Genomic DNA, 256,430 nt, shown 5'->3' on the forward strand with positions numbered 1-256,430 from the left:
GACGAGCAGGAGTCAACGTTTCGAGCATAAGCTCTTCATCAGGAATGTGGGGGTGCCCTGAGGTCTGAGAGATAAATGAGAGGGAGATAGCTGGGAATGCAATATAGATGGAAGTGGGGGGTGATGATGAGGGCTCGTCTTGTGTGTATGGAAGCAGTGGTTCGAGGACAAAAATAAATTGGTCCTCTATCTCCTCTACAGCTTGAGGTACCCTGCAAATTCTTTATTTGGAAGCTTTTCAGTAGCCACCTGAAGGTTGCTGCTGGTCCTGGCCTTAGTGACATGAGTTCTCAATTTCTGTGGCCCTTTGTGGTGCAGTCACAGCAATGATGGTACTTAGTGTGGCTTGATCCATTGGTGAAGAATACAATGAGTCTCTCTGAGGATATCAGAAACAAAGCAGCTTCTTCGTAATGTGATCAGTCAGCAGTCTCAGCACACATATATGTGAGTTTATCATAGTCCTCAACACAGTGGAACATTCGAGGCCTCTGACAAAGAACGCAGTGGGCTGCCTCTGTATGGACCTTTTAACATAGTGCACTTTTACTGAAATGTATGATTATAAGCCATATTGCACACACACAGTAGATTTTAAGTGTCGTAGGAGCACTGACACATTTTCCTCCAACCAAATCTAGCCCAAGGAAGGCAACTTTACATATAACATTTCATACATTGCATCAGATGGAAGGTTGCTGGACCATTGTTTTAGCAGGAATGGTGTCACTCAGCATTGGCAAGATTGTTGGCGTGACAAAGTGATATGCTGCTATTGCTCTGGGTGTTGAAGGAATCTGGTGGTATCCCTTTAACAATTCTATTTTGGTTTGAAATCTGGCACTGTCAGCCCCTAGTAATACAATTTTACAACTGAGGAAGGAGTTGAACTTTCCTTTGTTATTGACCTTTCTATAGTCTATGCAAAATCTGCATTTGGTGAGGTGATGGCAAAATAATGATGTTACTGACTAGCAATCCAAAGACCCAGTCCAATGTTCTAGGGACATGAGTTAAAACCCCACTGCAGCTGATGTAGTTTCAGTGCAATAAATCTGAAATCCCTAAGTGTCACAACATTTGTATTCCAATTTCAAAGACAACAGAAAAATTGAAGTTAATGTGGAAATCAGTTTAGTTATTGAGTCATAAAGTCAGTCATACAGCATGGAAACAGATCCTTTGGTCCAACTTGTCCATGCTGAACAGCCAGGAAATTCCTAGAAGCATGGCACTCATCCACAAACTCCATCCACAAACACATCGACCTGGACCCAATATACCGGCCACTACAGCGGACAGCTGAAACTGACAACCGGAAGCGGCAGGTACAGGCCACTATAAATGCCGGAGGAAACACCACAGAGGCTCTTACCAGGAGGCTCCCAAGCACTGAGGATGTCACCTAGACAGGGGACGAAACGTTTGCAACAAAAACTTCCAGCTCGGCGAACGGAACCACAGCAACAAGCACCCGAGCTACAAATCTTCTCACAAACTTTGAACAGCTTTCCTAAATTGAACTAGTCCCATTTGCCTGTGTTTGGTCTATATCCTTTCTAAACCTTTCCAAGTACCTGTCCAAATGACTTTTAAATGTAATTGTACTAGCCTCCACCACTTCCTCTGGCAGCTCATTCTATACACGCACAACTCTGTGTGAAAAGGTCCCTTTGAAATGTTTTCACTGTCACTTTAAACTTATGCCATATAGTTTTGGACTCCCATACTCTGAGAAAAAGACCTTGGCTATTCACCTTATCTATGTTCTTCATGATTTTATAAACCTCTATAAGGTCACCACGCAGCCTATTCAGCATCTCCCTCTCGCTCAAACCCTCCAGTCCTGGCAATATCTTCATATATTTTTTCTGCACCCTTTCAAATATAGCAACATCTTTCCTATAGCAGGGAGACCAGAACTGAACACAATATTCCAAAAGTGACTGTACTGCCATAACATGACCTTCCAATTCCTATATTCAATGGACTGACCAATAAATTTACTACTGCTGTAGAAATTTGGATAATTTGTAACTAAATAAATGTTTGTAAGATTATGGAATGATTGGTTCCACTCATCAGCTGGCTTTTTCATGTAATATTGATACTTTCCCTCTTATGCAGGGTCTATTAGATTGTGACAATTTTAAGTATGTGAGCTAAATTCTCATTACAGCACACATTTCAGGATAAGTGCTCCCACCAACACAGCCTCCCATCTGCAACACATGATGAATGCCTCTACATAATTTGATCAGGATACAACAAGAGATGGACAGACAGAATATTCCAGTTAATGTTGTATTGTTTTATTAAACATGTTAGAACCAACCAATTGAATGATTTCATGTAAACCAAACAAAATTTGTATAAGGCAGATTCTTTGAAATAAAACTATATTTTTCTTTAATGTTTTAGTTGCATAAAAAGTACTTTAAAAATCAAATGCCAACATTCCAGGAACAAGTTTCATCCGTTCAGGAATTACATATCCATTTTCAACTTGAGAGCTGGTGCAGCTCTGTTATGAAATGTGCCAACCCATTCATAACCTTCTGAATCTATGAACTTGCCTTCCCCTTCCAATCTGCAAAGGAAGAACTTATGAGAAGGTATATATTTGAAATTGCATTTAAATTTTCTCTACATAATTTTACATTAGAAATACTATCAAGTAGAATGGAATGAACATTGTAGAATATAGATAAACTATATAGAATATAGATAATGGCTTCTTAAAAGGTCAGTTTTTATGCATGTTAGTGAGTTCTCAAAGGAATCAGTAATCATAACATACAGACTATTAATCTTTAAAATCTCATTGATTAATTTAAAAAGTCTTGGGACATAATTTTCCCAGGCCTTGAACAGCATAGGGAATCGTGAGAAAGTCGGAAAAGTACATTGAGAATGAGAAAAATCAAATTCCCAGTATCAAGAAAAAGAATTACAATTTTGTGGTAACTTCCTTATTTCAATACATTTGAATCTCATAAATGGCTAATCTCACCTCCTTCTATGCAGCTCCCTATCCTTCCTGAGAAAATAGAATGTGAGAATACCAATTTCTGATAGCTCGTCCCTCACTTCACTAGACCTTCATCCAGCAACAATGTCACTATCACTTAGCTTTGCTTGCCTCATGGTGACACTCCTCTTTCACCCTTCCTCCAAGCAAGTGGGCATCACCAAGTACTAGCCTCATCACATCATGATAGTTACTATTAGTCAACTCACACCCCTTCAGCCTTTCAGAACTCCACTTTGGAATTCATGAACATTTAAGCCTTGCATTCTTCTCCAAGTTGTCTTGCACACATTAATACACATGCAGCACATGCATTTACATAGGATTCATCTTATGCCTGTTAGCTTGTTTTCTTAGCATTCACTCACTTTATGCTTAATTTGAAACTTAGCATTTCTGGTTTGCAATGACTTTTAGCACAGACAGAAGGGCAGGTGGCTTGACATGCTTGGGCAGCAATGAACAGTCAAGGGGATAGACATGTTGCAGCATGCATCATACTACATCAATTTAGCTTCTGGCATTTGCTGTAGGTATTAATATGATAAACACACATGCTTCAACCAAAATGCCATGCCTGAAATTCAAAAAGTACCAATCTACAGAGAGGCCCAAGGGGCACTAAAATCAGTCAGAGTGTATCATCATAGTCAGTCAATGGGTTTGTCTGATTACAGTACTGAGATTGGCAATGATCAGTCAGCCTCTTGGTCTTACTGCTGTCCGGGATCATTCTATTTGGTATCCAGGAATTGGGTTCCATTCAGTGCTCGGTCAAGCCCAGTTTGTTAGAAGATTACAGGTAAGTCTGTTGGGAAGCTGAAGGGACATCAGTACAGGGGCTATCACTACAAGTCAGTCCTGAGGGTTTGGCAATAATGGTCAGAGTCTCATCAGAAAGAAGTCTAGTTGGGCAAAGTGAGAAGTTCACATTTGAGGCAAGGGTGATACTTGTGATTTAAACTGTGTGATCATAGAATTCCTACAGTGTGAAAGCAGGCCATTCAGCTCATTGAGTCCACACCAACCCTCTGAAGAGCATTCCACCCCTATTTTATCCCTGTAACCCCACTAATCAAGCCAATCTACCATCCCTGGATACTTCAGGGAATTTAGCATAGCCAATCCACCTAAACTGCACATCTTTGGAATGTGGAAGGAAACCAGAGCACCTGGAGGAAACCCACGCAGACACAGGGATAATGTGCAAACTCCACAATTGAATTTGGGTCCCTGGTGCTGTGAGACCACCATGCCACTTATACATACTTTTAAACATGAATTATCTGTACATCTGAAGGAATAAATAATTAACTTGAGTGTTTCTGTCGCAATGGTGATTTTTAAAAAACCGTTATGAGGATGACGTTTTTAAGCCCTTTAATTTACCATAGGGCATCTGATGTAATAAGATCAACAATTGTGTATCAAGGTTTCTTGAGAAGTGTCTGGAGTTTTTTAAGCTTGAGTGAAACCTGTATAGTTTAGAGAGAAAGACCCTTTTCAGTTTTGGTAGTTTGGCAGATATTTTCAGGTGTTAAGTTCTTGAGAAAGGGAGAAAGCAGTTAAGATTTATTAACACTAGATTACCTTATGGTAAGGAAGTACTGAAAGCTCCATACTGGACACGTTTAGATAAAACCCTGGGATTTGTCAAGGAATGTTTTGGGTTTAATGAGATTATATTTCACTGCGTGTTTCAAAATCTTACAACACAAATTTAAAGTAAATAGCCTGGTTTGTTTTTATTTCTTTATTTCTCTGGTTTAATATATTTATGTTTATTTGTTAAAAATAAATCTGCATTATTGGATGCTTATGTTTCACTGAGTAACCACCACATCAAAACCAAAACAAAATACAATATGATCTGTCAAGCCAAATTTCAGTTAGGGATCGGAATTGTCCAGTAATAGCATCAACTGGGATCAGAATGTGTGGAGAGGATAATGACAATGACAAGTGGCAATTCTAAATATAAGGGTGGAATCTTACATTGTATTGGGAGTCGGGGTATGGGGCATTGTGTGATGATTTTATTTTTACATGTCACAACCACTTTGACTTCAGTGGAACCAGAGAGGATATGACAATACAATAAGCCAAATACTGAGAAAGTGAAGACTGCAAATGCTGGAGATCAGAGTTGTGAGTGTGGTGCTGGAAAAGCACAGCAGGTCAGGCAGCATCCCAGAAGCAAGAGAATCGACATTTTGGGCATAAGCCCTTCATCAGGAATGAGGCTTGTGGGTCGGGGCTGAGAGATAAATGGGAGGGGGTGGGGTTGGGGGGAGGTAACTGGGAAAGCGATAGGTGGATGAAGGTGAGGGAGAAAGTGATCACCTTCTCCACTTGCTTATCGTTGGACTGTGGGAGAAAACCAGAGCACCTAGTAGAAACCCACGCAAACTCCTCACCGACAGTCAAGCTGAATCAAACCCGGGTTCCTGGCACTGAGGCAGCAGTGTTAACTACTGAGACAGCATGCTGAGCCATCTTGGCCTCAAGCAATCCTGGAAGTTCCATTTCTTATAATATTTGAATCCTTGTCATCTCTGTAAAGTTGATGGTCACAGGCAAGGTTATAAGCGTTGCCTGCATTTGCCAATATTTCACAAGTTTCATTACTACATGCCTTGGAGTGGCTATCTTTGCACCTATATAATGTAAGAATGTGGTCAGTTATAGTCAGCGGTGCATTTTTTGGATATGTTGGTGGGTGGAGGGACAATGAGCCTTATAACCTTCTTATGGTGTTTGATTAAATGGCTTGAGCCACATGTATCTCAATAAAGTGAAGTATGACAGAAATCCATGAAAAGACATTACATTGTCCTTTTTCTGACAGGGATCCATGCAATATGTTTTATGGCTGAAAGTGAAACCTCGTTTGTGTTTGCTATGATTGCTCAGGCATCACATTATGGAAACATTATTATGGTTTTGATATTCCCCACATAGTATCAATGCACCCATCCTGAATGCATGCAGCAAGGGTTGGTTGTATTGTCCCTGTTGCAAACCCATGCAAATAGTGCAGGAGAAGGTATAACGTGACTGATAGTAAGTTACATTGACGGCTGGAGAAGGTAAGCACCACTGACAAACCTACCAGGTGTTCCTGTGCCTGTATATGCAGTTTCATAAAATTATTAATATCCAATGCCACGGGGTGATGTTTTGACTGAGCCTGAACAAATGCCTGGTCTCCAGTCCTCTGAATGCTCATGATTGGGGGCATTTTTTCCTTGACCAGCTGCAGAGTGTAGAAGATCAATGACTTTCATCCTGCACTGACCCTGGCTGCTACCTAGGTCCAGGCTGGTTTCATCTGGTTGGGTAGTGTTCCTTGACAGTTCTCTCCACCATTCTGCCCACCAGCTTCTCCAAATCCCTGTTGAAAAAGCAAGGCTCAAGCTTTCCTTTCAAGCCCGATAATCGTCGAGCACACACGTAGATGGGCAGTTGCTGGCTTTCAGTGTCTGAAGTACTATGGAGCTGGGCTTTAATTTGGCATCAGTGACACGTATACCGGAACATCCCAGCAGTAGCAAACACTTCCATCACTACTTCTGAACAAACTGGTTGCATAATGAATGAGTTGAAGAGCAGACAACTGCTTGATAAAAATTGGCGTGAGAATCCCCACCATGAATTTGTCATAAACAACACTCAAATTTAGGGAAAACCCAGTTCTTGGACTTTGATGCTGAGCGAGAAATAGTTAAGAATAAGCTTGGATACTTTCAAATGGCTACCAACGTCTGATTTGAAAGTAACCAAACTCTTAGGAATACAGGTAATTCTGCTATAATGTGTGTTTCGTCAACGTGAATTCACTGGAACGTGATTGATGAATTGATGCTATTTGCAATGCACACTTTTAAAACATACGTTGGCTGTAATGCAATTGCATCGCTAATGCTTTAAGCGCTGTTTTGAAGATGTGATTTTTCTATAACGCAGGGTTGGATAAGAACATAACTATTGCGTTATGAAAGAACTGACTGTATACAAATGAATGACTGATAGTTAGGAATTATTACTATTCCTAGAAAGGCCTGTCTAAGGGCTGATTGCATTTACATTGAAATTTATCATCCAGAATAGATAGGCCACAATGAGATCTTCAAATATTTCTGCATGGGAATTAGGATTTCTTAACTACAGGTATTGATAGAGAAAAAAAACTTAAATCAGAACATAGTTTTGCAAAGAAGTGGATTGAAACCCTCCCCTCCCGTTATACCATCCATTCCCATGATCCCTTACACAATCCATATCAATTCTCCCAGAATCCACCACTAGTAAACTTCAGGAGCCATGTTGAGATGAAATAAAATAAAGGTCTAAAAAATTTATATGACCTTCACTACCTTAAAAAACCTCATATGTGAAAGCCTATTTTTAATCTCATTTGGTTAATCTCTAATAAAAATTAACGTTTATTCATAACTCCAGAAAACCAGCTAATTTTTAAAATCAATGTCAACAAATAGCTCTGTAATTGTTTCAAGAGTTTTTTAACTCTTGCTGGAAACCTTTTTTATTTTTTGAAGGGCATGGTATTTAAATAATTTTACATCATTACAGTTAATCAGGCTTTATCTGTCCTTTAAGAGTCTTTCTATATAGCTATTCCAAAATCACAGAATCAGAATCCCTACAGTGTGTAAACAGGCCTTTTGGCCAAACACCAAACTTCCGCAGAGTATCCCACCCAGACCCAACTCCCTACCCCTTCCCTGTAACCCAGCATTTCCCATTGCTTATGCACCTAATCTATATATCCCTGAACACTATGAGCAATTTAGCATGTCCAATCCAGCTAACCTGCACATCTTTGGACTGTGGGAGGAAACTGGAACACCTGGCAAAAACCCATACAGACACGGAGAGAATGTGCAAACTCCACACAGACAGTTGCCCAAGAGTAGAATTGAACTGGGTCTTGGCACTGTGAGGCAGCATTGCTAACCACTGAGCTACCATGCCTATAAATTCATGACTTCAGCACTGCTACAGCAAAAATGAGGACATTTGCACTGAGTTCAGGGGGTCTAGCTGAATTTGGATTTCCCTGATCCCTTTCTCCGACCAGCAAAAAAATGGGATCTATCAGAAGTGGACTTGAGAACTCCATACTTAGGACCTGCCTTCTGTTTTGGGAGTGCTGCAGAGTCTCCATGATTCCAGATATAAATTGCTGGACTCAAACTTGTAAGAGTCAGTTTGTATTGTGTCACAGGAAAGGGTCAATTACTTCAGAAATCCAAAACAAGGATGTTATTAGTAAAATTAATTTATTTCTACTTCATTGTTTCCAGTTGAAGACCTAAAATACAAGAATTTCTTTCTTGCAAATGAGACTATGAGTACAGAAGCATAGTAGCTACATATTGGAATACTAAACGTTGGCCTGGGCGAATATTGCACAGAACTTTTTTTATCCCCTCAGCAGTTTGAAAATGAACTCTAATTTTAAAAATGTGGAAATAAAATTGTGCTATTAGTGTAAGAACGAATAAACAGAAACCAAACTATTTCACTATTTTTCTGTTAGGAAGAAAATCTTCCTCCTCCCTTGACCTGACTTTCATGTGACTCCAATGCAACACCAAAGAGGTTGATTCTTAATTGTTCTCCAAAGTAGTTGAGCAAGCACTCAACTACATCAAAACTGGCAACTAGAGTTGGGTAATTAATATCCACTTTACCAATGATGCTCGGATCTTGAGAATTAATTAATTTAAAGAAAGGAACAAGGAGTTGCTTGCACTTGATAGGCAGTCCTATCAAGGCAGTCCTAATAAAGGCAGTATACTTGAACGATAAATAGTAATTTTAGACTGTAAGCATATTGCCAACTACTACATTGTGAGCAGAGAGAATGGGGCTATGTTCAATTACTCATATCGTTTGTCGCAGAGTATGTATTAGGATTGCAACCTTCCAGAATCATCCTGGAGTCTTCCCAAAATTTAAGATTTACCTCCAGATAACCAAGGAGAAAAATCATAGGCGCATTATGAAACAAGTTATTTTCTTTCAATATTTTTGCTTATCAGACATAAAGTTGTGATTTCGGAAAGAAAAAAACTAGTTAGACTATTAAGACAAAGAGTCTGTTTGCTTTCCAATTGATATAAAATGGCATTGCACAGTAAAAATGGACATATTAGTTGATCACTGGAGAGCACATGCAATGCATCCAATCTGTGTTTATAATATGGTGTGTATCTATAGAAACCTATTTTTGCATATCTTCCTCTCTAACTAAATAACCAGATTCTATTTTAATGTCTACAGTCACTCACTTGTTCTCATTGAAGCTTCCAATATATTTGAACTGATTTGGCCATGTGTAGGTGCCTGTCCCATGGAATTTGTTGTCTTTAAATTCTCCTTCATATATTGCACCTGATGGATGCTCCAGTTTTCCAGCGCCATTTATCTTTGAGAAAGAAAAACTCTCATTAAGGTAATATACTGTATTAAGCACAATACTGTAAAATTATTACTTTTTTATTGAAGGAACAAAGGAACTGGAGTATATCAGTCTTTGAGCTTGTACCCCTAATCATAACTAGACTATATCTTAACTTCATTGACTTAGCCTGCTTCCTTGCCTAATAACAATTTATCAATTCTAATCTGAAAATTTTCAATTTGCCCAGCCACAACATCTCAATTTGGAAGACTTCCAGGTTTCCAGTATCCTTAGTATGAATAAGTACTTCATGATATTATCAATGAATAAGTTTATTACCTTCTTCAGTCACGTCAAATGCCCTGAACATACAGGGTATCTCGAACTTCACAAACAGGAAAAAAATGAATGATAAAAAATCAGAAAATAAATGAACCAACTTACAAAATAAATTGACCTTTTGGTACAAATTCACAAATTACTTAAATCCTTTGCTTCAGTATATCTCACACCATTACCATGGAAATATGCCAAGATTGTATCGGATATGAAAAAGTAATCTCATATTGGAATCATCTGCCCAAAGTAGGTTCATGGGTAGTTTACAGGCCAGCAGAGTCAGATGACTTTGCCATAATAGTAGGACATGCAGGCAAGATTACGGGGAGACATAAAATGTCCAGAAGACAGTGTGTGGATACAGAAGACATGGGCCCAGTGAATACTTTGTATCAGGCTTCACAATGGAAAAGAATGATGCACGTATAGACATTAAAATAGAGAGGTTTATGGTGAGATGGGAAAGATTTAATAGGGACCCAAGGGACAACTTAGGTTGTGGTGGTGCTTGTATGGAATGAACTGCCAGAGGAAGTGGTGGAGGTTGGTTCAACTACATTTAGTGAACATAGAGGTATAGCTAGTAGGTTTGCAGATTACACCAAAATTGAAAGTGTAGTAGACAGTGAAGACGGTTACCTCAGAGTACAACAGGATCTTGATGAGATAGGCCAATGGGCTGACCAGTGGCAGAAAATGGTTAATTTAGATAAATGCGAGGTGCTGCATTTTGGAAAGGCAAATCAGGGCAGTACTTATACATTTCAATGATAAGGTCCTGGGGAGTGTTGCTGAACAAAGAGACCTTGGAGTGCAGATTCATAGTTCCTTGAAAGTAGTCACAGATAGATAGGATAGTGAAGAAGACGTTTGGTATGCTTTCCTTTATTGGTCAGAGTATTGAGTATAGGAGTTAGGAGGTCATGTTGCGGCTATATCGGACATTGGTTAGGCCACTAACCATTGTGTGCCATTCTGGTCTCCCTCCTCTAGGAAGGATGTTGTGAAACTTGAAAGGATTCAGAAAAGATTTACAAGGATGTTGCCAGGGTTGAAGGATTTGACCTTTTGGGAGAGGCTGAATAGGCTAGGCTGTTTTCCCTGGAGCATCGGAGGCTGAGGTGTGACCTTACAGAGGTTTATAAAATCATGAGGGCCATGAATAGGGTAAATAGACACGGTCTTTTCCCTGGGATGGGGAGTCCAGAACTAGAGGGCATAGGTTTAGAGTGAGAAGGGAAAGATTTAAAACTGATCTAAGGGACATGTGTGTATGGAATGAACTGCCAGAGGAAGTGGTGGATACTGGTACAATTGCAACATTTAAGAGGCATTTGGATGGGTATGTGAATAGGAAGGGTTTGGAGGGATAAGGGCCGGGTGCTGGCAACTGGGACTAGATTAATTTAGAATATCTAGTCAGCAAGGATGAGTTGGACTGCTGTACATCTCCTCTATGACTGTGACATATTGGAAGTTATCACTAGAGAGGAGGTACCAGAAGGTTTGGCAGCCTTAAAAATAGATAAATCAGCAGGAGTAGTTGCAGTTCTGGTCACCACATTATTGAAAGGATATGGTTGCGCTAGATAGGATGCAGAGGAGATTTACTAGGTTGATGCCTGGACTAGAGGCTCTCATTGTTGAGGAAATATTGGATAGGCTGGGTTGTTTCCGAAGGAGCTGCAAAAGTTGAGAGAGGATCTGATGGAGATGGATAGATAGTGAGGAGTATCAATAGGGTGAATAGGAAGGTAATTTCTCCATTAGGAGAGGGGTGAATAATTAACGGGTACAGATTTCAGACAAGTGGTTAAAGGCTAAGAAGAGAGTTGAGGAAAACTTTGTTCACTCTGATGGTGATGGAGTCATGAATTCACTGCTTGAAAGGGTGTTAATATCAGAAATTTCTATCATATTTTAGCAGTATTTAGTCATAGTCACCAAGACTATGGCCCAAGAGTGGGAAAATGTGATTAATGTGGTCAGATCTTTGTTGAACAGCATAGAGTGATGGACCGAATGGTCTTCTTCTGTGCTTTAAACACTTATGATTCATGTATTGTGTTCCAGAAATTTTTCTTTATAAACAGCATAAGCTGCAAATTCACACAAGTACTACTATAAGACCAGAAATTTAACCAATTGTGGAGCACACAACTCCAGATCAGTTCTTAGGTCTGTCAGTCCTGATTAAAATAGAGGTACTTTACAATGCAGCGAAATGTTTATTTACTGTTATTCCAGATGAGAGTACTATGCATTCCTATTAATTTAGATTAGATTAGATTACTTACAGTGTGGAAATAGGCCCTTCGGCTCAACAAGTCCACACCGACCCTACAAAGAGCAACCCACCCAGACCCATTCCCCTACATTTACCTCTTATCTAACACTACAGATAGTTTAGCATGGCCAATTCACCTGACCTGCACATCTTTGGACTGTGGGAGGAAACCAGAGCACCCGGAGGAAACCCACGCAGGCACGGGGAGAATGTGCAAACTCCACACAAACAGTTGCCCGAGGTAGGAATTGAACCCAGGTCTCCGGCGCTGTGAGGCAGCAGTGCCAATCACTGTGCCACCGTTTAGATTCAATGTTTATTGTATTAAAAGAATCGCTTATCATTCAACAAAGTGAGAGCTCATAACACATTGTGCGTGTAGCATTGGTACAGTCACATTCACATTCCAATCATCAACTTTTCAATCATCTCGATGTGTGAATGTTTTACAAACTGCTTTTGAAAGAGTTTCTCTTTTCAATGACATTGAAAGTTGTTAATATCAACCAAATAATTTGGAATAAAAAACAAACAAGAAATACACAGCATGTCCAGAAGCATTGTGGAAAAAGAAACAAAGTTAAAGGCTCTAAGTCTGTGATGTGAACAGGTCAAAAGATGTGAGACTTGCTGAATATTTCTCGGTTGTATTTCAGGGTTGCTCTGCTGTGCTTTATTGAGCTAATTCCAGACTTACCGTCAAATTTATTTCACTTTTTTTTCCCAATTGCTGAACGCATAATTAGAACATAGAACATAGAAAAATACAGCGCAGTACAGGCCCTTTGGCCCTTGATGTTGCGCCGATCCAAGCCCACCTAATCTACACTTGCCCACTATCCTCCATATGCCTATCCAATGCCCGTTTAAATGCCCATAAAGAGGGAGAGTCCACCACTGCTACTGGCAGGGCATTCCATGAACTCACGACTCGCTGAGTAAAGAACCTACCCCTAACATCTGTCCTATACCTACCACCCCTTAATTTAAAGCTATGCCCCCTCGTAATAGCTGACTCCATACGTGGAAAAAGGTTCTCATGGTCAACCCTATCTAAACCCCTATAGTTTAGACTCACCGGCCTATGTTACTAGGGTTATCCCTACTCCCCTTCTTGAACAAGGGAACCACATTTGCTATCCTCCAGTCTTCTGGCACTACTCCTGTAGACAACGAGGACATAAAAATCAAGGCCAATGGCTCTGCAATCTCCTCCCTTGCTTCCCAGAGAATCCTAGGATAAATGCCATTAGGCCCAGGGGACTTATCTATTTTCACCCTTTCCAGAATTTCCAACACCTCTTCCCTACATACCTCAAAGCCGTCCATTCTAATTAATTGTGACTCAATATTCACATCGGCAACAATGTCCTGTTCCTGAATGAATACTGATGAAAAGTATTCATTCAGTGTCTCCCCAATCTCTTCAGCCTCCACACACAACTTCCCACTACTATCCTTGACTGGACCTATTCCTACCCTAGTCATTCTTTTATTCCTGACATACCTATAGAAAGCCTTAGGGTTTTCCCTAATCCTACCAACTAAGGACCTTTCATGTCCCCTCCTTGCTGCTCTTAGCTCTCTCTTCAGATCCTTCCTGGCTACCGTATAACTCTCAATAACCCCAATTGAACCTTCACGCCTCATCTTTACATAGGTTGCCCTCTTCCATTTACCAAGGGATTCCAATTCCTTATTAAACCACAGCTCCCTCACACGACCCTTTCCTCCCTGCCTGACAGGTACATACTTATCAAGGACACTCAATAGTTGCTCCTTGAACAAGCTCCACATATCAATTGTGCCCATGCCTTGAAGCCTACTTTTCCAAGCCACGCATCCTAAGTCGTGCCTCACCGCATCATAATTTCCCTGCCCCCAGCTAGAACTCTTGCCCTGCAGTGCACACTTATCCCTCTCCATCACTAGAGTAAAAGTCACTGAATTGTGGTCACTGTCCCCAAAGTGCTCACCTACCTCCAATTCTAACACCTGGCCTGGTTTGTTACCCAGAACCAAATCCAGTATGGCCTCACCTCTTGTTGGCCTGTCTACATATTGTGTCAGGAAACCCTCCTGCACACATTGGACAAACACCGACCCATCTAACGAACCCGAGCTATAGCTTTCCCAGTCAATATCTGGAAAGTTAAAGTCCCCCATAACAACCACCCTATTACTTTCACTCTTCTCCTGAATCATCCTCGCAATCCTTTCTTCTACGTCTCTAGGACTATTAGGAGGCCTGTAAAAAACTCCTAACAGGGTGACCTCACCTTTCCTATTCCTAACCTCAGCCCAAACTACCTCAGGTGGCGAGTCTTCATCCATCGTCCTTTCCACCACTGTAATACTATCTTTGACAAGCAATGCCACACCTCCCCCTCTTTTACCCCCACCTCTGACCCTACTAAAACATTTAAACCCTGGAACCTGCAACAGCCAATCCTGTCCCTGTTCTACCCATGTCTCCGTAATAGCCACAACATCGAAATCCCAAGTACCAACCCACGCTGTAAGTTCACCTACCTTATTTTGTATACTTCTTGCATTGAAGTATACACACTTCAAGACACTTTCCTGTTTACAGGCACCCTCCTTTGAGATTGATGCCATGTTCATAACCTCCCTACACTCCAGGTCCTGCACCGTAAAGCTACAGTCTAGGTTCCCATCCCCTGCAGAGTTAGTTTAAACCCCCCCAAGGGCACTAGCAAACCTCCCCCCAAGGATACTGGTGCCCCTCAGGTTCAGGTGTAGACCATCCTGTTTATAGAGGTCCCACCTTCCCCAGAAAGAACCCCAGTTATCCAGATACCGGAATCCCTCCCTCCTGCACCATCCCTGTAGCCACGCATTTAACTGTTCTCTCTCCCTGTTCCTCGACTCTCTATCACATGGCACGGGTAACAAACCAGAGACAACAACTCTGTTTGTTCTAACTCTGAGCTTCCAACCTAGCTCCCTGAAAGCCTGCCTAACATCCTCAGCCCTCCTCCTACCTATGTCGTTGGTGCCAATGTGGACCATGACTTCGGGCTGCTCCCCCTCCCCCTTAAAGACCCGGAAAACACGATCAGAGACGTCACGTACCCTTGCGCCTGGGAGGCAACATACCAAACGTGAGTCTCTCTCGCCCCCACAGAACCGCCTATCTGTGCCCCGAACTATCGAGTCCCCAATAACTATTGCTCTGCTCTTCTCCACCCTTCCCTTCTGAGCAATGGGGACAGGCTCCGTGCCAGAGGCCTGAACCCCATTGCTTACCCCTGGTAAGTCATTCCCCCCCACAAGAATCCAAAACAGTATACTTGTTCTTGAGGGGAATGGCCGCAGGGGGTCCCTGCACTGGCTGCTTCCTCCCAGTTCCCCTCACTGTCACCCATCTGTCTGCAATCTTTGGAGTTACTACTTCCCTAAAGCTCCGATCTATGACCCCCTCTGCCTCCTGAATGATCCTAAGCTCATCCAACTCCAGCTCCAGTTCCCTAACACGGTCTTGGAGGAGCTGGAGATGGGTGCACTTCCTGCAAGTGTAATCAGCAATTGTGCCAGAACATTTCGAAGTGAGGAGTTTGCTACTGAAAGTTGTGCATATCTGGTGCCCAGTCGTTCCAAATTGATTTATCCATCTCTAGTGTAGCATTGGCAGGAGTTAGTATTGCGACTAATCTCCAACCAGTTGGATAAAATATGTGGAATGGTGCAGTTACAAAGGAAAATGGATAAAGCAAAATTTATTAAAAGAATGAGAAAGAGATGTTTCCGGAAATGCAGAAACGTATACGTAAAAGCACTTATAACACAAAAAGTGTGATTATGTCGAACACCAAAATGGTCCACTCGCATGTGTACACGCAGCCTATGACATCTGCTGGCTGTGACAAGCGTAGTTAAGAGCTTGCATGTATATGCACCGCTGACACTAGGAGGCTGGGAATGAGGGTGCCGGGGAGGTGGGGCTGAAAAAGTGGGGTCTTCCACCTGCCACAGTGGTATTTGCGGAATAGAACTCCTTGGCCGCCCAATCTTTGTCATAATTGTTCTGCTGCCGCTGCCTCACTCACTGCCCGGCCATGCTGCCCAGGTAGGGGCTCTCTCTGGACCCGCAAGGCCATGACGCTGACTGGGGTTGCTCCTGCACTTACTCTCCCTCATCCAGGCGGTGAAGTGTATGAAATCGTGGCAGTGGACGTGTGCTAATGGATAGGGGGTGTCGGTGGTTACAACAAAGTTACTTGGATTGCGTGCTCATTGCTCCACCTGGTGGTGGTTGTGTTCTATACGCAATGGAACTGCACACTGACCAGGGTAGTGTTTAAGTTCCCGACCAGACTCCTCTCCACCCTCTTTCGTCAAATCCACTCAACATATTATTTTATTTATTTCTCCCGAGCTTATATCTCGCTTCCTCTCAAATCCTCTTCACTTCAACAACTCCTTGTGGTAGCGAGTTCCACATTCTAATTATTCCCTCAATTAAGAAATTTATCTTGAATTCCCTGTTACATTGATTTATCTTTATCTTATATTTATGGACCATGGTTCTGGTTTCCCTTGCAAACAGCAACATCTTCTTTAAATCCACTCTATCGAGTTTTTCATAAACAGGTCACTCTTCATTTTTAAGGTGAGAGCAGAAAGATTTGAAGGGTTGGATAGTCAGGACAGCAGATACTGGAAGTCAGTCGATAAAATGTGGAGCTGGAAAAGCACAGCACATCAGACAGCATCGGAGCACCAGGGAAGTGTGCATTCCAGGTCAGGACCCTTCATCAGTACTGGCGAGGGTGAAGGGAGCTCACAAATAAATAGGAGGGTAGGGGTGGGGAAAGGTAGGTGGGATAGTGATAAGTGGACACCAGAAAGATCAGTGGGGTGATGATAGGTGGATTGCAGGTAGGGGTTTATTGTGATTGGTCAATGGGAAGAGTGGAGCGGATAGGTGAGAAGGAAGATGGACAGGTTAGGTCAGGTCAAGGAGGCAGGGAGGGAAGGTAGAAATGGGATGAGATTGTGGGTGGTGAGATTTTGAAGCTTGTGAACTCTATGTTGAGGCAGCTACTGAGGTGGAATATAAGGTGTTGATCCTCCAATTCATATGTGACCTCATTTTGACGATGGAGGAGGCCCAGGATGGACATGTCGCCAAGGGGGAGGGGAGTTGAAATGGCTGGTAACCAGAAGGTGGTGCTGATTGGAGCGTACAAAGCGCAGGTGCTCCACAAACCAATCCCCGAGTGTGTGCTAGAGGAGACCAAATCGAGAGCAATTGATGCAATAGACCAGGATGGAATTGCAGGTGAATCTCTGCCAGATTTGAAATGATTGTCAGGGGCCTTGGACAATGGTGAGAAGGCAAGTGTAGGGGCAGATGTTGTACTTCCTGCGGTTGCAGGGAAAAGGGCCTAGTATGGAGAAAAGGTTGGTGGGGAGTGTGGAACTGACGAGGGAGTCATGGAGACAGTGGTCCCTACGGAAAGCAAATAGGGGTGGAAAAGGAAATATCTTTTTAGTGTTCGGGGTCTGACTGCAGGTGGTGAAAATGGCCCGTTTCGCCACCTACAGTCAGATCCCACCACCAAAAGGAGCAGCTTGTGATGGAGCAAAACAGACAATTCTGGATTTGATGATGTGGAATCAGACAGACTTGATTATGGAGCTTAAAGTGAACGAACCCCTAAAGGACTGTGTCCATGATATAGAATTCACCCTGCAATTTGTGAGAGAGAAGCTGGAATCAGATGTAATAATGTTACAACTGAATAAAAGTAACTATAAAGACATGAGGGAGAAACTGGCCAGAGCTGATTGGAAGGGAAGCCTAGCAGTAGAGCAGCAGTAGCAGCAGTTTCTGGGGGTAATTTGGGAGGGACAGCAGAAATTCACCTCAAGGCAGAAGAAACATAAAGAGAAGAATGAAACAACCATGGCTGATGAACATCAGGGACAACTCTGCAGGGGCATGGGAACCCAGACTGTAGCTTTAGGGTGCAGGACCTGGAGTGTAGGGAGGTTAGGAACATGGCATCAATTTCAAAGGAGGATGCCTGTAAACAGGAAAGTGGCTTGAAGTGTGTATACTTCAATGCAAGAAGTATACGAAATAAGGTAGGTGAACTTGCAGCGTGGGTTGGTACCTGGGACTTCGATGTTGTGGCTATTACGGAGACATGGGTAGAACAGGGACAGGATTGGCTGTTGCAGGTCCCAGGGTTTAAATGTTTTAGTAGGGTCAGAGGTGGGGGTAAAAGAGGGGGAGGTGTGGCATTGCTTGTCAAAGATAGTATTACAGCTGTGGAAAGGACGATGGATGAAGACTCGCCACCTGAGGTAGTTTGGGCTGAGGTTAGGAATAGGAAAGGTGAGGTCACCCTGTTAGGAGTTTTTTACAGGCCTCCTAATAGTCCTAGAAACGTAGAAGAAAGGATTGCGAGGATGATTCAAGAGATGAGTGAAAGTAATAGGGTGGTTGTTATGGGGGACTTTAACTTTCCTGATATTGATTGGGAAAGCTATAGCTCAAGTTCGTTAGATGGGTCAGTGTTTCTCCAATGTGTGCAGGAGGGTTTCCTGACACAATATGTAGATAGGCCAACAAGAGGTGAGGCCATACTGGATTTGGTTCTGGGTAATGAACCAGGCCAGGTGTTAGAATTAGAGGTAGGTGAGCACTTTGGGGACAGTGACCACAATTCGGCAACTTTTACTCTAGTGATGGAGAGGGATAAGTGTGCACTACAGGGCAAGAGTTATAGCTGGGGGCAGGGAAATTATGATGCGGTGAGGCATGACTTAGGATGTGTGGCTTGGAAAAGTAAGCTTCAAGGCAAGGGCGTAATTGGTATGTGGAGCTTGTTCAAGGAGCAACTATTGAGTGTCCTTGATAAGTATGTACCTGTCAGGCAGGGAGGAAAGGGTCGTGTGAGGGAGCCGTGGTTTAATAAGGAATTGGAATCCCTTGTTAAATGGAAGAGGGCGGCCTATGTAAAGATGAGGCGTGAAGGTTCAATTGGGGCGATTGAGAGTTATAAGGTAGCCAGGAAGGACCTGAAGAGAGAGCTAAGAGCAGCAAGGAGGGGACATGAAAGGTCCTTAGTTGGTAGGATTAGGGAAAACCCTAAGGCTTTCTATAGGTATGTCAGGAATAAAAGAATGACTAGGGTAGGAATAGGTCCAGTCAAGGATAGTAGTGGGAAGTTGCGTGTGGAGGCTGAAGAGATTGGGGAGACACTGAATGAATACTTTTCGTCAGTATTCAATCAGGAACAGGACATTGTTGTCAATGTGAATACTGAGTCACAATTAAGTAGAATGGATGGCTTTGAGGTATGTAGAGAAGAGGTGTTGGAAATTCTGGAAAGGGTGAAAATAGATAAGTCCCCTGGGCCTGATGGCATTTATCCTAGGATTCTCTGGGAAGCAAGGGAGGAGATTGCAGAGCCATTGGCCTTGATTTTTATGTCCTCGTTGTCTACAGGAGTAGTGCCAGAAGATTGGAGGCTAGCAAATGTGGTTCCCTTGTTCAAGAAGGGGAGTAGGGATAACCCTAGTAACTATAGGCCGGTGAGAGAGAATTGTAAGGGATACGATTTATGAACATCTGGATAGGAATAATGTGATCAAGGATTGTCAGCATGGTTTTGTGAAGGGCAGGTCGTGCCTCACAAACCTAATTGAATTCTTTGAGAAGGTGACTAAGGAGGTGGACGAGGGGAAAGCGGTAGATGTGGTGTATATGGATTTTAGTAAGGCATTTGATAAGGTTCCCCATGGTAGACTACTGCAAAAAACACGGAGGTATGGCATTGAGGTGGAGGTTTGGATTAGGAGTTGGCTGGCCGGAAGAAGACAGAGGGTAGTAGTTGATGGCAAAGGTTCATCTTGGAGTGCCGTCACTAGCGGTGTTCCGCAAGGATCTGTTTTGGGACCATTGCTGTTTGTCATTTTTATAAATGACCTGGAGGAGGGGTTAGAAGGTTGGGTGAGCAAGTTTGCGGATGATACGAAAGTCGGAGGAGTTGTAGACAGTGAGGAAGGACGTGGCAGGTTACAGCAGGATATAGGTAAGCTGCAGAACTGGGCAGAAAGGTGGCAAATGGAGTTCAATGTAGCTAAGTGTAAGGTGATTCACTTTTGTAAGAGTAACAAAAAGATGGGGTACTGGGCTAATGGTCGGATACTTGGTAGTGTGGATGAGCAGAAGGATCTTGGTGTCCATGTACACAGATCTTTGAAAGTTGCCACCCAGGTAAATAGTGCGGTGAAGAAGGCATATGGCGTACTGGCTTTTATTGGTAGAGGAATTGAGTTCCGGAGTACTGAGGTCATGTTGCAGTTGTATAAGACTCTGGTGCGGCCGCATCTGGAGTATTGTGTGCAGTTTTGGTCGCCATACTATAGGAAGGATGTGGAGGCACTGGAACGGGTGCAGAGGAGGTTTACCAGGATGTTGCCTGGTATGGTAGAAAGATCGTATGAGGAAAGGCTGAGGCACTTGGGGTTGTTTTCATTGGAGAAAAGAAGGTTTAGGGGTGACTTGATAGAGGTGTATAAGATGATTAGGGGTTTAGATAGGGTTGACAGTGAGAATCTTTTTCCACGTATGGAGTCAGCTATTACAAGGGGGCATAGCTTTAAATTAAGGGGGGGTAGGTATAGGACAGATGTTAGGGATAGGTTCTTTACTCAGCGAGTCGTGAGTTCGTGGAATGCCCTGCCAGTAGCAGTGGTGGACTCTCCCTCATTATGGGCATTTAAGCGGGCATTGGATAGGCATATGGAGGATAGTGGGCTAGTGTAGGTTAGGTGGGCTTGGATCGCCGCAACATCGAGGGCCGAAGGGCCTGTACTGCGCTGAATTCTTCTATGTTCTATGTTCTATGACAACGTAAAAGCAAAAGCAACATAAATACATACAATGTAGTGACGATTGGAGGGAAGCCAGAGGATTAGGAAGCCTTTAAAAAACCAGCAGAGGACAACTATAAAAGCATTTAAGGGGCAGAGAAGATGAAATATGAAAGTAAAGTAGCTAGTAATATGAAAGGAGATTGCAAGAGTTTTATTGATATGTAAAAGGTGAGAGAGAGGCAAGAGTGGACATTAGACCATTGGAAAAAGAGGCTGCAGAAGTAGTAATGGGAACAAGGAAATAGCAGAGGAACTGAAGAGATACTTTGCATTAGTTTTTACACCAACAGCGTATCAGAACTTCAAGAGAGTTGGGGGCAAAGGTGGGTGTAGTAGCAATCACTAAGGGGGAGGTGTTGGGAAGCTGAAAGATCTGAAAGTGGATAAATCACTGGACCAGATGGACTACATCCTAGAATTCTGAAAGAGGTAGCTGAGGAGTTTGTAGTCATTGATGGTGATCTTTCTGAAATCATTGGAGTCAGGGAGGGTCCAAAATGACTGGAAAATACCTAATGTAATGCCACTGTTTAAGAAGGGAGGGAGGAGAAGACAGGAAACTATAAGCTGGTTAGCCTGACCATGGTCATTGGTAAAATATTAATGATGAGATTGCAAAGTATTTGCAAGTGGATGGTAAAACAGGGCTGAGTCAGCACAGCTGCCTCAAGGAGAATTCTTGCTTCACAAATTTGTTAGAATTCTTTGAGGAAGTAACAAGCAAGTTAGACCAAGGAGAGCCATTGGACATAATCTATTTGGATTTTCAGCAGGCCTTTGACAAGGTGCTGTACAGGAGGCTGCTTCATAAGATTAGAGTCATGGTGTTAGGGGCAAGAAAATGGCATGGATAAAGGATTGGCTGATTGGCAGAAGACAGAGAGTAGGGATAAAGATGTCTTTTTCAGACTGGCGGTCAGTGACAAGTGGAGTACTGCAAGGGTCTGAGTTGGGACCACAACTATTCATATTAAACATGAATGATCTGGATAGAGTCATACAGCATGGAAACAGAACTATTGGCCCAATTTGTCCCTTTCTGAACCAGCGCTATTTTCCTGCGTTTGGTCCTTATCTCCCTAAACCTTTTCTATCCGAATACCTGTCCAAATATCTTTTAAATGTTGTAATTGTACTCTATCACTTCTTCTGGCAACTCATTCCATATATGCACCACCCTCTGTGCGAAAACGTTGCCCCTCAGGTCCCTTTTAAATCTTTCCCCTGCCACCTTAAATCCATACCCTCTAGCTTTGGATTCCCCTACCCTGGGGAAAAGACCTTGGCTATTCACCTTACCTATGTCCCTCGTGATTTTATAAACCTCTATAAGGTTTAGAGTTATGCTCCAGGGGTAAAAGTCCCAGCCTATCCATGTAACTCAAACCCATCTCGGTATCATCCTTGTAAATCTTTTTTTGCACCACACCCATTTTAATAACATCAGTCATTAAACTAAGTTTGCAGATAACAGAAAGACGGGTGGATGGGAGGACTGCAAAAAGACTTGGACAGGCTAAGAGAATGGGCAAAGAAGTGACAGATGGAATATAATGTGGGAAAGTGAGAGGTTATGCATTTTGATAGGCAGAATAGAGGCATAAATTATTTTCTAAACAGGGAAATACTTCAGAAATCTAAAGCACAAATGGGCTTGGGAGTCCTAGTTCAGAATTCATTTAGGTTTAACATGCACGTTAATTTGATAGTTAGGAAGGCAAATGGAATGTTAGCATTCATTTCAAGAGGGTTAATAATACAAGAGCAGAAATATACTGCTAAGGCTGTATAAAGCTCTGGTCAGACTGCATTTGGAATATTGTGAGTTGTTTTGGGCCTTGTACCTAAGGAAGGATGTACTGGCATTGGAGGGGGTCCAGAGGACGTTTACAAGAATAATCACAGGGATGAAGGGCTTGTCACATGAGAAGCTGTTGAGGACTCTGGGTCTGTACTTGATCGAGTTTAGAAGAATGGGAAGAGATCTCACTGAAACTTACAGAATACCAAAAGACCTGGATAGCGTGGAATGCAGAAGGTGTTTTCACTAGTCAGTGAGACCAGGAACCGAAGTCATAGCCTCACAGTGACGGGACAACCCTTTAGAACTGAGTTGAGGACAACTTTCTTCAGCCAGAGAATGGTTAATCTGTGTAAATCATTGCTGCAGAAAGTTGAGGAGGCCAAGTCATGTGCCTAATAGGTTAAGATAGATAGGTTCTTGAATAGCAAGGGGATTAAGGGTTACAGAGAGAAGGCAAGAGAATGAGGTTGAGAAATATATCATGATTGAATGGCCTAATTCTGCTCCAATGTCTTAGGGTCTTATAGTTATGAAAACTTGATCTTAACAAGGCCATTTGAAATTTGTGCTAGTTCAAACAGATCCATTTTCACTCTTCCAAGGGACATTTGTCCAAGCTCTTGTATTGCAGTAATCAGGACTGGGGCACAACAAATCAAACTTAGAAAGGGAATACCAATTTATACAGCAATGAGAAGAGGGGCTGCTTGGTTGGACCGTGGTTAACATAAGAATGCTGCAGAACAATTAACAGTCAGTTTTAGTTTGCTAATTATACTCAGACCAAGCAGGTACAACTTTATTGATGAGGGTGTTCACATTAAGGAATGCAGCAAGCATTGGCAGTCTCCATAACCCTCTCTTCAATGAAAAAGGTGCAACTTATGGAAGTTCTTTGTGCTTTCAAAGAGTAGGGTCGAAATATATGTAACTGAAATAACATAAAAATGAATTACACTGCAAGGCCCAACTGATAATCTGAAAGTGATTTCCAATATATTTCTTAATACCATCAGGGTTACTTAGTAAATGTTGTCCAAAATCAGAGTCGCATCTAATGTTGGATGCAGTGTTCTAATGTTTGCAAACACAGGTTGGTTGAACATGGTTGGCATGGTTTCCATGTCAACATCAGAAACATGGAATATCCAACACTTCTGAAAGTTTGATGGTCCTCTCAGTCAAGTATGGCTAAATTATATAAAATGAGTTGTCGTGGCCTGAGAAAGATTATAATTTTGATTATAAAGCAGTTCACGGCAAATTGACTGATCTGCTCTGTGGCTCTCTAGTATGGGCTGATAATATAGTTGATGAGAGTTATGATCATTTTCTCTGTGTTGTAAGAACTGTCCATGTCGTGGCCCTTGGCTCCAGAAACCTCCACATTACATGGCTGAAATAAAGCCTCTCAAAAAACTGTTGATAAAGTCTCAGGGAGTATGCCTACTGCCCGGATGTTATCATCTATGCATTCGATGGCCTATCACTTCTCTGACGCTGTCTGGTTAATTTACCTCTCTTTACAGTCTCTTGGTTCCTCTTCTTCCTCCTGCATTTATATCACAAAAGGTGTGATTTCATTGTACAGTCCCCAGCTACTAGCTCAGGAACACTTTTCAACTACTGCATCTTCCAAAACTATTGCAAAATGTAAGGAAGTGAGTAGAGATAAAAATAGAAACTTCAGTATCTGCAATAAATCCGAAGACATGACCAAAAGTACCTACAAGCAGTTTCAGTATGTAGCTAAATAGTTCTGCCCTGTGAACAGGCCTTGGCAGACTGTAGTTTGGAATGCATGAGAAGACAGCAATAACAAATTTAGAACATATGATGTCGTCCTAGCGTAATGCTGAAAATCTCTGGTGTTTATGCATCATCAAGAATATGGTGCTGGAAAAGCACAGCATGAGAACTGATGGCCCGGGCATAAGCCCCCCCACCTGGCCATTCCTGATGAGGGGCTAGCGCCCGAGGCACCCCCCATCCCCGATGCCACCCAGCCTGCAGTGTCCCCCTGGCACAACACCCCCGAGTCTGGTCTCCAGTATCTGCAGTCCTCAATTTCTCCAAATGTTTATGCATGCTCAGGTACTTCAACAGATGGAGATGCAATGTACATTAGCCCTATCAGAAATTTCTAACTTGGTTGAAATGCAATGCTGAGCTCATCCATTCTAATAGAGTCAGCAATCAGGGAAGGAGCTCTAGCAGAATTTTATCAAACTTGGTCTACCTAGGCCAAATTAGTGGTCCAATCATAACTGATTCATCACCAGCCAAAGCTATAACATGGGTCTGTAAGTAACTTGCCCAGTGAGTAATGACAGTGAGCATTCTTATGTACATTTTAAAGATTTTGAAACAAGAAAAATCAAATTGTGAAGCTGCTTTTAATAAACTCTTGCTATGTAATTCTCAAATAAAAGCAAAATGCTGTGCTGGAAATCTGAAATCCCCAGAACTGAAGACGATGCATTTCGGACCCAAAACGCCACTTTGCTTCCCTCTCCAAAGATGCCGCCAGACCCACTGAGCCTCCCCAGCCCTCTCCGTATTCATTTATGACACGTAATTCTGTTTGGCAAAAACACAATTTAAAAATATTTTGGAGAGGTCTATTATAAACTAATTTCCAATGTGGTTGCAGGTGTAGGCACTTATTTTAAGTTTAATCTTACAATACCGAAACACAAAGCTTAAGTGGCTGTCATGATTCATAGAAAGTTTCTCAGGAACAGAGCTCCTTTGCAGTTTCCTTTATTTGTTAGAGTCAACAGACTTGACTTGTTCTTTGATTGATAAGAGAAAAAAACCTGGTCATGGTTTAAAACAGGATGTGAAACAACACAAAACAATAAATTTTTTGTAGAACAGATTGCTGCTGCACATAATTTTGAGCAAATTGTTGGGGTAATACCTTTCTAAACCTGTATACCTGACAACAGTATTGCTGTCTAATAGACAGTAAACTATTAGACAGCCACTAACTCCAATGTGCTGGCTTGAGGGTCTCTGATGAAATGAAAAATTGAGATTTCACAGACAGTTCTTACATTTTTAACAAATCATTTAAATAGACAGATTGAGTCATTGGAAGAAAAAAGTAATCATCTAAGATTCCCATTTCCCTTCTGCTTTGAGGAAATCCATTAAAGAAAAACCTTTTTAGAATTAGTTAAGCAAACATTGTGATAGTACTTAACAGCTGGCTGTCACGTCTTTCATTCATGCTTGCTATTGTTTGTTTTTTTCAAACATTAACAATAGATTGTTTAAATATATCACTTACTTTGTCATTTTTCCATTGGCCTGTGTATATTATACCATTGTGTGTTGTATGAGTTCCAAATCCATTTCTCTCTAGTGCACCATCTTCAGTCCTTGTGCATTCCCCATCTATAAAATTATGTACAACAAATTGACTTGGCCAAAGTTCCCCAAGGTTGGAGAGAATACGTAATTGAATTGATGTATCAAACCTGGACAGTAAAACTCCAGCACTTGCAATATGAACTAAATCTTGAGATACTGAAATATAGAATCTAGCTTGCCTGCTCAGCAGGTTAAGGTGATGATTAACTATATAACAGAGAACAGGATCAGAATTGTAGCAGGTATAAGATGGAGGGAGGGGTAAGGAAATTGGATTTTGGTGCTTATGGAAGGGAATTAAGTAAGCAAGAAGTCTGACATGTCTGAAAACCCTAGATGTTGAAATTTATTAAGGTGCAATTATTTCCTAACATCTCACAGCATTACTGCTTTAATAGTTAAAGATTCACATGATATGCTGAGCAATGTGAATTTGCCAGGGTCAACACATGAGGGCACAGGAGTGATTGATGGGTTTGTGAAACTGACATACTGGACATTATGTACTATCATGGTGGTCTAAACATTGTGTGAATCAATATTTATTAAACTTATGAACTCAGTAACTTGCATTCACTTTTAAAGACACTGTGTATGTCCAAATAGATGGTGCTGCCATGGTTTCTCTGTGAGACTTGGTTCTCATAAATTTCTTTGTTGAATTCCATGAGAAATACGTCCTTGTGAAATGACAACTAGTTTCCTAACTATTTCTTATTTCTAGTATGTAGATGATATCTTTACTGTACTTGAATCTGTAACTGCACGTAAGAATTTCCTTATATGTCTTAATGGGCTCTGTCCTATGCTTGAATCCACCTTTGAAATGGAACAGTCAAATTAACTCCTTTTCATCGAAGTCCTGGTTGAGAAGTCAGCTAGGGGTTCTTTGTTACTGTGTACCTACTTTCACAGGCTATTCCTATCTTTTCACATGCTTAATGATTGGCCTAATGGCAATCTTATAAATAGTGCATGAGTCATTTGTTCACTGTATAAATGTGATACTGAAAAAGGGTGCATTAAGGCTATCTTGTGGGATAATGGCTCCTCAACTGAGATACTTCCTTGCTATGTATTGTGCAAACTAATGAAGGACCCAAGGGTAATCACTCTTGCTCCTGAAAAGTGACCAGTTTACCTCAGATTACCGTGCAATAGTAAAATATATCAAAAATTTGAAAGACTTTTGCGCAGAAGCCACACAAATGGTATTCGCTGTTAACAGGATACTGCTATCTAGCCAAAAAGATGTTTTGTCTTTCACCCAATTAAATAATGTGGCATATGAATTTCAGTGCTGATGTGATGTCAGGTACGTAGGTCATACAACCTAAAGACTGGCGGATTGTGTCAAGCAGTACATCCCTTCAAATTTTTGGGGCTGCACAGTGGCTCAGTGGTTAGCACTGCTGCCTCACAGCACCAGGGTCCCAGGTTTGATTCAAGCCTTGGGTGACTGTCTGTGTGGAGTTTGCACATTCTCCCCGTGTCTGCATGGGTTTCCTCCGGGTGCTCTGGTTTCCTCCCACAGTCTAAAGATGTGCAGGGCATGTGAATTGGCCATGCTAAATTGCCCATAGTGTTGGGTGCATTAGTCAGAGGGGAAATGGGTCTGGGTGGGTTGTTCTTTGGAGAGTCTGTGTGGACTGGTTCGGCCAAAGGGTGAATTAGGTGAATTGGCCACACTGTAGGGAACATAATCTAATATAAGGTACTGACCATACCAAATCAGCTCAGGCTTAAAAAACTTGAAACTCTGTGTCCAATATTAGATGTGATTCTGCAATTGGACAACATTTGCTGTATAATCCTGAGTATGCAAACCAATTTATGATTGTCAGTCAGGCTTGAAATGTGGTGCTGTTCGGTGTTTTGGAAGCTACATGTACGTTTTTAAAAATTCATTCATGGGATGTGGGTGTTACTGACTAGGCTGGTATTTATTATCCATCCCTAATTGCCTTAGAAGTCAATTAAGAGGGCAGCAAGGTGGTTCAGTCGTTAGCACTGCTGCCTCACAGTGCTAGGGACCCGGATTCGATTCCAGCCTCACGCAACTGTCTGTGTGGAGTTTGCACATTCTCCCTGTGTCTCCATGGGTTTCCTCCAGATGCTCCAGTTTCCTCCCACAGTCCAAAGATGTGCAGGTTAGGTGAATTGGCCATGCTAAATTGCTCATAGTGTGTAGGTAAGGTGCATAAGTCAAGGGTAAATATAGGATAATAGGGTATGGCAGTTGGTCTGGGTGGGTTACTCTTCGGAGGGTTGGTGTGGAATTGTTGGGCCAAAGGGCCAGTTTCCATACTACTTGATTATATTCTATTCTAGAGTCAACCACATTGTTGTGGTCAGAAGGCACAGACAGGTGAAACCAGATGAGGATGGCAGATTTCAGGTTAAACCACCACCAGTAAACTCTCTCTAATGAGTGGGACTATGGTGACCATGCCTTTACTCCTAATACAGGTTATACAAATACAGAATCAGTTCCTCAACATAACTCAGCAGCTGCACATTAGGAGGGTAGGATCATCACAGCAGATTGTGCCACAACTGATCAATGCCATGTTTGCATTGTGTCAGCACTTTGCTACTGATGAGATCAACCAGATTGAGAAGGTTTTTGTGTATACTGCAGCAATGCATTCCCATAGGTACAGGAATAAATAGACTGCAGATATATATGGTAACCATTGCACCTTCAAATCAACCAATATCTGTCAACTGAAAGGGATCCTCAAGGTTCAACTGGTAAGTGACCACTTGTTTATACAAGATATCCTGAAAACTGCCACAATTGTTTTATATCGTGAAGAAAAGGGGACTACTTGTGAGATCTTTCATGTACGCCCAGACTTTCTTTCCCCACACCAGTGCCCTCAAAGCAGCTGTGTGAGGAAGAGATAGTCACACATCTCCTGCTTGAATGTGCCTTTGCAAAGGAAGTCTGGAGAGAGATGCAGTGATTTTTGTTGAGCTTCATCCCAAGCAACTCCGTAACACAGGATCTGTGTTCTACCTGCTGTATCCCGGGACAGACTTCAAAATAAACAATAACTCTGCCTGGAAGGATATAAACTCATTGGTCTGCTTGAAACTTGTTGGTCTTCCAGTGCAAACAGTTGACCTCAACCAAGTGTTGCAGACCGGCACATTCCAAGGTCCAGGGCTACGTTCCGAGGAACACACTAAAGCTTGGCACAGCAGCCACCAATGTGCAGTGAGGCAAGACTACTGACTGAGGTCTTTCTGCCAAAGTACAATGGCGGTTCATTCAGTTGTCAGACCCTTCCAGTGCCTCAATGTATTTAAATATAGTCCTGCAGAAGTACAAAATGCCTTGGGTTTTATGGAACTGCAGTGAATGCCAAATTCCAGTGTTTATTTCTTCTTCATGTTCTTCAATATTTTGATCTCAACCACTTTCTGTGGCAGAGAATTGCACAGGTTCACCATTCTCTGGGTGAAGAAATGTCTCCTCATCTCAATCCTAAATGGCCTACCCCATATCCTTAGACTGTCCCTTAGTCCGGGACTCCCATATATCTGAAATCCTTCCTGAGTTCACATTGTCTCGTCCTGTTAGAATTTTATAGGTTTCTGTAAGATCACTCCCCATTCTTCTACACAACACTGAATATATAGCTAACCAATTCAAATTCCCTTCATATTATTATGAAGGTGTAAAGGTGTTCTGTTCCTGTTCCTCTTTAAGAGAGAGAGGAAGCTAGCAAGGACTGACTGAAAGCATAGAGTGTTCTGAAAAGGGTAAAACTGTTAACATTTGGTCAAAACAAATAGCTGGAGTTGCGTTGCCATAAAACAAAAACAAATTCAAGTTCGACCAATCATTTTAAATAGCCCCACATATCAAAATCCAACTGAATTTGAATTTAATGTTTTGATGACATCAAACCAATGAAATGATCTGATGTTTGGGGGTATAAAACCAGTTAGGGAAAACAGCTAGGGAGAGAACTGCCAAGAAAACGAACAAGTATAGACTGCTAGCCGAATAGTTCTCAGAAAGGTACCTGTTCATATGAAAGACCTGTGGAGCAGAATACTGAAGAAAAGATGACAGAGGAAAATCTACAGAGGAAGATACAAAGAGAAGATTCGACAGCTGACTGGTTTTGAAATTTAAGGTTTTTGTGTAAATCTTAATCAGGGTTTTTATCAGACCAGTATTGTAGAGTGGGAGGTAAAAGATAGGTTTAAGAGAACGGAGTTGTAAATAGTTGTTGGTTTTAATATTCTCTGTTGGACTTAAAGAATAAAACTGTTCATTTTTACTTTAAATGGTGACCTCTTCGATAGCTCTTTGCCTCTCAAAATTTACCAGATTACAGCGCGAGGTGAGCTTTTCTGTGTGTAGGGTTTAAATTAACAGAGGGGTTTTCCTGTGTCATAACTGTTTGGGGGCTTTCATTTGGATAAATTTGAACAAATTAAAAAGCCTAGTAGATTTAAACATCTGCGGGTTCGTGTCCAAGATCTTTGAATTAAATATAGGAGACAATTTGTTTAATTTTCGTTACTTGTGGTTGGTTAAATTAAAAGTGAGAAAATTGGTTTTTAAAATTGCTAAAGAGGTTCTGGGGTTTGAAGATGATTCTCAAATTTGCCAAGAAAGAAAAATGGAAAGAAAAAGGCCATACATTTTCTTTAAAATTAGCAAAGAAGTTAGATTTGGGTTGAACCAAGGACAAAAGGAAAGCTGAAATTGTAACGAAATTACTCAAACACTAAGATGTGTCAGAGAAACAGACAAATGCAGTAGAGGTAGAAAAACCTAAATTACAATTAAGGAAAATTGAGTTAGAAGATAAACAAAGGGGGAGAGAGAGAGAGAGAGAGGAAAAAGAGAGAAAGTTATTAGCTGACCAAAATGAGAGAGAGAGAAGAAAGGGAGAGAGAAAGAGCAAGACAAAGAGAAGAAAGGGAAAGAAAAGGGAGAAAAGGTTCCATAGCTAAGCAAAAAGAGTGAGAATTTGAATTTGAGAAGTTGTGACTTCGTCAACAAAGTCAAGCTAACAGGTTGGGGATTAAAAGATAAGGTAGTGATAAATGCAAATACGTCAAATTTCTGCCACATTTTGATGAGAAAGATGTTGAAGCTTTCTTTATCTAATTTGAAAAATTGGCTAGGTCGATGCAGTGGTCTGAGGATTTATGGGTAATGCTAGTTCAGACTAAACTGATAGGAAGAACTAGTGAGGTATTTGCCGTGCTGTCAGATGTGGGATCAAGAGATAATGAAGGTCAAACAGGGTATTTTAAGTGCTTATGAATTACTACCAGAAACATATAGACTGAGGTTCAGAAACATAAAGGAGGAAACAGGTCAGACTTATGTTGAGTTGAAAAGAATTAAACATAGTCATTTTGATAGATGGGTGTGAGTCTTAAAGATAGAGAAGACCTATAGAGAGGTTATTCTGCTGGAGGAGTTTAAAAACTCACTTCCAGAGATGATAATAATTCACGTGGAGAAACAGAAAGTTCAGGAAGTGGGAAGGGCAACATAATTAGCAGATGAATCCATGTTGGTGCATAATACAAGCTTTCGGCCAGAATTTCATCCCGTGAGGGATAGAAATTGGGAAAAGGGGAGATCCTACACTACAAAACAAAGAGAACACTGGTAATTGTTCACCATATGTTAAAGAAGTCCAAAAGGATGGAACGGAGGTGAAAGGCCTCAGGTGTTTTCACTGTAATGGAGTGAGAGACAGAAAATTACAGTGCCGGTGGTTTCAGAATGGCACTGGGAAAAGGTGTTTTCACTGCTAGAAGGTGGGACATGTAAAGTCACAGTACTGGCCGTTAAAGAAAGGCAGTGTGGGAAAAGATGTGGTAAAAGAAGCTAAGCCAGTGGTATTAGTGAAGGTAGTAAAGGAAGCCTCAAAAAGAGCCAAGGAGCTGGAGGAGAGTGTACTGCTCGGCATGGCTGGGTATAGAGTTAGTACCTGATCTCTCCAAAGGATTCGCCTCATGGGTAAAGTTTACTCAGAAAGAATAGGGGGAGATGGGCAAGAAGTTATAATTTTGAGAGATACAGGAACTAACCAGTCTCTAATAATAAGAGATGAGCGAATGTGCACTCTTTCTGATCTGTTACCTGAGAGTGTGGTAATTTGTGGGATAGATGGACAGAAATTTAGCGTTCCCCTATATAAGATCAGGTTGGAGTGCCAACTCAAGACTGGGGAAGTAACAGTGGGAGTGATTGACAGAGTGTCAGTTCCAGGAATTCAGTTTGTTCTTGGGAATGATTTAGCAGGATCCAAGGTGGAAGTGACAGCTCTTGTTGTGGAGAAGTCCAAGAAACTGGCGAGTTAAAACAGAAATATCCTGGTATTTTCCCAGACTGTGTGGTAACTGTATCCCACTATCATAAGTCACAGCATGAAGCAAAAACTAAAGAGGAAGATGAAGGAGTTGAGGTTCAGTTAGAGGACATCCTGTTTGACATAATGGTGCACGAAAAACCTGAACAGGCAGAGGGTCAGACAGAAGTGTTTAGTCCTGAAAGTTTAAGGAATTTGCACAGAAAGACAAGACAATAAAAAGATATATATGTGGATGCATACTCTGAAAAGGAAGCAGAGAATATTCCTGAGGGTTATTATCTGAAATATAGAATCCTAAAGCAATAATGGAGACCACGGCAGAGGAGAAATGGGCTGATTGTGTTACCGGTAGCATACAGACAGGACATGTTATGGGTAGCACATGAACTAGGCGTAGGAGGTCACCTCGGGATACAAAAGACTCAGGCTAAGGTATGAAAACATTTTCACTGGCCTGGAACACACAAGGATGTGGTTAACTTTTGTGGTACATGTCAGACATGCCAAATAGTAGGTAAGCCACAGGCGGTAATAAAACCAGCACCATTGTTGCCAATTTCTGCTCTCAAAGAACCTTTAACTTGGGTTATATTTGATTATGTAGCTCCCCTCCCAAGAACTAAAAGTGGGAACCATACTTGTTAACCATAATGGATATGTCTACCAGATTTCCAGAGGCAATTCCATTACAGAGTATTAAGGCAAAAAGGGTGGTAGAGGAATTAATAGCTTTCTTTACATGGTATGGACTAGCCAGAGAGATTCAGTCAGACCAAAGGTCTAATTTTACTCCTAGGCTGTTTAAGGAGGTCATGGATAGCTGAGGTATACAGCACTTTAAATCAAGTATGTATCATCCTGAATCCCAGGGAGCTTTTGAAAGGCGGCATTAGACTTTGAAGACCATGTTGAGAGCATACTGTCAGGATTACCCAAATGATTGGGATAAAGGTATCCCATTCATATTGTTTGCCATTAGAGATTTCCCAAACAAATCTACTCAGTTTACTCCCTTCAAGTTAATATTTGAGCATGAAGTGAGACGCCCTTTGAAATTAATTAAAGAAAAATTGACAGGACCAAAGTCACAGATCTCACACTTAGATTATGTACCAGAGGTGAGGGAGAGATTAAATTGAGTAGATGATTTAGCTACAGCACCTAAATAGGGCACAGCGTGGAATGAAGCAGGTGGCAGATAAAAGCTCTGAGACTCGGACATTTTCCCAAGGGGTTGACGTGTTAGTACTGTTACCAGTGATAGGAGATCCCTTCAAAGCCAGGCTTAGTGGTCCCTATCAGATTGAGAAAAAGTTGAGTCGGGTGAACTATCGAGTGAAAATGCCAGATAGAAAAAATACTGTATCGGGTATGCATTGTGAACATATTGAAACTGTATTATACTAGAGAGAAAGAACTGGAGAAATAGGTATAGTTACCGTAGAGTGAGGAATCAAATCCAGATGTTGTGGATTTTGATGTGCCTCAAAATAGATTACAAAATGAAGAAGTCCTTGAGGAGTGGTATAGGTTAGTGAGCTATCTGTCTCAGGAACATAGAATGCAGTTGAAAGGTTTGTTGCTGCAATATGAGGACATATGTAAGAATCAGATGGGGAGGGCTAATGCTTTTGTACATGAAGTAGACATAGGGAATACTGCTCAGATAAAACAACGCCCCTATTGGCTTAACCCTTCCAAAGCCAGACAGGATATCATCAAACCGAGCCAGAGCGAGTGGAATTCACCAATCGCCTTAGTTCCCAAACCAGACAAGACCCAACAATTGTGCGTGGATTATTAGAAAGTCAACGCTGTTACAAAATCAGATTCCTATCCATTACTGAGATTGGAGGACTGTATCAAGAAAGTTGGACAAGCCAGTTACATCATCAAGTTGCACTTACCATGTGTTACTGGCAGATACCTTTATCAGAGACGGTGAAAGAAATTTCTGCATTTCTCACCCCAAATGGGCAATATCAATTCAAAGTGATGCCCTTTGGAATGAAGAACGCACATGCCACACTCCAAAGACTCATGAACAGAGTTGTAGCTGGATTAACAAACTGTGCAGTCTATTTGGACAACATAGTGATCTTTACTAAGTCCTAGAAAGATCACAAGTACAGTTGGCAGAGCTCTTAGAACAACTACAGGAAGCAAAACTGGTGGTAAACTTAAATAGAATGGAATTCGTGAAAGCAGAGGTGACGTTCTTGGGACATAATCAATCATGGAAGGTTGACCCCACGGAACGCAAAGACGAAGGACATTGAGGAATTTCCATGACCGACCTCAAAGAAAGAGGTGCTTTGATTCTTGGGACTAAGCAGATTCTATCAGAAGTTTGTTCCAAACTACAGCAGTGCAATGGCACCGTTAACTGATTGGCTGAAGAAGAACACAAAGTTTCAGTGGACAGAACAGTGCCAGGAGGCATTCGACCATTTGAAAGCAATTTTAACCACCAAACAAATTTTAGCTACACTAAACTTTTCAAAACCTTTCAAAGTTGCCATCGATGCTAGTGACATAGGAGTTGGAGCTGTACTGATACAAGAAGATGATGATGGGATTCAACTTCCAGTTGGTTACTACTGAGTTTGGTACTGGCCTTACAACGTTAATGTGTATGTAATGAACAATGCATTGGAGATGGTTTAGTACATGGATCACAGTCCGCTTGGAATGCTTTGAAGACAAGAATATGAAACAATTTTGTTGGAGAATGTAATCACAGATGCATTATCACAGATTTAACTGATAAAGTATAGGTAAGATTGATATTTATCCAATGTTATATACATACAGGGAGAAGTTAAGGTGAACTTACATTAAAGTCATCTGTATTTTATGGTTATCTGGTTAAAGAATCTTTTCATTATGGTGTGTTTTTTTCTGAAGGGGGGAGGTGTTTTGAAGGTGTAGAGATATACTGTACCTTTAAGAGAGAGAGGAAGCTAGCAAGGACTGACTGAAAGCATAGACTGTCCTGAACAAGGTAAAACTGTAACACTTGGTCAAAACAAATAGCTGGAGTTGCATTGCCATGAAACAAAAACAAATTCAAGTTCGGCCAATCAGTTTAAATTATGCACCAGATACCAAAATCCAAATGAATTTGAATTTATAGTCATAGAGTCATAGAGATATACAGTATAGAAACAGACCTTTCGGTCCAACCCGTCCATGCCGACCAGATATCCCAATCCAATCTAGTCCCACCTGCCAGCACCCGGCCCAATCCCTCCAAACTCTTCCTATTCATATACCTATCCAAATGCCTTTTAAATGTTGCAATTGTACAAGCCTCCAACACTTCCTCTGGCAGCTCATTCCATACACGTATCACCCTCTGTGTGAAAAAGTTGCCCCTTAGGTCTCTTTTATATCTTTCCCCTCTCGCCCTAAGCCTATGCCCTCTAGTTAGTGTTCTGATGACATCAAACCAATGAAATGATCCAATATTTTGGGGTATAAAACCAGACATTTTGAACAGTTAAGGAGAAATAGCTCTCTGAAAGGTATCTGTTCATATGAAAGCCTGTGGAGCAAAATACTGAAGTAAAGATGACAGGAAAATCTACAGAGGAAGCTACAAAGAGAAGATTCGACAGCTGAGTGGTTTTGAAATTCAAATTTTTTTGTAAATTTTTATCGGACGAGTATTGCAGAGTGGGAGGGAAAAGATAGTTTTAAGAGAAAGTTGTAAATAATTGTTGGTTTTAATATTCTCTGCTGGGCTTAAAGAATAAAATTGTTAATTTTTACTTTAAATGGTGATCTCTAGGGCAGTTTAGATTAGATTAAATTAGATTTCCTACAGTGTGGGAACAGGCCCTTCAGCCCAACACGTCCACACCGACCTTCTGAAGAGTAACCCACCCAGACCCATTCCCCTACATTTATCCCTGACTAATGTACCTAACACTATGGGCAATTTTGCATGGCCAATTCACCTGACTTGCACGTCTTGGGATTGTGGGAGGAAACCAGAGCACCTGGAGGAAACCCACACAGACACGGGGAGATGGTTGACTGAGTTAATTCCAGGCATGGATGGATTTTCTCATGAGAAGAAGTGGAGTAGTTTGGGTTTGTTACTCACTGTGGTGTAGAAGTATGAATGGCAATCTTATTAAAAGATACATGATTCTTCACGGATTTGACAGGGTAGATGCTGAAAGATTGCTTCCCCTTGTGGGAGAGTCTAGATATCATAATCTTGACTAAGGTTACCCATTAAAAAAACAGAGAGGAGAACGTCTGTCTACCTTGAGAAAAGAAATTTAATCTAGGGAACTCTTTACCATGGAGGGCTGTCAAGGATGTGTCATTAAGGATATTAAAGGATGAGACAGACAGATTCTTAACCAATATGGGAATCAATGATGTTCTTTGCCTCTCCAAATTTACCAGATTATGGCACAAGGTGAGCTTCTCCATGTGTCAGGTTTAAATTAGCAGAGGGGTTTACCCCGTGTCATAACAATATGTCAGCACTGCCATCCCAGGAATCAATCCAGTAAGTCTTTGTTGCATTTCCTTCATATCCAGAATATTGTTGCCCAGATAAGGAGACCAAGTCTGTGCATAATACTCCAAGTGTGGTCTCACCAAGACCCTGCAAGACTGCAGCAAGACACTCCTGCTCCTGTATTTGAATCCTCTTGCTATGAAGGCCAACATACCATTCACCTTCATTTACCTGATGCGCCTATATGTTTACTTTCAGTGCCTTGTATACAAGAACACACAGGTCTCATTGCACCTCCACTTTTCAAATTTATTACTATTCTGATATTATCTGCCTTCTTATTTATGCGCCCAAAGTGGATAACCTCAGATTTATCCACTTTATACATCACCTGTAATGCATTTGCCTACTCAATGAAATTGTTCACATCACACTGAAGCATCTGTGCATTCTCATTGCTGTTCATCCCCCACCCAGCTTTGTGTTCATATAGCATGAAGGTCAGTGACACTGGTGGATTGTCAACTTGGGATGCAACTGAAAGGGATGGGTGCAGCTGCAAGATTTACTGGTAGAAGAAATGATGTAGAGAGGAAGGCTATGATAGGCAGAGTAAGGTGTTTTATGCTATAATGCACCATGATATTAAACTTTCTTGCCCTGATTGTGTTATTGAATCTTCGTGGCCCAGCCTCCAGAAACAAGGCCCTATTTCTGTTGCTGATCCCCACTGGAATGCCTGCATGTTTTTCTTAGGACACCTCCTTTCTCCAATTTATAAAGAATAGAATCTCCCTGTGGCTCTCACAATATTATCTCCAGTGTGATGCCACCTTGGCATCCGTGCAGATTGTGACTCTATGAAAAAATATTAACAATATCAATTCTAACCTCGGCAGAATTCCTTTAAATATTGGAGCTGAAATAGACTGATGAAAGTTACCTTTACACTCACCCACTCTAATTAAGAAGCCAGTAGGTCAGAAGCAAATGAAGTGGCTGGGTTAAAAAGTAATTGACAAAATGCCACTGAATCTCCCAGAGTCCTGATTTACTGCTGATCTTCCCCACTGCAAATGGTGTCTAAATGTAACATTCAGCCTATTATTACACCTGTAAATAAATTATGAATGATAGTTTAGGACCTTTTGTAATTTCACAGTAATTAGGAATTTTCTGCCATTCCTGTGACTTGAGGATCATCCTATTTGTGTTTCAGTCAGCACCTTACTATGGTTTAGGAGTTAATCATTACATCTAAATTACGCAAACCAAAAGATGGCAAAAGAAAAAGACACAGGTTTCAATTCATTGGCTAGTCACAGAAATAATTTTGTTGAAAGATACTAACAAAACATTTTCATAAAACATATGTGTACATGATTAGCAAATGACAGAATTTTAGTTCACTTTTCCCAGCATCCTAAATGACTTAACCCCTATGGCTACTGCAGAGGCAGTGGTAGACTGCTCTGATCTCTGTGACTTTGAGATACTTACAGCTGACAGCCACTGGGGCTTTTGAAGCTTGAGTGCCCTGCCCATGATTGTTTCACCTGCATCTGTGCAGGGAAAGATTTGGCAATTGAGAGGCAGCATGGTATGTATATCTGGAGAGATGGTGGAGGCAGTCCACTGTTTCAAATAGAATTCCTGCTTCCATTTTTCACGATCAGTCCTCTTCTGGTTCGGTGGCATATCATTCCTATCCCTGTGGGACTGTAACTAGGAAGAACTTGTAAGACCACTGCAATGTGTCTATCAGCCTGATTAAGGTGTCACAAATGGCGGCATCCATAGTTTGTACTGTTGTCATCAGGACCTACAAAGATGGTTTAAAGTTCCATAGAGAAGGCCACTATCTCCATGGAAGCCTTCCTTGCTATGGGTCAGCAACAATAATCCACAAATGTTTGAATTGGCTTCCTCCATCCTTTTTGATATTGTGGAACATGAAACTGGCAGGACTGTTACCTTGCACATTGCTAATGTCATAGAGTCATAGAGATACATAACATGGAAACAGACCCTTTGGGGGTCCTATCCATCCATATCCTATGTAAATGTTCCTGAGTTATTTCCTTTTCATTGATGCCTCCCCAGGTTCAACACCTCTGATCAGCTGTGCATGTCTTGCAAGGAGCTATGTCCTTTGAAATGGATAATCACCACTGTTTGTACTCAATTGTGAACTATGATTGTTGTTAATGTAGCTGTTTTATGGCATGACTGCTTCACAATTAGGCAACTATATTACACTGAAAACTTAAAAAATAATCCCTTTCTTGTTAACAACAATTTTATTTTATAAATATTTTTTAAAAATGTCAGTGTCCAATGAGCAGCAAAATGTTCACAAAGTATAGTTAACACATCAACCTTGTGACTTCCATACTTAAATGTCTGCCTAGAAAACAAACAAACAATCATCCTTGGAAAGAAATGGAAGGAAGCTTATGTGACAGCGAGAATGCTGTTTTTTTACCAAATATTTTTAAATAATCATTGTGTATGCATACAGAATAGATTTTGGACAACAGTGTATGCTTCAATGTAATCAGTTTATGAAGAATTACATAACACATTCACTTAACAATGTTCTTTTCCAGAATTAACTGATGAAATGAACTGTCTATTTCACACTTTTCATACTTTTCATACTTTTCCAGTTGTGACTAAAACTTTAAAAAAATCATTAAATTCACTAAAACAAAATTAGGATAAATTTAATAAGACTTCTGTTTCGAGTGATAGCCAGAAAGAAAAATCTTCTAACCTTAGATCACAATGGTGCAATAAAGTCACAGTTTTTTTTTCATTTGAATCCACGACTAGAGTTTAATCTCCCATTTATGTGATTAGCTTCTAACACCAAACACATCAAATCCAACTGCAGCACTTTTGAAAAGTTGTACGTCAATAATTTCTTGTGAAATAAAATATTGTTTAAGTATCCTAAACCTAATAATTCTAAACCATAATTAGGTTCGAAAAACATTGTGAGAATATGCAATGCAGAAATTCAGAAGAATTTTTGCAATCACGTTAATTGCATTTTGTGAAACTTTTGCTGCTCGTTTTTCAAAATATTTTAAAAAAACAAATTTGCTGTTAACAGAGAAGGGATTCCTATTTAAGTTTTCAGTGGAATACAGTTGCCCAATGATGAAGCAATCATGCCAAAAAACAGATGTATTAACAACAATCATTGTTCACAATTGTTATATAATAAAACAACGTGGTGGATAAGAGCATATGATACAAAACATCCTGATTTCAGCAGCTCTAAGCAAGTGTTAGTTATTGGGCAAGAGTATCAAGAAAAAAAAAATCAACCCACGAAAGAACATTTTTAAATGTTATGATAGAATTCTGCTTTACTGCTGTCAACTACCATTTGGAACACAACTGGAACTCCCTCCCTAGCGGCATTCTGGGTGTACTTACATTAAATGAACTGCAGCAGTTTGCTATTCTGTCAAGGGCAACCATGAAAGGGAAATAAATGTCAGTCAGTGACACCCACATTTCCTGAATTAATTTTTAGACATCAACTTATTGACTTACCATATCTATCTTGATTGGGAAAGATGACATGCACATTGAAAACTTCAATAATTGCTTAAAGAAAGACAAAGAGAATTGTGACTTCAATTAACGTTGTATAGTAGATGTATTAAGACTTTTTTGCTTAGTCTCCTGATTTTGACATTGCATAAATAAAAAATGAACTGCACTCTGTGAATCAATGTTTATGTTGTGCACTGGTAATAATCTATTCAACACATTTCTCCTTGCCTCTCTTGCGTGTTAAAAATATGCATTTTCCCTGTAAACAATTTGGAATGAGTTGGAGGAGGGGAAGCATATTTCCTCTGTACATTGTGAGTAATAAAACATAACCATATATTTTATAAACATGTTTACCAGAGATTGAACTTATGACTTTTGAAGTCTGCATTAAGTACATTTATTCACTGGCTAAATTTAACAAGACTTTTGTTTGGTGTAGCAGCCAGAAAGTATATTTAAACTTTACATTGTGATGGTACAATAAAGTCACAGGTTCATATCCTTTGAATCCACTGTAAAAACAGTACAATGGAGTGATGTGGGACAAGCTTGCAAAGTTAGATTTCGGGATTTAGAAAATAAGACAAAGAATTTCAATCTGGATCACTGAGAGGCTGGATAGCAGCCAAGTTTATCAAGGATAAAGGTGATGGCTGAGTGTGGTGCAGTATGTGAATGGTGAGATTTTGAACAAGATGGACCATGCTGGTGAAGGATTTGGTCAAGCAGGTCACAAGGGTGGTCCAGAAATAAAGATGACTTAAGAAAATAAGAAATGAAAGTTTCAACACTGATGTGGTTGAAGGCAGGCAATGTCATGAAGGTAGAGGTTTGATAAATGATTCTTCATTCTGAATCATAGTAATAAGGTCAGGATATACCATTGCAGTGCTCTGGCCACTTTGTGTGTAAACCAGGCAGTAAAATGGATCACTGATTCAAAGTGAATGAGCAGTTCACAAAAGGTGAGCTAAAGGCAGGAAGCTTTTACCAATGGTTCAATAAGATGACTTTCCTTTCCCTGACGTTCAACTGCAGAAGTCTGAATCATATGTATAAAGCACTTAAACACCTTTGCCTAAATTGATATTATTACATGGAGCAAGCTGTGGATATCAGTGAGGAGAATTGAAAATTGTTCTACTTTAGCATAAATGTCAGTATCGAACACCCAGAGATTAGGAGAAGTACAAGTATTCTTTTGCTATGAAGATGTGGGGTGCACTGTACCTTTAAGAGAGTTAAAAGCTGGTAGAGCTACTTGACAACACCAAGTGTTCTTAATAAGGTAACAATGTAACAATTGGTCAAAAGCTAAATTATCTGGTTGCCTGGAAATGACAAAACAGATTAAAATTAGGCCAATCAGTTTAAATAATACCCCAAAAAATACCAAATCCCAATCCAGTTTGAATTGAGTATATTGACAATTTTAAAAGCCAATGACAAAATCCGATGCTTTGGGAGTAAAACTCCAAGGAAAATTGAGCAGTAGAGAGGAGAACTGCCAAGCCAATGATATCAATCATACTGCCCAGAAAATAGCTCCCTTAAAAGGTTTTCGATCAGTAACTTGTGAAGCAGGCTCCCCAAGAAGAAGAAAAGAAGACCGAAATACAGAGTAGAACGAAAGCTGCCTGGTTTTGAGATAAGACATATTGTTTTGTAAATCGTAATCGGGAGTTTTATCGGACTAGTATTGTATAAGGGAAGGTAAAAGATAGATTAGAGTAAGGACTTGTAAATAGTTAATAGCTAATTATTCTTTGTTATAATTGAAGAAATAAAGTTGTTAATTTTTACTTTAAATAGTTCTTGGCCACTCGAATTTTACAGATTACTGCACGGGATAAATCTTTTCTCTGTTGCAGGTTTTAAATTAAGCAGGAGAGTTTACCCGGTGTTGTAACACTCTCTATAAACATCAACTCTCATTAACTTAGCAAACTAGGAAGGGCTAGTGTGAATTATGCTGCTTCTGTTTCTGGCCCATCTCAGCTGTGTGGTTGACGTTTTTTGCAATGGAATCATGCTGGCCTGCAATGCCATTGACCTTTCTCAATTTTATTGAATTTAAGACATAAGAGATGAAAACCCTGACTACTAGGAAACAATATTCTAATCTTGTGTACCAACCTGGCCTCAACTTTAAAATCTATTGAAATCAAAACATTTAACAGCAATTAAATAACATTGTCTAATCCATTTAACTTTGCCTGAAGTATTCAAATTTTCTGAGTTGGGATGAACAATGATTTTCCACTTTAAAATAGAAAGGTGTTGAAATAGGTATCAAACAAAAGCAAGAGGTTAAAAAGAAGCCTTACCTGCTTTTTCCTTGGACTGAGCTTTCTTTCTTGGTTTCACTACAACAAGACAGGAAATATAGAAATTAATGGCAACTTGAAATATAGTCATGAATATCTATGCAAAAAACTGGAGTTTATGCACTGCCAATGGCCAAGATGGTGATGAGGAGGGGACTGAGATTGCGGTCTGTGCCACCTTCCTGCCTCCACGCTGATTAGGATTGTGCCATCCCTTTCGGGGATGATTAATGCCTAATTATGGGTTTTTATCACTGCTGCTGGTGTGGTCTGTTGCCATGTGGGCAGCACACCATGCAAACTTGTGCAAGTTACTTGAAATCTCCTGAGTTGGATTCCTCATCTAAAGGCACTCCATGTTTGATTGAGAGACATTGTTTTAATTTTAAATATATACTTTATTCATAAAACCGTCTCTTTATAGATATTGTCAAAATCCAATTCAGTTCTGTACAGTAGCATATCAAGTAAACAAAGAAGTATTTGAGATTGACTCCATCCAAACAACTGACAATTTCACCAAAGGAAACAATGGGGCTTGCTTGGAGCTACAAACCATCTTCCCAACCATTCATACACACCATCTCTAACCAGTGATCGGGTATGGTAAAATTCATAGTAAAGGGTCATGCAGGGTGGTTTGTTCAGCAAGGCAGGAACAGTCTATGACTATGACTGGCATTGATACCTTATAGGTTAGGGGCTGAGGGGGAAAGGTGGGCAGATAAAGGCAGATAGGTCAATTAGCCTACAAGGTTTAACTTCAGCATTGACATGCCACTTATTCCACATTATTTTAATCTGTCCTGCAAAGGTATTACATAAACATATGTAATATAGAGAGATAAGTGTGGTTCCAGCTTCATATAGAGGCTATAAATTTGCGAGCCTCTCAGTTTGATTATTTTAAACATATGAACAAGATAAAGATGAGGTATGGAATTTCTGCATATAACAGAGAAATCGAACTAATACTGAAATTAAAGAGTTTCTAGAAGGTAGAGGAGGGCGGCCTTACAATTTTAGTTAGTCGCTACAATTTAAAGTTTTTGTGAGGAATGCAGTTTGAGAGTAAAAGTTAGAAATTAGGGTCTAGAGGTACTGTTACGGCTCGAGTTGAGGTGGGTTAGTGACTAGTGACTAGGATTACAGTTAGAAGTTGGTGGCCGGATTAAGTTTAGGATTACAAATAGGATACAGTGACGAAAGTTAAAGTCAGGGGCTGGAATTAGAGGTCAGTAACAAACGGTAAGATTAGGGTTAGGGTTGGAACCCGCTATTGACAACGGTATTGTCACTCGTTTCTTTTAAATCTAAATAAACAACTATTGGACAAAAGCAGCATAAACGGGCAGTGGGTAAACTGTGGGTTGCCCACAGCTGAGTATCCCCGTCCCTAGGTCCACGATCCAGGAGATTAACAACAGGCGGCACTTACCCGGCATTTTCAGCGGCCGGGACGGTTAAAGTTTTAGTTTTAGTTTTCCGAAGTGCCCCTCCCCCAACTGAAGTGGTCTCTATGTTCATCAATAACGCGGTGACTTTAATTCGGTGAAGTGAGGAGACGGACGCCGAGTCATCTCCCTGGTAACCAGCGCCGCATAAACCCGGAAATATAAGGAAGTCATTTCCGGGTCAGCCGGCATTCCCCCTGCCAACCTGGGCTTGTGTGTTAAAACCAAGCTGGAGGAGCGTGGAGACTTGGGCTGTGTGATAGGGTTGTGCGAGTGTTGGTTGTTTTGCAAATGTTACACGTACCAGCCTTCGATTTGAGACGACTTTCTTCACCGGAAGTGGAAGAACTAGCGACTTTAAGAGCTAGTTTCTTCCTTAAAACGTCTTTCACGACCTCGGGGTATTACAAACACTTGGCAGCCAATGAGTATTTTTTTGAACTATCTGTTGTAATGTAAGAACGGAGCTGGCAATTTATGCATAGTAAGGCCCAGCAAGGAATGCTATTGATCAGAAAGTGTTTTGTAGTGATGATGTGCCTCAGAGAAGGTCCGCGGTTTATTTCTCCACATCTTTCGCTTTCCTCTTTCTGTAGGAGTCTCTCAGTTTCGATTTCTGTGAGCAATGTGACTAGGGAAAATAATACGTTCCTGATGCTTTCCTCATTTGAAGGAAACGCGTCATTATTCACGCAAGATCCTTTGCCAAAAAGTGGCTGTTGCTGTTCGAGTTTTTAATTCTATCACCATCGCCACCGTTGGCTAAGGCTTGTAACCTTGAGCGTGAGCTGATTTACAAAACGGCAGAAATGAGCACCCATTGATGCTTTAATTAAACTTGCTTCCTAGGGTGACTTTTTGTGTGGGGAGAAGACAAGTAATAAAGAATGTCACAATTGAGCCAAGATCACAGGGAGGTTGAGGGCTACTGTCTATATTGTCCTTTTATGAGTAGGGAGGTTTGTACCGATACCGTGGGGAAGGGAAGGGAAGGGAAGGGTGCTGCCAATTCGTTAGCAGCTGGCAGGGAGGAGGAAGCAGACACAGAATAAATTCAGGATTAATGAATACCTGATAAAACTCAGAGCTGGGATGCAGGACAGAAAGCATAATTCTGGGATAGTCATGGCAAATCCCTAAATCTTACATGCTAGTGATGTTGTTGGCTAAGTATTTAGACCTCAGATAGGTCTTAATTTAATGCCCCGATTGATAGTGTCTCTGACACTATGTCATTCTTTCAAATGCTGTACTTCTAAATCAACCTGGAATTTTGTGTTCCAGTGCTAGGTGTGGGATTTTCCATTACCAAGAATTTTGACTTGGAAGTATGAGTGTTATCATTGTGATATCGGTTCCAGTTCAATGAGAATGACTGATATCCACAAGAACAATGATATGCTTGTCTGGATGTTGATCGCCACTCTCAAATCTTTCCTTTTTCTAAAAAAAAATGTGTATTTGGTGTTTGTCATTCTCAAAAGAACGTAGCTTCCCATGTTAGAAAATAAACTCGTAAAATTTGAAATCAGAAAATCATGGAGGTAGCATCTTTTTTCTGATAATTTGAAGTTTTTTTTCTGCTGATCTGATGAGATTTGATGATATAATTGATGAGAAGCTGATTCACTTTGTATAGAATAGCTGAACCTGAAGAGGAGCTTGGAGAGTAAATTGAAAGTTAATCTAAGATAGCAATATTTCAGTGGTTTAGTGGCTAATTTATGGAACAGGCTAGGGAGATGTTGAAATACTGTTGATTCAAAGGAAATTTATATTTATTTCAGAAGATGATGTTTTGGAAAATTGTATTGTATGCTATTCAAGGTTTGTGAGAAGATTTGTAGCTCGGGTGCTCGTTGCTGTGGTTCTGTTCGCCGAGCTGGAAGTTTTTGTTGCAAACGTTTCGTCCCCTGTCTAGGTGACATCCTCCGTGCTTGGGAGCCTCCTGTGAAGCGCTTCTGTGGTGTTTCCTCCGGCATTTATAGTGGCCTGTCCCTGCCGCTTCCGGTTGTCAGTTTCAGCTGTCCGCTGTAGTGGCCGGTATATTGGGTCCAGGTCGATGTGTTTGTTGATGGAGTTTGTGGATGAGTGCCGTGCTTCTAGGAATTCCCTGGCTGTTCTTTGTTTGGCTTGCCCTATAATGGTAGTGTTGTCCCAGTCAAATTTGACTGGGACAACACTACCATTATAGGGCAAGCCAAACAAAGAACAGCCAGGGAATTCCTAGAAGCATGGCACTCATCCACAAACTCCATCAACAAACACATCGACCTGGACCCAATATACCGGCCACTACAGCGGACAGCTGAAACTGACAACCGGAAGCGGCAGGGACAGGCCACTATAAATGCCGGAGGAAACACCACAGAAGCGCTTCACAGGAGGCTCCCAAGCACGGAGGATGTCACCTAGACAGGGGACGAAACGTTTGCAACAAAAACTTCCAGCTCGGCAAACAGAACCACAGCATTGTATGCTATAAATATATTGGGTATAATATGTTTGGGAGTAACTAATGACTTTGCAAGTATAATTCCCAGAGCTCCCCTCCACTTTTTTTTTATATTTCTAGTTCTATCATCGTTACTGAGATGATGGGTGAATGAGCTGAACTATGCTCTTTTTGTTCTATGCTCCTACTTAACATTTGAATTATTGAATAATTTGAATTTTAAAAATTCAATTCTTGGACTGTGGGTGTGGCCATACCAAATTGCCTTGGAGAAGATGTGAGCTTTATCACTGAATGTAGTAGATCACTTAAATTTTTCTTTTGAAGTAAAGGAACATGACTGTCCTTAGCAGCTCATGCAGTAGCAATCTTCCCAAAAAAAATTAATCTAATATTTTAAAAGGTCTGACCTTTTATGTGAGGGTCAAATTTGTAAACAAGTTGCAAAAATGTCAGGCTTTTATTGTTGATAGTAGTAATTTGCCTTACACCACCTTCAACATAATAAGTGGATTATGGAAAATAAAGTTTGAAGAATTATAAAATATGGAAACGCAAAATAATCCATTCATAATCTGCCTTGCAAAGTTCCCAAGTTGATTGTGTTTTTTGTTTTGTATAACTGTATTCCTCACCACAACAATTCGGATAAGTATAGCGAAGGCAATTTGCACTTTTTCAAGTATAGTCATTCATGTAATTTTGGAACAACAAAAGTGCAGTACAGTCCCACAAACAGCAACATGATAATGACCAGATAATCTCTGTTTTAGTGATGTGTTTGAAGGAAAAGGTTTGGTTAGAACTGTAGGTAGAACTTGCCTCCGTGTATTAGAAGTACTCAGAATTGATAACTATTTAGTTGCAATATATAATACCTGATTCATCTTTTGAACAGTGATCACCAAAAATGAATTTTGGAAGGAGACCAAACAGAGGAGGAAACTTCAACAAATCTCGTAGTGGTACAGGAGGAGGAAGTAGGAAAGCCTCAGGAAAAGCATGGGATGATGGGGATGATTTTAGTTTTGCCCAAAAACCAACTGTCCCAACCAGGACTCGGAATAGAGGAAAAGGAAAATCTGGAGTTGGAACTGGGGCCAGAAGTGGAACAGGAGCCAGATCTGGAGTTGGAAGTAGAGGAGGAGCCACATCTGGAGTTGGAAGTAGAGGAAGAGCGAGAACTGGAATTGGAAGTGCAGCAAGAACAGGAATTAGGAAATCTGCTAATGAAGGGATCGAGGACCAATCAGAGTTCAACTTATTTGGCAATATAAAATCACAAAGGTAGGTGCAGAACATAACCAACATGGGTTAAGAAGTTTGGCTGTGCCTAGATAATTTGAATCTGCTTGTTCAACAAATAATTTAGAATGTACAACAATACAGCATAGGAACAGGCTGTTCAGCTGACTATGATGCCATTCTAAACTAATCACATTTGTCTGCACAGGATCTGTATCCTTCTTTTCTTTGCCTCGTCATATGACTGTCTAGATGCCTCTTAAACCTTGCTTTTGTGTCTGCTGTACCATCTTCCCTGGCAGTGTGTTCCAAGCACCCACCATCCTCTGCAAACAACATGCCTCGCACATTTCCTTTAAAGTTTCCCTCTCTCACCTTGAATCTCTGTCCCCTGGTATTTGACATTCCCGTGCTGGGAATAAGACTCCAACTATCCACCCATCCATACCTCTTGTAATTTACAATATACTTCCGTCAGGTTACCCCTCAGCCTCCAAAGCCGTAACAAAAACAATCCAAGTTTATCCAATCTCTCCTTACGCTAATTCACTCCAGTCCAAACAACACCCTGGTAAACCTCTTGGGCATCCTCTCCAAAGCCTCCACCTCCTTCCTATGGTGTGGTGACCAGAACTACACACACTGCTCCAAATGTGGCTGAATTGAAGTTTTATACTACTACGTCATGATTTACCACCTTCATATTCAATACCCTAACTGATGAAGGCAAGTATGCTATACCATGTTATCCACTTGTGTTGCCACTTTACGAGAGCTATGGACTTGTACCCAAGGTCCCTCTGTATGTCAATACTCCTAAGGGTCCTGCCCTTTGCTGTATATTTTCCCCCTGTATCTGAACTCTGAGTGCAGTACCTCTCACTTGTCTGGATTAAACTCCATTTGCCATTCTCCATTCAACTTTCCCACTGTTTTATGTCCTGCTGTATCCTTTGACAACCTTCTTCACTGTCCAAAACTCCACCAATTTTCATGCCGTCAGCAAACTTACTAATCAGGCCACCTAAATTTTCATCCAAGTCATTTATATATATTGCAGACAACAGAAGTCCCAGCATTGATCCTTGTAGAACACCACTGCTCACAGACCTCCATTCAGAAAACACGCCTCCACAACAGCCTTCTGTTTTCTATGACCAAGACAATTTTATGTTCAACTTGCCAACTCACCATGGATTCCATGTGACTTTATCTTCTCGACCAGCCTACCAAAGAGGAACCTTGTCAAATGCTTTAGTAAGTTCATGTAAACGACATCCAGTACCCTACACTTATCAATTATCTTTGTCACTTCCTCAGCAAGCTCAAATTTGAGGGGCAAGAACTCCTCTGCTCAAAGCCATGCTGACTAGCTCTGATAAGTCCATTCTTTTCCAAATGTGAGGAAATCCTGTCCCTAAGAATCTTCTCCAATAATTTTCTTACCACTGATATAAGGCTCACTGGCCTATAATTTTCTCAATAATGCTTGTTGCCCTTAAAGGAACGCCACTAGCTATTCTCCTGTATTCTGGGACCTTGCATGTGACTAACAAGGATACAAAGATCTCTGACAAGGCCCCAGCAATCTCCTGTCTTGTCTCCTGGGTTAGATTCCATCAGTCTCTGGGACCTATCCATCTTAATGTTTTCAAGACATCCAACACTTCCTCCTCCTTGATATCGACATGCCCCAGAATATCAACACATCCTTCCCAAATCTTATCATCTTCCATGTCCTTCTCGATGAGTACTGATGCAAAGTATTCAGTAGGACGAAACCCACTTCCTCTGGCTGCTAGCCTCCTTGAGTGGACCTACCCTTTCCCTAATAACCCTCTTGCTCCTAACATATGTATAAAATGCCTCTATTCTCCTTGATCTATCTTGCATTTTGAGGTCCCCTTCTAGCCCTACTCATTTCTCAAGTTCTTTTCTTTTGTATTCAAGCCTTGTTTGGTTTCAGTTTTCTAAACCTTACACATGCCTCCCTTTTTCTTTTTGACAAAACGGTCAATATCTCTTGGCATCCAAAGTTCCCGAATCATGCCATCCTTATCTTTCATCCTCACAGGAACATGCTGGTCTTGAACTCTGATCAACTGACGTTTAAAAGACACCCACAGATGTAGATTATGCTTCAGTTAATTTCTCCAGTTACTGTCTACTTTCTCCAGATAGTTCCTGCCTAATACTGTAGTAATTAGCCTTCCCCCAATTTATCATTTTCACCCAAGGATCAGTCTTATCCTTATCCATAACTATCTTAAAACTTACAGAACATTGATCACTATTCCCAAAATGCTTCCCCACTACAGCTTTGATCATTTGCCTCATTCCTCAAGACAAGGTCCCTTCCCTAGTTTGACAATGACATGTTGTTTCACAAATTCCTTCTGGATGCACCTAACAAATTCTGCCCCAGCTGAGCCCCGGGACTAAGGGAATCCAAAATACTAATATTGGGCAAATTAAAATCACCTACTACAACAATCCTGTTTTTACATCTTTCTGTGGTCTGTTTACATTATCTGTTCCTCTATCTCTCCTTCTGGCTATTGTAGAAAGCCTATTGTAGAATCCCAACATCACAATTGCTCCTTTCTTATTCCTGACTTCTACCTAAGGAGAAAGTGAGGACTGGAGATCAGAGTCAAAGCATGGCAAGTCAAGCAGCATCCGAGGAGTGGGAGAATTAACATTCCAGGCATAAGCCCTTCATCATTCCTGATGAAGGGCTTATGTCTGAACCATCGACTCTCCTACTTCTCCGATGCTGCCTGACCACCTGTGCTTTTCCAGCACAACACTTTTTGACTTCTATCTAAATTAGTGAACATATTTGAATTGTGACTTGCTGTATTAGTGATATCCACCATTTAGTCAACAAATCTCTCAAACAAGTCATATATAATACATCATGAATTGGAAAGGAAGCCCATAATCTTTTAACCCATATGACTCTCATGGTGTTTGTAGCAATTGTTAAAGAAGTGACATTTGAGGATGCATGTGCACAAGTCATTTAACTGGTTAGTTTGTTGAGAAGTGGTTCTTTGGAACTGTAAATAGGAAAAAAGAAACAAGGTGTTTTTAAAGTGGAAGAGTTTTAAAACAAGTGAAAATGTAATCAGTATAACGTCTGAAATGAGTGGATTACCTTATGAGGAAAAGATACACCGGTAGAACCTTTATCGCTGGAGGTTAGAAGAGCCAAAGATGACTTAATTTAAACATATATATATAAGGCCCTGAGGATGCATGACTGGATGGATGAAAGGATATTTCCTCTTGTGGGAGAATCTAAAACTAGGGGGTCAGAGTTTAAAACAGAGAAGAGGACTTCCCCAATATTAGTATATTTTCTGTGAACGTTGAAAATCTTCGGATTTTCATCACTCAAAAGGCAATGGATGCAGAATCTTTAAATATTTTTAAGGCAGAGGTAGATAGATCCTTAATAATTAAGGTAATTAACAAACTATGCAGGAATGTTGAATTTGAGGTTAAAATCAGATCAACCGTAATCTTTTATTGAATGATAGAGCAGGCTTGAAGAGCTGACTGGCATACTCTTATTCCTTCGTACATTTGCACTTAATTGCTTTTGTCTGACATAAATAGCTTTGAACTTATTTTGATTGATCTATTCAGACATGTTATGACACATCTCTGGGGAGCTGGGAGTGGAACCCAGCCCTTCTAGCCCAGAGGTCGGGATAACTACCACTACACCTCAGGCACCCTTAAAATGTTTTGTATGTTTGGGGCTGGAGGTGTGTGGTTAATAAGGTGAGAAGGGAAACACTTGTCTCATTCAGAATAAAAAGATCAAATAAATATTTTCGCTTCTTATCCAAGTAATCAGGCGGAGAATGTTGAGCTGTGTGTGCTTCAATGTCCACTGAATTAACAAGGGGCTTGGGTGGAAATTGGTCTTCACTTTGGCATGAATTTCAGTGAAAAAGAAATTCAAGAGTGCAATAAAGCAAACTGCTGATTGATTGCAAGCCTATTTTTTTGCTACTGGCCAAGGCAAGTTTCGTTCTCCTGTGTCTGTCATATTGAACTGATCCTGTGTCGCTTTTGAAACAATGCTTGAATGTCATTTAGTGCAAAGAAGAAATTAATTTATTCTGTTCAGAATCTGCTATATCTAGCAAATCTAGCAAAACTATAATTCATTTCATCCATAGATTTTAAATGAATGCCTTTGATAAGAATAAATGTTGCTGCAATTGTTCTGTTGACCTTTTTGGTAACTTTCCTTTCTGCAGCTCAAAAAGTGATAGCCAAAGGGGAGGAAAACTTGGATCCAAGTCCAATGATCACAGAGTGCTTTTGCAGACTATAAACATGACCACTGAAAACCAGAAGGATGTCAAGCAACTTCTCCAAGAGCTGCAAAATTATGAAAAGGAAGTTGCAGTACAGTAAGTTCATTTCATTTCCTATGCTATCAAGCTCCCTGTTCTCATTCAATCACAGAATGAAAGCACCAAGTGTATCCTGTCCCTTATTTGGACATATTTGTGAACTGGGTTAAATTTCTGTCCTAGTTCCACATTGATACCTTGAGTATCGTACTTCTCAAACGGAGGAGTGAGTGTTGTCATAAAGTCATAGAGATGTACTGCACGGAAACAGACCCTTCGGTCCAACTCATCCATGCCGACCAGATATCCCAACCCAATCTAGTCCCACCTGCCAGCACCCGGTCCATATCCCTCCCAACCCTTCCTATTCATATACCCATCCAAATGCTTCTTAAATGTTGCAATTGTACTAGCCTCCACCACATCCTCTGGCAGCTCATTCCATACACGTACCACCCTTTGCCCCTTGGGTCTCTTTTATATTAGATTAGATTAGATTACTTACAGTGTGGAAACAGGCCCTTCGGCCCAACAAGTCCACACCGCCCCGCCGAAACGCAACCCGCTCATACCCCTATATTTACCCCTTACCTAACACTAGGGGCAATTTAGCATGGTCAATTCACCTAACCTGCACATCTTTGGACTGTGGGAGGAAACCGGAGCACCCGGAGGAAACCCACGCAGACACTGGGAGAACGTGCAAACTCTACACAGTCAGTCGCCTGAGGCGGGAATTGAACCCGGGTCTCTGGCGCTGTGAGGCAGCAGTGCTAACCACTGTGCCGCCCACTCACTCTAAACCTATGCCCTCTAGTTCTGGAATCCCCGACCCCAGGGAAAAGACTTTGTCTATTTATCCTATCCATGCCCTTCATAATTTTGTAAACCTCTATAAGGTCACCCCTCAGCCTCTGACGCTCCAGGGAAAACAGCCCCAGCCTGTTCAGCCTCTCCTGTAGCTCAGATCCTCCAACCCTGGCAATATCCTTGTAAACCTTTTTCTGAATCCTTTCCAGTTTCACAACATCTTTCTGATAGGAAGGAGATCAGAATTGCACGCAATATTCCAACAGTGGCCTAACCAATGTCCTGTACAGCCGCAACAGGACCTCCCAACTCCTGTACTCAATACTCTGACCAATAAAGGAAAGCATACCAATTGCCGCTTTCACCATCCTATCTACCTGCGACTCCACTTTCAAGGAGCTATGAACCTGCACTCCGAGGTCTCTTTGTTGAGCAACACTCCCTAGGAATTTACCATTAGGTGTATAAGTCCTGCTAAGATTTGCTTTCCCAAAATGCAGCACCTCCCATTTATCTGAATTAAACTCCATCTGCCACTTCTCAGCCCATTGGCCCATCTGATCCAGATCCTATTGTAATCTGAGGTAACCCTCTTTGCTTTCCACTACACCTCCAACTTTGGTTGTCCTGTGATGAGTTTACTCAGTTTGAATCCAAAGAGGTGAAAGGTAGGGATTAACTTAAAACCATCACCAGGGAAGAAGTACCTGGCAAGCCATTGCACCTAAAGGACTGGATGGCCTGTATCTAAATAGTGGAGTCACAAATAATAATCTTCCAAAATTCTCCAAGCTTCCAGAAGGGGTCTAATGGGTTAGAAAGTAGCAAATGTAACACCTGTATTCAAGAAAGGAGCAGGGCAGGAAGCACAAAACTATCGGCCAGTCAGTCTAACCTGTCATAGGGCAAATGCTAGAATCCATCATTAAAGAGGTTGTAGAGGATACCTAGAAAATCACAGTGTAATCAGACAGAGCCATAATGTCTTTGTGAAAAGGTTTCACTACCTATTATAGGTTTCTGAAGTAATAATTTTCAGTGGATAGATGGAAGCTGGTAGATGTAGGGTACTTTGATATCCATAATGGTGTTAAATAAAGCTGTAATATCAAAGGGTATTGCACAAAGTAGGAAGACATGGAGTAGGCAATAACACATTGCTATGGATAAAGAATTGGTTAGCTAACAGATTAGGGATAACTGGTTCTCTTTGGGATGGCAAGCTTTAAGTAGTGAAATGCTACAGGAATCTGTCTGTAATCTGTATCAATTAATTTGTTGATGGGACCTATACATATTAACTGAACTTGTCAATGACATCCGAGCAAGTAGGAAGGAAAGTAAGTTGAGAAGTGGAGATAGAGTGTGCAATAGTGTGTAGACAGGTTTAATGAGTTGATAAAAGGATTGGCAGATTAAGTATAATATGGATAAATGCAAACTTGTCTGTTTTGGCAGGAAGAATAGAAAAGTACTGTACTATTCAAATGGGGAGAAAGTGGAGGACACTGATGCAGAGACATCTGGATGTCCTGGAACCTGAATCACAGAAAATTAGTTGGCAGATGTTTGGCAAGTGATTAAGAAAGAAAAGGTAACATTTTATTTATTGAGAGAGGGACGGGATATAAGAGGAGAAGATTTCCTGTAGCTGTACACATCCAGAGTACTGTGTACAATTCTTGTCTCCTAGAACACCTCCATAATTAAAATAAAACATTGGATTCTAAAGCAAACGTATTCAGAGAAGATTGCACCCAATTCATTCTTGATTGAAGGACTTGCTTTATGACAAAAGGTTGAACAGGTTAGGTTTATATCCATTGGCATTTACAAGAATGAGAGATAATCTTATTAAAATACAAATCTTTGAGGGAACTAGTTTTAATAGATACGAGGAGGATTTGCATTTCTAACTTTGATTCATGTAGTAGGGCATCCAGATCATGCTGTACCATAAACTCCTGAAAACCCTGTCTATTTAAATAGTTTATGCTTCTCTATTCTGCCAGCTTCTATTCTGTGTGCTAAAAGTTTGCCCAACCACTTAACCTGTGTATGTCCCCTTGCAAATTCTCTAATTCCTCTTATTCTTCTATGTACTTGGTGTGATCAGCAAACGTTGCTACAATAGATTGAGTCCTTTCATGGAAGAAAATTTGGCACTGAGTTGAGATATTAAAACTTGATGCAAGAAAGAAGTTTTAAGGAACACTTAAATGTTGGAGAAGCTTATAGAGGGATTATCGGGCTTTACAGCTTGGGGACCTGAAGGTATAGCCATTAATATTAGAATGAAGAATTTGAAAGCTGCATAGTTAGAGGAAAACAGCATTCCTGGAGAAATTTAGGTCTGGAAGAGGACTGAAGTCGTGGTGGGATTTGGTCAGAAGGATGAGATTCCTTATCTATGAAAGTAATTTGTGACCTTCGCTTTTACATTGGCACAAAATCAATTTTAAGAGTCTGAACAATTGTGTTCATGCTATGTATGATGAAATTGTTTTCATTATGATTGAAGTGAATGAATTTTTCTTAGTGGTCAATTTCTTTCCTTGGTTGGGCTATTGTTAGTGTATCCTGAAATTTACTTTTGCAGGTGCAAAAATATCTTTTCTTTTCCCATTTACCATTATGTCTCCAATATGATTTTGTTTTAGTGCACAATGTATCTTTTTTTTAAAAGTAACTTGCAAACCTGTTTCCCTTCAAATAGAGTGAAACTTTATTCTCAATTTCAGGAAATCTTATGTTCCTGTCGTGATTAGAGATAAGATTCTGACCATTTAGACTTTTTTGTAACAAAGGGAAAGAAATCCTGATATTCAGCATTGCACACAAGTTATTGGAAATCACTCCCTCCCCACACTTGTCTTAGCTTCCTACAGAAAGAATTCTCAGAGCAGATGGGAAATGTATAATTTTTTGTGCACGTACACAGTCAGATGCATGCTCGTTTGCCCTATCGTCCTTAATGTTTTCCATTAAATCTAACAAATGCTCTAAAGAATTGTTGTGTTCAAACTTTGACCAACAAAAAAATTCATATCCGTTGGAATGATTTGGAACAACTTAAAAAAAAAACATCACTGCTGCTTAAACTTGGATTGTGAGATGTGTGATTGAACTGTAATCTAACATCATTTAAAGACCATCTCCATCATTAAGTTGCAATTATATCATCACTGAAACAATGTTTGTTTTTCTAAGTAATTTATATTTTCAACTGACAAAATTTGTCATTACCAGTGCATTTGGAGTTCACAGAGCACATCAGTATTTGATGATTAACCTGTAAAAACATGATTTCAGTTTCTGCTGCTATTTGTCTACTAAAATGCTATTGCATATCAGTCATGAAATCCCTACAGCCTCTCAGAAGATAACGTAAATTTGCAATTCGCACACACCAGCTTCTGCAAACAGTTAAAGTCTATTAAAGTCTGTACAAGGTAGGTGACCTCTTTTGACACTCTTTGTAAGCGTGCGAAGTCAAGTCAAAAGAGGCCCCGAACAAAGGAAATACATCCCCTTTATACAGGTCAGTTGGTAATGCTCACAGGTACTCCGGCCACTCCCATAGTCACATGCCACACAAGACAACCCCCTAGCCACTCCCTCACAGTCACATGTTAACTTGGGTACAATGGTAAGACGAGATCTTCCTCGTAGATAATGTAAATGTCCTCCATCCTGGGGAATCGCTATGCAGGTGATTTCCCAAGACAATGTAGGTGTGATATGCCTAGCTTCAGGGGATGGCTATGAAAGCATTTCTGAATGGAAGAGATTGAATGACTGTCTGAATGGGTGGGAGTCATCCGCATTCCTGCGTGAATGTTGTCCCCACCCACTTCCAGAATGTTCAGTCAGTGCAGTCTAACCTTTTAATACTACATTAATGTCCAGAGAGAGAGTCCCATTGAATCTTTTAACATTACACCCTTCTCTAAATGTCCTTCAGAAGGTGGTGGTGAACTGCTTTCTTGAATTGCTGCAGTTCATGTGGTGTAGATACGCTCTCAGTACTGTGAGGAAGGGAGTTCCAGGATTTTGACTCTTATGATATAGTTTCATGTCAGGGTGGTGTGTAGCATCAAGGGGAATGTGCAGATAATTAATAATGTGCCCATGTATCTCCTGCCTAGTCCTTCCAGATGGTGGAAGTTGCAGGTTTGTCGAAGCATCTTTGGTGAATTTTTTAAGTGCATCTTATAGATAGTACACATCATTGGTATTGTGCATATGTAGTGGGTGGACTGAACATTGAAGATGTCAGCTGGGGTGTAAATAAAGCAGACTGCTTTATCCTGGATTTTATTGAGCTTGAGTATCATTGAAGCTGTACTCATCCAGGCACATATTCCATCCTGTAGAATCTACCTGGGAATAGGCTGTTTTGGATCAATTTAAAACTCCGTTTGAGGGAGAACAACTTAAGCCTCAAACCAGTATCCTTAGCTTAAATAAAGTTGATGAGAATTATGAAGAAAGAATTACCTAAAGTATATTGTAAAAATAGACTAAAGGAAAGTCAGTGGATGAGCAGTAGCAAACATTTTAAGCAGATATTTCATAATGTTCAACAATAGTTCCTCCTGGTCAAAAAGAAGGACTTGATGAGAACAGTGAACCACCCATGGTTAACAAAAGTAGTCAAGAAGATTATCCAATAAAAAACTAAGGCTTACAAAGTAGCAACACTCGTGACAGGCCAGAGGATTAGGAATATTTTAGTAATCAGCAGAAGATAATTAAAGAGCTAAAAAAGATGCAGAAAATTGATTTTGAAAGTAAATTAGCAAGAAACATTTTTTAAAAAAAACAAAAGTTTTTACAGGTATGTGAAAATCAAGAGTAGCGAAAATAAGTTTGGGAACCTTGGAGGATGCAACTGGGCAATTAATAATAGTGTACAGGGAAATGGCAGATAATTTAAACCATTATTTTGCACCAGTCTTCATGGTGGAGAGCACTACAAACATCCCAAAGATAGCAAGGGGCTAGTGAGAGGAATGACCTAGTAACAGTTTCTATTAAAAGGGGCAAAGTGTTTGACCAACTAATGGGACTGAAGGCAGACAAGTCACTAGGACCTGATGATCTGCATCAAAGTGTTTTAAAGAAAGTGACCACAGAGATGGTGGAGGTATTGTTCAAAATATTCCAGGAGGATTCCAGTGCATTAGAAAACTGTGAAAGTAACTCCCCTGTTCAAGAATGGAGGGACGCAGAAAGTGAGAGAACATAGGCCAGTTAGTCTAACTACTGTAATTGGGGAAAATGCTAGAGTCCATTAGGAAGGAAGAAAAAAAAAATAGTACATTTAGAAAGGTTTAAACAAAGTGTTTTTTTTTAAAGAAAATAGTGTTTGACAAATTTGCTAGAGTTATAGAGTCATAGAGATGTACAGCATGGGAACAGACCCTACGGTCCAACCCTTCCATGCCGACCAGATATCCCAACCCAATCTAGTCCCACCTGCCAGCACCCGGCCCATCTCCCTCCAAACCCTTCCTATTCATACACTGTTTTAAAAAATTCTCAAGGTCAGGTTCGTAGGAGAGTAGTCTGACACAGAACAAACGACCAAGAGGCGAGTCTGCTAGAATATGGGCATTTTATTCCCCGCAGCGTCGCCACAACCAGGTCTCATACAACGGGTCTGGCTTATACTCACTCTACATGTTACCGGAACTGGGAGCCGTCAGTTCTCGTAGAGCGGTTGCCAACAACCCACGCTCGGCGGTTAAACGTAACCCCGGAGCAGACTCACCGAACTGGAGACTTTTCCAGCTGATATACTCTTTTCCAGATATAAACATTCATGTGAACAGCAGAGCAAGGCTAAAAAACACATTCCATTCTGGTTACATACAGATAAGAAGATTCACACGGGGAGGTGTGTAATAAGATTCACACGGGACTAAGCAACACCTCCATTCCGGTTAGATTCACACATGTATTGGGACATAATTTTTAACCGTTTCACCACATACACCCATCCAAATGCCTCTTAAATGTTACAATTGTACCAGCCTCCACCACTTCCACTGCAGCTCATTCCATACACGTGAAAAAGTTGCCCCGTAGGTCTCTTTTATATCTTTCCCCTCTCACCTTAAACCTATTCCCTCTAGTTCTGGACTCCCCGATCCCAGGGAAAAGACTTTGTCTATTTACCCTACCCATGTCCATCATAATTATGTAAACCTCTATAAGGTCACACCTCAGCCTCCGATGCTCCAGGGAAAGCAGCCCCAGCCTGTTCAGCCTCTCCCTATAGCTCAAATCCTCCAACCCTGGCAACATCCTTATAAATCTTTTCTGAACCCTTTCAAGTTTCACAACATCTTTCCGATAGGAAGGAGACCAGAATTGCAAGCAATATTCCAACAGTGGCCTAACGAATGTCCTATACAGCCGAACATGACCTCCCAACACCTGTACTCAATACTCTGACCAATAAAAAAGAGCATACCAAACGCCGCCTTCACTATCCTATCTACCTGTGACTCCACTTTCAAGGAGCTATGAACCTGCATTCCAAGGTCTCTTTGTTGAGCAACACTCCCCAGGACCTTACCATTAAGGTGTATAAGTCCTGCTAAGATTTGCTTTCCCAAAATGCAGCACCTCCCATTTATCTGAATTAAACTCGATCTGCCACTTCTCAGCCCATTGGCCCATCTGGTCAAGATCCTGTTGTAATCTGAGATAACCCTCTTCGCTCAACCCCAAAAGAGATGAATGCAGATTTCTCCAGCTTCCTCACTTCCCCTGCCCCCACCTTATCTCAGTCCCAACCCTCGGACTCAGCACCGCCTTCTTGACCTGTAATATTCTTCCCGACCTCTCTGCCTCCACCCCCTCTCCAGCCTATCACCCTCACCTTAACCTCCTTCCACCTATCGCAATCCCAACGCCCCTCCCCCAAGTCCATCCTCCCTACCTTTTATCTTAGCCTGCTTGGCACACCCTCCTCATCCCTGAAGAAGGGCTCATGCCCAAAACATCGATTCTCCTGCTCCTTGGATGCTGCCTGACCTGCTGCGCTTTTCCAGCAACACATTTTTCAGCTCTGATCTCCAGCATCTGCAGTCCTCACTTTCTCCTAACCCTCTTCGCTGTCCACTACACCTCCAATTTTGGTGTCATCTGCAAACTTACTAACTGTACCTCTTATGCTTGCATCCAAATCTTTTATGTAAATGACAAAAAAGAGGAAATTTTGATAAAGGTGAAATGGTTAGATCTGGTGTACAGGTAGTTCTGGTATTATGCACATTTCAGCAGCGTGATTTGGCTATAATGTTGCTGAAGAATTAGGGAACAGTATTCTGGAGAAAACTTATATCCATTGGCAATAGCGCAATTCCAGCGGGGATTAGTTCACATGCTTCGTCTGTGCATGCACCGATTTACACGCCAAAATCTCAGCGTCATTCTGCGCATGCGCCAATGTCAGCTGCTGACAGAGCAGCTTTCTATGAGAGGTACTATACAAAGAGCAGCTTTCTTACATTTTTTTAAATGTACTGTGTTAGATTTAATTTTTTTTATTAATAAATATGATTTCAGGCTGTGCTATACTTTGCGTTAGACTTTTGAGTGATTTTTGTGCAGTCATGAGTACGTTTTGATGGTGTGCTCCAACCCCACTTTTCCCATAGGCCCCATTATTTCTATTAAGCAAGGTTTCCCTGGTACACAACTATGGTTTGACAGGAGGGCTCCTGTATTTGGATTTTCCGAAGGTATTCAATATGGTGCCATATAAAAAGCACAAGAGAGGAGCTCAGAGTTGAGGTGATAATATATTGGCATGGATTGAGAGTTGGTTAACACACAGACTAACTCAGAATTGGGATTAACGGTTTTTCAGTTTGGAGAGTTATAACTTGCGGAGTGCACAAAGATCAGTTCTGGGTCCTCAGTTATTTATTTTCTACATTAAGGACTTAGAGGAGTAGACAGATTGCAATGTATCAAAACTTACTTGTGACACAAAATTAAATGAGAAGTTGCGAGATGAGAACATAATTATATCCACTTTACAGATTAATTAGATTAAGAGAGTGGGCAAAAATTTGGCAGATGGAGTTTTTGTAGACAAGTGTGAGGTCATGATGTTTAGAAGGAAAAATTAAAAGGCAGCCTACTACTTAAGCAAAGGTGGACTCCAAAAAAGTGCAGTGCAGCAAATTCTGGGAGTCTTGCACATGAAACACAAAAAGTTCGCATCCAGGTGCAGCAAGTAATTAAGGCAAATAGCATTTTGGCCTTTATTGTGAGGGAATTGCAGATTAAAACAGGGAAGTTTTGTTAGTTGTGCATGGTGTTGCTGAGGCTTCATTGAAGTTTAGAAGAAATGAGGGGTGAAGATAGTGAAACATAAAAGATTCTGAAGGGGCTTGAAAGGGTAGATGTTGAGAACATTGTTTTACTAGTGGGAGAATCTTGAACTTGGGGATAGTTACAGATTAAGGGGGCATTCATTTAAAACTGAGATGCAAAGGAATTTGTTCCCCCAGAGGGTAGTGAATTCTAGAATTCTCTAGCCAGGAAAGTTGATGGCGATGGCGATGGTGAGTTGTCATGAAAGAAGTATAGAGACTAGGGACAGTTCAGCCATGATCTTGTTGAATGGTGGGGCAAGCTTGAAGAGCCAGTTAGCTCACTCCACCTATTTCTTTTGATCTTCTGACGCTCTTGAATTGTGTCTTGTTGATGGTGGGAAAACAAAGTTACTTACTGCAGAATTCCCAGCCTCTGACCTACATTTTTTTTCTTGATTCAATTGTGGGACATGGCCATTCCTTCTGTGCCTCCGTTTATTGTCCATCTCTAGATGTCTTTTGGTCAGCATAGACATGATGGGCCAAAGGGCCAGTTTCTATGCTGTATGACCCTATGACTCTAGATTTCCTTAGAAGGTGGAGATGAGTGCCTCCTTAAACTGCTGCAGTCCACGTGCTGTAGGTGGACCCACAATGCTGTTAAGTCATTGTCCCAATGATACTGAATGAATAGCAATATATTTCTGAATCAGGGTGGTGTGTCTTGGAGCGGAGCTTGGAGATGATCGTATTCCCATGTCTCTGTTTCCTTTGTCCTTCTAGATGATAGTAGTTGTCGGTTTAGAAGATGAATGTAGCCATCTTTGGTGAATTTCTGCCGTGCATCTTTGAGATGATGTACACTGATGTTGCTGAGTCTCAGTGGAAGGATTGGATGTTTGTGGATGTGGTATCAACCAAACTGGCTGCTTTTTCCTGGGTGATAGTCATACATTACGGGAAAAGACTCTTTGATCCAACTCATCTGTGATGATATCTAGCTTCTTAAGATTCATTGGGGAGTATTCCATCACACTCCTGAGTTGTGCTTTGTAGATGGTGGTCAGCTCTGGGGAGTCGAAGTGAATTACTTGCTGCAGTATTACTAGCCTCTGACTTCTCATGTAGCAACTGTATTCATAGAGATGTACAGCATGGAAACAGACCCTCAATTCAACTCATCCATGCCGACCAGATATCCTAACCTAATCTAATCCTTTTTGCCCATATCCCTGTAAACCATTCCCATTCTTATACCCATTCAGATGCCTTTTAAATGTAATTGTACTAGCTTTCTCCACTTCCTCTGACAGCTCATTCCATACACGTACCACCATCTGTGTGAAAACACTGCACCTTAGGTCCATTTCAAATTTTTCCCCCTCACACCCTAAATCTATGCCCTCTAGTTTTGGACCCCCCCCCCCCCCCCCATCCCAGGTAAAATACCTCGTCTATTTGTCTGATCCATGCCCTTCATGATTTTATAAACCTCTATAAGGTCACCCCTCAGCCTCTGACACTCCAAGGAAAAAATCCCCAGCCTATTCAGCCTCTCCCTGTAGCTCAAATCCTCCAACCCTGACAACATCCTTGTCAATCTTTTCTGAGCCCTTCTAAGTTTCACAACATCCTTCCAATGGGAAGGAGACCAAAATTGCACACCTCCCAACTCCTATTCTCAATACTCTAACCAATAAAGGAAAGCATACCAAATGCAACCTTCGCTATCCTATCTACCTGCGACTGCACTTACAAGGAACTGTGAGCCTGCACCCCCCAGATGATCATTGTCTGGCATTTATGTGGCATAAATCTTACTTGCCTCTTATCAGTCTAATCTTGGATATTGTCCAGATCTTACTGCATTTGGGCAGGAACTGCTTCAGTATCTGAGGAGTTGCAAATGGTGCTGAACAGGAAGGTCATTGGAGCAGGTGAAGTGCTTGGGCTTAGGACACCACCCTGACGGGCTTCTGCAGCGAGTTGAGATGACTGACAGGTAGCACAGTAACTCTGGGGTTCGCACCACTGCTTCACAGCGACAGGGACCCGGATGACTAGATTGGGTTGGGATATCTGGTCGGCGTGGACGAGTTGGACTGAAGGGTCTGTTTCCATGCTGTATGACTGTCTGTGTGGGGTTTGAACATTCTCCTCATGTCTGCATGGGTTTCCGCTGGGTGCTCCAGCTTCCTCCCACAGTGCAAAGATGTGCAGGTTAGATGGATTAGCCATACTAAATTGTCCTGTAATATACAGGGATATGCAGGCTCAGTGGAATAGCAATGGCAAATGCAAGGTTACAGGATTAAGGTGGGTTCTTGGCCTGGGTGTGATATATGGTGCACACCCAATGGGCCGTATGGCCTATTTCTGCATTGTTAGGGATTCTATGACCTCTAACAACCACAACCATCTTTCTAAGTGTCAGATATAACTGCAACCATCACTGATTCCAGTTCTGCACGTGCTGCTTCATGGCTCGCTCAGTTAAATACAGCCTTGATATTAAGGACAATTGCCCTCACTTCCCCTCAGGATCTTTGCTCTGTTGTCCATGTTTGGTCCAAGGCTGTAATAGGTTAGGAGCTGAGTGACCCTGGCAGAACCCAAATTCAGTTTGTGAGCAGGTCATTGTTGAGTAAGTGCTTCTTAATAGCACTGTCAATGACATCACTTTGCTAATGATTTTGATTAGATTGAGTGAAAATTGGCCTTGTTGGATTTTCCATGTTTTTTATGGACACTGCATACTTAGACAATTTTCCACATCCCAGGTGGATTCCTGTGGTGTTACTACTTGAACTGTTTGTTTAGGGGCTGCAACTAGTTATGGAGCACATCCCTTCAGAACTGTTGTTAGAATTTTGTCAAGGCTCATAGCCTGGTGTACTTAGTAATCAACTGGAGGTTTCTTTGCCTGACCTGATGACTGAGACTTAATGGGGTCTGGAGTACATGTGCAGGTTCCCAGAGCAATTTCATCTGCACTAAAAGGATGACAGATTTTCTTTCCATAAAGGGCATTAGTTAACCAGATGAGTTCTCATTGCCTTCTTCTTTTGTGCTAGGTACAATTTCAAACAGCAGGAAATTTGACCTCTGATTCCCATCAACTTGAGATTTGCAAGGACTCCTTGATGTCACATTCAGTCACATGCTGCTTAGTGTTTTGTGTTTGATTGTACTTAACTTTTTTTATGTTTTCTTAATACTTGTTTCCTGTTTTACTTTTTTTCTCCTTCTCTATTCTGTAGAAGTGACAATTCTGAAGAGGAATGTGAGGTGAAGGAAGAGTATGATGAACTGGATTACAGAGATGAAGATCAGTGCTGGTCCACGAAGGAAGAGGGTTTGGCAGTTGCTGAAAGTGTTCCCTTGGTGCATTATCCTGTTGAACAACAAACCACTTTTGAGCAGTCTGAGATCTCTCCTTTTGCTGTGCGGAAGCTAACTAGGTTTGTTGGTTTAGATTTTTGTTGAATCCATGTTTAAATGTATTAGTCAGTTGCATTTTAAAGCTTCAGATCATTGATGTGAACAAGGAGCTCATTGCCAGTTAGAATTGTTGAACAAACACCATCTATGTATTTTAGGGTTAGCATCCGAGAAGCTTAAGTATACGATAGAGAAACAAATAGGAAATATTGATTTAAGTAGAATGAAGTAATTAGTGAAAAGAGATGTATGTGGCACACACTAATTCCAAGACAGAGACTTGAATGCCTCAGTGCTTTTGCAGGTAGTTATACAGATAGCTAGAATACATTCAACTCTTTTGAGACATGTATTTGGAACAAAGTTATTTTGCTAATATTTTAATCCTTTTTGTAATCTTAAGTATATCGTGCTTAGCAATTCTTCTGATTGAGAAGAATTAGTGGGAAAATGCAACACTATCAAGAAAAACATTAAAAATACAAAATATCTTCCAAGTTCAATTGAGTCTTTGTGTTCAGCCTGTGAAATCTTACCAAAATGGTTTGGTGAACTTTAGCTGGACCAAGCCTAGAAGGTACACTTTAGACTGATTTTAGTAGCTTCAGTACATTCAGCTTAATCAGTACATTATATAAAAAAAAACAAAGCAGCATAAAAGGAGGCCATTTGGCTCACTGTGTTTTTGTTGACTATTTGAAAGAGCTACCAGTTAGTTCCAATCTTCTGCCCAGTACATTCAAGCTGGGGCCAAACCAATGATTTGAAATAGTTTTTAATAACCTCCTTCCTTTTGTGTTGTAGATCTCGGTTAATAAGGCTAAGAATCAGCATGTTTTTTTAATACAGATTTTGCAGTTTATCCTACCAGCTACAGTTCTATCTGTCCTTTAACCTCATTTAAAATTGTGTACCATGTAATCGTTCTTCCTGCCAAAAGATAAATTTTGTTTGCTCATTTCACCAGGCTGCTTATGTCCTCTTCAGTTTGCATTAGTCTGTCTTGAATCTAACCCTACATTGTCTTCACACTGGAAGACAAGGGGCTTATTGTTTGGCAAGTAGATTGCTACTTTGCAGTTACTTGGAGATAGCTGAAGCTAAACGTAACTCACCAAAACCACCATCAGCTATTTTGAACCATAATCACATCATTGACCGTCAAGCCATTATTTCCCAGACTGTTCGCTGGAGGTCCTAGTCTACCGTGGTCTCCAACCTCATAGTACCCCAGTCCTACACAATCTGATTCTATCTCCATCCCAAGATGGATAAATTGGACATCCCTGGGGCAGCCATCATTTCTGTCCCTTGAAATTTCTTCCTAATGGTCTGCATTCTATTTTGTTGAAACTTTATTGCTGGAACAGCACAGCAGGTCAGGCAGCATCCAGGGAACAGGAGATTCGACGTTTCGGGCACAGGCCCTTCCTCAGGAATGAGCAGAGAGTGTTCAGCAGGAGAAGATAAAAGGTAGGGAGGAGGGACTTGGAGGAGGGGAGTTGGAAATGTGATAGGTGGAAAGAGGTCAAGGTGAGGGTGATAGGTCGGAGTAGGGTGGAGGAGGAGAGGTCAAGAAGAAGACTGCAGGTCAGGAAGGCGGTGCCGGGCTGGAAGGATCCGGCTGAGACAAGGTGGGGGGAGGGGGGATGAAGAAACTGGTGAAGTCCAAGTTCATCCCCTGCGGTTGGAGGGTTCCCAGTCGGAAGATAAGACGCTCCTCCTCCGACCGTCGGGTTGTTGTGGTTTGGCGGTGGATGAGTCCAATGACCTGCATATCCTTATTTTGTCCTTGTTTGTTCAATCTCTTTCAATATGCATGTGGGCTCTTCTGCTACCTGCTGTCAGTTAAAGTCCATCCAGTTTTCTGACTACTTGCTTCTCTATCTTGATGCCCAGTTGCTCCATCTTGAATCCCAAGCAGAACTGCCTGTATGTTATTTCTTCGCCTTGAATGAAGGCTCAAGCAGTCTTACCTTTTTGATATGGGAAGCAGTATAGGTCCTAGCTATGCCTACCTTTAAGTGAAATGCTTTTTGTCCCAGTCCTACAGGGGCCATGTCTCTCAATAGTATCTCTAGTGCATTGAATATTATGTTTGGACAGCTTCCTGCTGTTACCCCAAATAGGAAAGTTTCCTTAACTTTGTTTTTCTTTTCTCAACCTTCAGTACTGTTCCAATAAACCTCAATGCAAGCTTAAGAAACAGCACCTCTTCCTTTACTAGGGAATTTCACAGCTTTGTTGCATTTAATTGAGTGAATTCAGTGCTCATCATAACTGGAACCCTCACTCAATACCCCTCCATTGGCTCCCTCCTTGTTCTCACAAATATCACTTTGCCAACACATCTGATTTACAAAAGCCCACAAGCTTGTTGAAGTCATTTGTGCAATGCCTCATTTATTACTCCATTATGATATGTTCAGGCTCACCTTCCATCTCAGTGCCCGCATGGAAGAGTCTCTCCGAGAAAAAATTACCAGCAGATAGCTTTGAATCAAAGAATGGAAACGTGGAAAGTCGGTAGCCAATTTGTCGTGATAAACCCTGTATTGTCAGGTGATAGTCTTTGAATGACTATGACTCAAGTGGTCCTTGTTAAACAGCTGCAGAACAAACCATGGCCCCTGTGCAACCTATATCCACTGCTGGGACCCCAGCATAGCCATTTATGCACCTATTCGGAGACACTAACAGACTAGGAGTGGACTTATGATCCCAAATTCAGATAATGAGGTAGCAATCATTTGGCTCGGGATTTGCATTTGCTGTATAAGATTGAATCCAGCAACTTTAAATAATAACTACTGCTCTCATTTATCAGATACTGGCTCCAGGTAGTTGGTCTGTAATTACCACTGTCATCTCTCCTAAGCTGATTTTTTCTGTCTTTAATTTGGCCAAGTACCACCCACTTTCAAAACTTCATTTTCATTCCTTTTGTCATTTAATTCATCCTGCTCTCCATCCTGTCAAAAAAAAATCCCCTTTTTATTTGTTATTAACGTCATCTCCAGCTTTTTAACCTGACTCTGTTCTTGCTTACAAGCTATTAATTCTCTAACTTTCTTGTGTTCTGATGAAAGGTTGTTGACCTGAAAGGTTAACTGTTTCCAGCCCCGCACCTACTGTTTGACCTCTGCAGTATTTACAGCATTTGATGTTTTGTTTGTTTTTCCTGAATCTGTGGTATTTTAATTTCACATTCTTCTTGAAATTTATTACAATCCTCTTCAATGTTTTACTAGATTGGAGTTTTATGTCATCTGCAAACCTGCCATGCTATTAAAATGCACAGTGAAAAGAGCAGCGGTCCTAATACCAGAAGACAGTATCATTTCAATCAGTCTGAAAAAGGTCTATTTGTCACCAATCTCTGATTTCTGACTCATAGCCAAATTTGTGTCCATACTGAAACTGTCCCTTTTAATTAATAAAGTTAAACACCATTTGCTTTAACTGTCTTATTCAATGGTAAAGCAACCTCAAAGACCTGAATGGCTTACTCATGCTCCTAGTTCGACAATCATCTTATGAAAATCATGTGAACTTCCTTTTATTATCCAAGCATAAATTGGTTTCACCCCCATATTATTGTCTCTTAAAGCTGACTGGCATCCAATGCAGGTTAACCATTTCTAACTCGTATGTAGATTGTCTGACCAGAGGGGAGGCCATATTGGATTTGGTACTCGGTAATGAACCGGGACAAGTGATGGGCTTGTTAGTGGGTGAATATTTTGGTGATGGTGACCACAATTCTGTGACTTTCACCTTGGTTATGGAGAGAGATAGGTGCGTGCAACAGGGTAGGTTTTACAATTGGGGGAAGGGTAATTACGATGCTGTAAGACAGGATCTGACGAGCATAAGTTGGGAGCATAAGCTGTCAGGGAAGGATGTCGTGGAAATGTGGAACTTTTTCAAGGAACAGATACGACGTGTCCTTGATATGTATGTACCTGTCAGGCAGGAAAGAAATGGTTGTGTGAGGGAACCTTGGTTGACGAGGGAGGTTGAATGTCTTGTAAAGAGGAAGAAGGAGGCTTACATAAGGTTGAGGAAACTGGGTTCAGACAGAGCAGTGGAGGGATACAGGATAGCCAGAAGGGACCTGAAGAAAGGGATTAGGAGAGCTAAGAGAGGGCATGAAAAATCTTTGGCAGATAGGATCAAGGATAGCCCCAAGGCCTTTTATGCGTATGTGAGAAACATGAGAATGAGGAGAATGAGGGTAGGTCCGATCAAGGACAGTAGTGGGAGACTGTGTATTGAGTCGGAAGAGATGGGAGAGGTCTTGAATGAGTACTTTTCTTCAGTATTTACGAACGAGAGGGACCGTATTGTTGAAGAGGAGAGTGTGAAACGGACTGGTAAGCTAGAGGAGATACTTGTTAGGAAGGAAGATGTGTTGGACATTTTGAATAACTTGAGGATAGACAAGTCCCCCGGGCCTGACTGGATATATCCTAGGATTATGTGGGAAGCAAGAGAGGAAATTGCAGTACCGTTGGCAATGATCTTTTCATCTTCACTGTCAACGGGGGTGGTACCAGGGGACTGGAGAGTGGCGAATGTTGTGCCCCTGTTCAAAAAAGGGAATAAGGGATAACCCCGGGAATTACGGACCAGTTAGTCTTACTTCGGTGGTAGGCAAAGTAATGGAAAGAGTACTGAGGGATAGGATTTGAGTATCTGGAAAGACACTGCTTGATTAGGGACAGCCAGCACGGATTTGTGAAGGGTAGGTCTTGCCTTACAAGTCTTATTGAATTCTTTGAGGAGGTGACCAAGCATGTAGATAAGGGTAGAGCAGTCTACATGGATTTTAGTAAGACATTTGATAAGGTTCCCCATGGTAGGCTTATGCGGAAAGTCAGGAGGCATGGGATAGAGGGAAATTTGGCCAATTGGATAGAAAACTGGCTAACCGGTCGAAGTCAGAGTGGTGGTGGATGGCAAATATTCAGCCTGGAGCCCAGTTACAAGTGGAGTTCCTCAGGGATCAGTTCTTGGTCCTCTGCTGTTTGTAATTTTTATTAATGACTTGGATGAGGGAGTCGAAGGGTGGGTCAGTAAATTTGCAGATGATACGAGGATTAGTGGAGTTGTGGATAGTGAGGAGGGCTGTTGTCGGCTGCAAAGAGACTTCGATATGATGCAGAGCTGGGCTGAGGAATGGCAGATGGAGTTCAACCCTGCCAAGTGTGAGGTTGTCCATTTTGGAAAGACAAATAAGAATGCGGAATACAGGGTTAACGGTAGGGTTCTTAGTGAGGTGGAGGAACAGAGGGATCTTGGGGTCTATGTTCATAGATCTTTGAAAGTTGCCACTCAGGTGGATAGAGCTTGTAAGAAGGCCTGTGGTGTATTAGCGTTCATTGAATTCCAGAGTCGTGAAGTGATGTTGCAACTGTACAGGACTTTGGTTAGGCCACATTTGGAGTACTGTGTGCAGTTCTGGTCGCCTCACTTTAGGAAAGATGTGGAAGCTTTGGAGAGGGTGCAGAGAAGATTTACCAGGATGTTGCCTGGAATGGAGAATAGGTCGTACGAGGATAGGTTGAGAGTGCTAGGACTTTTCTCGTTGGAACGGCGAAGGATGAGGGGTGACTTGATAGAGGTTTATAAGATGATCAGAGGAATAGATAGAGTAGACAGTCAGAAACTTTTTCCCCGGGTGCAACAGAGTGTTACAAGGGGACATAAATTTAAGGTGAAGGGTGGAAGGTATAGGGGAGATGTCAGGGGTGGGTTCTTTACCCAGAGAGTGGTGGGGGCATGGAATGCGCTGCCTGTGGGAGTGGTAGAGTCAGAATCTTTGGTGACCTTTAAGCGGCAATTGGATAGGTACATGGATGGGTGCTTAAGCTAGGACAAATGTTCGGCACAACATCGTGGGCTGAAGGGCCTGTTCTGTGCTGTATTGTTCTATGTTCTTCTTTTTAAGAATTGTACAATATTTGCAGTCTTCTGGCCCCACATCCATATCTGAGGAGAAATGAAAGGGAGTGCAGGGTTTTTGGTAAACGTTGTTCAATTTCATTTTGCTTACCTTCCTAGAGGGCATTCATGGTCACTAAAATTTGCTGGTGTGAGAAGTGACACACAAGCAACGCTGAATACAAATGAATGATTGGGATCCCTCTCATCTGCCTCTGTTTTAAGACTTCTAAATTTCAGATGCTAACTTTAGTTCATACTTTAGTTTACTTTGTGTCATTAGATATACTGTATTGCTGTGTATCTTGTAGACGACTTGCATTTTGCAAGACTGAATGATACAAGTAATGTTTGTGCTTTCAGTACATAAGGATATTGTAATAGATTATTTTCCTGATATCTGACATGGTTGTTTCTTTGACAACAGAGAACCGTTCTCTTCATAATAGGTCACCCTATTGTTCACTATTTTATGTCCCAGAGTTATCCAAGTTAAAATTCAGCTCAACTCAAACATGCAAAGTAACTACCTTAAGAGATCTCAATCCAAACCTATACTTTCATCTAATTCTTACTGATAACTTATCCTGTTTTGCTCATTCCCTTCCTGCTAAAGGTGTCATACTAGATTGATCAGTCCACAATGTTTTGGGATGGAGGCCAACTCCGAGACATTGCCTTCCATATAGTCCCAAAATGCTATACACTATGCTCATTTTTAGAATGCATTCTGTTTATTTTTTAAATATGTAATAAGTAATGCATGTGCTGATATGAATAAGTCTTTATTCAAAATCTACTTACTTACATAGCGATTAAAATTGAGTTCTACATGTATGAGGTAGAACTGGTGCCTTATCCATTGAAAACGATAGGAATGGGAGTCCATCATCAACAATTATCCCACACATTTCTTGCCATTTACTATTTATTAGTAGGTGCATGTGTCAGAAATATGTTTTCATCAATAGTAAAGGTTTTCAACTAAAGTTTTGTAGAAGCTGCAATTAGTTCTGCTTTTACTCCAAATAAGCTAGAAAGTGCCATGTATATTCAGCAAGTTATGCAGCATTTCTAGGAGAAAAAGTCCAAGTTCATGAGCCAAATTTCTTTACTGGAGTTGGGATCTGAATGTCTGGAATACATCTGGGTTCCAACCCCACACTGTATGAAAAATAGACCTTGATGCAGTATTTTCTAATATATTCAGAAGTGTTATCTCACACAACTGTGCAGCTTTTTCTCCACGACCAAATTACCCGTGGTACTTTTCGACTATTATCCACCACCAAATCACCAGTGTTTCTAATTAATCAAATCACATGCAATGTCCAGCTAGGGCAGTGCATGTGATGCAAATTTTAAAGAAAAGACCAATTGATATTCCAAAGATGTGCAGGTTAGGTGGATTGACCACGCTGCAGTTGTCCGTAGTGACCAGGGATGTGCAGATTAGGTGGATTAACCATGGTAAATGTGGGGTTATGAGATATGGTGGGCTGGGTCTAGATATGATTCTCTTCAGAGAATAGATGCAAACTTGAGGGGCTGGACGATCTCCTTCCATACTGAAGGGGTTCTATGACTCTATGATAGCCGGGGGTAAGTTGACAATCCAGTTAAGGATGGTATGGGCACCTGATGCTGGAGAGTAGGGAAAGGAAAGAGACCATTGAAAATCGAGACATATTCTCAGCACTTGTGGATATCTTAGAATTCAAGATATCCACAATTGGCAGACATTGTGGAAAAAGACTGCTGTTTCTCTCTTTAAGGAGATAAAGTTTTCCATTTATATCATGCTTTTCAGGATCATTGGACAGATCATAGTACTTTATAGCCAAGAAAGTATTTTGGATGTATAATCACTGTTGTAAAAGGACTACAGAGAGATTACAGCATGCACAGAGGCCATTCAGCCTATCACGTCTTTACCAGCTGAATAAACCAGCAGCCCATTCTAATCCTATTTTTCATCACTTTGTCCACAGCCTTGCAGGTTACATTATTTCAGATGCATATTCAAATTCCCTTTAAATGGTTGATGATTTCTGCATCAACCACACAAACTGGGAAATGGATTCCAGACCCTCTGGGTGAAAAAGGTTTTGCTTGCGTTTCCTCTATTCCTTCCATCATTTACCTGAAATGTCTGCTTTCTGGGAATTGATATCTCTGCTAGGGGAAACAGGTCATCTTTGTTTACTTTATCCAGGCCCCTCATTATTCTGTACACCTCCACTAACTTCCCTTTCTCTGCACTAATGAAAACAACCTTAGCCCATCTAATCTTTCCTCATAGGTGTAAATGTCTGTCACTGGCAATATTCTTATAAATGTACTTTCTCAAGCAATTATGGCCTTCCTGCAGTGTGTTTGCCAGAACTTAGAAGGTAGACAGGCAGGAGGCTGGAAGAACACAGCAAGCCAGGCATCATCAGGAGGTAGGGAAGTCGATGTTACAGGTGTAATAATTCTTCAGGATTGGGGGTTGCTGTAAGGGGAGCTGCAGATAAAGGGGGTGGGGGCAGGGTGGTGAGGTGGGGATAGGTGAAGACAGTTGGTCAAATGGGAGGAATGAATCAGGTAGTTGGCTGGGAGATAGGAAGGGAGGGGGATGTGGCAGGAAAGGGAGTCAGGAGAAGGGAAGCGAGATTCATTGAAAATGAAGAACTCAATATTGAGTTCTCCGGGCTGGAGGCTGTTCAGGTGGAAGATAAGGTGTTCCTCCAATTTGCAGTTTGATTCGTTGTGGCAATGGAGGAGGCCAAGGATGGTCATGTCAGAAAGGGAGTGGGAAGGGGAATTAAAATGGGCGGTGACTGGGAGGTCCAGTCACCCCCTGTGGGCCCAGCTGAGATGCTCAGCGAACTGTTCTGTAAGTTTGCATTTGGTCTCCCTGAGCCCCCTGGATTTCAGCATCTGCAGTTTTGTTTGTCGCTAACCAAGAACTTAGAAGGTAGACAATGTGATGGCCAATTGCACTCAACAACCTCCCTCCAAGAGCAATGTGATAATAACCACATCACATCATCTGTTGTAATTTTGTGAAGGATTACATAGTGAACAGGTCTCCTAAGAAAACTCCTCCTCCCACCCCCCCTCTCTTTTCTCCCCTCCCCCCCCCCCCCCCCACCCCCGCCAAATATCTTGATTGAAGATAGACTGTGGAGATCCTTTGAACCTGCTCAAGGAGGCAGATGAGGCCTTTGTTTAATGTCTCATCTGAAAGAAGGAACCTCCAACAGTGCAATGTTCCCTCCAGCAATAGACTGGATCATCAGCCTAATATTTGTACACTGGTGTGGCATTTGAACCCAGAGTCTTGTGACTTGGCGATGAGAGCACCATCAGTTGAGCCATAGCAAACATGCTGCCTGACCTGCAGAGTATTTCCTGTTTTATTTCCAGCATTTACAGTTTTTTTTTGTGTGGTTTTATATTTGGATTATTTAGTAACAAAGTTTAATAGCTATTTAAATAACTAGTTTTAGCTCAAATGCATCAGGTGTTTACCATGACAATGTAACTTGTACTGTTCTTATTGCACTGAAAAAGTATGACTATTGCAAGAGTTTTGGATAATATATTGTGTTAGAGAGACATTTTATATTGCATATACTCAATAAACTCAACAAATAAAGTAATGTGCTTATTTTACTTTAGGTTTGGTTTTCATGCAGAACATTGCAAAGCAGCTCTCAAGATGTATGATGGAGATGTAGGAACATCTTTGGAACAACTGTTGCAACTGTGCCTTAGGGAAAAGTTCAAAGATAGAATCAAGGCCTCTCCCAGATCTGGTAATATTAGCTTGGAGGATTGTGTGGAGCGGAGGCAAGAAGAAGCACTGGTTCTTAGCTCCATATATGAGAGCAAATTCTCTGAACGTATTCAAAACCGGGTCTGGACTATTGAATTGGCACTTGCATTCTTGACGCAGAGACTTAATAAATCTACAAGATGTGAGACTGCAGACGTGGCTGTGAAAGACGTTTGTCAGTATTATCTCAAAGGCGGTTGCTGTTTTGGGTCAAGATGTAAGTTCAGACATGAGCTCCCTTCAAAGAGAGAAAGGAAAGAGGATAGCCATTTGCGTTGTGACAGCAATGCACTCCTGTACATGCTTGAGATCCGATTTCCGCCTGATAATAAATATCCGTATGAGGCCCCACTTTTAGCCTTCTCTTCGACTAATGACTGCCTGCCTCAAGCTTGCCGTTTGCACATAACTGAACATCTCTATGGAGAGGCCTTGCTAGCTGCAAAAACTCAAGAACCAGTGGTTCACACTTTGATCATGTGTTTGGAAAATGAAGTGAAAATGAATGAACTGCTTCTTGAAACTGCCCATAAGTACAGTGTGCCTCCTGTTCCACACACTCTCTTGACTGAACAAACTAATGGTGAACAAACACCTCGTAAATATCCTCTTGATCAGCAACTGGCAGGTATTATTGTGACCTATGATCCTCGAGATATTTTGTGGTATCCATTTCCACTCTGAAAAGTTTAATTGCAGACTAAGGAAAGTATACGTTATGACTTGTTGGTTTAGGACTAACTTCTTCAGTATTGATCAAGTTAATCTATTGAATAGCATGGTACTTCTTGCAGTGCAAGTTGGAACATGAATTTTGCCTCGTTTAAAATACAGGCTGCTGAGGGAACAGTACAGCATGCAAATCCTGCACGGGATTCAGTGTTAGAGGTTGGGAAGATGCTGAGTGGATTGTTTATATTTTGTTTTAGATAACAAAAAGTAACTTTGTGTAACAATTTGAACACAATTTACTTTTCGTTTGTGACTCTTCGAGATGTTTCTTGTGGATGAATTTTTTTTTACTTTATCATTCTCACTAAATTATTTTGGTGATGCAGTTGCATAGTTATAGTATTTTCTGCATTTGTGTTGACAGCAGGTGTATTTGGAATTGTACAGAAGCAGAGTTCATCAATATCTTCATTATTTATTGACCTGCCAATAAATTTAAAGTCACAATACACAATAAAGCATTAATTTCATAGATAGCATTATTTAATTTGACACAAGGCCACAGGCATAAGTTAACAAGAACAGTTTTTTTCGCAATAACTAATGCACACTTCTAAACTCAAAGCCCTAAACACACATTCCATAGATTAGTGACATTGCAGCTAGTCATTTCTGTCACAAGTGCACAAAGCCAGAATATTTTAACCAGGCAGTTACTATTCATTTTATTTCTCAATCTCAAATTTAAATTTACAATTGATATAATGTTCGCTATAATAATATCTTTCCCTGGGGCAATTAAGGATGGACAATAAATGCTGGCATAAGTATCCTATGAATAAATTTTAAACAAAACTCCACTGTACTTTTTCCCCCATACCAAAGTCCTATCTGGCTACAAGGCTGCTGCTCTCATTAGATACTGGTTTAACCAGAGTGTCACCAAGCCTTAGTCAAGGGGATACGTTGTGAAGTAGAGTTCTTCATAGTAACCTCACATGGTCTGGCATTTGTATACATTACTGCAACAATCTGCATCGCAAACTGGCTATCTCGCCAACTCAGTTAAATGACCCCCTTTTCCCCCCCATATAGTTGCTGGTGAGGAAAAGCAGCCTTAAAATAGAAATTCCTTGCTTGTTTTAAAGTGTTTCATTACCTCAGGGTTTTTCTGGATCCTAGTTAGTGCTGTACTTCTTCCTTTCTCTCCCACCTCCCAGCCACAACACTTGCATCCAGATGACTAGTTTGCTCACTTACTTTGCTACTCACTCAGTTGATTGTTCACTGCAACTCCAACCACTGTTTCTCTCCTGTGTCTTGCTGCTAATAGGTTCAGCATATGAGAAAATCTGTGATTCGCGGATCAACTCCTCAATTCTGTCCGTCCTACTGATGGATGACTCTCCTCTAATTAATTGAACCCATGATTGAATTTTCCCTAGTGATTTCGGGGGGTGACTTTGCCCACTGACCCATTTAGTTTGGGTACTGATGCCATTCATCACCTTGGCATGTTATGACGTATTTTGGAACGAATTAAGCATTTTTGAAGTATTGTTCCCATGAGCAATGTGCAAAACCTAGCAGCTAACCTGCAAACATCAAGCTTCCAGAAATACTAATTAGATTATTGACTAAAACATTTGCTCTTGTGATGGTGGTTGAGGACTAAGTATTGGTAATGACACCTGCAAGAAACATCTTTGGCTGCCTTTGATTCTTTTACATCCACAGGTAAAGTTACAAGAGCAGTTTATTGTCTCATCTGAAAGACAGCAGTTCCAACAGTGCAGTACTCCGTTATTGCTGAAATGGGAGTATCAGCTCAAGTTTCTGATCTAAACCTTGAATCCAAAGCCCATTTGACTTGGAGCCAGGAGTGCTATCTCTGAACTAGAGGTAGTGCTTGGCTTTGGTATGGTTTTCATAGTTCAGGTTTTGCCTTTTATAACTGACATAGTTCATGTTTTGTAATTGCAGTTAAACCTGATATTGGAGCAGAATTGGATGATGATGACTTACAGGAAGAAGAGCCTGAGGCTGTGATTATGGAAACGGAGAGTTATGTGTATCTTAAGAAGAAACAGTTGAAGAAGTATAACTGGAAACTAGAGAATGTATATAAGGAAAACCAAAAACTCTGTAAACAATTTCAAGCAAAACAGGTAACTTCATCCATGTTCCAGTTTTATTTGAGAGAGACAAGAGTGTAATGTTATGTCATGGTTAATAGTGGTGTATTTTAATCTTTTTCTCATAAGTATTAGGCACGAAATATTGTGAATTTTAATTGGCTAAAGGAACTGCTTCTTTAATAAAAGTACGGACAATCAGTAAAATGGAATTTCCTTTTGCGTGACCTTTTAAAATATTTAATAGCAATGACTGCTTCTACAATTCAAAGTTAGCATTCTCATATCATGGTATGAGAAAATTCAGCTGAAGACACAAAGAAATTGGTTCATGTTATATTCAAGCACCAACTTGTATTTATATAACTCCTTTCACATAAAATATTTTCACATCCCAGGACAATTTTGATTCCAAATTTGACCCTGACACCATTTGAATAGGTGATCAAACACTTGGTCAAAGAGTTTTAAGTAGCATTTTAAAGTTGGGAACATAGGCAGAGCACATTGAGGTGATATGTCTGGCAGCTGTTGACTGAACGAACAATGCAAATTGTGGCTGCAAGAGGATTTTATAGAACAGTATGTAAATAGTCCAAGTTGGGAAGGGGCCATACTGGACCTGGGGTTGGGGAATGAGCCCGGTTGATGTTTCAGTAGGGGATTACTTTGGGAATACTGATCACAATTCTGAGTTTTAGAATACTCATGGGCAAAGATGAGAGTGGTCTGAAAGGAAGAGTGCTAAATTGGGGGAAGGCCAATGAGACCAAAATTCGGCAGGAGCTGGAGAATGTAGATGTCATATACATAGACTTTAGTAAGGCATTTGATTAGGTTCCCCATGTTGGGCTGATGGAGAAGGTGAAGTCGCATGGGGTCCAGGGTGTTCTAGCTAGATGGATAGAGAACTGGCTGGGCAACAGGAGACAGTAGTAGTGGAAGGGAATTTCTTAAAATGGAGACCTGTGACCAGTGGTGTCCCACAGGGATCTGAGCTGGGACCACTGTTGTTTGTGATATACACAAATGATTTGGAGGGAGGTATAGGTGGTCTGATTAGCAAGTTTGCAGATGACACCAAGATTGGTGGAGTAGCAGATAGTGAAGGGGACTGTCAGAGAATACAACAAAATAAAGATAGATTAGAGAGTTGGGCAGAGAAAAGGCAGATGGAGTTCAATCCGGACAAATGCAAGATGATTCATTTGGAAGATTCAATTCCAGAGCAAACTATACACTAAATGGAAAAGTCCTGGGGAAAATTGTTGTGGGTGTTCAGGTCCATAGTTCCCTGAAGGTGGCAATGCAGGTCAACAGAGTGGTCAAGAAAGCATACTGCATGTTTTCCTTCTTCAGACGGGATGTTGAGTGCAAGACTTGGCAGATCATGGTACAGTTGTATAAGACTTTGATTCGGCCACATTTGGAATAATGTGTATAGTTCAGGTTGCCACATTAACAAAAGGATGTGGATGCTTTGGAGAGGGTGCAGAGGAGGTTCACCAGGATGTTGCCTGGTAGGGAGTGTGCTAGCTATAAAGAGAGGTTGAGTAGATTAGCATTATTTGTATTAGAAAGATGGAGGTTGAGGGGGACCTGATTGAGGTCTACAAAGCCACAAGAGGTGCAGACAAGGTGGATAGCAAGAAGCTTTTTCCCCAGAGTCGGGGACTCAATTATTTACGATCACAAGCTCAAAGTGAGAGGGAAAATGTTTAGGGGAGATATGTCTGTAAAGTTCTTTACACAGGGTGATGGGTGCCTGGATCGCTTTACCAGCAGAGGTGGTAAAAGCGGGCACGATAGTGAAGTTTAAAATGTATCCAGACAGATACATGAATGGGTAGGGAGGAAAGGGATACAGATCTTTAGAAAATAGGTGACAGATTTACATTGAGGATCTGGATTGGTGCAGGCTTGGAGGGCTGAAAGGCCTGTTCCTGTGCTGTAATTTTCTTTGCTCTTTATAATTAAGAAAATTTGTGATTCTTGGCTGTGTAAGTAGTGCATTGAGTATCTTGGATGGAGTTATAGAATGAGTATGCAAATAAGGTAGCCATACTAACTATTCACAAGCTTCTTAGTTAGGCCTCACCTGGAACCTTGTGTATAATTCTGGACACCCTCGTGAGGAAGGTTGGCCAAGGCCCTAGAAAGAGTACAGAGGATGTTTACCAGTATGTTACCAAGGTTGAGGGATCTCCATTTATGTAGAGAGCTAGCGGAAACTGGAATTGGTCTCCTTTTAGAGAAGAACATGTTATTGGATGTCTAATAGAAGCTTTCAGAAATGAGGAATTTTGATAGAGCTTGTGATAAGAAAGTACTTCCTCATGAGTGTGCCATACATCCTAGGTTCAAAATAATTGCCTAAAGATTTACTGGGGGATATAGTAGAATTTTATTTTTACACAAGGTTGTTAAGATCCTGACTGTGCTACCCTGAAAGGATTGTGGAATCAGGTTTTCTAGGAATCATTTAAGAGGCAATTAGATATGAAGAAAACTAAGTTGCAGCATGATAGGGAAAAATGCTGCACAAGGGATTAGATTAAATGGCTTTATTCTAAGACCCCACAGATACGATTATCTGGCTGATTTCCTGATGTTCTGTAAGATTCCATGATCTACTGTTGTATAAGCCGAGCTGCAGTGTTAATGGGCAATGTTACAAATGTGAAAAAAGCAATTGTATGGGATTTGGAAGCTTAACTCAAGATCATATAGGGCACCAGCCTTGCTAAGGTTCAACCAAGGATAGTAGCTAGGGAGAGGGGTGGGCTCATTTGTTAGTGAATCTGCAGACCTGATGGGCTGGAGGGTAAGGAAGCGAGTTGGGAGAGACCAGGAGGCCACAGGATGTTGTAGAAACAGGGAAGTTGCAAGGGAGTTGTGGAGAGACGAGGAGGCTGCACTGTGGAGAAGAAGCGGGTGACTGCCTAGGGTTCCATTTGGGGGGGGTGGAACGGAGAAAATGGAGTTGCTGCAAGCTGATGACGAGAAACTGATGGGGAAGTTGCAGGAGTTGGCAGAGAGGGAGGCTGCAATGGGAGAGGGAGGCTGCGAAGAAGAGAGGACAGTTGACATCAAAGGAACATTTTGCTGACTAGGACTGGGAAAACTTGAAATCATGGAGCTAATTAATTACTTGCAAATGAATGTGGTATGTCATCAGAGAATCATAGAATCCCTACAGTGTGGAAACAGACCCTTTGGCCCAACCAGTCCACACACACTCTCCAAAAGAGTAACCCACCAAAATCCGTTCCCCTACCCTATTACTCTACATTTACCCCTGACTAATGCACCTAACCTACACATCCCTAAACACTATGCGCAATTCTAGCATGGCCAATCCATATAACTTGCATATCTTTGGATTGTGGGAGGATACCAGAGCACCCAGAGGAAACCCTCACAGACACCGAGAATGTGCAAACTCCATACGGACAGTCGCCGAGGCTGGAATCAAACTGGGGTCCCTGGTGCTGTGAGGCAGCAGTGCTAACCACTGAGCCATTGTGCTGCCCTGCTGTGTTGAGCTTAAGACTGTATGTGTCCAGGTGCTACATGGAGAGAAATGTAGTGGATGCTATTGTAATATACACTGTCAATTGTTAAATTTGAATCTGAGTTTGAGAGATTTTAAGATGCTATAAAAGAGTAGAAAATGCCCAGTGGAAGAATTTGCTATGGAATGCTTTAGCTGTGACCTCACCCATCTGGAAGGTGTGTTTAGAGTGTTTTTTTGCCACTCCTGTATTATAAAACACTGGGTGTCGCACACAGCCCAGTTTTAGAGTGATGGCTTTGTGTATTTGCCAGTTATTGTCTTTTGGCAATTTAAATACTGTGGTGGACAAGAAATTAATGCTTTCTTTGTGTGTTGTGGCTTTAAATTTAGTGGATTGTTGATAATTAATTAGGATATTAATGAATCCTTCCAATTCTACTTCAGTGAACATCCAAACAGTTTATGCATCAACAAAAAATACAAAAGGTATTGTTCATAGAATCCCTACAGTTTGGAAACAGGCCATTTGACCCAAAAGGTTCACACCAGCCCTCTGAAGAGCATCCCACCCAGACCCATCCCCTTGCCCTATCTCTGTAATCCTGCATTTCCCATGGCTAATCCACCTAGCCAGCACATCTTTGGACATCTTTGGAGGAAACTCTCTCAGACATGGGGAGAATGTGCAAACTCCACACAGAAAGTTGTCGGAGGGTGGAATCAAACCTGGGTCCCTGGTGCTGTGAAGCAGCTGTGCTATCCACTGAACCACTGGTGTGACTTTATCACCTAATAAAAAAGGAGTTAGTGAGATTGGAAAAAGTAGCCCCTGAAAAGCAAAAGGTAACGCTTGATAAAATCTTAGGAGCACTGGGCAAAGAAAATTATTTAAGTTGGGCTTTGCGTGACACCCAGTGTTTTATGATGTAGGAATGGAAAAAAGCCATTGCAGAGATTCTCTAGGTATGATTGGATATGTTAGATTAAATATCAGCATGTTTTAGAGCAATAGGACCATATTTAAAATTATGCAGAATCGTACAGAATAGACAGATATTTTCAAGTAGTTTAGGGGTCAAGAAAAAGCAATATCATTGTAAGTAGATGTAAATAGAAAATTTGGAACATAGAGCTGGAGAATCATCTTGGGGAAATTGATAGGCTATGGGATTCACTTTGAGTTAATGATTGAAGCAGAAGAGATTTCAGTGTTCAAGATTCAGTTGGACAGAAAAATTATTGAATGTATATAAGAATAAGGATGATAAGTGTGATCAGAATTATTTGCTCAATTGGAGAGTAAGTACTGATATAAACCAGTTCAGTGAATTGGCTTGTTTCCTGTTGAGTTCTGTGTCATCTATAAGATCTATTCTCTGAAATGTATTACTCTTTCAGTCTTCCAGACAATATCAGGCAATGTTCCAGGAAAGGAAGAAACTTCCAGCGTTTCGTGAGAGAGAGACAATCTTGAATTTACTGAACAAGGCCCAAGTCCTGGTGGTGAGTGGTATGACAGGGTAAGTTTAAGGGAAGGGCATATTGGGATGTTTGATTACTTTTATGTTTGCATAAATTAATCAGCAGCATCTGATGGTTCAAGTATGGACATCATAGGAGTAGTAATATTTGGTCATTACCTATAGCAGATTACAACATGGTAGTAATTTGACCACAAAAAATGTGAAATAAATTGAGCATTGTTGCCCGTTCCATATTTCCCTTGAGAATATGATGGAAAAACTTGAATACACTTTGAATATGATGGAATATATTCAACTTGAGTGGATATGTTTTCAGCAACTCTCAAAAAGCTCTGTACCATCTAGGACAAAGCAGACTGATTGTTTGGCTTTTACTACCTTGAATATCCACTACATCCACCACCTGTGTACTTTGGCCACAGAGTGCACAATCTTCAGATTGCACTGTAGCAATTTGCCAAGACCTCATAAATAACCTGTCCAAAACTCTTGACTAACAGACTCATTGGAACACCATTATCTCCAAATCCACACAAATCACATATCATCTTGACTTGGATCTATATAGCTGTTCCCTGAGTCAAAATGCTGAATCCCTTGCCTAACAGCACTGTTGAAGAACCTTTTTATTAGACACTCTAAAGCAGTTCAACAAGACTGCTCACTACCAACTCTCCGGGACCGAGAGTAAATACTGCGTTTGCTGAACAAATTAATCCCAGAACAAATTAATTTTTAGAAGTCCTTGATAACAGTGGTTGCTATGATCCTCAACTTACTTTGTTTCAAGTTTCAGACTCTGCCTCCGATTGTTTGTCAGTACTCACCGTATTTTGTTAAAGCAATGGAAGTATTTGAAGTTAAGGCTGTGTTTTTTTCATATTCATTCGTAGGATTTGGGCGTCACTGGTTGGGCCAGCTTTTGTTGTCAGTCCCTAGTTGCCTTTGAGAATGTGATAGTGAGCTGTCTCGCCTGAAGACCCAATATCCTTGAATATTGAGCTGGCAATCCTTCCCCCTCCCTCAACCATGTTTCAGCAATAGCAATAACATAGCCCAATTAGTGCTCTCAACCCTCTGCCTTGTTTATTAGATTCCTTGCCATTAAACTTTGTCAAACCCCCTTGTGCCTGAACAGGCCTGTAATTTCTCTGCCTTCCTTACTCATTTGTTATCTCTTCTCATTTTGGCTGTGCAGCTCCTCTTGCTGAACATTCAGGATCCCATCCCACCCCACCCCACAGCAACAGCAAACCTCCCTGTAAGGGTCCAGGTCCCAGTCCGCTTCAGGTGCAATCCATCCACCTTGGTCCCACTGCCCCAAAAAACAGTCCCAATGTCCCAGAAATCTAAAACCCTCCCTTTTACACCATCTCTGCAGCCTTGCATTCATCAGGATCACCTCCTATTTCCGTATTCACAAGTACATGGCACCAGAGAGTGCTACCTTTTGGGTCCTGAGTTTTAATCTACTTCCTAGCTCATAAAGTTCTGCTTTAAACTCTTCACCCCTTTTTCTACTCATGTTGTTGGTACGAATACGTACCACAGTCTCTCTCTGTTTACACCGCCCCACCCCACCCCCTTCATTCAGCCAAACAGCTGTTCAGTGACATCGACCCCGGCATCAGGGAGGCAACATACTATCCTAGAGTCTTTTCCCCGGTTTGTTCCTCTTACAATTGAAACTCCAACCACTATAGTCTTGCCTTTCTTCTTTCTTACCTCGTGTGTAGCAGACCCATCCATGTGCCATGAAGCTGGTTCACATTGCTTTTCCATGCACAGTCATCTTTTCCAATGGTATCTAAAACTGAATGTTTACTAAAAAGGGGGGATGGGCACAGGAAACTCATACAGTACATGCCTTCCTCTGCTCTGTCTGGTGGTCACCCATGCCCTTTCTGCCTGTTCATTCTTCCCCAGCAGTGTGACCACCTCACTGTGCCGTTTGCAAATACTCAACATTGCGATGCTCCAAGATAAAGTTGCCTGCAGCTCCAGCTCCAGAATGCAGTTAGCCAGTAGCTGTAGCTAGACACGCCCTGCATATATGACTACCGGGAGCAACTAAAGCTTCCATGATTTGACACATAACAGAGAAGATGCATATCACAGGTGCAAGCTCTGCTGCCACAACTCCCCTTAAGCCCCTTAGTTACTTCCCTTTTTAAAAAATATTCATTATGTATATATGAAAATACTGTACTTCCCTTACCCTACTTGTATTAATTATATTACTTCATTATATTGGCCCTGACTTTGACTTATTCTTGTTGTTTCACAGTTAATCCCTCCTTCAGAAAAAAATATGCATTTTAAAATCACAAACCAATTAATCCACCACTTCCCTGTGATGTCACTTTGTTTTGTTTTCCCAATCAGCAGTCCCTGCAGCTGTTAAACTAGGGCAACCCTCTCAATTTATCATGTTGCTGCCTTCCTTTCTGTGCTGAGTTGAAGCTGATGTCCTGGATCTGAAATGATTGACCTCCAATAACCACAACCATCATTCTTTGTATAATGACGCATTAGCTATTTAATGTATTAATGAATTATTCAGAATTCAAAATGTTTTTGTGCTTTTTGTTGGATGATTAATTTTCCACAAACATGCAGTTTCTTAACCCTTATTCTGCTCAAATATAGATGAAGCTATTCATTTGCATTACCACAGCCTTGGAAAGTTCAAAAGATTTGGAAATAAGTCATTTTAATTTCAAATTTCCTCAGATGTGGAAAGACAACACAGATTCCTCAGTTTATCCTGGATGATTCTCTTAATGGTCCTCCGGCAATGGTTGCCAACATCGTATGTACTCAACCTCGAAGGATTTCTGCTATTTCTGTAGCTGAGCGTGTAGCCAAGGAACGGATCGAGAGGCTAGGAGGTAGCGTAGGATACCAGATTAGACTTGAAAGTATGAAGGTTGGTATATATTTAGCAAATAAGTAATGTTTTCAGTCTTTCTTCCCAGGTATGTTTGGATATTGCAGTTGGACAAAGAATGCTAGTTTGCTGTTGATGTGTAGAGAACCATTTAAATGTGGAGACTTTCTTATGTATTTCTTTGACCAGGTAGCTTCATAAATCGTAGTTTTTTAGATCGGTGCTGCTATTTGCTGACCAATGGGAGGCACTGTCCTTCTTATTAGTTTGTCAGCCGTACAAACTGCTACTTCAGAGAAGTGCTGCCACAATTGCATAACAGCCTCTCTATGTAACCACTCAAATGGGACCTCTCAGTAGTCACAGTCTATTCATGAGTGCCTCAGTGCCAACTGAAGTTCAGACTTGCCCTTCCTGATGATCTGTTTGATGTTATCTGAAACAAGCCCCATTTTCTTAATTGCTGCCTTCGCCTCTGTTGCTGTCAGTCTAATTGCTGTACTGCCTCTTCAATGAAGTATACGTTTACACATGCCTTCAGATAACCTCGCTGAATAGTTATACAGTCACAGTCAGATGTACAGCATGGAAACAGACTCTTCGGTCCAACTCCTCCATGCTGACCAGATATCCCAACTCAATCTAGTCGCACCTGCCAGCACCCGGCCCATATCCCTCCAAACCCTTCCTATTCATATACCCATCCAGATCCCTCTTAAATGTTGCAATTGTATCAGCCTCACCACTTCCTCTGGCAGCTCGTACCACTCTGTGTGGAAAAAGTTGCCCCTTAAGTCTCTTTTATATCCTTCTCCTCTCACCCTAAACCTAAGTCCTCTAGTTCTGGACTCTTCCATCCCAGGGAAAAGACTTTGTCTATTTATCCTATCCATGCTCCTCCTGATTTTATAAACCTCTATAAGGTCACTCCTCAGCCTCTGATGCTCCAGGGAAAACAGCCCCAGCCTGTTCAGTCTCTCCCTACAGCTCAAATCCTCCAACCCTGGCAACATCCTTGTAAATCTTTTCTGAACCCTTTAGGAAGGAAACCAGGATTGCACGCAATATTCCCACAGTGGCCTAATCACTGTCCTGTACAGCCATAATATGACCTCCCAACTCCTGTACTCAATACTCTGACCAATAAAGGAAAGCATACCAAATGCCTTCTTCACTATCCTATCTACCTGCACTCCAAGATCTCTTTGTTCGGTAACACTCCCCAGGATCTTGCCCTCAAGTGTATAAGTTCTGCTAAGGTTTGCTTTCCCAAAATGCAGCACCTCAGTTATCTAAATTAAACTCCATCTGCCACTTCTCAGCCCAGTGGCTCATCTGATCAAGATCCTATTGTAATCTGAGGTTGACCCTCTTTGCTGTTCACTACGCCTCCAATTTTGGTGTCATCTGCAAACCTACTAACTGTACCTCTTATACTCGCAACCAAATTATTTATGTAAATGATTAAAAGTAGCCGTCCCAGCACCGATTCTTGTGACACTCCACTGGTCACAGGTCTCCAGTGTGAACAACAACCCTCCACCACCAACCTCTGTCTTCTACCTTTGAGCCAATTCTGTATCCAAATGGCTAGTTCTGCCTGTATTCCATGAGACCTAACCTTGCTAACCTGTCTCTCATGGGGAACCTTGTCAAACGCCTTTCTGAAGTCCACGTAGATGACGTCCACCGTTCTGTCCTCCTCAATCGTCTTTGTTACTTCAAAAAATTCAATTAAGTTTGAGACATGATTTCCCATGCACAAAGCCATGTTGACTATCCGTAATCAGTCCTTGCCTTTCCAAATACAGGTACATCCTGTTCCTCAGGATTCCCTCCAACAATGTGCCCACCACTGACGTCAGGCTCACTGGTCAATAGTTCCCTGGCTTGTCCTTACCACCTTTTTTAAACAGTGGCACCATATTAGCCAACCTCCAGTCTTCATCCTCGGGATCATTCTTCTAAACCACGTCTGATCCCTGTCCATGGCTTGCACATCCTTCTTTAGATCTGGCATCCAGAATTGTTCACCATATTCCAAGTGCCGTCTGACCAGTGCCTTCTGCAGAATGAGAGGTACATTTCTGCTTTTGTATTCTAGTGTCCCAAAGTGTGTAGTAATGTGTTATTTTTACCTCTTTGTATTTTGTCTTGAGTATATGAGGGCAAAACTTTAATACAAGAAAACACTTAGATCTCAAGAAAATTACTTAGAATGGGAGAATACTAAGTTGGGCTGCCTTTTTAGTGTATAGTTGAGATTTCGTATTTGAACAGAAGTAAAAATCCTGTGTTAAATATAAAGCACATTAAAAATGATATCTGGGTTCGGATACATATGCAGTTATGGGTTTGAGAATTTTGTCCTATTGGCATGCCCATGATTGAAAGATTTTTGCCCTCGGTGGCTCAGTGGTTAGCACTGCTGCCTCATAGCGCCAGGGACCTGGTTCAATTCCAGCCTCGGGTGACTGGCTGTGTGGAGTTTGCGCATTCTCCCCATAGCTGCATGATCCTCTGGGTGCTCCTTTCCTCCTACAATCCAAGGAAATGCAGGTTAGGTGAGTTGGCTATGCTACATTGTCCATTATGTTCAGGGATCTGTAGTTGGGTGCATTAGTCAGGGGTAAATGTAGAGTAATAAGGTAGGGCAATGGGTTTGGGTGGGTTACTCTTCGCAGGGTCAGTGTGGACTTGTTGGGCCGAAGGGCCTGTTTCCACAGGTCGGGATTCTATGATTTTATGAAAGGCTTCCTCTAAACATTTCAATCTCAATACAATTCCTAGGAGCGCTCTGAGATTGATCAAAGGGAGATTGATTCCTCCTCACTCTTCTCTACCTTCTAGATGCAGAATCGGTGTTCAAACCCATGTCCAAAGACTGTGTGTCTTTGTAAAATGCTTGTGATAAAACACTCAGTTCATGCTATGAAGAATTATAATGCAAACTGTTCTGTTGTTAACCAAATTACACAATGTCTGTATAGTGCAACTGATCGTTTCTATGCTGACTCTTCTTAGTATTTCAGAAATTATTTTGAATCTGAGATTTAAGATGTAATTGAGTTAACTATTCAATTGAAGTATACATTTTAATCGTACATTGAATAAAACCAACTCTTTTGCATCCTAGTTTTAATTTCAGCCATTTGGTCAGAGTTGAGAATCTATGGAGAGATCTCCTAGAAGGCAGAGTGAATGTCACCAGAAAGAGCAATCAACCTAGGCTTGGTTAGATGGCAAACATCATAGACTTGTTGCAGATGGGCTCCAGTAGGTGTGTGAGGATTGTATAAGACAGGCGAGCATGGCATACTTGGACAGCAGGTCACCTGGCAGGAGTAGCTACAAGCCGTAACTCCAGTCTAAATTGATTGACTGTTCCAAATATTTATCATTTACAAATAAAAATAAACTATTGACTGTTTTATTTGTTCTAGATTTTCCCTTTCTTCTCTTTTTGGTATGGTCTCAATATTCTACATTTGTTTAAATTAAAAATCTACGGTTTCTTTATTTACAAATCTATCTTGCACTTCTGTGATGATCACTATTGAATTCTAATCTTTCTGGACTATACGCAGGTAGATAGGATAGTGAAGAAGGTGTTTGGTATGCTTTCTTTTATTGGTCAGAATATTGAGTACAGGAGTTGGGAGGTCATATTGCGGCTGTACAGGAATTAATTAGGTTACTGTTAGATATTGCGTGCAGTTCTGGTCTCCTTCCTATTGGAAAGATGTTGTGAAACTTGAAAGGGTTCAGAAAAGATTTAGATTAGATTACTTAGTGTGGAAACAGGCCCTTCAGCCCAACAAGTCCACACCGACCCACCGAAGCGCAACCCACCCATTCCCCTACATTTACCCCTTTTTACCTAACGCAATGGGCAATTTAGCATAGCCAATTCACCTGAATTGCACATCTTTGGACTGTGGGAGGAAACCGGAGCACCCGGAGGAAACCCACACAGACACGGGGAGAATGTGCAAACTCCACACAGTCAGTCGCCTGAGTCGGGAATTGAACCCGGGTCTCTGGCACTGAGAGGCAGCAGTGCTAACCACTATGCCACCGTGCCGCCCCACGGGTATTGCCAGGGTTGGAGGATTTGAGCTATAGGGAGAGGCTGAATAGGCTGGGGCTATTTTCCCTGGAGCGTCAAGAGGTTGAGGGGGTGTCCTTTTAGAGGTGTACAAGTGGTGGAGGCTGGTACAATTGCAACATTTAAAAGGCATTTGGATGGGTAAATGAATAGGAAGGGTTTGGAGGGATATGGGCCGGGTGCTGGCAGGTGGGACTAGATTGGGTTGGGATATCTGGTCGGCGTGGACAGGTTGGACCAAAGGTTCTGTTTCCATGCTGTACATCTGACTCCAAGGTTAAATCAATGTAATCTTTCCTCATCCATTTTGTGCTGGGATTATGTTGTTTTTAACTCTTAATTGTTTATGCTTTACTATCCTGCCTTGGTCATTGCAAGTATATCAATGATTGATTATGCCAAGATCCTTTACTAAGTCCCTATGTTCTAATTTATTCTAATCATTGTACACTTTTGTCCCAAATGTTAACTATTTTAATATTTCATTTGTTATTGATATTTATTTGCCTTTATAGTCTCTTTTGAAATATTAATCCTAATCTTTTTGTAACTCTCTAGCATATTGTTTTGCTACATGGCCTTGTCATAGAGTCAAACAGCATGGAAACAGACCCTTCTGTCCAACTCCTCCAGGCCCACCAAGTTTCCCAAACTAAACTAGTCCCACTTGCTGGCATTTGACCCATATTCTTCTAAACCTTCCCTATTCAATAGCTATCCAAATCTCTTTTAAATATTGTAACAGTGCCTGCTTTTACCACTTCCTCCAGCAGTTCTTTCCACACATGAACCAGCCTCTGTGGAAAAGGTTGGCCCTTGGGTCCCTTTTAAATCTTTCTCTTTTTAGTTTAAAATTTAGCCCTCTAGTATGGAATTCCCCAACCCGTGGGGGAAAAACCTTTGCTATTCACCTTTTCTGTACCCCTCATGATTTTATAAACCTCTACAAAGTTACCCCTCAATTTCCTATGCTCCAGTGAAAAATATCCCAGCCTATCTAGCCTCATAACTCAAATCTTCCAATCCCAATAAACATCCTTGTAAGTCTTTTCTGCACCCTCTCCAATTTAATAATACACTTCCTATAGCTGGGCAACCAGAATTGTACACCATACTCCAACAATGGCCTCACCAATGTCCAGTGCAACCACAACATGCTGTCCCAACTCCTAAATTGTTTCTGCACTTTAAGCAAATATGATCAAATGTAGTATTAAAAATGAGAAATAATGGGATCCATTCAGTGATTTTAATAAAACTCAACTGAACATTCTGGCATCGCATATCTTGAGTATTTTCAGTTTATTTTAAATCCATGGAGAGAACCCCCCGCCCCCCCCCCCAGCAATGCTGCCAGACCTGGTGAGTATTTCCAGCAGTTTGTTAGGTTTTGGATTATCTTTATATTAGACAGTGCCCTTACCATTTTCATGTCCTACCCTGGATTCTGTGACTTTTAATTTATCTAACAATCCTTTTTATGTAGAAGTTTCTGTAAGTGCTCCAAAAGTCCAAATTGTATTTCAGGGATCAGACTACGTTGTCTGTAGTGTCTATTCAGATGCCCTAGCGATTTGCCTATCATATCATATATATTGTTAACTCTTTGCTGGCTCTGACTGTATTACATTATTATTGTAAGCATATTCCTCTAGTACAGTATGCAGTTTAAAGTAGATTCTATTTTTACTAAGTACTGATGTTGACTGATAACTTTCTCAAGCAATCTTTTTGTACTTTAAATTTATTTTATCACTAATCCTACAAAGTCTCAATAGTGTTTAACAGTTTGTTGTTCACAGTAAAAGTACTTTTTTGTTTTTTACCTGCTTTGCTGCAGCTTCTTCAAATACATTCATTTTGCCCAAGGAATATGCTAATGTTCAGTTTTGTTTACTGCCTCTAATTGTAATGGAACCCTCAGCACCCAGATATCAAACATAAATTGTAAGATGTCTATGTCCTTTGATGAAAAGCTGTAAAACTGATCCACTTTGATTTATTTTATATTTTCAATCTCATGAACACTCATTATACTCGCTCTTGTTCTAATTCCTTTCTACCTGGATGTGTGTCAGCTGTACTGAATCTCTTGTCTCCGAGTCAAAAGATTCTGGGTGCAAGTCTCACTCCAGGGGTCAAGCACAAATCAAAACCAACACTCCCACACTATAACATGGAAGCACTGCTCCACTGGAAGTGCTATTTTTCAGCTAAGATTGAGATTCTTTCTACTTAGTTGGGAGCATGTAAAAGATTCCACAATTTACAATTGTGCTCTATTTCCCCCCACTTGATCAAATGTTTTGTCCTTTTATTTGAACATGTAGAAATTCTGCACAGTCACCATTATAGATTTAAAAGTGATGTATTTTTCTCTACTGGAGATAATTTTCAACACTATTACCTGCTTAATTTATTGTTTTTATTCCCGCATTTTCATCAATTTGTGTGCATTTAGAAACATTTAGGATTTCTACTCCTCAATCTCAAATATGCATTGGTGTATCTTACAAACTCATTTTGATTATGTTTTCAGACTTCCTCTACTAGATTGCTTTACTGCACTGCAGGAGTGCTGCTCAGACGACTGGAGGCAGACCCAGATCTCCAAGGCGTGTCCCATGTTATTGTAGATGAAGTTCATGAAAGAACAGAGGAAAGGTGATTCTGTTTTGCACATTGGAGCAGCTCATTGTGAATTTCAGTGCAGTTCAGTATCATGCATGAAGTCACCAAAGTGGAAAAGCATTTTGGAATGATGATCAGCTCAGACTTTTAAAACAAAAGTGCTTGTGGAAAAAGTGAAAGAAAGTAAGGAGTCATAGTTTTGAACTCATGAAGTTTAAATAGTAGGCCACTGAGTCTTGATTTAAAGCGATTGTAAGGAGGCAGAACATATTTGGAATTTAGAAAGAACAAAGAAAGGACTTCTCGGAAGTGTCTTAGCCTAGCTGATCATTATAGAATAAGGAGAGGCAAGAATAATTGCAATAGATGGAAACTGAGAGTGGATTGAATAGTGTTGGGGCGGAATGACTAAATAAATGACTCAACACATGGATTCCACTTCCAGCAACCAAGAGTTTATTGAAATTACACCAGTGGGGAGAAACCTCTGGGGGTCAGAAACTTCTTCAATAAACCAAGACATACATTCTTAGACATTTGTTTTCAGCCTGCCTTTAGCAATTACATGCCAATCATATTATTAATTAATTACATACATGTCCAATCAAATTAATCATGTGACTGCATTGTCCATGATGGACACCCTTATGGACTACCCTCTCTTTCATGACCTCATGATATTTACGCCCTTATCGTTATCCTTGGGGTTTTCACAATGCATTCCAGTCCTGCTGATTTCTGCACCTGTTATTTAATCCTCCCTGCTAATAGTGTGGGGCCCTTCCTTAGTGTCTAACACTGAGTTGTCCATAGGACTTTTAGTAGAATCTCCTTAGTGCTTATTGCGTCTTTTTTTAAGTTATATGTCAAAGTCTATAACTAATTTGAAATCAATTACTACGATTATCTGGAAATCTTAACTACAGTAAATCTCTTTGAGCTGAATCTCAAACCTTTAAATTAGCTCGGTATGGAATTTTTCTGTTAGTAAATACAAGGGTGTCCAAGAACAATATGTCATGGAGCCAACAAAAAAAAGCAGCCCTCACTGGAGCTGGTAATGAGACAAGTTTAATAAATGACGTCAGTAAAAGGCCCCCAGGAAGTAGTGATCATAACATGATCAAATTTGATATTCAGTTTGAGTGTGAGTCACTTGAATCAGAAACACCTTAAATAAAGGGAATGACAGTGAGCTGAGGACAGAGTTAGCTAAAGTGGACTGGGCAGATACATTAGCAAGAAAGTCAGTAAGCAAGCAGTGACTGATTATTTAAGGAGGTAATTAATGATTCTTATCAAAAATATACATCCTAGTAAGGAGAAAAGATTCTGAGAAGTACAAAAGAATATAAAGTTGAAAGAAAAAGGAAGAAGGCAAAAGTCAGTGATAGCCTCAACGACTGGGGTAAATTGAGAATCCAGCAAAGAAGGATTAAGAAGATATTAAAGAGAAAAAATAAACTGCGAGGGCAAACCAGTGAGGAATATAAAAAGGAAAAGAGAAATGAACATAAAAAATGAATCTGGCGAGAACATTTTTGGGGGATAAAGGAAATGGCAGAGGAGTTAAACAAATATTTTGCATGAGTTAATACAGTGGGAGCTTATTTGAATACTAAAGATTACAGGGGAGGAATGAAGTACCATCACCATCAATAGAGAAGTATTATTTAGACAAACTAATAGGGCTGAAGACAGAAGTCCCTGGCCCTGATAATTTGCATCCAATTATCCTATTGGAAGTAGCTGCTGAGCTAGTAGATGCATTGTTTGCATTTTTCCAAAATTCTTTAGATTCTGGAGTAGTAGGGATCAGTGCTGGAACTGCAAGTGTTTACAGTATATATTAATGACTCTAAGAAAGGAAGTGATGAACTGTCGCCAAATTTGCAGACGACACAAAAATAGGTGGAAAGTAAAGTTGTGAGATGGATCCAAACAGTTTAGAGAGATTTATGGGTTAAGTAAATGGGCAAAAAGTTCTCAAATGGAGAATAATGTGGGAAAATGGGAAGTTGTTCATTACGAAAGGGAAAACAGAAGGATAGTTTTATTTAAATGGAGAAAAAAGCAGGAGAAAACTGCAACACAAAGGACTTGGTGGTACTTGTGCATGAATCACAGAATGCTATCACGCAGGTGCAGCAATAATCAGGAAGGCTAATGGAATGTTGGTCCTTATTTCAAGGGGTTTGGAATATAAGTTTAGGGAAGTCTTACTGCAATTGTACAAGATGCTAGTGAGACCATGTGGAGTACTGAGAGCAGTTTTGATCCCTTTAATTAAGGAAAGTTATTATTCTATTACTGGCGGTTCAGAGGAGGATCACTAGGATGATCCCTGTCTGGAGGAATTATTTTGTGCACAAGGCTAAACCGGTTGGGTCTCTACTCACTAGAGTTGAGAAGAATGAGAGGTAATCTTATTGAATCATGTGGGGTTGATAGTAAATGCTGAGAGTGTTTCCTCATGAGAAAGTCTACTACTAGAAGGCATAGTCTCAAATTAAAGGATGCTGATTTAAGACTGAGATGAGGAGTTTCTTATCTCGGAGGGTTGAGTGTCTTTGGAACTCCTTGCCACAAAGAGCTGTGGGGATAGAATCCTTGTGTATATTTAAAGCAAAGATAGATTCTAGTGGGATCATGGGGAAAACTCAGGAAAGTGAATGTGACGAATGTCGGATCAGCCATGATTCTAATAAATGTCAGCAGGCTGGAGTAGCCAAATGGTTGACTCCTTTTTCCTGTCGTCTTATGGGTATCTTTCAGTAGTGACTTGTGTAATACAGAGAACCTGAGTTGCTCTGTGTTCTCGAGTGTGTTTCCCCAGAGAATGGCAGACTCCTGATCTGAATTAGAATTTTGGGTTCCAGAAGGAAGCAGGAGCACATGCTTCACGGTATTTCTCCCCTTTTCCTAAGGAATTAATGCCAAACTGAGTAACAAGATGTTTAGATCAACTAAGAACACTTTTTATACAATTAGTTCCAATGAATGAAGTTGGGAATCAATGAGTAAAGAGACCAAATGATTTACTATTTTTTAATCTTAGGGCTAGATGAAACCATCTTGATCAAAAACAAGTTAGTTTATGATATAGCTCTTTATCTCCACCTTGTGGAGATAATAAAAAAGCTCATGCTTTCACTTATGGTATTTTACTTAATCTTGTTCATGAGAGTTGTGGATATGACAACGTGTTTGGAAATTAGGCTGAACCCTATTAGATCCAACAGGTGAGGTGGTGCTCAGTTTTCATGGCATCTTCTATTGATCAAGAGCTTTTAAAAGCTTGATACCTGCACATCTCCCTCCTACCCTACCTAGTTGTTTTTTGGTCATCCTGTATTAGACCATTCAATGTTCCTTTAGGACCTCTTCTCTATTTACTTCCATAACACTAACCTCAACTGCTTCAATTTCTACCTGTCCCAATGCATTGCCAATGATGCTACCTTTTCCTGGCCTCATAGCCAGTCATTTAAAAGGGAGGCACCTTGTGGATCTCAAACAACAGCATAGCAAATGTATAATAATGAGTCCGAGCTTCACCTTTCTATTAGTACTCCACTTACTTGTCCAACATCAAATCATTAATGAACAACAACTTCTTCTTCCAACTTCAAATAACTTTGTTTCTGTCAATTTTATTTGGTTCTAGAGATAAACCGTGTCGTCTCTAGTTGTACCCAGCTCTCAGATTATATATTCTAGATCTGTCCTTAAAAATCTGTCCTTAAAAAATGTGTTGCTGGAAAAGCGCAGCAGGTCAGGCACCATCAAAGGAGAAGGAGAATCGACGTTTCGGGCATAAGCCCTTCCTGCTGTGCTTTTCTAGCAACACATTTTTAGGCTCTGATCCCTAGCATCTGCAGTTCCTCACTTTCTCCTGAAAAATCTGTCAACCTCACTAATGTCCTTCAGGGAAGGAAATCTACCATCCTTACCTAGTCTGACCTACATGTGACTTGGGACCACCGGCAATGTAGTTAGCTCTCAACTGCCCTCTGAAATGGGCTAGCAAGCCACTCAGTTATATCAATCACTACACAGTCTCACCAAATAAATGAAATGAAAAGACCAGTTGACATCAACCCAGGCACTGGAAACGACAATGGCAGAAACAGCCCTGTTGATCCTGCAAAATCCCTCTTACCAACATCTGGGGGCTGGTGCCAGAATTGGGACAGCTGTCTCAGACTAGTCAAGCAATAGCCTGACATTGTCTGTAGGGTCTGATTCTGTGAGTATGACTGTGTTCCAGATATCACCATTACTATACTTCGATATGTCCTCCCACCAGGATACAGACCCAGCAGAGATGGTGGCACTGTGGTATACAGATGGGAGGTATGCAACTTTGAGTCTGGACCCCCTGAAGTCTCATGGCTTCAGGTTAAACATGGGCAAGGAAATTTCATGTTAATTACCACATACTGTCCTCCCTTGGCTGATGAATCAATACTCCTCCACGTTGAATGACACTTGGAGAAAGCACTGAAGGTGGCAAGGGCCAAAATGTGCTCTAGGGTCAGGATCTCATTGCCCACTGCCAAGAGTGGCTCAGCAGCAACATTACTGATCAAGCTGGCTGGGCCCTTTCCATCATAGCTGCTAGACTGGATCTGCAGCAGGCAGTGAGGGAACCAACACGAGGGAAAAACATACTTGGCCTCACCCTTACCCTTACCAATCTGCTGTTTGCAGATACATCTATCCATGACAGTATCAGTCAGATGACCACTGTACAGTCCTTTTAGAGATTAATTTCTAGCTACACACTGAAAATACCTTCTATCATGTTGTGTGGTGCTATCACTGTGCTAAATGGAACAGACTTTGAACAGGTCTAGCAACTCAGGACTTAGCATTCATGAGGTGCTGTGGGCCATCAACAGCAGAATTATACTCCAGCACAACCTGTAACCTCATGGTCCGGCATATCTCCAATTCAACCATTACCATTAAGCCAGGGAATCAACCCTAATTCAGTGGAAAGTGCAGGAGGGCATACCTGAATATGAGGTGTCAACCTGATGAAGCTACCAAACAGGGTGACTTGCATGCCAAACTGCATGAACGGCAAGTGATAGAGCTAAATAATCCTACAATCAATGGATCTGCAGTCCTGCCACATCCAGTCATGAATGGTGGTGGGCAATTAAACAACTCACTGGAGGAGGCTCCACAAATATTCCCATCTTCGATGATGGAAGAGCCCAACACATTAGTGCAAAAGATATGGTTGAATCATTCTCAAGAATCTTCAGCCGGATGTGATGATGATCCATCTCTGCCTCTAATAGTGCTTTGCATCAAAGATACCAGTCTTTGGCGAATTTAGTTTATTCCATGTGATTATCAAGAAGCAGTCGCAGGTACTGGAAACTGCAAAGACCATGAGTCCTGACAACATTTCAGAAATGGTATTGACAATTTGTCCTTCAGAACATGCCACTCCACTCGGCAAGCTACACCAGTATAACACTGGTATCTCCCAACAATGTGGAAAGTTGTCCAGGTATGTTCTGTATACAAAAATCAGGGCAAACCCAACCCGGCCAATTACTGCCCCATCGGTCCACTCTGATCAGTAAAGTGATGGAAGGTATTATCAACCATGCTAGAAAGCATCATCTACTCAGTGATGCCCAGTTTGGGTTCTGCCAGAGTCACTTAGCTCCTGATCTCATTACAGCCCTGGTTCAAACATAGACAAAGCAACCAAGATAGTTGAGGATGAAATAATGGTCTCCTTTGACCTTGCAGCCCTTTTCACATCAATTAATATTGACCTGGCCAAAGAAACACTGGCATCACTATTAGAAAAATGAGGACCACAAACACCAGACAGCCCCAACTTCATCAGCAAAGACAACATGCTCCAGCTAGTGGACCTGTGCCTTACCACCCACTTCTCATTCAATAACAAAACCTACAAACAAGTCAATGGAACACCAATGGGATCACCAATATCAGGGCTCAGAGCGGATGCAGTAATGCAGAGAATTGAACAAGCTGCCCTCCCATTTATCCAACCCAAACTTTGGGTCCGCTACGTAGATGACACCTTTGTCATCACGAAACGGAACAAATTAGAGGAAACCAACAACACCATCAACAATATTCTGACAGGCATAAAATTCACAAAAGAGGAGGAAAATGACAACAGACTCCCAATGCTAGATGTGACAGTTGACCGTACAGTTAACGGAGAGCTTCAAACCAGTGTCTACAGAAAAACAACAGACATGGAACACATAGTTTAGTTCAGAAGCAATCATCCCAATACCCACAACGGAGCTGCATCAAGGCATTATTTCAACGAGCTACATCACACTGCAGCATCCAAGAACTAAAAAAAGCAGAATAAAAATATCTATACAACGTTTTCAAGAAAATCAAGTATCCAACAAATACAATCCACAGATTCCTCAAACAAACCCAAACAAGCAGACAGAACACAACCAAAAACTATAGCCACATTACCTTACATCAAAGACATATCAGAAATGACTTCCAGTCTACTCAGACCCCTTGGCATCATGGTAGCCCACAAAGCTACCAACACACTTAAACAGCGACTATTGAACCTAAAGGATCCAATAGACGCCACCAGCAAAATTAATGTCATATACCAGATACCATACAAGAACTGTTTTTTTTTTTAACGAAGCACTACATCAGACAAACTAGCAGGAAACCCGCCACCAGCATACATGAACACCAACTGGCCACCAAAAGACACGACCCACTGCCACTAGTTTATATACGTACAGACAAAGAAGGACCCCACTTTGACTGGGACAACACACACATCCTAGGACAGACGAAACAAAGACACGTATGACAATTCTTAGAGGCATGGCATTCTAACCAGAACCCCATCAATAAACACACTGATTTAGACCCTCTCTACCTTCCCTTGGGAGAAAAAAAAGAACTGGAAATGACATCACCCACCTTAAGAAACCATAAATAGAGAGGTGGGACATAACACCAGTGCTTCATCAGAGACTCTCACTGATGTTACCTAGTGTGATGAAACGTCTGAAAACAAACGTTCAAGCTCAGCAAGCAACTTATCATCAACCTGAACTACAAATCTTCTCAAAAATGGACAAAATAGTTGAATTCCAAAGGTGAAGGAGGAGAGATAGCCTTTGACATTAAGGCTACATTTGACCATAGTGCCATAGAATCATACAGCACGGAATCAGACCCTTCATTCCAACTCGTCCGCGCTGATCAGTCATCCCGATCTGACTCTATTTGCCAGTATTTGGTCCATATCCCTCTAAACTCTTCCTATTCATATACCCATCCAGGTGCCTTTTAAATGTTGTAATTGTAACAGCTTCCACCACTTCCTCTGGCAGCTCATTCAATACACATACCACTGTCTGCGTGAAAAGGTTACCCCTCAGGTCTCTGAAATCTTTCCCCTCTAATTTTAAATCTATGCCCTCTGATATTGGAATCCCTACCCTAAGAAAAAGATCTTGGCTATTGACCCTATCCTTGCCCCTCATGACTTCATAAACCTCTATAAGGTCACCCTGTCTCTGAAATCCGTGGAAAAAAGCTCCAGCCTATTCAGTCACACTCTATATTGTGGTAACTATTAATATACCTGTTTCTATATTTTGTAGTTAAGTGCTTTATTGGAAATAGCACAGAATAATATGATTTTTTTTCTTATTTCTTATGTGTGTTACTAAATAGGCTATTAGGTATATCATATTAAATAGACGTTATGAGAAAGAGGGACATAGAAAGATATTCTTACAGACTGATCCATTAAATGTCCTTAATTCTTTGCTATGTCCTGTTATCTGTGGTCTATGTCTAATTAAGTGATAATAAAGTGATTGAAATATCAAGTTTTTGTTTTTTTTTTAAACACTAGCTTATAACGTTGGGCTAACTGGGTAAGAAAACGTTCCATGATTACAAAGAGCATTGGCAATTCTGCCAATTAATTATTTGTTGCATTTTTATGCTCTTTTATCAAGGCCAACTTATGTTTAATTTGTGTGTGCATCTTTATCCAGTGTTTTAATCTGATTTAAACGCATGTTTTTGTGTTTTAGTGACTTTTTGCTCTTGGTGCTGAAGGATCTGATAGTGTCTCGGCATGATCTACGTGTTATCCTGATGAGTGCTACTCTAAATGCACAGCTGTTTACAGAGTACTTCAATTCTTGCCCCAGTATCCACATTCCAGGTAGTATTAGATCTGCATAACACTAATATTTGTTTTAAAGTTACATCCATTATCATCTTAAAGATTACGTGAGTATCCATCCTTTTTATTGCTACACAGGTACAATTTGACGCAAAACAAGATTTTGAGAGGAGAGTAGGAAGTGGAGAGACAAAAATAAGGAGGAGGTTTTGAACTCAGAAGAAGGGAAGAGAATTGGCTTTTAGAATTGCTTATCTTGAGTAGGGAAAATAATATCGATAGTCTCTGCCATTTATGAAATGTTTTGGCAAAGTGAGGTTTGCAATTCTGCAACATAGTGTTCAAGAAGTAATCAGAATCTGAAAAAAGGGCCACTGGTCCCAAAACATAAACTCTGCTTTATTTCCATAGATACTTCCAGATATGCTGAGTTTTCCAACAATTTCTGATGTTGAATCAGATAAGACATGTTTCAGGAGTGATTTATAGACGGGGATGAGAATTTTAATATCAATAATTTTTTTTTAACATGATAAAACATTGGAATGCACTTCACAGGAGTATTATGAATTGGACACTGAACCAATTAAGATATTCAGGCAAATGACCAAAGGTTGGTCACAAAGAGAGGTTTTAAGGGACTCTTAAAGAAGGAGTGAGAGGGAGTGGTGTAGATATTAAACAGAAAAGATACAGCACAGATTTGTTGGGAATGTTGTCTTGTTTTGTAAATAAAATATGAAATAAGTATGTTAAATTAGAGGTTTTTATTGATTAGGAGATTAAAGTCTTAAACTTGGAGGAATGTTGCAATAATTTTGGACTGTTAAATTCCAATTCTTCAAAACCATGATGCGAACTATGTATTGTGAACCTAAGTTGACAATTTCACTGTGATAGATCATGTGATAAATGATATGGAAATTGAAAATATTGCACACTGATTGTAAGCTATCTAACGTAAGGGAGGGCTCTTTACAAAGCAGGATAGAGAGCGCTTTACTTCGTGACAAACTGTGTTGTTCCTGGCCAAGAGCATTTAATGTAGAACCCCAATTTAAAAGTCTTGCTTTTTCTATTTCCTGATACAAGGCAACATCTTATTGTGTCAGTGCTTTATCCTCTCTAATAATCTCAATATTGTTCCTATCATTTGGAATTCAAGTCTGTACGCAGTATTCCAACTCTAGTCTTATAGAATGATCTGATGGTGTTGCTTCAAATTGGAAAGGAACAGAATAGAATTGAAGGAATCATCATTTTAACATTAATTATAAAGATTTAGGAAGGATTAGATTAGATTAGGTTCCCTACAGTGTGGAAACAGGCCTTTTGGCCCAACCAGTCCACACCGACCCTCCGAAGAGTAACCCACCCAGACCCATTTCCCTCTGACTAATGCATCTAGCACTATGGGCAATTTAGTATGGCCAATTCACCTGACCTGCACATCTTTGGACTGTGGGAGGAAACTGGAGGAAACCCACGCAGACACGGGGAGAATGTGCAAACTTTAGGAAGGAGAGACGGATAACTGTATAGTGGTTTATAACACTGGAATAAACTATTAGAATTGGTGATTGAAAAATGATTGAATCAGACTATGTCAACATTTTAGGGTAGGTAGTTGCAGAAAAACCAATGCATAAACACACAAGGAATTTAGGCACATAGGATTAGGATTGCTGCATGTGCAGGAACAGTAATATAAGTTGATTCAGCCAAACAGTTCTGTTCTTGAATTCTGTTCAAGAATTATATTTAGAACTGGATTCAGATGTATTCATAAAGGAATAGTTTGAGTAAAGCTTTCAAAACTGTGTCAACACTAGTCAGACCTCAGGTGATGTGCAGAGGAACCTTGATTATCTGAATACGAATTATCCGAAAATGGGATTATCCGAAGAAGATCTCGAGGTCCCAATGGAAACATTATATCAAAGACGTGTTTCCAACAGTGATCACATCTTTTGTTTACAGTGATTAAACAGGCACCGTCTCCAAATGACTGACTACCGGTCCCTCTCTCTCTCCCCACACTTTCCCTGGAGTTCTACACAGAGGTGTTACCTAAACACCCCCTTCTCCAGATAATCTCTCCAACATTGTCCTGTACAGGGCAAAGGTGGAACCTGTCCAAAAGTTGCAGCAAAAAATTGTGTGGCTGTGGCTGTGTGCGTGCTATTTGGAGACTTACCCCACAAAGGCAACTGCAGCAGCAGTCTTGTTGTTGGTGTACGGTCTGGCTGGAAAAAATGAGGTCTGCAGATGCTGGAGATCAGAGCTGAAAATGTGTTGCTGGAAAAGCGCAGCAGGTCAGGCAGCATCCAGGGAACAGGAGAATCGACGTTTCGGACATAAGCCCTTTCCTGAAGAAGGGCTTATGCCCGAAACGTCGATTCTCCTGTTCCCTGGATGCTGCCTGACCTGCTGCGCTTTTCCAGCAACACATTTTCAGCTACAGTCTGGCTGCCCCAGCGAGGGGGCGAGTGTGCATGGAGTTAGGGGGCGGGTGAGAGGTGGTGTTGGAAGGGTTTGGAGGCAGGGGGCAGTGTCTGATGGTGTTGGGGGCGGGGCCTTGCACGCTGTGTCCTGCTGCAGTCTCCTGAACGGGGAACAGACTTTAAAAACTCCGAGCCTCAGAGGAAAGGCATTTATCGATTAACCGAATAATCGATTATCCGAACAAAATAGTGCCCGCCCATCTCATTCGGATAATTGAGGTTCCCCTGTATACAGTTCTGGGTCCAATGTTTCAGCAAGGATATGAACGCATTGGAGAGGGTGCAGAAGAGGTTTATGAGAATGATTCCAGAGGTGAGAAACCTCAGTGATGAAGTTAGATGGGAGAAGTTGAGACTGGATTTCCTTGGAGAAGAGAAGGCTCGAAGGAGATTTGCTGGAAGTTTTCAAAATCGTGCAGTCTGGACAGAGTAGATAGGGAGAAACTGTTCTTCCTTCTAAATGGATTGAGAATAAGAGGGTACTGATTAAAAGCAGTAGATAAGCAGATACAAAAGAAGTAAATGCGATATGAGAAAAAGTTCTCACAGTAGTCAAGATCTGTAATGCACTGCCTGAAAGTGCGGATGAAGGCAGGTTTAATCAAGGCAGCATTAGGTGATTATTTGAATAGAAATAACGTGCAAGGTTGTAGAGAAAACGCAGGAGAATGACACCATGTCATAATGCTCATTTTGAGAACCGGTGTTGACATAATGGGCCAAATAGCTTCCTGATTCTGCATTGGAACACTTCACTCCACAAAAAGTGGAATGATTTATTTACCCATTCCACTTCTTGTGATGTTTTATGCTCTAATTTCTCAGAACATGATTGTACCTCAGAATAGCACCTATTTTGATTTGATTTATTGTTGTCACATGCACCTAAGCACAGTGAAAAGTTTTTAGTGTGCAGTAAAGGTAGATCATAACGTAGAAGGACATACAAATCCTAGGGTGTTTAAACAGAGCGAGGCATAAAAGGTTATGACTGCATAGAAGGTGCACAAAAGTAGATCGGTATTAGATTTGAAATTAGAGAGGGCCATTCTAATTGTAGCAGGGAAGCTGTTCTTGAACCTGTTGGTACATATGTTTAAGCTTCTGTATCTTTTGCCTGACAAAAGAAGTTGGAAGAGAAGTTTGACACCACCTGGAACAAAGCAACCCTCTTGATTGACACCGCATCCACTGCCACCATCACCAACTCTCAGTAGCTGCAGCGTGTACCATCTACAAGATGCTCTGCAGAAATTTAGCAAGGTGCCTCGGACAGCATCTTCCTCGACCACAGTTACTTCCACCTACAAGGACAAGGACAGGGACAAGCAGATACATGGGAGCACCACCACCTGCAAATTCCTCTCCATGCCACTGACCATTTTGACTTGGAAATACATCTCTGCTCTTTCACTGCCACTGGGTCAAATCCTGGAATTCCCCCTCTAATCGCATTGTGGGTCTATCTACAGCACATTGACTACAGTGGTTCAAGAAGGCAGCTTGCCACCACCTTCTCGAGGACAACTAGGAATGGGCAGTAAATGCTGGCCAGCCAGCAATGTCCATTTTTTTTTAATTTCAAAAATATACTTTATTCATAAAATACTTTGATGATCTGTACAACTGGACATGCCATACATATGTAAACATTCCATTTGTTTGCATACTGAAAACAGAGTAATCATTCTTCTTTACAGGTCTGTACGATTACATTTTTAGCTGAGGCATCAGCAGAGCCCAAATGACTGCGCGGGCCCCCTGTTCTTCTTTAGACAGGCAGATGTTACACGGTGGTCTTTCCCCACTGCGCCTTGGCGGCAGCTGCCCCAAGCTTCAGCGCGTCCCTCAACACGTAGTCCTGGACCTTGGAATGTGCCAGTCTGCAACACTCAGTCGGGGTCAACTCCTTCAGCTGGAAGATCAACAGGTTTCGGACCGCCCAGAGAGCGTCCTTCACCGAGGTGATGATCCTCCAGGCACAGTTGATGTTCGTCTCGGTGTGCATCCCGGGGAACAGACCGTAGAGCACGGAGTCCCGCGTCAGGGCGCTGCTCGGGACGAACCTCGACAAACACCACTGCATTCCTCTCCAGACGACTTCTGCGTAGGCACATTCCAGAAGGAGATGTGTGACAGTCTCGTCCCCCCCCCGCAGCCGCTTAGAGGGCAGCGTGCGGTGCGGCTGAGAATCCGGGTGTGCATAAAGGATCTCACAGGCAGAGCCCTTCTCACCACCAGCTAAGCTACGTCTTGGTGCTTGTTGGAAAGTTCTGGCGATGAGGCATTCTGCCAAATGGCTTTGACAGTCTGCTCAGGGAACCGCTCGATAGGATCCGCCAGCCAGCAATGTCCATGTCCCACGAGTGACTAAACTTTAAAACAAAAAACCAAGGATATCCGAGACAAAAGAGATAATGGTCAGCTGTGTCACACTTGCCACTAAGTCTGACAGTACAAGTCTTTGTGAACTTGAGCACAAAATTTCACCTGCAACACCTTTGTACATTTATGGGAATTTGTTGGCTGCAGATAAAATCTGACTACAATGCCTGTCTTTTCATACTTTTTGATTTTTAAACCTGTACCTATGAAGATGAACCAACATTTACCAACCTTTCCTGTGCTCTTGCTTCAAAGACAGAAATTTGAATTCACAAGCTCTGTAACATTAAGGACAAAAAATGTAAAAGTCAAAATTGTACAATTAAGTGAAAGTAAAAATACTTAATCTTGTCATTCTGTTATTTTAGGACATACTTTTCCAGTGGCTCAGTATTTCCTGGAAGATGCACTTACTATGACTAGGTAAGCATTATTTATGTTGTATCAGGACAAAGAGCTACCATACTCCTTCATGTAATTGTGAATTACATTTTCTTTTGAAGCTTCACAAATTTGAAGAATGTAGCTTTGATTTTAGCCAGTCACGAAATTTGTGCATTCAATCTTTTTACCTGCTTATGTGCTCTGGATTCTGAATGCAGTCTCTGGCTGGGGACAGATCTTACCTTGTTATCTGCTTACTTGTAGTAGCACTTTGGTTAATATTGACTCTTTTTCATGCTAATTGTCTTCCTCTTGCACAAATGAACAAAGAATGCTCACACCCATAAAACTGTATGAAAATGTGATCATTTTATACATTTAACAATGGAAGCAGTACAAAATTCAGCTCAACAGAGTGCACTTTTCAGTGTGCTTACTTAACTCGGGGAATTTGGTGAGTAAGGGAGGAAGAGTTATTCTAATCTATGCAGAATGAGGAATAGTCTGAGCAATTGGAGGACAGCAAGTCCAAAGGTATAAATAAGATAAGCAGGTTGAATGGTGAGTTTTAATTTCTTTGTTGTCTAAGCTAGGAGGATAGTTTAAGCTAGGATCGGGAAAGTATATGCACAGTCTTAAATGTAGAACTTTTCTTGTTAAACTGATTATGTAACTAGAACTCATCAAATAATAAAATATGGCACAGCGGGTTGTGTGTCTGGCCTGCAGATCAAGGCATTTGTGCACAATGATGCTGTGTCCTGAGCAAACATGCGGGAGATGTATCCATCTCATACGTCTCTAGCTGGAAGTCATTGAGTTGGAGTGCATGTTGGAGAGACTCTGATACATAGAAGAGGTGAAGGAATGAATGGGGAATTTTAATCCAGAATATAGTCAAATTCTAAGAGAAAACAGTTTTGAGCAGTAGTGGGTGTGAGAGATAAAGCGAGCTGAGTAGCAGGGATTTAGAAGAAAAGGAGGTCCTACAGACACTGGCCCTGACCAAAGCGTATTAAGTATTCGCTGGGTGTGAGAGCAATGAGGAGTGCTTCAGGGAATATAGCCACAATGCACTCCAAGGCACCGTGGATCAGAAAACTAAATGTAGGGCAGTTATGAAAGAGCAGAATAGTAATGTGGTAGTAATACGCTATTTTAAAATGAGAGGGATAATTAGCCTCCTTTGTGACACGAAAGAGATCTTGGACTCTAGAAACAGAATCATGGTATTCCTACAGTGTGGAAGCTGGCTTTTCAACTCAAGTCCACACTGACCCTCCAAAGATCCACACCTGCCTCCCCAGCCTATTTCTATATCCATGTATTTCTCATGGATAATCCACCTAGCCTGCACATCTTTGAACTGTAGAAGGAAACTGGTGTACCCTGGGGAAACCAACGCAGACATAGGATAAATGTGCAAACTCCACACAGTCACCCGAGGGTGGAATCAAACCCGGGTCCCTGGTGCTGTGAGGCAGCAGTGCTAGCCACTGTACTATCCTAAATACTGCGATATTTTCTGCTGTTTCATTCTCTGGATATGGACATCAGTGGCAAGGCAGTAATCTACTGTCTGTTCCTAGTTGCTGTTCAGGAGGTGGTGAATTAGACTCCGAGTCAGATAGTATGGAAACAGACCCTTCAGTCCAACTCATCCACACCGACCAATTATCTCAAACTATACTAATTCCGTTTGCTTGCATTTGGCACACATCCCTCAACCTTTCCTATTCATGTGCTATCTAAATTTCTTTTAAATGTTGTAACTGTACTAGCATCTACTACACTCTCTGCCAATTCCTTCCAGAGACTAACCGCCCTCTGTGTGAAAAGGTTGCTCCTCAGTCCCTTTTAAATCTTTCTCCTCTCGCCTTAAAACTATGCCCTCTAGTCTTGAACTCCCCTACCCTTGGGGAAAGACCTTTGTGATACACCTTATCTATGCCCCTCATGATTTTATAAACCCGAACAAAGTCATCCTTCAACCTTCTCCATTTCAGTGAAAATAGTCCCAGCCTGTACAGCCTTTCCTTAAAACTCAAACCCTCCAGTCCGGATAACATCCTGATAAATATTTTCTGAACCCTCTCCAATTTAACGATATCCTTCCTGTAACAGGATGACCAGAATTGCACACAATACTCTTGTAAAACCACAACATGATGGCCTAACTCCTATGCTCAGTGGTCTGAGCAAGAAGGCAAGTATGCTAAACACCTTCTTTACCACCCTGTCTCCATATGAAGGGTATACCCCAAGCATCCTTGGGTAAGGAGTGCCTGGTTTTTGGCTTTGTGACAGTGCAGAAGAAGAGAAATTTGCTCAAGTCAAGATGGTGTGTGACTTGGAGCAGCATTTCATGCATCTGTACCCCTTTCCACCTCAGTGGTAAGAGGAACTACCAAATAAGTTTTTTTTAATAATTGTTGCTAGGTTGTCAGTGTCACTGGCTCAGATTTATTTATTTCAGTTTTTATTTCTCGTCACTAATTGCTGTGGAGCAATGGTCAGAAGTGGCTTTCTTGAACTGCTGTAGTCTTTGGGTGTAGGGATGCTCACAATATTGTGAGGAAAGGATTTCCAGGATTTTGACCCAGCGACAGTGAAGGAATGGTGATATAGTTTCAAATTAGGACTTGAGTTATACAGGGATTTGGTTAGGCCACTTTTGGAATACTGTGTTCGTTTCTGGTCTCCCTGTTATTGGAAAGATATTGTTAAACTTGAAAGGTTGCAGAAAAGATGTGCCAGGATTTTGCTGGGGTTGGAAGGTTTGAGTTATAGGTAGATGCTGAATAGGCTGGGGCTATTTTCCCTGGAGAGTCAGAAGTTGAGGGGTGACCTTATAGAGGTGTGTAAAACGATGAGGGGCATGGATAGAGTGACTAGCCAAGTCTTTTTCCCAGGGTAGGGGAGTCCAAAATTAGAGGGCATAGGTTAAAGGTGAGAGGGGAAAGATTTAAAAGGGACCTAAGGGGCAATTATTTCACGTAGAAGTTGGTGCATGTGTGGAATGAGCTGTCAGATGAAATAGTAGAGGCTTGTACAATTACAACATTTAAAAGGCATCTGGATGGATACAAGAACAGGAAGAATTTAGAGGGATATGGGCCAAATGCTGGCAAATGCAACTGGATTAATTTAGGATATTAGGTCAGCATGAACGAGTTGGACTGAAGAGTCTGTTTTCCGTGCTGTACATCTCAATGACTTAGAGTGGAACTTGCAGGTAGTGGTATTGCCAAGTATCTGGGCATGTTGGCTGAGAGCACTAGGGACCCAGCATTCGATTCCACCCTCTGGCGATCTTCTGTGTGGAGTTTGCACATTCTCCCTGTGCCTGCGTGGGTTTCCTCCCGATTTCTCTGGTTTCTTCCCGTAGTCCAAAGCTGTACAAGTTAGGTGGATTGGCCATGCTAAATTGCCCATAGTGTCCAAGGATGTGAAGACTAGATGAATTAACCATGGGAAATGCAGGGTTACAGTGAAAAGAGTAAGGTTGGATGTTCTTTGGAGGGTCAGTATGGACTCCATGGGCCAAATGGCCTGCTTCCACACTGTAGGGATTCTATGATCTGCTCTTGTTCATCGTGGTGGTAGAGGTCAAGGGTTTGGAGGGTGCTAATAGAGAAGCCTTGGTGAGTTACTGTACTGCAACTTGTAAATTGTACAGACTATTGCCACTATATGTTAATGGCAAAGAGTGTGAATGTTGAAGATGGTGAATAGGCTTCCAGTCAAGCGGGCTACCTTGTCTTGAATGATGCTCAGTTTCTTGACTGTTGTTGGGACTGCACTCATCCAGACCAGGAATCTTCAATCACATTGAGTTTCATAGATTGTGGAAAGGCACTGGGGGAACAGATGGTCATTCACTTGCTGCAGATTTCCTAACATCTGATTGGCTCTTCCAGCCGCAATATTTATATTTCTATGTGATTGGTTGAGTTATTCTAATATGTATATACATACAAATTAGGACAGTAATATGCCATACAGCCCCTACAGCCTTCTCTGTCATTAAGAAAGATCATGGCTTATTTGATTGTGACCTCAAATTGGAAAATTCTCCCAACTCATTCTTCGAAACTCCAGGGCATATAGCCCTTATCAATCTCATCTCTCTTCGTATGTCAGTCCTACCAAATCAGGGACCAACTTGGTAAGCATTTGTTGCACTTCCTCAATAGCCAGAAAATTCTTCCTCAGGTAAAGACACAAAAATTGCTCACAATATTCTGCATATGATCTGACCAAGATCCAGTACAGTTGCAGCAAGACATCAGTGCTCCTGTACTCAAATCCCTTTGTGAGGCAGGTCAGCGTACCACTCGCCGCCTTCACTGCCTCCAGGTCTGCATGCTTAGTTTCAGCAACTGGTATACAAGGACACCCAGATCTCGTTGCACCTTACCCTTTTCTAGTCTATCACCATTGAGATAATCTGCCTTCCTGTTTTTGCTACCAAAATGGAGTGAATTGAAGGTGGCAATAGAGTAACATGACATTTTGTCTATCTGTTGTTTCTATTATTCCTTCTGTCTTGTCCTTGCATTCTTTGAAAATTTTCTTGCTAGAAATTAAATTGAGCTTCAAAATGAGTCATTCATTGCTATGCAGAACAGTTTGAAAGATGTGGGGTAACTTTTTAATGAAGCATCAAGATTCAGATCTGATTTTCCTCATTATCTGTGAAGTATTTTATTGTTGAAAACATTACTGACTGCGCCATTTGAAAAGTGTACACAGGAGGAGTTGAGTCCAAGATCTAATAAATGTCAGTTGCTTGGATGCTCAAATCTGTTTCTCTTTACTGTATCATTTTAGCCCACATCATGTCAGCCATTAGCTTCTTTTAAGGCCACCTTAAAGCATTTCACACTAAATTACATATTGCACTAACCATTTGAGTAAAGATCTTTTATTTCTCTGAGGTCTGAGTTGTAATTTCACCCATGTCAACCAGTTGAAAACAGGTAGTGTGATGAAAACCTCAGTGCTGTTTGTACGAGCTTGCAGGCTGCATTTTTCTTGCATTAGATTTGTGGCTATACTCAAAGATGTACTTAATTGGCCATTTCATTTTGGAATATTCTGAGACTGAATATATATGTTGAATAAAGTTTTCTTTATTTCCTTTATCCGCTCCCTTCATTCATTCTCACCTTAACTACAGAATTTATTTTCTTCAAAATCATAAAGTATTTTGGGAAAAACAATACTGTAATTTATATGGCACTTTTCAAAACATCCCAAAACATTTTAAAGCCAGTGAAAAGCTTTTTGAGGTATAATTTTAAATATACATTGTAGAGCTTCCTACATTTCAGTCAAATTGCACAGAATGACCACATTAGTGACATTGCTAAAAACGAAAGGAACCTTCACACCAAAAAGATGCTATAATTTAGGCAACAAAATAAAACTATGGTCTTAATACATTTTGAGAAACCTACTAAGGTCTTTGAAAGAGTAAATGATCCTGATCATTGCCAAGCTAGTTTTATGTGTTTTATATACACTGGGTGGAAAACCTTTTTTTTCAGTAGTTTATTGTAAGCACATTACAATCTGGTATCTTGCCAGCTAGACATGCGACTGACACTTTGGTCATATTATTGTACATACAGCACCTTTAGAGTTCAGATATCAACTGGTTCAGGCAGTAAGAGGCACATACATACAGCTCAGGTTGGCAGTATACTGTCTTCAAACTCTTAAATTAAGGGCGTTGATTTTGTTGAAAATAGAGGATGACATTCATTATGTCCGACAAATACTGCCCACTAACATTGCATGTTAGCCCAACTATATGTCTTCCCATGATGATTTCTTCATCCCAGCTTTGAAAAGTAATCACAAGCTCTGCTCTCTCAGTTCTGATTTCATTGTGGATTAATACAGCAATATCAAGCAGACTGTATTGTAACAGAAACCTTTCCAGTGTAGTGTAAACAGTAAATGGACTTTGGACTGTTTTGTAGTTTAATAAGCTTCAAATACCTTCACAACAAAAAAAAAAGTTTTCCAAACCCCCATTGTGCACAGTATTTTGATAATGAAATATTAAACCTTTGGAATTGGACAAGTAGAAATGTATTTTGGTGGGGTGGGTTTGCATTGATTTCATTTTCTGGGAAGAGATCAAAGTATCTGTTATGACCAATCCTCTGATGTAAACATCCACATTGTTATTCCAGATATGTTTTGGAAGATAAAAGCCCCTATGCACGAACAGGGAAGTTAAACCAGTATGCTGAGCTTTGGGGAGCTAAAGGTGAAAATAACAAGAAGTTGTTGGACACATTTGAGGAACAGCTAAGATCTTTACATCTACAAGATCAATCGTCAATCAAAGACAGCATCCCAGACCAGCACCTGACTGTTGATCAACTGATGATCCGATACAAAGGTAGGTTTCTGCAAAAAAAACAATATTTTCCTATGCGTGACTGCTATTCAAAGAAACGACAAAATTGCTAAACAAACCATCCTTATAGCTTTAGGAAGTGATTTAAATCTGGCCACAATATTAATTTATAGACTGAATCTCCCCAAAACTTGTTGGCATTCTTGGCCAATGTAACTTGGTTGCTAGTGAATATGTGACACAAGAATTGCAATCTTACTTAATGTGATGATCCAATGATGGTAATACTGGACATACCCCTGAATGAAACATAGCTTTATTGATCATATATTTCATTTTTACAATTGGTTATTGTGGTGGTTAGTCACTAAAACATACTCACTTGAGGCCACAGTTGTTCGTAAACAACAGAACGTAATCCTTACGCAAAGAAAAAAAAGACATATGACAGAAAAATCTTTATACAAACAGCCTAACAAAGAATCATGCCAGAGAAATTTCACTCCTATCTGAATTCTTTAAGCTTTTATTCAACTGGCTCTTTTCAGTTTCTTTACTTGGATGGCAGAGACATTTTCACAAGTCTTTTCTGATCAACTGGCATGAACATTGTGCAATCTGATATCCCACACCTTTTCACGTCCAACAATGTGATCAAAATCCAAACTCTCCAGGCTTGGGAACTGCATAGAATATAGAACTTTGGCTAGCTGAACTAAGATCTTGTACTCCTGCTAGGAAAAACTGTTTTGCCTTCAAAACTGATCTCTTGATTCTATTGAATTGAACACTTGAGCCTTCTATTCTGAAGTCAAAACTAAACTAATAGATTATTGGTCTGTTGGAAACTTAACAATACAAGCATTCCATCCATAACATTGCTGGAGTTCTCCTGAGCACTTCACTGCAGTCATATGGTTTCTTAAAATTGATGTATTGGGTTGCTGTTCCAAAAACCATCTTCCAAAAAAATTACCTTCACAGGACAGAGCCACATTGATCTGCCTCTGTTTAAAAACTCAAATCGTCAAGAATCCCATAAGGATAAAGGTTGTGAAAAATGGAAATGTCATTATTGATGACCTTCTCCAGCCCGACAAATCTCATCTACGATCTTTGCATTTCTCTAGTTCTGGCCTCTTGACCATCTCTATTCTAAAATCGTGGTGCAGTCTTTGAATTTCCTCCCAAATTTCCCCACTGCTTTCTTCTCATTTTAAAGTACTTCATAAAAATCTACCTCTCTTGACCAGGCTTTTCGGTATTTGTTGAAGATCTCCTTATGTGGCTTAGTCTCCTACTTGGTTTCGTTACGGTCCTTTGAAGGTCTTGGATGTTTTACTGTGCCATTGCTGCAATATTGTATGTGTTTTATGTGAGAAACAGAACTCGCTCACAAATCAGCCTGAGACAAAGCCTTGGAAACAAGAACATTTATTACGGCCTTGCAAGTACCGGACACTTCTGCAATCAAGCAGAAATGCCCGCGAAAACAGAGCATGTAAGCATTCTTATTCAGTTTGTAAGTTGCGGAATCACTCCTCCCTTTTCCCATCCTATCATAAGCCGAATACCTCACTTGTTTTTTTTATAGTTATTTTCTTATCTGGCCATCCCGCTGTCCTTGTATGTCTGCATTCTTTGTTCCTTGTTTGTCACAGCTTGTTCTTTTATCCAGTTTCTCTTATCATACTATAAGCTTTATTGTGAAATGCCCCTGCTGCTTCTTTTTGTGGTCAGCTACAACCCTTCATAGTTATTTCCTAGCTTAAAATTATTTTCTTTAAAAGACCCTCTATATTCATTAAAGTCTTAGTCTTAAGTATGCTACATGCTACAAGAATTCTGCGACCGTTTGTATAATGTTCCCCTTCCCCTCACTCCACAATGCCCCCTCCCCCACTGCAGAAACTACATTTCTAATCTCCCACAATTCCCCCTTTTTTCTTTTTCTCTAACTGTTGTTTCTGCACTTATTAAGTCTCCTTTAATTAATTTTCTCATGTTCTGCTCTCTTACGCCTTTTGGCGATGAGGTTCACAATCTTACATTTTACATTTGTGTTGTTCGTCCCTCGAACTCTAGAAACATTCTTTGACTTTCTCTTTGTTGCATATCACCTGCTGATTGTACGTACATACCTGAGGTCTCCTGATGACTTATTTGGGTTCCTTCCCCAAGGGATGTCATCAGTCAGCTCATTACCCATTTTAGGACATTGAACCCTACCACCAGACCCACTAATATCAATAATCCATAGATAGCTAGATTGACTAACCACCTTCCCCAGTCAGTCAATGCCCAATTCCCCCATTCCCATTCTTTTTTGTTCCGGTACCGATTACCGGCCTCCCTTATCTTGGCGATTTTGTCTCGCACATGTTTGGAAATATCAGTAATGTTAGAGGAGACCTCAGGTATGTATGTACAACATTCCTCTCCAATTAGTGCACAGGCACCACCCTTCTCGACTAGAATATAATCCAGAGCCATCCTGTTCTGAAGGGTCGTTAGCTTAGTGGCAATCATTTCGGTCGTTATGGCTGCTACTTGGGATTGGGTTTCGGCCAATGCATCAGCAGTATTGTTGGCCAACTCTTCCAGGGAAGCCGCCAACATTTGTATTTCTACTGCTCGAGCGGTCCCATACATAAGTATCAAAGTCCAGAGGAGGCGATCTCCTTCAGTTACTTTCCGGGTTACTCGCCTTCCTCCCTGTTTATTCCGAGGTATTTCTGGGGCTCTCTTTAATAGCCTCAAGTGGGGAATTATATAGGAGAGGTAGCAGCAGCCACTCCAACCTTTCTGGTTTTGAGGTAGTGTCTAAACTGGATGGTCCCAGCACCCATTCCCGTTCTATCCGCCACTCCGAACGTACTTCTCGCCAGGGATAAATGGGTAGGCCTTTAAGCCACACACCCAATATGTCCCATTCAATACTTGGGGAATGGTTGTGGGAGTAGCTGGGCTGGTGTAGACACAAGATGAATTTCCTAATCGGAAGAGTACGGTATCATTCTGAATACAGAAACAAGTGGTATTTACTGCTCCTTTTGGTGGGGAAACTCTAAGGCCATCGATAGCACCCAGAGTTTTCGGGGCTGGTCGAGGGAACCACCCCGCAAAGTTATAATTACCCCTGTCAGATCTCCAAGTTGTATCATTTGAGCCCGAGTCAAATTGTTGTACATTGTACACTTTTCTCTTTGGTAAGTGGTATTACCGTGAGAGGAATTCCAGATTCCCCATGGTGTGGGATCTCCGCACACACCGGACAGTTGGTATGCCCCTTTAGTTTAGCATAATTCTGACTTAAAGCGGTAAAATTATTTTTCCCACCCCCCCCTTGGCAGCTAGCACCAATATTATCGTGACAATATAAAGCTGACCACTCATTTCAGCTCACAACCCTATCTGTCTATTCCCTAACCCTTTGTATGCCAGGGAGGAGTAAGTCCATGCAACACTTACAATTGTTTTTGGATACAGTTTTTTTTAACCAATACTTAATAGTCTCTTATCTCAGTCCATTCTTTTTGCTCAGCTTGACTTTCAGAGGGTTGTCTGTGGGATGTGCTTGCCACTCTGCCGGAGGGGAAGGAGCGTCCACGGGGCCCTTAACACGAGTGTGATGACTCCACCCTCTTCCAGCAGTTCGGGCGACTGTTTCAGTAGTCAGGAGGGTTAGGAACGGTCCCTCCCAGCTTGGCTGCAGTTTGGTTTCTTTCCAGGTCTTTATCAGGACCCAATCACCCGCTCGTATTCTATGTACAGCGAACTCCAGTGGAGGTGTCTGGGTCAACAGACCCTTCTTCCTAAGGACAGACAAAGAAGAGCCGAGCGCCACAATATAGTTCTTTAAAAACTTATCGTTGAACTCTACAGTTGGTAATTGTCCTGTCATTTCCTCATCATTTCCTCTAATTCGGGTTGGCTCAAAAACCTTAAGATACTCCTTAGTCAATTTAACACCGGTAGGTCTAAAACTTAGGGATGACCGTTCCGCTTCCGTGTCCACCAAAAATACTGCCTCCTCCCCTTCAGGTCCCACCTTTTAAATTTATCAAGGGTTCCCGGAAGGAGGAAGGAACCCCTGACTCCCCTAATCTTCATCTAAGGTCATTAGGGAAACGGCTTCCCTTTCTCGTATTAATTCCGGCCATTCCCGTTTAAAATGCCCCACTTTCCCGCAATGGTAACACCCTGCCTGTTGCCTCCTTTCCCGGGTATCTGACCCTTGCCTTTCGTGTCCTCCCCTACTCTTCCTGTTATCCCTTGATCCCATTCTCCTTTTTGTCATTTCTTCTACTGCTGCCGCCATCATTTTGGCTTTCTGTTTCTGCTTCTCATCTTCCCTTTTCACATACACTTTCTGTGCCTCATGTAACAGTTCTTCCATCTGTCTTTCACTCCATCCATCTAATTTCTGTAATTTCTTTTGTATGTCCAGCCGTGATTTAGTTACAAACTGGACCTTTAAGAGTCCCTGTGCTATCGGATTATTGGGATCCATTCCCGAATACTTCCTTGTGGCCTCCTTGAGCCTTTTAAGAAATGCAGAAGGGGTTTCATCCTTCTCTTGCCGTACTTCAAAGGCCTTAACAAAGTTTTATGATCTAGGTGCCGCCTCTTTAATTCCTAATATTACCATTTCTCATAGATCCCACATTGACTCCCTATCTTCTCTGTCATTATTTTCCCAATGAGGGTCAATATTTGGGAATTTCTGTTCTGCTGGAGCCCCTTCTTCCCCAACTGGGTGCTTCTTTTCCCATTCCTATAAAGCCACTCTCCTAATCATACCTTTCTTCCCCTGAAAATAACGTTCCTCAAATTGCCATCCATTCTCCCCAGGTATATAAATTAGGCCCTAGGAATTGATCTAATTGTTCAGCTAGTCCAACCGGATCCTCTATTAAACTTTTAATTTCCTTTTTAAAGACCCTAACTTCACTGCTAGTTAAGGTAGCATTTACATATCCGATGCTACCAATCGGAACCTCTCGTAAGGGACATAATTTTACATTTTCCATTATCTCTGCCCCTCCTTTACGTGTGGTGGCTCGAGTGATTTTGAGCCCCCTAGGTTCTGCATCTTTTAGTTCAGAGTCAGTTCCCCTTTCTGTGTCTGGACTCGGTTCTACTTTGGGAGCTGTAGGCTTGTTCCGGGGAGTAGTATATGGGGGTGGCAAACACGTTAAGGGATCCCATTGTGGCTTCCCTTGTTCATTCTTTTTCTGTTCTTTCCCTGATTCCTCCATATTCATAGGACATAATTTTACTCCCGGGCTCCCTATCCAACAAGTCGCATAATCGGATTCTTTTTGACTGTACGGTTCTTTTCGATTGACATATATATTAAGATCGTGACACAGCCAGTCCTCATCGGACCCATATTTGGGCCAAAAAATACCAGGCGCCTTAATACTTTCTCTAGTCCAAATGAAACAATAGTTTATCATTGTAGCCTTATCTTTCTCCCGCGTCCGGGAGTTGTGTTCCCAATTACTCAACATTTTCCCCAAAGAACTGTCAGGCGAGATATATTCCCTTTAAGGTTATTTACAGATTGATCATTACACAGGCAACTCCCCATGCCTCCTGTTGTTGCTAATTTAATTAATCTTAACAAGGTCAGGTATCACCTTCTTCCACACCCCCTTCAGGGTCCTGACTAGACACCTTACTCGTCCGATTAATCTGACCAATCATATGCTTTTTGAGACTTCAACTGTTCTCCATAAATCACTTTTATGTAAGGATAAAAGAGATTAGTTAGAAACTGATAGTAAGGCAGTCATGACCTGTAAAAAGAACAGGAGTTAACATTTTATTTCATAATCTGTAAAATCCTTAACCTTAAAAGAAATCATGTTAAAATTTCCATAGTAGAAATCAGATTCAAAACAGTCCTGGATCTCAAGCTCTAGGGAACAAAACACAAACATTCAATCACCAACAGACAAATGTGCATTCAAACCAAATCACAAAGGGTTGAACTTTCTATTAGCTGTACAGCTCTTTTCTCCCCCTCCCCCTCCCCCTCACACTCACTCACTCTCTCACTCTCACTCACTCACTCACTCACTCACTCACTCACACTCTCTCTCTCTCTCACACACTCTCACTCACACTCTCTCACTCACTCACTCACTCACTCACTCACTCACTCACACTCACTCTCACTCACTCACTCACTCACTCACTCACTCACTCACTCTCACTCACTCACTCACTCACTCACTCACTCACACTCTCTCTCACACTCTCTCTCACTCACACTCTCTCTCTCACTCACTCACTCACACTCTCTCACTCACACTCACTCACACTCACTCTCTCTCACTCACACTCACTCACACTCACTCTCTCTCACTCACACTCACTCTCTCTCACTCACTCACTCTCTCTCACACTCACACTCACACTCACACTCACACACTCACTCACACTCACACACTCACTCACACTCACACACTCACACTCACACACACTCACACTCACACACACTCACACTCACTCTCTCTCACTCACACTCTCTCTCTCTCACTCTCTCTCTCTCTCACTCACACTCTCACTCTCTCACTCTCTCACTCTCTCACTCTCTCACTCTCTCACTCTCACTCTCTCACTCTCTCACACTCTCACACTCTCACACTCTCACACTCTCACACTCTCACACTCTCACTCTCTCACTCTCTCACTCTCTCACTCTCTCACTCTCTCACACACACTCACTCACACTCACACTCACACTCACACTCACACTCACACTCACACTCACACTCACACTCTCTCTGTCTCATTCTCACACACACACACAGACACTTTGAGCTTCCCGCAACAACTCCTCTAGCTTTTGAATATTCTTCTGGACGTCTGGCCATAAGTTAGTTACGAAGTGCACCCTCAGTAGCCCTTCTGACATGGGCTGTTTTCCATTGATATATGCTTTATTTTATATATCGCCAATTCCCCGTACTTTCGTAAGTCCCAACCACCAAGGCAATACTTAAAGGTCTCTTTTCTTACCTTGGTCTGTGCACAGAGTTACCTGGTCGTTTCGGTGCGCCCCGCCCACGGCAATTCCTGCAGCAAATACTGCTGCCCCCGGTCGCCCGGATATATCCTTTAAGACCTTTCCCTACCCGGGTCTTGTGCACAAGAGTTGCCCGACCAAACCCACTGCGTCTGCCCACCTTGTTTCCAGGGTCTCCCAGTTTGGATCGTACTCTCCCAAACCGCAAACGACAAGCAAGGGAATCGGAGATCACCGAAATCGGCAAGGTGCACCTTCCCCGTCGTCCCAAGAGTGTCGAGCGGTCGGAGATTTGGATCCCGGAACGAGGCCCCCAATTGTGAGAAACAGAACTCACTCACAAATCAGCCTGAGACAAAGCCTTGGAAACAAGAACAATTTATTACGGCCTTGCAAGTATCGGACACTTCTGCAATCAAGCAGAAATGCCCGCGAAAACAGAGCATGTAAGCATTCTTATTCAGTTTGTAAGTTGCGGAGTCACTCCTCCCTTTTCCCATCCTATCATAAGTCGATTACCTCACTTGTTTTTTTTCTAGTTATTTTCTTATCTGGCCATTCTGCTGTCCTTGTATGTCTGCATTCTTTGTTCCTTGTTTCTCACAGCTTGTTCTTTTATCCAGTTTCTCTTATACTATAAGCTTTGTTGTGAAATGCCCCTGCTGCTTCTTTTTGTGGTCAGCTACAACCCTTCATAGTTATTTCCTAGCTTAAAACTATTTTCTTTAAAAGACCCTCTATATTCATTAAAGTCTTAGCCTTAAGTATGCCACATGCTACAAGAATTCTGCGACCATTTGTATAATGTTCCCCTTCCCCTCCCTCCACAACACCCCCTCCCCCACCTGCAGAAACTACACTTCTAATCTCCCACATTTTATTTTCTTGTTCTGGAGTTAGAGTGCATTGTTAAGCCAGTTAGTTAATTTCAGTCAACCAATTAGTGCAAGGGGAACCTATTCCTATATAAGCCATCGGAAGAAAGACGTGTCCTATGAAGCATTTACAGTTCCTTATTGGGGGAAAAAAAAACAAACAGGCCTAATTAACAAAGACGAAGATATCATAGGTTCAATTTTTCTACCATAAAAGTTTGAGATGGAGTCAGACAGCTTGGTACCAGACCTTTCAGTCCAAATTGTCGAGGCCAACCAAGTTTCCCAAACTACTAGGCCCATTTGTCTGCATTTGGCCCACATTCCTCCAAACCTCACTTATTCATGTACCTATCTAAATGTTTTTGAAATATTGTAACTCTACCTACATCTACCACTTCCTCTGCAGTTCATTCCACATACTAACTAACTACTGTGTGAAAATGTTGCCCCTTGGGTTCATTTTAAATCTTTTTCCTCTCACCTTAAAAATGTGCCCCTTAGTTTTGAACTCTCCCATTCCAGGGTAAGACCTTTGCTATTCACCTTATCTATGCCCCTTATGATTTTATAAACTACTATAAGGCCATCCTCAACATCCTGTGCACCAATGAAAGAAAAGTTCCTAGCTTATCCATATAACTCAAACCCTCCAGGCCCAACAATATCCTGGTAAATCTTTTCTCAACCCTTTTTCCAATTTAGTAACATCCTTTCTGTAGCAGGATGACGAGAACTGTACACAGTACTCTAAAAGAGGCCTCTCATCATCCTGTACAACCTCAATGTGACATCCCAACTCCTATACTCAGTGGTCTGAGAAATCATGGCAAGCTTGTTGAATGCAGCCTTAACCACCCTGTCTATTTATGATGCCTGAACCTCTAGATCTCTCTGTTCGACAACACTACTTAGGGTCCTGCCATTAACTGTACAAGTCCTGCCCTTTTCATTTCACCAAAATGCAATAACTCGCATTTATCCAAATTAAATGCCATCTACCACTCTGCACCCCATTGGCAGAATTGATCAAGATTTGTTTGTAATCTTAGATAACCAATGTTGGTGTCATCTGCAAAATTACTAACCGTGCCTCATAAATTCTCACCTAAATTGTCTATATAAATGACAAACAAAAGTGAACCCAGCACCGATACTTACACAATACAGTTGGTCACAGGCCTCCAGTTCGAAAAACAACCCTCCACCACCATCCTCTGTCTCCTACTGTCAAGCCAATTTTGTATCCAATTGGCAAGCTCTCTCTGAATCCCATGTGATCTAACTTTACTAATTAATCTATCACGTGGAACCTTGTCAAAGACTTTACTAAAGTCCATGTAGACAATATCTACTGCTCTGTCCTCATCAATCTTTTTGGTTACATCCGCAAAATAAAAAGTTAGCCAAGTTTGAGAGACTTGATTTCCCACGCACGAAGCCATGCTGAAAATCCCTAATCAGTCTTTGCATCTCCAAATGCATGTAAATCCTATCTCTCAGAATTCCCTCCAACAACTTATCCACCACTAATGTCAAATTCACAGGTCCGTAGTTCCCAGGCATCCCCTTAGAGCCTTTCTTAACTAAAGGCACAACATTAGCCACCCTATGATCCTCTAGCACCTGACCTATTCTATAGAAGTTACAAATATCTGTGCTAGGGGCCCCGCAATTTCTTCCCTAACGTCCCACGACATCCTGGGAGACACTTGATCAGGTCCTGGAGAATTATCCACTTTTTGTCTTTTAAGATCTCCAGCACTTCCTGTTTGTAATGTGGACTGTTTTCAGTCTGAAGTCACATGACACAGGTCATACTCCAACAGGTTTAGTTGAAATCTCAAGCTTTCCTTCGTCAGGTGAAGTGACATGTCACCTGATGAAGGAGCAGCACTCTGAAAGCATGTAATTTCAAATAAAACTGTTGGACTATAATCTGTCATGTGACTTCTGACTTTGTCCACCCCAGTCCAATACCGGTGTCTCCACATCATGACTGTTTTCAAGATGTCAGTATTTATTTCCCCAAGTTCCCTAGCCCACATTTCTTTCTCCACAGTAAAAACTGACATACAATATTCATTTCATATCTCTCCCATCTCCTGTGGTTCCACTCATTGACCTCCTTGGTGATCTTTAAGGCGCCGTATTTTTCCCCTAGTGGCCCTTTTGCTCTTAATGTATTTGTAGAATCGCTTAACATTATCTGCCAAAGCTATCTCATATCCCCTATTTTCCTTCTTGCTTTCCCTCTTAATAATGTCCCCATACCCTTTGTACTCTTCAAGAGATTCACTTGATCCCTGTAGTCTATACATAATATATGACAACTCCTTATTCTTGAGCAGACCTTCAAAATCTTTATTCATCCATTGTTCCCTACTCTTGCTAGCCTTACCCTTTACTCTAACCGGGGCATAATGCTTCTGAATTCTCATTATCTCATGTTTGAAAGTCTCCTACTTGCCAGTCACCCCTTCACCTGTGAACAGTCTGTTCCAATCAACTTTTGAAAGTTCTGTCTCGTAACATCAAAATTTGTCTTACTCCAATTTAGAATTTTAACTTTTACACTAGACCTACCCTTTTCTCCAATTATTTTAAAACTAGTAGAACTACGATCACGAGTCCCTAAGTGCTCCCATACCAACACTTCAGTCACTTGCCGTGCCTTATTTCCCAAGAGAAGGACGTTTTGCTCCTTCTCTAGTAATCTTGTCAAAGATCCAATATTATACAGAATATTGGTTTGCCTAAACTGATACGCAAGATTACAGTGTAATCCAATTTCCCATACAGTCCTTGATCTTTGAAGCTTTTTGTGCATTGAGCACTCTGTCGATCTCTCCTCAATTGTTCAGAAAGTGGGGCTCCTTGCACTTGGTTTCCCTTGTAACTCTGATTGTAGCAACAACATTCCTAGAAATTAATACTATTCTGGCATTGGTATTGCTAACATAGGGTCAACTTTCAAATATGTACTGGTACCGATGATGCAAATTTTATGATCCACTTCCTCAAATGATTCTTGCCTCAGCTCATAAGCCACTTTTTTCACTTTTAATAAACTATTTCAATGGTCTCCTGGCAGACCATCCATCTTGAACCCTCCGATAGCTTCAGCTTATCCCAAAACTTTGTTCTTTGCATCTTATATTGCACCAACCCCCATCTATCTAAATTAAATATACTTTAAACAGATCTAGTAACTCAAATCTCGACATCCACGAGGAGCTGTGGGCCATCATCAACAAGAAAATTGCAATCAAGAATAATCTGAAACCTCATTCGTCAACATATTGCCTAGTGTTTTATCACCAAGCCAGGATGTCAACTCTTGTTCAAGAAGAATGTAGGAGGACATGCTGGGAGCAGTACCAGGCACACCTTATACTGCGTTGTCAGCCTGTCAAAGCTACAACACAGGACTACTTGGATGCTAAACTCCATAAGCAGCATGCAACGGACAGTTAAACAATCTCATAATTAACAGTTAAAATCTAAGCTGTGCAGTTCTGCCATATAGCTGTGAATGGTGGTGAACAATTAAACAATTTGCTGATAAGGAAGCTGCAATTATATTCCTTTCATCAACAATGCTTAACACATCCGTTCAAAAGACATGTTTGAAGCACCTAAACTTCTCAGCATCAGTCTTCAGCCAGTTTGGTTAACTCTTCGTAATATCAAGAACAGCTGATAGTGCTGAATACTGTAAATATTGTAGTCTTTGTCAAAATGCTAGTAATAGTACAGAAGACTAGTGATCCAGAATTAGCTGCACCCCTTGTCAAACTCTTCTAGTTCAGCTACAATACAGGCATCTGTATAATAATGTGGAAAATTTCCTAAGTATGTCATATCTACGTAAAGTAGGAGAAATACAGCCTGGTCAGAGACGGACTTTTTATGCTTTCTTTATGTAGGATCAAAAAATGGATTCTGCGTTCATGTGACCTAGAATTTGTGGATTTACTACTAGTTTGCTTTTGTAGATTGTATTCCAATCAAATCCAAGATTAATCTCTGAATGGCAGAAAGGATGTGCTAGCTCAGGCACCTGTTAAGACACATTCCAGCTACCAAGTGGTGGTCTCTGCGAGCTGTTGCAGCTGGTCATTTTCTGGAATAGCTCACTGAATCTATTGTGCTTGGCTGTGACCAAAATGAGTAAGATTAAAGTTAAGTCTTATCTTCAAACTCAAATTCAATATTGATCTGTAGGTCTGAAGGAATGACTTTGTTCTTAATGGGGTATGGAAGACTACTAAAAGCATTAGTAATAGTCATTAAGGAGCCTGGTTTTCATTGTCCTCCAACATCATACCCTTGCATCTTCACAAGTAGGCATTGTAATGAGGGAGGTGCACTTGTGAAGGTTTCGGTTGATCATTTCTAATGATTTGTGCTTGGTATGATACAATTAAGTTCTTGCCAAATAGGTACATATGAAACCAGTATAATCTGTAAAGTAGAGCAGAGAATTTATCTTTCAAATGTTGGAGCAATTTTCCTAAGTTGCCATAAGGACCAAACATAATTGGCTGGCTGTCCTGTAATAGATATGCTTCAAGGGATGCATCTGGCTTTCAATGCTTGAAGCTTTGAGGCATCATAATATTGAAAAATACATTGGCTGGATGATGAAGCATTTTTGAGAAATTGAAAGATGTGCTGGTTATCTTCCTGCCACGTGTATGAACATAGACGTAGTCATACAGCACAGAAGAGGTCCTTCCACCTAATGAGTCTGTGCTAACCTAACTACACTAATCCCACTTTTCAGCATTTGACCCATAGACTTGAATGTTATGACATTTCAAGTGCATGTTCATGTACCTTTTAAACATTTTGAGGTTTCCTGCCTCTATAATGTTCCCAGGCATTGTATTCCAGATTCCCACCATTCTTTGAGTGAAAAATTATTGGCTCAAATCTCCTGAAAAACACATGGCCTTCACCTTAAAATGATGCTGCCCTTGTTTTTGACCTTTCCACTTAGGGGTGACAGCTGCATTCTATCCACCCTGTCCATGCCCCATATAATCTTACACTGCAATCAAGCCTTTTCTGCTTGAAAGAAAACAGCACAAGCCTATCTAGCCTCTCTTCTTTACTAAAATGCTCTAACTCGGGCCACATCCTGGCAAATCTCCTTTGCACCTCTTCCAGTGCAATCACATCTTTCCTGGAGTGTTGCGATCAGAACTGCATTCAGTGTTCCAGCTGTAGACTCTCCAAAATTTTGTACGACTCCATAACAATCTTCCTGCTCTTATAATCTGTGTCATGACTGGCTAAAAGCAAGTATCCTACTTGCGGAACGTTTCAGGGAACACCTCTGGGACACCCGCACGAATCAACCCAACCATCCCGTGGCTGAACACTTTAACTCCCTTCCCACTCCGCCGAGGACATGCAGGTCCTTAGCCTCCTCCATCGCCAGACCCTGACCACGTGACACCTGGAGGAAGAGCGCCTCATCTTCTGCCTAGGAACCCTCCAACCACACGGGATGAATGTAGATTTCTCCAGCTTCCTCATTTCCCCTCCCCCCCACCTTATCTCAGTCCCCACTCCCGGATTCAGCACCGCCCTTTTGACCTGCAATCTTCTTCCCGACCTCTCTGCTCCCACCCCCTCTCCGGCCTATCATCCTCACCCTCACCACCTTCCACCTATCATATTCCGAGCGCCCCTCCCCCAAATTCCCTCCCCCTACCTTTTATCTCAGCCCGCCTGGCACACCAGCCTCATTCCTGAAGAAGGGCTTATGCCCGAAACGTCGATTCTCCTGCTCCTCGGATGCTGCATGGCCTGCTAAGTTTTTCCAGCACCGCATTTTTCAACTCTGGTCTCCAGCATCAGCAGTCCTCACTTTCTCCTAGTTAAATTCCATCTACCACTGATCTGTCCATCTAACCAATTCTTCTATATCTTCCTGTAACCTTAGACCTCCTTCCTCAATTAACCAACCATCCAATTCTCGTGTACTTCTCAATCCTCGCCACAATCTCATCTATATCATGTATATATAACATGAACAGTAAGGGACTCAGAAACAGAAGCAGAAATTGCTCATCTGTAAAGAGAAGTCAGAGTCAAGGTTTCAGTTCAAGTGTTGAGAGTGTGTTGCTAGAAAAGCACAGCAAGTCAGGCAGCATCTGAGGAGCAGGAAAATTTATGTTTCGGGCTACAGCCCTTCATCAGTTCAAGTGACCCTTGCTCAGAACTGATTGTAGCTCGGAAAATGTCAGTTTATAAGCAGAAGATAGGGTGAAGGGAGGGGTAACGAGTAACTGTAACGAGTAAATGATGTGGGGATAGAACCCTAAGAGAGATGAACAGTTGGACAGACAAAGGACTTGATAATGATCTGGCTGTGAGGATGAATGGCTATTAATGGAGACTGTTAGTGGCTAAGAATGGGTTGTGTGTAATAACAGACTGTGATATCAAGACCTGGTATGTGGGGCTTGTGGTAAGGACATGGGAGGGCTCACGCCCTAAAGGTCTTGAACTTAATATTGAGTCCGGAAGGCTGCAGGATCCCCAAGCAGGAACTGAACTCTCAAATGTCTCAGGGCAGAAGTGGGTACTGCAGATGCTGGAGATTAGAGTCAAGATTAGAGTGGTGCTGGAAAAGCGCAGCAGGTCAGACAGCATCTGAGGAGCAGGAAAAATCGATGTTTCAGGCAAAACTCCTTCATCAGGAGTCTCCATTTTATCCCTCTGTGTAAATTTCAGGCACAACACAATATTGAACTCTTTCTTCCATCACCTTCACCTCCATGCCTATTTCTTTGGATAAGAGTCCTCTCCCTGTCTCATAGACCCCTTTTCTCACCTCCAACGTTCTCCTGCCACTTGGATCCCTCCCTCTGGCCTTTTATTTGCACTCGACCTGTTCATTGAGAAATGTCAACATGACTTTAGTCACCTCGATTTCTTTGTGCCCCTTACCCATTCCAGCCTATCCTCCTGGGAACTGATTGCATTCCATTCTCTCAGATCCAACCTGACTTTGTAATTAAACTTGCTGATAAGGGTGGTGCTGTGGTAGTCCAGCAGAATGACCTCTATGTTGTAGATGCTGAGCACCAGCTCTCAGATACCACTTCCAATCTCCCCTGGACCATGGCCCTGCAATGGAAAATCAGGCCATTGTGTCTACTACAGTAACCAATCTCATTTCATCTGACCACCATCACCGCCACCCCACCTCCCTGCCAAAACTGCCTCCAAGTGGATCGACCCCCAACCCGACTTCCCAAAATCCACAAACAGGACTGACTGGATAGACCCATTGTTTCTGCCTGCTCCTACCCCACAGAACTGATCTCTTCTGACCTTGACTTTGTCTTTTCTCCCCTGGTCCAGTCCCTGCACACTAACATCTGCAATTCCTCTGATGCCTTCCACCAGTTTAAGAATTTTCAGTTTGCAGGTTCTAGACACCACCACTTTACCAATGAAGTGCAATCCCTTTACACATTCATTCCCCATCAGGATGGTCTCTGGGCTCTCTGCTTCTCATGGAACAAGCGCCTGTACTGTCCCCACTCACCACCCGCCTCCTCCACCTGACTGAGCTTGTCCTCGCCCTGAACAACATTTCTTTTCACATTTCTCATTTTCTTCAGGTCAGAGGGTGGATGTGGGTACTTGCATTGGCCCCAGTTATTCTTTGCGGAGTATGTAGAACATTCCATGTTCCAGTTCTGTTCCAGCCCCCACCTACAACTCTTTCTCTGGTATATTGATGATATCATCAGTTCTGCCTCCCTCTCTTGTCCAGAATTGGAAATATTGATTGATTTTGCTTCTGGTTTCCACCCTGCTTTCACCTTCACCTCGTCCATCTCTGACTCCTCCCTCCCTTTCCTTGACATCTGATTCCATTTCTGGGGATAGTCTGGCCACCCATATCCACTACAAATCTACGGACTCCAATAGTTGCCTGGATTATACATCCTTGCTCCCTGCTTCCTGTAAAGGCTCTATTCTATTCTCCCAGTTCCTCCATCTCCATCCCATTTGTTCCAATGATGCCAACTTCAACAAGGGAGCCTCCTAAATGTCCCTACCATCCCACCAGATCCAGAGGACCATTAGCTGCCATTTCCACCATCTCCAGCGAGATGTCACTGCTGGACACACGTTACCCTCCTATCTGTAGTCAGCCTTCCACAGTGACTGTTCCCTCCTGGAACTTCCTTCACTCCCAACACTACCCCACAGCCTCATGGCACCTTTCTCTGCAACCGCAGAAGGTGTTAGATCTGTCCAATTACTTCCTCCCTCATCAGAATCCAAGTGCCCAAACACACCTTCCAGGTGAAGCAGCACTTCCCACAATCTAGTCTACTGCATTTATTGCTCACATGTGGTCTCCTCAACATTGGAGAAAAGAAGCGTACACTGGGTGATCGCTTCACAAAACACTTGCGTTCTGTCTGCAAAAAAAGACAACTCGCAGTTGCCTGCCAATTCACCGTGTTCCCTGGCCGAAATCTCTGTCCCAGGCTTGCTGCCGTTTTCCAGTGAAGCTCAGGACAAGCCAGAAGAACAGCATTTCAATTTCTGCTTGGGGACCCTGTAGCCTTCTGGACTCAATATCGACTTCAATAACTTTAGGGCTTGAGCTCTTCCATCTCCCATGTCCTTAACGAAACCTTCACACACCAGATCTTGTTATCACATCGTCTGCTATGACATACTACCCATTGTTAGCCACTAATAGTCCCCATTAATAGCTATTCACCCTCAGCCAGATTGTTATCCACTTCTCTGTCCGTCCAACTGTTCCTCTCTCGTTCTTTGAGTGCTCTCCTCACCTATCATTTTTCAATTCCCTCTCTTTCACCCCCCCCACCCCATCTTCTGCTTATAAACAGAAATTTTCCTAGCTATAGTCAGTTCTGCAGAAGTCACTAAACCCAAAATGTTAACTCTGATTTCTCTCCACAGATGCTGCCAAGACCAGCTGAACTTTTTCAGCAATTTCTATTTTTGTTTCTGATTTACAGCATCCGCAGTTCTTTCTGTTTTTAAGTTAGGGACCCAACATTGATCCCTGTGGTACACCACTGTACACCAGCCTCCAGTCACAAACTGCTTTCCACTACAACTTCTGTCTCCTACAATTAAGCTGACTTTGGATTAGTCTCATCAAATTGCCCTGGATTCCATGTATGTTTACCTGCTTTATCAGTTTCCCATGTGGGAACTTATCAAAGACTTCGCTGAAATCCATATGAACTACACCAACTACGCTTTACGCACCAACACACCTGATCACCACCTCTCAAAATTCAGTCAAATTTGTTAGGCATGACTGCGCTGTATTGACTATTCCTGATCAAACCTTGCTTTTCCATGTGGAGATTATTTCTCTCCTTCAGAAGTCTGCCCAATAGTTCCTTGCCACTGATGTGAAACTCACTGGTCTATAATTCTCTGGTTTATCTCGAATATCCTTCTTGAAAGGTGGAATTATATTAGCTGTCTCCAGTGCTGTGGCACCTCCCCATGGCCACTGATAACGTAAAAAATTAGATCTGAGCCCTTGTAATTTCCTCCCTCGACTCTGACAGCAGCCTGGGATACAACTCATCTGGACCTGGGAATTTGTCCATTTTTAAAGCAGCCAGAATCTCCAATGCCTTCTTGCTCTCCAGGTCAATTTGCTCAGGAACCTCATTGTTCTCCTCCCTAAATTATGTATCTACATCCTCCTTTGCCCGAGTGAAGATAGAATTTGTCCACAAGATTTGCTGAGATGATCCTTGTGCTGATCAGAATGCTACTTCTCAAATTCCCTTCTCCAAATACTTTTAGGTGTCTGCAAGAGGCATTGGGTGACTGATTCCAACTTATTAAGGTCTTTTAACTTAACAATTAAAAGTCACACTTTATAGCAACTGGAAAGGGGAAATAAACTGGATATCTTCAAGCAAGAGGTGTTTTTCACTGCAGAAAAAAGAGCTATTGCCTTTGCAAAAATCCTCCCAGAAATGGATTTATAGCCTCAAGCTTTTTAGCTACCTGGGAGCTAATCTCAGTTGTTGAGAGGCAGAGTGTTTTTGTCATTGGTAACTGGTCACTAGTCTGCAGATCAATCAGCTACGTTGTTGCCCACCAAAGCTCCATTCATACACACGCCTTGGTTCCAGCTGGTCTGTAGACCAGACTTTTACTGCTGCTTGAACAAGTAACTGTGTAAAATAGATGGAAATGTGTTGCTGGAAAAGCGCAGCAGGTCAGGCAGCATCTAGGGAACAGGAGAATCGACGTTTCGGGCATTAGCCCTTCTTCAGGAATGGCCGAATGCCCGAAACGTCGATTCTCCTGTTCCCTAGATGCTGCCTGACCTGCTGCGCTTTTCCAGCAACACATTTCCATCTCTGATCTCCAGCATCTGCAGACCTCACTTTCTCCACTGTGTAAAATAGTACAAGTGTCAGGTTACCTTAAACACGTGCAGCAATTCTTTAACAATCCTTGGTTTTTAAAACTGTTCCTTTTCCTATTAAGTTCTCAATTAAAAATACAAAAATGAAAAAATGCAATTTTACATCAGTATAATTTTTCTCGCACGCCAAATTATCCAGGAAGAATTGTCCACTTGTAGAATTGCATCTAATGTTGGATACCGTGCCGTAAATTTTGCAAATGTTTCCTGGTTTTGGTGCTAGTGAGGTGCTAGGTTTGTAGGCCATACTTTTCAAAGACTTTTGAAATCATGATAAATGTCATGTTCTTTTGACTGTACACAGCAAGTAATGTACAGGTACTGACCATGCCTTACCAACCCGCATAGCAAAACTGCCTCCGTTAATATTATGAAGGTGAGAGGTAGCATCTTGTGCATTTCTATTCATGTGCAAGTAGACTATGTGAACGACGAAGCAACCAGCAGTGATATATATAAGTTTGTTTTAGGCAGTAGCTGTACTTCTGTCTAACTATGTTGGTAAATCTGTTTCTTTTCCTTTCAGGGATTAGTAAGTCAGTATTAAAGACTATGGCTAGAATGGACCTGGATAAGATCAATTTGGACCTAATAGAAGCTCTGCTTGAGTGGATAGTGGATGGAAAACACAATTACCCTCCAGGTAAGTGGAGTCAAATCCAGTCTGCTATTCGTATATAGTTGCAGTTACTTAGAAAAGATGTTGAAGTGGTCATTGACCAACATGTGCCCAATGCTTGAATCTTGCAAACTTTGAAGGTCATTGTGGCTTAGGATAAAGTGTATAGAGATACAGGAGGTAAGCTGTTGGGCTTGAGTTGAAACCTGTTCTGTGTTTCCTGTAAGATGATTGCCGTGAGACTTTTGGTTGAATAAGAATATTTACTGAGAACAAATTTGGAAAGGCTATGAGAAAATTGAGAATGAATGAAAGAATTGCATTCTAATATATTCCTTGACCTCTGAGCATAACACAACCTTTTACAACTAGTTGTTCTTCTCCAGAAAGCGTGTCTGTGAAGGATACAACCGGAGCCAAGCCTTGTATTCTTTCTTATTGATTTACAGAGTTAAGCACTACAAATATACACCTCTTAACGCAACAACTACTGTTTTCACTTGTGTCTTCTTTTGGGCTTAAGTGAATCCCTACAATTAATATATGAAAGACATTTTTTTCTCTTTAAATAAAAATTAGAGCTAATATGCACAACTGAAATTTCAAACAAATTGAATCAAAAATATAATTTTGTACAAGCTTTATATTGTGGGTGCCCCTGTTCTAAGACCCTAACAAATTTATTTGTACATTCACTGATTTTTGTAAAACAGGTGATTAATTCTGACATTGACTGTGGAAAATGAGTTTCCCTCGAGGCAAAATATTTGCAGCAGCTTTTTGAAATTTTCTTAGCTTCCAGAACTCATGGACAATATTTACCATTTTCAAGATGTATTACGAAAGCTATTACACTTTAGTACCCATCAGAATGTGAATATTATGTGGAATATTATTAAAAATTATTAGTTTAAGTTCTGTATGACACGTAAAGATCGGACATTAAAAATGTTCCTCTCGATATAATATTGTGTTTTCTCTTACAACACTCTTCGAAGTTTTTTTTGTGTCGTACTTAAATGAGTAGATCAAACGGGCATTTTGACTGGGATAATCAGAGTATAGAGGCAGAGAGGGGAAAGAATAGCTAGAGTATTATTAGGGAGCATAGGTTTAAGATAAAAGGAAGTAAGTTTTAAAGGAGATGTGAGAGCCAAGTCTTTTACACAGAGCAGGGTATGTGCCTGGAATGTATTGCCAAGGAGGAGGTAGAAGTGGACACAATAGCAACATTTAAGAGGCATCTTGATGGATACATGAATAAATAGGGAATAGAGGGGTAAGTTTCATTTCCTAAGACTAAATCCCCTCTAGTTGAGCTTGTTACATGCTGGTAAAATGGTTCTCTTGATGCAGTTCAAGAATATTGTGCCCTCTGGGTCTTTCATATTGCTTGTATCACAGTTGATGTTGGGTAGTTAAAGCCCCTATTACTACCCTATTGTTTTTGAACACAGAAATTTGCTTCCATATTTGCTAATCTCTCTGCTTCCCACTATCTAGAAGTCTATAGTACACTTCTAGAAGTGTGGCTGCCACTTTTGTATTCCTGATCTGAACCAATATGGCTCCACTTGATGATTAAGTTACTATATCATCCCTCCCTGCAACTGTATTTGATTCTTTAACCAATTACTCTCTGTTCTGATCTCCTCTTAATCTCCTGCATCACTCATTGGTCCAGTTAGTTGGAGACCAAACAAAGATGGGAGTCCTGACACATTTATTACATGGAAATTGCCTGGGAAGTTGTAACTTCCAATGGCCTGTTACCCAATGTCTTAAACCCTCCAAAAACATCTCCTACTCTGTTACAGTCAGAGACTTTGGAGGAGTCTGACTTATTTACTTTTAAAGATAGCCAGAAAAGGGTTAAAGAGATTAAAAGCTGTTCTGATTTCTGGTTAACTATGTAAGATATATCCACCTCCACCCTTGACTCACCAGTCAACCCCACCCCCCGTCCCTTTCCATGACTTCTCAGTATATTAGCACTTCTATTTCACCCTTTAAAAATTCATTTGACCTACTGTATCTCCTCACACATTTGCCACTGAACTCCCACAACCATTTGTCTGCTTGGCCACTTGGCATCCTACCCCTCACTTACCTTACACACTTGTATTCTGTCCTTAGCTGTCGAAATGACTTTAGGACCTTTAAACATGAATTAAGACAATTATTGCTGTTATGGTGAGACATGGTTTTTGTGATGATTCACTCACTGTTGCTTGCTGGACTACCCCTGCCTTGTAGTCTAGCTGGAAAACGCCTGACAGCAAACTGACGGGCAATTTTGTTTTGTCTGATTTGGATGGAAATAAAAAATATGGATCTGGATCAAAAAAAATTCAAGAATTATTTTCTCCTCACTGAAATGACTTGCTACTAATTATCTTCTCTCCAAGACCAACTTGTCAAGGTGTAGTTTCAACATTTATTTTGGGTGGTTTGTCAAACTTTTGGACAGGGTGTAGAGATTTTCTAGTATGATACTAAGAATGAAGAATTTCTGTTGTATAAACTTTGGGATTGTTCTCAGAGCAGAGAAGGTTAAAGGGAGATTATATTCAAAATTCTGAGGGATTTTCCTAAAACAAATAACAAGAAATTGTTTCCATTGTGAGGAGAATCAGAACACAGATTTAAGACAAATGGCAGCTTGACTGGAGGAGAGCTTAGGGGAAATGTTTCTAATGTCCACAAGTTATAACGAACTGGAATGCACAGCTTGAAAGCATGGTGGAAACAGATTCACAAGTAACTTCTAAAAGGGAATTAGATATATAATGAAAAGGAACCTTTTGCAGGGCTATGGGACAAGGTCAGGGAATGGCATTACAAGATAGCTTTTTCAAAGTTCCAGCATTGATGTGTTGAGCTCAATGGTTTCATTCAGTTCTATACAGTTGTATGAAAATGTTGCCTGACCCTTTCGACTATTCTATTCTTTCAATTCTTTACTTCTGATAGATAAACAAGCTATCTCATGCTGTTTTGTCTTTTGATGACTTTAAAATGTTGCTGAAAATGGTTTTAATTTTTCCAAATACAATTCCAGATCTGCTGAGTTTATACTAAATAGGGAAATTATTTGTCTTTTTTTCCCTTCCATTTGGTAAACTTAGGTCACATGGGATTCAGGGTGAGCTTGTCAATTGGATACATAATTGGTTTAACGAGAGGAGACAGAGTGGGAGCTTTTTGGACTGGATGCCTGTCACCTGCAGTGTTCCACACGGATCAGTTCTGAGTCCTTTTTTGTTCGTCATTTATTATAAATGATTCAACTGAGAATATAGAAGGCATGGATAGTAAGTTTGTGGACAACAACAAAATTGGTGGCATTGTAGACAGTGAAGAAGGTTTTCTAAGATTACAAAGGGATCTTGATCAAATGGGTCAATGGACTGAGAAATGGCAGTTGGAGTTTAATCTGGATAAATGCGAGGTATTGCATTTTGGTACAACAAACAAGGGTAGGGTTTATACAGTTAATGGTAGGGCCTTGGGTAGTGTTGTAGAGCAGAGAGACCTGGGGTGCAGGTACGTAATTCTTTGAATTTTGGCGTCACATTTAGACAGGGGTGGTTAAAAGGCATTTGGCACACTTGCCTTCATTGCTCAGTCCTTTTGAGTAGAGAGGTTGGGAAGTCATGTTGAAGTTGTACAGGACATTGGTAAGGCCTCTGCTGGAATACTGTATCCAGTTCTGGTTACCCAGTTATAGGAAGGATATTATTAAGATGGAGAGGGTTCAGAAGAGATTTATCAGGATGTTGCTGGGTATGGAAGGTTTGAGTTATAAAGATAGGCTGGGATCTTTTGCACTAGACTATAAAATAATAAGAGGTCGAGATAGAGTTAATGGTAGTTGTCTTTTCCCTTAAATGGGGCCTTTCAAGACTCTGGGACACTTCTTGTTTAAGGTGAGAGGAAAAGATTTTAAAAAAGACATGAGGGGCAAATTCTTTACACAAAGGGTGGTTTGAGTGTGGAATGAACTTCCCGAGGAAGTGGTGGGTGTAGGTACAATTACAATGTTGAAAGGACATTTGGATAAGCTCATGAATAGAAAGGTTTGGCCAGGAGCAGGCAGGTGGGAGTAATTTAGTTTGGGATTATGTTCAGCATGGTCTGATTAGACCGAGGGGTCTCATTTCCATGCTCTATGACTCTGACTTAAAGTGGTACAATGAATTGCCTGTTTTCTTTTATTAAGGATGCTTAATTGCATGAACATTATTCCAATTTAGAAATATTCAGGCAGTTGCGACGGTAAAAGTGTGAGAATAACGGGAGTAATATTTTCATATATGGTGTGTTAGGTTTTATTGGTAGAAGAATTGAGTTTTGGAGCCATGATGTCATGTTGCAGCTGTACAAAGCTCTGGTGTGGCCACACTTGGAGTGTTACGTACGTTTCTGGTCACTGCATTATAGGGAGAATGTGGAAGCGTTGGAAACGGTGCAAAGATGATTTACTGGATGTTGTCTGGTATGGAGGGAAGGTCTTATGAAGAAAGGCAGAGGGACTTGGGGCTGTTTTTATTAGAGAGAAGAAGGTTAATAGGTGACTTAATAGAGACATGCAAGATGATCAGAGAATTAGATAGGGTGGACAGTGAGAGCCTTTCACCTCAGATAGTGATGGCTAGCACGAGGGGATATAGCTTTAAATTGTGGGGTAATAGATATAGGACCGATGTCAGAGGTAGGTTCTTTACTCAGTGTAGTAAGGGCGTGGAAAGCCCTGCCTGCAACAGTAATAGACTCTCCAACTTTAAGGGCATTTAAATGGTCATTGGATAAACATATGGATGATAATGAAACAGTGTAGGTTAGATGTGCTTCAGATTGGTTGCACAGGTCGGTGCAACATCAAGGGCCGAAGGGCCTCTGTTATGTTCTATGTCTTTGTTGATAATTTAATTTTAATGTTATTTTATTTTAATAGGTGCTGTTTTAATATTTTTGCCTGGCCTGGCAGAAATCAAGTTACTATACGAACAACTTCAGTCTAACCCTTTTTTCAACAACAGGCGTGACAAAAGGTTTGTGATTTGAAGAAGTAAAGGGAGCTCATTATTTGGGACAGTATTGAATGCTCTACTTTCAGTGATGTTGAAGTCATGAAAAGGAATCCACAAGGATTCACTAAATTGAACCCAAGGATAAAGGGTTTTAATTATGAGAAAAGTTTAGAAAATCATGGGCTTTTTTTACTAAATATTTTGATAATTGGTAATTAATAATTGAGTTGGCAGGAGACCTAGGACTGTCATTGAAAGAAAAAGGTTAAATAAGATTTATTACAGTTTTACTTCAAGACTTAATGGTCACATGGCCAAACAGATTGATTATCAAACTGAAAATCTGGCTATGGCGGGCAGTATGAGTAGAAGTGTCGCCTGGTCTGTTACGTTTGATGCAGAGTGGCACCCCTCAATTTATAGTCTAGGGACAGGTTTGTGACTTGTTCCAGGAGAAAACTAGCTATGGAAACGGTTGTTAGAATGTACTTTGTCTGCCTAATCCACCACTATGTTTGGGAAAAGAAATGATATCCATTAGACCGCCCAAAACAATGTTGAGTATATATTTGAAAAAGAAAAATGAAGAGGGATGGGGTAAATGTACTAAGTGAGTGGGTTACTTAGCTTCCTCGACTAAATTTCTATTACCTTAAAGAACAGAATGACTATAAATGTTGAATTTCTTCTTTTAAAATGCCCCAACCTTGTAGTGTTTACTGTTTGTTTGTAAGTAGATTTTAACCATAGTGAAAATTACATTGAGATGTGTCTTGTGTATGTTGTGATGAAAATTCCAAATGGCTGTCTTTCCTTAAATGGAAGGGAGTAAAAGGGAACAACAGGGACGCTACCTGAAGCTAATCTCTAAATACAGGGTTCTAACAAGATGGGAAATAGTTACCTTTCAAAAAGAACTAATGTATCAAAAAAGAATGATTTGGTTTGAAAGGATTAAGATTGTAGGCGAAGAAAAGATTGAGGGCGATGAGTAATTTGTGATGAAAGGTGTGTGATTTTATATAATATACACTCCTAGGCATTTTAATATCTTTTTTGGGTTTGGATTTATTGGCAAATGGGTGGGTTGCTTTTGTGTAGTATTTTAAAAATATATAATTAAGTCAGAGTCTTTCTGGAACTGTAACCTAACCCAGTATGTATCAGAGATCAGGCAAGTCTAGAGTGTTAATGGAAGATTGTTTTTACTATGATGGTTTATGACAGGTGGGGTAAATTTGAAGGCCATTAGCTCGTTTTTGTTTCAGGATAATCAAGGTTTGGTTTCACTTTCGAAAACGAGTGACTGAAATCTCCTCGTCAGATTTGGAGGAGACCTAACATGAGTCAAAAGCATATACTGTTTATTTCTTAGAAAGGAATTCAGGAAACTTTAGGGAAAGCACAGTTAATTCAGTGTAAAAAATTTGTTTGTTTTGAAACAAGTTGAAAATCTTAATTTTATTAAAGCTGAGAAGATCTAAATTTTCAATTTTGAGAATATTTATGTAATAAAACTTCACAGTTCACATGAAAAAACTGGGAAGAAACAGTTAAATCAAGCTTAAAGATTTGACATAGTAGGAAAATGTCACTGGATTTGATCTTCTGTAACAAATAGCTTCTGAAAATGCAAAGAAACTTTATTTTACGGTGTACTGTATTTTAAGATCTTTCAGAGCTGCATTCTGTATTTACATAGCTTGGTTTTGTGATATAAATATCTGTTTTATTGTTAAAGAAAATCTGCAGCCTATGTTTCAGTGAATGATCATTTTAACTAAAATTAGAAAAAAATAATGAAGCCATGTTTCATCCTGTGACCTGTCCAGCTGTATGATTAGGTGGGGTCATAATAAGTTCCATAATTTTGAAACTTGGTGTATAAATGACCAAGAGGTTGTGTCATTAATCTTGATTTCAATACTGAAATCTAAGGCAGATAAAGAGCATGAGGGATGATAAATTTGGAATTTAGAAAATTTTGGTGAAGCACTAGCCATATTAATATTATAGAATGAAAGCAGAAGTCACATTCTAATGGTGAGAGAAATTACCAATTGAACCACAAGCCTTTTCCTGTATCCTGGTCAGCATTGTAAGATATTTGCTAGAAAACTGTAGGCAGCTATGATTGGAGTATTCACATCTTAAATAGACTTTGGTTTGGTTTAGACTCCCAAGAAAAAGCAAGTGTTAACCAAAATTATGGGCAGCTGATCCTCTACATGATGAGTTTTTAATCCCTTCAGATTGTAATAAGTGGTTGATCCACAGAGCCTAAAAAGTCTCATAAAAAGAAAGCCAGAGGAGAATTATCAGGGTTCCAGCACCTGGCTTCAGACCAACAAATGTTACCTTGCGGCACCAGGGACCCAGGTTCAGTTCCAGCCTCTGGCGACTGTCTGTGTGGAGTTTGCACATTCTCCCTGTGTCTGTTTCCTCCCACAGTCCAAAGATGTGCAGGTTAGGTGCATTAATCAGGGGTAAATGTAGAATAATGGGGAATGGGTTTAGGTGGGATACTCTTCGGAGGGTTGGTGTGGACCTGTTGGGCCGATGGGCCTGTTTCCACACTGTCGTGATTCTATGCTTCTACAAATTCATGCAATTCCAGTATTTTGAGCAGAGAGAGTTTGGCACAGCGATATGTGATTTTCTAAACAAATTTTATTTGTGGATATTTAATAAATTTAATTTAGTCTTATTATTTTTATGTTTTATTTATACAGAATATTTCAAATAACTTTACCATTTTCAAAGTATTACTGATAAACGTTTTTCGGTGAAATAAACTGACTATTCCCTTCCAGGTGTGTGATACATCCACTGCACTCTTCACTGTCCAGTGAGGAGCAACAAGCTGTCTTCTCACGCCCTCCTAAAGGCACTACCAAGATTATAATTTCCACCAACATTGCTGAAACGTCAGTTACCATTGATGATGTTGTTTATGTTATTGATTCTGGGAAGATGAAAGAAAAGAGGTACAGAATAATATACATATCTTTTTAAGAATTTATATATAATATGTTCAGACCTTTTGGAGACAGTGAAGCATGGGTTAAGGTGTCATCTTTTAAACTCTTAGCAAAATTTTAATTCCTTATAGACTACCACCTTGTGCTCAGGGTTATTATGATTGATTTGAATTGTTATTAATCCAGACATAATAAACTTGTGGCTGTAGATTACACACTCATTGAGATGTGGATTTTTAAGAACGCTGATGTTCTTTGTTTGTGATAAACTGAGTATATATGTGAGTGCTTATGAATCTGTGGCAAAAGAACCAGAGAAGAATTGTGAAGACATTCCTTCATGCACAGCCAGAAAAAATGGTGAAAATGAAAACTTTGCAGGGCTATGGAGAAAGAGCAGTGGTGTAGGACTAATTAAGTTGCTCTTTCAAAAACATAATAGTCCTAGTCAACTCTGGTGCTTTGGAAACATCATTGTTGATTGTCAACAGTAATTGAGAATATTTTTGACACAAAGAACTGGCCTGAGGGCTATCTGCACCAAACTGAAGTAGAAAGAAACCTTCAACAAAATTGTAGCATTTGGAAGCAGTTTTAAACGGATGAAGAGAGGTAATGAGATCCCAAATGGTACAGACCACAGGGCAGAAAATAGTAAAAAGTTGGATATGAATACAGAAGTCCAGAGACTTAGACCCAGGAGAAAAAAGACACTTAGACATTGGAAATGATCCCATACTTAAGAAGACACACACGTATGATGAACAAGGTCAGAAATTAAACAACACCAGGTTATAGTCCCAACAGGTTAATTTCAAATAAACCTGTTGGGCTATAACCTGGTGTCATTTGATTTCTGGCTTGTCCACCCCAGTCCAACAACGGCATGTCCAAATCATGTATGATGGAAGCATTAATAGCCAGAATGCTGTATCATTAGGGAACTGTGATATAGCGCAACATGAGTCTTATTTGACTTCTCATATTCTTGTTTACTGCAGGTATGACCCATGCAAGGGGATGGAGAGCCTCGAGGATACCTGGGTGTCAAGGGCTAATGCCCAGCAGAGGATGGGCCGTGCTGGCCGTGTAGCCTCAGGGGTCTGTTTCCATCTGTTTACCAGTCACTGGTACCGTAACCAATTACAGGAACAGCAGTTGCCAGAGATCAAAAGGGTGCCACTGGAACAGCTTTGTCTAAGGTGGAGACAGTTTTGATATAGTCCTAAAAGTTACATATTCACTAAAATGTGAAGAAAATCATGTCAATTCCAAATTAACAAGTTGGTAGCTGTGTAAAATGTAAAACTATAATTTGCATTTTTGTTGCATCTTTTGTGATCTTAGGGAACTAACACATTATGTGTGGAAATATTTTTGAAGTTTGTAATTCAGGAATGTGGAGCCAGTTTGCGTACAGGTAGATCCCTTAAACATTGTGGTAATGACTGGACTACTTGTTTTTAATGCTAATGTTTGGGGGATGAATGTTGAACGTGCAAATCTCATTGCTTCATTTTAAGATACTACCAAGGGATCTTTGATGCCTCTGTTTAATGTCTCAGGTGAAATGTAGATTCCTTGTACTGGAGTGTTCATCTTTTATTTTTGTGCTCCAGTCCCTAGAGTTGAATTTTAACCACAATGTTTTTATTTGGAGTGCTACCAACTGATTCATCTTAAAACCTTTCATATGAACAGATACATAGCAAACAAACATACAAAATAAGAGCAAACGTAGATGTATTGGCCTCTCGGGTTTGGTCCACCATTCAGTAAGACCATGGCTGACCTGCGTGTTTCAAATTCCATATTCTCATCTATCCCCAATAGCCTTTAAATTTGGAATAAACTATTTTGCCTTAAAAATACATCATGACCTCACCTCCACCATTCCAAAGTTGCTCAAACCTCTAAGAGAAAAAAAATCTCCTTATCTCTGACCCAACAATGACCCCTAATTTAAAAATAGTGCTTTATCATTCTGGACTGACCAACCAGAGGAAAGTTCTTTCTACATCCACTTTATCCAGACACTCAGGATCTTATGCACATCAATCAAATCACCCTGGATTCTTCTAAACTCCCAGTAGAAATGAGTTAAGTCTGACCAATCTATCCTCAGAGCAACCTACTCATGCCATGTATCGGTCTAGTAAACTGCCTCCAATGCATTTCCATCCTTCCTTAAATTTAGGAGGCCTGAATTATATGCAGTGTTAAGGACGTGTTTTCACCAATGTTCTCCATAACTAAAGCATGACATCCTTACTTTTATGTTCAGCTGGTCTTGCTGTAAAGGGTAGCACCTCATTCACCACCTTACTTATGTGCTATATCTGCATGCTACATTCTTGTTATTCACGCACTAGAATATCTAAATCCTTCTGAATCACAAAATTATGCAGCCATTCTCCATTTAAACAATACTCTGTTGTTCTTTCATTCCTTCATGTGGAAGTGAACAACTTCATATTTTCCCACATTAGACTCCAACCACCAGATTTTTGCCCACTCATTACATCCATCCATGTTTCTCTGCAACTTCATGTCATCTTCACAACATGTTTTCCTACCTATCTTTGTGTCACTTGCAAATTTAGCTACCATGTCTTTACTCCCCTCGTCTCATGTATTCATGTAAATTGTAGAAATTCGAATCCCCCTGTGGGACTTTTGTTTATCAATTATGCAATCAGATTTTTGCATGCTTTCTTTTTTTTCTGCCAGCCAACCAGTGCTCTAACCAAACCTATGTTATTCACCATACCAGAGCTTTTATTTTCCAGTAGGACCCTGACCTCAAGTTCACTTGGACCCTTTCCAGCCTGACCTTAAGTTCACCCAGACCATCTTGGATTCCTCCCTCCCCTTCCGAGACCTCTCCATTTCCATTTCTGATGACTGATTCAACACATACATCTACTTCAAACCCACTGACGCCCACAGCTACCTGGACCATACCTCCTCCCAACCTGCCTCCTGTAAAAATGCTATCCCTTATACCCAATTCCTCAGCCTTTGCCACACCTGCTCCCTGGAGGACCAATTCCATTCCAGAGCACCCCAAATGGCCTCTATTTCCCCTCCCACGTGGTCAACGATGCCCTCCAGCACATCCCCTCCACTTGCTGCACCTCTGCCCTTGAACCCCACACCTCCAATTGCAACAAGGACAGAACCCCTCTAGGTCCTCACCTTCCACCACCAACCTCCAGATACATCACATCATCACATTATCCTCCACCATTTCCGCTGCGTACAAACAGATCCCACCACCAGGGATACATTTCCCTTCTCTCAGCCCCCCCCCCACCATCAGCATCTGTAGAGACCATTCCCTCTGCAACTCCCTTGATAGGTCCATGCCCCTTATCAACCTACCCTCCACTACTGGCACCTTCCCCTGTGCCCAAACCTCCCTCCCCCCCGTCCCCCCCACATCTCCATCCAAGTCCCCAAGGATCCTTCCACATCGAACAGAGATTTGCCTGTGCTTCCACACACGTCCTCTACTGTGTCCATTGCTCTCGATGTGGTCTCTTCTACATTGGGGAGACAGTGTGCCAACTTGCGGAACGTTTCAGAGAACATCTCTGGGACACCCACACCAAACAACCCCACCGCTCTATGGCCAAGTACAGTTATGTGTACAGGCTCCTGTTTATATATAGTATATTTTACTTAATTTAAACAAAAAATTATCCTATTTTTCTAATCAACTTGTTCAGAGATGTTATTACACATCTCTGGAGTAGGTGGGACTTGAACCTCGGCTCCTGGTAAGGTATTTGGTAAGAAATGTCACTGCGTGACATTGGTGCAACTTGGTGCAACTTATGTTTAGCCAAAAAAATGTAAGATTCAGCCCGTAGGGTCTTTCATATCAATTTGAGAGAACAAGCAAGAGAGTGATTCAGCATCTTTTCTAAAAGCTAGCGCCGCTGATGGTGCAGTGCTTTGTCAGTATTGCATTAGAGTCTGGCAGAGGTACACAAAATGGAGAAAAGGCTGAAGGTAAATGATAATGGCTAACTTGCTTTAAAAAACTGCAACAGAATAATTTATGTACTCATTTTCCTTTTGATTTTTATTGCTAGTATTCAGTATTTAACAAATTCTTGCTGTAATGTACTAAAACTTAAGTAATTTCTTTCCCGCAGGATGATATTATAATTTATGACTGCAGGCGTTTTAATTAGCTTTGCAGGTGATGCTCTGGATAATATTACATATCATTGATTGTGGAGAATGAAAGAAGAATTTCAGTGTTTTAATTCTTTTTTTTTCTTTGTTTAGGATCAAAGTTCTGGACATTTTTGCAGATCATGACTTAGAGTCTGTTCTTTCTCGTCTGGTCGAACTGCCCATGGAAGAAGGGTTGAAAGCAGCTAAGAATCGGCTGCAGGATCTTGGGGCCCTCACACCAGATGAAAAGCTTACTCCCTTGGGGTATCACTTGGCCTTTTTACCAGTGGATGTCCGCATTGGAAAACTAATGTTATTTGGTGCCATCTTCCGTTGCCTTGATCCTGCACTTACCATTGCAGCCAGCTTAGCCTTTAAATCCCCCTTTGTAAGTAAAATTAATCCTTCAGATTGAAGCCAGCACAAAAAAAGTACAGTTAAGCAATAACTTCTATTGAAACGGTTTGATATATAGTTGTACTTTATAGTTTAAGGTATCAGTTCTACTTGATCCTGTCTAAGTATTGTAAAGTAACTGATTCATGATTAATAAACCCTGTAAAATGGATAAACTATTTTTTTGTGAAAACAAGAAGGTAGTGCCTTATAATACCTCAGGATACCTAGACTTTTACAGCCAACTTAAGTACTTTTGAAGTGTAGTCACTGAAGTACTATTGGCAGTTGGCAGCCAATTTAATCACAGCAAGATCGCACAAACAAGATCTGATAATAGCCATATTATCAACTTTTTTAGTCAAAGATTAAATATTCTCTTTTATGTGGCTCTTGAACACACAACCACCTGACAGAGAGATGAATACATTACCATTGCTCATAGATTGATACCTGAGACAAAAATAGAAATTACTGGAAAAGCTCTGCAGGTCTGTCAGCATCTATGGAGAGAAATCAGAGTTAACATTTCGGGATGACTGACCGTTCCTCAGAATAACCCAAAACATTAACTCTAATTTCTCTCCATAGACGCTGCCAGACCTGCTGAGCTTTTCCAGCAGTTTATTTTTTGGTCTCTGGTTTACAGCATCTGCAGTTCTTTTGGTTTTTAATCTAGGCTGATACCTAATTGGAACAGACACAATCTGTACAAAGAGATGTGAAAATGAGAACATGTAGATATAACTCAGAATTGTTTTCACGATTTTTAGTTTTCCTATGGGTGGCACAGTGGTTAGCACTGCTGCCTCACAGCGCCAGAGACCCGGGTTCAATTCCTACCTCAGGCAACTGTCTTTGTGGAGTTTGCACATTCTCCCCGTGTCTGCATGGGTTTCCTCCAGGTGCTCCGGTTTCCTCCCACAGTCCAAAAATGTGCAGGTTAGGTGAATTGGCCATGCTTAAATTGCCTGTAGTGTTAGGTGAAGGGGTGAATGGGTCTGGGTGGGTTGCTCTTCGGAGGGTAAGTGTGGACTTGTTGGGCCGAAGTGCCTGTTTCCACACTGTAAATAAGTAATCTAATCTAATATGTAACCTAATCTTTTGCAGTAAGTAAGGTGTCAAACCTCAAACAAAATTAGGAGAATAAAACAATGATATTTGCAGAATTTAAGAGGTTAAATGAAAAACAGTTAATCGATGCTTCTAAATAGAATGGTCTGTGCCGTTGAAAGGTTTCTCCGTGGGATAAGAAGGAAGAAGCCAGAGTAAAGAAGTTGGAATTTGCTGTGGCTCATAGTGACTTCCTTGCTTTTCTCCAGGCCTACAAGGTAAAACTGCAGCCTTCTTCCTCACTCCTGCTGTATTGTTTCTGCATTGCTAATTCCTACCAAAGACAGTTTTTACTTGTAAATCTGTGATTGTATTTATCAGGATGAAGAATAAAGAGCAAAGATTTGAAGGCCGCTGAAAGCCATTGAGTTTTTTTCTTTTGTATTTGCTGTGCTCTCTCTGGTACATCTAAACCATTCAGCTGGACAGCCTGTGATAACTGGCCACAGGCTTTCTCTCTCCATATGACTAAGAATTTGGTCTTTTGTTCACCATGTCCCACTTACTGTCAGAAGAGAACTATATGCATACTTGTAAGGGAATATTTGCAGAGCCATGAGGAAAGAAATGGATAATGAGAATAATTGGTTTTTCTATAGTGCTGATGCAGAAATGATTGACTGGATGAAATCTTCTGAATGGTTTGATGATGAAAGGATGGGGAGTGGAATTGCCAGTCCAAAAAAATCAATGTAGTTATGGGAGAAATGGATGATGTGTGTTGATTGATTTGGGAGGAGGTTCATGGAAAGCTGAAAGACCAGGACTGGCCTGTTGGGCAAATGATTTTGTATACTACATACTGTTTAATGTCATTCTCATGCAGGTTGTCCGCATTCAAGACTTGTAAACAGTGTCTCAGTTTTTTAGGGATGTAATGTAAACCATTCAGGGGCTGAGTTGTTGCTATGAACATTGACAGTCAACTTTAACAAGTTCCGTGCTGTTAATTTGACTTTCTCCCTAGCATATTTCCAATCCTTTGTCACTCACCCCATCTCATTCTTGCTTTGTGTATAATCCTGTTGATTTACAGTAGCATCCTTTCGTACAGTTTTCTGAATGTAGTTGCATGTACTCCAAGGTATAATTTTAACAGATCACATTTTATTTTTGAATGCATGATTCAAATATCTCTGCAGCTGTAGTGCAGTAAAGTTCAGCTAATTTTACAGCTGCTTTTTGAAGCTTTTGAGGCAGATGGATAGTATATTAAGTTGATTCAGTAATGTTGTTTTTGAAGAACTGAACCTCTAAAATATTAAAATGATTTGTGCATTTTTTTAGCAACAGTGAATTTCTCAAAAGTATTTTTGTTTATGCTTCTATGGATATGGACTTTGCTAGCTAGGCAAGTCTTTGATTCAGCAATTGTCCTTAAGAAGGTGGCTTTATTTCTGATAGCTTTCCATACAATGCTCAGATCATTGCAGAGGTCCAAAGATGGCACCTAAAGGATGCTGACAGATTTGTGACTCTGAGGACTTGCTCATTGGGCACTCTTGCTGCACATATTCTTGTTACATCATCATCTTGGTTAATTTTTAATACTTCCATAACTTTTCAATGTCAAAAATAAACAGTCTTTCATTCACAACCTCTTGGAGCTGCCAGATCTTCCCCGCACTCCTCATGAAGATCTAGACACCCTTGCAGGGCCTCTTGGTCTCTGGATTGGTCAAAAGAATCACTAGGAGTATGGTCTGTTTAAAGCAAGGTTACCAGTTTAATAAATTAAGGCAGCTTGACGCAAATTTGTCCAGCAACACGGAGGTTAAAAGCTTGTGTTCTGTGGAAAAGTGGTGCAATTACATTTGAAAATTACACATTATATAATTTTTAAGAGAGTACAGCCTTAATTACAAGAAAAAACCAATCACATATAATAAGGTGACATGATTTACAGCAGGTTAATCCAATGATATTCCCCGGGAAAGGATTCTTAATTTACATAGAGCACCATCCCATGCAAGCAGTTCAAGATTAGTTCAAATACCAAATCATTGTCTTATGATTCATATTATGGAAAATCCATTGTTCTCTCTTATCTCTAAATACAACCAACTTAACAAAGCATCAGTTCAAGTTCACAGTGTCAAATCATTACTTGCAGCCATTTTGTTGTGTTGTTTTAAATTGAAAAGCCATTTTGTGGTTAATAATAAATCTACAGATACTTGTTGCTTCTGACAACAGCCTAAATTCAAATTTTAGATCTTCACTCACCGTGAACCACCCTGGCTTGTCTCTCTCTTGAATAATAATTAGGACTTTGTATTTTAAAGAAACTCCTCCATGTAGTCAAAATAATAGAAGCAGTGTTAATAACGTTTTCTTGACAGTGGAGTAAGTGTGCTGATTGTTACTGAACCTGTTTGGATACACGCACTTGCACCTGAACTTCCACGTAAAACTCAAAGAATCGGAATTCTCCCACATTTACTGTGAAGAAGGATATAAATGCTAGAGAACTTGGGGAAATAAATAGGAATATATTTAAAAGAGTCCATATTACAGAAGAGGAGGTTCGGGCATCTTAAAACGCATAAAAATGGATAATGCCCTGGAACTGTTCAGGTATATCCTAGAACTTTGTGGGAAGCCAGATAAGTGATTGCTGGGCCCCTCGCTGAGATATTTGTATCATCGATGGCCCTGGGTGATGTGCCAGAAGGCTAGAGGTTGGCTAGCATGGTGCCATTATTTAAGAAAGGCTGTAAGGAAAGGCTAGGGAACTATAGACTGGTGAGCCTGACATCAGTGTTTGGTAAGTTGTTGGAAGAGCTTCTGAGGGACAGGATTTCCATGCATTTGATAAGGCAAGGATTAATTAGGGATAGTCAACATGGCTTTGTGTGTGAGAAATCGTGTCTCACTGACTTGAGTTTTTTGAAGAAGTGACAAAGAAGATTGATGAAGGCAGGACAGTGGACATTGTCTATATGGACTGACACAAGGCATTTGATGAGGTTCCACATGGTAGACTGGTTAACAGGGTAGATCACATGGAATCCAGGGGCAGATAGCCAACTGGATACAAAATTCACTTCAAGATAGGAGACAGAGGGTGCTGATAGAGGCTTACTTTCCAAACTAGCAGTCTGTCACCAGCAGTGTGCTGCAAAGTTCGAAGCTGGGTCCACTGCTTTTCATCATTTATATAAATAATTTGGATGTGAATATAGGAGGAGTGGTTAGTAAGTTTGCAGATGACACCAGAAATTGGTGGTTTTGGATAGTGACGAAGGTTGTTTCCGAGTACAGTGGGGCCTTGATCAGAGGAATGGTAGATGGAGTTGAATTTAGATAAATGTGAGGTGTTGCATTCTGGTAAGGCAAACCAGGGCAAGACTTATACAGTTAATGGTATGGCACTGGGAAGGGCTGCTGAACAAAGGAACTAGGGGTGCAGGTTCATAGTTCCTTGAAAGTGGAGTTGCAGTTAGCCATAATAGTGACGAAGATGTTGGGCACGCTTGCCTTCATTAGTCAGATCATTGACTAAAGGAGTTGGGAAGTCATGTTGCAATTTGGTGAGTCAACTTTTAGAATACTCCTTTCAATTCTGGTCTCCTTGCTATAAAAGGATGTTGTTAAACTTAAAGGTTTCAGAAAAGATTTACAAGATGTTGCTGGGATTAGAAGGTTTGAGCTACAGAGAGAGGCTGAATAGGCTGGGGTGTTTATCCCTGGAGCGTCAGATGCTGAGTGGTAACCTTAGAGGTTTATAAAATCATGAAGAGCAAGGATAGGATGAATGGCCAAGGTTTTTTTTCCCCCAGGATAGGGCAATCCAAAACTAGAGGGCACTCATTTAAGGTGACTGGAAAGATTTAAAAGGTAACCTAAGGAGCAACTTTCTCACAGAGAAGTTGATGTGTGTATGGAATGAGCTGCTAAAGGAAGTGCTAGATGCTAATACAATTACAGCATTTAAAAGACATCTGGATGGGTACGTGAACAGAAAAGATTTAGAGGGAAATGGGTCAGCTGTTGGCAAATGGGACTCGGTCACTTTAGGTTATCTGGTAGGTATGTATGAGTTGGACTGAAGGGTCTGTTTTCTGTTTATCTCAATGAAATTGAGTTCACACCCTGTCTCTGCTTTGGGATGCCAGTGATCTCCTATGTTCAATGTTGACTTTATTTATTTTGTACAGACTGCTATTGTAATGTAAAACATTGATGTATTTGATACAGAGTTTTCTGCATAGTAAGCCCTATCCAATCAAGTTTGTGAACTAAGTGGACTGATGGTGCTGTCATAAATGGTTTTAGTCAGTAATTTCTAGAATTTGTACCCAACAATGGTGAAACAAGATATATGTTCACTTCAAATTGTCACGTGATTTAGTGGTCTTAAAGAGTTATTGACAGGACAGATGGAGGCCATGCTGGCTCTCCTCCAAGTAATTCCTTGTTCAATTCCCATAACCTTGCAGATTTATATCCTTCGAGTAAACATCCAATTTTCTTTTGAAATCACTGACCATTTCCCTATTCACTGTTTATATGGGCAGTGTTTCAGTTAAATACCACTTACTGTGTAAAAGGTTTATTTTTCTCACATCCTTCTGCATCTCTGGCACAAAATCTTAAATCTGCCCCTTAGCCCTTGTACTGTAAGCCAGTGGGAATACTTTTTCCTTGTCTACCTTATCCAAACCTGTCATGATCTTCTACGCTTCTATCAAATCTCCCCTTAATCCCCCAGCTCCAGGGAGAATGGTTCTAACTCAGCCTTATAACCAAGAACAGCCATCCATGGAACCATTCTGAGAAATCTTCTGCAGCTTTTCAAACACCCTCACATCCTTCCTGAAATGTTGTGACCAAAACTGGATGCAGCCCTCTAGTTAGGGTTCAAACAGAACTTCAACTTTAACTTTCCTGTTGATGTAGCCCTGATTTTGTTTCTGATACCCATTCCAATGGTGAAGGTTTGCAGTATATTGAATGAGTTGCTGCTAATACATCTTGCAAAATACAAATACAACAATCCTAATGTGCTTATGGCAGTGTTTTGTCCAGTGGCAGATATGCCAAACAAATGGATGCTATGAGCCGATTGGTTGTTTTTGTGAGAGCACCTGTCCACACCTGTCTCAGAATTGTTACAGCCGTCTAATGCCATTTCCTCCACCTTGTCCCCGTAATCCCTCACGTTTTTCCTTTTCAGGTAACAATCTATTTCTCATTTGAATGCCATCACTGAACTTACTGCCACCCTGCCTGCTGGCAGTTCATTCTGGATCCAAGCTTTCCGCTGTGTGAAAATCCTTTTCCTAACATCACCGTTACTTTTTAGCTAATTACCTTAAATCTCTGTTTCTGCTTCTTGATCTTTTCATAAACGAAAGATTATAGTGATAGATGCACCAGGATTTGAGCCTCCAAACTCTGTCCTGCTCCTGTTGTTAATATAGTTGGTTCAAGTCAGTCTCTCATGACCCCCAGGATGCTGATGGTGGGGTTTTGGCAATGACAAAATAATGTCCAGGCTGGTCACTGTTCTTTTCCATGTTGGAGGTGATTATTACCCGGTGTGAATGTTGTGTGTATAATTTCATTTAAGAGGTATAAATGTTATTCTAATTCAAATTATCCATCTAGGGATGGAGTGTTGCCTTAAAGGTCAGCCCACAAGCAGGATACAAGTACTGCCGAGAAAACTTCTTATCTGGAAGAATACTACAGGTAGGTGCCTCCTAGCTGTTCTAACATTACGAATTCACTGAATGCATCAAATCGTACTGAGTTTTTTAAAAATTGTGTTTCTCCACATTGTAGGAGATTTCGAGCATGAAGAGACAATTTGCCGAGCTGCTATCTGACATTGGTTTTGTGAAGGAAGGACTAAGAGCCAGATACATTGAAAAGATGTCATCACGAGGAGGGGATGGAATTATTGAGGCCACTGGCCAAGAGGTGAAAGAGATGCAGTTTCTTTTACATGCTTTTTTGATTACTGGCATAATGCAAATTGTGATATGATGCATAACTTTAACATTTGAGGTAGGCCATTCAGAGATGATATCAGGAAGTACTTCTTTACACAAGAGGTAGTGAATATCTGCAGCTTTGTCCGTTGGAAAAGCTGTAGAGGTTAGATTAATCGAAAATACCCCAACTGAAATTGATTAGCGTTTTATTGGGAAGGGAGATCAAGCCACCTGGAACAATGACTGTTTAAATGGAATTAATCGAAGTGAATGATGAAATAGTGTCAGAAAATTGAAGGACCCACTGTTGCTCCAGTTGTCCTATCTGGTAAATGACTGGCTGCTTGGTGCTTTATAACGCATGTCTTGAAAAGACACTTCTGTGGTATTGCTAACTTGAAATTCCTTTGCAGGCGTTAATGTGGAAGATGATAAGGAAATTGAGCTCAGTGAGTTATTGAGTTAAGAGAGCATATGCTACCAAGTGTAAATTGGCATTGTCCGCATCAATCTGCACAAAATCAGATTGGGAGAATGTGTGGTTGTGCCCACTCATGCACCCACCTGCTCTTTTGTGCGCTGTTATGCTGTATCACTCGCTGTCTTGTGCTCTCTCTCGCCCGTGCTCTCTCTCGCCCGTGCTCTCTCTCGCCCGTGCTCTCTCTGTGCTGAACTAAACTAATCCATGTAGTCAATGTCCCTTTATTCCCTGTCAGTTCATGTCTGTCAAAACCCTCTGAAATGTTGCTAACATATCTGCCTCTGACAGCATATTCTACTCTATGACCAAGCCAATTCTATATTTAACTTGCCAAATAACCATGGATCCCATGCGACTTAATCTTCTTCACCATCTAACCCATAATCATTTCTATCTAGAAGTACAAGGGCAGCAGATAAATAGGAATGCTATCACCTGCAAGTGACTCTGCAAGTCTCTCACATCTTGTCTGAAAATTCATTGCTTTTCCTTAAAGGTTGCTGGGTCAAAATCCTGTAATTTCCTCCATAACAGCATTGCGGTCTACCTACAGCACATGAACTGCAGTGGTTTAAAAAGGCAGTCCATCCACCACCTTCTCAAAGACAACTTGGGGATGGGCAATAAATGCTGGACTGCCAGCAACACCCACATCCAATGGATGGTTTAAAAAAAATAGGTCCAGTTGCTGTTGTCATCCCTTCCCACCCTCCTGCTCATGATTTAGTAGATGACAAACTGGTTTGCAGCACTGCAGAGGAAGTTCACAAGCACATTCTACACTTCACTCCAGGACTGTAACAATGGGCCCTAGATAAGAAATGATAATGGATGGGAAAAGATTAACTGAAGCAGGAGGCTGGAAGAACATAGCAAGCCAGGCAGCATCAGGCAATGGAGAAGTCAATGTTTCAGGTTTAACCCTGCTTCAGGACTGGGTCTGAGGGAGGCAGAGAACATCTTCAAAGTGGGCATTCTTTGAAGAGACTTTACAAACTCAGTTAGAGACAAAAAAACTGCAGATGCTGGAATCCAACGTAGACAAGCAAGAGGCTGGGAGCTGCTTGTCTATTCTGGATTCCAGCATCTACAATTTTTTTTTGTCTCAAAAAGATTAACTTAATCCTACTGAACGCTTCCAGCTGAGTTCTGCTTGAAATAGTTATCCCATATTGAGCAGGCTCACCCAGTAAAAGTCATGTGGCCCAGATACCGAGTGTTATCTGAGAAACCAAATGAAAACAAGAATTGTCATGGTGATAGCAAAGGGATAAGAGGAAAGAAATGGAAAGATTTGTACTGTTTTCCAGTGCACGGGATGACTAATTATAGACTATAAATTGGATTTTAATGATTAAAGTAAATGAATTTTTTTTAAAGCTCCTAGTTGTTTTTCATCATCTAGCTACATCTAGCTCTATTGTGTGATTTTGCCCTTTTATTTTAGGCAAACTCCAATGCCGAAAACATGAAGTTAATTTCAGCAATGTTGTGTGCTGCCCTCTATCCAAATGTTGTCCAGGTCAGTTCAAAACTCTTTGAATTTCACTTGTGCTTTGACTCTGGCCTAATTAGATAACATTGAATTTTTTTTCAGGTGTGAGATTCTATGGGTTGGGAAAAAGAGCGCAGCTTTATTCACTCATGGCACCTGGGTGACTTCTGTTTAAAAGGATGGTAACACTTCAACTACCCACTTTTCAGAATTTTTTTAAAAATCTGTGTTGAGAAAAGCTGCTGTACCCTCTGATTTCTAAATCCACAAGATAGACCTAAGCAGAGAAATCCTTGCAGGAGCTAATGAATAATGAGTGGGATTTCATGTGTACAAGAATTTTTGAAAAATCATAGTTGTTACTAATTTTATTTGAATAATATGAAGAATGGAAGTTAACAAGAATCAAAACTTGACTTGAGAGTCATAAACAGAAATGGCTGGAAAAGCTCAGCAGGCATGGCAGCATCTGAGGAGAGAAATCAGAATCTTGAGAGTGGTGTTCCTTAACGATATTTGTAAAGGTGAGCTCTAGGGACTGTAGAGGAGCAAAGAGACTGGAAGTTCAAGTAAACATTATTAAAACGTTATTATTACATTATTAAAAGTATCCAGTGAAAAACAATGAAAAATGTTGGCTGTTATTTTAAGAATAAAAGAAACCAAAGGACCATTTGGTTGTACAGATTATTGGTTAAACCCCATCTGGAGAACTGCATTAAGCTGTAGATTCTGCACCTTGGGAAAGATGTAGAGAAGATTCACCAGAATAATACCAGTGTTATACAGTTAAATTATGAGGATAGTTTAAACCTGGGTTGTATTATTTTGAATTTAGGAGATTGAGATGTTTGAAATTATAAAAGATTTGATTGCCGACACTATTACCTTGTGATGAGCCAAGCAAGAGTAAGGGGGCATAACCTTAAACTTTGAACCAGGCTGTTCAGGGTTCACGTGTGGACGTAGAGCTTCCATAGTGTGCAGGAATTCTGAAACAGTCTTTCTCATACAGCTGCTAAGATTACATCAGCTGAAATTTTCAGAGCTAAGATTGATAGATTTTTAAAGGTAACCATATTAAGTAAAGATTGCTGATCCAAGGAAAAGTTTTACAGACCAGTCAGTGCCAGTGATATTGAATTATGGGATAGTTTGATTAACTAAATCCCTTACTTCAAGTGTTATGTATAGGATTTTGACAGTTGTTGTTGGGTAATGATATTGAGATATGAAGTACAATTGGGTAAATGCATTTGAGGTACAGATCAACCATTGAGATGAATGGAGCACATGGCCTTTCATAGGAGTCTCTCAACTTGCAGCGCATACAAAACTCAGCAGAGGTTAGGTGTCTGAAACATACAATCAAACTGTCAGTTGTACAGGAACTGACCAGAACACACGTTGACACACAGAAATGTAACATTTGTTTTCTCTTCCACTTCATTGCAAACTGGTAATCTGAAATGGTAACTTGTCAATCTTTATGCTGTAATTTATAGCTACTTGCTTCTACTTCATGTTAACCTTCACAAAAATTATCTTCTCTTGTCAAGTTTGATGAGAAGTTTGTGTGACCTCCAAACCCCTGCTTTTCTATAGTTGATCTCTGGGAGGTGTGCAATACACATTGACAATGACTGGTTTTATTTTTATCACTCCCTGAAGGAAAAGTGTCTGTCCTGTGTTCTGCAGTACTTCGTAATTGGAAGGACAAAATTGCCATGTAACAAATTGCAAATGCAGATATCTATCCTATAGCCTAATGGTTACATGTTGTGTTTAAATGTTTATTTGGTTAGCTGATATGTATTGGTGTTTGTTTCATGTGAACTTACTTCATTTCAACACCAGATTTTGTCAACATATCTCCCCTGTGATACACCACCTCTCCCCACTCCCCACCACTAATTCTGTGCTGGCTCACCTCTCCCTTTACCTGTGCTCCCACTCCCCTAACTCCCACATGCTCAACCCCCTGCCCTGACCCCATATTCTCTCTAACCCCACACATGCTTTGTTTTCCTGCATACTCTTCCCCCACCCAGCTCGATCCTCTCTCTACACTCACTCTTGCATTTGCCTTAGCCTTATTCTCCACTCCAAAACACAACCTCACCTCCCTTCTGTCTCTCCGTTTTCCCTACCCCAACATCTCTGTTCCCCCCTCTCTCTCTTTCTGTCTCTCTCACACCCAATTCCCTCTCTCTCCCTCACTGACCCTCTCTCCCTCTGCTTTTGCTCGCTCGTTCTCCATCGCTCACTTGCTCTCTCGCGGTCTCTGTCCTTCTACCCCCCTCGCCCCATTTACACGCGCTCGGGTCCTTCTTCCCCACTCACTGTATCCCTCCCACCCTTGTCCCATTTGTTATCTGGTATCCGATAGCATATGAATTTTAATAGCACCTTCTAAGGCCCCCTATTCCCATAACAACCAGGTTACATTGGCTTAGTACTGGACAGAACAACCAGGAGGTGGCATGTTCCATTTTTACTTTGAATGAAAACAGACAATTTAAAATATAGCCATTATAAAACCTTGCTTTCTTGACAAGAACTAAAAGAAGAAGGCATGTCAATTGACATGAGGAGGATGTGTGAGTATTTAAGATTTCAAGGTTGTTATGAGAATCTAAAGCCTCCTAGAACTGTTCTCCATCAGAATCCAGTGTCTCTGCGAGCATTGGAGAAAGGTTGCAATATGCATCAACAAACAGATCAACCTGAAGGCTTTGTTTTTATTGCATTTAGGTGACCTCTCCTCAGAGTAAGTACACAAAGACTATGTCTGGTACAGTGAAAGTACTACCAAAACCAGAAGAGCTGCACTTCATCACAAAGAATGATGGAAATGTCCACATCCATCCTTCTTCAGTGAACTATCAGGTCAGTGTGTATGGATATTTCCCAGTGAAAGGTTGTATGAAAGCCATCAAGAACAGATCAGTCCACAGGGCATAAAAAAGGATGAGAAGATCTTCTGTTGAAAACCTGTTGTCTTATGGGGAAAATGCAGCATATTGGCAAGGGCTAATAATGCTCATTTGATGTCAAACGTAGATACAATGGGCCACTTATTGTCCTTCTGTGCCCTAACACTCCTGTGATTGTTTGAGACTGTTTATTAACTGCTTCATTAACTATCTGAGCAATTTGACATTGGCCAAATGAACATTTGCATTATTTAAAACTCTAATAAATTTAATCTTAAAATCTTACAGCACAGCAGAGGCTATTGATCCCATCATGCCTGTGATGACACTTTGAAAGATATTTCCAATGGTCCTGAAAATATTTTTCTTTTTGAATATGTATCCAACTCCCTTTTGAAAATAATCATTGCATTTGCTTCTACCACTCTTTCAAGGCAGTGCATTTCCAGTCATAGCTGTTAGTATTTTAAAAATATAAGTATCTTCAACTCCCCTTTGGTTCTTTTGCCCATTATCTAAAATTTGTCCCCTTTTGGTTACCCACTAGAATCAATTTCTCCTTATTTATCTTCACAAAACTGCCCAGAATTTTAAATACCTTTAAATCTCCTTAACCGTCTCTAAAGACAATAATCCCAAATTCTCTAGTCTCCACTAAACGATTAGGTACAAGTAATTACTACAATGCTCTATGTCAGTGTTAAGAGTATTTTATGAAGTTAAGTAGACTCCTGTTCTGTTACCAAGACAAGATGTTGCAGCTTCACTTTTGTTTCCTAGCAATGAGTCAAATAATACTTATTGAACTTCAAAGTGATTTATCAAAGCATATGATGCATTTCTAAAATGTGATAATCTGCTGGATAGATAAACAAAAAAAAACTTTACTATAAAGTACCTTTCAAACCCACAAGACAGTTAAAAGACAATAAATATTTTAAAATTGTAGTTACTGTTGCAACGTAGGGAAAATGACAGCCAAGTTGTGTCCATGTAGTTATGTCACAAACAGCACTGACCGTATAATCTGATTTTGTGATGCTGCTCTGAGGGATAAATATTTGTCAGACACTGGGAAGAACTTCCCACCTCTCCTTATACCTATTAATGTGGAATCTTTTACATTCCCCTAATCTCTTGTAAGTTATTATTCATTTCACAATATTCTGAAAGTGAAAACTTAAACCATAATATTTAGTCTGTTGACTTCAGACTGCTGTACAATGTGCCCTGAAGTGAGCTCAAAGCATTTGTTTCCAAGGTATACTTTGCTTAGTTCACACTTCACAACTGAAGTAAAAATTGAATGGGCTGGGTAACATCTAAAGGGTTTCACACTGTGACCCTCAGTCACACTTATCCATGCATATTGCTTTTTGCATTGGAAATACTTAAATCCAAAAGTGCATGGCCACCACCATTGAAGCCAGCTCCTGAATTTGATGAGAGGGATACTAACTAAATCCAAACTGGTAGCTCTCATCATTTCTGATACATTAGGTAATTCTTCAGCCTTGACCAGCTTTTGCATTTGATCTTAAAATCATCAAAACCAAGACAACGTATCAACGGTAATTCATGTTTTTATAATACATTTTAAATGTAGTAAAACGTTCTCAGGCACTTAACTAGAGTGTATTCAGGCAAAACCAAGCCACATAAGGACATTGTAGGCCCAAGTGACTAAGTCAAAGTGACTTGGTTAAAGAAGTAAGTTTTCATAGAGCATCATTAAAGAGGACATTAAAACATTGAGATTTAAGGAGCAATTTCCAGAGTTTAGGAGCATTTTTATAATGTCCCTCGACCCTGCTCCACATTTAATAAGGTAACAGCTAATCTGATTTTAGCCTCAAATCTGCATTCATTCATGCCCCTGATGATCTTTCACCACCTTGCTAAACACAAATCTATATTAAAAATGTTCAAGGACAGTGCTTCCATCACTTTGCAGGAAGAAAGTTCCTAACACGTATGATCCTCTGAGAGAAACAAAATTCACAACATTTGTTTTCAATGAGTGACCTATGATTTTTAAACACTGCCCCCTAGTCGTAGATTCTTCCCATAAGAGTAAACATCCTGTCTACATCTAGTCTGTCAAGATGCCTCAGAATCTTGGATGTTTTATTCAAAATGCTTATTACTCATCTAAACTTCAGTGCATACAAGTCAACTATGTCCAACCTTTCCACATAAAATAAGTCCCCCAATTCAAGGTACTAACCTATTTATATCTTTTCAATTGGTCCCACATCTAAATTAGAGATGAGGCCGCACTGGTGACAGCCTGCCAAACTGACAATGACTCATTTATTCTTAATGTCTACTTTCTGCCAGTTGGTTTAGTAAATGCTAGTATATTACCCCAATCCGATGTGCTTTAAATTTTATTTACTAACCTCTTCTGTTACACTCGATCAAAAGTCTTCAGAAAGTCCATTTGTTCCTCCTTATTGACTTTGCTTATGGACAAGGGGGAGAAGTTTACCAAAACAAAACGGGGTGGGGGGCAAGGCATGTAGGAGAAATATTGTTTACTAAAAGGACATTACAAAAACCCTAGTAGAAATAGTAATGGAGAAACAGAAAAACAGAAAATACATCAAAGAAGAAAACATTAAAAGCATTTTTAAAAAGCACTTTGGAATGGAGCTAAATAAGTTCTCTTTCACACATAATTGATGAGCCAAATAGCCATGCTTTATATAGTAAATTTGGGTACATCTATCTTAAAAGGATTTTCTTTAAAATAAATGCTTGACATTATGGTGGATCTCTCCACAACCAGCAATGAACTGGAGATATCTACACCTAAATTTCCTTTTTTGTTTACAATTGCACAGACTAGAACAATTAAAGTGTCTTTACAGGAGGGAGAAAATCTCAGTAGGTCTGGCAATATATGTGGAAAAGAGTTAACATTTTTTGAGTTCAATTACTCCTCTTCAGTTCCTCCATTCCAAAGAAGAGGAATTGAACTTGAAAACCTAACTGTTTTTCTCTTTACAGATGCTGCCAGACTTGCTGAGTTTTTCCAATACTTTCTTTTATTTCAGATCTCCAACTTCTGCAGTATTTTGCTTTGGTGACAGAAGATAACATTTTCTTCTTGAACAGAAGTTTGCCTTCAGAGTATTCATAATGTCATTGCTTCACTGAGGTAGATTAACTTAAATTGGGCACTTAGCTGAGTCGTGGCATTGAATATGTTTCCCAAAACCTCTAACATTGGTGCTTCAGGTGTCAGCTGCAGCTTAGTAGTAACAAACGTGCCTCAATGTCAGAAAGTTGTGGGTTCAACCCTCACTGCAGAGACATTGGCATTCCTAGTCTAGTGCTGGAGGTAAGTCTCCTTTGTTGGAGTTGCTATCTTTTGGTTGCGACTTCACACCAAGGGGCCTCATGTCTCAGAATAAAGAAATCTTATTGCTGTTTTTGAAGCTTTTCTGTGTACAAATTGGCTACCATGTTTCCTACAATTACATTGTAGTGACTACAATTCAATGACAGTTCATTAGCTGTCAAGTGCTTCTGAATGTCAGGAAATCATAAAAAGTGTTACACAAGTTTTTTTTCTACTGCAGTGCCATTAAAATCTCCACTAAAATTGAACCTTAGGCCTATACTGATAAATGTTTATAACTTGTTTAATGCATTTCCAGTGGATCTGTACAACAAACATGGATACTAAATCATCCACTATATTTGGATCCCAGGTTCGGCACTTTGAAAGTCCTTATTTGGTATACCATGAGAAGGTGAAAACCAGCAGAGTCTTCCTGAGAGACTGCAGCATGGTTTCTGTATATCCTCTAGTGCTGTTTGGGGGTGGCCAGGTCAGTGTGGAACTTGAGAGAGGGCAGTTCATCATCTGTCTCGACGATGGATGGATTCGATTTGCTGCAGCTTCCCCTCAGGTATTAAAGCTATTTTCTTTCTGTTGGTTGATGGTAATTTGTTATTTCTTTGAAACATGATTGAAATTGAACATGGTTCCACCAACAAAAACTCGATCTGCAAGTCCCTGCAGGCTGTACACCTGATCTGTATAAATAGGAGGACCCTGCATTCCATCATTGTTAATGCTAAATTAGCTGAATCAGCTGGCCAGATATTAACATTTAGGCTGTTAGAACTGTCATCATTGCTTTTAGAGTAGAAAGGGGAAATTGTGGTCCGAACCAAAACCTGGAAATTGTCCTTGGTGAGAACAGAAGTGAGGTTGATAATACTAATCTAACAGTCTGTCAGCAAGCACTGGTGCCCATGCTTGGACAATATTCACTTATGGCAGGCACTAAAAACCATTTGGCCATAGAACTGTATTGCAGCAAAAATCAGCTAACTACTGAGATTATGCAAGTTAGAGAAAAAATAAATTGACAAATGAGATTATCACTTGTAACCCTTTTGACCAACAGTTCTCACATTATGTATCCTCTTCAGAACTGAATCTCAATTTGATCTTGCAACTAATCTGCTGTTTCTGAATTGTTCAATCTAACTTTGAGTCACAGCAGAAGAGTTGAGAAGCACCTAGATTTCACCTACCAGAACACTCACCCCCTCCCCCCATTCCAATTACTACCACCACCACCAAAGCAAAGAGTGCAGATAGATGTCCTACTGAAAGTTCTCTACTTTGATATAGTGTTTCTGTGAATACTCAAGATGGCCTCCCTCCTTTTCACCCGTCTCACTCGGTTTTGTGCCTGAGACTGTTTGTTTGATTTTAGCTAAACACAGGAAGGTATTTTCTGTCTGCAAATCCAGCCAGTTCCTGTGTTGGATCAAATAGCTATTTTCTTCTTATGGCACACACTTTATTGTGTATGATAGCAGTGTTTTCCTGCCATAACTTTCCTTTGCAGCCAATTTACCAAATTCTGTCGCTCTTTATTTTCTTTATCCAGCTGCAAGGCACACAAATATGCACTATAGGTCTGTTTCTAACTCAGTTGCTCCTTTCGTGATCTCTTTAGAGAACCTATCATGGACACACTTGTGTTTTCCATTATACATTTCTACAATTGCCAGTACAGCTCCTGGTATCAATACTTCTGTCTTTTCTGATGAACTATCAGTCGCATTCTAGAATATCCCAATGCCATTGTAAACTTCTGTTTCACTTGAGAATTACTCAACACATGTTTAACTAAAATCTGTGACTACTATTTCTCAGCTTTGTGAATTTAAAGCACTTAAACTTCAACTTCTGATTTGTCTCATGCCGCTGTTAGATTTTGAGAGTTTAATTAGTGCCTTCATGCTCTGTGGTATAGCGGGCAGCTGTAATTTGTTAATTCAGCTGTTTCCCAAGTTACCCTCTACCTCATTTTCATTAGTATCAATGCCTCCTACAGCCACTGACTTGCTTATTTGTTAGATACGCTCATTATCTAATCCCTTATCATTCTGCCAGCTGCAGATGCATCTATGACCGTATCAGTAAGAGAGACCACCACACATTCCTTGTGGAGACAAAGTCTCGCCTTCATGTTGAACATATCCTCCAATGTGTTGTGTAACACTTCAAGTCATTCTGCTATAACGCACATTTCATCAATGCGACATCGCTGTAATGCGACTGATGAATTGTGGACACTGTATTGAAAGTGCAAACTTTTAAAACTGTGGTGGCTGTAATGTAATTTAAGCACTGTTTCTAAGCGTGATTTTTCTGTAGAGCAGGGTTGCACAAGAGTCCAATCATTGCATTATAGAAGAACTGACTGTATCGCCATGCTAAATGGGACAGACTTTGAACAGATCTCAAGACTAGGCATCCATGAGGCATTGTGGGCCATCAATGACAGTAGAATTGTATTCCAGCACAATCTGTAACCTTAGGCGTGGCATATCCCCACTCAACCATTACCATCAAGCTAGTGGATCATCCTGGTTTAATGGAGAGTGCAGGAGGGCATGCCAGGAGCAGCACCAGGCATACCTGAAGATGAGGCACCAACCTGGTGAAGCCACCAAACAGGACCACTTGCCTGCCAAACAGCATGAGCAGCAAGTGATAGACAGAGCTAAGCAGTTCCACAACCAATGGATCAGATCTAAGTTCTGCAGTCTTGCCACATCCAGTCATGAATGGTGGTGGACAATTAAACAACTCACTGGAGGAGAAGGCTCCACAAATATCTCCATCCTCAATGATGGAAGAGCCCAGCACATTAGTGCAAAAGATAAGGCTGAAGTTTTCACAGTTATCTTCAGCCAGAGGTGCCAAGTGGATGATCCATTTCTGTCTCCTCCGGTAGTCCCAGCATTGCAGATACCAGCCTTCAGCCAATTCGATTCACTCCACGTGATATCAAGAAACGGTTGAAGGCACTAGATACTGCAAAGGCTACGGGCCCTGACAACATCCTGGCAATAGTGTGAAGACTTGTGCTCCAGAAAGTGCCCCTCCCCTAGCCAAGCTGTTCCAGTACAGTTACAACACTGGCATCTACCTGATAATGTGGAAAATTGCACAGGTATGTCCTGTAATTAGCAGGATAAATCCAATCTGGCCAATTACTGCCTCTTCAGTTTACCGTCTATTATCAGTAAAGTGATGGAAGGTGGTATCAACAGTGTATCAAGCAGCACCTGCTCATGATGCCCAGTTTGGGTTCTGCCAAGGCTGCATTCGACTGCATTGGCATCAAGGAATCTTAGCAAAACTGGAATCAATCGGTATCAGGGGGCAAACTCTCTAGTGGTTCGAGTCATACCTGACGCACAGGAAGATGGTTGTGGTTGTTGGAGGTTGGTCATCTCAGCTCTAGGATATCTCTGCAGGAGTTCCTCAGGGTAGTGTCCTAAGCCCAGCCATCTTCAGCTGCTTCAACACTGACATTCCCTCCATCATAAGATCAGAAGTGGGGGCGTTTGCCAATGTTCAGCACCATTCACTACTCCTCAGTCACTGAAGCAGTCCATATCCAAGTGCAACAAAATCTGGACAGTATCCAGGCTTGGCTGACAAGTGACATTCACACCACACAAATGCCAGGCTTTGACAATCACTAATAAGAGACAATCTAACCACTGTTCCTTGACATTTAATTATGTTACCATCATTGAATCCTCCACTATCAACATCCTGGGAGTTATCATTGATCAGAAACTCAACTGGACTCACCGCATAAACACAGTGGCTACAAGAGCTCTGAATACTGTGACAAGTAACTCACTTCCTGACTCCCCAAAGCCTGTCCACCATCTACAAGACACAAGTCAGGAGTGTGATGAAGTAATCCCCACTTGCCTGCATGAGTGCAGTTCCAACAACATTTAAGAAGCTTAACACCATCCAGGACAAAGCAGCCAGATTGATTGCCACCACATCCAAGCATCTGCTCCCTTCACCACTAACACTCAGTAGCAGCACTGAGTACTATCTCCAAGATGCACTGCAGAAATTCACCAAAGATCTTCAGACAGCATCATCCAAACCACATGACCACCTCTATATGGGAACACTACCACCTTCAGTTTCCCTCCAAGTCACTCACTATCCTGACTTGGAAATATATCACCATTCCTTCACTGTCAGTAGGTCAAAATCCTGGAATTCTCTCCTTTAATGGCATTGTGGGGTATTCTTCAATAGGTGGACTGCAGAGTTTTAAGAAGGCAGCTCACCACTACCTTCTCAAGGGAAACTAGGGACAAGCAATAAATGCTGGCCCTACAGTAATGCCCATGTCCCACAAAATGAATTTTAAAAAAAAAAATCAGTCTGCATAAATGCAAATATAAATTGGTGATGATCATTATCCTGCTTTGTCCTTCTGACTCATACACCAACGTTTTTTGTTCTCTGCAGGTCCCCTGTGGGTTCTATCTGTGTTCCTTCATCTTTGTAATTATTTTCAACTGTTGTTTTCCTATAAACCTCATGTTGAAACCTTTTGACCCTCAATCAGGGTTTATATTGGCCCTCTCTCCTCCTTTCCTGCATTTAAATTTCCCTGTACTCAGCGCATACATCGTCAGTGCAGTCCCTTATCTTCTGACCCCTGTGCAAATTCGACCAAAGTGGAATCTTCTCCCCTCTTATACAAATTCTACCAACATGGACCTTGACACAATTACAATGTCTGTGCAAATTCTACCAATGCAGGTTTCTTGTCCTCCTGGATGAATTCTATCAATGTGTCTTCTCCTTTGCCCTAGTTATGGGTAGTAAATAAATTATACTCCAAGATGAATATCTTGTGGTGATGCCAGATGTTGGTTATTTCTGATGATCGACCACAAGAATCTTGAGTATAGTCCACTCTCTAGACTAGACTAGCTTGAATAAAAACTCAAATACAGAAAAGTCCAGCATCTCATTATCCAAATTTCAATCTTGTTTTTTACAAATATGAACAAATGTTCATTTTCGGTCATGTATTATTCATCCAGTCAAGTATCATTTACAGTTTGCCCCATTCCTCATCAGTATCTGTTTTTCCTCCTTGTTTCGGAATCCTTTCTGACTCCAAACCGGTCTGGAATACTTTGCTGCACTAACACTCATGTGGAACAATGTTCACCTGGGAATTTGCTTAATGTGAATGTAGAAATATGTTTTTAACCCTCATAGTCTACCGCACTTATACCGTGTCATCGGGATATGGTTCAAAGGGATCTCAGTCTGCATGTTCAATGGATCTTATCAGTGCAGAGCAGAAAATTAATAAAGCAACTAAATTGTGTTTGATACTTGAGTCAGTCTGTACTGTGTATATTGTGTCCATGTCTAATCCTAATCATGCAAATAATCTCTGTTAGTCCACAACCGACCCAGAGAAGAAAATAAGGAAATTACTCTGTGCCAGAGGACTTCAGGAGTTCAAAACTTACATCTGCACTTTTCACTCACCATGTCTCAACTTTCTCTGATACTGAAATCCAGATTTTTATTTTCTGGAATAATTATCTAATTTGTTGCAGTTGTCTTTGAATTTGCAGTTTGTCCAAATTCATAAATGTATTACTTTTGCACTTGAGTAATATTTCTGTAAATTAGTTTTTATAGTTGCACAGCTCACACTGTCTTCACTGTGTTCTACAATTTTTGACACGGTGAAATCATTTATCATGATCTGCAACTACTCATCCCTTTTGAATCCTAAAACAAACTTCCCTGTTCCAGAAAGAAGACCGAGATAACTCAATCCTTCCATTGCCTCGATATTTCTGGTTGCTGTCTTCCATATCATTTCAACAACATCAATATTCATTTGGCAATATAGGAAACAAAACCGTTCACAGTATTCCAGGTGCACTTACACCGATGATTTGTAAAATGGCAGACTTTCCTCGATTTCACTTCAGTAATTGTCAATTAATAATTCCAACACTTGATGTGTGTTACTCATTATCATGATTGCTTTAATTTTTAAGGTGCAAGTATCTCCATGCATTTTCTATACACATTATTTTATCCCTATTTAAGTACTTGTCTCCTTCCTTGATTTTGTGTCTGCGTATGAAGCAGTTTGCACTGCTCTATGTCCTAACATCTGCCACCTGCCACCTGCCACCTGTCACAAGTACATGTTAATCCTCTTGTAGCTTATCCTGGTCAGATTTGCAATGTTCTGTTAGCTTTGTATCAAATTTAACCACTGTTCATAAGCTCCAGATCATTAATAAAGATTTTAAGAGGTCTCATGAAAAAAGGAATCCCTGTAGAACCTCATTGGTAACATTGTTTCATTGTATCATTGCGTATTTATTGTAAAATACTTCCATCGATCCCCACTTGCTTTTTTTCAGCACTAGCTTTTCCGGTAAATTTGTATCAAAAATGTCATTGAAATACAAATGCATTACATGCTGCATATTTCTTTGTTATATTCTCAAGAAAACCAGTAAATTGGATTGCAAGATTTCTCCATTGTAGGTCTATATTGCCTATAATGATGATCCTATTATATAAATATTTCATGAACTTACCTGTAATAGAAATCTTCATAATTTTTACACGTGATAAATGTCAAACTCACTGGTTCTAGCATCCTGGGTCATTTTTGTTTTTTTTTTAATTTGGAGCAACAGGTATTCGGGCATCTCTCTTCTGTGATATTTGGAAGATTTGTTCCAAAGTTCCAGCACTTTCCTCCCTTAGATCCTCAAAAATCATCAGTATCATTGACTCAAACAGGACTTGAGTGAATATTTGACATCTGATTTTCAACTCCTCTTCAGTGGGCTACGTTGGAGTTATAGATAGGAATTGAACAAATTAAAATTACATTTCAGCAATTTCATTCTTTAAATCCATGGTATTAAAATAAGCTATTGCATTTAATTTAATGTCATTTATAGATTCAGGGTACAAATGGACTCTTGAGGTTATGCTGAGAAATAATCTGGTCATTTAAACTTTTAATATTGTATAGACTTGCTCCAATTGTCCAAAGAAATCTGAAATTGTTTTCGGATTTTCTTTCCCTTAACTTGCTGGAGTTTTTTCTGATTTATTACCTCTTTCAGTAAATTATATGGCTCTAGGTGGGTGTGATGCACAAGACACTACAACTATGTGAATACGCTAGATTAAACTTTCTTTTGCTGATACCTTTTCTTAGGTTCATGTGTATGTATATATGTCTGCATAAATATGCTGTTTTTAACCAGTGTTTCTTTTGCCTCTTGTACTGTGCCAGATTGCTGAGCTTGTTAAAGAGCTTCGCTGGGAATTAGATCAGCTGCTGGAAGATAAAATTAAGAAACCCAATATGGACTTGTGTACTTGTCCACGGGGATCGCTTATCATTGACATGATTGTTAAACTTATAACCACTCAGTAAGAACCAAGCTGAGAAAATGTTATTTACCAAAATGACGTTGAGATGCACCGAGAACTTGGAGGAAGAACTGCTCAACCATTTGCACTATCTTCCCAAACACTGGCTACTGAATTTCAATTTCCTTGTAAGCATTTAAAGTGATGATAAAAATGATTGTGAACTGGTTGGTCTAGCTATGTCATGTATGCACAAGTTTTTGAATTATTGAAACAAACAAAACCTACAGGGTTGATTAATAAATGATATGTGACTGATAATTCTGAGCTACACCAACTTTTTACAGGAAGTCACATTTTTACTGTTCAACATGATGCATGTGGAAAATTGCAGAAGTGGATCATTATGTTTACCAGCCAAAATCTTCACATTAATTTAAATGAGGGCTATCAGCTTCACTTCAGTAGCATGTAGCTTTTCCCAGAAAAATGCTAGTTTTGCATAAGGGAGTCACTGCTGGTGCGTTTTGAGATTTTGGTTATTTGGGCCACACTCAAAGTTTTTGAATCAGGTACAAGAGAAATATAAAATGTATGACTGTCACACTTTCATCCCTGTGATATAGGATAAATAAATATTTTAAGAACTAAGAAATAAACATCTAGCAATGCTATCACGAGTGATTAACAATGGTGTCAAAGTTATTGCATTTTTAAGTGTATTAGCATATAAATGGGTATCATAAATCCTTAATTATAATAGGTTTTGTAGGAATTACAAATACAAATATCTATCTGTTCTCTGCTGCCTACTCCTTTTAAAATATTTTTTATATTCACTACATAGAAGGTAGTTGCTAAATGGCAACTTTCATGGCTCAAACCCAGTTTTACAGCTGGAGGTAACTAGAACTGGATATGATTTTAGAGGGGTTAACTTACTGGACAACTGAGAAGCCTGGACGAAAGTTCTGGTGCATGTCAGACATTTAAATAATAAATCTGGAATAAAAAGTTCATCTTAGTAATGCTACCATGAAACTGCTAGATTGTCATAAAATCCCATCTAGTTCACCATTGACCTTTAAGGAAGACCTTTCATTCTCACCTGCGATTGACCCATGAGTGACTTCAGACACACACGCGTACTGAACTGTTTAAACGCAGTCTGAAATGGACTTGTAAGCCACTGAATAGTACTCAAGAAGATGGCTTGAGTATTGGGGATGGATAATAATTGCTGGCCTTGCCAGTGCTTGTGAATGAATTTTTAAAACAGTAAAATGACTGGAAAAATGAGGAAAGAATGTGATAAGATTCTTAATATTAAACTTAACATGTCACATTTGAAGAGCTCACCACAAGAATTGGGTTAGAAAGGGTCATGCAATCACATATCATCTTTTTTGATCTTGGGCAAAATCAAAGCACTCTTTCACAATTGGTGTAGTTTAGGGAATGTGGCTCACAGCAAGGTTCCAATATGTTAAATAACCAGATAATCTGCTGTAATCTGTAGGTTGAGTGTTAACTAGAATACCAGTTTAGCTCTTCTGTTCTTTGAAATAGCACCATTGGATCTTTTGCATTCATCTAAGTATGCAGGCATTTAAGATGTCATTTGAAAGATTGCAATTCCTTGAGGAAAAGACGTTTTTTCCAACAGTTCAGGAATTTCTCCGTTCTGCACCGAAATGCCAGCTGAGATTTTGCACTCCAGTCTCTGAAGTGAAGCTCAAACTGACAACTATCTGGAAATGGGGCTACCATTCAGCCATGTCTGATACTAGTTGAAGTACAGCTTTAAATTTTACTTACTGTTCACAACACAAGCTAAGTGGAAGGGTTTTAAAAAAAAAATTGAGATGTAAATAAGTGTGAAATTTAAAAATAAAATTTAACATCTGAAACAGGTAGCTATGCCCTTTTTTGAATTGAACTTTGCCTCTGAGCAATTCATGCTGAATGATATTTAGTGTATCAGTAATTTTTCTCTACCCCACTCACCATTCCTGTCCTGAATGATTATTTAATAGGCAGTGACCGTTTGTTTCAATTAACTGGACTTGCCTGAGCCAATCCTTCACAGGATGGAGATCATATATATGATCAATATAATGCTTTAACCACTCTCTCCACTATTCCTCCCAACTTTGAGCTTAAAAGGAAATTGTATGTTGACAAAGAATCACAATTCATAGCCATATTTTCAATGCAATTACAAATGTATTGTGACAGTTTAAAAATTGAGATTTTTAACTTATTTGTACTGTATGCTTTCTCTCTATCTCATTCTGTCTTTAGATATATGCAATAGCTTCACATCCAGGAACACCTTTGACATTTCCACTGTTGAGATCAGTAGTCTGAAGATCTGTTGTTCTGTTGGTAACAATGATATTGCTTATGTTTGGTGTATAGACAAGCGGTACAGAATCTGCTAGACAGCTAGGTGGACACAGCAAGATAGAGTTCCCTGCTACATATAGTGATACATTCAGGTTCAAATAGATTAAGGAACAGTTAATTAAAAACATACCTTACCCAGATGAGAAGCTAAATGCCTGTTTTATTATGGGTGCATACACCCTTTTCCATTGTTCAGTTTTCATAATGATGCCTTACTGTGTGGCCACAACAGCTGACTGAACAAAGCATTTGGAAATCTCCAGAGAAGAATCATGTGGTTCACATTACACTGTTTGGTCATCCTTCCATTTGACTGTGTTAACCACATAAGAAAACTATGCAGTAGCACTAATGATGCTGTATGTTTTTTCCAGACCATATCTGAAATAAACTGAGGTATCCTTAATAGTACACATTAAGATGATCTACACCATGGGTTGCATGTTTCAAAAGAAATTTACCTTTTTTAAATAGTTTGAGAATAGAATTTCAACTTCTGGTGACAAGACTTAATCATACACGACTGGTTCACCAGCTGCAATTTTTGATTGATTTCCTGTGGTTTGGGCCAAGGACCTGAGTTCATCACATCAGCCAAAGACATGTCAGAATAGGTTGATTGATCCTGTTGATATTAAGCAGTTCAGATAATGCTGGGAGGATTTCATTCATCTCAACCAGGACAATCTTACCATTTCCTCTGCTGCATCTAATTACATATTTATTATTCAAGTCTGTCTCTCTCTGTGAAATGAACAGTCTGTATGTTTAGTAATTGGTCTCCAGCCATTAAAATCAACCTCCTGGCTCTTTCTGTCTGATGTATGAACATCTCTCATTTCTTCCTAGTCAACTACAGCTACATCACATGAAATGATCAAAGTCACTGTACAGTTTGGTCAATGTTAATCCAGACTTGTTATAGAGTTTTAGTTGTATACTTTAACAACCCACTGTGAATTGATCAGGACTTTGCATTGGTTGGTCATGTTAAAAATCAGATTTACCAACACTTAGAGCCTTTTGAACTTGGCCAAATGCCTTCTGGATGCCCATGTCCACTTTCTCAAATAAGTCAAGGAGTTTGGTCAGGATCCAAATGCTGTTGTGATAACTGTTTATTAGGTAATTACTGTACAGAATTTTCAATTTTGTCCTAACAGTAAATAAAAATAAAATGCAGACATTCATGATTAATTTTAGTTTTTTTGTCAGGAAGTATATTAAACTGTTGCTAATCCAGTAGTATTTCCCTAGTGTCTATTGACTCCTTCATTAATGATTATCAATATCTCCCAAAACATCCTGTATGCTATCAGTTCTATATGGGATTTGTTTAAATGCCTTACTGCATATCTAAACATCAACACAGATGAATGGAAGTCATGAATTTTGTCTTGATCATCTAAAAAAAAAATTGAGATTTTTGAGATTTGTACTTGTCCTGCACCAGAAGCATCTTCAAAGATATACCATGACATGGTAGTGAAAATGCACTGTAGGAAAGATTGAGCAATTACTCCTAACAAGAACTGGTAGGGCTCAGCATTTGACAGCATATTTTACCCTTCATTTGGAGGAATCAATGAATCTGATCAAAGAGGAAGTTATGTAAAGTGGCAATGATCTTACTGCTAATTAGACAGATTTTTACTTGCAATTTATTTACTTGCTAATATTCTTGGTGTTGATTATTTGATTGCAGTGGCCAATCATCAAAAATATTAACATATACTGACCTATTACAAATAATAATCTGACCAGATTATCTGAGCATTAAGATATCACCCATATTTCCACCCTTCACTACTTATATATCTCGTCATTCAAATAAATATAAAAACTATCTCCTGCACCTGTTCCAGTCATTCCTCCCGATGATGGACAATGCATTGCTCAATGTTGAGACCTAACAGTTTGTTTAAGGTACACCTTTAGGATAGCAATTGTTAAAAACCTGCTCTAAAAAGCACATGATGCAACTGTAAATATTTTCTTAAATGTTACCTCTGTCACTGTGAAAACCTTCAAATAATTAGATGATGATAATGGGATGACATGGGAGATCACAATTCTGTTATAACCAGAACAGCTTCAGAACTTATACCATCTGATGACCTTCATCACTAAAGATGGGTGAAAATAATACTTCTTTCTCTTGGTTTGTTTTTCTGTAAACAATCTGAGCAGGATTATTGTTGAGGTAGAATGATTCCAGAGACATTTAAGAGTAGTAGATTTTCAGAAATGGTACATCAATTTGGATAAGATTAGCTAGTTTTATTCTACAGACCAGCAAAAAGAGACACCACCAAATCATCATCAGGCTAGGGACCTATAATAGAAGTACATCTAATGTTTTAACAAAGGTGTTGAAGAACAGATGCCATATATACACAAGAAGAAACATATATTTAATAACTTCCCTTTCAATCAATCAGTTTTCTGATCTGCATTTGGGTTACATTTGATGAGACTTTGAACTCTGGATAGGATAATTTCATTGGAGCTGTTACAGTCTTCTGGATTGTATGGTGGAGATACTGTCAATACCCCAGCCACACATAGCAACTTGTTTTGGTCCCCCTGCTCTGTAACAGGAATCCGATTCTTTTCGAGCCAAGATTTAAGGCTAGACTTTCTTTGTTCAAGCTCCTCGTTGCTGTAAATCTTGGCAGCCACAGGCATAAATAAGGCAGATAGCTTCTCCTTTGTGATGTTTTCTCCTTCACTCATCAGTTCCACTGTCTGAACTGCATGGCCCATAATAGTCACAACAGATACCTTCCCTGTATCCACGAAGTTGACCAGAACAATGCTAAAATAAAAATCAAATTGGTTACTGAGCACAACTAGCAAAGGTAGAAGAAACAACTGAAATTGCCCATGTTTCAGCAGAAGAAATACTGGTTCCCAAACAGATAACTACAGCCAAATGGGCACCTTCAATTCTACTCAGCAATTATTGAAACCGCAGATGTTCCGACTAGCCTGAACTGTCCCTATCACCTTGCTTTTCTGAGTCAACTCACTGGAACTATGAACGTTAGAACATAAGTAACAGTAGATCATATGGCTCTTTGAGCTTGTTGCATAATTTAATAATATAATGGTTACTCATTAACCTAAACTTCACTTTCCTGTCTGCTCCCCATATTCCTTAGTTTCCTGAGACCCAAAACTCTGTTTATCTCAGATTTGGACAAATTCAAATGATGGAGCATCAACAACTTAGGTAGAGAATTTTAAACATTAAGTGAAGAAATGTCTCTTTATCTCAGTTCTTAATCTGAGATTGTGCCCTCATGCTCTAGATTCCCCAGCAAGAGGAAACCACCCTTCAGTGTCTATCCTATCAAGCCCTTTCAGAATCTTGTAAATCACATGAGATCACCTCTCATTCTTCTAAACTCCAAAGCACACGCCCAATCCACTCATCCTTACATCAACTGATTCCTCGCCAATCTTGTGAACATTTGCTGCCCACCTTGAATGTAAGCATATCCTTCCTTAAATATGGACACTATGGAAAATAAAGAGCATAAAAACCTGGGAAGGGTTAAAGCATGAAGACCACTGGCAATCTGTTGCAAGGGCTACACTTGTCAAAAGGTCACTGTGCCAGGATGGGATAAGAATAGTGGAATGCTCCTACACCAATTAGCAGAGTAAGGTTGAGGCTGAAAGGTCAATATGGTGGGATGAGATAACAACAGTTAGTAAAGTCAGCCTCGCCTGCTAAATATCATCATGGCAGGTTGTGACAATAAATATTTGGGACATGACATTAAATATTTAATTAATAGTTAGTAGAGTCAGCTTGCTTGAGACCCTTGACAGTAAAATATCTAATCACGACAGTAGGGTCAGGGATGAAAGACCATTGTTCTAGAGCAGATAGTAAAATATCTCTAATTGTGACATTAGAATAATATTAAGTAGAATGTAGGAAAAACCATCGTGGCAGAAAGAGGGAGATAATGGAAATTAACATAATTGGTTTATTGTATAGCTGGAGTGAGGTAATTTTGATTAACAGTTGGACATGCTGATAAGCTCACAAAAAATTGATTAAGAAAGGTATAAAGAGCCACGGACCCTGAGGTTCGGGGGCATTCAAGAATTTGCTTTCTGAGTGTCACGGTTTTTTGTTTGCAAATAAAAGACCTACTCCTTGAAGAACTCTGCGTCTCCTGGTGATTCTCTACATTTTCTCCACAACAACACCAAAACCCCAGGCAATTGTAGCAAGGCTTCCTCATTCTTGCACTCTAATCTCTTGCAATAAAGGCTATATCATTTACTTTCCTAATTGCTTGTTGTACCTGCATGTTAACATGTATCAGTAATCCAAGTCCCTCTGAACATTGACATTTACAAGTTTCACATGTAAAAACGTACTCTGCTTTTCTACTCTTACTAATAAAGTGAATAATCACTCACTTTCCCACGCCAGCTCTACCAGCTTGTTGCCGAGTCACTTAAACTGACTACATCTCAATGCAGCCTCTTTATGACCTCAAAGCTCTATTCGAAGCCAGCTCCTATTCCGGGGCTTGTGTGGTGCAGTGGTAGTGTCCCTACCTCTGAACTAGAAGACTGGGGTTCAAGTCCCACCTGCTCCAGTGATGTGTCATAACATGTCTGGACAGGTTGATTAAAATTATTGATATTCCAACTCAGGTCAAATCAGCAAATTTTTTTTCCACACTACTGTCTCTTTTTCTAAGTCATTAATATGTAATGTTGATGGCTCAGCACTGAACATTACAACATTTCACTATTCTCCTTCCTGCCAACTCGAAAGTGCCCCCTTTGTCTCTAATATCTGACTCCTAACTATTAATCACTCTTTTATCCAGGCCAATATATTACCTCTAACTCCATGATCTTGTTTTTTTTGGCATCTTATCAAATAGGTTTTGGAAATCCAAGTATATAATGCCTATTGTTTTCCTTCATCTATCCTTTTACTTACATTCTCAAAAACTCTATCAGGTTTGTCAAACACAATTTCCTTTTCATAATACCATGTTGATTTTATCTAATTTGTATGTTATTTTTAAGTACATTGTTAGAACTTCCTTAACAAGACATACCCACAGCCCATGAAAAAAAATACAAAATGTTCGGAATCTTGCGGGTACACACAAGTTAACGGTGATTCACTGTTAGTTGCAAGACTGTGTTTGGAGTGTAATTCCAACAACATTGTCCGAACAACATTCATCTACATAGTTCCTTTCAGGTAATAAAACATCCTAAAATGCTTCACTTGAATTTTATGAAGTGAAATTTGACATTTAACCATGTAAGGAGGTATTAGGTCAGATAGTCAAAAAGCTTGGTCAAGGAATGCCTCTGGGAAGAAAGGTGGAGATGTTGAGAGAGACAGTTTCAGAGCTTAGAGCCCTGGCAGCTGAAGGCAAGGCAATTAATTGTGAAACAAAACCAGGAATGTTCAGAAGGCCAAAATTAAATGACTGCAGATATTTCAGATGTCGTAAGGACTCTTGTGGCACAGTGGCAATATCTCTACCTCTGGACTAGGAGATTCAGGCTCAATTCCCACCTGCTCCAGAGGTATGTAATAGCATCTCTGAACAGGTTGACTAGAAAATATCTATTTCAGATGATTTTGTGCCAGAGGAAATTACAGAGATGGGGGTGAAAATATCTGAAAATAAGGATACGAATTGTAAAGTCAAGACATTGCCTGATCAGGAGTCAATATAGAAAGCAATGGATTAAAAATACATATAGAAATAAGGAGATGGGCAAACTTCTATATGACCTCAAACTGACACAGGATAGAATCTGAAATCTAGCAGGGACATGATGGAATAGTCAAGTGTAGGGATAGCAAAGGTATGGATGAGGGATTTCCACAGACATGCTGAAACAAGGACACAGTCTGGCAATATCATGGAGATAGAATAGGCAGGTTAGTAATGACATGGAAATGGAGTTGAAAGCTCATCTTGGGGTCAAATGTGACATCAAGATTGCACACAGTCCTGTTCTGTAAAATTATAGACAATGACTTTTGTATTTCTAATAGTTAATTGGAGGAAATTTCTAATTTCTTATGATTAATTCTGATGTCAGCTCAGCAGGTTGAAAATTTAGCAGATGTGAAGGTGATGGTGAGGCAGAGCTGGATTTCATCAGTGTATATATGAAAACGATTGCTGCACATTCAGAACATTTTGCCAAAGTACAGCATGTAGATAAGAAACAAGACAGGCCAAAGATAGATCTTTATAGAACAGAAATATTGTTGCAAGAGTGAATGAGAAGCTGCGATTAGATAGATAAGAATGGAATTAACTTAAGTGGGTTTTATCCAATTTGTTGCCAGTGGAGAGGATTAAAAGAGAATGGTGTGGGCAATCCTGTCCAGGTCTGCAAAACAGGTTGAGAAGGATTAGGATGACATCACATGATGCTATTTGTGACTTTGGCAAGAGCCATTTTGGCACTGTGACAGGTGGAAACCAAGACATAATTCCTCTGATTTGGACTTATTGAAACAGTGGGTATCTCAAGTAGGACAAGTGATGTTTGCCCATTACATTTTAGTAGCACAGGACCTGGTAGGTCCAGGAACATTGGAGATAGGGAAAACATAGTGAAGATGTTTCCACTCAAATGGAAGACCCAAACTAAGGGCTATAACTGGGATGATCGCTTACAAACCCAATAAGGAATTCCCCAGAGTGCACTTAGAGTCATAGAGATGTACAGCATGTACTTCGGTCCAACCCGTCCATGGCCACCAGATATCTCAACCCAGTCTAGTCCCACCTGCCAGCACCCAGCCCATATCCCTCCAAACCCTTCCTATTCATATACCCATCCAAATGCCTCTTAAATGTTGCAATTGTACCAGCCTCCACCACTTCCTCCATACACGTACCACCCTCTGTGTGAAAACTTTTATATCTTTCCCCTCTCATCCAAAACCTATGCCCTCGAGTTCTGGACTCCCCGACCCCAGGGAAAAAGACTTTGCCTATTGACCCTATCCAGATCCCTCAATTTTGTAAACCTCTATAAGCTCACCCCTCAGCCTCCGATGCTCCAGGGAAAACAGTCCCAGCCTGTTCAGCCTCTCCCTACAGCTCAAATCCTCCAACCCTGGCAACATCCTTGTAAATCTTTTCTGAACCCTTTCAAGTTTCACAACATCTTTCTAATAGGAAGGAGACCAGAAATGCACGCAATATTCCAACAGTGGCCTAACCAATGTTCTGTACAGCCGCAACATGACCTCCCAACTCCTGTACTCAATACTCTGATCAATAAAGGAAAGCATACCAATTGCCTTCTTCACTATCCTACCTACCTGTGACTCCACTTTCAAGGAGCTATGAACCTGCACTCCAAGGTCTCTTTGTTCAGCAACACTCCCCAGGACCTTACCATTAAGTGTATAAGTTCTGCTAAGCTTTGCTTTCCCAAAATGCAGCACCTCGCATTTATCTGAATTAAACTCCATCTGCCACTTCTCAGTCTATTGGCCCACCTGGTCAAGATCCTGTTGTAATCTGAGGTAACCCTCTGCGTTGTCCACTACACCTCCAATTTTCGGGTCATCTGCAAACTTACTAACTGTACCTCTTATGCTCGCAACCAAATCATTTATGTAAGTGACAAGATGCAGTAAGTACAAATATATTTAAGGGGGAGCTACAAATATGAGAGAAAAGTTAATAAAATGTTTTGTTGATAGTTTTAGAAAAAAATAGGGTGGAGTTTCAAGAGATGATATCAAATTTCACTTGCCTTCCTGATACAGGGTCGACCGTAAAGACCCAACCTTGGTAAGTATTTTTTTCATCTGCAGTGACTTTTACTTCTTTGTTCAGATATTTTTCCCATTCCAAAGGTTTTTGTGTAATCCATTCATTCATATTCACAGTACACCTGCTTTTCCAATCTATCAAAACACAAAAATATACAAATCATAAAACACTGCACTCTTCATATCATTATGAGAGATCTTTGTGAACTGTAACATATTTTCTTCAAGTAAAAATCTGAAAATAGAATACATTCACTCAATCATTAAATCCAAAAGCCATGTACATTCATTCCAAATGAAGCATCATAAAATTAAAGGAAATAAAAGTGTGTTAAATGTAATATACTTTTTTTCTCAAATTAAACAGCTCGTCCCCTTTCAGGCCTTCAAAATCCTGAAGAACAAGAGAATAAGAAACCATTCAACACATTATAGAAACCAACTCTTCAGACAGTGCTATTGGGACTGCCACTAAACAAAGGAACAGCCCCTGGTGAAAGCGGAAGTTTCCCAATAGCAATTACAACGGGGATGGAGTAGATGGAGTTTAAAAATCAACAAATTAGAAAAGCGGGTAATGCAATAATCGGACAGGAGTTTACTCTTAAATAATTTGGTTTTCCAAGTCCTGTTAAGTAATTTTGAAGTTTGAGCATCTGAGGTATTTTCTAAAACTACTAGAAACAGACTATTTTAAATCTAATTTTGTGTAATGAGAAAAGATGAATAATCCTAAAGTTAAGGAACCTCTGGAGAAGAGTGATCAGGATGACAGAACTTGAGAGTTACGTATTCAAGTTTGAAACTAGGATCTTTATTAAAGCTACGAATTTGTGTATGAGGCAGCAAGTTGGCTAAATTAGGAACTAGATTAAAAGATATGATTGCCAATGAGCAATGACAAATATTTAAATAAGCATGTCATAATTGTGAACAAGTATTCATTTCCTTACAAAATAAGTCTCCTCAGGAAAAGTGGTTCAACAGCAGCGAGAAGTTAAGGATAGTAATAGCTTTAAAGAAAACTTCCAATATTGTCAAGCCTCATGAAAAGCAGTAAAGGATGACACAGGAATAGAAAAAGGGGAAAAAAACTAAAATGAATATTAACAAGGAACATAAAAACAGAATGTAGAGGCTTTAATTAATATGCAAAAATGATAGACTAACAAAAATGAAACATGACACAAACAGGAGAAATTATAGTGGTGTTAAGATATAATTAAAAATTAATATATTATATAGCACATCAACGCTTCAAAAAAGTTCATTTCACTGAAATAAAGTGACAGAAACTCTCATTAAAATAGTTGCCAATTTACATCAGTACACAGCCATATTCTGTTCTATACAGACACAGGGGCTGTGAAAGTCTCAACAGAGATAATAATCCTAGTTCCAAGGACTATTTCTTGTTCTTTTTTAAAAATCATTTGCAGGATGAGGGCATTGCTCGCTGAGCCAGCATCTATTGCCCAAAGGACAGTTAAAAGTCAACTACTTTGCCAGACCATGTAAGGATGACAATTTTCTTCCATAAATAATTTCCAGATGGGTTTTCCAACAATCAGCAATGGATTCATGGTCATTACCTGGGTCTCTGGATTAACAATCCAACAATATTACCACAAGGTTGTCACCTTCTCTACAGGTTAACAACACATTGAGACAAGCACCTAAATTCAAGTATTGGAAACAGGACATTTTAAAAACAAAAATCACCACATTAGCCATTGTACTTTATTGCCAAAATTAAAAAGTGGTGTGCCACAGAGATCAATGCTTGGGGCTCAACTTTCTACAATTTATAAAATTGAATTGGATAAGGGAACCAAAGATATGCTAAATTTGCTGATAGCACAAAGATAGTCTAAAACAAAGAAGCTGAGTCCTTCACGATAACCTCACCCAGCGTGGCAAGTGAACCAAATTATTGGCTAAAGTTAAAAATCTCTTCATAGCCAACTGCCACCGCGACATTAACCGCCTCAACCTCTCCACCCCTCTCACCCACTCCAACCTATCACCCTCAGAACGTGCAGCCCTCCACTCCCTCCGTTCCAACCCCAACCTCACTATCAAACCGGCAGACAAGGGAGGCGCGGTAGTACTTTGGCAGACCGACCTTTACACCGCTGAGGCTAAACGCCAGCTCGCGGACACCTCCTCCTACTGCCCCCTTGACCATGACCCCACCTCCCACCACCCAAACCATCATCTCCCAGAACATCCATAACCTCAGCACCTCAGGGGATCTCCCATCCACCGCCTCCAACCTCATAGTCCCACAACCCCGCAATCCCAGTTTCTACCTCCTGCCCAAAATCCACAAACCTGACTGCCCCGGCCGACCCATTGTCTCAGCATGCTCCTGCCCCACCGAACTCAGCTCTGCATACCTCGACACTGTCCTGTCCCCCTTAGTCCAAGAACTCCCCACCTACGTTCGGGACACCACCCATGCCCTCCACCTCCTCCATGATTTTCGCTTCCCCGGTCCCCAATGCCTTATCTTCACCATGGACATCCAGTCCCTGTACACCTCCATCCCCCATCACGAAGGACTCAAAGCCCTCCGCTTCTTCCTTTCCCGCCGTACCAACCAGTACCCTTCCACTGACACCCTCCTTCGACTGACTGAACTGGTCCTCACTCTGAACAACTTCTCTTTCCAATCCTCCCACTTCCTCCAAACCAAAGGAGTAGCCATGGGCACCCGCATGGGCCCCAGCTATGCCTGCCTCTTTGTAGGATATGTGGAACAGTCCATCTTCCGCAGCTACACTGGCACCACACCCCACCTTTTTCTCCACTACATCGATGACTGTATCGGCGCTGCCTCGTGCTCCCACGAGGAGGTGAAACAGTTCATCCACTTTACCAACACCTTCCACCCAGACCTCAAATTTACCTGGACCGTCTCAGACTCCTCCCTCCCCTTCCTAGACCTCTCCATTTCTATCTCGGGCAACCGAATAAACACAGACATTTACTATAAACTGACCGACTCCCACAGCTACCTAGACTACACCTCCTCCCACCCTGTCCCCTGTAAAAACGCCATCCCATATTCCCAATTCCTTCGTCTCCGCCGCATCTGCTCCCAGGAGGACCAGTTCCAATACCAAACAACCCAGATGGCCTCCTTCTTCAAAGACTGCAATTTGCCCCCAGACGTGATCAACAATGCTCTCCACCACATCTCCTCCACTTCCCACTCCTCCACCCTTGAGCCCCGCCCCTCCAATCGCCACCAGGTCAGAACCCCACTGGTCCTCACCTACCACCCCACCAACCTCCATATACATCATTTCTGTCGTCATTTCTGCCACCTCCAAACGGACCCCAACACCAGGGATATATTTCCCTCCCCTCCCCTATCAGCGTTCCGAAAAGACCACTCCCTCCGTGACTCCCTTGTCAGGTCCACACCCACCCCACCAACCCAACCCGCACTCCTGGCACCTTCCCCTGCAACCGCAAGAAATGCAAAACTTGCGCCCACACGTCCCCCCTTACTTCCCTCCAAGGCCCCAAGGGATCCTTCCATATCCGCCAGAAATTCACCTGCACTTCCACACACATCAGTTACTGCATCCACTGCACCCGATGTGGCCTCCTCTATATTGGGGAGACAGGCCGCCTACTTGCGGAACGTTTCAGAGAACACCTCTGGGACACCCGGACCAACCAACCCAACCACCCCGTGGCTCAACACTTCAACTCCCCCTCCCACTCCACCAAGGACATGCAGGTCCTTGGACTCCTCCATCGCCAGACCATAGCAACACGACGGCTGGAGAAAGAGCGCCTCATCTTCCGCCTAGGAACCCTCCAACCACAAGGGATGAACTCAGATTTCTCCAGTTTCCTCATTTCCCCTCCTCCCACCTTGTCTCAGTCCCAACCCTCGAACTCAGCACCACCTTCCTAACCTGCAATCTTCTTCCTGACCTCTCCACCCCCACTCCGGCATATCACCCTCACCTTAACCGCCTTCCACCTATAACATTTCCAACGCCCCTCCCCATCTTTTATCTTAGCCTGCTTGGCACACTCTCCTCATTCCTGAAAAAGGGCTCATGCCCGAAACATTGATTCTCCTGCTCCTTGGATGCTGCATGACCTCCAGCAACACATTTTCAGCTCTGATCTCCAGCATCTGCAGTCCTCACTTTCTCCTAAAGTTAAAAATCACAACACCAGGTTATAGTCCAACAGATTTATTTGGAAGCACTAGCTTTACGACCAGTAGTTCAAAAGCTCGTGCTTCCAAATAAACCCATTAGACTATAACCTGGTGTTGTGTGATTTTTAACTTTGTCCATCCCAGTCCAACACTAGCTCCTCCACATCAAATTATTGGCATCACTCTACACCACAAACCAGCCAACTGAGCTAAGCAATTCCTTATAAATGCTTGGAATATGAATTGATAATTCTATGCCAAAACTGGTAATTCCACTTTCAGATTCCAGCATGTCATCTTTTCATTCAGTACTGAAGATTTATTAAACTTGAAATATTAATTCCGCTTCTCTCGACAGATACTGCCAAGCCTACTGAGTTTCTCCAGCAATTTGGTTTTATTTCGGAGCTCTGGCATTTACGATATTTTACTTTTATTTAGAGTCTTATGGCTTCTGTAGCACAAGATGGATAGATAGTGACGATACAAATCTATCAGTGCTGTCTCGCTGTAAGAATTTAGAAAGCACGACAAACTGATTACAAATAAGAAATATAATAATTGTTATAAAATCAAGATACTCCGTGCTGAAAATCTGAAGTAAAAGCAGAAAACGTTGGAAATAGCGGGTCAGGCAGTAGCCATTAAAATGAGGATTAATGTTTCTGGACAATTATTTTCTGCCAATATAACGTTAGCCTAGATGCACTGAAATACATTTTTGAAATATGATTCCATGTATCATTCAGCCCAGCATTTACACAATGTTAGACCTTAAAAGAGCAGTTTTCATCACTCACTCTAACCACACTCTCCTCACCACTACAGTCCGGCGCTTCCCGATGACGCCGTCCGACCTGGCGTCCCGTCTGAATGACGTGTACCAATATATTTGCATAGACGTCACACACCTGATTGTTTGAAATACGGGACCGTTAGTCTCGTGGGGGCGGCAAACCCACATCTTTTAATTAACGTTCAAGTTATCGGGTCTGAACGATTTTTTACTGTACTGCAGGGAACATTTAAAACCAAGACAGGGAATATGCGGTCAATTGCTTTTTTTTTCCCCCCCACATGGTGAAAAGAGAGGAAACTCCAACAATAATCGCTCCGACACAGGATGCAGTAAGGAGTGAGTGAATGAGCGGCGCCTTCCACCACACCTCTACTCCCTTTCTGTGTGCAAATTGGGTTGCTTGGTATTTCCTGCCTTTCTGTTTTCTACCTCGGGAATGCTGCGGGATGCCTGAGCTCCTTGTGGCGTTGTCATTTGCCGAAGTAGTATTCCCAACTATGCCTAAAGAATTAGCGTGGAGAAACTTGCCTTAGGTTTGTCTCTTTTCCCCCTCGTCCAGTCTTTTCCGAACTTAGCAACGTTACCAAATATGAAAAAGCCTCACCGCGCAGCTTATTTTTTAGCATAACAAAAATAGAAATTGCTGGCGAAACTTACTCTCGTCCAGTAACACTTCCATCAAAATCCTGGTGCCAGATCTGCTGAGTTTCGTCAGTAATTTATTTCAGATCTCCAACATAGAACAGTACAGGTCCTTCGGCCCTCAATGTTGTGCTGACCTTTTACCTACTCTTAAGATTAGACTAACCTACGTACCCTTCATGATGAACAGCTTTTGCCCGAAACGTCGATTTTCTTGCTCCTCTCCACAATTACTTGTTTTATTTTATTTTTTAGCATACTTCAAGCAAAATCTTCTTGCCCACAGATTAGTTGTTCTCCCAAGTGCTTTTTTTTGTGTGAAATAGAAAGTGTCAAAGGTGCAATTCTTTTGTTTTTAGGAAAGGACAGTACTCCGAATACTGGAAATACTCAGCAGATCGGATAGTATCAGCAGAGAGAAAATTTGTTGTTAAAATATCATGCTTTTTATGGTGCAGTGGTTTTCTTGACACCAAAAATAGGCCCATTATGGTTCGTCCAAATTGCTCCGAAGCTATATCATAAAATGTAAAATGAGTTGTTTTTTTTTAAAATGTACTTTATCAGATCAGTGAAGACTCTTTATTGGGACCGAAGAAGGCTATCAATAAAATAGGTTCTGAGCGGGGGAAGAACAAAAGGAAAAGCAGGAAAACTAAATGACACAAGTTGGAAGATCACCCCATGGTCACTTCGGCCTGGTCAAGGTATCATCTACCTGGACTTCAAGAAGGCCTTTAACAATTTGCCACAAAGGAGGACCTGAGAATACAGCCTTAGAATAAAGGGAAGATCTTTTAGAATTGAGATAAGGAGAAACTTCTTCAGCCAGAGAGTGGTGAATCTATGGAATTCACTGTCACAGAGGAGGTCAGGTCATTGAGTATATTTAAGACTGAGATTGATAGCTTCTTGATTGTCAAAGGGATCAAGAGTTATGGGGAGAAGTGGGCAAATGGATTTGAGAAACTTACCAGCCATGATTGAATGTCAGAGCAGACTCAATGGGCTGAATGGCGTAATTTCTGCTACTATGTTAGTACTATGCTACTACTCCTTGAATGTAGAGTCACACATAGATCGGGTATGAAGAAGGCATTTGGTATGCTTTCCCTCATTGGACAAAGTATTGAATATAGGAATTGGGAGGTCATATAGCAGCTGTACAGGACATCGGTTAGGCCACTTTTGGAATATTGCGTGCAATTCTGGTCTCCTATTGGAAGGATGTTGTGAAACTTGAAAGGGTTCAGAAAAGATTTACAAAGATGTTGCCAGGGTTGGAGGATTCGAGCTATAGGGAAAGGCTGAATAGTCTGGGGCATGTCGGAGGCTGAGGGGTGACCTTATTGCGGTTGATAATATCATGAAGGGCATGGATACAATAAATAGAGAAAGTATTTTCCCTGGGATGGGGGAGTCCAGAACTAGAAGGCATAGATTTAGGGTGAGAGGGGAAACTTCTTCTCGCAGCGGGTTGCGCATGCATGGAACGAGCTGCCAGAAGAAGTAGTGGAGGCTAGTACAAGTGCAGCATTTAAAAGCCACCTGAATAGATATATGATTAGAAAGGGTTTAGAGGGATATGGGCCAAGTGCTGGGAGATTGGATTAGATTAGATTAGATTCCCTACAGTATGGAAACAGGCCCTTCGGCCCAACCAGTCCACACCGACCCTCTGAAGAGTAACCCACCCAGACCCATTTCCCTCTGACTAACGCACTTAACACTATGGACAATTTAGCATGGCCAATTCACCTGACCTGTGCATCTTTGGACTGTGGGACGAAACCAGAGCACCCAGAGGAAACCCATGCAGACACAGGGAGAACATGCAAACTCCACACAGATAGTCACCCAAGGCTGGAATCGAACCTGGGACCCTGGTGCTGTGAGGCTGCAGTGCTAACCACTGAGCCACCGTGCTGCCCCATTAATAGATTAGGATATCTGGTTGGCATGGACAAGTTGGACCGAAGGATCTGTTTCTGTGCTGTACGTCTCTCTGTCTTATGTTCTAAGATTACCATCAACAGTTCCAAGTAATTGGCTATGGAGATGTTCATAGATCCTCCTGTTTATATACCCTTCCATGCCTACAACTGCATTTGGATGCCTGTGGAAAGGAGTGCATGCAGACCACTGGTACAGTACAGGACTTCAGGAACTAGAGATCTCCACAGGTCAGGGAGAAGAAAATCACTCCTGGAGGTGATATTTCAGTTTAATTTTGATAAGTTTCCATTGTAATTCTGTAAGATTCTATCGACCATTTGATTTTTCTTCATAACAGTACTTTAGTAGTGGCTGTCTAATATGTTTAAGGTTTATTTTAAACAGTAGAAAAATCAGAGTGAGAGAAAGATGGAAAACTGAAATCACAAGTGACAAGTGATTCAAGCCATCCTTGAGGATTCAACAAGATGTTCTGCAAAGCAGTCACATGATCTGCATTTGGTTTCTAAAATGTACAGGAGGTTACTCCATGAGCAGAACATAGACTACATTGAAAAAAAAAGTACATTTATATTACTAATAAAAACAAAATACTGGAGATTGTCAGCATTTAAGGAAGCATCGGTGGAATGTTAATCTTTCAAACTATTTTGCATTGGACGTTAGAGCTATAATATATTTTCAGTAAGGGTTGAGTGGGACAAGGATATAAGACAGGAAAGATTGAATAACCTAAGGTTTAGTCTTAGAGAGCAAAAGGAATGGTGCTGAGGCATGAAAAGCAAATGTACCTATTGTAGGAGCCATGCTGTTTCATAGGCCTTGGATGGTGTGGTGACCCATGTACTTCAAATGCCAGTATTTCGTTTCTGCAGAGTCCCTTAAAGAACAAAATGTGCCAAATAGCATTTTTAAAGAAGGCTAATTGATTTCCTGCTTGTGACATTATTAGGTTCCAAGAAATGTGCTTGTGACCTAAAGCTGCAATAGCGATTAACAGTAAAGAGGCAAATGTTAAATAGGAAGCTAACTGCAGTTGGTGGAGTCAGCCTGTTTTTGTTTGCAGTTCAGAAGACTGGGAATTCTGCAAGACTGCAAAAAAAAGTAAACACTCAAATAAAGTTTTCTCTGACAGTTTTAAAACAGAACCCGGTGTTGAAGCACAGCTCTAAAATTATAGAAGAAACTGTTGTCAGTGTGTGATATAGTTGGAAATAACAGAGCACCCAAGATGGGAAGAGTAAGGGATTTTGAATGATATTATTGTGTTTGAATTCTGGATTAGTGGTGCTGGAAAAGCACAGCAGTTCAGGCGGCAACCGAGGAGCAGTAAAATCTACGTTTCGGGCAAAAGCCCTTCATCAGGAATACAGGCAGAGTGCCTGAAGGGTGGAGAGATAAGTGAGAGGAGGGTGGGGGTGGGGAGAAAGTAGCATAGAGTACAATAGGTGAGTGGGATGGGGATGAAGGTGATAGGTCAGGGAGGAGGTTGGGGAAGGTAGCAAAGAGTACAATGGGTGGATGGGGGTGGGATGAAGGTGATAGGTCAGAGAGGAGGGTGGAGTGGATAGGTGGAAAAGAAGATAGGCAGGTAGGACAAGTCATGGGGACAGTGCTGAGCTGGAAGTTTGGAAGTGGGGGAAGGGGAAATGAGGAAACTGTTGAAGTCCACATTGATGCCCTGGGGTTGCAGTGTTCCAAGGCGGAAGATGAGGCACACTTCCTCCAGGCGTCGGGTAGTGAGGGAGCGGCGGTCCACCTATCCACTTTCTCCCCACCCCCCACCCTCCTCTCATTTATCTCTCCACTCTTCAGGCACTTTGCCTGTATTCCTGATGAAGGGCTTTTGCCCGAAACGTCGATTTTACTGCTCCTCAGATGCTGCCTGAACTGCTGTGCTTTTCCAGCACCACTAATCCAGAATCTGGTTTCCAGCATCTGCAGTCATTGTTTTTACCTTATTGTGTTTGAAGTTGTGCCATAATCGGTTTAAAGGAGTTTGACAAAATATTTGGATGCTTTGGTGAAGGCATTGTTAATGAAAATTTCCTAGCATCCTATGTGTCGCTTATTCTGCACAGTCCAGGTCTCACTGCTGGACTGGAGCTTGGTAACAATAACTTGGTCTGACACTAAGATGTTTGTTCACTTGTGCAGGTCTCTGTGACAAACAGTGGTTTCACTGGTTCATAGAAAGTTGAACTAACATAGCTTTTCTGTGTTGGATTTCCTTGGCAATGTTGGCTTTTTGAGTGAAGTAGCTACCAAAGTACTAGATGTGCTCAACGTAATTCAGAGTTTCTGCTCCAAAAAACATGGGTCTTGGAATATTTTGCTGACCACATGCAGATTGATAGATCTAAAGAAGAGTCATACTGGATTTGACACATTAACTTTGTTTCTCTCTCCACGGATAGTGCCAGGCTTGCCAAGATGCAGCATGCCAACAATCTATATGGACGTCAGTAAGGTGTTTGACAAGGTTCGTCTGCAGACTGGTTAGCAACGTTAGATCACATGGAATCCAGGGAGGACTAGCCATTTGAATACAGAACTGGCTTGAAGGTAGAAGACAGCGGGTGATGGTGGAGGGTTGCTTTTCAACCTGGAGGCATATGACCAGTGGTGTGCCACAGGATCTGTGCGAGGTCCACCGCTTTTCATCATTTATATAAATGATTTTGATGTGAACATAGGTATAGTTAATAAGTTTGCAAATGACACCAAAATTGGAGGTGTAGAGGTCAGCAAAGAAGGTTACCTCTGAATACAAGGGGATCTTGATCAGATGGACCAAGGAGTGGCAGATGGAGTTTAATTTAGATTTTAGATGCTGCATTTTGGAAAGGACAATAAGAGCAGGACTTATACACAATGATCAGGTCCTGGGCAGTGTTACTGAACAAAGAGACCTTGGAGTGAAGGTTCATAGTTCCTTGAAATTGGAGTCACAGATAGGTAGAATAGTGAAGAAGGTGTTTGATATACTTCCTTTATTGGTCAGAGCATTGAGTAAAGCAGTTGGGAGGTCATGTTACAGCAGTACAGAACATTGGTTAGGCCACTTTTGGAATATTGTGTGCAATTCTGGTCTCCCTCCTTGAGGAAGGATGTTGTGAAACTTGAAAGGATGCAGGAAAGATTTATAAGGATGTTGCCAGAGTTGGAGGGGTTGAACTACAGAGAGAGGCTGAATCGGCTGGGGCTGTTTTCCCTGGAACGTTGGTTGAGGTCCGAGGTTTATAAAATTATGAGGGGCATGGTTAGGGTAAATAGACAAGGTCTTTTCCCTGGGGTGGGAGAGTCCAGAACTAAAGGGGATAGGTTTAGGATGAGAGGGGAAAGATATAAAAGGGACATAAGGGGAATGTATGGTGGTGCGTGTATGGAGTGAGCTAGAGGAAGTGGTGGAGGCTGGTACAATTACGAGGTTTAAATGGCATCTGGATGGGGATATGAATAAGAAGGGTTTAGAGGGATATGGGCCAAATGCTGACAAATGGGACTAGATTAGGTTAGGATATCTGGTTGGCATGGATAAGTTGGATCGAAGGGTCTGTTTCCATCTCTATGACTCTAACTGAAGGCTGATGCCTAAAATTAAAGGACATATAGTGTATATCAATAGTTCAGACTTAAATGTGGATGACACAAATAAAAGTTTGTAGATCACACATAAAATGGCAGTGTGATTGATACTCTGGAAGAAAGATGTAGACTACAAGAGGATACCATGGACTGGTCAGGTGTGTAGTAGCAAATACAACTCAACCCATAAGAAGTGTTAGATACAGTGACATCCTGATTAGTCATAGAGTCATAGACCCTTCGGTCCAACCTGTCCATGCCGACCAGATATCCCAACCCAATCTAGTCCCACCTGCCAGCACCCAGCCCTTATCCCTCCAAACCTTCCTATTCATATACCCATTCAAATGCCTCTTAAATGTTGCAATTGTACCAGCCTCCACCATATCCTCTGGCAGCTCATTCCATACATGTACCACCTTCTGCGTGAAAAAGTTGCCCCTTAGATCTCTTTTATATCTTTCCCCTCTCACCCTAAACCTATGCCCTCTAGTTCTGGATTCCCCGATCCCAGGGAAAAGACTTTGTCTATTTATCCTATCCATGCCCCTCATAATTTTGTAAACCTCTATAAGGTCACCTCTTAGCCTCCAACACTCCAGGGAAAACAGCCCCAGCCTGTTCAGCCTCTCCCTATAGCTCAAATCCTCCAACCCTGGCAACATCCTTGTAAATCTTTTCTAAACCCTTTCAAGTTTCACAACATCTTTCCGATAGGAAGGAGACCAGAATTGCACGCAATATTCCAACAGTGGCCTAACCAATATACTGTACAGCCGCAACATGACCTTCCAACTTCTGTACTCAATACTCTGGCCAATAAAGGAAAGCATACCAAAAGCCTTTTTCACTATCCTATCGACCTGCGACTCCACTTTCAAGGAGCTATGAACCTGCATTCCAAGGTCTCTTTGTTCAGCAACACTCCCTAGGACCTTATCATTAAGTGTATAAGTCCTGCTAAGATTTGCTTTCCCAAAATGCAACACCTCCCATTTATCTGAATTAAACTCCATCTGCCACCTCTCAGCCCATTGGCCCATCTGGTCCAGATCCTGTTGTAATCTGAGGTAACCCTCTTCGCTGTCCATTACACCTCCAATTTTGATGTCATCTGCAAACTTACTAACTGTACCTCTTATGCTAGCATCCAAATCATTTATGTAAATGACAAAGTAGAGGACCCAGCACCAACCCTTGTGGCACTCCACTGGTCACAGGCCTCCAGTCTGAAAAACAACCCTCCAGCACCACCCTCTGTCTTCTACCTTTGAGCCAGTTCTGTATCCAAATGGCTAGTTCTCCCTTTATTCCATGAGATCTACCTTTGCTAATCAGTCTCCCATGGGGAAACTTGTCAAACGCCTTACTGAAGTCCATATAGATCACATTTACTGCTCTGCCCTCATCAATCTTCTTTCTTACTTTCAAAAAACTCAAGCAAGTTTGTGAGACATGATTTCCCACGCACAAAGCCATGTTGACTATCCCTAATCAGTCCTTGCCTTTCCAAATACATGTACATCCTGTCCCTCAGGATTCCCTTCAACAACTTGTCCATCACTGAGGTCAGGCTCACCAGTCTATAGTTCCCTGGCTTGTCTTTACCGCCGTTCTTAAATAGTGGCACCACATTTGCCAACCTCCAGTCATCCGGCACCTCACCTGTGACTATCGATGATACAAATATCTCAGCATGAGGCCCAGCAATCACTTCTCTAGCTTCCCACAGAGTTCTTGGGTACACCTGATCAGGTCCTGGGGATTTATCCACCTTTAACCGTTTCAAGACACCCAGCACTTCCTCCTATGTAATCTGGACATTTTGCAAGATGTCACCATCTATTTCCCTACAGTCTATATCTTCCATATCCTTTTCCACAGTAAATACTGATGCAAAATATTCATTTAGTATCTCCCCCATTTTCTGTGGCTCCACACAAAGGCCACCTTGCTGATCTTTGAGGGGTCCTATTCTCTCCCTAGCTACCCTTTTGTCCTTAATATTTTTGCAAGGTTTGTGAAGGTTTGTAGCTCAGGTTGAGGTTTAGGGTGTAGGTTTGCTCGCTGAGCTGTAGGTTAGATATGCAGACGTAGCCCTACACACAGAGGGAAAAAAACACCATTTCGACTGTGACAACACATCTATCCTGGTACAGGCTAAGCAAAGACATGCCAGAGAATTCCTAGAGGCCTGGCATTCCAACCACAACGCCATAAACAAACACATAGATCTAGATACCATTTATCAATCCCTCAGAAAACAAACAGGAAATTACCACCACAAATCCCTGGAATCCCATCCAGGACAAACGTATAAATAGAAAGCAGGAGACAACAGCTTCGCTTCACTTAGAGGTTGCCACTGATGATGTTACCTAACCAGGTAATGAAACGTCTGGATATCAAACTTACAGCTCAGCGAGCAAACCTACACCCTGTCCCTAATATATTTGTAAAAACCCTTTGGATTCTCCTTAATTCTGTTTGCCAATGCTATGTCATGTCCCCTTTTTGCCCTCCTGATTTCCCTCTTAAGTATACTCCTACTTCCTTTATACTCTTCTAAGGATTCACTTGATCTATCCTGTCTATACCTGTCAAATATGAGTTGTATCAAAGAATCAACCATTTCTGCTGGCAGACTAGCACACACAATGGTATGACAACTATGATAAATTGAAATTCTGCACTGGTAACTCTGAATTAGCTGAACTCAGGTAAACCTGCATCAAGATTAGAGTGGTGCTGGAAAAGAATAGCGGGTCAGGCAGCATCCGAAGAGCAAGAAAATTGACGTTTCGGGCAGGAACTCTTCATCAGTTTTTCAACCCCCTTCCGCTTTCTCCCTGTAACTCTTGATCCCCTTGACATTCAAGAACCTACCTTTCTCAGTCTTAAATACAGAGGAAACTTGATCATCCGGCATTCGATTAACCAAATTTCGGATTATCTGAACAAGATCACAAGGTCCCAATGCTTGGGCTAACTATGTTATCCGACATTCGATTAACAGAACAAAATATCCTCGGCCCTGTCATAGAGATGTACAGCATGGAAACAGACCCTTCGGTCCAACCCATCCATTCCAACCAGTTATCCCAACCCAATCTAGTCCCACCTGCCAGCACCCGGCCCATATCCCTCCCAACCTTTCCTATTCACATACCCATCCAAATGCCTTTTAAATGTTGCAATTGTACCAGCCTCCACCACTTCCTCTGGCAGCTCATTCCATGCACATACCAGCCTCTGTGTGAAAAAGTTGATTCTTAGGTCTTTTTTATATCTTTCCCCTCTCACCCTAAACATATGCCCTCTAGTTCTGGACTCCCTGACCCCAGGGAAAAGACTTTGTCTATTTATTCTATCCATATTCCTCATAATTTTGTAGACCTCTATAAGGTCACCCCTCAGCCTCCGACACTCCAGGGAAAACAGCCCCAGCCTGTTCAGCCTCTCCCTATAGCTCAAATCCTCCAACCCTGGCAACATCCTTATAAATCTTTTCTGAACCCTTTCAAGTTTCACAACATCTTCCCGATAGGAAGGAGACCAGAATTGCAAGCAATATTCCAACAGTGGCCTAACGAATGTCCTATACAGCCGAACATGCCTCCCAACTCCTGTACTCAATACTCTAACCAATAAAAAAAAGCATACCAAACGCCTTCTTCACTATCCTACCTACCTACGACTCCTTCAGATAACCAAGGTTCCTGTGCATACTCAGTGACCTGGCCTCCCTACATTTCTGGGCAATGAATTCCATAGATTCACCACTCTCTGGCTGAAGGAGTTTCTCCTTATCTCCATTCTAAAAGGTCTTCCATTAGGCTGTGCCCTCAGGTCCTAGTCAAGAGTGTGGTGCTGGAAAAGCACAGGTCAGGCAGCATCCGAGGAGCATGAGAATCAACGTTTCAGGCAAAAGCCCTTCATCAGGCTGATGTGCTTTTCCAGCACCACACTCTCAACTCTGATCTTCAGCATCTGCAGTCCTCACTTTCACCCTCAGGTCCTCGTCTCTCCTACCAATGGAAACATCTTCCCAACATCTACCCTGTCCAGGCCATTCAGTATTCTGTATGTTTCAATTAGATCCCCCCCTCGTTCTTCTAAACTCCATTGAGTATAGACCCAGAGTCCTCAAATGTTCCTCATATTTTCATTTCTGAGACCATTCCCATGAACCTCCTCTGAACATGCTCTAGGGCCAGTGCATCCTTCCTGAGGTACGGGGCACAAAACTGCACACAATACTCCAACTGTGGTCTGACCAGAGCCTTCTAGATCCTCAAGTACATCCCTGCTTTTATATTCAAGTCCTCTCAAAATAAATGCCATCATTGTATTTGCCTTCCTAACTACTGAGTCAATATGCAAGTTTACCCTGAAAGAATTTTGGACTAGAACTCCCAAGTCACTTTGCACTTTAGAATTCTGAATTTTCTCCCCATTTAGAAAATAGTCCATGCTTCTATTCTTCTTACCAGAGTGCTTAACCTCACACTTTCTGCCACTTTGCCCACCTTCCTAACTTGTCCAAATCCTTCTGTAGCCTCCCTGCCTCCTCAAAGCTACCTGTCCCTCTACCTATTTTTGTATCATCTGCAAATTTAGCCAGAATGTCTTAAGTTCTTTCATCTAGACCATTATTAAATAAAGTGAAAGGTTGTGGTCCCAACACTGACCCTTGCGGAACTCCACTTGTCAGCAGCTACCATCCGGCATCCCTTTTATCCCTACTCTCTGCTTTCTGTCAGACTGCCAATCTTCTAACCATGCTAGTATCTTGCCTCTTAACACCATGGGCTCTTACCTTACTCAGTAGCCTCGTGTGCATCACCTTGTCAAAGGCCTTCTTGAATTTAAGGTAGATAACATCCACTGGCTCTCCTTGGTCTAACCTGCTCTTTACTTCCTCAAAGAATTCTAGCAGATTTATCAGGCATGACCTCCCCTTGATGAAACCATGCTGTGTTTGCCCTATTTTACCATATATTTCGAAGTATTCAGAAATCTCATCCTTCACAATGGATTCCAGGATCTTACCGACGACCAAGGTTAGGCTAATCAGTCTGTAATTTTCTGTCTTTTGCCTTACTTCCTTTTTAAACAGGGGTGTCATGTTTGCGATTTTCCAGTCCTCTGGGACCCTCCCTGATTCTACCAATTCACCACTAATGCCTCCACTATCTCTTGAACTATCTCCCTTAGAACTGTGGGGTGTAGTCCATCCTTGTCCAGGTCATTTATCCACCTTCAAGACATTAAGTTTTTCTAGCACTTTCTCCGAGGTGATGGCCACGACTCTCTTGAATCTTTGGGATATTACTCGTGTTTTCCACTGTGAAGACCAATGGAAAGTAATTATTCAGTTTGTCAGCCATTTCCTTGTTACCAACTACTATCTCTCCAGCGTCATTTTCCAGCGGCCCAATGTCCACTTTTGCCTCACTTTGCCCTTTATATATCTAAAGAAACTCTTACAATCTTCCTTTATATTACTGGCTAGCTTGCCATCATATTTAATCTTCTCCCTCCTTATTTTATTGTTGCCGTCTCTAGCTCTTTGTAAGCTTCCCAATCCTCTGGTTTCCCACTGCCCTTGACCACATTATATGCTTTCTCTTTTGCTTTTATGCTATCCCTGACTTCCACAGTCAGCCTTGGTTGCCTCATCCACGCAGTACCATGCTTCTTTTCCCTCCGAATGAATCTCTGCTTTGCCTCCTGAATTACTCTCAGAAACTCCTGCCTTGCTGTTCCAATGTCTTTTCTGCTAGGCTCCTCTCACAGTCAATTCTACCCAGCTCTTCCCTCGTGCCTCTGTAGTTGCCTCTATTCAGCTCTGATTCTATCTTCGCTCTCTCAAATTGCAGAGTAAATTCAATCATATGATCACCGCCTCCTAAGGATTCCTTCACCTTAAACTTCCTCATCAAGACTGCCTCATTGCATAATACTAAATCCAGTATTGCCTGTTCTCCTACACCGTAAGCTGCTCCAAAAAGCCATCTCGTAAAATTCCACAAATTCCTTTTCTTGTGAACCACTACCAACCTGATTTTCTTAGTACATCTGCATATTGAAATCCCCCATGATCCCTGTAACTTTGCCTTTCCTACACATCTTTTCTATCCCCTTATGACTTGCATCCCAGCTCCTGACTACTGTTTGTAGACAATAGATAATAGGTGCAGGAGTAGGCCATTCTGCCCTTCAAGCCTGCACCACCCCTAGGTCTGTATATAACTCCAACTTTTTTTCATCTTTGTGGTTCCCCAATTCTTTCCATACAGATTCAACACCGTCTAACCTTACTTGGTTTCTTACCATTGATTTAATTTAATTTCTTACTAATAAGGCGATCCCACCCCCTCTGTCCACCTGCCTATCCTTGAATATTCAGCTCCCAATCCCGACCCCCTTGCAGCCACGAGTCGTGATACCCATGTCATACCTACCAATTCTGATCTGCACCACAAGCTCATTTACCTTATTCCCTATACTGCGTGCATTCAGATATAACATCTTCAATCCTGTATTAACCGTCCCTCTTCTCATTGTCATTCATTTATCCAGTGTGCTTGAAGTTTGATTGCTAACCCTTTCCAAACACTTTGTTCTATTTGTGTCTCTGCTGGAGATTTTAATAACTTCTCCTGAGTTCTACACTCTTACTTCATCCTTTAATTCAGGTTTTCAAATTTCCCCTATAACTGAACCCTCCTCTCCCCCCACCATTTAGTTATGCGATTCACTAGAACTCTAGTCCCAGCACAGTTCAGATGAAAGCTGTCCCATTGGAACAGGTCCTTTCTTCCCCAGTACTGGTGACAATGTCCCAGAAATTCAAACCCATTTCTCCCACACCACTCTTTGAGCTACGCAATTACCTGCTTAATCTTATTGACTCTGTAACAATTAGCTCCTAGCTCAGTAGTAATCCAGAGATTATTATCTTTTTGGTTCTGCTTTCTAATTTAGTTCCGAGCTTTTCATACTCCCTCGGCAGAATCTCTACCCTAGTTTTATCTATGTCATTGGTACCTATGTGGACCACAGTACTGGATCTTTAACCTTCCACTCCAAGTTCCTCTGCAGCTCAGATGAAATATCCCGAACCCGAGCACCAAGCACGTAACACAACTTTGGCATTCTCCATCCTAGTCACAGAGAACAGTGTCTATGCCTGTAACTATACTATCCCCAATTGCAACATTTCTCTTCTCTCCCCCAACTTGAATAGCTCTCTGCACCATGATGCTGCGGTCAGTTGTCTCGTCCTCCCTACAGACCCCATTCCCAACCATAAAAACTCTTGAACCTGTTGGGCAATGGCAGGTGCTGAGGCTCCTGCAACTCTACGGTGGCACAGTGGTTAGCACTGCTGCCTCACAGCGCCAGAGACCCGGGTTCAATTCCCGCCTCAGGCGACTGACTGTGTGGAGTTTGCACGTTCTCCCCGTGTCTGCGTGGGTTGCCTCCGAGTGCTCCGGTTTCCTCCCACAGTCCAAAGGTGTGCAGGTCAGGTGAATTGGCCATGCTCAATTGCCCGTAGTGTTAGGTTAAAGGGGTAAATGTAGGGGTATGGGTGGGTTGCGCTTCGGCGGGTCGGTGTGGACTTGTTGGGCCGAAGGGCCTGTTTCCACACTGTAATGTAATCTCATCTAATCTAATCTACATCCTGGATCTCTTTACCTGCCTCACTCAGAACCAAACCCCCCTGTCCCTGGCATGGAACAGAGAACCACAATGGGATTCACAACTCCAACATCATGCAGAAATAACACATCATCTGACCCTCCATCCTTATTTTATTTAGTTAAAAATCACACAACACCAGGTTATAGTCCAACAGGTTTAATTGGAAGCACACTAGCTTTCGGAGCGACGCTCCTTCATCAGGTGATAGTGGAGGGCTCAACCCTAACACAGAATTTATAGCAAAAATTTACAGTGATGTAACTGAAATTATACATTGAAAAATTGATTGTCTGTTAAGCGTTTCATCTGTTAGAATACAGTGATAGTTTCACTTCTTTCATGTGTAAATCACAAAACCTTTTTTTAAAAAAGGTTGCATTCTCGGGTTAGCTGTTAACAATGGTGGTAGCTAGACCAAATGTTGAAGGTGTTAGCCCCGTGTTCTCTGTCTATGCCATGATGTTTAGATTGATTCTAATCTAAAAAGTGAGATAACGGAGTTTTACATAAATTCATGCAGTCTTTGAGCTCAGAGTTCTACAAGAATGCATGCAGTTTTTGAGCAAAGTACAATGTAACCCTGAAAGTACAAATTCACCACACAAAATATATGCGTGCATGTGGGTCTTTGTCTGTCTATGTAAAGTACTGTGTGTGTGTTTAGTGCAATGGTGGTCACCTGTAATGTGACATGAACCCAAGGTCCCGGGTTGAGGCCCTCCCTATGGGTACCGAACTTAGCTATCAGCCTCTGCTTGGCCACTTTTCTCTGCTGCCTGTCCCAAAGTCCACCTTGGAGAATGGTCACCCGAAGGTCCGAGGCTGAATGTCCTGGACCAATGAAGTGTTCCCAACTGGGAGGGAACCCTCCTGTCTGTTGATTGTTGTGTGGTGCCCATTCATCCATTATCATAGCCTTTGCTCGGTTTCCCCAATGTACCATTAGGGAGGGCCTCAACCAGGACCTTGGGTTCATGTCACATTACAGGTGACCACCATTGCACTACACACACACACAGATACTCCTACACACACACACTCACACACACAGGCACTCCTATACACACAGACGCGCAGACACACACACACACCCTTACATACACACACACACTCCCACATGCAGCCCCTCAGACTTAAGACACTCTGCACTCACTACATACACACACATACACTTTCTCACACTCACAATCCCATGTGTGTGTGTGTGTGTGTGTAGTGAGTGCAGAGTGTCTTAAGTCTGTGAGGGGCTGCATGTGGGAGTGTGTGTATGTAAGGGTGTGTGTGGGTGTCTGTGTGCGCGTCTGTGTGTATGCATGTCCGTGTGTATGTATAGGAGTGCCTGTGTGTGTGTGAGAGTGTGTGTGTGTGTGTGTATAGGAGTATCTGTGTGTGTGTAGTGCAATGGTGGTCACCTGTAATGTGACATGAACCCAAGGTCCCGGTTGAGGCCCTCCCTAATGGTATATTGGGGAAACTGAGCAAAGGCTACGATAATGGATGAATGGGCACACAACAATCAACAGACAGGAGGATTCCCTCCCAGTTGGGGAACACTTCAGTGGTCCAGGACATTCAGCTTCGGACCTTCGGGTGACCATTCTCCAAGGTGAACTTCGGGACAGGCAGCAGAGAAAAGTGGCCAACCAGAGGCTGATAACTAAGTTCGGTACCCATAGGGAGGGCCTCAACCTGGGACCTTGGGTTCATGTCACATTACAGGTGACCACCATTGCACTAAACACACACACAGACACTCCTACACACACTCTGCACTCACTACACACATACACTATCTCACACTCACAACCCCAACCCAGACAGACAGACACACATAGACAGACAAAGACCCACATGCACACACATATTTTGTGTGGTGAATTTGTACTTTCAGGGTTACATTGTACTTTGCTCAAAAACTGCATGCATTCATGTAATACTCTGAGCTCAAAAACTTCAAAAAGGGCGGCACGGTGGCACAGTGGTTAGCACTGCTGCCTCACAGCACCAGAGACCTGGGTTCAATTCCCGATTCAGGCGACTGACTGTGTGGAGTTTGCACATTCTCCCCGTGTCTGCGTGGGTTTCCTCCGGGTGCTCCGGTTTCCTCCCACAGTCCAAAGATGTGCAGGTCAGGTGAATTGGCCATACTAAATTGCCCGTAGTGTTAGGTTAGGGGTATGCGTGGGTTGCGCTTTGGCGGGGCGGTGTGGTCTTGTTGGGCCGAAGGGCCTGTTTCCACTGTAAGTAATCTAATCTAAAAAAACTGCATGAATTTATGTAAAACTCCATTATCTCACTTTTTAGATTAGAATCAATCTAAACATCATGGCATAGACAGAGAACACGGGGCTAACACCTTCAACATATTGTCTAGCTATCACCATTGTTAACAGCTAACCCGAGAATGCAATTTTTTTTAAAAAAGGTTTTGTGATTTACACATGAAAGAAGTGAAACTATCACTGTATTCTAACAGATGAAAGGCTTAACAATCAATTTTTCAATTTATAATTTCAGTTACATCACACTGTAAATTTTTACTATAAATTCTGTGTTAGGATTGAGCCCTCCACTATCACCTGATGAAGGAGCGTCGCTCCAAAAGCTAGTGTGCTTCCAATTAAACCTGTTGGACTATAACCTAGTGTTGTGTGATTTTTAACTTTGTACAACCCAGTCCAACACCGACATCTCCAAATCATTATTTTATTTAATTAGTTTTGATTTTATTTTATTTTTAAACTTTTTTATCTCTGCGTATGCAAGTTGTAACCAATAAATAAGTTATAACTAATAAATTAACTAGATTAAATTTAGCACAGATTCAAATTTAGCAGACCTCTTATTAGCCAATTAAATCCCAGCCCTTCTGTGGTGTCACCTTTCAGTCCCTCTGCCCCAGTCGAAGCCTTCAGAATCAATCACTTACCTTCCCAGATTCCTCTCTGCTTGCTTCCACTCAGCTCTGGTCCCAAAGTGAAGGCTGCAAATCCCACATGGTAAGTTTTTATAGCACTTACCTTCCCAGGCTGCTCTCCACTCCCACTCAGCTCCAATCTCAAAGTGAAGTGAAATGATGAGTATAGAGCAAGCCATTTATTTGACATTTGACAAATATACAAAGTCTTCAGGAACAGCTAAGTTATGGGAAAGTTAAAAGATTAGAGAGAAGGTAGTAACAGCAAATGGTAAACATTGGCACAAAGTAGAAAGCAGATGTTATGAAGAAATGGACATTCCACCATGGAGTTTGTCAGTCAGTCTGAAATGCACATTTTATGTTTCACTATTCCAACCTCTGTATGTTAAAGAATATCACTGTACCACAAATAAAGTCAACAGTAGTCAACTAGCAAGGCATTTTCCAAACTAGACTTAAAAAGTGGAAAACAGCTGGAACTTCATCCTGGTTTGAGGAAGGTGGCAACTTTTGTCACTCATAGTAGACTTCATCGATACAGAGATTACTATTTGGAATCAATGTGGTGCCAGAGATTTTACCAATATGAAATCCATAAGGTCCAAAGGATCCTAGCAAAGGTCAATGTCTCTCATGACCTCAATATTTACTATTGGTTCTGTGAATAAAGTGATAAGAGGTTGAGATTAGCATTGGATAGATGGCAGTTATAGAGTCATGGAAAAATACAGCAGAGAAACAGACCCTTCAGTCCAACTCGTCCATGTCGATCAGATTATCCTAACCTAATCTAATCCCATTTGCCAGCATTTGGCCCATAGCCTTCTAAACTCTGCCTATTCATATACTCATCCAGATGCCTTTTAAATGTTGTATCGTACCAACTTCCACCACTTCCTCTGGCAGCTCATTCTACACACGCACCATCTTCTGCGTGAAAAAGTTGCCCTTTAGGTCCCTTTTAAATCTTTCCTCTCTCATCCTAAACCTATGCCCTCTAGTTTTAAACACCCCACCCCAGGGAATAGAATTGTTGACTTACCCTATAATAGGACTCATCGTAAATGCAGATTTGCATGTATGATAGATTTAATATTCATGGGCATAAAGTCAAGAGCGGTAGAACCAATCCTGCTAAAATCAAGAAAAAAGCAGTAGCAAGGGCACATAACCATGAAATGCCAGCAAAATGGAACATTTTGAGGTTTTGTGACCTACTATGCAAGGTACATGCCAAATTTTGTGAACCTCTCCAGTTTATTGAGAAAGTTGACCAGAAAGATTGGGTTCAGATTTAATGAAGAACAAGCTACTGTCAAAGCTTTAGAAGACAGCTTACAAGCCATTAAAGATGATTTATTCTCTCAGATCCAAACTACGTAGCAGGATTGAAAGATGGATTTTGAGACTCTGGCAATACTGTTCACATCTCTGGGAAGATGCAAAACCTGTTGTCTCAACTACTGGGGGAGAATCAAATAATGATGCTCACTAGAGAATGCATTTGTGTGGTGTCGGCAATTTATGCTGCAGAGCAATGACAACTAGAGTGATTCACAGTCTCAGAGATAAAGAAATGGACATTGGAGAAAAAAAATCGAAATGGAAACTGGAATGGAATCTTTCACTTGCCCAATTCAAGATGTAGATCGCTGTACAAGAGGAATTCTGCACAATTGGGAAATGATTTCTCAGAGGCAGTAGTATGTACAGAATGTCAAATTTCATGAGGAAATCTGCAATTAAATCAATGTGTTTGCATTTTTTTAGCCTTGTGTTAGCAACTTCAGCATCATGCCATCATTTGTTACGAAACAGTTTAATAAAAACTACTGAACTCCACAAACTGAAACAAAGGCCAAAGTCACAATAGCTCTTAAGTTTTAAAATAAGTTTTTTAAAAATTCACCAAAAAGGATTATTTGAAATACACTCCAGTTGTTTTCCATGATTTTCTCATTCTTAAGTACAGCTGACTTTGATGAAGACCGTTGACTGGTACCTCATTCTACTTGCATTTCTTTATGCACGAACTGAGCAGTAAGTATGGACAGGCTATTCAACTAATGAAAAAATCATAACTGAGGCTAATTTTGACTGGATCAAGGCGTACAGTATATAGAAAAACAGCAGTATATAGGGTCAAAGAGGGAAAATATTGGTAAAAGGCAAAATTCATGACTCTTTAATGAGCAGAATATTTCAAACAAAATAAATGAACTGATGGCTCAAATACAGGTTAATGGATATGATCTTCCAGCCATTATGGAGACAGTGGTTACAAGGAAATAAAAGCTGGGAACTAAATATTCAGGGATGTGTGAATTTTTGAAAGGACAGGCAGGAATGAAAGGTTGGTGGGATAGCATTGTTGCTACAGTATGGGATATTACATTAGAAAATGATCTTGCAACGGAATATGTAGGAGGTAAGAAGTTAAAAAGGAAAAGAAGGGATGAGTGGGAGTGGGCTACAAGACTCCGAACAGTAGCTATATGGTGGGACAGAGAATAAATCAAGAGATAATGAGGGCAGATAAGTGTATTAATCATAGCTGACTTTAGTGTAGATTGGGATAGTCAGGTTGGCAGAGGAAGCCATGAGGAAATATTCATAGAAAGTATTCTGCACAGTTTCCTGGAACAATATGTTGTGAATCCAACCGGGCATTATGTTATTTTGGATCTGGTGATCTGTAATGAAGCAGGTTTAATAAATTATGTCAATGTAGAAGATCCATTCGGAAACAGTGACCACACCATGGTAGAAATTAGCATTCGGTTTGAGAGGGAGGAACTTGGGTTGCAGACAACTGTACTAAACTTAAATCAGGCTAATTACAAAGGAATCAGAGCAAAGCTGGCTGGAGTGTACCGGGAAAGGAATTTAGCAGCAAAGACAGTTGACGAACAATGACATACAATAGTTCATGGCTTACTGCAAAGATATATTCCAATGAGGGAGAAGGATTCCAGCAAGAGGATAAACTAACTACGGTTAACCAAGGACATTAAGAATAGCATCAGATAGAGAGAAAAGAAACTTTCAATGTAGCAGAGGTCAGTTATTACCAAGGATAGGGAATATTTTAAAAATCAACTAAAGACTACCAAAAAAAAAGAGGGAGGTGCTACACTTTCAGGGTAAACTTGTAATAATATTGGAAAGAACAAGAACATCTTTAAATATGTCAAAAGGAAGAGAGAAGCCAACATAGGCCTCTTAGAGAACAATGCAAGGGAAATAATAATGAGAAACCAGAGAAATCAAATAAATACATTGCATCAGTCTTCAAAGTAGAAGACACTAATAGCATGCCAAGATTACTATATAACCAAAGAGGAGGAGAGGAAATAAATAAATGCAATGACCATCCCAAGAGAAAACATGCGAGGGTAGCTGATAGGTCTAACACTAGACCTGATGGGATGCATCCAAGAATGTAGCTACAGAGGTAATGGATGCATTGGAAGTAATTTTACTAAAATCCTTAGATTCTGGAAATGTCTCAGAGAATTGGAAAATTGCCCAATGTAACACCTTTATTCAGAATAGGAAAGAAACAATAAACAGGCAACCATAGTCTAGATGGCTTAATGTCTATTATTGGGAAAATGTTAGAATCTATTATAGAGTCATAGAGATGTACAACATGGGAACAGACCCTTCAGTCCAACCCGTCCATGCCGACCACATATCCCACCCAATCTAGTCACACCTGCCAGCACCCGGCCCATATCCCTCCAAACCCTTCCTATTCATACACCCATCCAAATGCCTCTTAAATGTTGCAGTTGTACCAGCCTCCACCACTTCCTCTGGCAGCTCATTGCATACACGTACCACTTTCTCTGTGTGAAAAAGTTGCCCCGTAGGTCTCCTTATATCTTTGCCCTCTCACCTTAGACCATAAGACATAGGCGCGGAATTAAGGCCAATTGGCCCATCGAGTCCACTCTGCCATTCAATCATGGCTGATGGGCATTTCAACTCCACTTACCCGCATTCTCCCCGTAGCCCTTAATTCCTTGTGACATCAAGAATTTATCAATTTAGCGTCCCAGCCTCCATTACACTCTGCGGCAATGAATTCCACAGTCCCACCACTCTCTGGCTGAAGAAATGTCTCTGCATTTCTGTTCTGAATTTACCCCCTCTAATTCTAAGGCTGTGTCCACGGGTCCTAGTCTCCTCGCCTAATGGAAACAATTTCCTAGTGTCCACCCTCTCCAAGCCATGTATTATCTTGTAAGTTTCTATTAGATCTCCCCTTAATCTTCTAAACTCCAACGAATACAATTCCAGGATCCTCAGCCGTTCCTCATATGTTAGACCTACCATTCCAGGGATCATCCGTGTGAATCTCTGCTGGACACGCTCCAGTGCCAGTATGTCCTTCCTGAGGTGTGGGGACCAAAACTGGACACAGTACTCCAAATGGGGCCTAACCAGAGCTTTATAAAGTCTCAGTAGCACAACGGTGCTTTTATATTCCAACCCTTTTGAGATAAATGACAACATTGCATTCGCTTTCTTAATCACGGACTCAACCTGCATGTTTACCTTTAGAGAATCCTCAACCACCACTCCCAGATCCCTCTGTACTTTGGCTTTACGAATTTTCTCACCGTTTAGAAAGTAGTCCATGCTTGTATTCTTTTTTCCAAAGTGCAAGACCTCGCATTTGCTCACATTGAATTCCATCAGCCATTTCCTGGACCACTCTTCCAAACTGTCTAGACCCTTCTGCAGCCTCCCCACTTCCTCAGTACTACCTGCCTGTCCACCTAACTTTGTATCATCGGCAAACTTCGCTAGAATGCCCCCAGTCCCTTCATCCAGATCATTAATATATAATGTGAACAGCTGCGGCCTCAACACTGAACCCTGCAGGATACCGCTTGTCACCGGCTGCCATTCCAAAAAGGAACCTTTTATCCCAACTCTCTGCCTTCTGTCAGACAGCCAATCCTCAATCCATACCAGTAGCTCACCTCGAACACCATGGGCCCTCACCTTGCTCAGCAGCCTCCCATGTGGCACCTTATCATAGGCCTTTTGGAAGTCTAGGTAGACCACATCACCTCTTCAAAGAACTCCAACAGGTTTGTCAGGCACAACCTCCCCTTACTAAATCCATGTTGACTTGTTCTAATCCGACCCTGCTCTTCCAAGAATTTAGAAACCTCATCCTTAATGATAGATTCTAGAATTTTACCAACAACCGAGGTTAGGCTAATTGGCCTATAATTTTCCATCTTTTGTCTTGATCCTTTCTTGAACAAGGGGGTTACAACAGCGATCTTCCAATCATTCGGGACTTTCCCTGACTCCAGTGACTTTTGAAAGATCTCAACCAACGCCTCCACTATTTCCTCAGCCACGTCCCTCAGAACTCTAGGATGTAGCCCATCGGGGCCAGGAGATTTATCAATTTTAAGACCTTTTAGCTTTTCTAGCACTTTCTCTTTTGTAATGGCAACCATAGTCAACTCAGCCCCCTGACTCCCTTTAATTGTTGGGATATTACTCATGTCTTCCACTGTGAAGACTAATGCACAGTACTTATTAAGTTCTCCTGCTATTTCCTTATCTCCCATCACTAGGCTTCCAGCATCGGTTTGAAGTGGCCCAATGTCTACTTTTGCCTGTCGTTTGTTTTTTATGTATTGAAAGAAACTTTTACTATCATTTCTAATATTACTGGCTAGCCTACCTTCTTATTTGATCCTCTCCTTCCTTATTTCTCTCATTGTTATCCTCTGTTTGTTTTTGTAGCCTTCCCAATCTTCTGATTTCCCAGTGCTCTTGGTCACTTTATAGGATCTCTCTTTTTCTTTGATAGATTTCCTGACTTGTCAGCCATGGCTGTCTAATCCCTCCCCGGATAATCTTTCTCTTCTTGGGGATGAACCTCTGTACAGTGTCCTCAATTTTACCCACAAACTCCTGCCATTTTTGCTCTACTGTCTTCCCTGCTAGGCTCTGCTTCCAGTCTATTTTCATCAGTTCCTCTCTCATACCCTCATAATTACCTTTATTTAACTGTAACACCATTACATCCGATTTTGCCTTCTCTCTTTCAAACTGCAGACTGAACTCTACCATATTATGATCGCTGCTTCCTAAGTGTTCCCTTACTTTAAGATTTTTTATAAAGTCTGGTTCATTACATAGCACTAGGTCCAGAAAAGCCTGCTCCCTTGTGGGCTCCATGACAAGCTGTTCCAAAAAGCCATCCTGTAAGCATTCCATGATTTAATTTTGTTCTTAACTAACAAGGCAACCCTGCCCCCTCTGCCCACCTCCCTGTCTTTTCGATAATTTGAAAACCCTTGAATGTAATGTATTTGAAATTTCAGAAGGCAGCCACACATTAGGCTACTCATTTAGATAAGATCCCATGATGTTGGGGATAATATATTAGCACCAATAGGAAGTTGGCTAACTAGTAGAAGACAGAGTTGGGATAAGGAGGACATTTTCAGGATGGCAACCTGTGAATAGTGAGTACCACTGGGATCAGGACTGAGGCCTCCATTATTTACAATATTTATAAATGAACTGGATGAGGAAAGTGAATGTACCATAGCCAGGTTTGTGGATGACACAAAATAGGTGGGAAGGCAAGGTAAGATATAGAGGAATATACATTGGTAGGCAAAACTTGATATAATGTGGAAAAGTATAAGGTCATGCTCTTTGGCAAGAAGAATAGAGGATTTGAATATTAGTTAAATGGAGAAAGACTACAAAAAGCTACAGAGGGATTTGGGAGTCATAGAGAGAGTCCTCGTCCATGAATTACAAAATGCTAGCATCCAAGTTTAGCAGGTAATAGGAAAGGCAAACAAAATGTTGGTCTTTGTTTCAAAGGGAATGGAATATTAGAAACATTTGCTAAATCTATATAAGGCACTAGTCAGACTACAACTGGAATATTGTGAACAGTTTGTGTGGCTTATCAAAGGAAAGACATACTGGCATTGGAGGTAGTCCAGAGAAGGTTCACGTGACTGATACCAGGTAGAAAGGGCCTGTACTTGTTGGAATTTAGAAGAATGAGGTGACCTCATTGAAACATGTAAGATTCTTAGGGAACTTGACAGAACAGAGGTGGACAGATTGTTTCCCCTTTTGGCAGAGTCTAGGACCGGACAGAATAATCCTAGAATAAGCGGTTGCACATTTAAAACAGATAAGGATGAATTTCTTCTCTCAAAAGTAGTGAATCTGTGGAATTCTTTACCATAGATGCTGTCAATGCTGGGTTGTTAAGTATGTTCAAGGCTAAAGTCGACAGATTTTTCAACAAAAAGGGAATCAAAAGGAAAAAGGCGTGAAAGTGAAGTTAAGGACCATCATACCAGCCATGATCTCACTGAATATTGAAGCAGACTTAATGGACTCAATTGCCTACTACTGCTCTTGTGTTTTACAGTCCTCATTAATTATCTGTACACATGGAACTTACATGAAATTCGAATAGGAGAGGAAGAATCCCTTCCCTTGATTTGAAATCCCAGTCCAGAATCACAGCCCAATTTAGCATGACAGGTATTGCATCAGCTAAATTTACAAATAGAAAATCTAAGCATGAAGTTTCCAGCTGGTACGGCTTAATGCAACACAAGTGCAGCCAAATTTTTTCCAAGGGACATCAAAGTCTAAGGGAAAATAATTATAAGTATTCCTTAATTGCACTTTTACAATCATTTTGTGCTGTATTTTATCATTATTTTTACAAAGAAAGAATTAAAACTATTTATTGACAGCCTGGTGTGAAAACTATATGTGGATAGATTACTATTTTCAAATTAAACTCGACCAAAAAGAATGCTGCCTGGAGAACATACAATAGGTTCTCTTTAGAACAGCAGTTTTAAAAATATCATTGTTGCTATGGTAATGTATTTCCTTTAGTAAGTAAACAGAGGAAATGCAATTAGATGTAATTATGTCAGTCCTGCTAATTATTTCACTTAAAACTTTTAACAAATATGAAGACAAAAATGTTAAAATCACATTGTAAAAACTGACACTGAAACAGATGTCAAGTCTGAACTTGAAGCACTTTTCTGCTGGCAAAAATGGTGACTTGTATTTGTTATTGATCTGCCTAAAAATCTCTTAGAAGTGACAATGACCTTTTTAATCTTTTCAGTACTCACTGTTTTTGGCTTTTCAAATATTCTTATTATTTAGAAATTTAGCTGCTTTGCAAACTGAAAACAACTTGAGCCACATTTTGAATACTTTAATGAAAAGGATTAACTTTATTTGCATTTTGTAGTCATCAAAGTGAAGGATAGTGCTGGAAAATGCAGCATTTTGTATTTCAAACTCCAGTGTTAGCAAAATATCCAGATATAACATGGTAATATGGTCATCTTTTGCTGACCTCAGTAAAACATACTTCTTGTATCAGTGTGATCTTTAAACAGTTTCTAACTCTAAAGTAGGAGTTGGACTGAGACTTGAAATTCATTTCATAGAATTCAGTCTACAGCTAGTTGTCATGGGAGATATTTGCCCATAGTCTGGGCTGGAATTGATTTCAGGTCCCAGAATGAAAGGCCAAATCCTAACCTTCATTACCACAAACGCCCAGAATGAACCATAGTCTTATTATATATTTTGGTGCAAAAATGCTAATAAACCTTGTGGCTAAGTTAACATTAGGAGACCTCTTCTAAATTCTGCTTTGAAAATTCTCAACATTAGATACACATATAATGAGCAGTTATCAAAGGGGAAAATATGTTAAATGTTAATATGTCAAATAAATGAAATTCTTTCTTATGAATCTATAATCTGTATGTTTAGTATCTTGTTTCTTCCAGAGATGTTGAAACTTTCCTATCTGCAGCAAATTTCATTTTTATTCAAGAAGATAGAGGCTCAATCTGTTTCTGGACTACATTAATTTGAATTAAAATTGTTCCAGTAGGAATTCTCGTCAGGTAAGCAACTTCTGTTTAGTGCCTATCTAAATGCTATAACAAAAATTATCTTGAGGAAACTCATTTATTGTTGTTTAACACCAAACATTCATCAATCCAAAATGTCATTCCACCACTCTTGCCCAAAAGTAAATATTCCAAATGTATCACGATTTTTCAACTGAAGTTAAATATTTAAAATATTTCTAAGTCTAACCTTCCTGCTAATAACTTATTCTTAATTTGTTTCAAACAAGCATCTTATTGACAAGTCCACTCCTACTCTGCCCTTTCTGTCCTTGGTCCTTATGCTGTTATAACTAGGATAGAATCCTAGAAATTCCAATGAAGCAAAAATGAGGAACAGTTGCTCATCACAAGGTGATCACAAGGTGATCACAAAGCCACAAGGTTTGGTGGGCGGCACGGTGGCACAGTGGTTAGCACTGCTGCCTCGCAGCGCCAGAGACCCGGGTTCAATTCCCGCCTCAGGCGACTGACTGTGTGGAGTTTGCACATTCTCCCCGTGTCTGCGTGGGTTTCCTCCGGGTGCTCCGGTTTCCTCCCACAGTCCAAAGATGTGCAGGTCAGGTGAATTGGCCATGTTAAATTGTCCGTAGTGTTAGGTAAGGGGTAAATGTAGGGGTATGGGTGGGTTGCGCTTCGGCGGGTCGGTGTGGACTTGTTGGGCCGAAGGGCCTGTTTCCACACTGTAAAGTAATCTAATCTAATCTAATCTATGACTGAGCAGTTTACAACCCTCTAGATTCAATACTCATTTCAATAACTTTAAATCATGGCCTCTGCCATCTTTTTTTTTCAGACTGCAGATGCTGATAATATTTCTGCTGTTGACAACTCTTCTAGATCAATATTTTGATTGCTTACTTTGACCCTTTGAGGGGAGATATTAGGAAACTGTAAAGCAGAGCAAGCTCAAAGGGCCAAACAGTCCACCCCGTTACTATTTCTATGATCTTATTTAATTAATCCTACCCCACCATCCCATCAGAGACCTTCTTTACCTTTGTACACATACCCCACCACACCAGAGAGTGCTCATCCTTCTCCCTTTTTTCGTTTTAGTCCTTTGTTCGAATTTTCTTGAAAACTGTTAAAACTGTGCCTTCTTCTGCTTTTGAGGAATGGTGATCAACCTGAAATGTTAACTCTGTTTCTCTGTCTCCAATGCTACCTGACTGACTAGAGTCTTTCCAGCATTTTCTGTTTTTAGTTCAGTGGATTTATGATCCATGTTATTGGGTAGCATTGTCAGAAGATTCAGAATCTTTAACAATAGATTTAAAATGATCAATAACTAGTAATTAAGATTTCAAGACAGAATTGGAACAAAGAAATTCCACATTTGATTTGATTTCTCAAAATCTACTTGCAAATGGAAACAATTGTACTTTGAGAGCTAACCAACAAGAATGTATCAAAGCTTTATTTTTCAAAACATATAATTAATTTTTTTCCCTCCCTGCTCTCCAACCAGCAGAGCTTGACACTGTAATGGCAGGTGGGAGTTTTGCTTCCAGTTTTTTGTAAAAGCTCATTTATCTCTGAGTCAACTGCCAAGAAGCTAGCAAGAGCTATCAAAACACAATGCTTCTTTTCATTTCCAACATTTTTTGCCTTCTTTTCCTACAGTGACAAAGCTGAATTTAGGGACTTAGTAGAGTTGGATACTGATCCTGCATATTGTTACTGTGTGTCACTTTGTGTTAATGTTTAGATTAGATTACTTACAGTGTGGAAACAGGCCCTTCGGCCCAACAAGTCCACACCGACCCTCCGAAAAGCAATTCACCCAGACCCATTCCCCTACATCTAACAATATGGGCAATTTAGTATGGCCAGTTCACCTAACCTGCACATCTTTGAATTGTGGGAGGAAACCGGAGCACCCGGAGGAAACCCATGTAGACACGGAGAGAATGTGCAAACTCCACACAGACAGTTGTCTGAGGCGAGAATTGAACCTGGGTCTCTGGCGTTCTGAGCTAGCAGTGCTTACCACTGTGCTACCGTGCCGCCTCAAATGCAAAAACAAAAAAAATCTTTATGCAAAGTATTATGCATAGAACAAAGTAGTTTGTGAAGCACTACTACTAAAAAACCCCTGTAACCAATATTTCCTTGTAGCCAATAAATATAATTCAATAATTTACAATGTAGTCCTTTTAAGATTTGGTCAAACTCATTCAGCTGTAACGTGGCAACTGTCAACAATGCATAAGTCAAATTCAAATTTGAAACAAATGAATTTGAGACAATGGAAAATGAGGTTATTATGTCATTACTATTTTATAAAAATGCAGGTCAGCTGAGTTCAAAACATAAAAATTGCATTCATAAACCATGTTCCAGGTAAATTCAAATTCTCAGTTTTGTAACAAAATCTGGTTAAATTCCAGTGTTTCTTTTTGTTCTTATAGTGACTTACACTCAGACTGAGTAAGTGCTCCAAGTCCATTCTATATTGATGGCATCAAATGGTTCATATAATCAATTGTGAGACAACTCAGTGATAGAGGAGTATCAGTCATGAGGTACATTAATTTTGTTTTCAATTGTACAATTTCCCACTTTATTGTTGGTAGGATTTCACATTATTTTATGAATCACAGAGAATATTCATGAACAAATTATCAAAATAAATATATCCACTCTAATATTTCTTTGATATTTCACACTTTTAAGTATAGTAAAACAGTAATATTACCCCACAACATATTGTTTCTGTTTCCATACCAGTGTCAAGAAGTAAACTTCTAATGTTTACTTTATAAGAACTTATACTTCTATCACTCTCAGCAAGCAATGATATTAAATCTGCATTTCAAAACCTGAAGTTTTTTTGTAATGTAGCTTTAAAGATTTTTACCTATTCCAAAATAAACACGATATTTGTTACTATGGTTAGGCCACTTTTGGAATACTGTGTGCAATTCTGATTTCCCTGCTATAGAAAGGATATTGTGAAACTTGATAAGGTTCAGAAAAGATTTACAAGGATGTTGCCAGGATTGGAGGACTTGAGCTATAGGGAGAGGCTGAATAGGCTGGAACAGTTTTCCCTAGAGTGTTGGAGGTTGAGCGATGACCTATTAGAGGTTTATAAAATCATGAGGGGCATAAATAGAGTAGCCAAGGTCTTTTCCTTGGAGTGGGGGAGTCCAAAACTAAAGGGCATAGGTTTAAGGTGAGAAGGGAAAGATTTAAAAGGGACCTAAGGGACAACATTTCCATGCAGAGGGTGTTGCATGTATGGAATAGGCTGCTAGAGGAAATGGGGGGTGGAGGCTGGTACAATTACAACATTTAAAAGGCATCAGGTTGGGTATATGAATAGGAAGTTTTTAAGAGGAATATGGACCAAATGCTGGCAAATAGGACTAGATTAATTTAGGATATCTGGTCAGTATGGATGAGTTGGACCAAAGGGTCTGTCTCCACACTATAGAACTCTATGACTCTAAGTAAACTTTTAACACATATGATGCTTAAATGTTCAGCAACATTGGAGAATAAAAACAACCACAGTATATGGTTGCCTTTTTGCAAACTTTTGAAGTTCTTTATAAACACTAACAGTCTAATGTAAATTTAATACTTATTCTTAAAGATTATCCATTAAATGTAGCACACACACTGTAACTGGACTGCCAGGTATCAATACAGATTCTGCTAATAGATCAACAGTGAAAATAAAAATCTGACTTTTAATCAATCTGACATAGTCAAAGCCACATATAATAAAAGCTAACTGTGATAATAATGTTGCTATAAGCAAATCTTTACCAAGTGCCAAGTTGCTCTTATAATGGTCTAGCCATTCCTCCTATATTGTTAAAAGCATACTTTTCTTTGAAGCAGTTCCACTCTGTTGCAAATTGAAGGCAACGGGTATAAAGTTCATATGCAACATCTCTGTAAGTTTTAACTTTGTTCTCAAGATGTTTTGTAATTAGATGTTAGCCAGGTTAGCCCTTCATACAGTCCATCTCCAGTGGTTGCTGAGGAAGGCTGAACATACCAGTTACGATCTTGAATCCTATTCAGGCCCAGTTTCTCTTGGAGCTCAATGGGTTTCATGGCATTAGGCAGGTCTTGCTTGTTTGCAAAGATTAGAATAATAGCATTGCGCATTTCTCTGTCATTTATGATGCGATATAGCTCTTGTCTGGCTTCGTTAATGCGGTCTCTGTCAGCACAGTCCACCACAAAGATCAACCCCTGGGTACCTGTATAATAGTGCCTCCAAAGAGGTCTGATCTTATCCTGACCACCTACATCCCAGACATTGAACCGAACATTTTTGTAAGTCACTGTCTCCACATTAAAGCCTACAGTTGGAGTTGTACTGACAGGCTGTCCCAGTTTGAGTTTGTATAGCACCGTAGTCTTTCCAGCTGCATCCAGGCCCAGCATCAGAATTCGCATTTCTTTGTTTCCAAAAATCTTTGACAGGAATTTCCCCATTTTAAAAATAATCAATGCAAAATATGTTCTCACAAACAATACTGGATTAATACTGATATTTTAACATCAGATTTCTCGAAATATTAACACAGCCTTTGAAGTATTTGAGGAAAAAAAGCACAAAGGAGTGACAACCTGTTGCAGAAAAGGTAACACCAAAGCGAAATCTCTCACTGTTCTCCCAGATTCTTCTTGCTTGTTAAGTCAAAATCAAATATGAATGAAAAAAGTTTTCCTCCTGCTCTAGTTGTAGCAGTGAATATTGGCTCGAGAAAGTAAGATGATTAGCTTCTGAAATTCATCAGCTTCACAATAACTGAGCAATTCTCAGTTTGTAAAGACCCCAATTAACCAAACAGATTAGCAGAAAAGTGCAGATCGAGTGAAACTGTTTTGACTCCTTCGTTCTCTTCTATTTAGTAGGTTTAAGGCCTTATTACTCAGGCCTCTAAACGCCACCTGCTGGAGGAGATGTAGAATTATTTCATTGGTCCATTTTTGCATCATGTAACTATGGCAATACAAATTCAATAAACTGACACTGAAACACTGCATAAGGACTCTTATAAATTCTGAGTTTAAGTAACTCCAACAGAGATTTTTGAAGATCATTTGCAGAGGTTTATAAAATCATGAGGGGCATGGTTAGGGTAAACAGACAAGGTATTTTCCCTGGAGTGGGGAGTCCACAACTAGAGGGTATTGGTTGAGGGTGAGAAGGGAAAGATTTAAAAGGGACAACTTTTTCATGCACAGGGTTGTGCTGTATGGAATGAGCTACCAGAGGAAGTGGTGGAGGCTGGTACAATTACAGCATTTAGCATCTGGATGAGTATATGAATAGGAAGAGTTTAGAATGATATGGGTCAAGTGCTGGCAAATGGGACTAGGTTAGTTTAGGATATCCGGTCGGCATGGATGAGTTGGACTGAGGAGGTTTCCGTGCTATACTCTAAGGAATTTCTAAAGATGCATTATATAACAGTTCAAGCACTACCAGTCATGAGATCACAATGTACTTATAGGTGAGAAATGCCATTCAATCAAAATTCATTCATCTAAAATGATCATATGCTCCTCCATTTGCTGTATTTAACTATAACTTAAATTGAAGGTTTTCATCTGCACCATTCTATGTGGCGATCAATTCCAAGTATTGATCAACCTTTAATTTCACAGTGCAGAAGGATTTGGGTGTTCTTGAGAACAAAAAGCACAAAAGTTAGCTTGCAGGTACAGCATGTAACTAGAAAGGCAAATGACTTGTTGGACATTTTTGCAAAAAGGATGCAGTGTAAACATAAGTTTTGGTACAACTGACAGGGAATTGTTAGAATGTACTTACAATACTGTCTACAGTTTTGACTTCTTTACATAAGGAAGAATATACTTGTCTTTGAAGCAGTTCAATGTAGATTTACTAGGCAGATTCCTGGGTTGAACTAGTCTTGTTTACAAGGTATATATGATGGGCCCTTCTATGCTGTAAACGTCTATGAGCCTATACTCATTTACAAGAATGAAAGGTGATCCTAAAGAAACAAATAAGGTAGAGCTCCGATGTGGGGGAACCTATAACTAGGAAGCACTGTTTAAAAATAGGTGGTCTCTCATTTAAGACTGAAATCAAGACAAATTTCTTCTCTGAGAGGATTGTTGTCCTTTGGAATTTGCTTCCATAAACAGCATTTGAGTCTGGATTAATGAATGTATTCAAAGTGGTGAGACTTTTTTTTATCTACAAGAAAGTTGAAGGTTATTGGGAGCAAGGAGAAAAGTGGATTTAAGGGCACAATCAGATCAGACATGATCCTCTTGAATAGTGGGACAGGTTGACGAATTACCTACTCCTGTTCCTTATGCTCTTGTTTTCAAGAAACCATTAATTTTCTGGGTCTCTCCATTTTGTGGCAACAATTTAACTTATATTTTGTTTGGTGGGTCATTTTCAAATTATTATTATGATGGGGTAATTCTGTTTTAATTTCCACATTTGGCATTCGGATAGACAAATGCTGGCTTTGTAGTTCTTTACTCATCTAGAAAAAAGACACAAAATATATTAATTATCCTAAACTCTAAACTGTCATCTTAACTAAAAAGAAATAAAAGGGAGGCTTGTACTTATACAGCACCTTTCATGATCACAGGATGTCAGAAATAGTTTTACAATCAATTAAATATTTTTGAAGTTTTTCATAATTTTAATGTAAGAAAAACAGCAACCAATTTGTGCACAGCATGGTCCCACAAACTGAAATGTAAAAATAATAAGAAAACCTTGTTGCAACAAAACTTCGCAAAATATAGTAAAACAAGATTCCGTAGTACTGAAGCAACATTCAACCCCAATACATGAGTTATTAATTTCTCTCCTTTTTCTCTTCTGACTTATGCAATTCAGAACTAATGCAAACCTGTGTTCCAAGCACATTGGGGGTGAAATTGGAATGAGGCTGCAGCATAAAATGGGCAACAATAACTAACAATCATTTACATGCTCTTCCAGTAATATCAAACCAGAAGAAATAGGATAATTGTCAAATCTACACATTCAAAATGGAAGCAAGAGATGGAAAATCACGTAATATTTAAACAATACTGGCAAGCATTTTATGGTGACAATTATAAGGTAACAAGACAATTATCATAATGAAGAACTACCACTTTTATTTTTCTAACAATGACACATTTTGAGATGAAAATCTTGAAATTAAGATCAACATTGATGGTGAACACTTGATATGTTCATTTAATGTGGCTTTATTTGCTAATCATGCAGATAAGATAGTAATTTAAAAAAGAGTTAGGAATATTATACTAACATTGGCCACACTATATTTGGTCCAAACATATTTATGATACCAGAAAGAAAATGGAAGTAATATGTTAATTACTTTATCACAATGTAGGAAGGAACTAATATTTCATGTTCATGCTGTCCTGGTGCAATTCACAACCAATCAATTACTTCTGAAGTGTATCTACTGTCATAACTTTAAGAAATGTAAACGATTCACCATTACTGTTTTTGGCAAAGCTCAGAAATGTAAATTCTCTCACATGAAGCAATAAACAAATCAGAAACTACTGAAGTTAAGGTTTTGCTTTGGGCACAGTCTGCAATCTGGGCATTTAAACCATGCTAGTTTCCTGAAGTGAAGTTATAGTTCTTGTTTCAGTTCAAAATTATTAGTATGTTTCAAATAAAAAAATTCTATGAGCCAGTACAATTAGGCAGTGTCACATTGGATGTCATTTTTGTGCTTCCTTTGCATTAAAAAAATCCTTCATGTACTGTATTTTCGTGGATCTGCTGCAGTTTTATAACGTAATACTGCAAAAACAAATTTATCACAAAAGGTTAACAACTTCTAGTCCCTTACCTACAAGTAACATGATTTTGAATTATCAAAAATGTCTTTAGGCATCTATGCAAAACTATTTACTTCTTTCATTCGTCTGTTTCATAGTAAGCCAACATAAAACACATATGAGCTGTAAATCGGAAACAAAAACAGAAGTTGCTGTAAAAGCTCAGCGGGTCTGGCAGCATCTGTGAAGAGAAATCGGAGTTAACGTTTCTGGTCCGGTGACTGAGGAAGGTACACTGATTTCACTGCACAGGTGCTCCAGACCTGCTGAGCTTTTCCAGCAGCTTCTGTTTTTGTTTCTGATTTACCACATCTGCAATTCTTTCAGTTTTTATAAAATGCATATACTTCATTATAAAATTTTGAAAAGTGCATCAAATATAGCATCAAAAGTCAACCTTCCCTAGAGGAAGTGTATAAACCTGGGACCACCCTCCTACAAAAATATCCTGATCTATGATTTGTAGTACACTCACTTCTAAAAACTACCAATATTATATGAAGTCCAAGCCTATGCTTGAGTTTTCCACAATCCCACTCCCATTATGTGAGTTTGACTCAGCAGTAGCCCTCAATTACAACTGAATCATACAGTGAGTTTAAGTTACTTTTAGGATTTAATCACATAATCTTGGCTGATATTTGAGTGTATAGACAGAATGCTTTATCAGTGGTATCATCTTGCCGTTTGTTCATAAAACTGAGATCCCACAACACTGATAGTTATTATACTGGACCAAACCTAATTGTGAAATAGTGTAAATAAATCTGTAATTTCTTTTGCTGGTGTCAGATATATTGAGCAGTGGCACTCTAAATTGTTACAGAAATCTTATAAGCCTATGGGAAATAGGAACAGGAGTAGGCCATTCAGCCTCTCAAGCCTGCCTACTGTCAGAATCATAGCTGATCCGACATTTCTGAAGTCCACTTTATTGTGTTTTCTCCATAATCGTTGATTTCCCCCTACTAATCAAGAACCTATCTCAGCTTAAATATGCACTCACAGCTCTCTCTGGCAAGGAGTTTCAAAGACACTCAACCCTCTGAGAGAAGGAATTCCCTCCCATCTCAGTCTTAAATTGGCACTGCTTTATTCTGAGACTATGCCCTCTAGTCCTCGGCGCTCCCATGACAGGAAACATCCTCTCAGCAATTACCAAGTATACCCCTTAAGAATCATATATGTTTCAATGCGACCACCTGTCATTCTTCTTAACTCCAATGAGTCCCAATCTGTTCTGCCTTTAATCATAAGACAATCTCTCTATACCCAGGATTATCTTAATGAACCTTCTATGAGCTGCCTCCAACAAAATGATATCTTTCCATAAATAAAGAGATCAAAACTGTGCACAGTACTCCAGATGAGGTCTCGCCAGCATCGTGTACAGTTGCAGTAAGACTTTCCTACTCCTATATTCCAACCTTCTTGAAATAAGGACCAACATTCCATTAGCTTTCCTGATTATTGCTGCACCTGTGTGCTAGCTTTCTGTGATTTGTACACAGATACCCCCAAGTCCCTTTGTGTTGCAAATTTCTGCAGTTTCTTTCCATTTAAATAATACTGTTCTTTTGTTCTCCCTATCAAAATGAATAATTTAATGATTCATTAATTGCCTTTAGGGAAGGGAGTGTACCATGACTAGCCCACATGTTATTCTGGTCCCATACTATTTCATTATTTTTGCCTTTTGAGGTAAGCTTATTGAAAAACAATTGTCTTTCAAGGCCAACTATGTATGAGCAAATGCTGTCTTGCTAGTGCCTTATTTATGAACAAGAAGTACAGAAAGTTGACATCTCTGAGAAGATGTCAATTTCTTGTCACTTACATCTTAAATATATTAAAAGATGTTTGCTTGACGGTAAATAACTTGAGAAATGCTATTGAAGCTTTTTATCTGGCACTCATCGAACAAATGTAACTTTCTCAAGGGAATCTACAGGGAAACTAACAGCCCAAAAGTGATTTTATAAAAATAAATCACAAACTTAAATTGAAATTGCCTAATGAAATTGCCAACTGAAACAGCACACCTAATGGACGAATTCAGAATTACTGATAGCAACCTTCAAATTATTGTGTGCAGGTATTTGAAATTGCTGTCAGTTTCCTTATAATGACGAATTATCCGCTGTGCTGTCATTTCTGCAACAAACTATATTGGAAGTGACTTCCTCAAATGAGGGGACACTTGTAGAGCAATTTTCTAATTAATAATACCAGAGCAATCTAATATCACCTATACTTGTTCAGTCAAAAATAGCTACAGCCTAGTCTGAAATGCCAGTTACTGAAGGGGTCACGCATTGCATGAGATGCTCTTCTTTGGAAAAAATGTTAAAATTGTGTTCTTTAAACATTCCTAGAGCTTAGTCCCATTCATTCTATGCCCAGTCACTACTGCCAGAAAGTAGATTAACTGACCATTCACCTATCTCATTGTCACTTGTGGGATCTTGCCCTGTCTAAAATAGCTAACAATAACTGAGTGAAATGGTTTGAGGACTTTCCAACAAGCACCAAGACATAATTTGGCTGGTGGTGAGAAGGGCAATACTGTGAAATTCTTCATGTACGCCAAGACTCTCTGCACCACCACAGGCTGCCCTTGAAGCAGCTGCAGAGTATAGACTGTCACACATCTTCTGGAATGTGCCTTTGCAAGGAAAGTCTAGAGACAAATGTAGTGGATTTTGTCAAGGTTCATCCCGAGCAGCTCTGTGACACAGGACACTGTGCTCAACGGTCTGTTCCCTGGGACACACAGACACAAACATTGACCACATCTGAAGGACCATCAAATTAGTGAAAGAGGTCTGCCTGAAATTTATTGGGTCTCCTACAGCAAAGAGTTGACTTTGACTGAGTGTTGCAGACTGGCATATTCCAAGGTCCAGGACTACATGCTGAGGGATGCACTAGAGCTTGGGGAAGCTGCCGCGAAGGTGCAGTGGGGAAAAGGCCACCATTCAAGGTCCTCTGCCAAAGTTAAATGGGGGTCTATTCAGTTATCGGACTCCCCCATTTCCTCAAATGTATGTAAACTTAGTCTTGTAAAAATAAGAAATGCCTTGGGGTTGTTTGACTTAAGTGTGCTATAGTGACTATGTTTATTTCTAAAGGTTTTATATGAATAAAGTATATTTTTGAAATAAAAGTTTGGGGTATTTCAGAGATGCAACAACGCACTATATGAATGGAAGTTTCTGTTTCGTTTCTTATACCTTTCATTTGATTTTGTGTTACTTTCTGGTGTTTACAAGAGATAATTCTGGACTGCAAAATAATGTGCACGGTAGGAATAAAAGTTTCAAGTTCGAACAAGGACACAAAATCATTACAACTGCAGTGTGCTCACAATCAAGCTTCATCGATATTCGGTATCAACTCCGCCTACTTCCTCCGTCCGATCTAAATAACGAATTATGGTGCGTACATTGCAGTTTCTGTTGCGTATTGGAAGCCATTTTGGAGCTGTTATTATTCAACGGAAAACACTGTGATCAATATGGATCCCACAGAATACGACAAAGGTTCGGCGCGTACTGCGCACGTGATCTCGATTCCAAACTGCCATCCGTTCCAATCCTTTCAGCCCGCTCGCGCCGCACTTTATCGAGTGCCCGTATGTGACTATGTCCTAAACGCACATGCGCAAGTGACAGAGGCGGGGCGGGTTTCGCTCTCAGTTAATGGAGAACGGGCGAAGGGAAGAGTGAGTGTGTTATTATGTCCCGATACAACCGGTGCGGTGGAGGTGAGGATCCCCCCCCTTTAGCACTGAAGGAAAATCCAAACGGAAAATAAACCCATCAAAACAGGCAAGCGTCTGATCCCCAGGCACCCCCTTCAAATCGGATGCTGCTTGTACAATCCCGAAAGGTGCGGAAGCTGCCATCCGCGCGATGGTGGCACGCCAGCCTCTTCAGCATGGAGGGGGTCGGAGCTGCGAAATGGCGGCCTCTTGTTCTCTTTCCTCTCGTTACTTTCATTTTGGCGATGCCTTTTGCGATTTTGATTTTTGTTTTAAAAACCGCTGTACCTTGACGGTTAAATGTAAATACTGTGAGGAATATACGGGGAGCAGCCACTGAATGACAATAGTGCGCGCTTTGGCGGGCCATGCAGGCGGCAGTGCCTCCATATTGTTTAAGGGTACACAACACATCTCCGGTTTATGCTTAAAGGGTTTGTGAGAAGTGACCACTGAATTGTGAGCCCGACATGTCGGTGATTCTTGACTCGGTCTGGGGACCGAAAAGCAAAGGAAGCACGGCAATGCATCAAGCGATTGGATCTAATACATCATTTTGACTTCCACCCCCAACACGGTTAACCTTGTTCTCGTGCTCATTGGGGGAATTTAACGATGCATTATTATTTAAGATCGTAGCATACACCATTGAAGCTGTGACCCAGGTTTAGAATGTCAATTTATATAATACGTTCGGTTTTCAAAATCAGTTTATTGAGAAATTGTTTATTAAAATTATAAAATTTGGAGTTGTGCCTTCTAGGTTTTTCCCTGTGCCTATAGTAACAGTTGAATTTTACTTTGATTTTTATGGTGAGCAATAAATTCACAAGAGAAATTGGTTGCCTTGAGAGATTAGGTTATTTTATACAATAGAGGTAAGCTTGATTATACTATAAAGTTAAAAGTCTGTGCTTGTCAGAAACTGAATTACTTTCATAAGCAGCAAATAAAAAAATGCTGGTATATGGAATCACTTGATCCACACTACCTGTTCTGGTTCTAGTTCCACATTCCAATGTAACCTAAACTATTTTTGCTTACACTTTATGTCATCTTCCATATTTTTATTCAGTGTTTATATAACCCTTCCTGGGTACAGGTTTGTTTCCTTCATTCTCACTTACTAGTGAGAAATTCCATTTCCTATTGATCTGAGCAATCCAACCATCTTTGCTTCAAGTGTCAGCCTTGACTGTGGCAGCACTCTTACAGCTGAGTGAAAGTAGGGATTTCACCTGGACATCCTGGAACCAACATCTAGTGATTTTCTTACTGCTGTCTGTGGGACCATGCTGTGCACAAATTAACTAATCTTATAACAGTGACTGCACATGAGATCATGGAGCAGGCGAAAACCATTCAACCTCTCAACCCTGCTCCACCATTCTAGATTATAGCTGATCATCTACCTCACTGCCATATTCTTGCACTATCCCATGTCCTTTGTTGGAACCTGTTGGACTATAACCTGGTGTTTTGTGATTTTTAACTATGCCCATTGATGATATTGAATGACTTCATTAGGTGTAAAGTGCTTTAGACATTGTTAGGAATGGCTTTGTAGAAATGCTTAATGTATTATTAGTTCTGAGCTGAGTGCCCGACATTTCCGATTCAACAGAAATACATTATTAGTACAGTATTAGTACATGAAAATACTTTCATTTTTACTGCACATATTAGATTTCTTTTTATCTTCTCAGCTGCAAACCTATTTATATTTTACAATATCCTAATTCTTAAGCCAATTGATATCACAATCTGCTTTTAAAATCTTAGTTCTGTAATTTTTGTGATCTTCTGAGGTACTGTATCACTCTTCATTTAACTTCTGATCATTTTAATTTATGTTTCCTCTCTTTTTAAAATTGTGCTGCATATACCTCTGTTTACTGTTGCTGTCAGATCAACCAATTATAATACTACTTGTCTAGTACTGTTTGGTTCTCTTTTCTACAGTTTGCAAGGTCAGTTTTATTTTCCCTGAGTATATGTCATAGTTTTTACAGCATAGAAAGAGGTCTTTCAGTCAGTCATCAAACAACCATCTATTCTAATCGTACGTTCTAGCATTTGGCCCATAGCCTTGTATGCTTTGGTGTTTCGAGTGCTTATCTAAATAGTGCTTAAATGTCTTGAATGCCTTATGGGCAGAGAGTTCCAGATAACCACAACCCTTTGGGTGAAAAATATTTTCCTCAAATTCCCTCTAAACATCCTGCTCCTTGTCTTAAAACTTGCCCTTTTGTTATTGGTCTCTGTACTAGTGTGTGGGGGGAATCTATTTACCTTGTCTATGCCCCTCAGAACTATGTACACCTCATTTGGATTCCTCCCACCTCAGCCGCCTTTGCTCTGAGAAAACTAATCCCAGTATCTGTAGTCTCTCTTTCATTAATTGGATTGCTGTAGCCCAGGCAACACCCTGCTGAATCTCTCCTGCACTCTTTTTAGTCCAGTTTCATCCTCATGCTGTGGTGACCAGAACCCACAGTACTCCTCCTGTGGCCTAATTAACATAGTATGCAGCTCCATCATAAATTCCTTGATCTTGTACTCAATGCCCTGTCTAATAAAGGCAAGTATCCCATATTCTTTCTTATTCATCTATCCTGCCTTTAAAGATCTATGGATATGTAAGCTGAGGTACCTCTGATCCTCTGCACTACTTTGGTACTCCTTTGCTTTGTTAGTCCTCCCAAAACCCCTCACCTTTCAGGATTAAATTCCATTTGCCATTATTCAATCCATCTGACTAGCCCACCTATATTGTCCCATAGTTTGTCTTTTCTCCTTGCTATCTACCAACCATCAATTTTCATGTCCTCTGTGAACTTACTGATCATACCTTCTACCTTCATGTCTAGATCATTAATGTACTCAAAAAGCAAAGGACCTAGCCACTAGGTGCAAGCTTCGTGTCATAAAATATCATTCAGCCATTGCTGTCCACATGCTGCCATTAAGCCAGCTTTGACTCCAAGTTGACCAGTTGCCCTGGTCCCCAGAATCCCTTAGCTTCTTACCAGCCCACCATGCAAAACGTAATCTAAAACCTTATTGAAGTCCACACAGACTACACCAACTGCACTACCCTCATCTACACATCTAGTAACCTTGTAAAATTCAATTAAGTTGTTAGGTATGATCTCCTTACAAAATCATGCTGATTTCCTGGATTAATTCTGTGCCTTGGAACTTTTCCAGTAGTTTCCCTACCACCGATTCATTTATATAGAAATAAAATATCTTGGTATGTTCCTGGGATAAATGTTCATTTACTGCGGCTGTCCTGCAATCCTGCAGTTAATTTTTTTTAATACCTGGTTTTAGTTTAAGGAATTCAGTGTCGTAGTTCCCCAGACACTTGGTAGTAGTCAAACTATAACATGACTTATATATTTATTATCTTGCTTGTGTAGGTTACTATTTTTATACATTGAGTATCATTGTCTCCCGATAAGTGACTGCATATTATGTTCTAACTGAATAAATGTTTAAGTACTCCTATTAAACAAGAATAAATATATATCGGTTCCTTTTATTTAGATAACTAATTGTCACTGTTTTGCAATATACTATACTAATTAGCCCAGAGTTGATTAGAGAAATAACACTGCTGATAAACATCAACACCATTGAAAAGTTCTGATAATGTTTTGGTCTGGTTCTACCTATTCATATTTTTTCAATATGTTTACTGACATCAGCTATCCAATAATCATTGCTGACTGCATGTGCTCAATGTTGATTATTTACAAATGTTATGAAGCTGATTTTTTTTTTCATACTGTCACGTTTTGTTTAAATATATTTCTGTGATATCCCTGCCAGTGTGCATGTTCCTGGGTGTCAGTTAACAACCATTTTTCTTTCTACAAAATGTTGGTGCTCCAAATGCTCCCAGCTAGTAACATTTCTTCACTTGACCAGAATGCGTATTGGCTTTTCATTTGATAAACCAGGGTACGTTCTCAAACTAGAAGAATTCGATAATTGAATGGACCTTGAAAAGGGATTTTCATTTTTGTAGCAAAGGGGTGATCGATACTGTTTTGAAAACATGCAAGAAAATTTTCACAGCTATAATGCTTCTTGCATATACCATAGAGAATGAATGTGAAAAACCCTCTTTGGAATAATGATATAGCAAAAATGTTTCTGCATAAGTTAACATGCGTGCACTCTATTCTAAGAACCTGTTTTAATGTCATAGGTTCAACTACTCCAGTGTATTGGAATCGGCTATTCATGTTTTTTGGCCTCTGTTCCTAGTTTATTTGTATCATGGTATTATTCCAAAAAAATCAGATATGCTATTATTATAATTTTTTTTTAAAATTATCATTTTTCTGATGTTGGGTGCGTTGCAATAGAAAAGTGAGCTCTAGTCACATATTCCCATAGTAAGGGGAAGTTGTAAGGAGGCTTGCATTAGAATTGTACAATTTTTAGTGACTAGTTCCCTATGCATAGATGTGATTTCTAGAGCCAGATCATAAAAAATGTGCAATCATGTTAATTGAAAAATTATTGTACATCATCAAACATTTTGATTACATCTCATGCACAATATACAGTGGTTACCTTTTGTAATTGTGGACTGTCATCCATAACATACTAAACCCATTCAGTAATGTATTTCTAATCTTGTCCTCCTTCCCCATCTCAGTCTAAAACTGAATCCTTTGCTAATTTTGAAATTTTGTTCAGAAACTACATGTTTTGCTGTGCTTGTATGCAATTCATCTTCAGTTTGACATATTGTCTAGGAATGAGGTGGTCTTTAATGAACATTAGGACTTAATGTTAATGGTGAAAACTTTGTGTTCAGAAAACAGGGTCCCATTCAGCAACTAAAATTTTTGATCTGCATTATTTTAGACTGCCAGTTTTGTTGCCACTTGCACAGGAGGGCATCAAGCTGAAGATAGTTAGAAGGAGATTTATATGGAAATAACTTGAGACCTGTAGTTGACACTTTTGGTTACTGACTAGAAATTACAAGAATGAACTTTGACCAGATTCCTACCATTCATCTTTGTGGCTGACGAAAAAATGGGCCAGAGAACATGAGAAAAACTAATCAAACTTTGAATCGAGATTCTAAGAATTTCCTAATTTGCAAGACCCCCATGTCACTATTGTACTAGTTGATTCTCATTTGTAAGAAATTTCTAAAATTCTGACAGTTTGGTATGCATACCAATATGCAATTCACTTTTGCTGTTTGTATTAAAACTTTATGCTTTAGTCTGAGTTGCGACTAAGGGACTTTTCTGAGATGTTCTTGCTGCCTGTGTGATTAAACGAACGCACCAAAGCACTGATGCAAGATGCCATTTGAGTGAAGGGGTTGTGATGAATGTGACAGTGGTGGTTTTGAGGCGGAGGGGTGTTGAAAAAGAATACAGTACAGTTCGGTCAAAGCTGCAGTGAGCTGTTTTAAGCTCATGTTACCTACCTGCTATCAAGACATCTCTTCGTGATTAGAATAGAACTTTGAAGTTGAACATTGAAGATCCAGTTATGGTCCATGATGGAACCAGTGGCAAAAGTTGAACTGAGTGGTTCAGAAATTTTGGTGGAAATTAAAATATAACTTTGCAATTAATATATTTTGTTATTTGGGCAAATAAATTAGAGTTTTATAAAAGCACAATGCTAGAAAAACTTAGGTCAGGCAGCATGTGCAGATAGAAACTTAGTAAATGTTTCAGGTCAAGTGACCTTTTGTCAGAAGTAAAGAAGGATTGCATTGGAAGGTTTTTAATCAGGTTTAAAAAGGGATAAGGCAGAAAGAAGAAAAGGCAAAGAAACAATGTTGGAGAAATTCAACAGGTCTGACAGTATCTGTGGAGAGAGAAACTGAGTTAACGTTTTGAGTCCACTATGATTTCTTTGAGAACGAAAGGCAAGTTCTTTGATTACAGGGGGACAAAGGGAGATTTTAAAATAAAAGATTTCATGATGCAAAAGCTGAAGAGAGTGTTGATGGGCAAAGAAATAAAGGTTTTGTCCAAATGGTGTAAATGGCTAGGCAAAAACATAATTAAATGCAACATGAGGAATAAAGAAACAAAAAGCAAACAGAATGAACATAATTAGAAAGGACAATAAGCCGAAGGCAGAGTTGTGATCTAAAGTTGTTGAACTCTTGAGCCCAGATGACTATAGAGATTTAAATTGATAACAAGGTGTTCTTGCGTTTGCATTGGAACACACCATGGGCAGAAATGTCATTGTGGGAGAAGGTGAAAAATGATGAGCACCTGGAAGCTTGGGGTCAGTTAAAAGGAGTTTTGTATAAAGTGTTACTCAGTCATGAGTTTGAACCCTCCAAGGTAGAAGTGATTGCATCATGAACTGAATGTACAGTATGCTAATTGAAAGAGTAGAATTAAATTGGTTCCATTTGGGAAAAAAATATTTCGGGCATTCGATGATGAAAACGGTAAGTGTTGCGTCTCCTGTGCTTGCGTGAGAACCTACTGTAGGGGAGAAGCTACTGTAGGGAAGTATGTGGGTTTTAGGCGTGAATGAGAAGTGGACGAGGATGTCAAAAAGGGACTGATCAATTTGGAATTGTAAAAGTGCAGGCAGGGAAAATGAGTTTGGTTTAAGGTTGCCAACTTATAGATGTATTATGATGTCATGGAATCAATGTCCTGTGGCACAATTGTTCAAGCCCATCCACTGTGCTGAGGGGACAATCAAAAGACCCAGGCACCTGCTGAACTGGGTACAGCCCTTTATAAGCAATTGCTGCTAAATCCTCAGCTCAGACCCCAGTTACTGTACTTTCCCCATACATATGGGTTCCTGAAAAACAATCTCTTAAGCAAGCATTGATCAACTGCCTTGGGTTTTAGTCTCAAACCAGTGCAATGCTTCCTCCTGTTTGTTGCATTAGCAGATATGGCATTGTAATGAATGTAAAGCATCTAGGAGGTTTCCTCTTACAGACAAATTTTTGTAAAGTATGCTGTTCTCCACAGCTATATGGGAGTGTTAATATATGATGGCAGGAACAGGTGTGAATGCGTTACATGTACATGACCCATGTCTGGTTCTGGTGCATTTAAATCATCACATTGGCAAAAATGCTGTCTGATTGCTATTATACAATGAATAATAAGCTTTTGACTATTGTGTATATTAATTTATTTTCTTAAAATATCACATTGCTTTCAATTGCCACATGCTGATTCTAGGAGATTCTGGGCTATTCCATATGATTTGGTCGTATCATACTGGACTTGGTGGAAATGGCAGAGGATGATGCCCTGCTTCCTTTAATAACTGCATTCCATTTTCCCAGTCTTATGGTGGAACCTAATTTGATGGTGCAACCTTCTTTATCAATGCTTCTGACATTTTTTTTCTCAACTATGGATTCTCGTCCAGCATAGTTGATGGACGTCTCCAAACGGACTGTTCCCTGCATGCACCTTTGTGCACTCCTTAGTTATCCTAATACCCATGTCATTCCATGCAGCAAATATTGATGTATGCGTGTTATGTGTCCATTGCGTCATTTTTCTTGAACTTTCAATTTTATTCTGTATTTGCAGTTTATGATGTGTTTTCCTCTTTGAGGAGATGACAGGCTGGGTGACCACTTTGCAGACAACCCATTAAGTCTGCCAGCATGACCCCAGTTTCTGGTTGTTTGTCACTTTGATTCTTGACCTCACTCCCATAGTAATCTTTCTGTCCATAGCCTTCTCCAACACTGGCTTAATGATCAACATCTTTCCTTTTGATTTGGCTCTACAGCCTCTGAACTCACCAAGTTATTTTGGATCATAACCTCTCCGTTCTTTTTCTTTCTTTCATTTTATTTGTTTGTCTTATTTGTTTCTTTATTCATTTGTATTGCATTCAAATGATTTTTATCATTCAATTGGACTTAATTTTGTTCCTTTATGCATCAACCCTTTAAGAAGATTTCTCTTAAGCTCTGTTTATAAAAATAAGGTATCGTCTATTTCAAGAAAATCTGTTGCACTTTACCCTACCATGGAACTTGTCTTTTGTTCTTCTACCACCTCCCTTCTTTTGCTGTTGTAAAAACTCTTTTGTAGATTTTTTTCTATTCTGGTGAAAGGTAACTTACCTTTGTGCGCTCTCTTTCTTTCTCTGTCACTCTCTCTCTCTAGACACCACCTGACCATGTCCAGTTTGCTGAGCTTTTCCAGCAGTTTTGTTCTTATATTAAATTAGGATTTCAATCACTTCACTGAAAGAAGCGTGTATGATGTGGGGCGCTTGCACCAGTATGGGCAAAATAAGTTGTTTGATTAGAAAATATCTGAAACATGTTTAGAGATGTTATTACAACCCTAGAAAACAGTTGGGATTTGAACTGAGCTGTCCTGGTGCTGGGACACTACCACTGTACAACAGACCCTTCCAAGAAATTACCTTGGAATATTTTTTAATCAACCTGTTCATGGTTATTATTACACCACCCTAAAAATAGTTGGGTGTTGAGCCTGGGTATCTGGCTGAGAGGTTGGAACTGTGCCACAAAAGCCCCGCCAAAAATTGTATTATTGAAATGGTCTCCATTTTAATCAACTAAGAGTAGAGGATAGAGAAAATTGATGAAGGAACAGCTGGGAGGATTCAAGTAGAGTACTTGCAAAGCAGTTAAAGTATAAAGAATGTAGAGAAGAGTAATGATTGAGATTCAAAAATGTAAAGTGTGTCAGGAAGAGATGTCCAAGAGTTTAACAAGTTTCATATCATTCCTGAGATGAGGCCTCCGGCTAGCCAGCATTTATTGTCTATTGTTAGTTTTATTTGAGAAGGTGGTGCCAAGTTGCCATCTTCAACTACTGCAATTTTTGTTGTTAAGATACAGCCCCAGTGCTTCTAGGAAAGGAGGTCAAGGATTTTGTTCCGGTGTCAGTGAAGGAACAGTAATATCCCCTCCAAGTCGGGCATTTGGCCTCCCGTGCATCAGCTGTCTTGTCCTGCTAAATGGTAGAGGTTATCATTTTGGAAGATGCTGTGAAAGGAGCCTTGATGAATTGCTATAGTCATTTAGTAAGTGGTGTACACAGCTAATGCTGCAGGAATAGATATTAAAAGGGGTGAGATGGCTGCCAGCCAAATGGGCTGCTTTGTACTATATTTGAATGTTGTTGGTGGTGCATTTATCGAGGCAAATGGAGAGTATTCCATCACAATCCTTTTTTTTAATTAGGAGAAAGTGAGGACTGCAGATCCTGGAGATCAGTGTCTTGAGTGTGGTGCTGGAAAAGCACAGCAGGTCAGGCAGCATCCGAGGAGCAGGAGAATTGAAGTTTCGGGCATAAGTACTTCATCAGGAATTTCCTGATTAAGGGCTTGTGCCCAAAATGTCGATTCTTCTGCTCCTCAGCTGCTGCCTGACCTGCTGTGCTTTTCTAGCACCACACTCTCGACTCCATTTTTTTTTTAATGCCTTATGGATGGTGGTGAGGCATTGGGACTTAACTTGCTACACAATCAATGAAGAATTACTTGCTGCAGAAGTCCCATTACTTGATTTGCTCTTGTATCAACGATATTCATATAGCTGGTCCTGTTCAGTATATTGTTAATGGTAACTCCCACGATGTTGGTAGTGGGGATTCATTAATGGGTGGTCATTCCATTAAACCTCAAGTGGTAATGGTTAGATGGGATTGACAGATGTCTTTAATTATTCTCTTTCCACATTGTGAATTTTGTATTTTTGATTTTAAATGTATAATCTATCTTAAAGAATTAATATGCTTTTAATATCCTACAAATAGTGAGTTGTATGCAAGCTGATGTTGGGAAAAGTATTTGTGGCACAAATTTGTATATCATGAGGCGGGTTGTCAGAATGAAGAAAATGCAACCTACTGGTTCTCTGTATTACTTTTGAAGTTGCATACTAATGTGGCCTTTGAGACCTTTCCTGATGTGTAGGAGAAAGTGAGGACTGCAGATGCTGGAGATCAGAGCTGAAAAATGTGTTGCTGGAAAAGCGCAGCAGGTCAGGCAGCATCCAAGGAGCAGGAGAATCGACGTTTCGGGCATAAGCCCTTCTTCAGGAAACGTCGATTCTCCTGCTCCTTGGATGCTGCCTGATCTGCTGCGCTTTTCCAGCAACACATTTTTCAGCTTTCCTAATGTGTGTCAATTTCAGCTATTTACTCTTTCCAAATTGCTGTTAGCTCTGGTTCTCCCCATTTTTTGATATCCTCTTTTTCAATCTCTGGTTGCTGGCTCAGGATTACAGTGATGCATGTCCAGTCTGTTCATCCCCGCACCACCATGACAGACAAATGTGTTTGTGTCCATTCGGGCATACAAAACACTCAGTGTAACATTTGGGATGAGACCTTGTTTGACAACATTATCTTAATAGGTCTATCATCTATATGAAAAAGTGTTGAGGGTTGTCCCTGTCCTTCTAAATGAGTTAACATAGGTGTGTGTGTGGATGACAGTCTCAGCAGAGAAAAAAATTAGGAAATTACAAAACAGGTAAATAAACTGAGTACAGAAATGGGTCTTGGGTATTGAATTTTGTTCTGGGGCCAACTTATTAAGAATAGCAATATATAGACTTATAGCCTAACCGCATGGTTGATTTGTTAAAATAACCAATTGTATTAGTTTTGTATTTGCAACAACAAACACATCTTTGAATTTCTCTCAGTTAATCAAAATTCAGATGATACTTTTGAAGCAACTTGTTTAGTGAATGAATGTATAGAGTACTGAATTATCGTTAATTCTGTGTAGTTAGTTCATTTAGTACTTGTGATTGAGTTGTATGATTTTTGCCATATTTTAGTCAGTCCTTTTGATATATTTTGTTCAAACTTGTATATATGTGGATGTATTTCAATGTTTTTCCCCTTACTACAGAAGATGGTGACCATACTACTACTAAGTACAATAAATTCCATAATGTAGACATTGTCCACCAGTGTTAGTTACTTAAAAACTTGCAGGTTTAATGCTCAGTGTTCCCTTTGCATTTGCTGAGCAGCCCTTTCTGTATATTTTAATTTTTTTTCAGTAATGGTTAAGAGAGGAATGCTGATAAATTATCAGAATAGTTCTTTAGTTGTGCCATGTATCTTTGTACTTAATTGTACGTAGATTGCCCAGTTACTGAAATGTGTTTTGTTTACCTAATTGGCATATCCAGTTTTCTTAGGTTCTGTTACAAAATGTCCAAATAACTATGTACTCAAAATCAGTAGAGTTTGAACTCAAAACTTGACTGAGAGGTGAATGCTGACAACTTAGCCACATTGACAGTTTCTGATCAAAGTATGTTAAATGATTAACAAGTACAAGTTACAACCCATGAATCATTTCTATTACCAACCACATAGCCATATTTATCACTGGCCTGCTGGTGTTAACTATCGACCTACATTATTGCTCAGGTTTTTTTAAATTACTTTCCTTCACGTTCATAATTCTTTTACCCTGTGTCTTTGGTTCACTTGTAGTCTCTTGTATTTGGATTATTAGCTCTTCATATGTGCAAGCGAAAGAAATACTTGTCTTAAAGTCTATGCTCTTTTCTATTTTTATTTTCAACTTTTATTTCTAGCCCTTACTAATCAATCTTCATCAATTCCACTACAGTCTGCAGTCAGTTCGTCATGCAGTTTTTTCTTTTCCATTCCACATTGAGTCAGTGGCATAAAAACAGTATGCTGACAATGCAGGAGAGATAAGGCAACATTTGTGGAAAGAGAAATAATTAATGTTTCAGATTAATCATGGATCTTTAAAACATTGTTTCGTTGTGCACAGACATAACCATACTTTGGATATTTCCTGCATTTTTCACTTTTATTCAAGATTTCCAGCAATCACAATATTTTACTGTGACTAAAATTCTGGTTCCAAATGAGTCTGCTGCCAAACATTCCCATCGTATCTGCACTTCTCAAGCAGTTTTCCCTACTGTCATAAATTTGTTGATCTTGAACATAGGTATTTTGCCATGATGTTGCACTTCACATGCCTCCATAACAAATAATTTTTGCATTCATTAACAGAGAACCTTCTTTAAAAAATGTGTAGAGATTTTTCACTTCATGTTAAGTCGGAGTACTGTGGAATAGAATCCTTTATTGCCTTTTAAATAGATGTCTTTGTATGCTAAACATTTCTGTTCTTAGATAAGAGATTCATTTTTATCACTTGAGATTTTCTCCCTTTCCTGTTTCTCTTAGTACAATAAAACAGTGCAGTAAGGTTTATGTTTTTTAAGTATGTACCTAAAGTGCACAGTCCAATAGTTATCAGATAGTTAAGTGTTGTATATTTAAAGTAGTTTTTATTTAGTGTTTTGTTTCGTAGACTAATGATGTCTGATGTGCATCTCAACAGAAACCAAGGTCTATGTAGGTAACTTGGGAACAGGTGCCGGTAAAGGGGAACTAGAGCGTGCATTCAGCTACTACGGACCACTGAGGACAGTCTGGATAGCACGGAATCCCCCTGGTTTTGCTTTTGTGGAGTTTGAGGAGCCTCGAGATGCTGAAGATGCTGTTCGTGGTTTGGATGGCAAGTAAGTAAACTTTAAAGGGGATCTATACCCCCTTGGTAAAGTCACTGCTTTCATTATTAATTGCTGATCTTTCAAATTACTTAATATGAATGTTTTCAGCTGTTTTTTAAAAATCTGCTCAGAGCACAGTTGTTTGGTTGTGAAGGTACTAAAGGGCAGGTTTGTTTCCTTAAAAGTAGTGATAGAAATAATAGTGAATGTGCAACCTTTCCTATAATATTAATGTCAATATGCAGGAACTTTCAGTATTTAGGAACATAGTGGGCATTGTGTGCTCTGATCAGGAAAAAACAACATCTGAGGATCATTCACTGTACTTTAAATGAGGGAATGAATAATGAAAGGACTGACTTTATCATTTGGATTTAGCTCCCCTTTAAATATGGGCAGTTGTCAGTGAGTGACAAATGTATAAAATTGTTGTATATATGTGTGTGTGACTGTTGTGCTTGGTATCCATACATTTTTTTTATTTATTACAATAAATACAATAGTGTATGGATAAAAAAACTATGACAGCTGCCATTACTGTAACCAAACCTGTATGAAACACTCGTGTGGTCTGACACCTGTGGAAATGATCAATTGTTTCCACAGTTGTCATGTCATTCACCAGCATACCAGTGCTATTTTCCCATCAGAGAGCCTGTCCAGTAACTGAATCTGTGTATGATTGTTTTTCAGTTTTTTTTAAGGTATTACCTGCCAGTCAAATTCTAACCAGTTAAGAGCCTTGTTTGACTGATTTTACTGCTTAGCTTATTCTACCAGTTTCTCCTTGTGTACTAAGCATTCAGTGGTTAGAAGGAATGGAGATACTTGCTCCTAAATGTCTGTAAATACTGCACTGTAATCTTCCCATTTTGCAGGAAGTACCTAAATCCAGTATAAGCAGTCTAGAGTATAAATCTGTGTTGTTGATTAAAGGGTTCCAGACTTCTTTTGCCAATGCCTCCCCTTTCAGAAATTTGTATGGGCTCAACCTTTTGAGCAACAGTTGGGGGAATAATTAATATGAAACCAGCAACATCAAACCATAATGGTCTTTTGATTGTGTATGACTTCAATTGAAGTTAACAAAATAAAGAAGAACATGAAGTCAACTGGGGTGTTTGATATTGACTCTTTTTAGCATTATTGACAAACAAATACTTCCCTACCCCTGTCTTTTTGCTTGGAGGATTTTGTTTTCTCAGCACAATTAATATTGATTCAGACAGCAATATAAATTGCACTGACCTTGCATTATACAACTAAATAAATCAAATTTGAAAATTAATGCTTAATTTTGGAGAGTTTCAACCACAAATCAGTCTTTTAGGCTTCTATAATTGTTCAGCTATGTAAATACTGAAAAAAAAATCTTAATTCTCACATACTTTGAAATAACACAAGCAAATAATAAATAGGCTAATAGGGGCATTGGATTTGAAGTGAGATCCGGCATTGATCAAAAAGCAAAACTTGAAAATTTTCTGAAAACAAAATGATCGACATGTCTTTTAAGATCTGATGCCATCAGAAATTTACTACAGAATCCTGTTTTGATTCCAGACAAAATAATTCAGAATTATATCTTTAACCGAGGTCTGATATTTCTCAGTCCATAATAGCAGAAGGCAATATTAGGAATATGGCTCATAGGCAGCTTTGAAAAGACTGATCCCAGCATATCATGTTGTTTCAGTAGTACCTGATCAACTTTAATTAGTCCAACTTTTATATCTAGAAATCAGCATGAATTCAAACATCTTGTGATGTGATTGCCTTATGCCATGTTACATGTTTTACACTCTTCCTTTGAATTTCAACTTAAATCTGCTCAATTTCTTAACAGTTTAAAGTAATTTATATTTTCTGAAGTGCCTCCTGTCTGCGAGGTTGTATTGGTGGCTCACCCTTCAGCCAGCCTGTGGTCATTGCTCCCATCCCCTGGCATCTTTGTCTGCCTAGGGAACTGCTGCTGCTAATAGCTTGACTGTCATATCCTTTTAATTTCAGGCTGCCTATACTTGAAGATACATTTACCCATTTGTTCGTCTGAACGAACCTTGGATTCCCCTTGCCAGTTTCATTGCCGGGATCTGTCCCTATGCTTGTGCTAATGCTCCCTTCTGAATATTTTTGAGATAGTTTAAAAGTGATTCCTTTTGGATTTTTGTTTCGTATGGAAAAGCGCTTTTGGCTTCACTTGTCCCAATCCCTTTATTGTATGCCAGAGATTTAGAACCTGTGTTCGAACTAGAAGTTTGAACATAATTTGGGCTTTAGTGAAGCACTTTGGCACACTGTCCAATTCTTCTATCCTTTTCAATTTTTAATGGGTTCTGTTGTGGATTTGAGGACTTCCTTTATTGCTCACTGAAATACATTTGAACTATGGCTAAGATATTGTAAGTTTAATGTTGCATCATAGTTTGGTTGATTTTTGAAATATCATCCAGTTGTTTGTTGCAAGAAGAGTTTCGTATGGCCAACTAAAGTATGTAAGAGTGCTCTCAGCAATTTCAGCAATTCTGATTTACACCTAAATGTAAATACATTTTATTTAAAAATGACCACATGAGTATTATATGGTGTGGAGGGAAGTGAAATACAGTTTTTGATTTGCACTTTGGGAGAGATTAATTTTCCTGCGACTTTGTCGCTCATGAATTGTTAACTTTGACAGTGGGCAAATTGTATTTCTTGCTCTTTATCCAGTATCTTTGGTCAGCTGACATTAATAGGCTATTTAAAATTTCTCTAAATAATAGTTCTGATCTGTGGTTCCAGATATTCCACAGGAGCAGAGATACAAATAACTGCCTCAACTCCAGTTTCAAAATAAAACTTTGATATGAGCATACAAGGCTTTGGCTTGACTTTTTGTCTCCTTTTTGCCTTTTCCCTTCACAGAGAAAGTAAAGATAACCCGTTTTTACTAAAATGTGGTAAATGCCATAAAAATCATTTTACTTAAAGTAAAAATAATAATGAATTTGTTTAGATGCACAAGTGTTGGCATCCGTCCCAGTTAAACTTTTGTAATGGTAATCTCATTTCCTTTTATCAAAATGAATTCTCCTGTCTTCTGTCACAGCTTTATTGGTGTCTAATTTTTTTATCTGACTTCTTTCATGATTCTCACTTTCCTTTCATACTCCAAACTTCAAATTAAGTCAGACACCTGAGTCAATGGATAATACATTGCCACACTGGACCTTCTGTTTAAAAAGTAGAGGCACAGAGTATCTTTTTAAGACACCATGTTTTGCTAACTTGTGAACTGAAGTTTGACTTTTTTTGCTGTAAACGTAACTGCTCAAAGTGTTAAGATTTAATTTTCATTTAAGTGGATGGAGTTACTGTGCGACTCTCTGCTCAGTTAAATGGTGCGGTGCTTTTAACCTTACAAATACTGTTGATTTGCTTCTGTTTTGCTTTAATTTTGTGTGTTTTTGATCTGTCTCAGCTGTGATACTGTTTTTTTTCCAGTCTAGTTTCAAGAAAGGTAGGTACTGTTTGTCGTCTCCTCTTCCCCTGCCATGTACTTTTCCTCCTTACCCTTCCCATTCAAATTGTTTTTGATTTTGATTGGTTTGGATTTTATCCTTTAGGATGTCGGGAGACCTTTTTTTAGATTTTGGTCAGATCTTCAACTGCCTTTCCTGCTATTCTTCCCATATCAGACAGGTTTGCTTATGCAAATGTTGCCAAGCGACTTTTAATGTGACGAGCTTCATCGTAAGTTTATATTTCCATATTTGGCCTTTCATGCATTGGTGAACTAGTGTTCACCTCCCTCTTGTAGGAGAAAACTTGTACAGGGGTAAAAAGGAATCTGAATAATCTGATTTATTGATATGTTATAATAGGTGTTGAAACTATAGAAATTGCAGAGGTCCAAACAATTTGCATTTAACTGTATGCATCATAAGGTGAGGGACAGGTGAAGGCTGTTGAAGCCTTCAAGTGCCAGCCATTTCATAGAGATAGTATTGTTTTAGTTACATCTTTTAACTGATGCTTTATGAAGGATTGTCTTTGACTTTATGTAAACACTAATTTCTTTAACTTAAGGGTAATTTGCGGCTCACGTGTTCGAGTGGAATTATCAACAGGAATGCCACGCCGCTCACGCTTTGAGCGGCCACCAGCACGCCGACCCTTTGACCCAAATGATCGGTGTTATGAATGTGGAGAAAAGGGTCATTATGCTTATGATTGTCATCGCTATAGCCGACGCAGAAGGAGCAGGTATGAGTTGCCAATCTCTATGACTTCTAGTATTGCTTTAAAAATTTAAATTTAAGTATATTTAAGCAACTTTATTTTAAACTGAATAAAGAAATGCAATATTTATCATTTTTGCTTTATAATTAAGTGATAATCAGGCCTTGTGGCAATTTTTGCTTGACTTTTTGAGTTTCACTGTGAATGTTTTGAATATTAATGATCCACCTGGTCCAAACCTTTCAGGTTTCTTCGTTTGAGTCAGTCACCGCGATTCAGAATGTCGTGAGCCTCATGATATCAGGCTAAGGCATCTAGCAAATCCAACAGTTTTGATGCGCCTAGAGCATACGGTGATTGGCATGAGGCCAGATCCCCTCGAGAACCTGCTACAACTAGCTTCACCTTAAGATTCTTTTGAGGGCAGAAAATGTTTGAGAATGAGACAAGGTGATCGCCGTTATGCTGTAAATTGGCTTTCAATTGGGCCCCTTTCTAGAGGAACGCCAGATTGACCGCATTCCCTCGTAGACAAACCATCCTGCGTCAATCAAGCCTCACTTTGGCTCATTTGGCTGTCAGTTTGATCGTCGTTAGATTGAAGAACATCTAGATGCTGCGATGGTCTGATAGATACTTCTAGATCGCCTAGATCTGCTAGACCTTGGTCCAAAGAGAGGGTCGACTGACCTGCAAACTTGCAAGGTTTACTTTACGTACCACTTACAAAGTGTTTTTACAATGCACAGAATACTAAAAACTATGTAAAACTTTTAACTGAATCTACGTTATGTAGATTTAATCTAAAAAATAGGGCCCCACGTTGTCTTCAAACTGACAAATGCATACTATATTGTAGCAATCTTGTTTTGACTCCAGCAGAGGTATTCCAAGATTTTAAATCTGAATTGTTAAATTTAATACTGCATTCTTCTGTTAAACCAGGTCTAGGACTAGATCACGTTCACGCTCACGGGGAAGAAGGTATACCCGTTCACACAGCCGTAGTCGTGGCAGAAGGTATATCTTTGATTATCAGGTTAAGATTTGAGAAATGAAGCCTTCAGTTTCTACATATCCATTTTAAAATGACCTATTTTTAAATTAGGTCCAGGTCTTTTTCTCCTCGGAGGTCCAGGTCTTTCTCTCCAAGAAGGTCTCGGTCATTCTCTCCTAAAAGGTCCAGGTGAGTGAACATTTTTCATTTTCTTCCTTTTTCCAGTTTTTGAAATATATGATACTACAAATTGTGTTTTTTATTCCCCATAGGTGCAATCACTGGGATTTAGGCATATGTACTTTGTTGCCTGATAATTGTTTGAGAAATTTGATTTGCAATGAAAGAACTTATTTGTTAGTGCGACACTGAGAAGTTGCCATTATAAGAAATATATTAAGTAATTTGGTGCTGCAAACTTTGAGTTTTATACAAATAATCTTTCTCTTAATTTGCATGCATGTAGATGACAGCATTTTGGTCAATATAGTCATTTACTATCAATCTACCTTTACATTTGGGCAAATTGTAACCTATTTTTACTTAATCTTTTTGACTGTTGCCAGGCTACTTCCTTTCTTTGTGTCTAAGCTTCAGCTTATGACCACCTTTACTGTGGGCTTTTGACTATTGGGTTTTTCTTCAAGATGAAGCATGGCAATGCTGTTTGGATGTTATAGTTTCAATGTGCCAAATGGAAAGATACTGTTGAAATGGAACTATTTAATGTAATATTAGTATTTTTATTTGTTGTTCATGGGATGTCGATGTCACTGGGTCAGCCAGCACTTTTTTACCCAGAGGGCAGTTAAGTGGCAACCACATTACTGTCGGTCTCAAGTCATGTGATAAGGGCAGCGGAATTCCTTCCTGAAAGAATATTAATGAACCAATCAGCAATGGTTTCATGGTCTTCATTAGGAGTCCTAATTCCATGTTTTTATTGGATTTTAATTCCACCATCTGCGTGGCAGGATTCAAACCAGAGTCCCCAGACATTGATTAGGGTCTCTGGATTAACAGTCTGGTGATAATATTGTTAGGCTATTGCCTCCCTTTTTAACTGGTTCTGTAAATGTTCTTTCTAGAAAGTTCTTGGTTTTCATTTGATAGTAACTCCGTGTAATGGTCGAAATTGAGTGTTAGTAATTGGTAATCTTAGCTGCAGACTTCATTCTGTCTTTCTCAGTTGCATCATTTTTAAGAATTTATTTTAAGTCTTCTGGCTTTATTATGGTTTTGTTGACTTGTGACACCTGATGTGAATCTTTCTCAGCTATTCTGGAGACTGCAATGAAGCAACACAGTTTACCCAGAACATTGAATGGTGCGCAAGTGCTACATCTGGGAAAACAAAAGCAAAATGTACTAATGCTGCCACTTTGCTATTGAGTTTGTATGAAAATGATGTTGACGTTGCCAGCAATGCTGACTTTTAATATTTTTGAAGGCATGTCTGTATGAAGCTTCACTTGTATTTTAGAGGGATGATATAAGGTAATTTGCATATATTATCTGCTAGTACAGCCCAAAATCTGTAGCTTTTTATCCCTACCATCTCGAGCAGAATTGGTGTTTGTAGACAGAAGCTGATTGTCATCTAATGCACGTGATTATGTAGGTGCTCATTTCTGCAAATCCCTTACTATATTCTTGTAATGTGAAGTTGATGTAATCACAGCATGCAAATGCATTATTGCCCTTATCAGCTTCTGGGAATTGTAAGAGATTAGATGTGTACAAATTATCTGTCTACTAAACTTGCTTTATTGATAGCTTACAGAATTTTGAATGTGGCACCCTTTGTAACAAAGAAAATTGGTATTTACTGGGATTCTTGTCTGACCACAAACATTATCCTATGATATTAAGTTTTCTTTGATGCATTATCCCTGCAAACTCTTGGAGACATTGGCGTCATGGTAGTGTCACTGGGCTAGTAATTCAAAATCAAGGGACAAAATTCGAATCCCACCATAGGAGATGGTGAAATTTCTATTGAAATATTGGACAAAAAGCTTGTCTAGTGGCAAACATGTAATAACTGTTGATTGTTATTTAAAGCCCATTGGGATCGCAACTGTCCTTTAGGAAAGGAAATATGCCATCCATACCTTGTCTGGCCTACTTGTGACTCCAGACCCACAGCATTATGATTGACTCTTAACTACCCTCTGCGCAGTTGGAGGTAGGCAATAAATGCTGGCCTGGCTAGTAACCCCCTCGTTCCATGAAAAGGATTTAAAATAGGAGCTATGTTATATGTTTCAACAGATTTTAGAATAGTTAGTGATTCAGTTTTCATAAAATCCTGAAAACGATTGGCTGTCCCCAGTAGAAATGAGTCAAAAATTTCCTCTGCAGCAAACCTTTAAACTGTTGAAAATTGTCTTTTTTTATGCTTGCAAAATGATAACAATACGCGATTTATTTTTAAGCTTATTCTCAGCTAGGTTCTTTCCAGGAAAGATTGAGTTCTTTACAATGCAAACTAAATTGCAAAATTTCCTCACTGCTCAGAAATTATTGTAATGGCACTGCCTTGCTGGAGTTGACTTGACTTGAATTTCTTTATGGGTGACATGTAGATGCTTGAAGTGTTTTTTTTCCCAATGTGCCCTGTGAATATTTCCTAGTAGCCTACTTTTCCTATATCACCAAAAGGGTCAATGCTTTTGTTTCTCTTCATAGGTCTAGATCAAGGTCACGGTCCAGATCCAGGTCTCTGTCGAGACAGAGAAGCAGGTTAGTTTAGTTTTCTCCTTCCATTCTAATAATTGACAGGTGCACATTTGATAAGTTGTCAATTACGTAGGGGCTGTGTCAGATACAGTTGAGTCAAATATGATGCCTAGTTAAAGTAAAATTTAGAAGCCTATTTGAAGAAAGCTGTTTCAACAGTGCCCTCTAAACCATGACCTTTCGTATTACGAAGGATAAAGATAGTAAATACCTGGAAGAAGTACTAGGAACAATTCAGCCCCTCAATACTCTTTCCTGGCATCCGCCACATTCTGGGGAAGTGAATTCCAGAGATTCATGATCCTTTGAGAGAAGTAGTTTCTCATCACCTATTTTAAATTGCTATCCCTTATCCTAAAGCTATGACCTCTTGTTATAGATTGCCTCACAAGAGGAAACATCCTCTACATCTATGTTGTCTGTCCCCTTTGGTGTCTTACATTCCTCAATAAGATCTCTCATTCTTAAATTCTAGAGAACGTTGGTGTAAACTGTTCAATCTTTTTTCATAAGACAAACCATTGATCTCTGGTATCAATCTAGTGAATCACCTCTGAACTGTCTGCAAAGCCTCCCTTAAGAGCATGAAGACACTCTGCACTGTACTCCAAGTGTGGCCTCACTAATGCTTTGTACAGTTATGGCAACGCTTCCATACTTTCATACTCTATTACTTTCACAATGAATACCAAAATTCCACTTGCCTTTCTTATTCCCTGCCATACCTCATTCAGTTTCAGTGATTCATGTACAAAAACACCCAGATCCCTCTGCACTGAAGTACTGTGAAGTTTCTCTCTATTTAGTCAATAGGGTTACCTTTCAGTTCCACTGACCACAAAGGCTGACTTCACACTTCTGTTATACACCATCTACCAAATTTTGACCCATTCACAAAATCTGTCCATAATTCATTGGTAAATTTCTTGTTTCTTTATTGCAATTTAATTTCTGACTGATTTGTGTCATCTGCAAATTTGGTTTGTCTGCATGTCTATGTCTGCATTCAAGTCATTAATGTAGATTGTAAATAGTTGGGGCTTGAGGTCTAAACCCTGTGGTGCCCCACTAGTTACATGCTGCCAACCAGAAAAAGGCCCATTTATCCTAACACTACTTTCTGTTGGTTAGCTAATTTTCTGTCCAAGCTAATAAATTATCCTTAACCCCATGTGACCTTGTGTGGCATAACCTATTGTGTGGCACCTTATCAAATGCCTTCTAAAAGACCTGATATAATATACATGTTGGATTATCTACTTCACTTGTTAAAATGTTTGAAGAACTCTAGCAAATTATTCAAACACTATTTACCCTCCATGAAACCATGCTGACTTTACTGGATTGGGTTATGACTTGCCAGGTGTCCTGTTATTAGTTCCGTGATAATGAATTCTAACAATTTCCCATTGACAGATATTCAACTAACTGGTCTGTTGTCTCATACTTTCTGCCTGCCTCTCTTTTTGAATAAGGGTCTTTATAATAGCAGTTTCACAATCCACTGGAACCTTTCCTACACCCAGGAAATTTTAAAGTATTATAACCAATGGATCCACTATCTCTGTCGCTTCCTTTTAAGACCTAGGATGTAGGCCATTAGGCCCTGGGGATTTGTCTGTCTTAAAACTTAATAGTTTGTTCAATATATTTTCCCTACTGATCATTCTAAGTTCCTCCTTTTCTATAACCTTTGCATTATTCTTCAAGCAGGCAGCAATTACATTAGTTATTGGGAGGAACTTTCTACCAATTTTTCAAAATGTTAACAACTTGTCCATCAAGCTGCACCACATTTTGGATCACAAACCTTAATGTGAGGCAGAGCAGTGGCAGAGAAGGAAAGGAGATCACTCTTGCTCTTGGGATTATGGGATACCCTGTTCTATGTGCCCAAAGATCTCTGGGTCAAGAATTGGTTTGTTTAGTCATATGAAGACCTGTGGCATAAACTCTTGGTCCTAAGTAGATGCCATCCTCGAGTCAAGGCAGAGCTGATGAAGAATGGGAGCTTTCGAGGGAGATTCAGCAGGTTCTACAGTATAAAGTATCTTGTCCAAAAAATATAGAGACAAAGATTGTATGACATGAGTTGGTGCTGCAATAAGCAATTACATTAAAAGCACAAAGAGAATAACTCTATTGGCTTGCTACGATGTTGAAAATAGACAATTGAGAGACTTGCATAGATGTGAAATAATTTACTCACAAGTGGGGAATATGTTTAATCTGAAGGTAATACATTTTGTTGCTGTCAGCTAGCACCTTTATTTTGTTTTAATAGGTCTCTATCTCCCTTAAGAAGATCCCAGTCTGGATCACCGGTTCGAAGGTGAGGAAACTAAATAAAACTCTTTTAAAACATTTAAGTTTTCCTAATGTTTGCCCTCCAATATCAGTTTATAAGTGGGGCTTCTGATGCTTCAGGGTTTTCCATAACTACATACAAGGTAGTTATGGACTTGCTCCCAACTATCTAAAAGTAAAGTTGAGCCAGTTGGTGATAGCTGTGCAAAATTAATATGTATAACTGTTTATCTGTCATTTCAGGGATTCTACTATTAAAGTACTGTTAACATAGCTGTGATCGGATGTCTTGCATTCTAGTCATTGCATGTTAAAATACACAAATGCTTTCTGTGTTATGGGAGCCAGGTTCCAAATGGGTATTGTTTTATCGGTGCGGCCTGAATTTGAATTACGCCCAAACTGATCATTTGAGTTTTTGATTAAGTCAGCTTGGTCATTCTGAACCCTTGCACTACACAATTGCCCACCAATTAGTGAAGTTGGTTAATACAGAAAATTTGAAAAAAGGCGATATTATTTTGAGATTATTCTGTTGTTCAGGTAAATTAGAGGGAGTTTCACTCTGCAATTTTCTTTGTGGTACCTGATGGGGTATGATGCTACCCAGCTCCCCTCAAATAATATTCTTGAATGTTGGTGAAAAGAAATGTACTTGTACCTTTTTATATTGCATTCATCAATTGAAATACCAGAATGCCAAATTTTAAACAATCTCAACAGTTTATAGTTTAGGAGAAAGGGTTGGCTTATGTGCAGTTGTGGTGAAAGCAATAGGGAATTAAGTTGCTCACACTTCCAGATAATTTAAAAAGTGTGCAGGACTTGAACAGTATTTTGTTTGCAGGGAAACTGTGTAAAATGTGCAGTGTGTTTCTCGCCAGTGTAAATAAAGTAGGTTATAAGAGCAACACATTATCTTAAATTTATTTAGTGTAACTATTAGTATATTCTGAATTATCCTATATGTGATTGATCTGGATGGTTTGCTAACCTTTGTACTTTCATTTCTTAAAACAGTCGCTCAAAGTCAAGATCACTTTCACCAAAGCGAAGGTAAGGAATTATTTTTTAAGTAACATTTTATGCTCAATTACCATACAGTCTGACTTTGGTTTGGGGCACAAAAGATTAGGTCAATCAAAAAAGGTGGTTAAGTGACAATTTTAAAGTGGAAATACTGTTTGAAGGAGGAGAATTTCCAACATAATTTAAGCAGATTGAATAGGTTTCAGTTTTGCCATTTTCTGTAATTTTGCATTGATTATAATGATCTGTGCTGATAATCTTCCACTAGATGGAGCATGGTTAAATTAACAGTAATGAGAGGTATTGCATTTTTCTTTGTTAAACAAACAAACAACTTAAAACAAATTAAAGATTTGTGAATTAGGAATTTACAGTACATGTGGTATTGTATTTCAATTTTGATGGTACAACTATAATTTTTAGTCTCTACATGAACCTAAGTTCAATTTTACCATTCCGTCACTGAAGTTGCAATTTTCAGTAACGTAATCCTGAATTTGATGGCACCCTGTATCTAAGATCCTATCTGTCAAATTAGGCACAGCCTTAATTCGTGATATTTAGATAAAAATTGTTAAAGGTGTGTATGCTACGTTAAATAGGATAGATTACTTTAAAGGATGTTATTACTTGAAGATATCCACTATTAACAATTGAAATATTGTGTACAGTAGATTCACCTGCCATACTTATTAGACATTTTCATGAAAGTAATTTATTAAAGTGAATGAAATAATGTTGTTTCATGTCAGATACCCTTACGTAAATGAAAGATTTCACTTTAAAAATACAGCTTCTAAATTACTTTGTTCTCACTGAACAGCAATTATTTGGGATGGGAGGTTTCAAACACTTGGCATTGTCAAATTCCTAGATGGCATATAGCGTAACACAGAGTGTGATATTTTGTCAAAAATCAGGATTCAAATGAAGAAGACACCACATACAAATTCTATACTCTTGCTTAACTCACTACTTGAGATGGAGCATAATATGGAAAAATGAGAGTTTGTCCACTTTGGCAGGAAGGATGGAAAAGTAGACAATTATTTAAATGGAGAGACTGCAGAAAGCTGCAAGATAGCTACAGAGAGATTAGGGAAACATTATATAAATCACAAAAGACAAGCATACAAGTTCAGGTAATATGGAAGGCAAAATAAATCTTTATTCCAAATGGAATAGAGTACAAAAAGAGGGAAGTCTTGTTAAAACTGCAAAACATCGATTCAACAACAGTTGGAATAGTTTTGGCTCCTTTTCTTAGGAAAGATTGGAGGCAGTCCAGAGACAGTACGTTATGTTGATCCCAGGTATGGAGAGAGTGCCTTATGAAGAGAGTGCCTTATGAAGAGAGTGCCTTATGAAGAGAGTGCCTTATGAAGAGAGTGCCTTATGAAGAGAGTGAGTAGGTTGGGCCTGTACACATTGGAGTTTAGAAGAATGAGAGGCAACCTTGTTGAAGCATAAGGATTCTTAGGGACTTAAGGTGGATGCTGGGAGATTGCTTCCTCTTGTGGGAGAGTCTAGGACTAGAGGACATAGGGTAGTAAATCTGTGAAATACATTTACTGTAGAGGTTGGGTTATTCAGTATATTTGAGGCAACATAGAGGGTTATAAGGAAAAGAAGGGAAGTGGAGTTAAGGATCATCAGGTCAACCGTGATCTCATTGAGCAACAGAACAGACTCGATGGGCTGAATGTTATAGATGGGATGATGTTTCAGTACAGAGGGATGTAGATGTCCTCGAAAATGAAATTTTTTTAAAAATCACTGTACAAATACAGCAAGTAGTTAGGAAGGCAGAGAATCTGTTGGCCTTTAAAGCAGAGGGATTTGAATATAAAAGTAGGGAAGTCTTGTTACAATTGTGCAGGACATTAATAAAACAACAACTGTGGTACTGTAGAGTGTTTTAGTTGTCTTAAGGATTTGAGGCAGTTCAGAGAAAGTTCACTAGATTGATTCTTGGGATAAAGGAGTTGCTCAACAAGGATGGTATTCAGGAGAATGAGAGCTGTTTACTTTTTTTTAGTTTAGATTACCTACAGTGTAGAAACAGGCCCTTCGGCCCAACAAGTCCACACCGATCCTCCGAAGAGCAACCCATCCAGACCCATTGGGCAATTTGCACTATGGGCAATTTAGCATGGCCAATTCACCTAACCTGCACATTTTTGGACTATGGGAGGAAACCCACGCAGACATGGGGAGAATGTGCAAACTCCACACAGACAGTTGCCTGAGGCGGAAATTGAACCTGGGTCTCTGGCACTGTGAGGCAGCAGTGCTAACCACTGTGCCACCACGCCGCCGATATGTAGTTTGATGGGGACAATCTAGAACTGGGGGGCACAGTTTCAAAATAAGATGTCTCATTTAAGATGGAGATGGGGAATTTCTTGAGGATTGTTAACCTTTGGAATTCTCTTCCCAGGTAAGCAGTGGTCATTGAATATATTTGAGGCTGTTAGATTTTTGATCGGACATTAAGGGTTATTAATGCCTAGTTATGGGGGGGGCAGGCAGGAAGGTAGAGTTGACACCTCAGTCAGATCTGTCAAAATTTTATTTAATGGCCTTTTCCAATTGTGTTCCAGCTGTAGAAACATATTATAGCTCCTGGTTCCAGAGGAAGTGGTGGAAGCTAGTACAGTTGCAGCATTTAAAAGACATTTGGATGGGTATATGAATGCGAAGGGTTTGGAGGGATATGGACAAGTGGGACTAGATTGGGTTGGGATAATCTGGTCGGCATGGACAGGTTGGACCGAAGGGTCTGTTTCTGTGACTCTATGACTCAATGTCATTTTTGCAATTTGGCCTTCAGTGCAACTTAATAATAATGCAACTGATTAAATTCCAACTTCATTCATAAAATATTGTCACCTAATAAGTGAGTTTGGCAAAAGCCTTGTGACAAGATCCTTAACTGTTCTGTTGGTCAGTGTTATGGACCAAACCAGACCCCCTCAAAACATTTCAAGAAAGTAGCCTGGACCCTAACTTTGCTAGTTGATTTAAGCAGGTGTAATGTGGATATTCCAGGTGTGATGCAGCTGTCCCAACCACTTAGCTTTAAACAAAACAATTTATTTGCAAGATTACTGAATGAAACACAATCAAAAGAGAGCAAAAATGATAAATGCACTCCCAGCGGTGGTGGTAGTCATATACATTAGGGACATTTAAGTGATTCTTGGATATGCATGTGGAAGATAGTATAATGAAGGGTATGTCAGTTTGTTTGATCTGAGTAGGATAAAAGATCAACACAACATTGAGGGCCAGAGGGCCTGTACTTTGCTGTACTGTTCTATGTTAACAACCTGTCTGAAAACCCAACAGATTATCCCAACGTAATGATGCTGTTACAAATACTTCCCATGAACACCCCTTGGCACAAAAGGAAAAGTCTAACATATATGAGTCCTCCAGGAGAGATGTCAGAGAGAGGGAGGATCGGCATGGACCTGCATCTTTGGATCCAGCAGCTTCATAACTCTGTTAGCCAAAACTAAACCAAACCAGAGAAAAGCTGAACTGGGAGAACTGGCCACTCCCCTTTCATTGTGCAAGTATTTTTGTTTGTTTCAGGAAAAATGTTTCATATTAATGTCCATTATAATCAAACTAGCCCAAAAGCTCTCCAAAACGAGACCTCCTGAAGTCTGTGTTTAGGAATCCTCTGGGAGGAAAAAAAAACAAGAACATAACCTTGTTAAAGGAACAGCATCATCACAGTTAATAAACCAGTGAGTTTTACTCTGAGAATAAGCTGAAGGAAATTGAGTCACATGAAATAAAGATGTAAAAATCAAATTAATTTTTCTAATTTTTAAATTTAATGTGATGAATTTTATTTTTCTCTTGCAGTCGTACACCATCTGAAAACTCTCGTAGAAGTGCAAGTCCTGACCGAAATGACTAAGTTGCAAAGCAGAACTTTAGAATGAATGTTTTTTGTTTACATTCTTTGAAGTTGTATGGGAATCTTAATTCTTTGTGGGATTTTGATTTGATTTTAAATGTAAGGGCTTATTTCTAAATTAATTTTTCATGCTTCCTTTCCCCCTTTGTGGAAAATATTTGGCGCGGGTAGGCCTGATTTTTTTTTAAAGAATACACATCTTAGAGTAGATACTAAATCTAGTAATCTGCATTTATTTTCCTGCATAACTGTGTTGTATTCTTTTGTTCTAATATCAGATTCCTCTCAGACCTGTTGAAGTGTATTACATTTTTGTATCTGGAAATAGAAATAAATAAATTGTCCTGAGAATTGTGACTTTCTCTAAATTTGCATGCATTTGTCAGAGACCTTTTGTGTTCGGACAAACCTACTGGTTGTACAGGTAGTTCTATAATGCAATGGTTGTGTTCTTGTGCAACCCTCTGTTATAGAAAAATCACACTTTGCCAACACTAAGTGCTGTTTCTAATGTAACTGCGTAATAGCCAACAAGTTTTAAGAGTTTGCACTTTAGAAACACTGTTCCCAATTCATCAATTTCGTTACAGTGAATTCACATTAACAAAATGCGCATGATAGCAAAACAACCTGTAATTCTTTGGCGTTGTTCAGGCTGGTCAAATTTCAGAATGGTGGGCCGTGGAATGTTTGATCAGGGAATATTGTGAATTGGATCTCAAATTACTGCAACAGGAACTTCTTGGAACATGCTTGATGAGGCAATATGGTAATTAGGCTTCTGAATTACCAATCAAATCCCAACACAACAGCAGGGGACCTAAATCCAGTGGCTTTTTTTTGATTATCAGCCATGATGAATGTGAAGCTATTTCCTGCATGTAAAAGCAAATCTAGCTTAATGATTTACATGAGTAATTATTTTAGCTGTCCTGTAGCAACATAGTTGACTCTTCTTAATTGCCATCTGAATTGATCTAACAAGCAACTCAGTTGCATAGGGCTAGTCTTGCCAACAATACCTGAATTGTATGAAATAATTAGGACCAGTGGGATGGGAATGAACAGCAACCTTGGAATTTGAAAACCTTGAGAGATTCTGATAAGTTGAAACAGGGGACATGTTATTTTGTGGCTTGAGAGCAAAGGAGAACTGAGAACAGTATGAAGAAGAACCTTCTGGGTTCCAGCAATAATGTGGGCAAGGGTGAGGAATTTAGAACCGCAGTCTGGAAGTATTGGCAGTTGCTAGGATATTCCAATATGGAGAAGGAAGATAGAATCCGGCTTCACTTTGTGAAGTAGCAAGACTGGGGTGAATAGGATTGAAATTGGTATCACTGTTTCTCAAACCATCTACCCTTGAACCTTCTCCCCAAACAAATCTAACAAATCCTTTTGTGCTAAAAAAATATTAAACCCATAACTGCTACAATCATCTGATATAACTTGGTTAAAAGAATTGAGTGCGAATTTAAAATTAATGAATAAAACTTCAGGGCTAGAAGTCTTTGAAAAAAAACTGGAAAATTTATTGAACTTCAACATAATTGCTGTCCTCTAGCCTAACAATTTTCTGTAAAGGTGTTGTTACAAATTAGTTATTTATACTTTCCTGTAAACTGTACTTAAGTCTCAAGGGTCAATAATTAGAGGGCACAAATTTTAGATAATTGGCTGAAGAACCAGAAAATGAAGGGAAGATGATCAGCTGTGCCTTATGATTTGGAAAGCATGGCAGAAGTAGATTCAACACCTTTCAAAAAGGAATCGAATAAGAACTTGAAGTGGAACATTTTTCGGGGCTAATTTTGTGATTTGATTAATATAAATAGATACGAATTTTAGATACTGTTTGACTGGGCTTTTGGTAAGAATTGCTGATATGTGAAGAACTGTGATTGCACGACAATGGCATGGTAACACTGGAATGCATGCCTTAGACGAGATGCACATAATAGATGCAGTGTCATGAAGAGTGAATGAGGGCAGTGGACAGACACTTGTCAGATGTGACTCCATGTTGCCCCATGTCAGAGTCCAGGATATCTCAACAGCTACAGGAGAAAGCAAGGGCATTTTGAGTGGGGAAGGGCTGAACAATAGAGGTAATGGTCTGTGTTGGAACCAATAACAGGAAATGAGGTCTTGCATGTGGACCTGTAGTAAATTGAAAAAGCAGTATTCTAAAGGTAGTAATCATAAGATTGCTCCTTATACCCACAGTAGTGAGTCTTTGTATAGAGCATTGGAGCAGATGAATTTGTGGCTGGAGAGACTGTGGGGAAGTTTAAGATTTCTGCGGCATTGGGAGCAGTGGGGAACTACTACGATGGGTTACAGTTGAACAGGAATGGGGCCAATACCTTGGCAGTGAGGTTTGTTAATGCTGTTGCAGTGCTTGTAAACTACTGTATATTAAATGGGATTCCTACAATTAAAGGGCAGAGAAGTTGACGTGTTTTTGTAAGTTAAAATGAGTCCAGTCTGAAAAACTGATAAAATGGTCTAGATAGAGTGAATTTAGCAAGATTGTTGGAATAGCTTTAATGCAAGAAGCCTGAGGAATAAGATGTCACATGCAGACAGCAGTATGATGTCATCTGAGACTTGGCTGAAAGTTCAGCAGGATTGTCAGTTCAATATTCCTGGATATTGAATATTCAGCTGAGAGAGAGTAGGGTATTGCAATATTTATTGGAGAACCGATTAAAGTAATGAGAAGAGATGATTGATGTCTTGGAAAGATTCTCAAATGAGGCCATGTGGGTAGAAGTAAAATAAATCATAAGGGACTATCTGCAGTGGTGTGTACTATAGATGCCAAAACAGAAGGGATAGAGGATGAAATTTCATAAAGTGTAAGAATAATAAGAATGGAACGCTGAAATATTAAAGAAATTAATTTGAGAGAAGAGATACTAGGGTTTAGAAGCCTTAAAAATTGATAAAGCTGGATGCCCAGGTGCGATGTCTTCCAGGCTGTTAAGGAAGGCAATAGAGGAAATAAGAGAGGCCCTGGCAGTAATTTTCAATTGCCCTCTTAACACTGTTGAGGTGCTATTTTTTTTAAAGGCAGGAAGGAATAGCCCAGGAGGTGACAGGCCAGGCCAATTAGTCTAACCTCAGTGGATAGGGAACTTATTAGAACGTCCTGAGGGATATATCTGTACTTGCAGAGACATGAGTTAATCAAGGTAGTCAAGGATTGGTTAAAGGATGGTCATTTCTATCAGATTTAATTGAATATTGAGATTGCCAGGTGTGTTGATGAGGACAATGCATTTGATGTAATTTATATGGACTTCAGTAAAGTTTTTGATAAGGTCTGTCCAAGTAGACTGGTCAAGAAAGTAAAAATCCATGGGATCCAAGAGAGAATAGTATATTAAATCCAGAACTGGCTGAGTGTCAGGAAGCATAGGGTGATTGTAGACAAATATGACTGGAAATCTGATTTGAGCAAGGTGCCATGAGTCTGAGTGCTCGGGTCCTTGCTGTTTGTGATGTACATTAATGATTTGGATTTAAATGTAGGGGTATGATCAAGAAGTTAATTGATGATATGAAAATTGACAAAGTGATAAATAGCATAAATGGGGCTGGTTAGTTTACAGAGCAGTGACAAATGAAATTCAGCCTGGAAAAAAATGAGGTAATGCAGATAGAGTGGGCTAACAAGGTGAGGAATTACACTGTAAATGGTAGGACCCTGGCAAAGTACTGAAAACCAGAGGGATCTTGGTGTGCATATCTACAGTTCCTTGGAAGTAGCAGGGCACTTCGATAAAGTTATGAAGCAGATATATGGAATATTTGCCTGTATTAGCCAAGGCATACATTACAAGAGTAAAGAAATATCCCTCTAAACCATTCCTATTCATGTATCCATCCAGATGCCTTTTAAATGCTGTAATTGTACCAGCCTCCTCCACTACTTCTGGTAGCTCATGCCATACACACACTACTCTTTGTATGAAAAATGTATGTTTTAAGAAACTAAAGATCCGTATAATGTCTAAGTGGTTCAATAATATGAATGGTGTAACTATCCAGAAATTTATATTTCACATTGGTTTTCTCAATTCATAGGTGTGTTGAGATCTAGCATTTTTTTGTGTTGACTGTTGTCCTCATGCCCTTTTACATCTTCCCATTATCTGAGTGTATGTTTACATGTACACTATGCACAACTAAAATGTTGTACAGTTTCCTAAGTTGGCTTGTTTCTCCTCCATGTTCCACAAGATATTGCAACTTTGTAGGATCTAGGTTTACTGCATTCTTTAGGTACCCTTAATCTCTATGGCTACTTGTATACTCTGTGCAAGGTGTATGTTTCTGTCATTTTAAACTGGATTAGACAGGTATATCTGTACTCATGCACTTCTTCCATTGTAGCTTGTTTCTTGAGAGGTTTGAAATATATTGCTGAGAACTTGGACAGATTATGATTTGACTGACTTGTTCTAACTTACTGTCCAAACTTGGGCTTACCATCACCAGCACACATTGTTCCAGAGGTGTAACATAGCAATATGAAAATCTTTTTCATCACTTTGCACTTTGACAGTGTGAACATTCATTTGGCCAGACTGTTAGATCGGAGTTAACATGGCGAGGCTGTTATGTGGCTTCTACTTGCTATCTTATGGCCCATTGTCAGATGTGATTCTTGTAGTGGACTAGACAAACCATACATTGAATCCATTGTGTCTACCACCGATGCACTTGAAGTGTCCTTTAACTATCTAACAATTATAAGTTTGTAAAAGTTGTCATTAGCTAGCAGAAAATCATCACCATGTACAGGAATAAATCTATACGATTTTCGACCAAGAGTTTACTGGAAGCTTATGAGGAGGTAGGACTGATAAATTAAACTGCTTTTACTTCAATGCAAGAGGCCTAGCAGGAAGGTAGATGAACTCAAAGCATGGTTAGGAACATGGGACCAGGTTATCATTGTAATTACAGAGACATGGACAGGATTGGCAGCTTGAATAGGAAGGGTTTAGAGGGATATGGGCCAAGCGCTGGCAAATGGGACTAGATTAATTTAGCATATCTGGTCACCATCGACGAGTTGGATCAAAGGGCCTGTTTCTGTGCTATATTTCTCTGTGACATTATCTGTGATTTAGAAATTCTTTGTGCTGTGATCAGTGACTCTGGTATTCCTTGCTGACTTCGCAGGACAGCCATCTTATTCGCTCTATGTCCGTGCCCTTAATATAGCTGTGACACATTTGGCTTTTTATCTGCCTTTAAAACATATGATTCTTTGGATACCTAGTTCATGTCAGAATGTCTGGCACCTCTTTTAATATGTCAGACAACCCCTCTGTGTTTTTTTTAAAATAACTAAATTAGATAGAATTAGTGTAGACGATCTCTAAAAGGGCATCATAACAAACATCAACATTTCAAGCAGAATTTACAGATTGAAATCCGTATAATCTCTGGGGTAGTGAGATGGTGCACCCAAGCTCCTGTGGCAACCTTGAATCATGGAAGGCCTGAAGTGTAACCAGGGACACCTGGTTTCGGGTGTAACCATAGAGGAGAGGCAGGCAGTGATCCCCTCCATAATCCACTGCCCGACCTGTTCATTACTGCCTTGCCCAAACCCAAGAGCAAAGATGGTAAGAGGTCTGATGCACCAGGTGTCTAAAGATTGGGACCATGGGGCTAAAGTCAAGCAAAAGTTTAAAAGCAGAGCCTTTAGAAACCAGAAGACATAGACTCCAGGCCTTATTCGTACATGCCTTGTGGGTTCTTTGGTATAGCAACAATTCCAGGCAGACTGAATCCATGAACCAACTTAATCTATGGTTGTATGGGGCTGCTGTCTGCACACCCTTAATCCAAGATCCCTGATGATAAGGAGGAGGATTCCTGCATAGTGACCCGTCAATCAGGGACCTCCACTACTACTTTTAGGCAAAAATGGAAGGACACATAAGGTGTTTCCTTGAGATAGCTCAAGGTTTGGGGCACAGATTCCCAAGAGACATTTTGGGGACTATGTGAAGTTCCCTGTGAAATGGGGATGAGTTTAGACCGATATCAAATAATGTGAGTCTTTCATGCTGTACTTTGGAATAGTTGGATTATGATTGTATTTGTATCCAAAAGTCTACCACAATTGGTTGGCAAATCTCATGATGTGCACTCCTAACACATTCTGGGATGCACTAATTTCCAGAATTGCCTTTTTCCTTGTATCAGTTCTGTAGGATAGACAATTCTGTTGACAACTCTTGAAGATTCAAACATATTGATGGTCCTTCTGCTACACGCAAGATACAACTTCCCTTAGTTCTCTGAACAATGATGCTTTATTAGAAAGGTTTGGTATGTATAGTGCTGGTAAGACTCTATAGTCATTTGTAACTTATTGTGGTTGACTACTATTGTCATGTAATCTCAACCAGTCTATGAAGCAGACTGGCAGATGCCAGTCGATGTCACTGAAGCAGATTAGCAGCTGTTAGAAGGGCAACAGCAGGAGACAAAAACCAGGAACAAAGAATCCCTTCAACCTGTTTCTACTTTTCAGAGGTGAATTGTAATGTCACAGGAAAACAGGTAGGTGATTGGTATGTGTTTCTTTTCTTTTGATTCGTCGTCGAGGGGGTTTAAATCAGGAGACAATATTACAGCTGAAGAGTATAGTCAAGAAATTCTCTTCTAAAATATTTAACATTTAAACTAATTTGCTGGCAGGTGAGGTGGTGCAGCTGTAGAGTGTAGGAGCTGATGTATAATGATACATTCCACGGTGACCACATCTATAGCAATGTTGGCTGTTGGCTATATGAGGAACTTTGAGTCAGAGTTCATGAGCTGGAGAGTGAGCTGCAGCCACTGCAACAGATCAGGGAGGGGGAAAAATTACCAGGATACTGTCTCAGGACACAGTCACACTCTTTAGATTAAGTGCATCAAATTTGGCCTGTAGTCAGGGACAGGAGGGTGTAACTGTGAGTGAGACAGGTATGGAGATCTAGAATTTAGCTTTGGAAGACACAGCCAATGCCCTTGTCCAACAGGTTCAAAATTCTTGTTCCTGGTGTGGATAAGCGAACTGACCATTGCACCATATTGTAGAGTGGCATTCAAGTGAGGAGTGAAAGGCACTGGGGTAGTACAATTAGTGGAATAGACTGTTCTCTGCAGCAAGGACAGAGTATCCCAAAGACTGTGCGCCTACTTAGTGCCATGATTCAGCACTTCTCCTTTGGGCTGGAGAACTTGGGAGGAGGGGGAAGGATTCAATTGTCATTATCCATGAAGGTACAATTGATATTAGTAGAACTAGGAAAGAGGTCCTGCTGAGGAATTTCAAGCATCTCCGAGCTAAATTAAAATACACATCCAAAAATGTTCATATTCAAAATTATTTCCTGAGCCTCATGCGAATTGCATAGAATAGGAAAGAATAGCAATTTATTGTCACTTGTGTTAAGAAAAATACAATGAGATGTGCATAAAGGACCACAATTTAGGGCCATGTTAATTACAGAAATTTTAAAAATTGGGACCAAGTTAGCATTAAGTTCATCTTTTGTTCCATTCACAACAATTTGGCTTTATGGAGTGGCTATGGGATGCTGCCAAAGCAAGGATTTCCAGCACACTACCACCACCGAAGCAGACACTAAAGCCATTACATTGCTGCCATAGCAAGGAGAGAGACACCAGACACAACAAGTTGCCGATGCTAAAGCCATCACCTCTTCAGTCACCACCCAAAGCTGCTACATGAACACCACAGCCATGAAGAATGAATCAGAACCACCACACCCCCCACCAGGAGGAATGAACCAGACCTACCGCCTGAAGTCTTCAGTAAAGCCTCAGCCAGTATGGCCATGAGGACCTCCTGCATAGTGACCCCTCAATCTGGATCCACCACATGGCAGCAGTCCCTCGTAACCACCTTTCTCCACTGCAGCCAAAGGAAAGTTGAACTTTGATACCAAAGAGAAAAAAAACAGAAGAATGTGGCTGGCCAGGTGAGTGGGAGCATACAGGTACAGAGCCCAAGCACTTCCTAACCTGCTGTCGGTGCCATCTTGGAAAGAATATTCGGGAATAAATGTGTGGTCAAAGATTGGTCTAGGAGAAATGGGTTCTGATTCATGGGGGACTAATGCCAGTACTAGGCAGAGAGCTGTTGTATTTTTTATATAAGCTTGGAGGTTTATTATAACATTTATGTCTTAGACACTATCAAATCAAAATACATCTGTACATTTGGTTGAAAATAAAGTACCCATTAAAAATAAATGTGATAGATGATGCATGTATGTACAAAACAAACCAAAAAATGATATTTCTTCCAAACGAAAGCCTTTGTTCCAGATCATTCTCTTTGTTTCCAAAAGAGAATTCATGAACTTGTTAAGCAGTAATAGTTTGTACTGGCCCTGGAGCATGTTCAGATGAAGTTTATGAGAATGGTCCCAAGAATGAAAAGCTTAATATATGAGAAACGTTTGAGGATTCTAGGTCTATTCTTGATGGAATTTAGAAGGATGAGGGGGGAAATTAATTAAAACTTACAGAATACACATTGGGAAGATGTTTCCATTGACAGGAGAGACTAAGACCTGAGGGCACAGCCTCAGAGTAAAGCAAAGACCTTTAGAACAGAGATAAGGAGAAACTTATCCAGCAGCCAGAGAGTGGTGAATCTATGGAATTCATTGCCACAGAAGGCTGTGGAGGCCAGGTCATTGAGTATATTTAAGACTGAGATAGATAGGTGGTTGTTTATCAAGATGATCAAGGGTTACAGGGAGAAAGCAGGAGAATGGGGTTGAGAAATGTATCAGCCACGATTGAATGGCAGAGCAGATTCAATGGGTTGAATGGCCTAACTTCTGCTTGTATGTCTTATGGTCTAATAATCTTGTTGCTTTGAAGCTCGGTATGGTTCATGTGCTTTGTTTTCATCATTGAGAGCATGGAGAAAGCATGCTGTCAGTTGAACTCTGGAAGAATTAGAGAGCTGTTCTATTGAACAGACCTCATCTGGAATCATGCTGGAACTGGTGTCCTGGCAAATAGTAGAACTAGGTTGTAGATTGGGATTTAAATTAATTAGTGAGGGGAAGTGAGAGAGCAGAGGTGCTAAGTAGTGAAGAAGTAAACAATAATCAAAAGTGTGACAGGAAGGGTTTGACAATATGAGCAGGACAATATGAGCAGAACAGTACAGCAAAAATTTCAACAGAGAAAGTAATATGTGAATGTACCTACTAGAGAAGGAGCAATACATGACCTTCTTTTGGGAAATAAGGCAGGGCAAGTGACTGAGGTGTCAATGGTGAACACTTTGGGGCAAGTGATCATAATTCTATTAGTTTTAAAACAGTTATGGAAAAGGACAAACCTGATCTACAAGTTAAAGTTCTAAATTGGAGTACAGCCGACTTTTATGGTATGACACAGAAACTTCTAGATGTTGATTATGGGGATGCCTTCAAAAATGAGATAAAAAACGTCCAGAGATCATGTGTTTGTTAGTGTAAAGGGCAAGGCTGGTAGGTGTATGGAATGCTGGTTGACTAGATAAATGGAGACTCTGCTCAAGAAAAAGGAGGCATGTGTCAGGTACAGACAGCTGG

The 256,430-nt window shown here is 40.4% G+C and overlaps 5 protein-coding genes and 1 pseudogene across 15 annotated transcripts; 2 read left to right on the plus strand and 4 right to left on the minus strand.

The window, feature by feature from the left end:
• Nucleotides 1-2,290: 2,290 nt before the first annotated feature.
• Nucleotides 2,291-44,504, minus strand: morn2 (MORN repeat containing 2). Of its 2 annotated transcripts, XM_043696400.2 has the most exons (6): nt 44,363-44,504; nt 42,925-42,963; nt 40,592-40,645; nt 26,103-26,209; nt 9,349-9,485; nt 2,291-2,590 (listed from the first exon to the last, which is right to left on the minus strand). In XM_043696400.2, exons 1-6 carry the CDS (start codon nt 44,367-44,369, stop codon nt 2,488-2,490), a joined length of 447 nt encoding a protein of 148 aa, XP_043552335.1. In that variant the 5' UTR covers nt 44,370-44,504; the 3' UTR covers nt 2,291-2,487. The 2 variants fall into 2 exon arrangements, with proteins under 2 accessions (XP_043552335.1, XP_043552336.1); XM_043696401.2 differs by lacking the exon at nt 40,592-40,645.
• Nucleotides 44,505-44,600: 96 nt separating this feature from the next.
• On the plus strand, nt 44,601-167,103 carry dhx57 (DEAH (Asp-Glu-Ala-Asp/His) box polypeptide 57). Of its 4 annotated transcripts, none has more exons than XM_043696379.2 (24): nt 44,601-44,862; nt 47,732-48,120; nt 52,356-52,511; nt 64,864-65,064; nt 74,657-75,441; nt 77,469-77,653; nt 82,536-82,657; nt 85,355-85,550; nt 92,159-92,283; nt 100,350-100,483; nt 105,702-105,756; nt 111,924-112,135; nt 131,011-131,127; nt 136,061-136,157; nt 138,950-139,123; nt 140,119-140,319; nt 143,417-143,693; nt 144,937-145,032; nt 150,428-150,511; nt 150,605-150,742; nt 152,685-152,759; nt 155,487-155,621; nt 159,388-159,588; nt 166,333-167,103. In XM_043696379.2, exons 2-24 carry the CDS (start codon nt 47,744-47,746, stop codon nt 166,474-166,476), a joined length of 4,287 nt encoding a protein of 1,428 aa, XP_043552314.2. In that variant the 5' UTR covers nt 44,601-44,862; nt 47,732-47,743; the 3' UTR covers nt 166,477-167,103. The 4 variants fall into 4 exon arrangements, with proteins under 4 accessions (XP_043552314.2, XP_043552312.2, XP_087847677.1 ...); XM_043696377.2 differs by having other exon boundaries at nt 44,601-44,833; XM_087991551.1 differs by having other exon boundaries at nt 44,601-44,795.
• Nucleotides 112,461-127,722, minus strand: LOC148149013 (uncharacterized; annotated as a pseudogene).
• A 3,717-nt stretch (nt 167,104-170,820) lies between the features above and the next one.
• gemin6 (gem (nuclear organelle) associated protein 6) lies at nt 170,821-181,673 on the minus strand. 2 transcript variants are annotated; one of them, XM_043696397.2, is made up of 3 exons: nt 181,618-181,673; nt 176,610-176,763; nt 170,821-171,639 (listed from the first exon to the last, which is right to left on the minus strand). In XM_043696397.2, the coding sequence occupies exons 2-3, from the start codon at nt 176,735-176,737 to the stop codon at nt 171,255-171,257; spliced, it is 513 nt and encodes a 170-aa protein (XP_043552332.1). In that variant the 5' UTR covers nt 176,738-176,763; nt 181,618-181,673; the 3' UTR covers nt 170,821-171,254. The 2 variants fall into 2 exon arrangements, with proteins under 2 accessions (XP_043552332.1, XP_043552333.1); XM_043696398.2 differs by having other exon boundaries at nt 181,638-181,656.
• A 29,134-nt stretch (nt 181,674-210,807) lies between these two features.
• On the minus strand, nt 210,808-218,761 carry LOC122553006 (ADP-ribosylation factor 6-like). 4 transcript variants are annotated; one of them, XM_043696403.2, is made up of 2 exons: nt 218,605-218,761; nt 210,808-212,321 (listed from the first exon to the last, which is right to left on the minus strand). In XM_043696403.2, the coding sequence occupies exon 2, from the start codon at nt 211,860-211,862 to the stop codon at nt 211,332-211,334; it is 531 nt and encodes a 176-aa protein (XP_043552338.1). In that variant the 5' UTR covers nt 211,863-212,321; nt 218,605-218,761; the 3' UTR covers nt 210,808-211,331. The 4 variants fall into 4 exon arrangements, with proteins under 4 accessions (XP_043552338.1, XP_043552340.1, XP_043552342.1 ...); XM_043696405.2 differs by having other exon boundaries at nt 210,808-212,324; XM_043696407.2 differs by having other exon boundaries at nt 210,808-212,324; nt 218,683-218,698.
• A 104-nt stretch (nt 218,762-218,865) lies between these two features.
• On the plus strand, nt 218,866-247,149 carry srsf7b (serine and arginine rich splicing factor 7b). 3 transcript variants are annotated; one of them, XR_015758502.1, is made up of 10 exons: nt 218,866-219,003; nt 231,388-231,568; nt 235,631-235,807; nt 236,729-236,803; nt 236,892-236,969; nt 239,472-239,525; nt 241,807-241,854; nt 242,850-242,885; nt 246,210-246,435; nt 246,738-247,149. XR_015758502.1 is itself a non-coding variant. In XM_043696402.2 (9 exons), the coding sequence occupies exons 1-9, from the start codon at nt 218,976-218,978 to the stop codon at nt 246,790-246,792; spliced, it is 732 nt and encodes a 243-aa protein (XP_043552337.1). In that variant the 5' UTR covers nt 218,866-218,975; the 3' UTR covers nt 246,793-247,149. The 3 variants fall into 3 exon arrangements, 1 of the variants encoding a protein (XP_043552337.1); XM_043696402.2 differs by lacking the exon at nt 246,210-246,435; XR_015758503.1 differs by lacking the exon at nt 231,388-231,568 and having other exon boundaries at nt 218,930-218,961.
• The last annotated feature ends 9,281 nt before the right edge of the window (nt 247,150-256,430 follow it).

This window comes from Chiloscyllium plagiosum, unplaced genomic scaffold, assembly GCF_037043375.1.
Source record: "Chiloscyllium plagiosum isolate Xiang-an unplaced genomic scaffold, Cpla_swu_hap1 HiC_scaffold_10, whole genome shotgun sequence".
Classification (NCBI taxonomy): Eukaryota; Metazoa; Chordata; class Chondrichthyes; order Orectolobiformes; family Hemiscylliidae; genus Chiloscyllium; species Chiloscyllium plagiosum.

Excerpts from the sequence above, each read along its gene's own strand:
- dhx57 (XM_043696379.2), top strand. The coding sequence starts at position 47,744 with ATGAATTTTGGAAGGAGACCAAACAGAGGAGGAAACTTCAACAAATCT. Across the intron at positions 52,512-64,863 it reads GAAAAGGAAGTTGCAGTACA|AAGTGACAATTCTGAAGAGG; the intron begins GTAAGTTCATTT and ends TCTATTCTGTAG. Across the intron at positions 105,757-111,923 it reads GATGCACTTACTATGACTAG|ATATGTTTTGGAAGATAAAA; the intron begins GTAAGCATTATT and ends TTGTTATTCCAG.
- LOC122553006 (XM_043696403.2), bottom strand. The coding sequence starts at position 211,862 with ATGGGGAAATTCCTGTCAAAGATTTTTGGAAACAAAGAAATGCGAATT.
- gemin6 (XM_043696397.2), bottom strand. The coding sequence starts at position 176,737 with ATGAATGAATGGATTACACAAAAACCTTTGGAATGGGAAAAATATCTG. Across the intron at positions 171,640-176,609 it reads GTCGACCCTGTATCAGGAAG|CATTGTTCTGGTCAACTTCG; the intron begins GCAAGTGAAATT and ends TTTTTATTTTAG.
- srsf7b (XM_043696402.2), top strand. The coding sequence starts at position 218,976 with ATGTCCCGATACAACCGGTGCGGTGGAG. Across the intron at positions 236,970-239,471 it reads TTCTCTCCTAAAAGGTCCAG|GTCTAGATCAAGGTCACGGT; the intron begins GTGAGTGAACAT and ends TTCTCTTCATAG. Across the intron at positions 239,526-241,806 it reads CTGTCGAGACAGAGAAGCAG|GTCTCTATCTCCCTTAAGAA; the intron begins GTTAGTTTAGTT and ends TTGTTTTAATAG.
- morn2 (XM_043696400.2), bottom strand. Across the intron at positions 40,646-42,924 it reads TCAGTCCAAGGAAAAAGCAG|CAATTATTGAAGTTTTCAAT; the intron begins GTAAGGCTTCTT and ends TCTTTCTTTAAG. Across the intron at positions 9,486-26,102 it reads GCCAATGGAAAAATGACAAA|ATAAATGGCGCTGGAAAACT; the intron begins GTAAGTGATATA and ends TCTTTCTCAAAG.